The 250,244-nt window shown below is 42.3% G+C and overlaps 5 protein-coding genes and 1 long non-coding RNA gene across 10 annotated transcripts; 4 read left to right on the top strand and 2 right to left on the bottom strand.

The window, feature by feature from the left end:
• The first annotated feature begins 4,775 nt into the window (after nucleotides 1–4,775).
• LOC118247859 (transmembrane protease serine 11E-like) lies at nucleotides 4,776–30,001 on the top strand. Its single transcript, XM_035546218.2, has 15 exons — nucleotides 4,776–4,889; nucleotides 6,488–6,618; nucleotides 7,822–7,939; nucleotides 8,246–8,386; nucleotides 9,011–9,128; nucleotides 11,751–11,862; nucleotides 19,172–19,295; nucleotides 20,358–20,473; nucleotides 22,229–22,296; nucleotides 23,837–24,000; nucleotides 24,977–25,015; nucleotides 27,076–27,256; nucleotides 27,485–27,750; nucleotides 28,574–28,716; nucleotides 29,115–30,001. Exons 6-15 carry the CDS (start codon nucleotides 11,770–11,772, stop codon nucleotides 29,274–29,276), a joined length of 1,356 nt encoding a protein of 451 aa, XP_035402111.1. The 5' UTR covers nucleotides 4,776–4,889; nucleotides 6,488–6,618; nucleotides 7,822–7,939; nucleotides 8,246–8,386; nucleotides 9,011–9,128; nucleotides 11,751–11,769; the 3' UTR covers nucleotides 29,277–30,001.
• A 9,298-nt stretch (nucleotides 30,002–39,299) lies between these two features.
• Nucleotides 39,300–81,138, top strand: LOC118243875 (transmembrane protease serine 11E-like). Its single transcript, XM_035538397.1, has 10 exons — nucleotides 39,300–39,498; nucleotides 47,423–47,544; nucleotides 48,282–48,400; nucleotides 60,835–60,902; nucleotides 64,375–64,538; nucleotides 73,229–73,267; nucleotides 76,623–76,818; nucleotides 77,642–77,901; nucleotides 78,642–78,784; nucleotides 80,378–81,138. Exons 1-10 carry the CDS (start codon nucleotides 39,335–39,337, stop codon nucleotides 80,537–80,539), a joined length of 1,437 nt encoding a protein of 478 aa, XP_035394290.1. The 5' UTR covers nucleotides 39,300–39,334; the 3' UTR covers nucleotides 80,540–81,138.
• On the bottom strand, nucleotides 54,188–59,257 carry LOC126913291 (uncharacterized). The gene is made up of 3 exons (XR_007708197.1): nucleotides 59,055–59,257; nucleotides 57,198–57,463; nucleotides 54,188–54,282 (listed from the first exon to the last, which is right to left on the bottom strand). It is a non-coding gene; the product is annotated as an uncharacterized LOC126913291 (long non-coding RNA).
• A 6,132-nt stretch (nucleotides 81,139–87,270) lies between the features above and the next one.
• UBA6 (ubiquitin like modifier activating enzyme 6) lies at nucleotides 87,271–129,692 on the top strand. Of its 4 annotated transcripts, none has more exons than XR_007708179.1 (37): nucleotides 87,305–87,400; nucleotides 87,677–87,788; nucleotides 90,071–90,144; nucleotides 91,629–91,723; nucleotides 92,568–92,596; nucleotides 93,740–93,834; nucleotides 94,325–94,436; nucleotides 95,468–95,548; nucleotides 96,123–96,245; nucleotides 97,352–97,475; nucleotides 98,697–98,800; nucleotides 99,606–99,668; nucleotides 100,659–100,735; nucleotides 101,376–101,442; nucleotides 101,847–101,990; nucleotides 102,643–102,710; nucleotides 102,969–103,047; nucleotides 103,780–103,860; nucleotides 104,239–104,316; nucleotides 105,612–105,793; nucleotides 106,360–106,465; nucleotides 107,676–107,765; nucleotides 107,876–107,956; nucleotides 108,604–108,732; nucleotides 109,700–109,751; nucleotides 109,857–109,920; nucleotides 110,757–110,826; nucleotides 112,013–112,084; nucleotides 113,284–113,401; nucleotides 114,398–114,591; nucleotides 115,818–115,945; nucleotides 116,704–116,791; nucleotides 117,150–117,244; nucleotides 119,558–120,552; nucleotides 123,300–123,525; nucleotides 128,746–129,024; nucleotides 129,200–129,692. XR_007708179.1 is itself a non-coding variant. In XM_035557354.2 (34 exons), exons 3-34 carry the CDS (start codon nucleotides 90,104–90,106, stop codon nucleotides 119,691–119,693), a joined length of 3,066 nt encoding a protein of 1,021 aa, XP_035413247.1. In that variant the 5' UTR covers nucleotides 87,271–87,400; nucleotides 87,677–87,788; nucleotides 90,071–90,103; the 3' UTR covers nucleotides 119,694–120,870. The 4 variants fall into 4 exon arrangements, 2 of the variants coding, with proteins under 2 accessions (XP_035413247.1, XP_050566248.1); XR_007708178.1 differs by having other exon boundaries at nucleotides 128,841–129,024; nucleotides 129,200–129,687; XM_035557354.2 differs by lacking the exons at nucleotides 123,300–123,525; nucleotides 128,746–129,024; nucleotides 129,200–129,692 and having other exon boundaries at nucleotides 87,271–87,400; nucleotides 119,558–120,870.
• Nucleotides 124,370–132,883, bottom strand: STAP1 (signal transducing adaptor family member 1). Its single transcript, XM_035542052.1, has 8 exons — nucleotides 132,514–132,883; nucleotides 130,230–130,301; nucleotides 129,440–129,553; nucleotides 128,697–128,753; nucleotides 127,296–127,468; nucleotides 126,543–126,671; nucleotides 125,820–125,889; nucleotides 124,370–124,570 (listed from the first exon to the last, which is right to left on the bottom strand). Exons 1-8 carry the CDS (start codon nucleotides 132,634–132,636, stop codon nucleotides 124,370–124,372), a joined length of 939 nt encoding a protein of 312 aa, XP_035397945.1. The 5' UTR covers nucleotides 132,637–132,883.
• A 1,415-nt stretch (nucleotides 132,884–134,298) lies between these two features.
• On the top strand, nucleotides 134,299–162,660 carry CENPC (centromere protein C). 2 transcript variants are annotated; one of them, XR_004780384.2, is made up of 20 exons: nucleotides 134,344–134,418; nucleotides 135,397–135,443; nucleotides 136,625–136,686; nucleotides 136,978–137,075; nucleotides 137,944–138,034; nucleotides 138,133–138,352; nucleotides 139,280–139,483; nucleotides 140,540–140,925; nucleotides 141,520–142,399; nucleotides 142,797–142,835; nucleotides 144,096–144,169; nucleotides 144,998–145,063; nucleotides 146,477–146,581; nucleotides 147,364–147,462; nucleotides 150,181–150,276; nucleotides 150,611–150,765; nucleotides 151,292–151,382; nucleotides 152,829–152,901; nucleotides 158,866–159,010; nucleotides 162,414–162,660. XR_004780384.2 is itself a non-coding variant. In XM_035557478.1 (19 exons), the coding sequence occupies exons 1-19, from the start codon at nucleotides 134,404–134,406 to the stop codon at nucleotides 162,460–162,462; spliced, it is 2,850 nt and encodes a 949-aa protein (XP_035413371.1). In that variant the 5' UTR covers nucleotides 134,299–134,403; the 3' UTR covers nucleotides 162,463–162,660. The 2 variants fall into 2 exon arrangements, 1 of the variants encoding a protein (XP_035413371.1); XM_035557478.1 differs by lacking the exon at nucleotides 158,866–159,010 and having other exon boundaries at nucleotides 134,299–134,418.
• The last annotated feature ends 87,584 nt before the right edge of the window (nucleotides 162,661–250,244 follow it).

The raw sequence follows: 250,244 nt of genomic DNA, 5'->3' as shown, positions 1-250,244 counted from the left end.
TTTTTCTCCCCAAAATACCCAGGATTCAGTTCTGTCTCAGTACTCTCCTGTAGTACTATGACAGCTTTTAGAGCTGTCTTTTTCTCTTCTGTCTCCTTATCCTTACTTGTAGTAACTCTTTTGATGAGGCCATGCAGTTTGGTGTATTACTTTGCTGTCTTGGTTCAAGTACATAACCTGTGTAGGATTTGCATTGTTGGCTAAACCACACAATGCTTCCTGCTTTGGATTCTTGGGGCTCTTGATCTGAATTATTACTTCATTTTCCTTTCTGGTATACCTAGCCTGTCAGTCTCACAAAGGCATCTCCGCCAGTCCCGTAGGTACACATCTTCGTTAGCCATCTGTACATCACACCGCGTGATGACACGCCGCCTGCTGTCAGCCTTTCTTGTCTGACCTCCTGCGCTTTGGAACCGGACCGTGAGACAGCGTGCATTGCAGGTGGATACCAGACAGCCCGACCTGATGGCACGTACTGCATCAGACAGATGTAGGAGGCTTGGATTGCTCTTTGTCCTTACCGAGCTGATGCTGCAGCTGTGGCTGCTGTCACTTCTCTGCATCTTCCGTATCAATTTAGCTACTACAGGAGGTCCTTTAGGTTCACGTGGCCAGGGTCACTGCAGGTATCAACCTAGAAGGGGACTGAGTGCCGTCATACTCTGTTGCTTAACATTCTAGCTCTGGCTTATGCAACCCTTTTAAAACAATTGCTTCTTAAAGACCTTTAAGATGCTGACTTACAAGCAAGTGACTGTGAGGGTTGTGCCTCCAGAACAGAGGGTGGGTTCAGTGTCTCTAGAGCTGTGTATGTTGTTTTTGTGTACTGTCCCATGGGAGGATGTGGGTCAATGACTGCAGCAGCAACAGACCCTTCAGCAGGCCTTCAACTGTCCACTCAGTCTAGCTCTGCTCCCCTGGCAAGCAAGAGATGAATTGTGCCCGTTTGGCTCAGAGCTGATGTCCCTGCATCCCTAGCAAATTTCACCAAGGCCCTCAACTTTATCTAGACACACTCAAATGATCTTGCTGGCTTGTCCCTGAACAGGTACAACACAACAATCAGCTTATCACTAGCAAAGCTTCTCTTCTTATAGTTGCTGTACGCTGGAGTGTGCTGGTCTGTCTCTGTTTGCAGTGCCACCTGGTAGTATCTGTGCATAGCAGACCTGATTTTGGAGAGACAGAGGCTCCTTCCACCTAAGTCTTTTATCCACAAGTCAGGGAGGTACGCAGACTGTAGTATGCAGACACAGCCTGAGAAACTCAGCTGTCACCAGCGCTGTTCGATCCTGTCTCCCCACCCAAACGCCGTGTAAGCCTGTCTCTCTGCACCAGCATTTATTTATTATTTTTTTTTAGCAACCCAGGACAGGGTCTGGCCTACCCAGTCCCAGCAAGCAGGAAGGGTGGAACTTCCTGAGAACCCTGCCTGTCTGCAGGGAGATCACCTGCCTGCTCAGCGCAAAGACATTTCCACCTATTTATCACAACCCTGTTTTAGCTAAGCATTCCAGGTGTGTGTGTCCTGTTTCTGTGTAAATATGTGAAAGTATTGGCACCAGGATGACATTGGTCCTTTTATTTAAATAATAAAAAAATCCTTAAAATGCTGTGTTGCAGCTAATGAAAATTTTGAAGCACAGTGACTCCAATGTTTGCAGGAGAAAAGTGCTCGTTATACAAAAATAGTGTGCCCAGTGGTGGGAGACAGTCTGCCTCTAGTGTTCGGTGTTACAGGGTACCCAAAGCATGGTCTGTACATTGATTTGTTTCCTGCACGGGATGAGGCTCCAGGCTTACCAGAGAAGTCTTTTGTGGTTGCTGCTGGTCTTCAATGCTAGGACACCGTGGTTGCAGGAGGGAATTTGGATGAGCTTTCAAGAATAAGCCCTCTTTGAGTACAGGAGCTGAGAGGCAGCAGAGGTGGAGCTGGGACGTGCAGATGGTTGTGTAGAGCCAGGGCTGACACTGTGTTCTTGCTGGTGACAATCTAGTGCAGCTCCGTGCAGTGTGGACAGGAGTGAGAAAGTGCACTAGGACAGGAGTGATGTCCTTTACGTGCTGGTACCTTTTTGCATGGTCTCTTTGCTCTCTGTTCCCTGAGACTGGTATCTCTGTAGTGCCACTGTGACACTTGGTGTCTGCTGTACCTTGGTGTGGCAGGACAGTTTCTGGATCCACGAGGCTGCAGGACCCGCAGGCCTAGTGTTGGAGAACTGTTCCTTTCTGATGTTCAGCAGTTCAACTATTGATACTCCTTTATATGTTGCTCTAGCCTCAAGTTACCTCACTCCTTTCTGGAGGAGTACCTAAAACTAGGTATGGGAGTGACAGCAACTTCCTCTTGCATTTTTCTCTGCTTTTTGGAATTTAGATTCTTGTCATTCGTGGCAGTCTCAGTCTTCATGAATAAAAGTTCCAAGGTGTGCTTTACGGTGTCTCTTGATTCTCATCTTCCTGTTCCTTACCATCATCTTTGCTTTCCTTCTTTAGAAACCAGAGCTATGCTCAATATCATGACCGCTTCCATTTCATTGTCTCTCTTTTCTTACAGACTTACATTAAGCTGGAGATACTTTGTCATGGCACAGACATGTTCTTTATTTCATCCTTCACAATAGGAATAAATTAAGTAAATTTTCCTTTATCTTAATGCTATCGTTGTTCTACAATTAGGTTAAACAGAAAACACCAATATATATTTTTTTTCTTTGGAGTTATCTTTTATCCACTAGAGATAAAAACATAAATCCAGAAATGAATTATAAGGATTACTTTTTCTTAATCTCTCTGTTCCACTTCTCCACTTTTTTGTTACTTTGCCTTTAACAGAACTTGTATCTTAGTCTTGTATGCATGTGCATTACTTCACGTACCTCAGTAGCCCTCCTGAAGTCATGGGCAGAAATTGTCAGCCAGTAGGTATTAGCACGGTATTGGGTAATTGAAAGCAGATGACTTAACTGGCGCCTGCATATCAGTTTCTAATTCTGCACTAATTTCTACATGCACAACTCGTTACGAGGATGATTGTTCTTGCTTCTCTGCAGTTACAGAACTGCCTAAGGAGAGGTTAAATACTATAGCAATAGCATTTACTGTGGGCATGTTTATGTCTTAATCTCATTTAAAGAAGAGAATGAGAGCAGTCATGGCAAACGTGATGGGGGAAATGTCACGTGGGTTGTTGAAGCAATTCCAGTGACACATTAGTATAGCAAGATCTCGCTAATGGATTAGTGTTTAAGGCAATTCTTCAGCATTCTGCAAGTCAGGGCAGTTCTGGATAATGTATGTTTCTCAATTACATAAGAGATTGACAAGGCAGCAGGAGACTCCAACCAGAACATTACTTTGTGTCAGTGAAAAGGAGGGTGTCTTTTTAAGAGTACCTTAAGTGAGACACTGAGTGAATGCTGTTTGACTCAGAGTCCTAGGTGAAGCTATGCAATCTGTTTTTAGGGGAGCAGACAATAAAAAAGATTTTTAAAAAAAAATATGAGAAGTTGAGTCATCAGGCATAAAAATGATTTCTGTATGCCCTGGCTTTGAATTTCTTCCCCCATTGGCTCGCAATATGCGTGAGTTGGTATCAGAGCAATGTAAAAGGATAACCAAAAACTTAAAGTATATATAAAAAAAAATTCAGTTTGCTTGTGCAGTAATCTCTGCTCCAAGCAATTTTACAGCTTGCACACAAGTTATTTTCCCTGTTTTCTGGTGGATAGTCCTGCACATCTTGCAGTTTGTACTGATACCACCATAGCAGGACAACCTAATCCCGTTAGTGTTGTTACTGACAAATCAAAGAACTGTGCTAAAAGGAGGTAGTTAACAAATGCCTTTCCAAAGGCTGAAACGGGATTTACCTTTGGATACGGCTTTCTTATTGTCTGCTTTATGCAAAGAATGAGATTGAAATCAAGGGACGCTGGGGTTATTTGGGTGACACTGAAGGTACCAGAGCATTTATGGACTGGGCTGGATGTTGAGCTCTTTCTGGAAAACTCAGCTGTCTGTGTACCATGTAGGAAACTTTGGTGCTTATGGAAGATGCCTCCACTTGAGGGCTGAAGCTGTGAACCTGCTCTGGGACTCAGCTACACGTGCTACCCCTTATTGTTTTTTGTTTTTTTTCTCCTTGATAAGAGAACTGTGCTTAAGTGATACACATGCCTTGTTGTCATAGGGTTTCTGTGTTTAGACATTTTCAAAAGAAAAAAGAAAAAGTAGCTTTGTGTCACATTTCTTCCAGCTTCAGTTCCCAGAGTTACTGTGGTTGAGTGTTACTTTGATTCTCATATTCAGAGTCTTTGTTTTTCGTGGACTTGACATCGTCAAGATGATCTGGTTTGAACACACTGTGTAGACAGAGTAAGCTAGAGAAGGCTGCAAAGTTGGACTGAAGACTGCAAGTTCCAAGCATGTTTTTGACTTGAATTAAGCAGACAATTAATAAAATAAACCCCGCAGCAAATCCTCTGGCAGCAATAATCAAACACAGCGCTATAACAATCTTAACTGCTACAACGCTATCAAGAACAACTTCAAAAATGGGTGAAGGCTCTTGTATATTGAAAACTTCTCTTGTTTCCTGAAGTTTGGCAACTGATGCAATGAAAGGTACTCACTTAATAAAACTGGAGAAGAAATGGAAGGTTTAGTAGCTATTGTTCATCAGCTATTGTTTCTGTGGTCCTAGTACAAGATGTTGACAGCTTCCAGAAAACTGACTTGGCTTTGTTTTTCAGGAGCCTTGTTTCAAATAAGGATTTGCTACTAGAATAGTTCATCACCTACTCTGCAAAGGCATTGCGTTCCCATGGCCTAACTCCTAGTCCGGGCAGAGGGACCTGAGTGTCGGTCAGTGTGCAAGGACCCAGGTACACTGCATTCCTTACTGCCATTTAGTGTAACCTTACTACATTTAGTGAAGGCCAACTTAGTCTATCCCTGCATGACCCACATCTTTAGAAGTTACCTGCTCCTAAACACCTGGTTTTAAGAATCATGCTCTAGAAGCCTTGTCTTGAGTCCTTTGTTAATTTTTTTTTGTCTGTGTGAGTATGCATATGTTCTCTTTGGAAATCCACTTGTACGGAGATGGACAAAGATAAGCTTTGTGTGTCACTTTGTGCAGCCTAGCGATTGGTGTTTGTAAAGATAAGTGAATGTGACTGAAATCCAGTGATAGATGGGAAAGGAACGGTCAAATTTAGGTACAAGTCAAATTGTAAGGTGTTATGGGTGTGCACTGTGCTTTTTCCTCCTATAAATACTTTGAAAGAACTGAAAACATTTTCTTGCTTAATATTGATACTGTATTGGAAGATACTTGCGTGCAATCTTGAGGAAAAGCATAAGCTATGAAGTTTGGACCTGCATTTGTAACAAGTAACAACACAAGTTTGCAATGGAGTTCTGACCTTGTTATATAGGCCTGGGCTTTTCCCTTACAACTTGCAGAGCCTGTAGGTCACCTTTCTTTGTTTTTTGACAAACTCCAAATGTGTTTGCAGATCACAACTGTGAGAGTTGTTGTACCCTGTCTTGGCGAATGGGCTCTCATAAACTTGTGGCTACAAAGGCAGGTAGAAGTATGAACATCTGTGTCAGATGCTGTACCAGGAGGTGATAGGATCAGCTAGACACTAGGAGCAGTGGTCTACAAACACTACACTCCAGGTTAGAGAGGGTATATGGGATGCGGAGATTGTTGACAATTTTCTGGTTGAATCCTGAGCGTGTTGGAGGGATGCTGTCCCAAGCTGGGATCTGGGGACTGGTGCTGCATGAGTAGAGCCTTAGACCCCTGATAAGAGTGGTAGTGAGTGTAGCATATTTTGCAATCTTATCTAAAGATTAATATGGCTCATGCACTACTATTTTTCAAATGGAATTTTTCTGAAAGCAAGTTGAAATGACCTTTGTTTTCCAGAATCGTTGAAGATAATCCAGAGAATCGTTTAGAATCAAATAGAAGCAGCTACTGTATGACATAATGTAGATCCTGGCTTTCTGGCAACTTAGGAAAACCATAGGAACAGTAACAAAACCACCGCAGTCATTACAAATAAGGGGCCTTTTTACAGGCTTTAAAATGGGAACAGTCTTGTTAGTGTCCTTGTTAGTACTTAAAAGAAAAATTAGATCGTCTAGTGAATGCAGAGAGTTTTAGGCCAATTAAACTTCTTAATTAACCGACCCTAAGAAAGAAGAGAAACCAAACCTTGCCCTGGAGTCTTCTTCAGCCTTTCCCTTCAAAAAGGCTTCTGGTGGCCGCCTGCCTCAGGAGGTATGTTTAGGACAGCAGCATTTCATCAGTACTGACTTTCTTATGAAGAAAGAGCTGCTGTCCCAACAAAGGAGCAGAGTAATTTGTCAAGAATCTTTTGTAAATGCTAATATCTTCTCAGGAGTTTTCCGTCCTAACATTAATTTAGGATTGTTATGAATAAAGTGGTTTATGTTTCCTTGGCAGGAGTCTTGGAAACTGGATGCCTTTACAGGAGAAAAGGTGAAGACCATGCTTGGCTGATTGAACACTGATGAACCGACATCACCTTTGTCTCCAAATGTAAAAGAAAATGACATTTCCTGCCATGACTTCTAGTAAGTGGTGATTGCAGGCTTTGCCAGGCTTTGGAGACATGGTGCATATCTGAGCTTCTTTTCCAAAAAAGACACTGTCAATTTTTGCCTCTGTGCAAGACAAGATGTGGTTGCTTTTGTGATACCACTTCAGGCTCTTTCAAATCAGAGGAACATCATTCAGCTTACTCAGAGGGGTCACAGGCCCTTTTTGGAGCTTAAGGGCTCTGTTCTCAAGGCCTTGTGTGCTATTGTGTGTCGTCAATTTAACAGACCTGGTAACCTTTAGCCAAGAATTTTGTTGCTGCAAAATACAAGCTGGACCTGTAACCCAAGCTGAATGTACTCTTGAGTGCTGAGAAATGTGGTGGTTCTTCTCAAGCAATGGTTGCCATGCGTGCTTAACTGTCTAAGAGCAAAGACACAAATACATCCTTCCTGTGGCTACTGATCTAGCTAGGCAGGTCAGACCATGTTTTGCTCAGGAGGCAGATGGGGACAGGCTTTGATCCCCAACTGCCTGTTGTTCCATCAGAGGATTAACAATACTTTATGATTAAGAAAGAATGCCTGGCAGGTAAATGAACCAGAGACTCATGGAATAGTCAATGGAGGACACCTAGGGAAGATGAGAACAAAGCAGTCAGAGTACGGTGCTTCCTCAGAGTGGTTTCTAAACCTACCGTGGTTTGACTCAGGAAATCTGTGGATCACAAAGGTGTAATCATCATATTTAACATCTTAATGGGGATTTTTCATCCAGAAAAGTGATTAAACCTTTTAAATGTGCAAAGTATTTGACATTTTACATATTTTGCAGCAAGGAGACCCGTACCTTACCTGTATATCATATGACAGAGTATCTCCTTGTGCTCGTTTTAAACCTGCTGTTCTTATTTGAAGTCCCCTTAGAAGAAACAGTGAACAGTCTTTTCCTGTTTACTCTCACAATTCCACACATTACTCTCTAGATATCTGTTGCCTCTCTGTGCACCTTTTTCAGGTTGCAGAATCCTGGTGCCTTTAGACATCCCATGCACAGACACTCTTTGGTTCCTTTGGACAGTTGTGCTGCCTATTTTGGGACATTTTACAGTTCCTCTCTATCTGCTTTGAGATAGGAAATGGACCAGAACTTCATGCAGTATTTAGGATACAGGCATAATGTGGATTCATTGTGATATGTGTGCCCCCTTTTTTTTTGTTTCTCTGTTCTCTTTGCAGATAATTTCTATCATTTTTCTCTGGTTTTGATTGCTACTGAGTTGATATTCTCGTAGGAGTTTCTGCCTCAGTCTTATTCCTGAAAAGCGTAACCAGCTCAACACCTGTCATTTTGTAGGTAAGGCTAGGACTTGTTTTCTCTGTATGTGTCACTTTATACTTATCAGATTCTCATCTGTTTTATTAGTCTCTCAATGTTGTGAGATGCTTTTGGAGTTCATTGTGCTTAGTTTTTCTTTCTACTGCCACGAGTATGCAGTTATTGTGGGATGATTGTCACCTTGCTAATTATCTCTTTTTGGTTTTTTTGCATACCATTTATGAATATAACGAATAGCAGAGATTCCTGTGAGTTTGTGAACTGGCTTCACTAAAAATCATTATCATTTTTCTTTTCTCTTTTAACTGTTTTTCCCATCTTAAGCCTTCGTATCCCATGGGAGCTCAGCTTTTTTAAGAAGCCTTTGTAAGACAACGTCCTGTTTAATTTCTGTAGGAAATACAAGTAGACAATATCAATCAGACTTGCCTCATGGACCAGCTGTTGACTTGCTCAGGAATTGAGGTAGGTTTTCAAGGCAGGACTTTGATTTACAAAAGCTATGATGGTTCTACCCCATATAACATATTTTATATGAATACTTGCTACTTTTATTACTTAGTTGCCTGCGCTAATTTGGTCACTTTGTAGATCACGCTACACTGTAAAGGGTTCCCCATGCTTGTTTTACAACTTTTTTTTTTTTTAAAGATTTCCCCTAGTTTTCTGGCAATAAAGTAGTGTTGGGTAAGAGGCTGCATACCATCATCAGTCACTTAATTTTTCCATCCTTCACCCTGGTTGAGTGCTATCTGTTCTTGGTTGTTTCTTGCTGTTAGCTTTTCCAACCAGTCTCTTCTGATACTTCATTTCTAAGAAAAATTATCTAGTTGGTTCTTGTGTGCCTCTGTCTAACAGTGTGTGTGCAGTTTATGCGCTTAATTTTATAATACTTCACACTTTTCAGCTTTTCTGAAAAAGGCTTTTTTTGTTCCCAATGTTTGTTTTAACCTTATGTTCACCTTTGGGCTTTCTGAAGGTTTTCATTTAATAAGCAGGATGCGTTTATTCTGAGGCTAACGTGATGTCTTGAAATAGTTTTTATGTCTCCGGAAAACATGTATAATTCTTTTAAGGTTCTTCCTTTAGGTATGTGGATTTTACTGCAGTTATGTGGTCCCTGTCTTCAAAATTGAATGTGGCAGTAGCTGATTTTCTGGCTTTGGTCTCCCTGTAGAAATTTGAAACAGGTGCTGATACTGTTCAGGTAGGTGGCAGAAATATTTTAAAGCAATTGTGTGTACTAGTCAGGTCTGAATCAAGAATTGCTTCCCATCTTGTGGGCTTCCTGGCTGTCTATTCCTGAAACAATTGCTCACAGCATGCAGAAAGCTGGTATTATCTGACTGACAGTGTAAAGATTTCACATTTTACTTGAGAGTAATTGGAAATAATTGTTAATAATTGTTCCCTGTCATTTTCATTATCTTCCTGCCACCACATTTCCTTTATGCCTGTTTGCACATGTCCTTGTTAAAGGTGAAGTATTCTGGGTCTGTGCCATCATTATCTTTTTTCAGATAATTCTGTGAAACATAGGAAGCGTTATTTTTGCTTTCTGCCTCTGCATTCTGTTCACATCAGACTTTTTTTTTAAACTTCTGTTTTGTTTGCTATTGATTTTTGTCATCTTCTGATGTATTCTTTACTTAAGAATGCAGTGTCTACCATAGGATTCAGAACAATGCATCCCCTGTGCACCAGGCTGCTTTCTCCTACTTGTCAATTTAAAATTCCTGTATGATCTTCCTGTTGTGAAGTGCAGATGTTGTTTACCTGCTAATCTTTTTCTACTCTAGAGGCTTCCCCAGTCCCTGATGAATCTGCACCTCTCGTCCTTACTCTGTTGCTTTAGCCATGCATTGAGACTTTGCCTCCCCACCAGCCGTTATGGGGGTCCTAGTCTTTGGCATCCTAGTTGGCATCCTGCATTCTGCCTCCATAATCTCTCTCCTTCCCTTTCTTGTACTTAATACCCACATGGACCACAATGCCTGCCAACTGCCCAATATTTCCCGACTTGTCCAGGCTTCTCTTGAAGTTTCATGGCTGCACCAGCAGGCACATCAGTACACACTCTCTGCAATCGTGAGCCAAACCTGTTAAGTACCTGGTAACTGAATCACTGGTGGCTATTGCTTGTTCCTTCCTTCCAGCTGGAGTTCCTGCTGCAAGGAAGCATTGTCTGTATGAGAACATACACCATCACCTTGTGCGGAGGGAGGACCGCTGGCCAGGATTATTACATCCCTCACCAGTTTGGTGCCTTCCTGCCATAAAACTAGGCCTGGAAAAGCTTTTCTGTGCTCTGAAAGCCTCTTCGGTTTAACCTTTCCACTTGAGCAGCAATGGGTTGTTTTGCTTGCAGGTGAGACTGTTCAGAGACTGCCATGAAGCCTCCATGTCATGTGTTCTTCCATCTGTGCCATGATAGTAAGCAGGAAGGGCTCCATCTCTGAGGATTGTGGGCTGCCTGAAATGAATACATATTCACACCACCTACAGCTACACCTGGGTCACGTAATCATGGGACACTTGATACTTTACCCTCAGAAATTTTCACCCTCTAGCTAGTTTCTGTCTGCATTTCTCTTGCACATCTAGACTGGCTCAATAGAAGTCTACTTTTATGGCATGGAAATGCAGCTTCCAGTTAAAATATTGAGATGTAATTACATGATGTATTATTAGTAACTGTATTTGTTGTCTTTCATAATAAATTATCCTGTGACCTGGACTGAATTGAAATTATGAGAAGCTGAGGTTTATCTTTAGACTATATTTCAGCCAAAAGAAGCTGCCGTTCCCAGGAAGGCTGTGTTCCTGTTAGCTGGCTATGGACTTGGTATAAGGTGAAAGGAAGAGCTCCAGCCACATAAGAAGTATTTGGAGCAGCATGTTTCTTGGCTGGTGATCCCTGAGTTATGGAGGGGTCAAATGAAGCATATTCAGGTGTCGGGGAAGAATCCCTACATGTTAGAAACTTCACTGCAAAGAGGCTATCTGCCACACAGACACCTCTCTTGTTCTTATGTTCTGTCCCCTTTATTTGCCTTCTGGAACAAATCTATGCATAAGGCTATGTGGACATATATTTTTGAGTATGTTTACTGGAAATGAGAAAACGTAAAAATTGAAAAAAGGATTGAGAAAACATTGAGAAATACTACATTAGGGTAGTTTGGGCTTGTGATAATTGACTTCCAAATTAACTTGCCATAGCTAGCACAATGAGAAATGCTTATGTAGAAAACCTGAAAATATTTATATCACAAATGTTTGTGACCTAGAAGAATTTTTCCAGGACAGAAGTATCTGTGGCTAGGTGGTCACAATCAAAATTAACATCTAAGAAGTTAAGGAAGAATCACAAACTTGTCCCAGTAGTAACAGTTACACTCAAGTTCTTATCTGGCCAAATGGCACCTTTCAAGGAAGTTCAAGGGAGTTGAGGCACATGCCGCTGAACCTTCATCAACTTACGTCAGCTCCACCTCTAACCAGGGACTGAACACTGTCTCTCTAGAATATGCAAATTTTCTGTGTTGATCCTGCCCATAATTTCTGATTTGTTTTTAATTCTGCCAAAGAAGGAAATAAACTCTGCGTCCTTGCAAAATTTTCGTGGCTCTTCTGATTTGGGGTGTTGCAGGGTGTGTAGTTAATGCTCTGAAAAGGCTTTGGGATTCCTGGATGAAAGGTGTGATGAAAGAAGTGTACTGTTATTGTTTTAGGGGAGGAATCATGCTAGTGGGTAAGCCTCTGTCACTGAGACTTGCTGGACTTGTTTGTTCTGACTTGCCTATGACTCCTTTCTTTCCTAATTCAGGTGATAAAGCCTCAAGTCTATGCTGAGATGCTGCACAGTGTGTTTAGTAGTTCAGGACGGTGCATCTCCCAGACAGAAGAACATACTGCTGACCTCTCGTTGGTGTCCAGAGGTGAGTGCCACAGCCATCAGACTTGCTACTTGGTAGTTTGGGCAGCGTGGTTATATAATGTGTGGATTTATAGGGCAATTTCAGGGCTTTGACTGAGGCAGGGGTGGAGAATGAATGGCACTAGCTCTGAGCTTACATCTGATTTGAGCTGCCTTCTATGCATCAGTAATCCTTCTGATCCTTACCCTTTTCTCTTCACCCAAAATGCGTTTGTTTTCCAAGAATTCCCTGGCTTCTCTAACCGGGTGGTATGGGGATAAGCCAAGGTGGTCTGTGGCCACAGAGGGTTTTAGGGGGCAGGTGAGAGTCCTCTCTCTGTGTTCTAACTCTGATCTGCCTTTCTTGCTGCTGAAGTTAGTGTTGCAGTCACAATTGCTGAACTAGCAGCATGGTACGAGATGATAAGCAGGATAAAGTTATAAAAATATCTTCTTGTGCTCCTGTTTATTTTAGTAGGCTTTGTATGCTGCCAGTAAAGTGTTAATCTGTGCAGAATCAGCTTGGAAACGCACCAAATCTGGTACCAAACCATTTCACCCACCCTACCTTGGAATGAAAAACAAGACATAAAAAAACATGGAGATTATAATTGCTTGTCTAGTATCTCACTTCTGGAGTAGATTTCCACCTATTAATGAGGGAGAAGAGCAGGCAGGCAAAGCCTTTTTCAAAGGCTGGAAAGGAGAGACCTGCTATGTTCTGGGACCGATGAACTAACAGAATAAGGTACTAGTTTGTGATCAGCGTAGATGATGATGTAGAAGTTGCTGAGCCTTGTTCTAAACCGTGTTCAGTGGCCAGGTACTTCATCTCCCGTACTCTAGAATGGTCTCTCACACCTTCACGCAAGTTGTCAAGTTCTTATGTTGTGAGTAGCCTTCCTAATTCTCCTAAAGCTTGTTACAGAACAGGGGAGTCTTTCCAAGATGTTTTCTGTGACAAACAACTGTGGAAAAACGTGTTCTTAATCAAGTTTATTTCAGTTGTTGGCCCTAGTTATCTCCCACAGGTTATTGAACTAGTATGGTAGGCCAGCAAAGAACTCACAACCACCAAAAAGCTGTATGCAAAATGGGTGAGAGAAAGGAACCAGAAGTGTTTTGTGCTGATTGCAAAGGTGATTAAATAATTGAGGAAGCCTTTGTGAACAGCATTCGAGCATTCTGGACATTGTTAACTCAGACCTTATCAGTAATTTATCCCAAAGGCTGAATGCTGCGCTTGAATCTTGCTGCAAATCACAAGAGCAGTCTTGGAAGCTATTGTCTTTGCTTAGCTGAAGCGTGCTTCTGGGAAGCAGCAAGGGCCTCGGTAGAGTTGTGGATAGTTAAGGGGAGGGGCTCAGTTAGTGTGTGGCAAATATATTAGTGATACTTTATCTGACTGCAGAGGGGTGGCATGCAGCACCTACTGTCTTTGTGGGATGTTTGAGGGTGTGGGGAGATCAGGCTGATTCAGCATGACGCATAGAAGAACACACACATTGTTTCCCTCAGCAGATCCCTTCAATATCTGGAAGTCTACCATTGTATCAGAACTGCTTTAGGAGATGTCAAACATTGAGTGAGTGACACTGGTAAGCAAGCACTAGCTGCTTTTATTTCAATGCCTGGAGTAGTAGGGGAATGTTGTCCCATCCTCTTAAAAGTGTGTGTTGTGGGTATGCCACAAGAGCAGAGGAGAAGGATGAGGTTGGTGTGATTGCTCATAGCAGAGGTGGGAATGGAATTAACGTGTCTTGCTTGCGTGGCCGTGTACTTTTGCTACTGGACTCCTGGGGTTAACTAGACATGCTCCAATTACTGCCATTCCCAAACATCCTGCCAAGGAAGAACGCTTCAGGGACATAGTTTCACATTGCACTCACCAGGCCAGCAGATTAGTTTGTTCAGTTGTCTTGTGAAAGGTCCCATTTCTGTGAAGAGTGATTGTGGGGCTATGCCTGAATCCTAAAATGGAAAACCGGGAGCGACTTTAAGCATAGAGAGACCCTCATCAGCGTGTTTGCAGGCCATGTTCTGCTCTTGGCTGTTCTGGGAGTATTGCAATGGCACTGAGCAGTGGTTGGACTGAAGTTATTATAGGAAGAAAGCAGCAGATCAGATAGCAAAATTGAAGAGTTTGCATGTTTTCTTCTGCACAGAACTTGGCAAAACACTTCCAGTAAATACTACTAAAAACATGCCATGGTTCAGATCCATTTGAAAGCAGATATAGGTAAGGGGTGCTATGAGGGCTTAGCTTAAGAAGTCAGAAAAAGTCAAGGGCAGATTCCTAAAACAAAACAGGGAAGGGGTTCCCTGCTTACCTTTTCCTAGAACAGGGGTGGTAGTTTCAACTCCTTTCCCTGTCTGAACAGCCATTTTCCATTTAACAAAGATCAGTTTCCTGGTATCAGTGTTACCGAGGCTATTGGTAACATGCAGTAGCTCAACTAGAAGAGATGGAAAAGTTCAATATAGTGAATCAAATTCTGCCAGGCAGACCTGGAAGCTGGAATGAGTGTAGTAACCTTTTAGGGAGTTTGGTACACAGTGAGAGAAGAGGGACAGCTTATCACCTGTGTATTGTGCTTGTCTTTACTTTTGGATAAATGTTCTAAATTGGAAGGTAAGGGGTTCATTTTGGGCTGATCAGAAATCCAACCAGAAATGCTATCAGTTCTCTGCTTGGTTTCATAAGGAAGACCAGACAATCTTGACTCCATTAAAATTTCAATACAATTCTTTCTGATGTGCCAATAACTATTAATGTAGCTTTATTTCTTCCTACGTTTCACTTATTTTTAAAATATCCTGCTTCAAGGCTTGACATATATGCATAAACACACCTTTGTGTGTAAAACGGCTATGTTTATATTGAATTAAGTTATTTCCAAAATAGTTTATTTGGATTATTTTTTTTTTGGCATGGAATAACTTTTTAGTCATTGAAATGCTTTCTTTGGCACGGAGCCAAGGTGTGTAAACCGAGACTAATAGTTCCCATTACCAGTCCAAAATGAACCATGATAGGAATTTCAGATGCTACAGTCACTGGATCATCTTGGGCTCCTTGGGAATTAAGCATGTTTTAAATGAGAATGTTGATTGCTGGAGGAGGTCTGATGTTCATTCGACGTCTTGCCAAGATAAGCAGGTTTGTACTGAACTAAAAGATCTAGGGTTTGAAAGTTCTTGCTTATTTCCTGCAGACCAGAAGCTGCCAGATAGAGACTGTGAGGAGGTGGTTTTCAGAGCAGGGAGGACTCAGCCTTCCAGGTCTCCAAGTGGAGAGTGACTTGATTTCCTAAGGCTTACTTTTGAGGAACGAAGGTCATTCTCATCCTTTCACAAGGGTGGGTGCTCTGTTGGAGGATGAGTATATTGGTGTTACCTGAATTCCCCTGATAACCCTCCAGAGAGTGAAGTGTTGGTTACTGTAGTTTGGGCTGTAAAAAAAAATAAAAATAATAATAACAATAATCAGCATGTGGTATAAGGAAAAGATTCATTTATAGGCTAAGGTAATCAGATAATCTCTGTCTCTCTGCATTCATCAGCACCACAGAAGAATCAATGTTTCTCTGGCCAAGGGAGTGTTGCTGGGTGGAGCAGAGTTTTCTTGGTGAGTGAAGCGTGAAGACCATACAGAAACCTGATTGCTGAACAGGGGGATCCACCTCCACTGAGCTATTTAACTATAGAGATAGCTGTCCAAGGCTCAAGAATCCCTGTCAGGTGGTTATTCTGGTAAAGCATGACGATCCTGCACCTCCTGGCATGGTAGCAAAAAGGCTAGGGGAGTGAAGGAGCTAGTTGGAGATGGAACTTGTGTGATTATTACTGACTGAATAGAGTGGACGTAACCTGAACAAGAACTGTCATCTTAAACATCCTAGTTGGCCTCAGCAGAGTCAGGCTCAAAGCCAGACCTGCTTGTGAGTGCTTTTGTTTTTTGCATACAGTCCCTAACATAGTAGAGTCTAGGACTAGAATTCCTGGGCACTACTGGAAACACACATTGCTCTAATACAAGTAGTACATGCTTGGTGTTGCCTACACTCAGGCTTTTCTTCAAAGAGCGATGGATAACTACTCCTGGGACAAATAAGGCCACCTGTTCTTTTTTTTTTTTTTTCCCCCCGGCCCTTCTGCACAGCTGATGACTAGCATGTCTGCTGTTGAAGTGGACAGAAAAGATGGGGGCTGCTGAGCTAGGTCCTGCACTTGGGTGACATAGCTGAAGGATGTATACTGGCAACTGTGCACTGTGGGAGGTGGTGAGACTTGGCCCTTGCACTGCACAAGAGATTTTTCTTGTCCTGGTACTCACCGTAGCCAGATGGAGGTCAAGAGCATCCTGCTAAAGAGAGGAAACTGGTTTGGGTTTGAAGAGGCAGACTTCAGTCTGTATATCCCATACACAGAGTAATAACCTGTATGGGTATAGAAATATAAGCAAGTGCTTCCTTAAAACTGTTTTCTTACATCCTTTTACTAAAATCAGTATCAGAATTGAAGAAGGCTTTCTATTTTTCATCTTCAATGTTTTCATTTCCCCCAGCACTGTAGCAGTTAGGGTATCTGTTTCTCCTTCGCAAATCTCTGTGACCTCTAGAGAGCAGGCAGGTCTGAAATGTTGGGGAAGGGGGTCTGTGCTGGCAGGGTTTGATGTGTATCCAGTATTTGCATGAAAAAAAGAGACTGAAATTCCAGATAGTGCTCTGCCTGTCAGAGCACGAGTCCCATGGGCAGCAAGACATTCATTTCTCTAGTCTGACTCTTAAGCTTTTGAATCTTAATCGTAAGGCCCCATCTTGAGGAAATCTATATACAGGTCAAAAAAAGCATTGGTTAAGAAATAAGAATACTGTTGCATCAGTCTCTGCAGAGTCAGCCATATGCTGTTGAAGCTGTGCTTCATGCTCTCTATGCCAAGAGCAGCGGAAGGACATTGTGCCGATTGCTGTTTGAGTGGAAGCCCACTGGGATGGGAACAGCTGAAGCACAAGGAACCAGACAAGCCTGTCAGCAGGGGCTTGGACTGGAGAACAAAAGCTCACCAGTGCAGAGAGCAAGGTTGGATGCCAAAGCAGCATCTTGAAAGCACAAGAGGTGACTAGGTGAGGAGGAGGCGTATTATTACCATAACAGCCAAGAGTCTTGCCACCCAGGGCACTGGCCATGAGGTAAGCTGCAGTCTCACCAGCTGGGTCTGAAAGACCATGAGCTGTGAGATGAGGATGAAACTGCAGGGAAACTGCAACGTGTTGAACTGAGGCAGGGCTATCCCAGAGGTATTTCATTTTCATCTGAATTTCTATATCCGTTACACCCTTGGTTTAGAGGGTGGCATATACAGTGAAGGTCTAGATGGCCTGAAGTCAAGGTCTTGGTGAAACCAGTTCAGTCCTAGTGACTGAATACTATAAGCCACTGCAACTTGTGGTTCCCAAAGAAAATAATCTTGACCAGCCTAGACAGGCTGCTCCCATCTGCTCTACAGTCGGCTTTGCAGAGACCTGCCATCAGGGAACTGAGATGGGCTAGTGGGGAGACAGCTAGCCTTGCAGAAAAGCCTTGCAGAAAACACCACCGGCTGGAGAGCATAAAAACTTTCCTGCCTCCCTTCTTAAGCAATGGACTGGGATGCCTGCCAGCCCTCACTAGATAAACCAAGGTTTTGGGTGACGAGATTAAACTGTGAGTTGCTTCCAACTACCCTCTCATTTACTTAACACTCCCTCACTGTGTGCAGCCCCCTCAGCTGCTTCTTCTCTGTCTCTGTCCTTCCCCCCCCTCCCCGCCTCATTTTCCTGGTTTATGTTTCCTGCCGTCTCTTCCTCATAGTTTTGCTCAACTTTCTTACCCTTGAGGCAGAGTGTATAAACCCACTCGCTCTCCCACTGCTTCACTATCTTTGATGTCATGGATTTGTGCATCACAGCTTTACCTTCACTGCTGGTCTGTCCCCTGAGCTCATCTTAGGCCACTGGCAGCCTTTGCTATCATCCCACTCTGCTTGCTCATATCTATGTTCACTGTGCTGTCTTTCTTGCCGCCCCACAGCCAGAAAACCTGCAAAGCATCGCTCTCTCTGCCTACCTGCTGCTTCCTGCTCCTGTCTTCTCAAATGTTGTTCACAAACGATTGTGCCAAAGGCCTGAAAAGGGGGAGAACAGCATTTAGGATGTCTGGCACACAGCAAACGCAAACATGGTTTAATGGGCATGATGCAGAATGGTGACTAGTCAGCTGAGAGCCTCCACCCCAGAGCTGGCTGCTGCCATTTGTCACTCCAGGCGCCTTTGAGGGATTATCCCACATGTTCTTCTGACACCTTGTACTAAAGCCAGCCATGATGTAGAGACCTGGTGCGTGTCATGACAGCAGTTACTACATAGTGCCCTGTAGAATTACTAGGGATCTGAAATAATTGCACTTAAGGCTTTGCATCATCCTACAACAAAGCTACTGAGGATATGCGCAAAAATGTAGTTTTCCTAATGTTCTCTTGCCTAATGCTGTGCAAGAGGAAATAAATGGGAGGGAAAGGCTTACTGTGCATTTGTTCACGTGAGTTAGGCTCCCAACCCTCTCACGGGTCTGCTGTCTATAAGACTGGGTCTTCTTGCTGTGTGTTGACACGTTAGTAGCTATTTCTCTCCTCTCTGACAGGCTGTCTGGCAGAAGGCATGATGTTCTTACAATATATGCATGCTTTTGCTGCAAAGAAACCCAAACCCAGCAGAAGACCAGTAAATGTTACTACTCATACCAATGAAAAATAACTCAAAGCTGTGTGTTTTATAGCATCTCTGATAGCCTAGAGTGCAGAAGGTACCTCCTCAGTTATGAACTGTTACATTCAAGTTCAGTTTAAATACCTGTGGGCAGCCAGCTGCACTTGAAATCTGTGTAATACTTCTTGACGGGAAATTGTCTCTACTGACCATGCCTGCGCTACTTGAGGCTTTTCTCAGCTGTGCATGTGAGGTAGTGGAGGCAAGCTGGAACACAGGAGATTCTGACTAAATACAAGGAAAAAGGCTTTTGCAATGAGGGTGGTCAGAGACTGCACAAGAATCCCTGAGAGATCTCTGTCCTTGGAGATAGTGAACACTTGACAAAGGCTGGGGTAACCTGCTCTAGTGGAACATGGTCTGAGCATATCCAAACCCCTAGGGTTTGGAGGCCTTTCCAACCTACCTCATTCTGTGAGTTAGTGTCAGTGAGCTGAGTTAAGCTGCACCAGATACAGTTTTGCTCAGGGTGTGTTATTGTGTTTCTAACAGTTGAATTTATCCATGTTTTCTTCTCCACTGCAGATATTGACTCGGATGGACACAGCAGTGAAGCGTATGGAGCCATGGAAGATAGCAGTCATCGTTGTGTCAGTAATAGCTGGTCTGGCCATTGTCATTGGCTTGATTACATATTTTTTATGCCATTGTAAGTGCATCACGTTGTTGTTGTTGTAACGAGACTTTTGAGGTATCTGTTGTGTTTCACTTGCTACTGTGGTCCTGCCTGGTGATTCAGGTGTGAAATTTACCCCAGGTATAGAATCTGCATGAGAACTTACTAGACCCTGTGAAAGTCCTGTATTGATTAGAAACCCCCCAAGAATACTTAAAATATTACTTACCTGAAGTGGGGATTTAAATTTTGTCTGTACTTCAGTTTGCCTTGCCCTGCTGTCTCCCCTGGTATCCACAGTTAACCAATTACTATGGTCTTGAGTGTAAACCAGAAGTGTCTCGTTAAGGCACTCAAGCTATGCATAGTAAGCTTGGTCTTGAACAGGGTTTTTGCAGAAACTGAACCTGGCATCTCTGGCTGAGGATATTCCAGAATGAGAAAGGACAGAGGTTTGGGCTTTCTGGAGTCCTGGTTGCCAAGGATCTGGTTTCAGTGGTACTTGAATGATGCCACTCTATTCCCAGTTTCTGACATACTGATGTGAGGGGTTTTGAAGTGTATTTCGGCTGGGACAGAGCTAGCTGTGTTGCTGTCTCAGGTCACTGAGAGTCAGTGAGGCCTTGGTTTATGTTAGGGTACTAGAAAGAGTAGTCTCAGAGCTGCAGCTTATTTTTGCAGTTAGCTTTTTGCGAACTCTGCATTATAGGGCCCTTCTCTGCCATTCACTTGAGAGCCAGATTTTAAACTTAACCCGAATGCTGAATGGGTGCAAACAGCTCTAGGCCACCTGCCTTTGTGGGGCAGGGACATGCCAGAAGGCATCTAAGCTGATTAGAAGAAGATGGTCCTCAGAAGTTTATTAGTGGATGTAATTTAAAGCTGCTTGGTGTAGTTGTCAGGGTGGAAGTGAGCCCCCAGCTGGTCCATGGAGCAACAAGGTGGCCTAGATCCCCCTTTCCTCATAGTGCTGCCCAGGGCTTGGTCACAGCCAAAGCCCGGCAGTGTTACTTGTGCCATGTTCTGTGTGGAGCTGTGCTTGTCTGAATTGTATTGAAGAAAATGAGCAACTTTTCCTTTTTCTCCCCTCTGCAGATCAGAACAGATACTACAATGCAGCTTTCCTTATCACCAACATCCAGTATGACACTCGGTACGAAAGGCAAACCACAGAAGAATTCAGATACCTGAGCCAAGAGATTGAAAACATGGTAAACTAAGATGTTTCTCTGTTACTGCCTGACCTATGGTGAAGAGTCCTTCGTTTGTGTGATTGGAAATTAGACTCAGAGGTGATTGTGCCTCATGCTTATGTGGCTGGATTATACTGGGCTATTCCCAGGGCAAAGAGTAGGAGGATGAGGAAAGGAACGAGATTAAACACTGGAAAAGCTGACTCTGCCACTCACCTGTGTTTAGCAGGGTAGTTGAGACTATCCTGCCTGCTATTGCCAACAGAGAAACCAGCAATGACATTAAGTTTTAAATGCTTGAGAAAAAGGGTAGATTGCTTGGGTAGAAAAACTTTATTGGAAGATCAGCCTGTGTCCTGCATATTGCTCTCAGCATCGTGGTATCTGCATGCCTTGCAATTTTTTCTATGGTGAGAGTCTCTCCAGACTCTTTAGAGGTAGGTTGTTGGTGTTTTTGCTGCTTGGGGTGGATGGGGAAAAACAGCACAATGTGATCAAGGCTCAGATCATCACAGTGTTAAGTGTTTAGTTCTCTTGGAAATAATCAGGAATTAGATGCCTAACTCCTGCTGGGAACTTCATGGTTTTCCCACAGTTGCACAGGACTTGCATAGAGGGCAGTGAATGGCCCTGTGCACTCCCACCCCAAATCAGGTGGGGGTTGTAAATAGTTGTGGACATATTCAGTGCAGGGATAGCATCTGACTGATAGAGGATGTTCTGTGCTGGTTGCTGTACCCTAGCAGCTCAAGGGCTATTTCTTATTGAAGCCTAGAGCTGGGCAGTAGAATTGCAGTCCATTCCCATTAAATAAGGGGGCGTACTGTGGGAATCAGTAATTGAAAAAGTTCAACTGTCTAGCAGAGGAACAGTTTAACCTCAGCATGATTCAATGTCCCAGAGGGCATACAGGGTATAAACTAGAGCTGTGTGAGGCTGTTTGTCCAACACTCGCTACTGGCAGGGGGACTGTGTTGCTTGGCACTGATTGCCTTTTAACAAAGATGGAAGACAGAGTGGTACAGAAGAGAGACTAAAATAACTTCAAAGATGCACAAAGCACAGCACCGTGAGGAAGCTTTAAATGGAGAAAATAGCAAAAGTCCAGATAACTTATTTAAACCAGAAAGCTGGGACCGCATGCCTTTCTGGGTGCTGTTCAGTGTGTTGGTTCAGGGCAGATTCACTCTAGATTGTAGAATCATGGAGTCAATCGCTTTGTCCCCATTGCTTCCTGTTCTGTCACAGGACACCACTGAAAAGAATATGGCTCAGTCGTCTTTACAACCTCTCTAGTCATCTTCCAGTCATCTTTATATCCCCCCCAGTCATTTCTGGACTCTAGCATTCAACAGGGAGTGTTAAATTCCTTGTTGTTGTCTCTGCAGTCAGGAAGAAGGAATCATACAAGTACTTCTCCGCTCCACTGCAAGCTTGTCAGCAAGCTTTAAAACCTTGCTGTAGTGGCAAAGATGCCTTGTTGACTGTGTGCGAACAGATGGTAAGCACACATGCTGTCTGTTCCAGCAAGCCTGTAGTTGAAAAGGCACCCAGAGAGCAGGAGAGACAGCAAAATTTGTCAAGACGGCAAGATTTGGCAAGTCAGCTGTTTATTTTGGTTCTGCAACCTCCAATGGAAATTTAGTAGTAACTTTGGTGTAGAGGTGGGGATCTGAAAGCAGCTTTTTGTGCTTTGGAGACTCATGAGACTCTTAGTTTGAGAAACGTGCACATATCACGGGTCTATTTTAACACATTATTTTCCTTTAACAGATGTCTACAGTATTTAAGAAGTCCATTCTAAGTCAAAGGTACATCAGATCCCATGTTATCAGTCTAAGGTAAGTAACGCGAAGGTCAGGAACAAACAGAAGTGTAATGAAGATCCTTTCTTCCTACCCCTTGGCAGTAGGGAATGTGCCTGGTTGATTTTGCTTGGTTTATGCCAGCTGGATGACTAAGTCTTGGCTGCTTGTTGCTCTCCATCAGGGTTCAAAACACTGGTGAGGGCTTAATCTGCTTAGAAGTCAGCAAAGAAGAGAAAATTGGCCTTATACTTTGGCAAGTTGATTACCTGAACACCAGCTGTTTGTGGCTGTGATGCAGTAAGTGAATTGTTAGGTGATCCCAGCCTTCACTGCTAGTTAAGGGCTTGAGAGATCCAGTCAGCTCTTTATTCCATATCGTTCTTCTGGTGGAAGTTCAGGCTGGTGTTTACTCCTCTGTGTGGTGTACACCAAGAGGTGACTGTTCTCCCTCCTCTCAGAAAAGAACTGAAGGAATAAATTCCACTGTGAGATGCCTGGATAGAGAGAGAAGAAAGGAGGCAAAAGGGACATACAGATATGAAGATCCTGTGAGAGCTTTTAAGTCTTTCTTCTCCGTGCAATAGTTATGTGTTGCTCTCAGTGATAAGAACCATCACTTCCATCACACAATTTGGGTTTCAAATAGTTAAATTTCTATAAGGCCTAAGTCTGCTGTGGAATATCTTTTCCTTTATGGCAAAGAATGCCACACTTCCTGCAAATATTCTTTTCCACAGCACTTTGGGGATCGCTAGATGGTTGTTTCCTTAAGTTGTTCACATTTTTCTCTGCTACTGGTTTCTTCCACAAGCCTCCCATGCTGTATATCAATTGAAATTACAGGATTTGGGAGCTAGACTTAAGCAATCCCTTAATGCCTTTTAGGCTGACCAAACAGTGCACTGCTTTTAAACTGTTTCACTAGAGTGAGTACACAAGAGAGTACCTTCTGTTGTGTAAATGTGCACTGGTTCAGCTTAGCTGCATCTCTGCTCTCTTTGCCTCTAGGTTTCTGTTGATTTTCCTTTAGACTGTTAGTCTTAAGTATCATGCTTCGTAGTTTGTATTGATAATAAGTGATCATGCCTTGTTCTGATAACAAACTATTGAGATTTTTGTCTCTAGATCCAATGAAGCTAACTCGCCCGTAAATGGACAAGTGACTTAAATGGAAAGAAATGCCAGAAGACCTTTTAAATTTCTGTGGATCTGAGCTAGGTCTTATAAATGGATGTTAGGAATGGCTTGTTAGGTATCTGTGGAATGGTTTTAACTCTTGTACTGTTTCTACTGCTGTGTTCTGTTGATGGAGCTGCATAGAGACTAAGGGCAGTATTCCTTCCTCTCCTTGCAGAAGATTCCCTCTGATTGTTGTTATAGCATGAACCAGGCCTTTTGCTGTCTGCTGACGTGTGTCGTCATCTTCCTTTGCTTGTGCACAGCTATGCTATTCGTTCTACACATCTGTGCAGACCAAACCTGTTTTTGTATAAGGAAGGCAGACAGTGCAAGCAGGACTAAGAGGCTTAGTGGGCAAAGAGAATGACACCACTTTGTTTATGTTGGTTTGCAGCCCAGATCCTGGCGGAGTGCTTGTATCTGTTGCTCTGGTATTTAAATTTGCCTCAGCTGATAGTACGGCAACAAGCTGGAGTCGTGTCAACAGTGTGTTACGCAGAAGGCTGAAAACAAGCTCAACGTCATTGAATATTGACCAGTCTACTATAACTGTCACAGGCAAGTGCCTTAGGTTTGTGTTTTTAGTGTGGAATTTGTTTCTCATACTTTGCTGTTTTCAGTGTAATGAGCTTCACTTTACTACACAAATACGTGCAATTGCTGTTTTCTTCTTTTCCCTTCTCAAAATTGTCTTAGTGGCTGACAGCCCAGGAACTTGAAAGTAGTAGTAGCATGAAGAGAGCTAAAGCAGACTGACACCCATTTTTAATGAGTGTGAGCTCTGCTCTGTGTGTCAGAAGTTGTGTGTGTGACCTAGCTCTGAATGTGATTGGCCAACCTAATCCATCAAAAAAGAGGCCCAACTTTGCGATCTGGGTTCACAGATTACTCTGCTAAGATGCACAGTGAATTGGTGAGGAACCTGTATCACAAGGTACTTAAATGTGGAGTCCTCAAGCTCTTAAAAATAAAAGTCTGAGATGGTTCCCTTCTCCATCATCTGCCATTTCCTTTGCTTATTTCACAGGTCGCTGTAGCAAGTGTTCATAACCAAACCCTATGGTTCCCTGGGCAGTCAGTAATCCTCTCCCATGAATCTGTCATTGGTTACTACCAGAACCTGGCAGAGGGAGTTTTTGTAGGGAAGAAATCAGTAATGTTACAGTCAATCTCAGCACTGAGGATTTGTGACCACCTTGCCTTACTGAATGTGAACCTACGCATACAGGTTTGTGTATCAAGCATAGCCCTCAGCACATGTAGATGTTACTTGGACCTATTTAGTCATCTCCTGCTTTTTTAAACTTTGAGCTAAGGCACAAAAGATGCATCCTTTGGCCTTGCGCTTTCAGTGAGGATCGTAAGCTTAACTGAACCTCTTCAATAGAGCAAATTACTTATTTTGCCATAGTGTCACTACAAGCAGCAAGGCAAACCATTTCATATGTTTACTAGGTAGAGAGAGGAGGCAGTCTGTCCTAGATCACATAGCAATATGAGGCATGCTTACTATATTGTTTGTTTTTCATTTCAGAGTTGAATGAGGACAAGGGAGATACCCTTTTAAACAACTGTAAGTACAAATGCTTTACAGAAATCATCAAGGGACATGGTGCTTACATGTTCAGTGTTTACATGCTTTTTATACTTGAGATACAAGTTGAAAAATAACTTCTTAAAGCTATTAGGATAGTAGATAATTCACGAGCCAGGTAAGACTTGAGTCTTGCTGGCTCTAGAGTATCTGCAGAGTTAGACATTCCAACTTGGTGGTGGTGGGAAGCACTTGCATTAGTGTTGACTGTGTGAAGTAGATGAGTTGCTGTCAGTGAGTTTTGCATGAGGACTGCAGTTGCTATGAGCTGAGAATTGAGCTGGATGGGAGACTGCCACTTGCTAAAACAAGCAAGACAGGAAAAACCCAGCATTACAGTGTTGTCCAGGTTGCATCTTCCAAGCATACCATACATGGAGTCTTAAAGCTAGGGCTTTCTTTTAAGCAATTTCTGAAAGTGATCATGCCGGATCCTTTCTTCTAGAAGACAATCTGCTGCCTGCAGAGCCCCTGTTCAGTCCTTTGCTTCACTGTACATGCATGTACATTCCTGTCTCTGCCCTGAGCTGTTAAGCCATTGTCCCTACAGGCTATAGCAGCTAATGGCATCCTGCTGGCAAAGAGAAATAGCTCTTAGACTGCTCACGAATTCATCTTTCCTTTCTTCTCTTGACACTTTGCTTGTCTAGCAGTATTTGTCTGTAAGAGAAGGATTGTTGTCTTATACCCTGCACAGAGGTCATGTCCATGGCCTTGCAGGAGTCAGAGGTGGTGCCAGAGTAGTGCCAAACACAGGGCTGGAAGTGAGCTGTCTGTGGAAATGAGCGATCTGGTCAGCTGTCACCATGTCTAGCAGCTGCGTGTCCTCACTCCTTCCAATACATCCTCCATCTCGCCCTCTCCTCCCTGTGAAAGTTTGGCAATAGATGTTCTTAAGGCTCAGGAGCTAAAAGCTTGCAGTCTTCAGGGAAAGGCCAGAGGATGGGAGAGGGAGAAAACCTGTTCACAGCGAGAACAAGGCAGTGACACAGCCCTGAAGAAGGGAAGGATTGTTTGGGTTTGACTTTTTGGCTGAGTGATATATGACTGTGCTGTTGGCACAGTGGCTGTAAGTAAATCGTTGGAGGAAGAAGATTTTTTTTTTTTTTTTTTTTTTTTGCTGTTGTTGTCAAAGCTGAACTGCAGGTGACCTGACAAAATCCTTTTCTTATTTCCTTGGTTTATGGGTGGTTGTTTTTTTGTTGCTGAACTTCTCTAGCAATTCTGTGACACTTAAATCTATACTGATTGTGTTGTTATTTCCTTTGCTATGCAGGTGGGGTTTTACAAATAATGAAATATTGCCCCCAGCGTTTGAGTTCACAAGTGATGCGTAGTGTCTGTCTTCTGCATATTTTGGTGTCGGTGTGTGTATTGAAGCTTAAAGCTGTCCTGGTCTGGCAGTTGTTTATATAGGGATTCATCAGTATTTTCTCACTCAGTTTTTAAGTGTTTTTGGTGTTCTTTAATGTACAATAACAAGAGAGGGATAGCCTCTTTAGATGAAACTCAGATGTCATTATTATAAAAGCTAATGGTTAATTACCAGTGCATGTGTATGTCTTTGTGCCTAATAATGTCTGTGGGTGTGGGCCTGTATGCACATACATGCCAACAAGCATATCCCTCTGTACAACTCTAGACAAGTAAGAAACAAAGTGAGGTTCACAGAGAGGCAGTATTTTTTAGTTAGGCAAACAGTTACAGCTGGAGAAAATAGTCTCCCTGATATATAGCCTTCGTGGAAGTTCACATGGCCTTGTGTCTGACAACTGGTTTAATGAAGAAGTGGTAGTTTTTCTACCAACCTTCATTTAACCCCATACCTATCCCGAGATGCTTGTGACCACAGAACCTGGCTTCCCTGCTATTGAAGGCACTGTTTTAGGTGAGGGTTGTCTCTTAACATCCCTTCCCTCTTGTTCCTGTGTCAGCAGCCACATGGGCCTGCCCAAAGCAAGACCCTGTTGTCCATCAATCAGCTAAACCAGAGCTGCCTTTTTTTTCCTTTTTTTTTTTTTTTTTTTTTTTTCTGGCAGTCTGTGGAATACGAAGGGATACATTCTCCTTCTCAGGAGTGGAAAGAATAATTGGCGGGCAGCGTGCACAGGATGGGGAATGGCCATGGCAGGCTAGTATTCAGCTCGATGGGACCCATCGCTGTGGTGCATCGGTGATCAGTAATACATGGCTAGTGACTGCAGCCCACTGCTTTAGAGGGTAAGTCATCAGCACCTTTCTGATCCTATAGGCCCTATGACTTCTGAGTGCTCTGACAGGTCTTCTCTGATCTTTCAAGGCCCACTAACGTCTATACCTGCTGAAAGATACCTGTTTCTTCTTTGTTCCTTGGACAAACCTGGCCACATTACATTTTGGTTAAATGGAAAGCTGTGTTCTTGTTAGGATCTTCTGTATGGCTGAGACCTAGTCTCAAATGTCTTTCAGAGCAAAAGAGCCTCGGAGGTGGACAGCCAGCTTTGGAATTTTGCTGAGACCTCCGAAACAGAAAAAATACGTACGAAGAATTATCGTTCATGAAAAATACAGTGAATTTCTCCTCGATCACGAGTATGATGTGGCTGTTGTGGAACTTGCCTCCCCAATTGAGTTCACGAATGATGTACACAGTGTCTGTCTTCCTGAAGCATCTCATGTATTCCGGGATAATGCTTCTTGTTTTGTCACAGGCTGGGGAGCTTTGGAGAACGATGGTGAGTGTCTGTTGTCTTCTTGTGCTGTCACACGTGTATCTGACAAGGCTGATGTTAGTTTTATGGGTTTTGTTTGGTTTGGATTTCTGAGACTTTGTGTTTAATAAGTGAATTTGCTAAGAGTGCACTGGTGGACTTGGCTTGCTTTTTTGTTGTTGCTTTTGAGTGGTGGCTTGGAATATGGAAAAAAGCAGCAGGTTAGCCTTATAGGAAAAAGAGCAGCTTTTTTTGTTGCTGCATGTATTGTGATGGTTGAAGGTGCTCAGTTTTTCATTCTTACTTGCCCAGTGTTCTGGGTTTAGCTCTGACATGAATTTTTACCTTTCAGCTTTGCCTGTCATACTAGTTGATGAAACCTTGTGATAGATCTCTCTCTTTGGTGCTAATTCAGGCTTCAGTTCATCAAATAACTTGAATGAGCTTCTGAGCGATTGAGCTATAAGCTGTGTTTTATGGTAGATTCTTGGGGTGATTGTCTGGAGTTGCATTGCAGTTAACCAAATGGGTCTTTCCATGGACATCAAGGACACACCTTGTAGCCAACAGTTGAATTGAACACTGAAACGTGTACAAAAATCTCTTTTCCCGTTATGTGAAACAGCATCTGGTGAGAATGAAAGATGGAGAAGGGTCATGCTTGGGATGAGCGAGTGAAGGACTTCAGGGGAAATAATAACTTTCTTCTTCTTTAGACATTGTCTGAGTAGCTCCCTTTGCTGCCTGCAACGGCAGGAAAGCTATAGAAAAACCTGACTACTAATCCTTGTGTGTGTTTTAGGTTGCATACACTGTCTGCAAATTCTAATACCACTTTTCCTTCTAGGCTATAGTGTTAATCAACTTCGACAAGCAGAAGTGAAAATTATAAGCACTAGAATTTGCAATAGGAGGGAAGTGTATGGTGGAGCAGTAACACCTGGAATGTTGTGTGCTGGATACTTAGAGGGACAGGTGGATGCTTGCCAGGTAAGCCTTGTCTTAAGTAATAGTAGAAAGGAAGGACATGGGGTGGGAAGTGATGTTTCCTAGAAATAAGAAATAATCAAGGTCCTCCAAAGCATGTTTTTTGTTTATGGGGTTCAAGATCTTTACAGATGTAAATTAAGAACTTCATTGCTCCTGGGCTGCAGTCTGCACTTACGTGTTTAGCTTTTATATATAATGAAGATGTGAGGGTGTAGAATGGGATAGACTATTAGATACTGGCTGTCAGCTTCCGTCTTCTCAAGAAGTCATGCGGAGGTTAAACATAGCTGTGGTCTGGAGACAAACATCTGTCAGTTGTAACAGAACAATGTGATGCTCACTTCATTAGTGAACACTGTTTTCTTTATGTTCCTGCCTACTGATGTTTTTCTCCTTAGGGTGACTCTGGTGGGCCACTGGTGCATGCAAACTCCAGAGGAATCTGGTATCTCGTGGGAATAGTGAGCTGGGGAGATGACTGTGGCAAGCCAAATAAACCAGGAGTATACACACGAGTGACTTATTATCGAGACTGGATCGCTTCCCAAACGGGCATCTGAAACCTGCAGTGGCTTAAGTTTTGTGGGCTGTGTGTAAGGCTATTCCTCTGACACATTCTGCTCTGTGGTTACCCTCTAAACAGCTGCTGGCTTGGCTTGTGGTGATATATCAAGTGCCAGCAAGCTCAGAGTAGTCTAGGACTTGAAATTGGTTTGGCCTACCTCCAGAAAGGAACGGACTCAATTCATGTGACAGAGCTGTTTGTTCACAAAGTATTCTGTCAAAGGGGCAAAGGCTTTGGTTTATGTGCAACATGCTGACCCTCTTCTTTGTGTCCAAATGTCTTGGCCACCACTTTTGTAACCAGGCAAAGCATCTGAGCCTAAACAATTATTTATCAGCATCCAAGAGAATTCATAACTAAAATATTGCCCATCTGTTTGCTGCATGTTCCCAAGGCCCCTCCTATCTGTAGACCAGCTGTAACTGAGCCTGTGACTCCAAGGCTGCTGCGCTTCTGAATACTCCTTGAGCTCTTTTCCTGCAATGTTCCAGGGAGTATACTGTAATAATGAACAGAAGATGGCTTAGAGATATTCCAGTTCCTAGTATCATGTCAGCTACCTAGGTGAATTGAGAAGTTTTCTTTGCTGTGTTATCCTGAAGAAGTGATTGTTGAGAGACATCAACTTCTGTCCACGTTCTCTGAACAAGTGTGTCCACGCTTTGTATGAACTGTACCTACCACAGCATTTGCCATGAGTGATTGCTGGATTTGAGACTGAAAACCACTTTGTATTCATGCCATTCTGTTGCCATATCAGAATATTTGGCTGAATGAATTTTCATTTTAAAACTTTCCAGATTGTATTGTTTTTAATAAAAGTCCTTGGCTTTTTGTGTAGGATGGAGCTTTGTAACAATCTTGGTATGACCGTTGCCAAAAACAATCTCCAAAAACTGCTTGTTCTCACAAATGGTGTTCTCAGGTCTTCTTAAGTTAACCTATATATCTTCAGCTGCATCCTGGGGGGTGAAAAAAAACACATCATCATTGTCATGGTGGAAATGTGTGTCTGCTTCAGAACAGAGAACTTCAGACTGACCCAGAAATCCATGTAAAGATCTTTCCCCTGTCAGGAGTTAAGAGGTGCCCGTGTCTTGTTGCTAGTCCATAGCTAGCCCATCTGATCTCACAAACTTTCTACTTTCTTTGCCTTTGTTTTCAGGAGCCCATGTTTCCCAAACTCGTACACCCCAGCAGTGGAACATGCCTATCCCTGGTGAGGATGCTTTCCTTAACATGTTTGCAGACTCTTTCCAACGCCGTGTGGTTGCTCATTCTGACAACGCTGAATGGTGTGGTCTTAATTGTTAGATATATGAGCCACTCGCTCTTTTTCCTTGGTGGTCAGAAGAGAAAGAACTTGTCAAAGGAAATACCAGCCACACTGCTGAGACCCGGAGCTGATCCAGTGTAGCAAACAGGCAGGAATTTTATGCCAGGCTAGAAAAGGTGAGCAAAGCAGGAGGCTTTCAGCATCCTCACAGTTAGACCATTTGGGGAAAGACTGATTATAGTCTTAGGATCAAAGTGTTGTCCAAACTGAGTACGAGTCTGTTAATATCATCAGTGGTAGTTCAGGGGTAATGCAGCTTGCTGCAAACCCTACCCAGCAGAGCATCAAGTTAACAGAAGTATTTTTATTGCACATCCTATGATTTAGGTGCCTGCAAGTGCAGCGAACCATGCTTTGCTGGATCTTCACTGGAGCTATGGGGTGTCTGGAGGACCAGAAAAGGTTTGCATGAAGAACAAGGGTCTGAAGCTGTTATTCTACTTCTGTGAACATCATGAAGGCCTGGTGTTTAAAATGTGCTCTCAGGGAACTTTTCTTGTGGAATACTGTGAGCTCCAGAAACAAAACCTTAGTGGTTTAAGTTTTAGGTAGGGAATAAAAAGTATTAAGCTGGTTCCATAGGTCTGAGCCTGACAAATCTCACTTTAATCCCGTAAACAGAACATGGATTTGAAGTATATTACCTGTAAAGGAAGCTTAAATACAATACATGGTAAATGTATCAGATTAGGTTTTTTCCTGGTAACAATTGTCTTACCAGGACAGTAAGTAAAATTCAAGCGTTTTTGAAAAAGAAACATTATTAAAAGATGCCATGAGTTTCTAATTCCCAAAGCACTTCAGGCTTCGGTTTTCAAAGGGCACATTTTTTTTCCCTATCCTGCCAAATTTCATTGTAGTTCAGGAACAGAATATTTTTAGGTCTGCAAATCCCAGATATTTCACTGGTTTCCAGAAACAGGTAAGTAGATGTCCAAAAGATTTCTTCTGAATATGTGAACTTTCTAGTTGCACTTGTTTTGGGTACAAAATCAGAAACCCTTAAGCATTTTGATCTGTGCAAAGGGCTGCTGTAAATGTAACTCTCCAAAGTAGCGCACACAAAGCTGAAAAAGTGAACTCATTTTTTGCTGAAGGAGCTTCCAATTCTGAGCATGTGTCTGGAGGGATCTAGTGCATGGCTGACCTTAATGCCAAGTGCCAGTGCAGCCAGGAGTGGGACTTCAGAGGACCAGACACCTACACAGTGTGTGTTTTTCATGATAGCAGCAGGAACAAGTCTTCTGGCGTTGTTTCTCTTGCTTGGAAGCAATGTAGTTTCCATGCTCTGAGGCCTCTTAGTGATGCAAAGCAGTATAAATGGGGACTGTCAATGAGATCACTTCAAAGAACACTCCATCCACGGGCATACTGGTGCAGATGGACCTGATGGATCTGAATCTCTTTCTTATGGCAAAACTACACTGATGTCAGCATCGTCTAGCTTTTCTTGAGAGAAATTGTGGAAACCTGAAGCAATGTATGCAGCAAAAATGTTGTTTGGTTTAGGTGGCCTGGCAGACTTGTATTTTTTCTAAGCTGGTCTCACCTATTTCTAAAGCTGCAAGCTTTGCCTGCTCTCAACCATGTTTTCAAAGGAATTGTGACCACCACTGAAGGCAGAATGGGATGCATCTAACCATAAATTGTGCATGACACACAGGAATGTAATTTATATGTCAATCTAATAAAAAAAACTGTTAAAAATTGTCTTCTGTTCTATGTACTTGTTAATTTCCTGTGTCATGGTAAACAACTGCCAGCTGGGGACTGATCGGTTTTAGAACATTATACCGATTCTATGCCATGTATTTACATACTGAATTTATGTAGTCTTTAACAGTTGTCTTTGACTTGTTTGAGGAGTGTCATTGGAAGCCCTGTGCACACTGTCCAGACTCGAACAAGTTAACCTGCCTGCTCAACGCTACCCAGTTTTGCATGCAGGCAGAAGCAGGTCTTGGGTCAGCCACTAGAGGGTGAATCGTATTGTATAAGGGCTTCTTAGCTACTCGTGGTGCTCCGTTTCAGCTCCATGGAGGGAGCCTGGAGTACAAGGTACTATGTCAGCGTTGCCTTGACAATGCAGAGATGCTCCATGATCATCTTGCAAAATTTGAGGAAAGGACAGCTGTTCAGCTTTTAGAGTAGGCCTCTGCAGCACCGAGCTTTGGTTTCTTCCCCCACTTACCAAAAAGTTGGTATCAAATGCTCCTGTTCACATATGTAAGTACAGCATGTTATGGCTATGAGCAGGGGACTGAGCAGATTTTGCCTGCTTCTCTGCTGCACCAGAGCCAAACCACAGTGCTGCAGGAAAGTAGACTGGAAGTGCACAATATTGGTTATCATTGGCATCATGGGTCTGTTTTCTCAGCTCGTTGGCCTTCTTGCAAAAAAGATGGCAAAGAGCAGGAGCAATTTGGAGTCTGGTAGGATGGGAACCTTGCAGTGGCTTACAGTTGCTGTTTGCTTTGATCTCCTATTTTGAGAACTGATGATTCTTATAGATTGAAGACCCCAGATTTGTTCCTTTCCAAGATAGGAAACTTGGGAAGTTCTGAGCCAGAAGAGCAAGCTCTTTATGATTAAAATGTGCTAGAGTTCATTGATCCTGGTCTGTAATACCTAATAGACAAAGGGAGGGTCTTCGAATCTGAGATTGCAAGGGTTAAAAAAAAAAAGTACGCCAGCCTTGGTGCAGAACTCCAAGACATGCAAGGTTGGTAGGAACGAGAAGGTTCCTTTGGAAGAACAGTAGCCCTTGTGTCATGTTTTGCTAGGTCAAGTGTAATAAAGGGAGTCTTAAATCAGAGACAGGCTTTGTAACAGACGTCTTTGTAACAGGTCTGTTTTGTTTTTTTGATCAACTTAGGGAAAACTACTTTTTTGCTGTTTCCTGGCAGCATGTGCTGTGTACATGACACTTAAGTATTAATGAGGATTTTGTAGCTGGTTACTGCCATGATCCAAGGAAACGTTCAGCTGTTGTGGCCATATCTGGCTGGGGGAGCCATGTGGGTGGAGTTCCTATCAAAGGGCTTGAAGTGAAGAACTGAGAAACAATTCTTGGTCTTTCGTGCGTGTGGTTGAACCAGGATCCTTCTATAAAACCTATGGCTGTCAGTATCTCAGCTTGCTTGGTTTCTTTGATCTGTTACTGCTGCAAAGAACAATTTTCAAAACTCATCTGGTTAGAATAGCTAAGCAAGTGTTACAAATGGCTGTTAATCTGCTTTATCTTGAGCTTTTTAATTTAATACGTTATTCAAAGGAAGTGTCATTTAAGGATGTTTTGTTTGCAAGCCACTGTTCATTGCTAGTGGCTTGTTCTCATGCAAATAAGCTGTTTCCATAAAGACAAAGAAAAGGCTTTTGGAAACCTGTTACTCAAAAATCTGATGAGTTTCTTTTCTGTAAGCTTGGATAGGTCAAGGAATACATGGCATGTTTCTGATTCACTTGATTATTGGAAGGAATGCCTTAGCTAAACCCAAAAAGTTGTGCCTTGCTCTGTTCTTCCCCTCAGCTGCAGTGCCTCCCACCTTGTGTTTGTGTCGCTGGGTGGCACAGTCTTTGAGGAAGGACTTGCCATCATCCTGGTATCCGGAGGCTGTTATAACCACAGACAGTTCTTTGCAAGTCAAAAACAATCAGCTGCCTGCAATTGTCATGTATCTGACCTTCCTCAGACTCTTGGGGTCACCTGCAGTCTGCAACCTTTGAGTGACCCAGACAGTCTGGCACTCCACGCCAGATGACCTGCATACCAAAGGGACATGTTACTGAGATCATCCATTCTCAGTGGACAGACTGTGGCCCAGATGGTCTGGTTGCTCTTGCTTTGAGCAGGAGGATTGGACTAGACTGTTTATGGTACTCAGGCTAGCTGACTGCCCCCCAATGGTTTCTGTGGCAGGTGAGTGCTCCAGCAAGACAAGCTGAGGACAGCTGACACCAGGCCATCTGCATGCTGATGGACAGAACTTCACCAGGATGCAGTACCTGGTGCTGTTGTCCCCACCTTGTCTGGCACTGTTACCACTAATTGAGTAATCAATGAAAATAGTAGGGCATGGAGGGGAAAACAAGCCCTTCTGTGCAACCTAGGCAGAGAACATGTTACCCAAGAGGGAGCTCTCATATGCACTGCTGCAAAGTGGGACCTTAATTTTGGTGCTGAGCAGTCCTGCTTGAAGCATGCTGAGTTTTTCCTTCAACGTGACTTGTCCTCTAAACCCTGACTGCAAGGTTAGCCAGAGTTGAAATGGCTGCAGGACGGACTTCATGGGCTTGATACTCATTATGTCTGATGTAGCCTGTGAAGCCTCAAAAGCTAATGCAGCATACAATGCATCAGGCAGGCAACTGTTCACAAGAACCACAGTCTTGCATGGGTCCTGCATGCTTCTGCAAAGTCACCTGGCACAGATAATAGCTGTGGCAGAAAGCATTTCAAAGAGGCAGACGCAGTTTGGCTTCCAGTAGGCAAATTAGCTGGTAAGAACTAGAATGAAATCAAATCTAAGCTAGCCATTTTCTGGGAACATAGAGACACAAGAAAAGTCTTGTTTTGAGCATATCACCTGCAGAGAACAGAATAGGATAGTTCAGTTGGGAGGGACCTACAAATATCACCACAGCCAACTGCCTGACCACTTCAGGGCTAACCAAAAGTTAAAGCATGTTAGCGAGGGCATTATACAAATGCCTCCTGACCACTGACAGGCCTGGGGCATCAATCTGCATCAGTGCTCCCAGTAAGTCTTTTCAGCACTTCTGCTGCCTAAAATTACAATCTTATGTTTAATTTGGGCAGTACCTGTAAAGGATATAGTGGATTTTTTTTATCTCAGTGTACCTAATTTCTTTGTAGGCCTAGTCGAGCCATATAAAGACCTCATGTCTCTTGGTAGATGCTTGGTAGATGACTGTGAGAGGAGGATTTGTGTGGTGGGTAGCCAGAGAGGGTTGTTGGCCTGATTTTAGGTAACCCCAGGAACAAGATGTGGGCTGGCCTGTGCCTCTGTACCAAGCAGCAGCTCTGGCTGGGCAGCTGCAGAGGACAGGTACAAATAGGTATGCTACCTTTTTGCCTTGAATGGAGTGACAGGCCATGAATTCTTTCTTAACGACACTGGAAGTGGGGGATTTCTGTTGTCTAAGGGCGTTGTCAGTATTGTGGGCTGGCCTTTCTGTCTGCTACTTAGACGGGTGTAGCAGTTTCTGTTATAAGGGCCTGGAAAGAGGGACTGTTTGGAAACCAACCAGGGCAGGATCTAGCATACTGCAGGGCTTGAGGCCATGGCTATAACATCTGAGAGCCTCTACATGCTCAGGATCTCAAAACTGCAGGGGCACGTATTAAAATTTGGCCTCAAGTGACTTTTTATGGCTCAAGATAAAGGACTTGGCTTCTCTCCCAGCCCTGACATTTGAGCTGAAGAATCATTCCATCCTTCCACTTACCAGTTATTAAAAGCCATGGCTGGGAATTTCAGGTGCCAAAGAAAGGATGTTATAATAAATTTTTTTTTTTTTTTTTTGGAAAAGCAGGAGAGGTGGTGTGTAGCGTGTCTAGCTGAAGGTAAGTATGAAGAAATGCATCTCATTTAGAGCTCCCTTGAATTTCAGAAGTCAAATGCAAGATGCTTTCATATTTTCAGGATGGGGGGGTCTTGAAGCTACAACCAAGCTGTCAAAATGAGCTGATGGAAAATGAGTGGACATCTCCAAGGATAGAATTCCATTGTAGTAGACCCATTTGGCCTTTTCAGGTGCTCACAGAATAATTTAGATTGGAAGGGATGTCCAGAGGTCTTTGTCCAACCCTCTGCTCAAAGCAGGTCTAATTAGTTCTGGTTGATTGGTGCTGTGCACTTTAACAGTGCTTCTGTCAGTTCTGTTGAATATCGCCGGCAGGAACATCCACTTCTCACTGGAAAAGTAATGACTGGCACGATACATGATCTAAAATTCATAGCCCAGGTTGAGTAACTGTTAGGCAATTATGTAAAACATCTTTGCCTATAAATTCCAAAGATGTTATTGCTTTGGGGCTGGCCAGTGGCCATCTCTCAAGGTATCCTTTGTCTCTACAGCCATGCAGCCTGTGTGAGTACGCAAACATAAACCAAGGCAGCCTGTTATTACCATTCTTAGGCAAGCAGACCGACTGGCTGGGCTGACTTTGCAGGGTTAAATGGATGGAATCGTTATTACATCTTTTTACACTTTCATTTACAAAATCCTGTGCGCCCACATTGTCTGATTTCCACCCTATGCTTTGATAGATAGTTTCTGTATTGCTTCCCTACTATTAACCAAAAATACTACTTACTGACTTTGCTTACTGAATAACTCCCCAGTAATAAGCACTTTGCAATTTGCTAATTTATTGTGAAGAAAATTGTTCCTTAATGATTGTCTTTTCTTGACCTGTCTGTACCGTTGTTCCCGTGGACAAGTATGTGTAAATGGCTCTTGTATGTTCTGATGCAGGCAAGAATATTTCCTTATTTTCCACTGTTTTCCAGGACAATTTATTTTAATGGCTAATTAATCTGAAAACAAAAGCAACCTACTTTAATTGTTGTTAGGCAAATTACAAAAAATTATTGATTCGAAAAATCCAAATCCTATTTTTGGACTATCTCTATTGTTCATGCTTTACAGTAACAGCAGGAAGAAGGTCTGTCCCCTTGAGATGAGCTTTGAAAACTACCAGTTCATTTATTTGTTGTCCATGACGCTTCCTCTAGCAGTACCTCCAGAGATCCTTCGCAACCTGGTGTTCTTCTAGTGAATGCTCTTCCTCTCCAAGAAATCTCATTGCAGAACCCGTGTTCCTGAGTGAGTTTTACCTCAAGCTCCCACTGTTTGCTGAAATAAAGGCCTGTTCTGCTGGGATTTGTTTTTTTCTTGACCCAGGTGGGTAGAGTTGGCCTTTGCACTTGTAGGCACATCAGGGAAAATTCTGTGCATCTTACTCTGTCAACACTTCAAGGGCCAGCTTTGCCCAGTGTGCTTGGCCTAGCTATGCAGAGCACCTTATTTGTGGTCTTCAAATACTAATCAAGAAGTTAATGTTAATAACCTGCTAACAATGCTGCTAACTTTTATCTCTGTGACCAGGCCACTGTGCACAGCCTCAGACTGACCGTTCTAGGAAGAAATTGCTACGTGCTTCTTTGGGTTACATCCCAAGCTTAATTAAACCTTTTCTGTTCTAGGAGTGTGTGTTTTGAAAGGATGACAAATTTTGTGATCATAACGTGTATTTAAAAAAAAAAAAAAGTTAAACCAGGTGATTTTAACATATTTTCATAAATTCTGGATTGAATTGGTTTGTAAAGATGGAGTGCAGGAGTTCCTGTGGATGTTGCATATTTTTCTATGGAGCAGGAGTTTCCTTTTAAGCTGGTACTTCTCTTCATATTTTTTTTTTTTGGGGGGGGGGTCAGTTATTGACCTTGAAAAAGAAAATAGTGGGGCTGTGCGGGAAGAGAAGGTCCAGAGGAGGATGTTAGTACACGGTAACTTTGTATTTATTCACTCATATAAGGTAGGTAACTGCAGCAATGCCCTTTCTACAGGGACATGAGAGAAGCCAAAAAAGCAGTTGACTTGATCAAAGCAAGGGAAAAAAAAAAAAAAACAACGAGAGAAACAGGGGGTGCAGTGCAGCAGCACTCAGCTTTTCCCACCGTCTCAGAAATGGGTTGTCCAGACAATTGTTCCTCAAATCGTGTTGAAGTGCTTGTGAGTGGACCTTTCTGGGGAAAGAGGGAAAGGGACTATGTGTGACTAGATGAAAATTTCATCCTTCTGTTTTTTCTACCCCTCTGTTACTGAGGATTTTGTGAATGAGTGTTCCCATGAAAGTGACTGGATTCCTGATACTTCACTGAAAAAACAAATGCTTCCAACTTTTTGGCAAAAACTCAAGTGCATCAAAGGCTAGAAGCAAGGAGTTTGGATTCTGGTAATTTTCCATTTTCATTTGGGGATTTAGATGTAAGTGCCGAATCTCTCACCAGAGAATATCCATTTTTTTCCCCTTCCAGCTGGCTCTGAAGAACCAGGTTTGTGCTGGGAGAAGGGAATTCCAAGGAGATTGGTGGCCCTTTTCACAGAGTAAGCATTTTCCACAGGCGGGGTTGTGCCAACCATTACATGACTAACGTGTAATTAGGAGGCCGGATACTTATAGTTGTCATGTCCCTGATGCCAAGGGAGTCCAGGACGGCTGTGGAAGAGCGAGCACTGAGGGAGATGCGGCTTGGCTGACCAAGCCGTTTATGTCTGTATTTGTTATTGTGTTGGGCCTTTGTGTTGGCCATCTCAGGAGGCGGGTGACTGAAGTGTGGACAGTGCGGTGACTCTCCCTTATGGCTTTTACAGTGAGTCTATGGTAGAAGGTGCTGCCAGTCAGGCGAAGGCCTGCTGTAAGGACACAATTTGGACAGAAAGGGAGTGCTAGGAAAGGGAAACTTAACACACTTCCTGTTCTGCTGTGGTGAGGAACAAGTCTTCTTGCCTGGGCTGGTTTATCTGCCCCGTCCATCTCTGCCTGGGGAGTTCTTTGATGCTGAGCTGATCAAGTTAGAGTCTTCTTATCGACTCCATGCTTACCTCTGTTTGTTTTTATTCCGAAGTTCGCTCTCTCGTTTTGCAATAACCCACAGGGTGCTGGGTGTTGCGCCAGCTGTGCCTCAATGAAGGATCTTCACTCAACACCTTTCCCTTCCCGTCACACCAGTCAATGTGACTCCTGCATTTTCCAGCAGCATTCGCTACGCAGTCCAGACTTCAGTCGAACTGCGGTTGGAGGTCAGAAAGGCTACCAGACCTACCGGGACCTACCATGGGATCTTCAAAAGTAGGTGGTGTGTTTTAACTCAGCAAGTTTTATTTGGAGGTGTAATGTTAGTAGGGGATATCATTTATGGGAGAGCTTCAGGAAGTGAAGGACATACATAGGTCGAGAAAAGACATTGCTGTTCTCTGTCTTTCCTGCCCTCAGCCCTCATTGTATCTCTGCCTCCCTTCATCCTTTTAGAAGTAGAGTACATCATGGACCCATCCTAAATTTGCAACTTTGAAAGGGGGCAATAAATGGAGGGGACACTGAACAGTAAGTTGCAGGCTGAAGGGGAGATTTGGGGGATTGGTTTGAATGAAAGGAACAATGTGTGGCTGGAGAGAGAACCGCAGAGGAAAATCCTTTCTTAGCATGGCCAGGAGCACAAAGATTTGCCTTCTGTTTAGAAAGTTGATATGATGGCTTAAGTTGACGCTTATCTTTCCCTCTGTAATTGTCTTATCCTGCCCCCAGCAGGATTTTATTGCAGCAGTGCAGAATCCAGGAAACTTTTGTGTCAAAATCAAATTTTAGCAAGACGATTTTGGGAAACCATGCCTTTTGGTCAGGTCTAGGTGCAATATTGTTTCCCTCAAGCTGTGCAAAGGGTCCCAGTTAAAACAGCAAAGACAGCATAGCTACATAAGGAGAAGGTACCCATGAAATGTTCATTGTTAAAGGTTGTTGCTAGAACTTTTAAAGAAGAAGCTACAGTTTCTGAGGATAGTGACCAGGTGTTTTGTATTTGAAAACATTTTATGCAGTCAGAGATGCTGGATATTCTTAGTTTTGTTTTACTGTAACTTAATGTCAAAGACATTGCTGGAAAGTTCAGAGTATTTTTACAAAAAGGAGCCTCCCAGCCACAATGTTCTACTATGATCTCTTAGATCAGAGTAGGGATCCAATCGTAAATGTAGAGTGAGCTGCCTGTAGCTTGTTGTTTAACACTGGCTCCTGAATTCATGGAAACTTTGCTGCTGGATTGACAGAACTTATTCTTTCTGCACACTTAAGTGTTTTTCTCTTTTTCCAAGGACAATAATGTTTTAGTCAATATAGTGTTGACTTTGTCAGGAGAAGACTGAGTTCAGCTTGTGGTACTCAACACTCAAAGATCCCGCTGCCAGTTCAACATCCATACCTTTAAAACTGTGCTGCTCTGACAGTCAGTGAGGAAGAAATCACTTTGTGCATGTTATATAAAGGTGTATAAGTGAGGGTTCTGTACATAGCAGAACTGAAAAGCTATTCCTTTTTCTAGTTAGATGGAAATCTAGTTGCTATGTCTTGTTTATATCAACAGTGGTGTAAATCATTTTAATAACAGTGTGCTAGACAGTAGTTAAACAACATCTAAGTCCAGTTTGGTTGCCTCCTGTTTAGGAAAGGATTTAGTTGTTTAAATAGTTGATTAGATCGTTGTAAAATCTTGTGTGGGGGAAATCTGTGTTGGATAACTAAATATTTACACATTTCAGAAAGGATGGAGACTGGTCTTAATCAAAGAGCCCGTGTAGCTTGTTAAATGCCCAGAGATCTTTGTTGGCCAGGGATATAGGTCTGAGTGTTCACCTGTGAACCTTGCTGTTTGAGCACATCACACTGTGCCTTAGTCTATAATAAGAGTACTACTTCAGTGTTAGCTTTACCCAGCTCCAAGATGTCCCTTTTTACTGCATTTTGAGCTAGGCTGGAACATGTGCTCCATAAGATCCTTCAGAAAGCAAAGCTGCTAAGGAGAACAGGGTGGAGTGGACAGCCTAGTTGGTCTTGTCGCTCCCGCATCATGCTGTGCCCTGTGGTCTGGGGAGCAGCGACTTACCGCAGCTTCCTTGTGAAGATCTTGTGCGCTGGCAGGGTGAGTTGTAGAGTAACTGGTGCTGTGTATGTTAGTCTAAAAGTGAATATGTAGGTGGAAATGCAGTGCCACTTGCACCAATTTGTCATCCGGTAGGTGGGCAAAATAAGTGTAAATTACAGACTGTTGAGGTGTAGCAGGAAATGAATACCAGCCCTGGTGCAAGGACAGTCATGTTCCATTGGTATTAGTGGGAGTTGTGCTTGATTATTGCAGGAGGTAGATGTTCCTGCGTGGTATCAAACAAACTTACTGTGCTCAGTTTGTGTGCTCTGGTCTAGACCCTGATTCCAGAAGATTGTAGTGAAGTTCTGATATATGCCAGAACTAATTTGATGACTTTAGAATTGGTACCATTTGTGTTTCCTTGCCACTTTCCCTCAGTTTCTGAGCTTTTCAGACAGAAAAACAAAATTATGAAGAACTTAATCCTGGGTATTAAAATCTGGTCATCTTCATTACCTGAGCAAGCCCCAGTGTAAGCTCAGCTGTGTTTCTGGCCTCTGCTGTTCCTACTAGAGGGTGTTGCAGAAGTGCCTTACTCTGTTAAGTTTTTCACAGGCAATCTATTTTGGGTCAGTGCATTTTGGGTCAGCTGTAAGCCTTTAATTCATTCTGTTTCCATCACATACTTTGTCCATTTCTGTATTTTTAGTTGCAGAGATCTGTGTTCTTAATGAAGTCTGGTTAACACAAACCTTGGGATGGCTTAATTTGACATGCTTCTGATACTAGACAATCTGACAACTTCATGTAGTTTGTGGACAGATTTGATGATAACAGGGACAGGTTTCATACCGTAAAGAACATGGGAATTGCTAAATTTCTCTGTCACTGGAAAATTGCCCTGGGCTCAGCTGAATCTCTTGCCTAAGGAGTCTTCTCTGATTTCAGCAGCGTTTCTCCTGTGAAGAAATTTGTCCATCTCTGTTCAGTGAAAAAACTTTGCTAGATTACAGCGTCGCACTGTTTATCTGCCCAGACCAGCAACTTTTTACTGTATATAAGCTATAAAATACAGAAAAACCTATTATTCAGCCAGAAATGCAAGCTTCCAAACTACATGAAAAGCTGGATACTTTGGGCCAGATTCTCAGTGGATATAAGCTGTTGCAGATGCACACAATCACGAAGGCAGAAGAGCTGCTCTTGTTATATTAGACTTGCAGAACTCTTCAGGAGTCATGTATGTATAGTCGTTTTACTGTGACTTTTCATATACCCAGTAAACAGGTTAAGACACTGTCACTGTCCTATTATGTGTGTGTTTATGTGCTGCAATTATTACTAAGGCTGATAAAACACTTTTCATCAATTTTCCTCAGAGCACCTTAAACAGGAATGAAATATCAGACATTTTAAAACTATAGAGAAAATCTGCCTGCCTAAGCTTCTTTTATAGGACTATAAACGAAGGACATTTGATAATCCACAAGAAAACATCACTTCTAGGTGGCTGTTTTGGGTTTGGTAGTTGCACTGTCATGTCGACAACTTTCTTTTGCAGACGCTGCTGGTGCTTGCATGCTGAAGCAGAGGCCTGTGCTGTTTCACAGTGCGTGCTGACTTAGCTAGACACAGGCTCTGATCTGAAGTTCGCAGCAGCTAATGGAGGGCAGATAATTCTCAGAAGCGTCAGAGCGTGCGTTCTTCCCTGGCAAGGGCTTTCCCTCTGAAGCAGGAGGTTTGACTCACTGGAGAGGGTTTTAAATCTGCTCCTTTGGAAGAAGTGAACTTTAATTCCGAGATATGGAAGAGTTGCTATTTCTTTCCCAAATTAGCAGTTTCAGGCTGTACAGAGGCAAGTACATGAATGATTTATTTAATGTATTTATGACACTTTTATTGAATGGCATCCATAAGAAACTAGTTAGGGTATTAGATAAGATTTTTAAATTGTTGAAACCTTTTTTTTTTGATACCCCTCTGTTAATGAAAGTCAGCAGACAACTAGCTGACCACTGTGTCCTTGCCATGTGTGGCTTTTAAAATTTATAAGGGGGAGGGATCCCTCTGGTTTTGTGTTTATTGGTGTGGGTTTTTTATTCAGGAAGAGGTTTCTTGGGGGCTGCTTTGTGCTCATGATGGGGGGAGCCCAAACACTGATATAAAATGTGTCTCTTCAAATCACCCACCACCACTCAGGAAGAGTCTCAGTGGACATTTCTAGGAAAATAACCAGCAGAATGCCAGATGAAAAAGCCACTAAATTGTTAGGAATTATTAGGAAACAAAACAACCAAATGAAATTGTTATGCTAATGTGAACAATTTTACAACTTTTTGTTTGTTTGTTTGTTTCTCCTTGTCAGCAAACTTTTCACTCCTCTTCCTAATCAGACAAATTTTAAGCTGGAATTGGCAAACAACCTTTTGCCAGGGGATGAAACCCAGTCCCTGACTGCAGTGTATTTAAGATTACTGCACTGAGGTAGAGGGCAGGACCATGAAGGCTGCAAGCAGAAGGGACCCTAACAGAAAACCCAGTGAGGTCAGTGGGAGATTTTCAGCTGATTTTTGGCTCAGGCTTAAAATCTCCGTTTCTCCTGGAGGAAACTACTGACTGCTGCTGTAGGGTTTTTAATCCTGCTGTGTATTTCTGTTACACTCCCTGTTCCTTCTCTGTTGAGCAGGTAGTTCCCAAGGGGTTAGCAGAGACTGCTTGACTCTTGACCTGAGAACATAATTTCCTGCCACTGAACTTGTATCAGCTCTCTGCAGTGTTCAAGCTCTTGGTCATGTGAATCAATGCTATTTCAGTTTTGGGATAGTTACTTCTCACGTGTCTTGAATCCCTACAAGTACTGTCTCACTTTTCATTTGACAATGTCCCATTGTGTAATAATTAATCTTTGAGGAATGAACCTTAGGAGACAGAGCAGAGCAGCAATACAACTCAAACCTAGTGGAAATGGATGAGTATCAGCCCAGCAAGCTCTGTGCTTTTGTCTCCAACACAGATCTTTGAAAACCTGGATTTGAAATTCAGTCCACACATCTTTTCAAATGGAGAAGTATCCAGTTTGTACAGATTAGCCAAACAGCCTAATCGGGGACATTCTAGTCATAACACTTTTTTTTAAACAAAGTTTTAGCTTTAGAACAAATTAGTGATGGAGAGCAAGTCTTTAACAGTCCTTTCATGCTTTTATTTAAAAGGAAAGGGAAGCATTTATTCAGAAAAAAGGGGGAAAAAGACATCTCAGTTTTTCCCCAAACAATCCCACCTCTATTAAGTGACTTTCTATGATGTATTTGTTGAATTTAGTCAGTTAAGAAGCTGTTCAATTTAGAGCCTGATGAAATGGTGCTCTCAGAGAGGTTTCATGAATTCAGTGGAAGTCATATAGTGAGTAAGATTACACATATAGGTAACTGTTGTGGACTGAGGCTTCTGTTTACTACATGGAACTCAAAAGGGAAGAAATTAAGAATAAGGATATAAAAAATTAAAATGTTTACACAAAAATGCTGAAAAAGTTTGTAATATATAGAACGTTCTCTCTCTATAACTGTGTCCCAGCCATGTTACTTCTGGTCTGATACCATTCTTTCACTGATATGATAGGCAGTTACTTCTTCTCACTCACCTGCTGTGGTGTGGAGTTGGCATTCAGCCTTTTAAATGGGCTTCTCAAACCCAGCATTTTGGTTTGGGGCTCTGCCAGGATCGTTATAGCTGAAAGACCTTCTAAGTGTTTTTCCTTCCGTGAAGTTGGAGGAAGGCAATTGCTTTTTTAAGTGAAACTAAGATAATGAATGTGAGTAGGTCATGTCAAGTTAGCAGTGTTTTTCTGTTTGTTTGTTTGTTGTTGTTGTTTTTTGATTTTTTTTGCAACTTAGTCTCACTGCAAGCATTGTAGAAATATTTGCAAAATGCATTGTCAGTGCAGAAGACAGAATGTGTTAGTTTTGACTATTAGCTGCATAGAATCATAGAATCACAGAATATCCTGAGTTGGAAGGGACCCATAAGTATCATGGAGTCCAACTCCTGGCACCACACAGGAAAAAATAAAAAGCATAAACTAAAGCTGAACTTGCCACTCACTTAATGAATTAAGGTAAGAGCTACTGCTACACCCACTAGGGCTTTGAGACCTCTCAGACAATAAGCTGAGTCCTGTTAGATCCTGATTTCATGTAGCACATCTATAAGGGCTACCCCCATAAATGAATGTTCTCCATGGAGACCAGATTCCAGGCACCACAGCGGTGAGTGATCACTGGAAGTTTAGTTAAATTACTCTGGCTTTAAGTTTTAAATAAACACGGAGAGCAAATGTAGTAGTACTAGAGATGTTAAGGTGTGGTTCTCTTAGATTTGTTTTAATCAATTTTCTGACCAAAGTACTTATGAAATCTCTTCTCAAAATATTTAAATTATCCCTATTTTATTTTATCCCATTTCCTATTTGCTTTCCAATAACTGAGATAATTGTCCCTTGGAAAGAAAGACCAGTTTATGAGGAAGTTAGAGGCAGTTTCCTATATTTTTCTGTATCTGACTCTGAACACTTGTGAGCCCATTGGTCAATCAGTCTAGAAATGTGTGGCTTGAAAAACATGAGTAACACGAGGCGTGAGGAAAAGATGCTACAGAGATTGACCAGCCAAAGTCTCTTCAATTATCAAAGGCAGTTACTGTATCGAGCTATTTCCTAAATGTTCTTGTTAATGAGACAAAGCCCTAACCATTTATACCTACATATTTTTCATTTCTCCATTTAGTGTGTTAAGGGAACTTCCATGCACTAGGCTCAGAAATAACGTTGGAGCTGCTCTTCACCAAACTCTTAACACAACCGTTTCATTTTGGTGTTATTTTTTTCTGCTGTGGATCTACAGATTCATTTTGAAGAAAACCAGATGAGATGAGAGTTTAATAAACTGTTTTAGAGTATAGGAGGAATGAACTCTAGTGTATTTAAAGTATGCCTCATGAGGTGTTCCAGAAGTGAGCTATATTATCTTGTTACGAATGTGGGAACTCACTGAGATCCCTTCATACCCTCAGGAGAGGGTCCCTGTAGCCTTGTTTTCTAGCTGTATGTGGAGCTGGAGGTGTGCATGTTAGCACGAGTGAGGTGGGTGGCTCTAGTAGGAATGACTCTTTGCCAAAAACTCTTCCTTCCTGTTCTGTATTTTGTAATGGCTGATAACATCATAGAACACATGGCTCATGGGATCTTAAGATGTCTTTGAGTTCATAGCCAAAGGCAGAATTTGCTCTAAATAACCTTTTGGGGGCAGATTTGTTTAAATATCATACTGACCTATTGACTTGCACTGTGTTAATTTGGATTAGCACCTGTGTAATTAAGAGCACAGCAGAGAGAAGTACCCGGTTAGGCTTTCTACCTGTGTTCCCTTGTCTGCTCACATGTCCCTGCCTTTCCCTGTCATTCCATCCCTTCAGCTAATACTGCTTAGTACCATGCTTACCTTTCTTTTTAGATTTGGCCTGAGTAAAACAGGAAGCACATGCTGTTCCTCCAAAATCTGTTTGTCTTTTTTTTGTGTGTGTGTGTGTGTCCAGCCCTGCTTTTCATGCTGAAATAAACTGAACAGCTTGGGTAATGCATAAATATGTACTATACAAATGAAGGGGATGTTTTTTTTTTCCAGTTTTGTTGCGCTAAGGAGCAAAGGCACTAGTATGTCTGTGATAACTGACTTGTTTAACCTCTTGAAAGCTGCTTACATTGCTGTACAAGAGTTCACTTAGCTGAAGAATGAGAATAACAGTTTTATTCTTGGAAATTTCCAGTCAGGGACTGTAAGAAAGTCCTTAATGGGACACCTATTTAATTGAGCCATTAAAACAAACAAACAAAACACCTGCGTCTGTTTTCTGTGGCTCTTGGCATATGTCAGCATATATTTCAAAATAGCCTTGAGTCATGGTTTCATTTTTAAGGGTGTTGGGTGAGAAGTCATTTAATACTAGTGGGAAGAATCAGCTTATACTAAGGGAGAAAACTTTAGCATCTGCATCTTGTGTTTTTTGTTTGTTTGTTTGTTTGTTTTTAATTGAAAAGCATCTCTTAGATATTTATTTTTTCCTTTTTTTTTTTTTCAGAATTCATCAGCCAGCCATCAAAATAAGACATCTCGAGCCCTGGAAAATTGCTCTAATTGTTATTGGAACAGCAGTGGCAGCAGCCATCACCATTGGTCTCCTAGTTTATTTTCTGGCATATGGTAAGTTTTACAGAACTTACCACTCTTCTGTTACTCTGTTAAGTGCATCTCTCTTGTGCTATTTGAGGCCCACGGTGCTGGGAGTTCGTTTTCCATCAGTCTAACTAAAGCTTATTTGGGGAAAATCCACTGTCTTCTCTAGCACTCTTTCCATCCTCATTTAGCATCTTTGCAGATCTCTTCTCAGGAGCATTTCCTTCTGTGCAGGGTGGTTAGGGCTGTGGTTTCTGTTGCTTTTCACTCACTTTCACTCCTTTCATGTCTTCCTCACGATCTACTTCTGTGATGAGGTCAACACATGAGCCTTCTGGCCTCTGTTAAGCAAGTGACAAGCTAAGCCTCCAGCTTGATTCTACCCATGGTGTTTCCCCGTTCCCCTGCCCTGGTCTCCAGCAGCTGCATGCCAGTGCTCAATGTTGTGTGGATAAGTGGGCCAGAAAAAAAGGAAGGCAGCTGACCAGGAGGATGCTACTTGTGATTCTGTGTGCATGTACTGCTGGTCGGCCAGAAAAGTAACTGCTGGAGAAACTGGGCTTTTTGTTACTACTTGGCACAGCCCACCCAACAGAAATGATTTCTTGTTCCTGAGTTCCCAGCTTTCAGAATTTTTATTTGAATGGGTTGGATACAGGTCAACCACTCTGCAGACATCTATGCAGTCAGCCCCAGACCCTTCTGTAAGTTCATGGGTCTCGGTGCATTGTGAGTATTGCCTGTTCCTCTTCTCTCCCTTGCAGATCAGAAGCTGTTCTATTACAGCGGCAACGTAAAAATCACCAATATCCGGTACAGTAATGAATTGTCCAGACAGACCTCAGGGAAGTTTAGAGACCTGAGCGAGAGGGTTGAGAGACTGGTAAGTTGGGACTGTTGTGCCTTTCCTTTATTAAGGACTGTGTGACGATAATGTGAATAGATCACGAGCCTTTGGTGCACCTTGACCCCCCATGGTTAGCAGACATGGGCAATGGATAACATGGGAGTCATGTTCATACCTGGCAGACCAAATCCACTTGTTTTAGCCCATTTAGTAGATATTTGCAATATTCTTGGCTTCCTCTTACATCAGGAAACATTTCTGTGCCTTCTCCTTCCCCAGCCTGTCTGCTGTATGCACTTACATGTGTATATATGCAGCATCAGGCACACGAGAGACCAACCTATACTGACAGAGCTCATCAGACTCCAAATTATTTCCCTCCTCCCCTACCTTATAGGTAGCTACCTGGCACTGCTTACTGGCTTTCCTGCTACCCTGCTGTCTCTAAGGAAAGCATGCTTTTACACCCTCTCCTTTACGGGGTGGGGAGCTCTATCTGTCAGGCTGCTGCTGATGTTGAGAAAACAATACACAAGTCCTTTTCCTGCTCCTTTGGTATGTTTTGTTGGGAAACTCTCCTACAAATAGTAGAGGGTGATCATACAGTAGCTATGGAAATAAATAGATACATTGCAATTTCCTTTCTTGTTTTCTCTTTGAGACACTTCCCCACAGATGATAATTACAGAGTTCAGCTCTTTACAGCCATAAGCATGTGATTGTGCTTGTATCTTTTTGTATTTCATTCATTAGGGTCTGATACGTATCTCCTACCTCCTGTTTAGCAACCTTGCACAGATACTCAGTTAATAGGACAATCAATGCTTTGCTCCCCACTGTCATTTCATTTAGGGACGTGCCATTTGTTCATAACAAAATCTGAGCTGTGTTGAACGTTGTCCTGGAGAAGCAGGATTTAGCAGTGCTAACATCTCTTCCCAACTCCACTGCTGAGGGCCTTGGAGATCTTGGTCGAGTTGTCCTCCTTTCATGCATTTGTTTCCCTTCTGCCCCATTTGCCTACCAGGGACTGTATTGTATTTCACAAGATCTGCTTCTGGTGCATGTCTGTGTGTATAGAGTCTTACATAAGCTGCGTTTACTTAGGTGCTACCAATTGACAACTGTTACCTAATAATTGTAGGCTTTTAACCGTGTGATAGGACCTTGGAGAGGGAATGTTCTCCCTGAGCAAGGAGACACGTATTGCTGAGGGGGAAGGAAGGCAGGGACTAAGGAGAAAACTTTGAGGAAGAACACTTAGTGAGTAAAGTTGAATCCCTTTCTCCCACTTCATTACTTTTTTTTTTTTTTTAATGTCTCCTTTGGCAAGGAAACACCAATTTTAACCAAGAAGTTATTTCATACAGTGTCAAGTGCAGTCAGAATGTCCTCTGAACCTGGCTGTTAATTCAGATACTGGAATAGAAGCTAGTGCTTTAGAAATGTTGTCTCCTCTATGGCTGTCAAGTACTTCTGACAGTAGTGACAGAAAATACTGGAAGGAATACTGGTTGAACAGTGAGAAATGTAATTTCAGAGCATGTTAATTGTACCAGATAAGTAATGCCATAACATGCAGACAGAGAACTGTTTCCTTTCCCTCATTCCTATGACTTTTCTTCCAAGTGGTCTTTAATTCAGGCATTAGCTCCTACCTCAATCTTTCAAATTTTCTGAGTTCTTTGCTGGGTGAGACTGAGATTTGTCCATAAGTTTTTGGTTTTTTTAAGTGACTCCATGCACTAATGAACAACAATATGCTCTCTCTAAGTCTGATGCTGCCCAAGCAAAACCCAGTTAGTGGTGTTAAAAATCAAAGCAATCTTTGTAGAAGCAGAAATATCCTCTTGACTTCTTAAGACAGCTGTCTCAGAACACCTACATTTTCATCAGCAGCATTTTCACACCGTCTTTTAAGTAGAGGTGGATGGAGTTGTGTGGTTTTTTTTGTGTTGTTTTGTTTTGTGTTTTTGTTTTGTTTTGTTTGTTTGTTTTTTTAATCATGTTTCCTGATGTGTTTGGTTTTACCAAAATCCTTTGTAGTCTTACCCAGTTGGGTTCAGCGTTCTGGATGTCCAAGCCTTCCAGTTGTCATTAGTAGTAACGATACCTAAGCTCATGTTGTGAAACAGTGAGTCAATGCAGATAAATGCAGCATCTTTCACAATACTTGGTGCAAAGTGAACAGAAGTGAATCATCTCTGATAATCAGAAGCATTCAAATTACCTGAGTTAGTGCAACTCCCTTCGAGTGTTCCCTTCTCTGATCCCTCCCTGATGAAACCTCCTTTGTTTGTCCCCAGAAAAACCCTGAAAGGAGCTCTTCTGAGTGTTGGTGTTTCTCGAGGAAAAATGTTTTTGATCCTGTAGAGAGGTCATCCTTTGCCTTCCTTGGGACTAGCAGAAAACATTCTGGTGTTTGCTTTGGTTTCCACAGCTGAATAGTAACACCCATATGTGAACGACATTCCCGACTCTCTTATCTCATTGAAGGCGGAGGGAATGCAGCGAGATCATGCCAAAGAGCTGATGAAGCCAGTGCACCAGTCAACATCGCAGGGCTGACTGGAAAGTCTGGAAAATGTATTGTGGGGTGGAGCTGGGGGGACCGAGGAACAGATGATGAAAGCTATCTGCTCCTTGCATGGCTTCCTACAAGCGGCCCTAAGGGTTCCCTTTGTCTTCTCTTGAAAGAGCAGACCTGACTGAATGCCACTGTGGGAAGAGATGTTCCAGCCTGCCAGAGCCTCCTTGTTTTTCTAGCTGGACCTGTCATTCTTCCCTTCCCAGCCTAAAATGCACCATGCCAGACCCGTCTCTCTTGAGCTGAGTACAAAGGGCACAGTTGCAGCCTTAATGGCTTCTTCCACAGGGAGCCTCTATTTTCTAGTGGGTTCACTTATGTGCGGATCGGCCAAGCATTGTCTTAGATGCCACTGTTTTCCTACATGACCATTACCCTCTGATTTTCTGTAGCTCCTGCACCAGGCTTGGGGTTTCTTCTTCTCGCACAAAATCTCTTCATTCTGCTTTTGAATTTCCCAAGAGTGTCTTGAAGGCCCTAGCCACCCTCTTAGTAACAGCATCTGTGGGAGACGTCCAAAGCCCTGTTCTAAGCTTTTCTTCTTCATCCAAAGACCCCGAAGTCCTGCAGGAGCTGAGACAGCCAGCTCTAGATAGACCTCAGTGACTGGGATGATCCCGGGCAGCAGCACCCACTGCCCCGTGTGTAAGGAGGAAGGTGGAGGTCACTTGGAAAGCAGTCTTTGATACCAAGTGAAGGAGTTGTGTGTTGAAGAGGACTTGAAACGAGCACTTTATCAAGAACCATTTAAAGAGAAGTTGCCTCAGCAGAAGGCTGGCAAGTGTCTAGATATGAGAGAGTAATAGCTACCAAGCAACCACAGCATGTGGCCCCTTCAGTACATGGCTGGTTGCTCAACAGAAGTGACCGCCAGCTTTTACTCTGCCCACCAGTGACTTGCAAATGTACCTGTTTCCTATCCCATACTCTCTCCTGCTCCTGTGTGACTTTAAGCCAGGCTGTGAGTTGGGTGGATGGATGTTCCTCTGGTAGGAGTGCAGCGTGGCTCCCTCTGGCTATGGGGTGGCTGGGGGAGACACAAGGTGTTTGTTTTCTCACCCTCAGTGCCTTGAGCCACGGAGTGGAGTGTCACGGATTTCCCCTCCACAAGGTACCTCTGCTCTCCCCCTTCCTGGTACCGTCCACAACCAACACAAAACTACCTGGCTGGATCTGGGCAGAGTGGCTGGGGGTTGTATTAACAGGATAGTTGGGCACTTTCCCTGGAAAACTGTCTATCCCAGTGTTTCTATTGAAGTCATGGAATTTCTTAAGTAATTCTTGCCTCTGAACTCAATGCTCTGTCATGACATCTCATCTAGAAACAGACATCTTGCTTCAGTGATTTGAAGTGAACAAAGAATCTTCTGTGTTCTTAACTACAGACACTGGGAAAAGTTTTTGATGGATATAGCTCTTGAAATGTGCCCTGTCTGATAGAAATGAATCAGTGAGGTTTTAGGTTAGAAGTAGTGGCTCTGCAGCGTATCGCACTTGCAATGCCACATGAAATGCTTCAGGATGATTCTGATGACTGTGCCTGTTCTTGGTTGTTTTAAGGACTCGTTGATGAGTCCCTGTAATGGAGCTAGGAAGGAAGGAGACAGTTTTTTTCCCTGGGAGATGATGTCTGTTGACATATTTCTCTGAGAGCAGTTGGGGGGCAGGCTGGTCCCTGCACGACCCTGCACACAGATCTCCTGCTCTTTGTGCTGCTAAAGGTGAGCGAGAATCCCAAGGACTGTCAAGTGCAGCAGCACCCAGGAACCCAGTAGCTCTTTGCTGCTCCGCACCTTCCCTGACACTTTGTGGCCACAAATGGGGCTTGTTAGCTGAATCCAGTGCCCTTAGCTGCTTCTGCCACAGAACACACTGGTGGGATGCAGTGGGAGCTGACTCCATCCTTTGCATTGTCAGTGGTGCGGTGCAGGTTCTCAGCGGCTTCAGCATGTTCCAGTTACAACCAACCAAAGCTCGCTGCAGTCTCCCAGCTCCCAGGCACTGATGTCTCCACTGTACAGATGGGGAAATGAGTTGGAGAGAGCTGAGAGGCCAAATCCATAAAGCTACTTCAACACCCATGAAGAGATCCCCAGAAACAGAATTTTCCTGATCATCTGTAAGCACTTGAAAAGGTTTCATTGGCACACTCAGGTTTTACTCACCCTCATCACAGTACTCAAGTTTCTGTGATCGTTCCTTCAACTCCTATGTAGACACTTATGTTACTGTGGAAAACAGAGCTTTAACTCTTGATAACCTTTTTTGGCAGTTAGATTATTCTTCAACAGGACACTTCTCATAACTGAAAGGCTGCCTCTCTGCTTCATATCCAGTTATAAGCTTTCGATCATCGTGATTTGAGTTGTGAATAGCTTACAGTCCCATCTGCAGGGACAAAGCCTTCAATACTGGCTAAGCTTTCCATGTGAGATGAATGAAGTTTGACTGAAAGGTCTGGCAGTAGTGAATGCGTAGGTGAGACTGCTGTCTCATAGCACTTAGCCTTTTTGGGGTCAGACATGAGACAAGTCTTCCTGGGGAGCCAAACTCTGTGTTTTTTGGGAGACAGAGGGAGGTGAAATACAGTCTCTTTACAGCCAAGAGCTAGTAGCAAAGCTGACTGGAACTGTACACGAGGTGATCATTGCACCTTCCACAGAGCTGATAAGGTAAAGCTCAGACGCATGTGGTTTGCTCGATCGATACCTTGTGGTCTGGAGGTTAATTCAGCAGTAGATCCCCAAGCCAGGAGATTTTTGAAACATTCCTAAAGACTGTATTTGCTCTGGGAAACCAGGCTGTGAGGGCTAATGTACAGGTGATAACTGAGCATGTCCCGGGAAAGGGAGTGTGCTGAAGTTCCGAGGAGTCTAACTTGACTTTTTTTTTTCAACAGCAAGTTGAAGCAATGGTCACTACAAGTATCATGTAGCTTCATTTGCTGCATGTGCTATTTCCCTGCCCACTGCCCCTGCCCTTGTAAATTATATCTTTTTCCCCTCTCAGCCCCTGAAACATTGAAGAAAATTGAAGATAAAATAGTCAGATCATACAGAAATTATAGTAGCTGCAGCAGCCAAATCTTTCTGATGACTTTTCAGACAAATACTAAGTAAGTTTTTAATAAGTTTCAAAAGAAATTTGTTAGTGTTTTCAGATATAGTCCCAAATTTTAAAACTTTATTCCTTATTTAAACCTGGGTATTCCTAGGCACTGCATACAATCGCTGAAGTACTTGCTTAGTATTAACATGAGGCAAAAAGGTCAGAACTTCTACTGAAAGTTTTTCTTGTTCTTCACTGGTAGCATTTTTATTTAGAAGTATGCCTGTAGTAGGAAGACAGAGAAAAAAAAGTTTTTTTAAATGAAAAATGAAGAGTTAAGAGATTTTCTGACAATACTTTCCTTTTTTTTTTTTCCTTTTTTTCTGCAAAATAATGTTGTAGGATGAAAGCAATATTCTTGTTTTCTTTGTAGAAAATATTTCTAAGGAGCACTGTGAGGAAAAATCGTAGCATGAATTTAGAGTATTTGACAACTTCTGTTTGGAAAGCTTTATTTTGAGGGAACACTTGCAAAGTGGAAGCATCGCCCGTGGATTAGCATGACACAATAAGGGTGCCCTCTATGGGTGATCAAGGCTGTAAACAAAGCAGAAAGCAGCTTTCCATGGTAATTCAGCCAAGTGGGAAACATGGCAATGTGACAGTGGGCAAGATGACAGTGTGATGGCTTGTTTGTTTGGCGCTGGAATTAGAGGTTGAGGCTACACTGAGCACTACAAGTGTGGTCTTAAAGACATAGGTGGAATACTGTATGCTGAGAGAGGAAATAACTCACAGAAAGCACTTGCTTCTCACTTGCAAACCTTTTTTTTTTTTTTTTGTAAATTCCCATTGAAATCAAAGGAAGAAAGACTGCTGGTAGAGGCATATGCTGTATTGTTTTCAAAACTTAGGTGCTTTCTTTATTTGATTTGTTTCCAGTTCTTCCTGTTTTCACAGGTCACAGTAGCACAGGGAGCGGAAAAAAAAAAAAAAAAGAAAAAAAAGAGGAAAATATGATGTACTTTCATTGATGCAGTGTAGTGCATGAAGCTGCTGTTTCGTGATTTTCCTACCAGTAAGATTTCAAACTGTTAGTGTGTTCTACCTAAGCAGCATTTCTAGGATGAAATGGCTACAGTCATCAACAGTGTGCCTAATATCCATCTTTCTTTCTTTAACTTATATGTAGTGATTCTTGAACTTCTTAATACAATGTGATTTTCTCAAGCAATAAACATACAAACTGATTTCTCTTCCCCGCCAGCCCTCCCCCCCCCATTTAATCAAGGCAGAAGGTCTAAAAAGCGTGTACAAAGGCTGCAGTATCATACCATGACACCCTCCATCCCCCAAAATAAGTAACTCGAATTCAGATCCAGTGTGTGACAAGATAAAGAGGTGTAAAATGGGCACAAGGAAAATGGATGTGAACGTGAGGTGGAAAAAGGAATTCAAAATGAAATAAAGGGCAGTTATCGATAGTGTGTGTGATTAAAGGTAGAATCTTATCTTAATTATAGACCCATGATCCAGAATTACTACATTGTTTACTCGTAATTAAATGAATGAAGTGATTCAAGATGTGAACTGGTGTCACTGAGATCAAAATCTGGCTGGTCAAGACAGTAGTTGTTTAAAACATGGTGTTGTCAAGAGGGAGAATCCAATTTCGGTACTGTACTTGTGTGATTGGTGCTATCTGGGCACTTGTAACCTGACTACATGACTATTGATCTCTCCTAGATCTATCCTAGATTTTATAAATTAGCCTTGTCCTAAGAGCTGTTCATTCCTGTATTTCATTCCTGTATTTCAACTTTGTACCAACTTTTTTGGGGAAAAGCCTACTTTTTTGGGGAAAAAAAACCAACCAACCTTCTCTGGATTTTGGCCTAGATGGGTTTCTATCCAAATTTGGATTTTTCTCTCCAAATTTTGGAAAATCTCCTTCCAAAGTGGACAAAATTTCAGTTGCAGTGTGAAAGTTTTAGGGAGCTAATTACAGACAATTGAAAGCTGGGAGTAGGGGTGGGAATACTCAGGTGACCTTAATTCCAGCTGTTGCTATTACATGGCTATAATGAAACCCTAATGCCATGACATGCCTTTCAAATTGGTTGCACTAGGGATGAGCATGATACTTTAAATCTTGACATTCTTCCAGGTATTAGCCTTCTTAATTTCTTCCATCTGAAAGACCAATCCCTTTAGGAACTATTGTGCATGGTCAGTTATTTCTATTGCAGCCGATGCCTCAAAGAACTGTCCAGCTGAGCTCATTGTAGCGCAGTCAGTGCTTACTCACCTCCCAGCTTTAGCAGCTGCGCTAGATTAAACTCTGTGCAGAGTTTTGTGATGATGTTTGCAGATGCATAGGATCACGCTGCCCTTGCCCACTGTGCTGGGTATGACACATGCTGTCTTTGTGTGGTTTCTGATGGGAAAGTTTCTGATCTTCTGGTTTGCTGGAGGCCTGCAGATTATTACACTCCTTCTCTTTCAGGTCCATTCTCTTCACCTCAAGCAAACAGTGGGGCTTTACGGTTGCCACTGCTGTGAGTAATTGGTATCTCTGTTTCTAAGAGGATTGTGATGTCCACATCCTGGTTCAGGACAGGGCCAGGTTCAGCTTCTCTTGCTGTCCCTGTCCAACTGTCTTCCTGCCCTCTTTTCTTTCAGTCCTTGGTAGAGTTCCCAACTAACCCCTCAATTGAAAGGGTAGGGGATATACCAGGCTCCCAAGCAAGCTGCTACTACGTGACAGTCAGCTGCTGGATCTCTCAGCAGACTGTGCTGGAAATTGGCCACTGAGTTCAATGGTAGGGAATTAACCCCACTGATTAGTAGTAATTTGTATTGTACTGTTACTGTAAAGTACTGGAGGGGTTCACTGGACCAGGTAACATGTTCTAGTTATTTATGGCTGGAAAACTTAAAAAAAATCACTGATGATAGGCTTTACTTCCCAAGGAGCTATCAAGGCAAAGGGAAGAGTGTTAGCATGAAGATAGCTGTAGCAGGACTAAACTGGTGGCAGGCAGAAGAGTGATAGTACTGAGCAGCAAGAGGATTTGCTCCCAAACCTAATGAATGCCTTTCAACATGCCACATTCGTAGTTCAGTGGGTTCAGCAAGTATCTCGCACAAGTTCTGTCAAACTAGATTTAAGAAGAACTTTTTTTGATGAATCTTTACCTTGTGTGCAGTGACAGAGCCATGTGTGGTGGGAGAAAGCAAGGCACACCGACCTTGCTGGGTCACTTCCAGACCCAGCTACACAGCTGAACAATCCCAGCCCAGGTCAGCTTCATCCCACAGTGGAGCAATGTGATCGCTGTCGCACGTGACCCACTTAGAGAGCTTGCTTTTCTTTTGGGTCCCAGGAAGGCAGGGTGTATCAGCCGAACCTGACATCATGAAAAGCTTTTGGTAGGTTGCTCCCAGGGCTCAGAGAGCTGGCCCTGCTGACATGGTGTGACACAAGAAAAAGAGGATAATGATGAGATCCAGAGTCACCTGAGGCAGAATAGAAAAACAAGTCGTGTTCATCAAGGTGTAAAACTTCTGGCTGCAAGGAACAAGGAAGAAATCTCCTTTGTGGCTGGGTTTGTACAGGTGGGAGTGTTTAGCCCTCTTCTTGTGTCTTTGTTACTGGCCACTACTAACTACTGTAGAAGCATAGATCAAGCAGAGTGCAAGGGTGAAGTTGTTTGTCTTAGAAAATGTAATGCACAGAGAGAAGCTGTGTTCTTTTTCTTTTTTTCTTTCTTTTTTTTTTTTTTTAAAGCAGTAGTCACCATCCAGCAGCTGGTAGACAATGGCCAGGAAAACAAGTGATCAGAGGTGAAATTAAGGGATCTGGATATGACAGCATCTCTTTTCAGTGGCTGCAATCAAAACAAAATGCTTTAAATGAGTGTAGGTGCTTCACCCAAGCAGGACTGGGTCCCACCTAGTTACTGGGCAAAGTTCTAGTTACTTTTGCTTCCACGGTTATGACTCAGGCTGAGAAGAAAGCTATAGGCACATTGGAGAAAAATGTTTATTGTTGGCTATGGGTGTGAAAGTTTTTACCAGATGATTTATGGTAAAAATGTGGGATAGACAATTAATCTTTGCGAGCTATTATCAGAAGGCATCTCTCTAGGTTTTTTCCTCTTAATGTAAACTCTGTATGAATATAAAAGAGTACATTTGGGACAGATTCATATCTGTCAAGTTAATTTATCAGCAGGGTGAGAGTTAGGGGCCACAGTGCAGGCATTTGGCTAGCATGCCTTTCCCAATAAGATATGGCAGGTTACAAAAGTGGAAAAAAATTCCTGGTCAGGTTTGAAGGTGTTAAAGAGTCTGTAAGGATAACTAGAGACAAACACTATCCACTTGGTGTTTTTGATCTATTGGTGATGTAGAACTAAGGCAAATCCTAAGAAGGAGAAAATTAGTGATTGTGTGTAACAGGAAAATAGGTTCCTTTCTCATTGAGATATGAAATTGTGAAAGAAAATGGAAGTAACACAAATCCAGTAATGTTAGTATCATTTTAAATCAAACACTTACTGTTCCTCCATAAAATAACTTCAGCATCCCTTTCGAACTTCCTGAAAACAATATCTGTTGCTGATAGTTCAATAGCATTTGGACTCCTTAGATTTTTTTTTTTTTTTGTAAAAAAGTGTTGTGTGTAATAGTTTTTTCTCTGATGTCACTGAAAATCACTCTGCCGCAGGACATAGTGTTCCTGACCAGTCTGCACAGAACATCTAGGAAGTGGTCAAGGATGAGGAGAAAGCTGAACATGTCAAGAGTAAAGAATATACAACCACATGAACTGCTCAGACTGTAGCAAATGTGTGCAAGAGAATGCGGAGCAGTAGCAAGGATCCACATTTCTGCTACAGAAATGCAAGTAGCAAGTGTAGCAAAAACACTTGCATTCTCTGAGATAGGAGAATACAGATGGATTGAAAATATAATCACCAGGAGGAGATACAGGTTTCAGACATGTCGTATTAACTTCACCCTCCCTTGCAAGAGATTGCAAATTCTTACCTAAGTGTAAAATCAGCCTGCTCTTGCTTTTCTCTTTTGCAATGTAGAGGCTTGACACGTACAGCAGCACAGCTCAAAGCTCTCTCTCGTTTGCACGGTGCTTTGTGCTCTGCAAAGTCTCTGGCCCAAAGATCTCTAAGTCTTTGGAGGCAGTGCAGCCGAAGATAGCATGCGCCATTGCATGCCACGAAGCTAGCAGCGCGTCCTTCTGCTAACACAGTCATCAGCGAAGCATTTGAAATTGTTACAGGAAATATAAGCAAATAGTATGACATATATTTAAAAAAAAATCATCATTTTGTCTGAGGACAAATACCTCCAATCTCCGAAGTGTGGAGAGGGGGGTGAGGGAAACAGGCTTCAGAATTACAGGCAACATAAAACTATTCTTAATTTCTAAACGTATGCCTATTCTTAATTTCTAAATGCATGTATGAAATGCATTTTGCATATACAGCAGCTTGTTGCACTTGATATCTGTCCACTATATCTTTTTTCCATGGAGTTTTGTCTGTTCTTCTGAATTCCTAAGTAATTCCAGATAACTGTTCGTAACAGCAAGATATCAGCCCAGTGTGTGACCAAGAATGTTTTTGTTCCCCCTAGTGTATGCTTTTCACCTTAAAATCACTCAAAATAAGGCAGTTTCAATCTTGAAATTATTCTATACATAGCAATGTCAGGCTTCATCTTACAGAAGGCAAGGTTGAAAAGAGGAGATTTGTGAGAATCACACCAGATTTCTTACTTGTTTCTGAATCTGAAAGACATTACCAGAACTTTGATTATTTTTTTCTACTTTTTTTTTAAGGGCTGAAAATGTGAAGACTTGGTTCTGAATCAAAGAGCCTTTATGTGCTAAAAAAATACAAACAAAACAAAACAAAAAACTTACATGATTTTGTAAAGCATTTCTAAGTTTTTGTTTGTTTGTTTCTTTCTTTTCTGTAACACATTTGATGTTTACAGGGTGTATGCATTTGATTTCCTGGGTCTTGCTGGTACAAGGAACTGCATAACTCACTTGTGACTTCGCTGTTTCTCAATACTTCAGTGATCCCAAACTATTCCTGGCAGAATTTCTTGCCCTGTTATATCACACTGCATTGTCTCAGACTGGTCACGCAATCTTGAGACAACATTCAGCCTTAAGCAGGATGTGGTTAAGCAGATACCAGTAAAGATGTCATTTGGGCATTGATTCCTAACACTCAAAAGTTATAAAACAAGTCCAAGGCTTCCTATTTCAGATGAGAATAGCATGTGGCAAATAGCAAGGGTGTTTGGGGGAGGGCTGTAATTTGAGATCACTGATATCCTTAGTCCTATAGAAATTTAAAGGAAAGATAAATGTTCTATCAAAAAAAAAAGTCTACAAGAGAGGTGCAGTGCAGAGCACAGCATGCTGTATCCTTTCTGTAAGCCTTTTTAAGAAGGATATGCTTGGCGAGGTTGCTGCAGCATGTTTCCAGATGTTTATAACCATCCCTAATTATGCCTAGGAGTGGATAGGATGGTAGTCTAGTGGAACACTGATGTAGCCATAGGATATTGAGGAAAAACAAGCTAACTTTTTGTGATGTGCCTCAGCTAAAATGGGGGATAGCAGAGGAAAGTCTGTGACAAATCTTATTTAGAGGTTGGGCTGGATTGTGTTTCTGTGGCTCTGTAATCTGTGATTTTATAACTGAATGCTTTTTTTTCTGAATTCTCATTCCAGCAGTGCATCCCTCCCCCCTGTTTTTTTATTGTTAATTTGTATTTTTCTTTTTTTCAACAGATGGACAAGACATTTCACAATTCCATTTTAAGGAAAAAATACGTCCGTTCACGCTTAGTCAGAGTGAGGTATGTGAGATTGTTTAAAAAAAAAAAAAGGCATACAATTGAGATGTTATGAAATGCTCACCAGGCACCAGGTCCAGCTAGAGAGACATTTGATCTGATTCAGTATGGTGGATTTTATGTATGACTGGAGCATAATCCCCCACTGAGTGTAATCTTAATTCCGCTCAGTGCATAAGCAGATGCCTAGGGAGCAGCAGCAGCACAACCGATCTGCTGTGGAGGATAACTGCTCCTCTGTATGCTTCCTACCAGCTATTTACCACTTGGGACTTCCTGAAAGGTTTGTCTGCTTGGCAAACCCCCGTGGAGCTCTTTTCTTTCTTTTTTAAGACTGAGAAACTTGGGTCTGTTCAGCCTTGAGAAAAGAAGACTGAGAAGGGATCTCATTAATGTTTACAAATATCTTAAGTGTGGGAGACAGAGGGATTTGGCCAACCTCTTTTCAATGGTTTGTGGGGACAGGACAAGGGACAATGGCCAAAAAATGGGTCACAGGAAGTTCCGCACCAACATGCGAAAGAACTTCTTCACAGTGATGGTGACGGAGCACTGGAAGAGGCTGCCCAGGGAGGCTGTGGAGTCTCCTTCTCTGGAGATATTCAAGGCCCATCTGGACACCTACCTGGGCAGCCTGCTGTAGGGAACCTGCTTTGGCAGGGGGGTTGGACCCGATGATCTGTGGAGGTCCCTTCCAACCCCTACTATTCTATGATTTTCTCTTTGGACTCCTGAACTTCTTGCACCTCCATCCTTCAGTAAGGAGTTTCTTGCAAAGAACCACCTCCTTTGGATCATTTGATGGCCCGTAGTTCTTGTGTTGGGAGAGGTGGGTGGTGAAAAGTAGTTTTCTATCCTTCCTCTCCAAGCAATTAGTGGTATCAGACTTTTCCCTCATGTCCTCATATCTCTTTTCACTCCTGTACCCTATGAGCTATTCTCTCTCTTTTTTTTTTTTTTTTTTAAGTTGAAACTTCCAGTCTGCTCAGCCATTCCTTGCAGGAACTGTTTCTTGTCACCTTGCTCTGAATCTGCCCCTGCTCTTTGAGATGAAGGGGTCAGAACCATCACTGGGATTATGATATTGCAATTATTTTCTTGTTTTATTTTATTTTATCTCTGTTTGCCAGTAATATCTAGCTTTTGATTTGTGTTTTTGACTACTGTTGACTACTGAAAGTGACCTTTTTCATAGAAATCCCTATTGTAATACTAAGGTCTTTTTCCTGAGTGAGTGCACATCACTCCACAAGTGAGCTTTGTGTCCTAATAATCACATATCAAAGGTGCAAGACTAATGACAGCAGCCCCAAAGATCTTATTGCTGTGAATGTATTTCTCCTTGTTCTTCCATGGTTTGTGGGATCCGGGCTCCCACTCTATCTTGGCTTAACTCCCACTTAGGCAAATCATACAAATTGTTATTTGAATGTAGCTTTAGGAATGTTTTAGATACTGACATGTGCTGTAAGTGCAGACAAAGTGGTTTAAAGATCTGACAGGTCAATCGGTAGGGAGAAGTAGTATCTTTCATAACGTCTTGTTCCCAAGAACAGACTGAGGTACTTGCTGTGAGGTTTGATGTGCTGGATGCAAGACTTGTATGTGCTAAAACTTGTTTGCTTCTTCCAGTATATCACTTGGCCTAATAAGAGAGATTTCTAACTACAAGCTTCATGGCTATTCAGGTGCTTAGAATGCAAGCTCTCCTATTCAGGGTCATTGTTGTGAATTTCTTTGGAAAGCACTGTGTGTATTTTTTGTTTAGCATAAGCAATACATTAGTAAGAATCCCCACTGCTTACTAAGAAAGCCAAAATATGTCTTGACTAGGTGCCTTTGGCTCTGGACTTCTGTTATACAGTGAGTGATTCAAGGCAGTTTGTACTTACCTGAAGGTTTTGAGAGGTGTGGTGTGCTTGCAAGAGTTGATATGGTAATTCCAGCGTGGCACAGCACAGGAAGAGGAGTGGGGGGAGAGGTGAGGGAACACCTCAGAAATGCAAAGCAACACCCACAGTTGAATCAGATAATATCTGGAAAATAAATGGAGTGGCAGTCATGCTGAAATTGGCACTAAGGGAAAAAACAACCTGTTGGAAAGTTCACATATAGCTATTCGGTCTCAAATACAATATCCTTGAGGCAAGGAATGTGTCTTTCTGCTCACCTATGAAGCACTTTTGCATACTACGGTGGGATAATAACCCATGGTCTTTTTGTTGCCCTTCACTGGCAATACAGGAATATCTGTTTTGTTCTGGTGCACGTTCTTTTCTACTATCAAAGGCTGATTACATGACATGTGTATAAGCTACTTGCTTTCTATTTTTAATTTTTTTTTCCTCTACATAAATACAACTGTCCAAGGCAGTGAGATGTAACTGGAAGTGCTTCTCTTTCACTTTCCTGTTTGAATGATGTTTAAGACAGAGCAACCCACTTTTAGATCACTCTGCATGAAATGTGAAGTAACTGAGATTCTATCTCTTGTAGGTTGTGCCATTCTTGGCTCAGGTAGAAAGAAACAGAGGAAAGAAGGTTCTTGGTACACATTCTTATCTTCCCTGAGTAATGACCAAGGATAAGTCATCTGCAAGAGTAGAGCAAGATTTAATATGCCAGATTAGACACTTCAGTGTTTGTAGTCTAGCACTCCATCTCTTGCAGTGTCTGGTGCTCTGTCTAAGGAGAAATAAGTATTACTTTTGGATGAATTCAGTCCTTTGTAAGATTATATTCCTTTCTTCCTTTCTTCTGATCACATGTGGGATTTACAGCAACCACTGTGGAAACGTGTGTCCCAGCATGACTGCAGCTCATACTTTTCAGTGAAATGTAAAAAGCTCCTTTTTTATTCATCTTTTGGACTGTGATAAGTAGACTGTGGGAGATGCTGCTGAGTTTCATTCACTGTTGCATGATGTGAGGTTATCAATCACATTTTCTCCCAGGAATGTCCAAGCAGATACTCACATCTCTCATGAGGCTGCGGTGGTGAGAATTAAGTCGGATAGTCTCTCACCTTTCCTCAAATACCTTTTTGAATGGCAATTTAAGATTTTTCTTCTGTACACATACAGGACCCTGGAAAGGTCTGTCCAGATACAATTAACCATCTGCCTTATGTTTCTGAAGTACTGCATATCTGGCTTTTCATTGCAATCAAATCAGTTCGTTCCATCCTTTTCTTGCATCCCAAACATGTAATCAGTCACCGCTTTTTAGACTCCAGAATTATAACATTGGTCTGGCCACTTACAGAAAACATCATGCCTTGTCGTACCCTAAGGAACATTAGACAATTCAGCAGATGCTTGGATTTCTTTTAGCAATTCATACTCTCATAAATGTACGAAATGTTCAAGCATGTATCTAATCCTTTGCTACGTTGCTATTGCTAGAAGAGCTAAGATGAAAACTAAGAAATGCCAAAATAGGCTGGAGGTAACGAGACTGTTTTGTTGGTTTGCAGTCCAGATGCTGATGGTGTGGTGTCAGAAGCTTTGCTCACATTCTGGTTCTCCTCCACGGATTGCAAAGAAGCACTGCGAGAAAGAGTTGAAAGGATCTTACGAAGGGGCCTGAGAAAATACACTGGACCCCTGCGAATAAATGTCAGGTCTTCTACTGTCTCAAGTAAGTATCTTACATCTCTCTTAAATCTAGTTCTTGTGCTCTTCTGATTGATGGGACTTGATTTTCCCTTATGATGATGGCTGTTACTGAGATTGAGTCTTTCCTGGTGTTAAGTAGGAACAAAATCAATGGCACTGTATAAAGCTCACCTAAGTCTTTTAAATAAAGATTGACAGGAGCAGATGCTTTGTGGCCTCTCCGTACAATTTTGCTCTTCCTCCAGACTGCAATATCAACCTTACACTCTTGTCAGGGTAAAGAGTAGGAGCCTCACCACAGTGCTTCAGTACACAGCAATGCAAACAAACATGCTCCTTAGGTCCTTCCATCTTTGAGGAGCCTGAAATTGCAGAAACTATGCATGGATGACAGTCTTTGTGGGAAAACAGTACATGCATTGGGAAAAAATGATTTTTGGTGGGGGGATCAAAATTCCTTGCAGACCACTTAAGACCACCTAGACCACTTAAGCCAGCAAAGATCCAGGGAGACCAGACAGCTGTGCTGAATGAACAAGAATCCTAGGTCAAATACTATGCTGGATGGATCCAGGCTTCTTCCCACTCTGAAATGATCAGGAGCAACCCCTTGTTCTACCTCTTGGTGCTTGAAATGGGCAAAATGCAGCAGTGCAGGGAAACTCAAATATGAGCTGTCAAACGACCTTTGTTTCTTAATGGCCCAACCAGTCAAACCATCCCACCATTGGGGTGGCTCGGGATGATGGGTAACATCCCTCTGGGCAAAGAAGCACCACTTTTCTGTTTCCTTCCAGATAGAAATAGTGTGAGACCATCAACCAAAGAGACTGAAAGACTTGTGTTTTGTTTTCGGTGGTAGTGTTTTGTGTTTTTTTTTTATGCTGGTCAGGTCATGGCTTAATGAATCTTAATTTGATGCCTTGGTTAAAGGATAAAACAGGAAGAAGTACAAAAATGCTTGTTAAGAATAACTGTGATCTCATCAAGTTATCTTGTTCGTTGTTTATATTCAGACTGGTAAATGAGGAAAGTGCTTCAGAGATGTTTTAGTTGACCTTGAACTGCACCAGGACTGTCATATTCTATGATTCTATGATTAGTTGCTAGTTAAAAAAAATTAGCTGATACAATTGAATCACTATGTTTTTATTAAATATTTGGTTTCAGTAAAAGATGGCATCTCGGTGTTACTTTGATAAAGTTGTATGATAAACTTCCTGTTGCTTTTCTTGGCTGTCCCAGGTTAACCATAAAATACTGACTACATAGGTCTGCTACTCACTACAGGACTAGCATTGTGCGATTGTTACCCATGACACAAAGGAACATAAACACTATCTTGCCATTTCTAGGAGACGGCAATAAAATTTAGATCTTTCTTTGCTAATAGGATTTCAACAGCACTATGAGGTTTAGGCAAGCTCCAGCTGGCAGTGCCATTTAAGAAAATGAGGTTGACTCAGGTAGAGAGTACAGAATGGAGCACTCCTGCACTTTCTGAGGAAGGGAAGATCTCAACTTACAAAGTTCATCCTTCTTCCCCACACCTGGTAGAAGTGACAACTTACAACAGGTCCTGGAAGTCCAGAGAGGGATCTAGGTTTTGCATTTCCAGTTTCTCTCTCCCTTCTAATATATCCTGTGCAACACTAATACTTAAGCCAAGGAAAGCTGAGAAGCCCTAGATTGTTCCATGCTCTGCAGAACCTTTCTAACATCTGCTTCATTGTAACTTTAATAGTTTTGCCAACTGGAATCCCTATTTATCTTGAGGCAATTCCAGAACTTTTTCATGATGGCTTTTAAAAAACCATTAACCTTTTCATTATAATCCCCTTATCAAAATATTCTAATTTGGGGGCAATAATATAGCTTACCTTAGGTGAGCACAGCTAACTAGTTGAACAAATCCAGGTCAGGCACTTATTTACATGGCATGCTAGGAGGGTCTGATAAGGAGAATGAGTAAGTCTTCCTCCCAGGATCTAATCGTCTTGTTGTTCAACACCATGTCTCAACTTGCACTTCACTCAAAAGTGTTTGCTGTGGGGATCAGCTCCAACAAACTACCTTCAAATTGGGTGCAACACTTGGGATCTTCAACTGTGGTCCAGGGCAGAAGCACAGAAGTAAGTATTCTGCCAACGCAGGATCTTGCTTTGCCCCTTCCTTCCAGAGGATTGGGAATAAAGAGCTTTGAGGAGATGGAATCTAAGTTGATGATAATTTATGAGTTCACTTTTCTTTTTTGGGGGGGTGAAAACCAGAGAAGTTGGATAGCATAGATGTGGAAAAACAGTGTGTGGAAAACAAAGGAAAAAAGACAAAATAATACTGTCTTTATTTTGTATCATCACTAAACAGTTGATGTCCTTTACAGAGAGCTGCAAAAATACATTGTTATTGGGGTGTCTTCAGGTGTGTTATTATTGAAGTCCCTACTTTCTTGTTTAGCCATAGTTTACTTAGTCTCCTAGCCAAGAACAATGATATTTCTAGACATCCACTATAGCTCTGATAGAAAATGGGAGGTGATGGAGATCTCTGTGCTTGTTTCCAGTTGGGTTTGTCCACCTAAATATTTTTCAGTGGAGAAACTAGCAAAGTCCTATCTTCTCCAAGACCAATGGAAAGGCTGGCAGAATAAGATGTCAAATCGCAGTTGACTTAGAAGCACCCAAGTTAGAACTTGCTCTTCCACTTGTATAGAAAGAAGGTGTCACAGTTTGTCCTCTGTATAGTTCTGGCACCAAAGAGATCTACAAGGCTGATTTTTTTTTTCCTCAGGGTTTCCTGATTAGAAGTAGTCACCTCAGAGCCTGCATCCCTATTAGGCAAAGTGTAGAGCAGCTTGCCAGCCTCTTTCCCCTTGCCAGGTAGGTTGGAAGTCTCTCAAAAGGTATTTTTGGGAATGTACTCTTGACGTCAGAAAGAAACTGGTTGCAAGATCACTGGCACTGTTCACAGTGAGTAGGAAGTATTCCCATCTGTCTCACAGCCAAGGGTTTTGACCGTGAACAATGAGTCACGAATTGGTTTTGATCAACAAGTCAACTGTTATTATTTCTGTTTATCTGGCACCTGGTACTTGCCAAAGCTCCTTGCAAAGTACAGAAGCTGGTGAGATGGATTCTCATTTCTTTATCAAGTCTTCTTTGGGAGACATGCAGATGAGTGTCTGACCTGGATTACTGAGGTACGTTTCATCAAGTTGTGGCTCAAAGAATGTGTGTGGCAGTCTGTGCTTTTTTTTTTTGTACTTGCCACTTGTACAAGACACAACAGCATCCTGCGGTAGTAGAACAGGACATGTATCAACACATTGAGAAACACAGCGGGGATCCTACATTCTCCCACTTTGATGCCATTACCCTGGCACAAGGTGGCGTGTTTCAGTGTTTGCAACAATCTTGTTGTCTTCCCCAAAAGGCTTGGGGAATAAAACAGCTCTCATCTGCATGAGTGGTGGGTTCTGCTGCGTGTGTGAAGGAGGAAGGCAGCACTTGAGGCAGAGTAAGGAGCGGGTTGACGGGAGCTGTTAGTCCTTGCTGAGCAGTGACAATATTGCTCACAGTCTTGTTTCACATAGTGTGGCTTCACAGCCTCTGTTCGTGCTAGGCTTGCGTCTGATCCTGCACAGTAACAGGGCTGCTATGCTACAGTGCCATTGCTGGCACCAGAATTAGAGATTTAAAGCACTGTGAGACTTCTTCCTTTTAAATGGAGCTGAAGTTCTGGGGGCTTCCTGGATCAATACAGCAGACTGAAAAACACACACACAAAAATCCCACTATTTCCATTGATAGTGTTGAAGTTGATACTTGGTTTGGATGAGATGAAATCAAAGTGAATACATGTTGTGCTGGAGATGCCACAGGGCCTGACTTGTAAAGGAGGACTCCAGCATATGTTAATGGTTGATGGATCTGCACTTACATATCACCATGCATGTGTCTTCACCGGACATCTGACAACATATGGCTTGTTATCCTCACACGGGAGGGATGTTATTAAACTGAAGATTCATTCATCCTTCAGAAGGGGATGATTATTACCAATTTTGGAGCTACAAATTTCCATGGAAGACAGGGATTGTTGTCTTAATCAGGAAATGGAGAGGAATTAAGTTGTGGTTGAAGGTGGAGATGGGGGGGAAGTCATGCATGCTAGGACAGGTCCCGTGGACATGAGTAGGGAGGGAAGGGCAGGGTGACGGGGACAATTAGAGGTACACAGCTTTTGTCTTGTCTCTACCGGGTTACTCTCCCCTACTGAAGGAATGAGAATTGCATCATCTGTACCTAAGCTATGCTTACCTACCTTACCTAGGTACCTACTTCCACAAGGGTGCTTAACCCTAGGGAGGTAATTCCTGTTGAGAGAATGGAGAGAATGTAGGAATATTAGTAGGAAGTTGTTTTAGGTTGTGTGCACGATGTAACCACAGAGGAGTGAGACTTCCCTGCTGAGCCCAAAGTGCTTGTGTTTTGCCATCTTTCAGGAAACTGCTGCGTTTCCTTTCAGGTACAGCTCTTGGAACAAGACTTAGCCTCTCACTCTGAAGGACTGCTCTAATTCCCATTTCACCCCAGTACCTGGGGCCTTTGCAGTCTTTAACGTAATTAAAGAGCATTAGGGTAGAGATACTATCCCTCTCTATAAGTACACTATGGGACAGATTCACTCTGTGGCACTCCTCTTGGCTGCCCAAGGTTGGTGAACTGCTGAAACTTGCCAGAGATCCTTTTTTGGCTACATGTACTGCTGTTACCCTAAGTAACATCAAAATAGGTGATCCCACTATTTCTGATGCATCTGAGAATTCTGTAATTTCCTGTCTTTTTGAAGGACTTATGTTATCAAAGTGACAAGGGGCAGTAGAAGATGCTTCCTCTGATGCATGGCACAAAGCTTTGCTTCAAATGCGTGTCCAAGAAAATAGCATTAGTACCGAAGTAGTATTAGTACTGACTTTTATTTATTTATTTATTTATTTTTACATTTTAAATCCTTTTCTCCTTTCATTACCCCATTTAAGACAATCCCTACCATGTCTTCTCTGTGGGAGAAAACAATTTAAACATTACTTATGTGATGAACGCGGACCATGCAGTTTGCCTTTGAAGCTAGTGGTTACGTTATGGCATATAGAAACCTGCAGTTGGAAGCCTTTAAAGAAAATGAAGCTGCCTGTGGAAATTAGCATCTGTAAAAAATTAGGCAATTGTCCTGGTAAAGCTGTATCAGATTTCTGAAGCAGCTTTCTCACCTCTAATTTTGAAGGGCTCTCTGGCCCTTTCTAAGCTGAAAATGCCTGGTATCCTCTAGTAATGCATTTGCTTGCTTTGATTGAACTTCTTCAATGTAATGTCTGCTCCATTTGTGTCATTAAGGGGTTCTGACTGTTATTTTCCCTTAAATGTAAGCACTGGTTTCTGTAACTCAAGTGAAATAGGGCAGTGGACACAAGATTAACCTTTCTGATGCTGTGACACTGAAGTTAATTAGAGGCAAGACAATGCAAGCACATTTTTCTGTAGGAATCTCTGAGTCCCTTGGAGGGGAGTAGTCACATTCACTCTGCAGTTAAGTACAAACCTGCCAACATTTAGATGGTTGCCAAATAGATATGCAGGCTTTGGGCACTGAACCTTTAGGAATCCTGGCCTTAACTGGCTATTGCATATAGACAATTACCAAAATCAGGCAGCTTTCCTGCTTTTAGTTACTCTCCTTTTCTTTCTATGCTTGCTCAAACATGTATATTCAGCAGTAAAAATAAGATATTAGCTAATATTAATCTCAAATAGTAACTGTACCAAGTCACTATTCTCATTCATAGGAAATTGAAGCCAATAACTTAGGTGTGTTCAAAGGTAATTTAGTTAACTGAGTAAACAAAATAACTGTTTTAACTGATCATCCAGCTGGAAAACAGGGCGCTCTTCTGAAAGGTGCTTTCCTTAAGCCATATTTCAATAGATTGCTGTGATTTTAATTTAACCATTAGTTTTCTCTTAAGTTGGGCAAGCTTTAACTTAATAGCAAGTTCCATTTTGCAGGTAGGTTTGCATATTCAAGTTTAACTTGTTCTTGTTTACAGTGGAAGCCTGAACACTGTTTTCCTAAATGCAGCACAAACAACTATTTTTGCAGCCCTATGTGGTTGGGATGAGATATGACATTTTAATTGTTACTAATTGATGCTTTTTATTGGTAGTGCAAGCAACTAGGACAACTAGTAAATGAGCAGGGCAGAGAAATTATCTCGTGCCTTACAAGTGATTGCTTCAAGGCAGGGCTTGCAGCATGTTGGTTGGCACAATGAACATCTGTGCTGTTGACCAGGTGAAAAATGTCAACATTTTTTATGGTAACAAATGAAAGCAAGCCCCTAGTGAGGTAAGCCAGCAAGAAACCTGTTTTTTTTTTGTTTGTTTGTTTGGTTGGTTGGTTGTTTTTTTTTCCCCCAGAAATATCATGTAACCTGAAGTGTTCCCTGCTTTTGATGGTACCTACTGTGGGTTCAGCTTCTCTGAAAATCATGTCAGCTCTGGTTTCCAAAGATGTACATGTGCTCTGAATTTGGTTTTGAGTCCTGTGTCCTTAATTTTGAGTCCTTAATTTCACCTGTCCTAATCTGCATGATGTGTTCCCAGGTCTGTTAACACCTGCTTTTGCCAGATGGTTTTTTGTTGTTGTTGTTGTTTTCCCCACTGTGGTGTTTTCTTTGATACCTCTCTTCCAGCTCCCAGTATTGGATACACATTTAGGGCACTGCATCTGACAGATCTCTAAAGCTAAGCTGTGACCCTATCCTGGTGAATATAGCATTCATTATTGACAAGTGTCACTGCGCTTTTTTCTACAGCAGTGAGTGGATATGAGAGTACATCAACTGCTGATAAAATATTCTAAAATTCAAAGCTTTACAGCCATCCTATTTAAGACTTACAGTGTGGGAAAAAGTTTTTTCTCCAAATACTTGTAGTATAGCCCAGCTACAAGCAGTGGCTAGGTCTCAGAACAGAATTTTGCCCGCAGGAGATTTTTAGTTTTATTTCAGGTGCCTCATAGAAAAGCCAATAGAGATATAGACAGGTGCCTTGCAGAACGGCTGTGTGATTCACAGCAAAACTCAGTGCAGCGAGAAAATACCGATTGAATTGCTTCCGGCACTGCGCTGGAACCAGCTGGTTGCTTCTTTTGTCTTCTTGATTAGCTTTGCAACATAATGCAAGTATTAATAATTGACTGCAGGCTTTATAATTAGGCCTTACGAGGTAAATGTCTCTCCACCCAGAGAGGAGTTAAAAAATAAAAATAAAAATCATCAATACTGCACTCAAAGGCAAAAAGTGTGCTTCCATTGTTGGTTACATTTGTTGGTTTCTTACCATTTTCCAGCTATACAATATTAGAATGACCCAAATGCTGAGCTAGTATTGAATGTAGCATGAATTTCCAGGAAAATATTGGATTCTTAGCATAGTTGAAATAAATAAGTAGGGCCAGATTCTTTCCAAAGCACTTTTTGCCAGTATAACCGCATAGGTGAAGCAGATAGTTCTTTAGCATGGCTCAGCTCCTGTTTCTTCATTACTTTTTAACTTACAAAAATTTGTAGCGCTGCTGAATCCCCTTGCTGGCCTACTTTTTACTATTTGATATTATTACATTTTGATCTAAGGAATATTGGCAACAGACAGCAATGTTATGCATGGAAATTCTTGGATTACAACAAGCATTCCTGAAGCACGGAATTACCTGTACTTTAGGGTTTTCTCCATTCTCTGTCACAGTAGTTGAGAACGTGCAAGTGAACACTTCTACTGATAGGGGACCTCACAAGTTGCTGCTTGCCCACCAGTAAACCTTTATCATGAGAACGGTTCCCGTTTATGGTGAATAAGACCATCACTATATAAATTTTCAGTTATAATTCATCTCCTGTTCTTATAAAACAAAGCAGCAGTTGGATGCATGTATGTCAGCTCTACTGCTGCCTTTCCTCTGTAACATTCCCTGCAGTCATACTGTATGTACACTGCAGTTCTTTTTGCTTCCTTTTTATATCACAATCTGCTTATTGTCTTGTTAGGAAATGATGGAGTACGTATCTAGTAATGGTGGATTGCAAACATGCAATTCACCCTGCATACCAGGCGCGTCAAGCCCACAAGCAAAACATAAGTTGCAAGAGCACAGTAGGCAACAAGTATGATCCACAGCACTTTGCATTTAAAAGAGACTCCTCCTGGCTTGGTGTGGCCTTGGATCAAAGCCAGATAACATTCTGTGTAGCTGCAAAGAGAAAATAAAAATCAAGAAAGTAGATAAGGACAGGAATCTGTTGAGGAAAGCTCCAGCCACAGACTGCAAAGTTGTGTATGCTGTACAAGAATTTCTGTACAATTTAAAAATGGTATTAAGACTGTGATTATCCCCTGGATTGCTGCCAACTAGAATGGTAGCTCCAGAGGATATTGGCTGGCCAGAGAACAGCAAACTGCACTGCAGAGAGGAATGCACTAGCCAGTGCAAGATCGTGACCACTTATGAATTGCACTGGCTTCTACAGCAGCCCCCATCTGCTCTGCCTCTTGTGATGCCTGGTACTCAAGCAGCCATAGGGTAGGATGGCCATGGAGGAGATAAACCTTGTCTGTGCTGTCCTGACCTTACACTGACTTTTTTTTGTTGTTTCAGATGTGGAGAGGAAAAGAGCAGAAGCAATCTTCAATGACAGTAAGTGAGGGCTTTTTAAACATGGGAAACCTCTATTATTTTATTTAGCGTCAAGAGTCTCTGAGCACTTTTCCTGGCCCTTAAAAGCCTTTTCTCTTCCTTCTGTCTAATGAACATGACCTTACACTTTACACAGATGAGAAAATCCTGCTTGGATTAGAAATCCTGCTCAGTCACAGGGAAGTCTTTTGTCAGTGCCTTTCAGGATGCTTTAAGACTATCGTTACTGGCTTGAAAGTCTTCAGTGTAAATGGGGTGAAAATCCCCTTTAGAAAAAGTCTTACACGCACTGCTGAGTTCCTTGGTCATTTTTTTTTTATAGTGAGATGTTCCTCCTGTTAAAAGTAATAGCAATTAAATAAGAAAAGAGCACATGATGAGAAAAGAAAAAATGCTGATGGTTCTATAGAAATACCCAATGTTGAGCAGAGAGGAGATCTTCAGGTTCTGCTGCTGTGTGCTACAGAGCAGCACGCCCTGGTTGATACCTGCCCATGGCATGCTCCTGCCTCCAGCAGTGCTGGTGTGGAAGGTGTATCTTAAAGGTGAAGTCTGACATCTCTTTAAAAATGGATTAAAACGTGTACTTAAATATCTGGTCAAGTCGAATCCTGCCTGCACAGGACTGTCAGTTCTTTCTGCATCTTGGAGCAACAATTGCAGGATCTGTTGCTTGTCCTTGATGCTGTAGCGTGACAATTCATCTCCACCTTGTCACCTGTTATTTTGTCATATATGCTCTAAGTGATGAGTTTTACACCTGACTGTGTACCAGCATGCTGTTCGATTGACACTTTAAGGACGGCAGCCTGGCAGAGACCTGTATCACACCCTGTGAATGCAAAGTGCCCCTGAAAGCTGGCAGGAATGGGCACATGAAAGAGTTTGGAATAGTGGCTTTCAGTGTGCTCCTAGAAATCGGGAATTTGACATTTCTTTTGTGTATATCAGAAGGAAGGAAGGACAATGAGGCAATGTGTAGAAGTTAAGTCGGTCTGTACCTATAATGAAAATATTGTGGGTTTGGGGATGACTAGTAGCACAGAAAATGCTGTGGAAATAGACAATGCTCAGTCTTCTAAAGGTATTGTTGTAGGTAGTCTCAGTTGTAGGTAGTAGGTAAGTCGAGATAGTCCGTTTTAGAGGTGTTTGAGCTTTCAGGGAAGGAAGTCAGCTTGTTTGGAGACTTAATAGTCATTAAAAAAAATATCTTACAAATCACAGAATCACAGAATGGCCAAGGTGGGAAGGGACCTCTGAAGATCACCTAGTCCCTTGCCGAGCAGAATCACCTAGAGCACATTGTGCAGGATGGCATCCAGGCAGGTTTTGAATATCTCCAGAGAAGGAGACTCCACAGCCTCTCTGGGCAGCCTGTCCCAGTGCTTTGTCACCCTCACAGTAAAGAAGTGCCTCTCATATTCAGCTGGAACCTCCTGTGCTTCAGTTTGTGCCCGTTGCCTCTCATCTTCTCACTGGGCACAACTGAAAAGAGACCAGCTCCATCCTCTTGACACACTCCCCTCAGATATTACACATTGGTGAGGTCTCCCCTCAGTCTTCTCTTCTCCAGGCTAAACAGGCCCAGCTCTCTCAGCCTGTCCTCATACGACAGGTGCTTCAGCCCTCTAATTATCTTAGTAGCCCTCCTCTGGACTCACTCCAGTAGCTCCATGTCCCTCTTGAAACGGGGAGCCCAGAACTGGATGCAGCACTCCAGATGTGGCCTCACCAGGGCTGAGTGGAGGGGCAGGATCACCTCCCTCGGCCTGCTGGCAACACTCTTCCCAATGCACCCCAGGAATGGATTTCTTCCACCTCTAGAAAGGTTTGATCTCTTAGCAGGTAATGTAAAGTAATAGAAGATTAAATAATACTGCTTTTTCAGATTAAGTGCTGGTGTTCTGGGTCACTGAGGGAACTGTGTTTTTCTCCGTGTTTGGAACATTGACTGCTCAGGTAGTTGATTGAATTATACAGATCTAGGCCCAGTAATTGAGGATTACCAATAGCTTTCAGGAGGTAAACATGCTAGTACAGACAGTCTTATCAGTTATGGTACAATCTTCCATCGTCCTTTCATGTAGAAAGTTTTGGACAAGTATCTGTATCTTTACATTTCACTGTTTTCCTTCATTGCAGTTACAAATTTCTGTACAGGGCAGACATTACACTGAGCACATCAGCTTCTCAATATTGTGTGACAATTATTTTTTTTTCCAAATTTACGAACAGCTTTCAATCTGCTGAGCTATTGCTGCTGCTTTTCATTATGAGGTACTATTAACATCACCTTGTGCAGATCCTAGCAGGAAGGGGCAGAGGTTATGCTCTGCGTGGCTCCAGTGTTTCTCTTCTGAGGACTTCAAGGGGCCTGGGGCTTGCAGCTCTTCAGTGAGGTACTACAGGTTTCTACCTTGTCCCCCTCTGGGTCACTGTCTGTGGGAGATAGTGCAGTAGTTTGATTGTATTGTCACTATGCAAATAATTCTTAGCTCTGTCTCTTTTTCAATGGATTGGGATAGTTCTGTCTGCCAACTTTCCTAATGTCTAGCTGAAATCGGGAGCTGGTCTAGTGGGTCTTGTTCCAGGTAAGACAGATTTGATACTGGTTGAAGGGGAGAAGACAGCTGAAGCAGCTCCCTCAATTGAGGAAGTTTCTAAAGCTACTGGAGAGCTTCAGCTACTCCTGAATGTCTGTTTAGTGCCTAAAACTATGAGTATTTCCATTCCTTTCTGGGTTTGGAGGATAATACTTATCATGGATGCACACTGTGTTGGAGGTATCCATGCCTTTGTCACCTCTGGCTTGGATTGGCACAATGCTCTTTGCCTGAGCAGCTCCCAAGGTCCACCTGCCAGCTGCCATTTGTGCAATGTGCAGCTGACTTATTCCAAGAGACATCTTGCTGATGCAATCTGCATGCATGCTTGGTAAAAACCCGTGGCTTGGATCATTGCCATCTTAGATTTTGCCTTGTTCTTGTTTTATCCTTGTGACAAATCACCTGGGGCATTTGAGCTGGCAATCCCTGTATTTGGGAATTGTCCTGGCTGTATGGTGAAGGGTTTTGATTCCTGATTAGAGCTTTCACGAAGCTAAACCTGAATGGTTGACCATCATGGCTTACCATAATAGTTAGTTGTTCCTTCAGGCTTCTAACAGAATGGGTTGTGCATGAGGATCTTGGTTTTGGGGGGCTGGTGGAAGGTATGTTTTCGTATTGATGTTACACCTTTAGAGAACCTAGGTGGTGTGTGATTTTATGTACATTTTCCATAGTACCTGCAGCCCTTGGCAGGCATGTTTACTAAATGGAGGAATAACTAATGTATTCTTTTTCCTTCCTGACAGTCTGTGGGTTACGGCAGAATAGATCAGTCAAGTCAATAGCGAAAGCATCATCGTTGCGAATAGTCGGCGGATTGTCTTCTGCAGAGACTGGGGATTGGCCATGGCAAGCTAGTTTGCAGTACAATAATATCCATCGCTGTGGTGCGACACTCATCAGCAATACGTGGCTTGTATCTGCAGCTCACTGCTTCAGAGAGTAAGTTCCCAGTTTAGAGAGAATCTGCAGCAGAATGTGCACCATTTGGATCAAGCTGGGGGGCTTTCCAGATTTCCAGCACACCCCTAACTACCCAGGGGAACAGTTTTCAGCCTTGGAAGGGAAAAAAGTCAGGGTTGAGCAGACCCATCACTTGTCTGTTTCAGTGAGATATTAAAGACTGAGTCTATGGAGCAGAATTAGGAATTGTACAAGCGGTAATCTATAGTCATTTGGCACATTCAGGAAAAAAAAAAGTGAAGAAAAGGTAATGTGACTGAAATGATAGTGTTTGTTTCCTGTTACCCAGAATGTTTCTAAAGGTTTTCCTTGGTGTTATAACTAGGTTGCTGCAGCTTCAGGCTGCTACCAGAAGTTATAAAACCACATTCCTCCCTTTCCATTCAGCCATGCTCTCCCAGCCAGCACTCTTTGTTTCAACTGTGGCAATTGTGAAGCTGCAGGGCGTGTAAGATGAAACAGCTGCTTGAACGAATTATTAACATGCAAAAAGAGAAAAGGAGATGAGTTTTCTAGCAGAAGGGCTTTTTGGCCTGGTTATACCCTGTGGCCACACTCTGGCTAGTTCAGTGTTGAGGGGTCAGAGGGAGTAGGAGACTGGCTGAGGAGGAAATTAGATTGCTCTCTTCTAGAAACAATCTAAAATTACATGGGGGACAGTGTTATGGGAAGTGACAGATGCCTTAAGAATCTAGAAGGGAGCTTGCTTGAAGGCGTTATGAGAGAAAGGTGTTTGCCAAGTTTAAAGCCCCAAGTACTTATATTTACAGCTAAGTATTTACAGCACTCTTACCTTTTTCAGAATGAGTCACCCTCACAAGTGGACTGCTACTTTTGGAGCTCTTTTGAAGCCACCAAGCTTGAAACGATCAATCAAGACTATTATTATTCATGAAAAGTACCGCTACCCAGAGCATGATTATGACATTGCACTTGTGAAGCTCTCTAAACAAGTTGAGTTTACAAGTAACATACACCGTGTTTGTCTGCCTGAGCCATCTGAGACTTTTCCATATAATATTCATGCTGTCATCACAGGCTGGGGAGCACTTACCAATGACGGTGAGTCTACCAGGTAACCCATGTGTTGCACGAACCCTGGTGCTGATCTACTACTGAATTGGTATCACTCGTGTAGCCCGTATGTTGTATGGCAGCAAGACTAGTTTTTGTCTAGAAGCAAAGATTTCTCTAATTGTGAGCAGCAGTTTCTTGCTCTAAAATTAGACTAGATGAAGACAGAGCTACAGTCCACTTAAGCAGAATATAGCAGAAATGACCTCCTTTTCCAGGCTTTCGATTTCATATTGTAAATTCTTAAGACAGGTAGTCTAGCCATGCATGTGTTTATATAATGCCCGAGCAAATATTCTCCCAGCTCTAGCCAGAAGCAGATAACTCTGTAGGCTTTCAAGAAAATGTGCAGAGTGAGCTGCATATAGTGACTTGCCCAAGCTCACGCTCTTATCAGGCCAAGTTGTGAGTACCTTTAGCAATGGAACCAAGCTGTCTTGATTTCATATCATCTAGCCAAATTGCTAGGTAATTTGCATTCCATGGTATTAGATGGAACATCTGTAAAATACAGTGTTGTACTTTGGGCACTATATACCATGCAATCATTAATTCTGTCTTAATAGTACAGTTTCTAAATGAGATTGAGTATGTCCACTTTCCTTAAGGCCTAACCTAGAGAGAGTAACAAGCAGTACCTCTGTGTTAAACAAAATTAAGCTGGTCCTCCATAAGATAACATTATTTATCAACACAAGTGCATTTACTCAAACTATTCTTTCCCTCAGGTCCAACTCCTAATGCTCTTCAGGAAGCAACAGTGAAACTTATTGACTCGAATACTTGCAACAAAAAGGAAGTGTACGATGGGGACATAACACCCAGAATGTTGTGTGCAGGATACTTGGAAGGAGGAGTAGATGCTTGCCAGGTAACCATAGCTGAAAATTAGAAAGGAAAACTATTCTAATGCTGATTCCAGTATTTGGTTGATCAAACTTTAACTGACAGTTTATTAGTCCTTAAAATGGGCTCTGTTCAAACAAGAATTAACATGTAAAATGAAGTAGCATTTATTACATGTTACTTAGCAAGTAAACCCTATACTAAGAGAGCTAAATGTGTATAATATTCAGAATGTAAATCTTTCATGGCACGAAGTGGAATTTTCATTCTGTAACTCAAAATAGCTGCTATGAACCCATTTGCTTTTCATAGTATCTTCTGTGAAATCTAACGATTTGTTTTCAAAAATACCACCTGGATACTCCATATTGATGTTTTATTCCTCCTTCATTGCTGCTGTTCCACACCAGCCCCTTGTTTACTGGACAGCAAACCCCTACATTTTCCTTTATACTAGAGGCTGTTCTGCCAGTGTACATGTGCCTTGATTTCAGCAAATTGTTCTGCAGGGGCTGACTATGGCAACTAATTAAAAACCATGTGTAAAAATGCACAATTGCACATTGAAATTAAATGACAGGATCATCTTGTAACAGAGATCTGTTACAATCTTTGGTAACAGACTTTGATCAGTGCAAGGAAAACTGTGAAACAAAGATAAGGAAGCTAGGCATAAATTGAATAGTAGGGATACATGTATGATGCAGACTTGCAAACATTGCAAAGCAATGGTTATGTTCAAGCAAAAATATTTCCATAACAATAACTTTTAATAAGGCAATTTCTATTAATATTACTTATAAAGAACATATTTGTAAGTGCTGGTTCAAAACAGGCCCCTTCCAGAATCTCAGTCCTACAGATTTAAGCAAAACTCCTTGCAGGATAAGTCCTAGAGACCTAATTCCTCTGTTCCTGTCCTGCTCAGCATTGAAGAGACTTGAACAGAAGGATCCAACTGCTGTGTATTTCAGTTACGTCTTTTGATGGGTGATGGGGAATTTGTTCTGTTCTGTGAGGATTGCCTTTGACACTGCAAGGTTTCAAGCCTAACAGTTATCACTGCGTCATACTATTAACAGTATCTGAATTCAGCCTTTGAGAGTGACTAAAGTCTTAAGGAAATATTAGCTAGTTAGAAGACAAATTTCCTGAAGAAATTATTTTTGAAATGTTATTGCTGCAAGTGACTGAAAGAATTTGCTGAAAGGATAGTGGTTACTGGAGAAAAAAACAAAACAAAACACAACTCTTGTTGGCTTAGAATGATGTATATATTTGTGTTTCCCTACTTTGTATGAGGAGGAAGACAAGCCAGTGTGAGGAATGTTTCATAAAACAGAAGAGAAGGGTTTTTTTGTTTGTTTGTTCGTTCATTCATTTTTACTTAAAGGATATTGTACAACCACAGGTCAGGAGACTCCATGGCAGACAGGCAAAAGTCAGTGAATTCCGACTCAAATTTCATAAGCAGATTGAATTCTGCACAAATGGCAGCTCTTGAAATACTACTTGCTTTTCTCTCTTATTGGATGCTCCCTCTTATCTATGGAGAGAATTATATTTTCCCTTCTGACAAATTAAATCTTTTTTATTTTTTTTCCTCCTCATCCTCCAGGGGGACTCTGGGGGACCACTGGTTACTCCCGATTCTAGACTGATGTGGTACCTCGTGGGAATAGTGAGCTGGGGAGACGAATGTGCCAAACCAAATAAACCTGGAGTTTACACACGAGTGACTTATTTCCGTGACTGGATTACCTCAAAAACTGGCATCTAATTCCAAAATCAAAAATGGATTTAACTACATAGGTTACACGTAACTCATACTTGTCTGTAATTGTGAAAAGTTATTTTTTTTAGTATATACATTCCTATGTAGTTTTGGTCAAAGCAAACTTTGCCCGCAGCAAGCACTATCTTTCCTGTCAGAGATCCTAAGCCCTTGTGAATTTATACTAAGCATATGAGATTGCTGTCCTCATCTTTGAGCTTTGAAGCATTCTCACTTAGAAATTATAAACTGTTGTAATTAAACTAACATTTAAAAGCTAGCTATTTACCTCCTTTATAAACACAGTTTCCGGGGAAAAAACAAAAAAAAAAAAACAAAAAAAACACATTCAGCCATGGCTGAGGTCTGAAGATGTCCACACTCTAAGCATAGAGGAAGCTGAAGCAAATGTTGTCACAGCTGACTTTCTAGGAAAGTGAATTCTTTATTATTCGTATTAGAGAGCATCATCTGCACCGACTGTATCCAAGACCCTGGATACTCACTTTGCTTGGTGGTCTTGGTGGCTAAAAGGGGATCAGCCAGGAGTGAGAACAGGTCCTAGTTAAGGAAGAGGAGGATTTCTGTGCTTGCAGCAAGTTGGAAGAGGAAAGACAAAAGCTTCATGTTCTTGTTTTTAAGCACATTTTTAACAGGGAAAAAAAAAAAAAAAGGAGGATTTTATGAAGTTCAAATTACAGCACTTCTACAATAGCATTTTCAAGTGTCACAATATCCCTGTACCAATGCCCTTCTAGACAGTCTGTTCAGCTTGCAATGTTCTTATTATATAGAAATGCTATCTTTACCAACATTTGTTTGTAACATGTCTCCATGAACAACCTCACTGGAAGAAAACCCAGCATTTAAAGTCATGCTAAAGGAAAGAGAATTATTCACCACAAACTTGGAACTACCTTTTACTTCAAGTCACAAAATTGTGTGCTTTTCCAAGGGCATGCCAGCCAACAGAAGCCATCTCACTGCAAAGAAAGTAAACAGTGATAAACTGTCTTGCTTCACTGATGGATTCATTTCTGCCATGAATAAATATGATCCTGTTTTATGAGGCCATTTCATATTAAAGAACAGTCCAGATGAGAACTTCAGAGTAAATGCTATCCTTATACATGGACTGAGCACTTTTCCTACCTCTGTGCAGAACATCTAGTATATTGCTGGTGGAAGGGGGATCAGTGACGTGACTTTTGCTGTCCCCTACAGCCCAGGCCTTCCATATGAGGAACCAAAGTGACAATCTAATACTATCTCCTTCTGCTGTCTTTGAGTGGCCACCAGACTGCTTAGGCTGTGAACGCAGGACTCGCAGGAATCTGTACGAGACATGAAAGAATCTGCAAACCCCACAGCTGAATTTATAACAGAAAATCTCCCCAAAGCATCTTGACTCCCCTTCTACTCAAGATTGGGTCTCTCAGCTCTTCTCCTGTGCATGTTCTGTAATGATCAGAATCCATGGGAATAGGATGCTTGGCATTGCCTGAAAAGTCAGACTGTGAATGAAAAGTCTACACACAGATGGAAAAACCTACATTGAAGCCTCAGGGTGGTGTAGGGGGAAGCGATTGTCTTATTTTTTCACCTCCTTCCAATCTTTTTTCATATCTTTTGAATTTTAGTTTAAAAAAAAAAAAAGATACCTTATCTCAGAAATAATTGAAGGCTTTAGTTTAAGTTTAGCTTTGCCTTTGATGTAATAGTATCTTCATTCTGATTTTCCACGTCCATTTGTCCATTTAAAAATTAAAAGGATCTTGGGACAGTTAGGAGGATAGTCAGATGCAGCAAATCTGTTTTCTTAATTTATTGGTGAAGTTTGTAATTTATGCACTTTTGAGTTGCTGCTATTTTTAAAGTAAGAATTTACTCTGGGCTAGGTTATTACAAAATAGAGACTGTACAGAGTTTTGGATTAGGTCACCTGGAAACACAGTTTTCTTCTAGTGTTCAGGTTCCACTTTTTATTAAAGGTATCCTTTGGAAAGAAAGAAAAAACACCTATTCTTTTGTGCCACTTATTGCTTTGAAGGTGAATGCCCTTGCTTATAATCAACTGATGAGTTCCAATTGAAAGTAAGCAGTAGTTCACGTTCAGAGAGAGCTAAAGTTTTGTTTTGCACTTAAATCTATCTTTTTGCCTACCAAATGGAGAGGCAACAACAAGGGGGCAAGGCTCATATTATCTGTAATCCCTATAAACTGGTTCCTACCTCACACTGAAAGTGACAAACATAAGATACCTTTAAAAGGAGAAAGGCAGCCTTTATTTCAGATTTTATAGTGAGAGGCCAAAAGGCAAGAAGCGTGTGGGAGAATGTCTACTTTACTCAGGGAGTCCTGAGCCAGCCAGATGCACTTTTCTTCACAAACTTTTAGCAAACTGTCTGGCCTGGGTTTGTCTTATATTCCATGTCAGTGTTTTATTTATGAAAACTCTGTTTTCTGCAATAGATAAAAAAGAATATTGTGTGATTAAGGAAAAGAATTTTTAAAAACCTTTTATTATTGTTAAGATTTAGCAAGGATTTAAATGATATAAAGGTAATATATTTCATAACATTAAATGTATTTTAAAAAATTGCTCTTTGTCTTTTTTTGTTTGTTTGTTTGTTTGTTTGTTTAGTAATAGCCAAGGTAAAAATGTGTATTTGATTCAAAATAGACTTATATTTAGTTTGGTATAAAACTATTCTAGAACTCCAGCTCTTTCTCTTCATTCCCAATCCTAGGAATTTTGTTTTTAACAGTGGTGGGAGCTTTACAGACATTTCTGCAGTGACAAAAGTGAGACATCTACTTTTCTAAAAATACTCTGAGGTGAATTTCAATATGGCTAGTGCTATGTAAATTTGAAAATGAACCTGAACCTTCTTCCTGGAATCAACTGCCTTGCTTGTTGCCTTGCAAAACCTTGTCCTTCTAACATGGCATTCCTGGCACTCCACCGTAGGGACTTCTATGCAGCTGATGTACCAGTTCTCCTGAGATCACCCAGACAGATTTACGGCTTCCAGAAACATTTTCCAAACTCCAGGTTATTCAAATCAGGTTGGTTAAAGCTTGCCCAATACTAACTTGCAACCTGGAGCACAAATAGGAAGCAAGTAAGAACCTGATTGCACAAGGCCTAACCACATGAGGAGGTCTGGCTGAATGACATCAAGCAGTCACTGGGATTTCTTATGTAAGTAAAGCTTGAAGAAACTCCAATTTCATACCTACTGCTCCTGTTAACAAATTAGAAGAGCTGAGAGCCAAAAGATATTATGTACGCCAATTAATATTTATCTGGCAACTTGCAGCCTGTGTTGGAGATGCATGTACATGGAGAAACTGGCTCTTGCTTTTGAAAATGCTTTCATGCACGTCAGCCTGGAATCAGCTTGGGTAATTACCACCTTTGTTTATCTGGATCAGGATTATAAGAACATTGTTAATGTGGTTTCTAGGAAGGTGTCACTTACTAGAGCAGCCTTAAGTGAGAAGATCCTTTAGCCCACCCCACTGGGGAAGATGGAGGCCCTTTAAACACGCTAGCAAAGCATTCCTACACTGCTTGTCCTGCAAAAAAAAGGAGATTAAAGCCTTACTAGGCAGCACCTTACTGCTTTAAGAGCCCAGGGCAAGCCATAGCCTGTGGCAGGATATTTGAAAATCCACTGAAGGAACACTGCTGATGTGGATTTATGGTAATTTCTGCACAGGCCTGTGTGTTAAACTGAACTGCGTTGGCCATAATACTGCCAAATAATATGTTTTTAGGGAGAAAACGAAGGTTTGTCAGCTAATTTATTAAATAAATAAATCAGAGAAGCAAACACATCCCCCAAATCACCATTATGGAGTCCTCGTTAAGAATGTGAAATCATGCCTGGAAATCAAAAAATTGAGACTTAAATGTGTTAACGGCTGGGATTTTCACAGCAGGTGGAAGGGAGATTTGCAGCTATCAGCTTCAGCTCCTTTTGCAGACACAGGCTTTAAAGATGTATTCAATATTTGCATACAGAATGCATCTACAATAGCGCACGTGAACTGAAGTCACAAAGGGATTTGGGGTGTGAATTGCCTCAAGTACAAAAATGTTGTTCTGACCACAGCAATGTACCACTGACTGGCCTTAGCAAGTCAGGAAGCTGACAGCCTTGTTTGGTACCTTTTGCCAATCTCAAATGCTATAGCTGACTTTAGTAGAATGACAACTCTGGAATTGGGATTTTTTTTTTAATATTTTATTTTTTATAACTAAGATCTTAGGGTTATATATATATTTTTTAAAGGATACTACGGGCAAAAAGAACCAAGTCAAATGGTTCCAGATGTTTCAAATTTTGCAATCTTGGAAAATAAGCACAAAACCCGTATGTTTTTTGATTTGGTACCATCAGCCTAGAGGGCTCCTTAGTACACCTGCTAATAGCTGATGCTTTTGAGAACCAGCTTCTTTGCCCGCTGGGATAAACAAAACCTGTCATGCTTTATTTGGCAATTTGTCTTAGAATGTCCACATTTACAGCTTCATTGATGGTTAGTCTTTGCTTTATTCCTGCCAAACTGCTGGGCAAGAATTAACTGGATGTTGCTATTTCTCCATTCAGGCAAAGAGCTTTTGAGGGTTCACTGTAAGATGATTGCATACTGAAGCAACTGATATCTTAACCCAAGCTATTCCATGATTCTTAAGTGTTCAATAGCCAGGACAGGAAGAGGGTAGGGAGCAGATTTTTAATTTTTTTCACAGCATGATTGATAAAGCTTCTTATTTTAAAGAACTTATTTTAATCTTAAAAAAAATAGAAAAAGACTAATTTTAAGGAAAGAAACCACAAAATTAAAGGTAAAAAATCACTGAAGGAAAAATTAGCAAAATGGCGAACCCAAAGCTGACATTTTTGGCTTAGTTTAAACTTTTCTTTGCTTTTTTTCACCCTTTATAGCTGGGACTCTGTTTAATTCTGCTCATCAGGTATGTGCATTGCTCTTTGAGTCATTGAAATAACAGAATTAATTTTATATTTTTGTGTATTTTGATTTTTTCTATTATGTGAAAAAGACAGAAAGCAAATACCAGCCTTAAATATTAATTGCCTTACTAGTACGAATTGCGTTCTTTTCATCCCGTATTGCTTTCTCTGTTTACCCGCCTTGGAGTCCAGCATTTTAGACTTCTAGTGGCCTCTAGTGGACCTGTGAAGTTTGTCCTCATCTTCTCCATGTGTTCTATTTACATAAAAAATAAATACAATTTTAAAAAGGCATGTAGTAGGCAAGTACTTCAACCCTGATCCTGCCAAACCATAGCCTGTGTTTGAAAGATGAATGCTGTCCAGCTGCTCTTAGCCTTAGTTAATAATTCAGTACAAAAGCTGCGTGCATTGTTGGATTGTGGTGTAAGTCCTGATGAAGACTTGGAAGTTCCTTTGGACTCTTAATTCGAGTCATATGAGATAAAAATGCTAAAATAATTAAAATAATGTAGCAGATGCTCACATGCGTGCACTAAAAGGACAAAACTTGGGACATCTTGTCTCTAGAAGTTCCCCCCAAAAAAACAATCAAGATAGAGAATAGGCTGACTTGCTTTTTTTTTTTTCATGTAATATAGAATGCAGTTTTCTAAAAGAGTAACAAATATTTAAAAATAAAAGGTGGCTATTCTGTATAAACTGTATGCAATGACACTTCTTCCATCATTGTTGGTTGTGCAACAATGTATCCCTCCCATTTTATCTGAATAAGATGTGTCAGAGATAGCAAGGCAGATTTACACTCACCTCACCTAACCCAATGGTGAGGGACAGCACAAGCGAAGGCAGGGCTTACGCTGGAAATTCCACTTGCCTGATAGTACTGGGACCTTAACCAGAATCTGGGAAATGGGAGGAGGCTGCAAAGAAAGTATGTATAGAGGATGTGGAGCTGCTGGTGCCAGAACTTTGTGGAGACAGTGATAGTTGCCACAGCTTGCTTTGATCAGCACTTGTTGAATGGCACCAAAAAAACAAAGGAAGTTTCCACAAGCCCATACTGTTTCAGTGTGGGATGTTGTGTATTGACTGTGTGACCACTTTGTGCCAGATCTGTGCTCCTGTATGCCTTTAGATGCCACCTAGCATTTGTGCTTGGGATGCCAAAATTTCACTCCCTAGCACCCATTTAATAAAAGCGTCTGTTTTTGAGATAGGCCACACCATGTCCTGCACGACATGGAGATGATACCTCAAGGGCATGTTTTAGAAATAATCTATTGTGTAAACTGGTAACAATTTAATGTAACAGGACTTTTAATTTTATTTTAACCACACAGTGCTTGCAGAATAAGAAAAGCTGAGTGCACAGATTTTGTCTTTGACTTCACAAGCTTTTAGTTGCAAATCACCAAATTCAGCCAGAAGCTGGAAGAAAACTATCTCGAAAAACACCTGCCGGGGCGCTTGGGGCAAATTTAGCCCCTACAACGTGACTTCCCGGCCCTGCTTCTCGGGTGAAGAGCTTCAGGGCCAGGTTGCCCCCGACCCCTGACGAGCCCCGCGCCCCCAGAAAACATTGGAGCCCCTCGAAGAAACCGTCTCTCCGGCATCAGCGATCGCCTCCTGGGTCGCGGAGGAGAGCGACACCGAAGATGGCCGGGACCACTTCCACCGCCGTCCCCCGCGGCCGCCATGTCGCGGCGGGGCGGGAGGAGGAGGAGCAGGAGGTGGCAGCCGTAGCCCGGCCCCTCATGTCGGCGCAGGCGGGGAAGAGCCGCGGCACCGGCGTCGCTGCCGCTTCCCACCCCTTTCCTGCCTTCTCTTCCCCGGCACCGCCGGCAGGGCACGGGCCTGCTCGCAGCGCCAGGCCGCCGCGGTGAGAGCGGGCGGTGGGGCCCCGGGGCGGGGAGGTGGCCGGGGCTGGGGGCCGGCTCCCCGGGGGCGAGAGGTAGCGGCGGGGCTGCCCGCCGGGCTTGGGGCCGCGGGGAGGGCCGGGTTTGGGGCTGCCGAAGGCGGCTCGAGTTTGTTTTGACGCCGGTTGGCTTCGCCGTGGAGACCCTGGGGAGAGCCGAGGTGCGGTTTTAGCTCGGCGGTGCCCGGCGGGGCGGCTAATAGCGGGTCTGAGCGTCTTCTCCCTCCGCTGCTCAAACAGGGAGTCTGCATCAACTGCCTCTGGAAACCGTGGGTAGGTGGGATGAACCCAGGCCTGCCTGCTGAACAGCAAGTAACTGACTTATTCTGCTGTAGCCTGTGCTAACTCTGAGGTAAGAAGGACCATGAAAACAGCCCAACACCACCGCTTCGGTGCCTTTGCTGTTCAGAATATCTTAGCCCTTCTTTGTCAGACATAGCCTCCCAGTTTGTCCCTGGGCTGTCCCACAAACAGCTGAGGCTAAAAAGAAATGGAAGTGAATGTATAAATGTTGAACAACTGATAGTAACTAGAAGGACCTACCCCCTGTATTATGTGCCATTCTTTGAGACAGATTTAATATGAGGTGAGGTAATACGAAATACAACTTGGATGCAGGAGTATGTTAACAGAGTTTTGTACTTTGGCCACTAGATAATAGTACTACAAAGACCTATTTTGGCATGACAAACCATGTTTTGCCAAACGTGATATACCTGGCAGCAGCTCTGTGCCATACGAAGAGAGTTGGGAATCAATAAGCATATTGAAAAGGTCCTTCTCAAATGGGTCTGGGATGCAGGTGGCAAACCTCTGGTGTATTCATCGCACACCCCCATTATTCACAAATGGCTGTCAGGGAGAGCACGTGGTGGCTGTCAGCAGGAGTAGCTGGGGGGTTGTGAGGGAGGAAGGTAGGTGTGTTTTACGTTGGGGTGGGTCAGCTTCCCCACCTGAGAGTGCCAAAATCACTTAGCGTTGGGCAGTTCCAAAGTGCCTGTGCTGTGGAGGAGCAGAACAGCTCAGGGATGGCTGATCTTGGCCATAATGAGATGGCACTGGTTTGTCTTGAGGGGACTTTCAGTCTTGTCACCCACACAGAGGATGTAATTTAGGCTTTTACCTGAGCAGGGACTCAAGTCTGTCATCAGATAAGGTCTGTTACTTCTTGCCTTAAGAGCTGGATCCCAGGATGATGTAGTAACGCTGGCGTTGGTTATTTTCAGTGCTTGCTGTGTAAAGGCATGGGAGCTGTGCTGAAGTGGCTGGTTGTGCAGATACAATGGAGGTGCCGCATGCTGACTGCTTTCTTTGTTGGCCTACGTGTGGGATTTAGTGTCCACACTGTGGAGCAGCTTAACTGGTCAGATCTGTGGCCGGCTTTGCAGTGTAACCCTGTCTGTCCCTCACTGCCATACTGCAGAACTATCTACCTTGTGGTCTGAGAAAACAAGTGGGCAAATTTCAGATCAAAATGTTCTGGTCCCAAGTTGTGCCAGGCTGTGTAGGTGCTGCACATCAGAAATATTACAATATGCACTAAAGGCATCTGAACAGTAAGTAAGAGTTAACCTGTGGGCAGTATTACTGCTGTTTCAGAGTATATTTGTGCATCCATGATCTCAGAGGGAAAACTCCTTAGTACTCTTAGCATATCTAGTTCTTTACACGTGATCTCTTAGGAGAAAGGATTGTCAGCCTTTGTCTCAAAATCTCGTCGTTTCCAAGTCCGTTTGTAGGGAGTTGTATTAAGATGTGCATCTCTCTAGTAGTGATGAGAACTGATGTTCTGGGTCAAGTGTGGGGACTGTTTTGCTTCTGTATTTGGTGGTAGTTCCTGTCGGATCTAGAAAGCACAAATTCCAAGCCTGCATAACAAAAGAACAGCCTGCCCAGTGATGGAATTTCTTCCTAATCCTAGTGCTTAGTTATCCCTTAGGTAACTTCACAATGAAAAGGTCTTTGCTAATTAATGAACTCCTTAACTGCGTACATACTGAAGTCCTACTGAAGTGTTTAACGTGATGTCTTAGTTAAATGTTGTATTAATTTACATCTTATAAAGTAAATTTAAAAATAAATGTTATTACATCTTGAGTACTTTCCACTAGCTTATACGTCATAGATTTTTGAAGTGCTTTTGGATATTGATTTCTTCAGTTAGCTATAACGGTAATTTGTTTCCTGAGTTTTTTCAATTAATATAAAAATAGTGCAGCATAAATAACTATTCATAGTCATTCAGGGATCGCCTTTCTTCTATTCAAAATAAGCAGCAAACAAGTAGAACCAAATTAAATGACTTGGAGCTGTTAACATTAAATTTTACTTTTACTAAATCCAACTGTGGCAAATACAAGAAATAAGTCTTGTGTCTCCTCAGTGAGGAAATTGTGTCTCTGTATTTTGAGTTCACGTGTTGAAGGTTTGAGGTTTCTTGTCTTCTGGCTCCTGTGTGTTTTAATTACCTAGGTGCCATGTTGTTCTGCAGGCTTCTCAATGTTCAAAGTAACTCTTACATAACACCGCTTTCTGTGTTTTTCAGTTCTTCTGTTGAAGAATTGAATGGTGATAGGGAGAGGGAATAAACTGAAATTGCATCCAATGTAACCATTCTTTCTTTTTGTACTCTAGTGCCATTCTAGTGCAAACAAATCGCATTGGGTCATGGCGGCAGACTCTATGGAAATTGATGATGCTTTGTATAGGTAAGAATACCTGATTTGAATGTGTTACTCCTGGTGCTTCAGCAACACTTGGATCTACTCCCATTAACGTGAAAGACAAGACTTGAAAACAGTATCTGCTGCCTGTTAGGTCCAGGTGTATGTACTCGAACTGTTCTGTCCCTCACTTTAAAAGCAGAGGGGTGAAATGTCCAGCATGTGAAACTGAATCCACTTTCCGCAAAGTTTCTTAAACTACAGTTAGTTATGAGAACTGATTGGATTGCAGATATAACACATCTTCATGTAAAACTGTTCCTTTATTGGTATCCTAACAGGTGCTTTCTGACTATTAGTATTTTTCCAGTAAAAACGTAGTTATGTACTACAGTGTTGAACACAATTTCAACAGTATCAATAATGAGAGCTTTTTGGAAACCAGGACTAATACTTTTCTTGTTTGAAATACATTCTTTTTCTTCCTGACTCTAGCTTGTTACTCCTTTAACTAAGTAGATATTCCTCTCTTATTTGTTCCTTATTTTCTTTCAGTACAGTCTTTTTTTGTCCTTCTGTTCTATGCTATGTAATTTACCTACTACATCGTTTATTTCATTTATTTCTGTCTGCATGTGTATCATCAGTATTTCTCTCATCCTCCGGATACCAGGGTGTTGGGTTTGGACTGGACCTTAGTTTTGCTTTTAACTTTTTATATTTTTTAATTTGTTATCTAGAAGTGACTTGAGGTCATTTGGCATGACAGTAGCTTAAAGACCCTGTACTGGAACAAATGGTATCCCTAGAAAAACATGGTGAAGTGAGAAGCTTCTTTATTAAAAATAAATAAATTCACATCTTCTGTATGCTGGACAAATGAGGCACCGAATTCAGCACTTGTATGGATTTTTGACACAAATCGTGGGAAAGTCATACTTGTCAATCAGGAAGTTTTACTTAAAATGGTTTTAATTTAATTGTGTGGTTAGAAACTGAGTGTCTTTCAGAGCTCAGGATTTGACTACAAAAGCTGCTGCACCCTCTGATTTGAATATTTCTGATAGCAAAGAATTTTTTTAGTTTGCTTGTCTCTTCAAGAGTTAATTCTGAAGTGATTTTATACTATCCTGGAAAAAATTTGCACTGCTTTAAAATATATATATATATTTCTTCCTCTCTAAAACCCAACATTGAGAAACACTGTAGTAAATGCATTTTGCTATTTCAGTTGTTGGTGAAAACATTACCATTGATATGCATTTACTTCCTAAAGTACTATACAGGTCAGATCCATGTATGTTACATCCTCAGTTGCTTGATGAATTGAGAAGTGGTAAATATAGCTGTGCATGCGTCACTAGTGACACGTTCATCTGCATAACTATTGCATATTAGAAACATATTGCATATTAGAAACTGACTGGGTTGATAGCAGGAAAGGAATAGCTACTTCAAAATGAAAATATTTTATCTTGCTCTTGATTTTATTTGTATCTTGTTTTTATTTGAATTTATCTTTGATGTAGTCGCCAGAGATATGTTCTTGGAGACACAGCAATGCAGAAGATGGCTCAGTCCCACGTGTTCCTGAGTGGTATAGGTGGTCTTGGTGTGGAGATTGGTAAGTTCAGGCAACATTTATGTAAGCAGAAACAAGTGTATGTAAACATACTGTTGAGATTACTTCTAAAGCTTATTTTGGATGTAATAAGTACATCTGTAAAATCTGAGTGAATATATATATGTTCATGACACGTAAGTAACATAGTTGCTGGAAAGATCTTGGGCTTCTGTCAAACTATCTTGTTAATAGAACAAAGATTTAAATTCTATTTTAAAATATGCTTCCAAAGGCCAGATAGCTTTACCCAGTGTCTTGTGTCTTGGGTGAAGGTTGAGGTTGGATAATCCAAGTTATTCCTTTAGGCTTCAGTGTCAATGAACCTAATGTAGGAATAACCATAGACTAAATTATTTCCGTGTAGGAAATGGGGGCATGAAGGCATAGGGGAACAGATGCAGTTTGGTGAAAAATGCATAATTGTCCCAGTGCAAGAGACTCCAATAATCATTTCCTTTACTCTTCAAGAACCAGCCAAGACTAGTCTTGTCTGTACCTGGGGTATTACCCTTTCAGTTGGCTTTGATGGGGCTCTGCACCAGATGCCAGAATTGATCTATCAAGTTCTGCTGTTTATTGTCATTAGTGTTTCTGTAATCACACTTGTGGGATGAACAGCTGGTGAACGACAAATGTAGAGAGCCCTTTTAACCTTGCTCATGTTATTCTGCTTTCAGTGGTGCTGTAGAATACTTAAACCAAACATAAAAGAAAACAAACCCTTAAGCTGTGAAGTTCTTAGGAGTGACATACTGTTATTGTCCACCCACATAACTTTTCACTTACAGCTTTGCAAAAAATCTGCAACAGTCCCTCTCTCTTTCTGTGTGTTTCTTTTTTTCAGCCAAAAATATCATTCTGGCTGGGGTAAAGGTATGTAAAACAGTTCTGTTGTTGGGTATTCTTAGGTGAGTGGGAGGGAAAGGGACGACACCACTAGCTAACTAATTTTAAGTTTCTGAAACTGTCTTTCTCTGGGAGGATTGCAAAAAAAAAAAAAAAAAAGAGGACTCTAGAGCAAAAACTTTAATAGTCTGAATGTCCTAGTAGTAAGGTATGGGTCTTGCTTTAGTGTGAAATCTGAGTTTTTGTACCTTTTGGGATTCTTAGTAGAAGCATTCTGAAACTTTTTGCTCAGGTAGATAATGATAGGGCAAAGGGGAATTGTTTTAAACTAAAAGAGGGGAGACCTAGATTAGATGTTAGGAGGAAATTCTTCTCTCGGGGTGGTGAGGCACTGGACCAGGTTGCCCAGAGAGGCCATGGATGCCCCATCCCTGGAGGTGTTCAAGACCAGGCTGGATGAGACCCTGGATAATCTGATCTAGTGGGTGGCGTCCCTGCCCATGGCAGGGAGGTTGGAACTGGATGATCTTTAAGGTTCCTTCCAACCCAAGCCGTTCTACGATTCCATGAAATACCTCATGTAGTATTTCATCCAGCTGCTCATCAGGCATTGAATTCACAAAATTCGTTGACAAAGTCACCACTCATAAAAGGAGTGATGTAAACTGAAACGCCAATCTGTTCAAAATGTTTTCCTAGTCTGTCACCCGCCAGAATCCATTTGTATAGAATTTAAAATGGTTGGGTGTTTTAATCCAACAACTGCCTTTGTGCTGCTGGAATTAATGTTATTAGAGAAGCCTTTTAAGGCTGTTTCTTCCAATCACACACACAAATCTGCTTATTTATAATTTTGGGAGATTGTTCAGTTACAGATTGCAGTTGTGCTTTAGTTGCAGTGTGGCAAAAATCATCCTCGGTATTTACATACTCTCATCATTGCAAGCTGCAAGGAAAATATTTAATGTAATGCATCTTTCAGATGCACTCCTCTCTCTCAAACAGTAAGAGTTCTCTTGGCAAAGAGGATGGAGGAGTTCATTCCTATATATGGTACAACTAGGTCTTCTGCAATGCTAGTCCACCAGCTTTTTTATGGGGATTAATCCATCATTTTGGGTGCTAAAACCATGTATAGTTCTTCCAGTAAATGCTTTTTCTCTTTCTTAGGCTCTTACAGTTCATGACACCAAGCAATGCACAAAATGGGATTTAGGGATCAATTTCTTCATCCACGAAGATGACATACTTAGTCAAAGGAACAGGTTGGTGAAGTCGTTGGGGTGAGGGAGGACTGAACTTGACTAGGACCAACAGTGATCAGTGGAAAAAATAGCAGTTCAGTGTCTAAGAGCTGTTAATAATGTCAGGTACTTGTTAACCCCCTACCTTTGGAGTTGCTGGCTTTGAGTACAATGACAATATCGTGAGAAGTCTAGGTTGGGGCTGGAATCCTGAGTCAAATATCTCACTTCTTGCAGCTGGAAGCTTGTAATATTAATTTAGTAATGAGGGCCAGGGTGTATTTCTTTCTTAGACTTTCTCAGCCACCTTTGCAAGACTAGAATGTCTCACTGTCTGTTGGACAGAGCTGTTTTCCTCAGACCTGCTAGGAATTGAAGTGTGAAGAAATGAGTTGCTGATTGTTACCAGGATACTTTCTGCAGGACTCCTGTAGGGTGTTTGTAGTATGAAATTTGGTTTAGAAAATAAAATTTTGTAAAAGCATTAAAAAAAACTTGGAAATTGTTTCAGGGCTGAGGCCACACTTCATCGTATTGCTGAACTTAATCCATATGTCCACGTAGCAGCATCAACTGTGCCATTAGAGGAAACCACAGATCTGTCTTTCCTAAAGCACTACCAGGTATGTCACTCTTAATTTAAATGTCACAGTATTTTGCTCAGAGCTTTTAATATAAGTAAATAAAATGAAAGCAAACTTTGAAGTGTATCTTGAGATGATGGAAAGAAAGAAATGTGTCTTTGGATGAATGAAATGGTCATGCTCGTATTTTCAAGGCTAAAACTGTTCCTATCAATTTACTTTGTCACTTATGGAATTTATTATGACAACAAATAGCTAATTGAGATTGCTGTACAATAGTTTTCTTATTTGCAAGACAAAAATGACTTTTTAACAGTCATTGCACAGTGTCCTACATGTGTTTTGTACATTGTATTCCATGCAGTAGAAACTCAGGCTGTTTAATTAGGTCATTTATGTATGTATCTGCATATCTAGTGAAATGTAGTGGAAGGAAGATTTTTTCAGTTGTTCAGTCAGCTGTCTTCTGCCTGTGTGCATGGCTTGGGATAAGCTGGCAGCTTGTACTGTGTGGCTATTGGTTACACCCAAGCTAACCAAATTTCCGAATGCCCCAGCTACAGTGATATGTGTATAACTGAATTGGGACACACTGCATAAGCTTTGCAACCCAATGTTAACTTGAACTTGAAAAGAATGCTTGCAGGAACTGCGTTATGTCTGCAACTTAATGAACACCGGTACTTGAATCTTGTGCAGACCTCTTGGTATGCACTGGCACTACTGTTTGTTCTGCGAACTTTAATCTTGAAATTCAAGAGCTACGTTTTCTCAGAAATTACCTGTAACTGTTTTCTTGAGTATTGTAATTAGGTTTTGAGTTTCAAAGTTGTGATAAAAAGTGAGAATTTGCTGTTCCTGGTCCTGTTCATCTTGCTTCAAGAACTTGTGGAGCAGTAACCTATCTGATGAGAAAACTGACTTGAGACTACTTTCTCTGTTGGGCGTAGTAGGGAAAGGAATCTTAGACATTCATTGTGCCAAAGTCACTTATTGCTACTACTACCTTTTCCATACCCTGAAAATGATTGCTTTCAGGGTCTCAGCTTTATTTGTGTTCTTGTTCACAGTGCGTCATACTGACTGAAGTAAGCCTATCGCTGCAGAAGAAGATTAATGACTTCTGTCATGCTCAGCAGCCACCCATCAAGGTAACAGAAAACTTAAACACACAATTAATCCATACAGCAAGCATTCTGCACCTCCAGCATGTTCTATCCAGAAACTGAGAAAGTGGGTTATGAGGTATATAGTTTTATGCAGATACCACAATGACAGAGCAGAGTAAGTTTTTGGGGATATGCTGCTGCAGTTCTGTTCTGTGCATGTGTCTGATGTTACATGGGTAACCATAGCTTGGTTAATATTTTTTTGGGGGGGAGGGGAGGGGGAGGGAATCTGCTGGTGAATAGTTTTCACTGTTAGCTCAAAACTTCTGTTATGAGAGAACAGGGTGAGACCAAATGTGGCAGTAGTAGAAATGGCAGTACTTCATGGCCTATTGCTATGACTCCTGGTTTTTGTGTAGAGGTTCTGAAATGCTAATGTGAGTTCAAATCGGTCATTAATGCTGTGCTGTAGAGTCAGTGACCTGGGTGTATGTCACAGGTTTCCACCAGAGCAGAAGTTATACCTGCTAGCCTTGGACAAGGTTGGATGTTGAAAGTTCATTCCTTTGGTATATACTGTTTTAGGGATACTTACAATTTTTACTTGGTCTTGTAGTTCATCAGTGCAGATGCGTACGGAATATGTTCACGTCTGTTTTGTGACTTTGGTGATGAATTTGAAGTGCTGGATACAACAGGAGAGGAACCAAAGGAAATCTTCATTTCAAATATTACACAAGTAAGGGATAGAAGCTATTGTGCTGGTATAACTTTACTTTGTTATGACTCATTATTGTCTAAATGACCAAGCAGAGCATTTCAAGTTATCAGCCTGGTAAGCAGTTGAAAACTGCATAGCAGAGGCAAATCAAGCTCCTTGATTGTAGTGTCTACGTCAAAAACAGTCAGTGGTGAGTGCTTACATCAGAGAGCATGCAGATGTTCCTTGTCATTGCTTGAATGTAACGTAATAACATTGAGGCTTTTTTTTCTTGTTGAGTGAAAGGAAAAGTTGAAGTGTGTAGAGGAGATATAGCCTTGTTGTGGGAATAGGTTAAGTCTTCAAACCAAGTTTCATGACTAAAATAGTCATGACTAGAATAGTCATGAAACTGGCCCTTTTTATGAGAAACTACATCACATATAGAGGACAACCACCAGAATGATCAAGGGGATCAAGAGCCTGCTTTGAGAAGAAACTTAAGAGTTGATTGTTTTAACCTCCCAAAGCAAAGGCAGCAAGAAAAGGATGTTATGAATAACACTTTCAGTGGAGAATATGGGAGAGTATATCTATTTGATCTTGTATTTTGTAAATGTAAACGATTTTGGCTCCTCTCAAGTCTGTTTGGAAGTCCAGACAAGAACCTTATTCATCCAGTAGCAAGTCTTTTGTCATATTTCCACTCTAGATGTAACAATAATAAAGCTAGAAGGGGTCGTATAACAAATGGTATTTGATTTGAATTAAAGCTCATGACACGATGATTTGGGTAGCCAATTCTTTGGTATCTTTAAAGTGGAATGAATGATTTGATCCTCATTAATTACATAAACTGTACACAGTTGTTTCACATCTTGTCCTGACTACATGCCAGGGTAAGGATTATATTTTTCTTAAATTGTTTCTTAATTGATAATCTGATACTTGAGTTTAGTTGTACCTTGCTCCACTCTCTGAAGTGGAAATATTATTTTGGATAAATCCCTTGTTATGGCAGAAATGAGGCACTAGAAGCATTAGCTGCAGCTTCAATAGGCAAAAAGCTTTTTGTCTATGATAAAGCATGACTCCTTTATACAAGACTCCTTTCTCCTTCCTAACTTTGCCATTTTTGCTTTCAGTCAAATCCTGGCATTGTCACTTGCCTTGAAAATCATCCACACAGGCTTGAAACTGGACAGTTCTTAACCTTTCGTGAAGTTAACGGAATGTCATGTTTAAATGGGTCCACACACCAAATAACAGGTAAATTGTTTCTGACTCATTTGCAATATACTTATTTTTTGGCCTTTTTTAGTCCACTGCACTGTTATTCTAGCCAGAAGAGTTCTGGGTTGTACAGAGCTCACATGAAAAATTGCCATCTGGCATGGAGGTCTTTATAGTGTTGTTTCATTTCCATTTTGTGAAGCTTTTCTAAACTCGTCTTGCTCCTTAAGAAGTAGTAGAAACTACCAGCTAGTAGAAACTAGTTGGCAATCTCTGAGGTGACTGACAAAACTGTTTTGATTTTTCGGGTTGTGTTGGTTTTTTTTTTTTTTTTTTTTTGAGAGTCCTGTAAAACCTGTTTTGGACTAAATTAACACCACTGTGCGTGTCACTGTATGGCTTGTAGTTTCTTGGGTGATAATGTAAGTGTATTGGGAAGCATTGACATCATTCAGTTTCTGAGCATGCTTTTGAAATATTTCTCGTGAACTGCCATTTGACTTGCTTTCATCTTCATCGTGTAGGTCTCAAGGCCTACTACTCAGTTCATTTTGGATGATGGGGATTCACCCAATTGAAAAGGAGGGAGAATGGGTGTTAGGAGTTGTGGAGTTGTTCAGTTGTTTTTTAGTACTTTGTGGTCTGAGATAAAAATTGTACCTTCAAAAGGTGGTTGAGTCTGTTTTCTCTGGACTCATTTGTTTAGCTAGTTCTGATGCTATTTCTTCCTCCTAATCATGGCCCGGCTTTTGGTTTCAACTTTCATGTCCTCTGAGATACCAAAACATTTGTATGTTGTCTTGCTTTATCTGGGTGATGCTCCAGGTGGTAAAAGAGGAAAGATTTAACTTGCTTTGCTTGGCAGCTGGAGCATTTTTCTTGATTTCTTGTGGTTCTAGTCACTGGGCTAAAATCCTACTCTGACTGGTATATTGGACACTGCTGTGCACAGTCCAAATAAAACTGAGTGATTTCACTGTTGTTACAGAGCTGTGGTCATCAGAATTCTTGTTAAATCTGCTGCTACTCTAAAAAGCTTATTTCATCACGGATCATGTGAGAGTAATACTTTGGCCCAGAACCTTGCAGAGACAATCCCATTAGTTAGGAGGATCAGTTGTATTCACAGTTTCAAAGCAAAGTTGCATGCTAAAACATTAGAACATAAAAAACACTGGGGGGAAAAAAAAAAACAACTCTTTATTGTTTGTAGAACTGTAACATGCATTGCCAGTGTTTATTCTTTCTTCTTTCCAGTGGTGTCACCTTACTCCTTCAGCATTGGTGATACATCAGATATGGAGCCTTACTTGCATGGTGGCATAGCTGTCCAAGTGAAGACCCCCAAGATGTTTTACTTTGTAAGTGTTCCTTGACACAATCAGGTTCCTCAGTGATAACAGTCTAAGCACTGAAAGCAGAGTTCAGGAGATACATGTTTTGGTTAACCATGATACAGGTTTACAGTTACTGGGTAAGGATAGTGTTACTTATTAATAAAACACAAAGAATAAGAAATACTTTGAATTCAAAGTTACTGGCCAATGTAGAGGCCGGGAAAAAAATAGGGGTGGCCTATCCCTGTAGTGCTGGGGAGTCCGTAAAAGTCTACAAATACGTGGTTTCTTGGCAGCCTTCTGAGAACAAGCAAGAGTGGATGAGTTTGTATGAGAGGGACTGCAAGGCACATGGTGCTGTGATCCATTTTGAACCCACAGAAAATAAATCTTGGCTGCCTTTAAACATCCTGGTAAAAAGCTGGAAGTAAGGATCAGCTGCTGGTGGTATGGAAGTGCCCAGCTCAGCGTATGGGCTGTGTCTTGTCTCTGCAAACCAGTGGCTTCCTGTTTCTTGCTGGATTGTGAAGTTTTTACAAGCACACAACCAGTTGTAAAATCTTTGGTAGATGACAACAGAGCAGTTCTGGAAATGAGTCTTGCCACTGCAATGTAAAACATCTCTGTGACACTTTTAACTTATAAAATTTGCGGTATGTTATTATTTTTTTACATCTTTCCAGGTATTAGTAATGAAGACGGTAATAAAAATGCTAGTGAGAAAGGATATTCAGTTCTTAGTCTCTTCAGGAAGAGAATTGTCTTGTGAGATAGCAGTGACCATCATGTCCTTCAGTAACTGTTATTTTCATGCATTCTTTTTTTCCAGGAACGGTTGGAGAAGCAGCTAACAAATCCATTATGCCTAGTTGCAGACTTTAGCAAGCCTGAGGTAATTAATATATGGGAATGTTTTAACTCTAAAACAAAGAATGTGATCTGTAGCTTTATATGTACAACAACATATTTTTTAACTCTTCTGCAGTAGTTAAAATGAGAATTTAAAGTATGAAATGAGAGTAGGATATCAGTTTGTGTGTTCACACAGAGAGTACATTATGGTTTAGATCCCTGTAGAAATTTGTTATCCACTTCTCTAAATCTGCTGTTTAAAATCTTGGGTTTTCATAACTCTTTAATGCATGGGAGTATTAATTTTGCAAGAGAGAATGATTTTTCTTTATCGATGATCTTTGGTTGATTAAAAAAATACGCCGGAGTCAAAGTCAGGACAATCTAGAAAAATTACTTGTAGGAAACTGCAGTTAAGTGTGAGAATATATTTTTTCGTTGAAAAAAGTTTCAAAAGTATTTAAAATCCAAAAGAAAGCTACCCATATTTGCCTCTAACACAATTTTATTGAAGTATTATTCATATTCAAGGAATGTAAGTCTTGTCCCCATTAAAATCTTACGCTAAAAAAAGGTTGATCTAGTGATTTTTTTGTTTGTCTAATAATGTAAGATCTAGCTTGTCTGTTCAGATTTTTTACTGTCGATCATTACTGTTGGGCTTTGATATTGAGGTTTGGCAGAATGCAGTACATTCTAACGTCTAGTTAAAAGAAGATTACCATGTTTTCCAATTTCAGTACTAAATTCTTTTGGTAGACTCTTTAGTTGAAGTTGGTTGAAGTGGGTGCTGAATGTGTGTGAAGGATATTGTGTTACTTTTGAGCAATGTTTTATGAACCCATTTTGTAAAATTGCTAGCAGAAGATACCTCAAGTTGGCTTTTCAATGCTACTCAAAAACTTTCTTGGAGCTGTACAGTTAAGAGACAAGGAAGTGAAAAGGTAGCAGAACTGTTCAAATAAACAGTTGCTTTTGTCTCCTCCAGTTTAAGTATGTAACTCATCAATGTGTATTCTTGTCTTAACAGGCACCTTTGCAGATCCATGTTGCCATGCTTGCCTTGAACCACTTCCAGGAGAACTTTGGTCGCATGCCAAACATTGGGTAATGTAGCAGTCTTGTGTTTGCTAAATCTTCAGTCAGATCTCTCCTCTGGCTTGATGTGCAGCAGCATTCCTTGTCTGTCTAGTACTTAAGAGATGACATAGAAAGGAAAAGCTGAAATCTAGATGCAAAATGGTACCTGTCTGGGTTTTAACAAGGTGTTTTCAGTGTAGCAATGGCACTTTCTTGGGCCTAGGTAGACAGAAAATCCAACCACTTCCTTCTGAAAGCAGTCCTTCTCTGTTCCAGTTTCTTCACATTTAAAGGTTGAACTGGAAAAGTTATTTCAGCGATTCCTGAGTTATCCTGCAGCTTATGGATTTCAAAATCTGAAGGCTTTGTTTTTGTCGGTAATTTTTTTTCAGTTGTAGCTCTTTACATGCATAATTTTGAAGCAAATTAGACAAAGCTACTTAAAAAGTGTAAGTCTCAGCAGCTGACTTGCATATGGACTTCTACATTGAGACTCTTATTCTTGAGCCAACCTTGACATTTAAACTGCTTTTTAATGATCAATATTAAAGCCAATACAAATTTCCAAACTCTTCATGCTGTAGCAAATGGCTCATTCTCCATTGATTATGTTTTTAGGACTATAGAATGTTTAAGTGATCATTATTGTTTCTACTCTGGTGTCTAGATGCCTTCAAGATGCTGAGGAAATGCTGAAAATAGCCATGTCTGTAAGCAAAACACTGGAAAACAAAGTGAGTAACAAATCAGTGTCATTGTGAGTAATTTCTGATGCACTCATTTAGTTGCCTAAAGGTTGTGCTTTGGTTTTTGGCCCTTGTTCTGGTCTTTGTATCCAGCGATGGATTTGCTGACTTTATGAAGGCCACACAAGGTGATACAGTGGTGTATCAACACTGGTTCAACCAAATGGTTGCCTGACATGAGTGTTGAATCCATGTGGCTATGTGAATCCAGTTTCTAGATAACTGCTTGTTCGATGTTCAGGGTATGTAGTGGATCTGCCCTAGCTGGAAATCATTTTTCTAGGCAGAGTGAAGTAATTTATTTTGCTATAGATCAATAGCTATGGCACTGTAAAGTGCTGACTTGCTCAGTTGATGGGATAAATCTGTTGTTACCGTGTCCTATTTTTCAGCCTCGGGTAAATGGAGATATAGTGAAATGGCTGTCTAGAACTGCTCAGGGATTTCTAGCTCCTCTGGCTGCAGCAGTGGGTGGTGTTGCTAGTCAGGAAGTCCTGAAAGCAGTAACAGGAAAATTTTCTCCGTTACAGCAGTGGGTAAGGCTTTTTTCTTCTTTAGCTTTATTTTGATGGTGATGTAATGAATGTGCGGTTGTGTGTGAATGCTGTATGATCAAAAGAACTCGAACAACTTTCTAACAGGAGGAAAAAAAGGACTTGAGACTGAACTTAGGAAAAAAAAAATGATGGTTTTGTTTCTATAATGCAAGTGCAGCAATTTTAACCAAAACTTTCATATTTGGGATTCAGACATCATATTATTTTTTCTATAAACAAGGCAAGTGTTGGTTTGTCAGTACAGGGCTGCAAAGGTGTGTTATGGTGCAGAAGCCTGCTGAAGCTACTGTACTTTCAGGACCCACAGGGCAAGTGTTAGAATAAAGTTAGATTAAAAACGTCACAGTCCAATTTAGAGAATCACAGTCCTCTGGTTAAAAACATCACAAGTCAAAAGGTTGTGCCACAGATTTCGGTGAGCTTTCCTCTGTGTCCAGGCACTTTTTCCTGTCCACTAAAATTGTGTAGTGAACTGTAATGAACCAAATGCTGTATCGTCTTCCATTGACAATAAAAGTTCAGGACTTGTAAATTTCTTGACTCTGTTGTGCATAGAAAATATTTACGTTATTTTCTTAAACTAAATGTGATTTTTTTCAGTTTTAAATTTATTTTTATTTGTTTTTTACAGTTGTACATAGATATGTTAGACATTGTTACATCTCTGGAAAAGATGGGCTCTGAAGAATTTCTTCCACGGTAAATATAAATACAATCTGCTGTTTTATGCACTTTTCATATCTGAGTCTCAATCAGGAGTTCAGTGCAGCCTTCTGGAGGAGGACAGGTTTAGGTTTAAGAATGTGTGTCCTATTTGAGCGTGGGAGGAATAGGGATTTTCAGGGGCTCAGTCTGATTTTCTTAATTTGCATCAAAGTGCAGTTTGGCAACAATGATACTAGCATGATAAATGTCAGCTTGCTACTCTTCTGTTTTTTTTTTCCTGCCCCTCCGTAGGGGAGATAGGTATGATGCCTTGAGGGCTTGTATTGGAGACCCTCTATGCCAGAAGCTGCATAATTTGAATGTTTTTTTGGTGAGTATGACTGAAACTGTTAGGCTTTTTGCAAATACTCAAGCTGTACTAGCTAGTACAGCTAATGTCACTTGTCTCAAAGATTTAAAAAAAAAATAATAAATTAGCCCTGATTACTTGTGTCACTGCAGAACAAGTGGTCCAAACTTGGCATAGACATCCATATAATAGACAAGTCCTAAGCTGCGTGGCACATGGTGTCCAGTGCAGTGCTTGACTTCTGGAGCTAGCTTTGTATCTAGGAATCCACTTGAATCTTGAAAATCTCTAAGGACAAAGGTTGTACATCTCTGGACCAGTTCCAATGCCTGTTTAGTCTTACAGAAGAAAATGTGTGCCTATGCCAAGTCAGAACCTTCTCTGTCTCAATTTTTGATCATTATCTCTCATCTTTCTGCTGTGCACCTCCATAAAGAACCTGGCTTTGCCTTGGCAGTAACCTTCTCTTAGGAATCAGAATCCTGCTATTAGGTCCACCTTAAACTTTCTCTTCTCCATCTTGAGGAAGTATGGATCCACTGTAGTCTTTTAATAGGACAGGTGCTCCAGCCCCCTACTTGGACTTGCCCAAGCTTTTCATCACCTTTTTTTGTTATTGGAGGGCCCCAAACTGGACTCTCTATTCCAAATGTGGTCTAATGGCTGCTCAGTAAAGGGGAATAATCAATTCCTCAATCTTCCTCAGGGACAGTTTACAGAAGTTTACAGTTCTAAAAATGTCATTTTCTTTAGGTTGGCTGTGGAGCAATAGGCTGTGAAATGCTAAAAAACTTTGCACTTCTTGGTGTTGGTACTGGGCAAGATAAAGGATTGGTAAGTCATGTGCATCCACTTCGCTTTTGAAAAAGTAATGTAGCAAGGAATAGTTAAATACTTCGACTACATTAAAAGTAGTAAAAAGTCAAAGCCTTTGTTCAGGTTGATCTCTGGGCCTAGGGGCAAATAGTTTCTATATGAAGTGGAAGTAGTATGCAATTAGAGGCAGAACACTTGGAGTGGAGTTGCTATATTTTGATTTTAAAACAAAATTTAATCAGCCGGTATGAATATAGGCAGAGCTGTTAGCCATAGTGAATGACAAGAGGTGTGTTTTGTTTTTAACACATTTCTGTACAGGTTTCTTCAAGAGTATTGCTTAGTGCTACACTTTATTTATAACTTAAGCTGTCGCTTTTGCCCCTTCTGACTTAGGTTACAATTACAGATCCAGACTTGATAGAGAAATCCAACCTGAACAGGCAATTTCTCTTTCGACCTCATCACATACAGGTATACTTTCTTGTTCAGTAAACTTCCTGGACTGTTGTGTTTTGCTGTCCTGTGTCCTCCCTGAGAGCTCCACTGTGAGTGCAGAGAGGACTTAATGGCTGTAATGAAGTTCAGTATCTTTTCAAACAATACCCAGATGATGCTGGCATGCCACTTATCCCTGGTGTTGGTTGAGTAAACTTGGCTGGTCTGATCTTCGTTTGTACTGGAGTCTTTGACTAATGAAATCTCTCAGACTTGCAAAGAAAGAATCAGATGACAAATGCTGTGTTGTGTAAGAAACCACCATGAACTAACAAGCTAGAAATGCTTTTCTGTACCACTGAAATTCAGGGAGAATAAAATAAAACAGACAGCACTGGCAGAAGTCTGTTCTCAATAGAACTACTACTACTAATGGAACTTAAGTTCCTTAAGTTCCTAAGTGTTAGCTGAATACTAGTCTGTCTTAATTTAGTCTTCATTAACCAGGTAAATAGCCTGAAAAAAATAGGTATGTTCAGTAAATGGTTGTCATGGAAACTGTTAATTCCTTAGAAGCAGAGAGAGTATCCCTGTGCTTGCAAAGATGGCACAAAATATTAGAAAGCAGCTCAAATCTTGACAGCAGTGGGGAGAAGGGATTTCCCTGCCCAAAACCCAGCAGCTGGATTTTTGCCTGTTATTTGTTGAGCAAATCTAGGAATAGATTGTATTTTGGTTGGATAGATAAATGGAAAGTGACCTCTGCAAGCTTTCAGAAGACTCACTGTCTTGAGTTCTGGTGTTTTAAGTGGAGATCCCTAGATAATCGAATATAGTGTTTTAAAGTGGTTAGAAGTGTCAGGCAGGTTAAGAACTCTATTCCAGTTTAGGTTTTGAAATGAGTTTTGTGTGAAATACTTTGCAGTAATGTGATTATTCATAGGTGTTTGTCTGTGCTGCATGGTCAAAGTCACAGTAACTGATGGTTTTATCCTCTGACAGTCATGAACTGCTCTTTTCTTACAGCATTTTGAGAGCATGAGAGGCAGCACGTGCATTTGTTTCAGTTACAGGATACATTTATGCTGCACTATTCAAGCACTGTGGTCTCTGACCCACTACTTTAAATAAAACTAAAAGCAAAACTAACCTAAGATGTATTTTTGTGAGGGAGGTATATGATTAAAGAGTTGCCCTTATTGTGTGTTTTGCATGCTAATGTTTCTATCAAAGTGAATTGTTGTCTGATCAGCAAATGAAATCAATACTTGTGACTCAGATGTTCTTTATTTGAATATTGTTGATATATATTTATATATTTACACTTTCAGAAACCTAAAAGCTATACTGCAGCAGAAGCAACTCTGAACATCAATCCTTACTTAAAGATTGACTCATATATTAATAAAGTTTGTCCAGCCACTGAGAACACTTACAGTGATGAATTCTACACCAAGCAAGATGTGATTGTGACTGCTTTGGACAACGTTGAGGCGAGGAGGTACATCGATAGGTAGGTTGTGAAAAGGAAGTGAGGGTTGTGTTCCCATTTTTATTTTAGCATAATTTTATTATTCTGTTCTTAATCTTCTTGAATTTCAACTACCTGAAGATTGATAACATTTTACTCAGATTTATTCTGCTCCTTGACAAAGATGCTGGCTGGGAGGAGGAAGAGTTTTAAGCTTGTGGTGAAAACCAGCTCTGTTCTTGTGCAAATGCTGCTGTTCACATGGGAGGGAGCCTCTGACTGGCTTCTTGGAAATGAACAGCTGTCAAGGCCTGTTTGAGGGGGATAATAGTGTGGCAGTCTTAAGGTTGAATTATTTACATGTAGGTGTATGTACTCTAAGTTTTTAAGTAGGGATGTTTACGTTTAAAAAGAATTCTAGGTTGGCTCAGGTTTATGTTGTCCCAGTCTAACTTGAAGTAGCTCTTCTTATTTAATTTGTTCTTGGTTTAAGCTTTCCACTCTTCTTGAAAGGTCCTAGAGTCAGTTTTGGTTACGGTCTGGTAACATCTGCAAGGCAAGTGTAGTGATTAATCTGTATCCTGATAGTCTGTGTCTTTCCATGTCAGTCGTTGCGTAGCAAACCTGCGTCCTCTTATAGACTCTGGAACTATGGGAACGAAAGGACACACAGAAGTTATTGTGCCTCATCTGACAGAGTCATATAATAGTCACGTAAGTGGTTTAAGACCATTACTTACCTTCTGTAGCTAGTCCCATGATAACCTATAATTCTGTAATTGTGTATCTGTTTAAAAAAGTGGCCCATTAGAGTTGTTGAAGTTCAGTCCTACTAAGAAACAATTATTTCCTTGGATTCTTAAGAAAAGCTCTCAGGAAATTAAATTTGAACAGACTGGAGATTTCTTTATGTAATCTTTATGTAGCTGGTGATTACACCTGGGCCAATAATCAAAAACAACTGCTCTATGAGTGATGAAACATAAACCTTGTTACCCTCTCTTTTGAACAGGTACATGTGCTGGAGGAGACTATTTTGTAATAGAGCTCTGTGTTGAAGTAAATTTGAGTTTATTCAAGTTATGAGTACCACATAAGGCCAAAGAAGGGCTTCCTTTTTGCGGTATTCCCATGCTTGTTTGTAACAACTGTGGACTGTTGTTTTCAGTTAGAGGGAGCCTATCCCCTCCTGTAATTACAAAATGATTATAAAATAGAACTTTGGAGGGGAAAAAAAAAAAGTGTTAATTCTTAAACATTTTCTACGGACTGACTTTTTTTTTCCTTGAAAGCTCCCTTCTAAAAAAGAATAAAGTCCCACAGCGTGATTGCAAACTGCTTTTTTGCTTGTGGTTTTCTTTCTTTGAACTGCCTTCTTCAAGCTCATTCTGTTCCTGGTGATTATCATCTCTAAAGGAGGTAGGAGAAACACAAGCCTCTGTAGAAGGGATTAGTCTGCCTGTTTCCATAAGGATACATATTAATTCTGATTGAATTGGATACTCAAACTCTTGCAGTATCCCTCAATTTAAGTTCCTATGAAACTACCTTTTGAAGGTAGAAATTCACTGTTTGAGGGCACCATGAAATGATGCCACTTGGCACGTAGCCTCAATGTTGACCATCCTTAGAGCCTTGCAAGAGTCAATGAAGAAAACTGTTTCTGGCCGTGAGTGAAAGGGCATATTTCATCTTGTCAGTGTATGTGAATATGAACTACACATCTTGGAAAAACTGGCTGATAACTTCTTCTGTTGCTTATGCTTAAGGGCTGAATGTCACTTTCTGGCATCTTTTAGATTATTCATTAAAAACAAATAAACATAAGCCAAACTTTGTTCTAAATGTATATAGTGTATAAATTCTTGGTGCTATTATTAGCGATAAGCTTTAATAAGCCCACGTTTATTCTCCTTAAATATAGCGGGATCCACCGGAAGAAGAAATACCTTTTTGTACCTTGAAGTCTTTCCCAGCTGCCATTGAACATACGATACAGTGGGCAAGAGATAAGGTAAGGAAATAAGTTTATAGGTTTTTGACACAACTTGCTGTGTATTTGGAAAGATGGGGGATCTGAAGTACTTCTTGTAAAATGCTATGTTTGTTCTTTTTGTTTTCTAGTTTGAAAGTTCATTTTCTCATAAGCCTTCATTGTTTAACAAATTTTGGCAAACCTATCCATCTGCAGAAGAAGTTTTACAGGTAGGAGAATGTTGCCAGGTTAAAATCCGGAGTTTGAATTAATGCTTTTGTTCAACTAATGCTTTTGTTACTGGATTTTGTTCCCAATTATGTTAAGTAAGATTTGGGTTATTTTCTGACTTTCTTCAGAAAATCTGAAGGCTTATTTGGCCAAGTCATTTGTAGATCCTTCATAGGAACAGTATTTCTGCTCTCTAATAAAAGCCAAAGTCTTGTGCATGGTATGCTTCCCTAGCGCTTCCCTAGCTCGTGTATTCTGTACGTGATATAGAAGTATCAGAAACGCTGAGGGGTTGTTGTCAACAATACTAGTGGGTATCAGTCATGTGCAACCAGCTGGGAAAAAAGAAGGGAAGATTTACTTTCAAGTGAACTTAGCTACGTAATAGATTGGACTTAACAGCTGAATTGTTTTTATTTTCTGTCTGTAATGGCTAATGGTCAGTAGGACTGAGTGGAAATAAAACTAAGTAGATCACAGCTTCTGTGGAAAAACACAAAAGGAAAGAATCACATGAAGGTTGATATTCACGAAGTGATGTTCTGTTTCCTTTTGCCTATAACTTAATAAGATCAAACTTACTGTTTGACCATTTTGTGATGAATGTTGTCTGTTTTAATATTTTTGTTTTTCCTTTTGTATCTAGAGAATAAAATCAGGGGAGAGTTTAGAAGGCTGTTTTCATGTTATTAAAACACTCAGTAGAAGACCCCGAAGTTGGACTCAGTGTGTGGAACTAGCAAGAGTAAAATTTGAAAAATATTTTAGCCATAAGGTAGGTAGCTAAGATGTGGAAATAAGGCAGCATTTAACTGATAGGGATTTTAGAGAACTTATCCTTAATAACTAGTTTTCCAAGTCTTTGCATGCACTTCCATCTCTTCTTCATAAATAACAAACTTTACTTGAAATTTTAAAATGCTGTGTCCCTTCCTCTTCTTATGGTAGAGTTTTTTTTTTTTAGACTGCTTTATTAACTGATTCCTAATGGCTTTGTTCAGTAGTTTCCATGCAATTTTATTTGCATTTTTCCCAGTTGACTAGGTATTTTGTTTTTCCAGAGCAGCTGGATTATCAGATGCCTTTTATTAAAGGACAATAGCTTTTTTCTCCCACTAAACTTTTTGTTACTTAATTCTTCATATCCATATCCCTGATTTTCTTAAAGCTGTCACAGAAATGTTGGCTAAAATGTAAGCAAGTCATTCTGAAAGTCTGATCTACAGCATTGCTTGAAGTGTCTGTGTGTGTATGTGGTGAGGAATTGTGTAGGAAAGAAGTGATCAGGATGTTGTGTATTAATAAACATATCACATCCATGTGTATCGAAGCCCTGGTTGTGATGACAGTTGTCACGTTACGAAAATGTTACTTTCCCAATTGTGAATTGGTATGCCAGAATCCTAAAGTGACAAGGTGGGGGGGAACTCTTTGCTTGGTGGATGAAGTATCTTGCTTGGACGTGGTACAGGTGAGGTGACATTGTCATCTTCATCCTGTGAATGAATGAGCAAGTCACTCTGCCTGTATGTATTTATGTCTTTAAGCTCTCTCTATTGATAAATACGTCTTTAGATTTTAACTCTTTTAAGACACTCCAGCGTATAGCTGATGTCATTTAAAGCTGTATCAAGATTTCACATGGTTGCTAAAAAGAAGGCATGATTTTGTGCAGCTGTGTCAGTCTATATATAACAATTTAGTATAACAATTTAGTAAAGTTATTCTAACTTTTCCTCTAGGCTCTTCAGCTTCTTCATTCATTTCCCCTTGATACACGATTAAAAGATGGAAGTAAGTACAGACACTGTCTTGTGCCTCCTGTGAATTCATGCCATATATTGTGCATTGCTGTTCCTGATTCCCTAAGATTTCATCATAAGTCTGTCTTCTTACCAGGTTTGTTCTGGCAGTCACCAAAGAGGCCACCTTTCCCAGTGAAGTTTGAATTTAATGATCCTTTGTAAGTATGGCTCAGCATTTTAATGCATCCTATAAAGCTCACCCCATAGTAGGACATACAAGACAGTGGCTTTATAGCAGTACAAGTTAGACTGATACTCAGTAGAGGCTCGTGCACAGTCTTACACTGTGGCAGATTGGGAGAACTGTCTTTCATTTTCACTGCAGGTAATTGAACTTACTGACATAGGATCAGAGGGTGCTATAAGAAGTTCTGACAATATTTAACATGAAATGGCTTAGAACAACCCATTTCATTTATTATGTGGCTACAGAATTACAAAGTTGTTGTTTTATCCCTATCAGCCCACATCATAAAATGCAGAATATGCCCAATTAAATTGACTACCTAAAATGACCTAATGGAGGTCATTCATTCATCGTGATTTGGGTCTGATCTAGATGGCTTAAGTGTTACAGATAATTTTAAAAATGATGTGGCTGAAGCATCAAAAAGCCTTGATCTGCTGCATATCTACACCTGCTCTGAGAAACTGTCTGTATCCCCATTCTTAGTGTGGGAGAAAACTGAGGTCATTGCAAGTGTCAGAGTAGTTTTGAGGTGAAGTTTTTTATCCTTCCATTGATGTCATGTGACAGATCTTCCTGATTGCAGATATTAATGCATTTAATCCTAGCATTAAATAACTTTGCTCATCAAAGATTACTTAGTTTTGGGAAGGACTTTGGAGTCCCTCAAAATCCGTCTGTTTTGGACGGTGTGCTCTGAAGGGTAGACATTGTTTCTCAGTGCGTGTTCTCAAGACCTCTTTGAATATGGTTGCAAAACTTCAAGTGGACAACTGAACAACAACAAAAAAATCTCTTCCTCTTCAGGCACTATGGTTTCATTGTGAGCGCAGCAAAACTCTTTGCAACCGTGTACTGTGTTCCCTTCACAGAAAAGGTAATCCATATTGCAATAATGTCCCCATTTCATAACTTGGATATACACATTCAGTTTTGGTCTCGTCTCTAGTTGCAAGTCCTTTCCCATAACTGAAGTGGTTCTTAAAATAATCTATCCATCAGCACTGGTTGTCCAGCAGCTGTTTATATATATTCTTTTTGATTAAAGTTACTAACCAGGAAAACAAATGACTAGTGTATTAGGTATTTTCAGTAAGCTCTGAACTCTTAAATCCTTATTTTGACGGACCTGTTTCCTGTGTAATATAATGACTGAATTGAAAGATCTTTTTAAGACATTTTTTGATTAAGTATCTTAGCTATCTTGTGAGGTGTTTTATTATTGATAATTACTACTCACAGCCTCTCTGTTGTTTATCCTTTGTTTTTCTTGTTACCCTTTGTCTTTTCTAATTGAATTTTCCTGCAAGTCACATTTACATCTGATGAACTAGTTTGAGTATTGTGCCATGAGTAATGCCTCCCTTATGTGCAATTAGGAGGCCCCAGATATATATGTGGATCCAGGTGCTGTGCAGTGAGACTGACTGATTCTAGGCCAGTCAGACTTGCTGTGCTTTGCAGAGCAAAATTCCAATTAGTGCAAAACTACCCTGCCATTTGTGCTGAGGACACCAGATAAAAGAAATGGCACCTCTTCCCTCATGGTAGATCTACAGAAATCAGACACGTGATAACAAGTATTTATGTTGCCTCAGGATGTCTGACTTGACTTCAGTACTCTTTGAACAAAACACAGTACAGACATTTTAAAGTACATACAAATGAAATATACTGTTTTTTTAAGCTTGGATGTAACTTTGATACCTATTTTTACATGAATCCCTATCAATGTTGACACTATTCTGTATTTCTTGCAAATCTTGCATTTGTATAGACAAATGTGTGTTTGCCTCTTTATAGCAAAGAGGCTACTGGAGTAATCTTATTTCACAGACATATAAATTCTGTTCAGTTTTCTAGTGCTAGGCACTTCATACCACTGTGGATCTTATGCATTATAAACCTCACTTGATGTCTTATTGGAACACCAATAACTATTTGTGGGATTTTTTTTGTTTTGGTATTCTTTGAAATGTTCCTGCGTATGCAGTCTCTTGGGGGGTGGGGGGCTTTTTTCAGTTGCTATGAATTTAAATTATTTTTCTTCAAAACCATAATAGGATTTGTCAGAGGAAACTATTTTGAAGATAACTTCATCTGTGAAGGTACCAGAGTTCAGACCTTCAAACAAAGTAAGTATGACTTCAATTTTAAAGAAAAAATAATCCATGCACAGTGTCACACATCTCCCACTACTCTGTGCATTGATGCTGATATGAAATACACATGAATAAAAATGCATTTTTGGGAAACAAGCGAGTGACATACAGGACTGCTCTAACTTGAATAGAGCTAAGGTGTCTATGTACCAGCTACTAAATGCAAGGTGAATTTTCTATGGGGCTTTTGTAAATGACTTGCAGTAGCCTTTTCAATGCGGGTGTGATCATAAGTCTACAATGTTTTTAAGTTTACACAAGCTTATACCTATATGTTTAAAGTAGTAAAATGTCACTCATAAGCAACTTCAAAGCAATCCTTGACTAGAGTCGATTTGTTATTTCTCTCTAGGTAGTATTAAGGAAGTGTCATTACTTTTGTTTATTTCAGAAGTGTTAACTTCAAAATAGCTTAAGTCTTGTTTTGCAGTGGCTAGCATTTGTCATCACTTAAAAATAACAATATATTCCAGGGTGGTTTCATATTTTCTTGCCCAGTGCTAACGTTTGTCTTGTGAATGCTTGTCTCATGAGACAAAACTCCTATTTTGACTCAGAATCACAGAATGGTTCATATTAGAAGGGAACTCTGGAGACTGTCCAACCCATCTGCTCAAGCAGGGATAGCTAGAGCAGGTTGTCTGGGACTGTCCCATCTGGTTTTGAATCCCTTCGAGGACTGGAGACACTCGGGGTGACCTGTGCCAGTGTTCAACCATCCTTACAGTTTTGGTTGTGGTTTGTTTTGGTGTGTGTTTTTTTTTTTTTATTATTATTTGTTTGTTATTGGTTTTAAGTGTTATGTTTCTTATGGAATTTCCTACGCTTCAGTTTGTTCCCATATCCTCTTGTCCTATCATTGGGCACCAATAAAAAGAGTTCAGCTCCACCTTCTGTCCTTCCCCGCTACCAGCTGTTTACACACATTGATAAGATCCTGCTGAGCCTTCTCTTCTCCAAGCTGCACAGCACCAGCTCTCTCAGCCTCTCCTGATATGAGAGATGCTCCAGTCCCTTAATGATCTTTGTGGCCCTTGGCTGGGCTTGCTCTAGTAAGTCCATGCCCCTCTTGTACCTGGGAGGGAGGACTGCAGGGAACACAGAAAATTTAGTGTGCTTGTGCTGTACAAAGTTCATGTATTCTATTACTTAAACACTGTACACACTTGCAGGTTGTACAGACCGATGAAACTGCAAGAAAACCAGATCATATTCCAGTCAGCAGTGAGGATGAAAGAAATGCTATTTTCCAGCTGGAGAAGTTTATACTATCCAATGAAGCTTTGGAAAGTGAGTAGTACAAGCTAGCTTTATAGATGAGTAACATCTTGCAATTGCACTGCAGCAGCATGACATTCAGGTCTTTGGATAAAAGAGTTCTGTAATTCTGCAAGAATTAGACAGCTGATTGCTAAGTCTTTCCAAAGTACCATGCAGGTAATTTGTCCATATTGCTTGACCTTAAAACTTGCAAGAATCTCAGAAATACAGAAGTATAGGGTTCTTTGTTATACTCGCACACGAATGCAGCCCTGATAACTGTGAGAAGGTAGCAGGGCATTCCCTCTAAAGAGGGAAGAGGCCCTGACTAGATCCCAGATGGACTGAAAGTGATTCTGGTATGAGAAACTTGAGAGCTGGTTCTTACAGGAAAGAGTCTGAAATTATCCTAAATTGTGAAGGCTGTTAGTCTTCATCAACATCTTCTAGATATATTAAAATGTAGATCCTTGAATTCTGTTTCTGTGTTTGGCAACATGAAGTGGTCATTGGGCATGAACTGCATACGTAGATTTTTAGCCCATGGACACAGAGGAGAAAGATTACTTCAGCTCTAACCCATCCTATGGAGAGTTGACTCAAACCTCTGTCTCCCATGCTACTGAGCTCATACCAATATGGTAACAGATAAACGAAGCTTTTATAGGGAATTCTCAGAGTAGAAAAGCTATAACACAGTAGAGGTTAGTAAGAAATACCCATAGAACTATCCAAAATCTATTCTTGGTGTTGCAAGGAAAATAGTATTCTGGACCTCTTGATATTTCTTTAGTTACTCACTTCTAACAACAGTCATCATTAATATTGATAGAGACATTTTTCCTTCTAGCATGGAAAAGTAAGTTATAAGTATGGCACCAAGCTCCAGAACATTAAAAAATAATAATAATAAAAAAAAAAAAGTATTTGAGTGTATTTGTTAAGGTTCTATTTCCCTGTAACTTATGTTTAGGACACCCTCCGTTGTCTAACAATAATTTTTGCTCTTTTTTTTTCTATGAGTAGATGACTTGCAAATGAAGCCCATTTCTTTTGAAAAAGATGACGATACTAATGGACATATAGATTTCATAACAGCAGCATCAAACTTACGAGCCAAGATGTACAACATCGAACCAGCAGATCGGTTCAAAACAAAGCGCATTGCTGGAAAGATTATTCCTGCAATTGCAACGGCTACTGCTGCAGTTTCAGGGCTGGTAAGTATGCTTTTAAAATTCTGAAAATGCATGTTTGTTTTTTTTTTCCTGTTGCTGTTCCTTGCCTAAAACCACTATTATTTGGATATTCATTAATGCTACCCAGAGAGAGCATCATCTAAGAAATGTTTTTTTTAAATTATTTAAGATCACAGTGTATTCATTCTATAATGATAATTATCAATCTAATATGTCATAAATACTTTCATTTCAAACTTACATTCTGCTGTTGTTTAACCTGGCAGGCAGCTAAACACCACACAGGTGTTCATTCACACCCCCATAGTGGGACGGGGCAGTGAATTGGGAAAAAAAGTGAAACTCTTGGGTTAAGATGAGGGCAGTTTAATAAGAAAAAAAACAAACAAACCACAAAACAAGTTATGCACAATGCAATTACTCACCACCCGCAGATCGATGTCCAGCCAGTCTCCAAACAATGGGAGGCACCTGGCTGACTTCCCCAGCTTTTATTGCTGAGCATGACATCACGTGGTATGAAATATCCCTTTGGCCAGCCTGGGTCAGCTGTCCTGGTTGTGTCCCTCCCAGCTTCTGGTGCACCCCCAGCCCTCCTCTCTGGCAGGGTGGTGTGAGACGTTGAACAGTCCTTGACTTAGTGTAAGCACTGCTCAGCAACAACTGAAAACATCAGTGTGTTATCAGCATTACTTTCCTCCTAAATCCAAAACACGGCACCATACTAGCTACTATGAAGAAAATTGACTCTACCCCTGCTGAAACCAGGACAGATTCTTTTATTCTCGTGTGCAAGTACAAAAGGTCACTCTTGGTTTCAGCTGTGGTAAGCCCTCAGTACTTTTATTTCTGGTTTGCTGACCATAAGGAGGAGTTGAAGATAAGCATTTTGGTTTGTTTTTTGCAGTTATTACTACCATCAGAGTGGCAGTGTCAAGAGTGGAAATGATCTATTCAGTATTAGTTCACATCCACGCACCTCAACAGAACTTCAAGCCTTATGGGGGGTGTCTTGAATTGAAGAATTTTGTAAGAGTCCTGCATTAGGAAGAGTTTTGAACATTGTAAATACTTGCAGCAGCAGCAGAAGAATTTATTTCTGTGGTATATTTGGGTTGCGTCTAACGTGATTTACTTTGTGGATTGCACAAAGGCTGATCTCCTCAACAACTTATCCTACAGTTGTGTGGCCTCCTAATTAAATTAATGTTGGTCTTACAGAAGCAAGTGATTCTTATGTATTGCAGGTTGCACTGGAACTCATCAAAGTTGTGGGTGGTTACCCAGCTGATGCATACAAGAACTGTTTTCTGAACTTAGCCATTCCCATAATGGTCTTTACAGAAACTGCTGAAGTAAGAAGAACTGAAATCAGGTAGGAAGGGTGATGGTAGAAAGGTGGTGTTCTGGAAACCTGATGTCTCTCACTTAGAAGTTGGTGAGACATTACATGTGCGAGACTTGTACTTATTAAACCTAGATAATCAGATTAAATCCATATGTGCTTGTTATAGCAGAAGTGTAATGGAACCAAAGTTCATGGTCATACTCCAGTTAAAAATACAGATATATTCAAGGTTGGTTATTTTCGTTCTTCAAACTTGGAAGATGATGAATAACTTTGTGTTTGCTATCAAGCTCTATTAGCCATATACTACTGCCAACGGTGTCCCATAATGCATCACTCAACTTCCTGTTTGGACATGCAGCTCATACGCTCCTCTGTCCTAATTTTAAAGCTAGTGGTTTTAAGGTCTTAGTTTTGTTTTCAGTGGAAGCTGTTGGTAGCTAGGCTCTAAAAATCTAGACGAGATAGATATGCAGCACAGTTATTAATAAACATCCTGTCTGCTCAGACTGGATACACTTCTGTATCTTGGTCAATACAAAACCTATTCTTCAGTATGTCTGAAAACTCAGTAAATTCATTGCCAGATATTATGTTTACTCAGTTATAACTTTGTGTCTTGTGCTTAGCCAGGTGAAAGGGCTAGAGAAATGGTAGGAGACAGAGAAGAGATTTTTGCTTGAGATAAAACAGCAAGTCACTAGAAGAGAAAGCAATTCTTCAATATATGTTTAAAGGAAATGTCTGTTCTAAAGTAACAAACCATCTTTCTCTTTTTAAAACAGAAATGGGATATCATTTACAATCTGGGACAGGTGGACAATTTATGGAAAAGAGGATTTTACACTGTTGGACTTCATAAATGCTGTCAGAGTAAGAAATCTATTGTACTGTGTTAATGCAAGATGAGAGGAAAGCATTTTCTTGTCTTGGGTTGTTGGCTTTTTTTTTTTGCCCTTGTCAAATTGTTGTTTTAACCAGAATAATTCTAGAAAGAATTTCAATGGGAGCTTAAATCTGTAAGTTAACACATCCAAGCCTATTTTCAAGTTCTTTAATTCGATTTGTTAAAATGTATCATAATAAAACTTCTGTCAACATCTGTGTATTATCTCATTTTCTGTTTGGAATCCTATGGTTTTCAATAATTAGCTGTAGTAGTAACCGTAGTTGTCTGCTGGGTTTTGCAGCTGTCATAGTCCTTTAATACATTTTAATTTGTGAATTCCAGGAGAAATATGGAATTGAACCAACTATGGTTGTACAGGGAGTCAAAATGCTGTATGTTCCCGTGATGCCAGGTCATATTAAAAGATTAAAGCTGACGTAAGTATAACTGGAAAATGGATCCAGGGATGTGAATGCACCTACAAATTATGTTCACTGGTTGTATCATAAGAATGTGTGTCTGACAGCACTATTTTCTCCCAAAGTGGTTTCTAGTTGTTTATATTTGGGAAAGAGAAAAGGTACTTTTCTTCCTTTAAAAAAAAAAAAAAAAAAGTGAATTAATTCTTGTGGTGAATTAACTTCTGTGCTGAGGACAGGAGACTTAGAAAATGCAACTCTAATGACTCTAACTGATGAATGCCAGAATGAGAAACCCAAAGAAGTATGACAGTAATTTTTTTGGAGACAGAATATAGCTTGGTTTAAGCAAAACAAATACTAAGTGATCTGTTCTAAACAGGCTTAAAACTAATGGTGATATTTAGCAACTTAGTTCTGAAAGTAGGGGAAGATATTCAAGAAGGAGTTAGTGTTGGTTGCAAGCTGAGATTAATGGTAGTCTGTTTAGTCTGTGGTAATTCCTTGAGATTCTAGTTTACTTTAGGCCTTTTAAAAATAGAGTTTGCAAGACTTTGTGAGTGATGCTTACTGACAGAATGTCAGGGTATAACAAACTAGAAATTTGAGAGGGTGCGAGTACAGGCCATTATTATTATTTTTTGATTGATAGACCTTTGCAAAGGAATTGCCACATCTGACCCAAGTTGAATTTTACTTTATGTGTCAATTGAACTTCTGTAGCTCAAAATTTGTCCATCACAACTCCTCTGAAGTGTTTGTTGGTCAGTGCTTACCAGTAAGTAGATGCATTGATCAGTAGTCTGCTAGTAGGTGACTTCAGGAAAAGTAGTACTTGTGTGGGCAAATTCCAGGGAGAGAAGAGTCTGTTGGTGCTGCCTGTAGGGTGCCTGGCATACCAAGATGTGAATTTATAGCCCACCTCTGAACAATCGTTTATATTCCTTCTCCTACAGCTGTATAAATCATTTTGAGTGAGTGGAGTTTGTAATAAAGTCAAAGGCCTGCTTTGAAGCTGCCTCTGTGTAAAGATCAAGATTTTCTATTAACCCTGAGACTGTTCAAGCTTTCCATGTAGTTACAGCTTGTGGAGTTCTGTTACAAATGGTCCCAAAAGCTTTGAAAGATATGTGCACAGCAAATTCAGGTCTTGCTTGCAAGTTTGTTTTTTTCTTAAGGTGTTTAAAATCTTGCTATATTAGGACAACAAGCATTTCAAAATGCTGTCTTCATTTCAGAATTACAGCACTGACTAGAAGCATAGTCCTTAGGTGCAGGTTTTAGAGACGTTTACCCACCTTGCTCTGTAACTTGAGGCTTCCTCATGCAAATGGATATGACGTCAGTATCTCTGCTAAGAAGAGTCTAATGCTTTGTGTACTTGTGAGGGAACAAGTACTTTTGGGGAAAGCAGCTTTTTGTCCTGTGTGCTCAGGCTTAGCCAGAAGTAAAATCCTTCTCTGATGTGTCCTGTGAGGAATAGAAATAAATGTGTTCCTCAAGCCTCCTAGCATTTGAGCTGGCCTCATGAACCAGTGGTCCAAGTTGGAGAAAAAAAAAAGATTGTTTTGAGACGTCCAGAGATATGCAATGAAAGTGAGGTTGATCAAAGTAATTATTGTGCAACTTAAGTCTCCAAGGTGCAGCTATTGCTTATGTTGCAGTAATAAGACTCCAGAGAGCAAAGAGGGGAAGTAGTACTGAAACATGACGTGCTTGCCTAGTTTAAATTTGCTTTGTGGTCACCGAAGAATAAGTCCTAGATCTTTTTTGTTTCTCCCCCTCATAGCTCTTCACTTTCAAAATTCGAGGACTTGGAAAGTCTTAACTTCAGTAGAATTGCTTTCTGTGAGAACTGCATATCTAGTGTCTGCATTGGAGGGGGTCTGCCTAATAAAGTCTTAAAACAAGCCATTATTGGTAGACAAAGAATTTGGTCCTACTTCATGACCAAATTGCTGCACAGAAAGCTACTTCTATCTTGTGCCTTAATAGGATGCCAAAGAGAAGTCACATGGGTGAGGAATCCCGTCTGAAAGTGGCCATTTTCTCTTGTCATTTTTTCTGAGCGCTTGTTAGTGAGCAATGTAATAGCTCACTAGCAGGCTGAGGACTGCGTCAAGAGAAGTAGAATGCCATTTGCAATAGTTCAGACAGGAACGACCTTTGTGTCTATTTGTGTCCATTGTTAAAAGAAAGCTCATTCTCCATTTTAATGTGGTTTCTGGTATGTTGGGCTTCATTGCTGGTAGTGAAATTTATCCTAGTCTGGCTCTGAATTCCCATTGTCAGTCCTTCTGTTACCTCAATAAACTGTTTGCTTCTTTGTAGGATGCAAAAGCTTGTGAAGCCATCTGCTGATAAAAAGTATGTGGATTTGACAGTATCATTTGCTCCAGAGACTGATGGAGATGAAGACTTGCCAGGGCCACCAGTGAGATACTACTTTGTTCAGGAAGACAATTGATGGTAGAGGTGCAAAAGTCACTCCAGGACCATTTGTTTTGAAAGGAGTGTGCTAATTTTCAGCTATTAAAGATGGTACTATATATTTTTTTTTTTTGGTGAAGCCTTAATTAAAGCAAATGGTGAAAGTCAGTTGCTTTGCACTGAAGACAAACTGGACTTGTTTCATCTCCTGTTACCTTCAAACCTGTTTACTCAAGGGAGGATTGGTCACTCCATGAGATGGAATGTCCAGTACAGTCCTTACCTTAAAGACAAGATATGTTTTAATTTGTGGGGAGCTGAAGAAAGCAAGAAGAACAGTGAACGTAACAGATTGTCCCCATGTGCAATTTAAGCACTGCTTAGAGAAGATTGCAAAAACTGGGGAAACTGCCATTTTATGATATTCCTGTCAAATCCATTTCATGTGTTATTTTCTTCTCAAATGAGAATTTCAATCTTGCCATCTACATGAGGGATAACCCATCCAAAATGTTTAAACTTCCACTTAAAAGCAGATGAGCTGCTCTGCTGTGTTGTTGGTGCTCTCTTCTGAACTGTATGTGATGCTGTGTGTCAGAGCAGCTATCTTAATGTCAGTCTCCACGTGGAAACAGAGGGAGGCAGGTCTTGAACAGGTATAAAAATTGTCATAGCTCCCCTGAAGTCAAGACACCTGGAATTGTTCATTATCTGCACTAAGACTGTTCTCTGGGGAATACTGCAATATGGGGAAAGTGGAACCCTATCGGAGAGCTGAGTTAACACTTTCAACAATAAAACTTTGCCTTCAAGAAAGAGAAAATGTTCAGTGTGGTTGAGCCTTTCTGCCCTTACCAAATTGCGAGCACTGTAGCAAGAGATGACTTTGAAAGGAGGTAAAGGCAAATGGCTGCAGATGTTTGTCACAGCAAACACTCTTTCCTCAGCTGCTCCTTCTGGTACCATTTCCTTACAATGGATGGTTGTGCTGTACACCTGTCCACAGCATGAGTCTGAGTTGCACTGAGTTTTTTCAGTTACTAGGGTATCTAAGTATAAAGAATCTGATTATTGGAAGTAATTAGAGACTTGCTTTGTGCTGTGGTGAGGCAGAGGTGTATTACAGAAGCATCTGTAACAACATCTTCTCTGTCATTTAAACACTGGATAGTGTAGCTCATAGTTCATGTGGCAGGGGGAAGGTGGGTTGATTTGTTTTTGTTTTTTTTTTTCTTTTTGGTATTCCCCAGTGATGATAGTGAAGTGGGATCAGAGAAAAAAAAAAAAGAAACAACAACAACAAAGCTACAAACTGGAAAACCTATTAATATTTTTAAGCTTTAGAGACAGTGAATGCCCATCTCTAAATCCTGTGGTTGTTGCAAAAGGTATTAACTACTTCACTGTTTATCCTTGATTATTCTTTGTTAAGGTTTAGGGATATCTTCACATTTAATGAACATTATTGGTTAGGTCTCTTTTCCCCCCCCCACCCTCCTCCTCAGATAGTTGTAGTCAGGAACAATAGCTATTAGGCTGGGCACTTGAACACCAAGATGTATGGAACTGAATAGCTGGAATCAACACAATTATTTCAATATATGGGATTTGTTCTTACATATGGGATACCTTCTGTAAAAGTGTATATAGTTTTACAGTCAGTATAGCTTATAGATATTTTCTAGATTATTAATAGTGCTCTTTAAACTACCTAACATTTCTTTTTTTAAAGAACTTCTTATAGAGATTTTTTTTTCTGAAACAGGAGAAAAGATTACTACATTTACAGTGTAGAGATGGCACAAGCAGACAGTAAGTTTTCACTTCTAAATAAAACCAAATACCAAAATATATTTCCATGTGGCGGTATTAGAATCTAAACTCTAAACTGAAATCAGTAATTAGTACTAAGGATCTCGCTTACTTGAATGTTTAGGTTAAATGAAGAGCACTGTCACCTCTCACAGTTGTAAGCTGCAAAAGAAATGAAATTTTCAGTAAGTATGCTCTGGTGCATTAGCGTGGTGATAACGTGCTTCTGCTTTTGAAGTAGGCAGCGTAGAAAAATAGTGTTAGTCTCACTACTTTGCTAGAAGGCCATCTGACGGCCCTCAGGGTATAAAATAAATTTTCAGATACAAGTAACAGAGTGGCTCTTGCTAATGACAATGCATACAGCTTTGTGAGAACCTTGCCAAAAATTCCAGGTAGAGGATGGCAAGTATCAGGGCCAGAACTGACAGATAAGGCTGTATCTCTGTGCTGCTGTTCTTATTGTGTGTATCTGTTGGATGCATGTCTGTTCTACAGGTGGGTTCCTCTCAGTTTAACAGTTGGTGATAGAAAAACCAAAAATGCAAAACAGGTCTATAAATGTTTTTAGCTGACCTTTAAGATTTTCTGGATATAAGTTAACCTAGAGAACACTTTACAAGTAATTACATAAGAGGACTTCATATGGAGGAACTGTGCATGTCAAGTGGCTATTAAAGTTGTTTTTCATATTTTCAGATTTTCTGAATTGCTGATACAGAGGGTGAATGTGTTTATGTTGGAGTTTGTGTAGAGAGGAGTGAGCAGATTTGGCATGAATTTGTGTTTGATACAGTCTATTTTTCAATTTAGTGCTGCTTTTTACCCGAAGTCCTAGCAGGTGCTCAGCAGGATCATGCTAAAAGGGCTCAACTCAGGCTGGCCAAGTGAGCTTTGGGCTGGGGGGGATTTGCTGGTCTTCCAGATCTCCAGTACTGCCAGTACAGTGCTAGCAGTGCAGAGGTGCATTGCACCACCTGGAATCTCAGAACTGCTTTTTGGCTTTGTGATGAAAACTTGTGTGTGTCTAGGATTTTTTGACGCTATGTTCTCGTGTAGCAGCTAGAGCTAGCAATCTCCCTGCAGCAATGAAGAACCAACTGCCTTTCTGCTAGAACACTCTGAATACCTTTCCTTCAAAATGTTTTTCTTTGCAAGAGCAGTTGATTTGCAGAGATTAAATTTTATATCGGCATTAAAGATCTTTCTCATTCATGCTTTTTTTATAGTCTGCTCAAAATTTACATTAGCTTTCCCTTAATTTCTTACATTAAATTACTTCCTAAATAGTTGCAGGAATGTTCATGCATGCAAAACGAGGCATATAGCACCCGGCTCTATGTCTCTTTAATGCTTGGAGTAGTGAGGATTCTGTGTCAAGATCATGCTACTCTTAATAAGGCTGTTTTGACAGATACGGCCTCCTTCTTGATGGATTTAGGAGTAAAAATTACACGTTTTCATCTTTTTATCTCCATTTTCAAAATACACGTGGTAAATATGTGAACATTTATTAAAAGAAAAAGTGCTATTCAAGAATAATGACTGCATAGAAAGAAAACTCTGGCCCCAGTGTCTACCAATGCTGAAACACCCGTGTCACCTCATCACAATCTCTCGCATCCTAAAATCTAAAAACACAGGTTTCAGCTAGGCAATGTTTATATGTACATCTGGCTTGTATCAAACAGAGGTAAGGGCTTTAGGTAAGTTCATGTTCTTAACCTTTCCTTGTATCTTTGGAAATATTGTGGCTAGTTGTTTGAAGAAAGGAACTGAATTTCAGCCAAATGCAACTGACTTAATTGTTCCTCTACCTCTTGTGCTACAGGAGTTGGTTTGTTTAAGAAAAAAGCCAGGATCAGCTGAAGGAGTGTAGCTCAGCTGTAGATACTCCATCCTGGAAGCACTTTGTTTGGTCCAGCTGCCTGACACACTTTAGAGGCTAAAAATATTAAACTCGGATCCTACTGCTGATCACTTCAGTCGCTTGTTTTGAAGGCTGGATCCCCAATTTCCGAGAGGAATTTCGAGATGGATTCTGTGGCTGAGGCTCGGTGAGGTTCCACACCTGCTCGGTATGATCTGTCTGTCACGCTTGCTGCCTTCCCTCATTACCTCTTTTCTTCATTGTGCGCTTTTCTTCATTGTGCTCTGCCTCAGCCCATGGAGAGGTGGTTCGGAGAGCTTAACCAGCAGGGACACCGGCTAATTTGTGTTTAGTTCCCTGAACTAGCTCATGGCAGGATCGGATGAATGCTCCTGTTAGCATGTAGAAGGGGTGGGAATGTATGGCTAGGCAGGAAATGTGTCAGTGTGCTTGAATTTATGCCCTCCCCCAGTTGCAAAACATGTGAGATGCCCCATTTGCAATGTTCAAGATGCTGTAAGGGATGTGTGTGAACTTGCAGAGAACCAAGAACCTCCAGTTTAGGCTATCCAGGCTTGTATTTTCTGCTTGGCCGGTATTGCACCCCTCCAGCAATGCTCAAAGCCCCAGTAGATGTGAGGCATCCCTGCTGCCCACATGGGTTAAACAGCACTGATTCTCTTGCAAATGAATAGAAAAGAAACAAGTTTGTTAAATATAGAGTTTATTGCACTGTGAGCCAGTGACAGAACTGAGCCCACGTACGCTGACTGCCTCATTTCGGTACAATATTTTTTCAATGCATTTTGCAGTGTCAATGTGCCCTCTCCCCCACTCTTTACTTTTTCCAGTTTAATTTTCTATAGGAGTTGGGGTTATTTGGATGTACAGTATTTTCCCTTTTTTTGATAGCTACTATGATGTTCTCCCCAGATCTCATAAATTTCTCTGGGAGAAGCTGCATCACATTCTTGATTTAGGATAAACAAGGCTGTTGTAGAAATAGTGACATAATAGCCTGGGAAATGCTTTCAGCTTAGCTGTAATAGTGGAGTTCCTGTAAGCTCCTCCTTGTGCCTCTGTCCTTCAGCAGGACTTTTCCATGTTTTGCTTTCAGAACTGTGGGCCATCTGCAGAGCATTGTGGCATGTCTCCATGACAAATGGTTTCAGGTTTCCTTGGGTTTGGGTCACAAAGTAATTGATGACATCCTGAAGACTTGCAAGTGACACCTGTTTCACAGAAAAACAAAACAAACAAAAAGAAAACACCAAACAAATCATACTGCATGTGTTAGAGAGAGAATACATTTTGAAAACATGCTGGCAGGCTGGTGTGCCTAGCAATGTTCTTTGAACAATTGGTACTGGATTTGCACCTAGCATTTAGACGCAGTGAGGTCTAGGACAGCTCCCTGCAACATATGGTAATGTTTTTATCATAGAATTACAGAACGGTTTGGGTTGAAAGGGACCTTAAAGATCATCCAATTCCACCGCCCTGCCATGGGCAGGGATATCTCCCACCAGACCAGGCTGTCCAAAGCCCCATCCAGCCTGGCCTTGAGCACCTCCAGGGACGGGGCATCCACAGCTTCTCTGGGCAGCCTGTGCCAGTGTCTCACCACCCTCAGAGTACAGAAATTTTTCCTTTTATCTATAAATCTACCCTTTTTTAGTTTAGAGCCATTACCCCTTGTCCTACCACTATGCTCCCTGACAAAGAGTCCCTCCCCAGCTTTCCTGCAGGCCACCTTTAGGCGCTGGAAGGCTGCTGTAAGGTCTCCCTGGAGACTTCTCCAGGTCTTCTCCAGGCTGATCCTCAAACATACAATTCCTTCCCTTCTATCATATGAGTAAACAAACCAAAAGAGGTTTAGCTCTGTGCACCTTCATGCTCTTCCATGACTGCTGATGCTCTTTCAGCAGGTAGTTTAGCAGCAAATGCTTTTTCAAATCATTAGGATGTTTCTCAGGCCACTGGTTAAACAAGTCTTAAGGAAAGTGGAAAAAACTATTTAGAACCAAGTAATAAGGTCCATACACACTTGATTGCACCTCAACTAAGTTATTTTTATTTCTCAGAGTTATATGAAGTGCACTTTGAACTTCCTCTAGCTGCAATAAGAGCTCACTTCAGACTTATTACTGAAGGCTGAATTACTGGGAAAAAGAAAAAAAGCAATCTTGAGTGTTTTGTGGGTGTTGGTGGTTTGATTATATTTTTGGTAGAAGAGAAGAGGTTGTGGGTATTTTTTCCTCTTCTAATTCTTGATTTTTTTTTCTTTAGGTTAGTTAGACTAACAGAGGCAAAAGACTAAAGAAAACTAAGGCAAAAGACTAAAGATGGGCTAAAGAGAGGTAAAATACATACTTTCTCACAAATTATAGTTAGGAATTTACTGTAGCTTTTCTCACTTTCTATAAAGTAATATTTCTTACACTTGCTTAAGAATCTCTAACAAGGGAATCGCTCATTTACCTTTCTTTCCAATTCAATAATGTAACTTGTTTCTTTAGACATCACTCTGTAGTGTTTTATGCACGGGACACTGAAAGGAAAGGAAACGACAGTTGATATGCCACTAGAAATGAAATAACTTATGATGTACCATTGCTGTCATGAATTCCACTGCAGGAGCAATGGATGTGTTCTGTAATATCCCCAGAGCCTATTGAAGGTGTGTGGCAAGATGCATTTTTTCTTGTCATAGTTTAGGAACACTGGGAATTGCAGATGTCGTTTCCCGGTGTCTCAGGTGACTCTTGTTCTAAAACTCTGCAAAGCTAAAATGGGGCGATTCAGTTAAAATGTGGTGTGTTTCTAGTCCAAGTTACTGTTTGAAAATATTTTTCATTTTTCTTTATTCATTTTATGAAGGGATATGGCCTGTTCGGTTTTCATTCTGCACGAAGATTTCTTAGGATTGGGTTTCATGGCTGGACAGCAGATGGGAAAGTGTTTTCCCAAGGAAACTGGCTTTTGCTGGTGGGTCTTTATTGCTTTGTTTAATCTAACTGGCTTTGGAGGAGGAGAGAACTGACAAATTGGTCTCAGGCCCATGCCCTTCTTGCCCCGTTTGCCTTGTTCAAAATAGTCTGAAGGTGAGGAATATGCTTCACATGTCAACTTTGGGTATTATGAATTCAGCTTTTAATGCAGTATGTACTAGTTGTGAAATAATGTATTATGGACTCAACCTACTTCAGCCCATGTCGGACAGTGATTGCGTAGTTCTTGCTGTCGCTGCCAGGACGCAGAATCAAATTCCCACACGAAGGATTCTTTTCCAACATCTCTGTCGCTTCTTTCCGAGATACTGCATAGAAGCAGCTGCATAGAAGGGAGGGGAGAAACAGCATGAATGCAAGTTACACAAGTAAGACCGTGTCATTCCAAGCTGCGGCAAGAGATGTGCTCTACCAGGCTGATGCTTCTTAACAATGCTAGGCTTACCCAAGGCAATTAGCCATGGCTGCCAAGGGGCATGACATCTGAAGGACTCTTGATGAATAATGCTATTACAGGAGCATAATTCAGGACAGCAGTGCTCTGCCCTTCTCATGGAGGAAGTGGCACGTTTGTTCAGATATATTGCTTTATGGACCCTTGCAAAAAATGTGAGAAGAGCAACATGGAATTACTTTGAAGGGTAATCAGCATGTTCTCAGAAGGGCAGATATACCAGTCCAACATGTGGTTTTTCTAAAAGGTTTATCAAGTGTAGCAATATGCTACGCTCAACCTTTTCAAAACAAAAGGCATTGTGGAAAAGCTGCACGAGTAATCTTTCCCTTACAAAATCTCTAAAAGGCCTTAAGGTAGATTTTGTTCATTGAATATTTTAAAACCCTTGTATAACAGTTGAATTTTGAACCTCTCTTTGAAAACAATACTCGGAAAGAAGGGAAGGCTCTCTAGTCAGGCTGGGGTTTGCATGCTTCTGTCAGAGCTTACGCTGGCATAGCAGTCACTGTACTGCTGTCGTTCTTGCTGGGAAGGCTTTCGTTATTCAGGGATGCGCTGGAACAGTCATCAAGCATGATCCTTCTTTTCTTTTCTTTCTCTAGTACTTCATGCATTCTCCTAAGTTGTTCAGGTAGTAACAACTCATCTGGTGGAACTGACAACTAGAAAGGAACAGCATAGTTACAAATGAAAAGAACGGACAAACGTTGTGAGCAACTGTTTCTGTGCCATCACAGCAATCTCCAGAATGTAGCTGCCATGCAGAGCTCGCTCTTCCTACTCAGTTTAAGCAAGTGTGATAATCTGGAAGGTCTGGGTATGCTGCTTTGAATACGATGCTGCACATCTGTTTTTGTTAAAATAGTAGAGCAAATACATCTGTATTCTGATTTACCAGAGGTGTGCACTGATAAAAGTGGGAACAGTGTGAACAACTGCAAAATATCAGGGATTCTATACTGCAAAAGGCTACATAAATGTAACTTAATCTATTTCAGCTCACCTCAGCTTTTTAAGTGATTCAGCTACACCAACATAAAGTAATCTGTGAAGAAATTTCCTTTATTTTCTACCGGTCGTTATTAAAGAGTGTCTTGCTCTTTTCAAAGTGCGTTTAACTAAGATCTTTCATATGAGTAAGAATGAATTTACATAAAATGATTATAGCACAGTTATTCCACAGTAATTATTAGCAATCTTTTCTTAAACATGTAGATGACACCTAGGACTCCCCATGCATATAAGAAAGGGGAGAAAAGTTGTTTGGCTATCTAAAGAGACTGAGAGAAATAAAGCCAGAGATAAAATGACCTAAGTTCTTTCTTTCCATTTTCAAACTATTACAGCTGGCAAAGTGCTGTGAGTTTTGACTGTTAGACCAATAAAAGGAGCCCCAGAGGAAGGACAGTGCTAGCTGTTCAGAATAATAGGGAAACATCAGATACGGTTCCACCTCTTCCTAAGTGCCACGTGAAGGCTGGTGGGAGATTGACTTTTTTTTTCCCCAGTAGAATAAAACACAGGGCTCAAGGGGTTCTCTCAGGTGTGCAGTTCAGCCATTTCTTCACTTATTTCTTCATCAAATGTTGAAGGAGTTATTTCTCTCAGAGTAGGCTCCCTTTTCACAGGTGCAGGAGATGGTCTTATGCTAGAAGTCTTTCCTCCCCAGACAGCAAACAGTGGATTGGGAGCTGTGTCTGATTAAATACCATGGCAGATGAGCTGGGGTGAAATCAGCCTGAATTTTGCTCTCTTCGGGGGATGAGCAGGCAGCTTAGTGTGTGCAAGCACATTAGAAGCAAAGCTTTATGCCTGTGGAAGACAACTTGTTGCATGCACAAAGACCCCTTATGCACACTTTCGACATTGAGCTACAAAACCCTTCCCTACCTTTGCTACGGTGAGAATAAAACCCTTCCATTCTTTTCCATATTCACAGTTATCAGCCTGAGAGAACAGAGAATGACAGTGTAAGAACAACCGCAGCAAACAAAGTACGATATTTTCATGTTCAGATAACTTTCATCCCTTTAGAAGTACCTTGCCTGGAAATGAGCCTCCTGCCAAGCTACATCACACCCTGAAGCATTGCACTTCCCCAGTTGCTCCAAGTTCAATTAGTGAGAGAGGATGGAAGTGGGAAGGAAAGAAATCATGGGCTCTGTTGGAGTAAAAGGAGTAAGGCGTGTGGATCCAAACGGAAGGCCAAGCTAAGGAGGTAGGTGAGTCTCAACTGCAAAGGTAGTCCCTGAGCTCTGTAATCTCTATTATGGCTTTTGAGCTGTGGCAAGGGGCTGATCAGATATTTTATTGCCCTTCTTGGTTTTACAGATGGCCTCAGCCTTTCAGGGGGACACTTCCTGACTTCTTTTGTGTATTTTTTTTTTTTTTAGGTTCAATTCTTTGCTCACTTTATATTCTCAGATACTCCAGAGAAAACTGCCTGATGTCTTGAGGGGGAGTTTCCCTGGTGTTAGATTCCTCAGCACTGCCTCCCTCTTTGGCTGCCTTTTGGTGCCTGGCCACACCAAAGAAGGCATTTCTACTCTCACGTCAGAATGGAGACCTGAATATCCATGACAGATGGGGTAAAGCACCAAGCAGCTTACAAATCATGTCTTTCATTTTCTTACCTTCACTTCTAGTTCCTCATTTGACAGTGTCAGGATGAACTGTGACGAGTCATTTTCGTTTGGATAAATACTGGTTGCTGAGGTCAAAGCTGATATATCTAGCTTCTGTGAGTACTAAGGAAGCAACAAAAAGAAATAACACAGGTTGTAATTTTCACCCCAAATCTAGCTGCTCTTCAAAGAAATTTGTTTAGAAGAAAATGCATGGAAACTTTTTCTAGATCTTGGATTAAATTTCACTGACAGACATTTCAAAGCTCAGTCCCTTGTTTCTGCTTACAAAAGCTCTTTGCACCCACACCATGCCTTCTGGATTTTTCCCATCTTAGTCTTCATAATTACACATTAAAGCCAAGAGACCTCTCCAAGTACTTGCTTTGTGACTTCAGCTAAACCAACAGCCACAATACTTTATGATCATACCAAAGTTTGTATCAGCTGCATAGAGGAAAGTCATGTTACACACCAAGATACAGTTTTACTCTTGTGCACAGTTGAGGAAAGAGCATGCAGTAACATTATGGAGCAATTTGGATACATTTGTAGCTTAGGTGCCAAAAAAATAATTGCTTTTTTCTTTAATGAGGCAGATTCAAATGCTGTTGTTTGTTTCACTGTCTTTTTTTGATTTCAGTCTTTCTGCTACAACTTTGAGTACTATTTTCTGGACTATGCAGGTGGGAGAGGGGAAAGGGCACTGAGAGGTGTCTTGGGTACATAGGGATTACTTCATGAAAATAACTGATGCGGTTCACACAACGTGCGGTTACAAAGATAGCATGCTACTCACTGTTGGTGCTTTCTTATCATCGTAAAAGAAGAGCACAGTTCCTCTCAGTTCTGTCCAATACACTCTAAATTCCTGTTGTAGAGGAGGAAGCGTCAGTTTGTCAATACAATCTTTTAGTTTCCACAAAGTGCTGAAAGTAAAAGAACTGCTAAGAAAAAATGTCATGTACTTTTAAACTGGTGTTTTAAAGATCATGTATATATTTATTTTCTAAGTACTTTATGAAAAAAAAAGTTATTAAATATTTTTTGATAGGTAGAAACAGAAAGAAGCTCTAGGCTTTTTTCTCTCCTATCCTAATTTGGCATTGAACTAGAAAGCTTTCATTTTAATTAAATTAAATGTTTTTAGCATTTGTCAGGGGACTTAAAAGGAATGGGAAAAAAAATATATATTCCCTTGAAGTGTCAATTTGCATATAATTTTGATCATGCCAGTTTACTTGCTATAGGGACAGGATCATGGATCGTGAGAGCAGTATGACCTATTAACCGGATTTCCTGTATTCAAAGTGGTATTTTGCATGCTTTGTCTTTAAGTTACGCGTGCTCATAGAGCAACATCATGCCAAAGTAAGTATGACTGTCTGACTCTTCTTACTGTTCCCTAATACAGTCATACCCAAGTAATGGGAAAGCTTTCTGTACTCTTCTCCATTTTCTTGCAACCCTGATACCCCAAGAAGCGTAACTCTTATGGGATGTGGTATTGGGAACACAAACCTGTAACACAGAAGTTCTGTTCTAGTTTTCAGTTTCCTTACTTGTTTTGTGTTTGTGTTTATTTTGTTTTGTTTGGGGATTTTCTTTGACACAAAGTTAGACATATCCACAAAAATGGAGAAAGAAGTAACTAGTGAAGTCCACTAGGTCGTATGAATTAAAGTGAACAATTTTTTCCTTAAGTATCCTGCTGGCAGTCCTTGCTCCCTGTCCTGCTAGCTCCTAACTAGTCTTTCTGGTGTTTTCTGACAAGTTGCTGGTGTAAGATTCTGTACAGTGTTCAGCCTCTGGACCCCAACCTCTGAGCACTGCAGTGTGCTATTAAGGTGTAAATGCCCTTGTTAAACCGTCTGTCCCTAGCAAATTAATGAAGCCTGTGAATGCTTGCTTGGAGCAGGGCTGGATGTTACGGGAAAGTTTTCAACTGCACTTTATAATGTAGGCTTTCTGCTCTATGGAGACATAGTAGTAGTTGCCCAGGAGCATTTGTAATTGTTTCACAGCCTTTAATATATTTATTCTTGAGTGTCTGGATTCTTATAAATGATAATACAACTTGCCCAGCCCATGTAAATCTCTTCAGATTGGTGCGTATTATTGTTGTGCCCTGTTACAACAAGGCAAGCCAAGGCACTGAATAATTTCTAGTGCTGCAGAAAAATTAACAGCAAGATTAGCAGTCTACTTTTTGTTTCTTGGAGTTCCTGTTTTTTGTGGTACTTGTTTGTTCCTGCGTTTGTGAACCACAGTGCTATTTTGGTCTCTTGATTATATCTACCTTTAGCACAGCATAACTCATATTTTTTTCTATTTTCTTCCTCTGCACCTACAGAGACTTGAGTGTAGGTATGGCTAGGGTAAAAATTACTTTGTAACACTAAGTATAGGGATTGTCATTATCAAGTGCTAAAAAAGGGTGATCAGCTTAATATAGGGTCATGCTCTGAACAGACTCAACAGTAGTAGCACAGATAAAAGCATGGAGGCGTTTGTATGTTTGTGTCTTAATAATAACAAAATCCCGGGACAAAAACAAAACACTCTGTTTTGTTTCCAAGCTAGTCCACCTATGTGAAATCATCAGCTCATACCGACAAGAAAAAAGAGATGCAGCACAGCTCATATATACTTCAGGTGGTGTGTCCCTGAAGATTTCAGGATGCATTCAGTAACTAGATTATGCACTGGAGCGATCTAACCATGTCTCAGTATTAAAAATATTGCATTAGCTTTTCACTGTGCTGGTAGCTATGAAATTGATCAAAATCAATCCACATTTCAGCAGGTATATAATTATAATATTATAATTATGGTTCAGTTATAATGGGATCCTGGAGATATCGATGGTTACCTTACATAATTTATTTTCCTTTTTTTCCCCTGAGTAATATGAACAGAAACAAATAAAAGCACAAATTAAGCTGATACCACTATTTCAGTGCACCTATTTGCATCAGCCAGCACCGAGAAACATTTCCCACCACCATCATGAACAGATATGCAGCGATAATGTTTTGAGGAAATGTTTAAACGTATCTGCTCTCTGGGACCGTGCACCTTACCTGGGATTTCAAGTGCCGGACTGACAGGTAACCTTGGAAGTACAGCGGCAGACCTGTGATCCTCTGTCTCTCCTGGGAGATTCGCCGGGGCGCTGGCTGAGGAGTTTCCACAGGCTGCTCCATGCTGCTTCTCAGTATCTTCTGGTTATCAGATGTGCTGGTGGTTGATTTTTTTCTTGCTCGCCCCCACGCCTGTTGTTCTCCCCTGCTCTGCGTCAGCGTCAGCTAGAGAGCTTGTCCTGGTGAGGGGGCAAAAAAGCAGCGCCTCTAAGAGGAAGTCTCAGTGCTTACTTTTAGGTCAGCATATGCTCTTCTTGGTGTGCAATCGTCGGGGGAACCAGATCGAGTGGATTAAAACGGACCTTTTCCAGTGAGCTGTACAAGGCTGTGCCCCTCAGTTTGCTCAAGGGTAAGTGTTCGGAGGATGAGCACACTGGTACAAAATTGCATTGTTACTGTGAGGGATGTCACCAGGACGTGGTGGTAGAACAGCCTGATTTTTATGACTTGTCATAGGCTACGTGCAGGCTGGGAAAGCTGTGCTTTTAGCTGCTTCCCAAGTGGTATTTATTTTTTCTCTGTGAAAACACATTTTAATGTTGAGACTATCAAATTAGAGTTGGAATTTCTTTAGGAAATGGGATGCCATAAGTGATGTTGGAAATAAACCTGCTTACACTTGTTTGTAGCTGCCAAGGATAAATCAACTTTCTAACGTGCACATAGGAAAAGAAGATTTTTCTTTGTGAAAGAGCTAATATACGGAAGTCTTTAAACACAATGTGAAAGGAGATGGTAGTTCAGGAGTGAAACGTTGGTACTGCTGAAATGAGGGGTGAAATTTCCATAAATTTCTCAGAACAGTGATGTTTAACTTTGGTTTCTGGCCTTCCTGTAGTGCTCAGAACTAATAGGGATGACAGGGCTCAGTGTTTTGGTGCTTGCTGCTGCCAAAACCAAGGCAAGCAAACACCAAATCAGTGTTTTGGTTTTTGTTGAACTACTTCATGACCTTTTTTTTGTTCCTCGGCTGCATATATGTGTAAGATGAGTATGTAATTATCCCATAAGGTGAGCTGTGGTGGATCATACAGCTGCTGACCAGCTATAGCAGAAGACAGGGGTCTGAAAGTAACTGTGTGATTTTAAGTCTGAAAGTAACTGTGTGATTTCTAAGCGTGGTAGGGGACAGGGTCATGTTCGTAGGTTTTGGCTAAAAGTTGGCAGATTTTTGTACACTTGGGTTTTGTTGGCAGAACTTGACTTTGCCATTGAGTGATGCAGAAAAGCCAGTGGAAAAGATTTATCTGCACCTTCCCTGGGGAAGGCTGACAACAGCAAGGCAGCACTCAGCCTGCCGTTTGCTACCGTGTGGTAAAAAGCATTACGTTAAATTCCAGGAGTTAGCCTTATGTTAATTCCAGGAGTTGGGCTCGATGATCCTTATGGGTCCCTTCCACCTCGAGGTACTCTATGACACAGTTTGGGGCTGGCCATTAGACACCACAAACTGCCGCAGCTCTTGCAGCAGTGGCTCCTCAGCCACATTTTGGCAGGACAACGCCCCGACCCGCCGCGGGCAGCCGTTCCGCAGCACTCGGCGCCGCGGCGAGGCGCCGCCTCCCGCTGCTTCTCCTCAGGGCAGTGTGGCGGGGGGCTGCTGCGCAGGCGCGGTAAACGCCCGGGGGATGGGGCGGTGCTGCGCGCGAAGCAACGGCCGCCGGTGGCGCGCGGCGGCCGCCGACCAATGGCGTGAGGCGGCTGCGCTGGGGGTGCGCGCGCGCGCTGCCGAGGTTTGAAAGCGGCGGCGCTAAGGGGGGGGCAGGGGCGGCGGCGGCGGCCGGCGGCGGGGCTCGGGGGCCGGCGTTTTCGTCGTGGCGGCGCCGCGGGATGGCGGAGGGCTTGGTGAGGCGGCAGGGGAACCGGGGAGGGGACGAGGGGGCGGGGGGGGCGGTCGGTCCGTAGCGGCGGGGCGGCCGGCGGCCTCTCCTCACGGCGCTGCTGAGGGGCGGGCGGGCCGGCGGGGCGTCTCCCCGCCACGGCTGCGTCCTGTCAGGCGCGTGACGCCTGTAAAGTCCTTATATTAGTCGCGAATAAGGCGTTAAACTTCGTTAAAAGCTCAAAACTTTGTAGCCGCTGCGGGCATCTTTGGTTATTTTGTGTGGAAGGCGGCGTGCCGCCCGGTGACACCGCGCAGTACCTCACGGGGAGCAACCCGGAGCCTGAGGCGGTGGCGTGCTGTGGGGTGGTTCGGCTCCGGGCGTTTCTGAAGCGACGGCTTCTTGTCAGTCGGTTATCCGAGTGGCCTAGCCTTTCCTCCAGCTGTTTTACGCCGAGAAGTTGGAATAAATTATTTGGGTTTGGTTATTTTCACGAGACATAATATCGAGAAACGTTTAGAAGGGTCCCAGGTATTTTCAGTAAGGCAAAAGTGTACTGAGTTCTGCTGTATTAGCGCTACACAATCTCCACACTGCACGTACGCTTTATTCAGCAGGTTTACACATGTGAAGAGATCATAACTGTTTATTCCATTAAACATTTAAACGTTTTTTGAAACATTTTGTTGATGAAAAACTGCACTCTGCTCACTAAATCTTGACTCGCCCTTCCTTATTGTTTGTTTCTTCTACTGTCTTTGCCTGTTGCTAGTTCAGTAGGTTTTATTTCATTCGGTGGCTTATAACTTACTGTCACCTGAATAATTACTGTGCTAGTTGTGGTAAGAGATGGCTAGAGTCTTGTCTGCTGTTCGAATGACTTTGTTTACACTAGTTTCAGACGAATCAAGTCTTCCGGGACTCCTTTACATGAGAAACAGGAGGCTGGTCATTTGCTTGTTAGCAGCATGCTTAGTAAAAGCTGATTCTTATTTCTTAACAGGATCATTTCAAAAAAGACTACAGAGCAAGATTCTGCCATGGAGGAGGGTAATTTCCACTTACGGTTTTAATCTTAGATACAATAGTTTGGGAAAGTTATGCTGATTTATTTGTATGAGCTTAATGCTAAAACTCTTGGGTGCATCTTAAGCTGATTATATGATATTTCTCAACCTTTCTATATTTCTCAGTGGTGGGAGGAGTAAATTGTGCTGGGGGACAAAGCAGAAAGGATTTCCTCAGTATTCTTCTGCTGAAGGGACAGATTGTGGTGTGTATAAACCTAAGCTACTCCTAACTAGACTACCTGAGTGCAGCGATAGCAGTCCGTGCCTTTCAGGAGGCAGAGAAATGAAGCCCACCCAGAGTTCCAGCTTTAGTTGTTTGGTCCTTGCTGCGAAATGTGGAAGATGAGTTTGTGTAGTGCTGCAGTCTTTAAAGGCATGCCAGAAGTCAGCAAGCTTTTTGTTACTGGAGTCAATTTTTAGACATGCGTTTCGTGAGCTTACCAAATGTGCCAAATTACCTGTTTTTACAGGCTTCTAATAATTACGGGAAAAATGGTCCGTGGTGTTTTCATTTTATTTTGGTTTTGATCAACATGGACCAGTTGTTGGATTACTTCCCCCATGTTAATTTTGATGGGGGGATATAGAATGGTATTCCAAGCAGCTGAGGTGTTCACTTGCTTACAGTTTTTGTGCTACAAGCCAGTTCCTACTTCCAAAGCTTTTGTAGAAGCACGGAGTAACTGCAGATTAAGTGGTAGGAAGAAAAGCAAAGGGTGACTTGTTGTCTGAAGGGGTAGATGTACAACTACACGTTTCATTTTCTGGGTCTGCTGAGGCTGAATCATCATGCAGGCAATACTACTTCAGGGCTGATTTTTAAAGTCTATTTATTTCAAGCCAGAATCTTTATTCATCCCAAAGTTCTTTTACCTGAAGATTGTTGTAATACTTGTATGTTTTCTTCTGTGGAGAGATATTTCCTCATTTGTACCACGTTTCGTGACAGCAGGGCTTTTTTTCCTGGAATCCTCATAGAGACAAGTTTCTCTGCTGATATCTGCGTATGGGAACAGATGAGATTTATTAAAGTTGGGACTAGTGGAAATAATAACATAAAATATTAAGTAGCAATAACTGAAGTGTTTGCTGCATGTACTTTTATATTGCTAGGATAAAAATGTTTAGTATTTTTTATTTAATTTTTTTTCCTCTTTCTAGAAAGAAGATTGATATACAACCAGGTCAAAATGTATTGAAATTCATTCAGGATTGTTTTGAAAGTAAGGTTTTATTTGACATTTTGCTTAATTTGCTGATTAAATAATAATTTCTTTCTCATATCGTATTTAGTGGTAAATTAATAGAAATAAAATGGTTAAAATAAAGTTTTTGTCAGTCTTTAATGGTGCCCCCTTTGCAGTCCATTAAACCTGTGTAAGCTGTTGTATAATCTTTTTCCTGAGTAGCTGGTTTCTTTCTTGTTTACATTTACTTGAATGTAAAAAGCCTTAGTAACTTGTTAAAATCAGTGTGATTCCAAGTATCCCCTATTTATAGCTTTTTCTTTATAGGCTGTGATAGTGAACTTACAATAAGCTCTCCATGCACAGCCTGTTGCTCAACTCCTGTTGGCAGAAACCAAACGAGGACTTCAATACAGAGCCAAAGGGTAAGTTAGTTACGGACGTATCACTGTGTAGCTTTGGGTATGCATTTGGATCAATAAAATAGTTAAATTTCTTGTACTCTTAGGTTGAAGCACATTGCTTTATAACTGATGGTGGGTATGGCTGTCTTGGACTGTATTGGAGTTGCTTTCAGTCACTTTACCAGATGTATAGACTCAGCTCTTTGCTGTCAGATGGACAGTAAAACTGAAAGACTATCCTTGTATAAAAGGAACTTCTAGTTCCTTTGAAAAGCCAGCTCCTGATAAACAGTTATTATGCGTAAAATAACTTTGTGACATTGGGGAGGAGTGGAAACAAATCAGCGAACTTATTATTGTCTGAAAGAATGACGCAAATCTGGTTTGTCTGCAGCCCATTCTGTCTCGTTTCAATACTTGGATTCTAGCATTTTTTGTAAAAATCGGATGTTCTGTTAATAGTGTTAAAACCAGACAGTCTTTATAATGGCATTTGTTTACTTCAGTCTGATGTTAGAATGCTGTATAATCTCAAATGAATTTGTGCAAAACTTCAGCCTGATATAATAAAGGTGAATTAAATTGTTTAAATTAGTACTGGAAAGAATAAATATCTTGCCTGTGGGCTGGCAGGATGTCTGTTCAACGCTGCAAATTGATTTTTGTGTGTGCGCTGTTATACCTGTGTGGAATTTACAGTTAGTCTTAGGAAGTCTTACATAATAGAAAACTGAAGTGTTCAATTAAAACAGAACTGTGCTTTAAATGGGTAAGAATTAAGGGAAGAAAATTGTTGTTTTCTGTAGAAATGTATATTCTTGTCAGAATACCATTGCTTTGTCAAACATTTTCCTTTGCTTGTCTTGTTATTCTCCATTGAATCTGGCAGTCAAATGCAGGGTTAACAAACTCGGTGAAGAGAACCTGTATTTCTTCAGCATCCGTACGCGCATCACCACCAGATACTGTCAGTAGCCAAGGTTGGTAGCACTATTATTAAGTTAAGGTTTTGGGGTAACTATTGGTATTTTATAAGCTTTTGAGTAGAAGAACTAAACCTATTTATTATACATGGCAGGAGGGCTGCACAAATCCTACCTGACGCCTGCAATACACGGTTATGCAGCTGATTCTAAGAAAACAGAGAGCCCTTTGTCTAAAGGAGAGGCTCGTGACACATTAAAAGATGCCGAAGCACTATGCAAAAGCCCTGCTGAGTTCGTGGATCCTGAGGATGATAATGGGGCTGTGGGATCACCTCTCCTTGTGGAGGAAGCAAAAAGTTCTCCTGTACATATGTAAGTAGAGCTGAATGTTTTTTTCACCTTTTAGGGTAAATTAACATGGTGGTTTCAGTCACTGAGTTTCTATTCTGAACTCAAGCAAATAATTCCAGGTTGGAGGAAAAGTTCAATTTCTAGGCTTAGAAGGGGCATCATTGCCTTTTTCTTTTTTTATAAGGTATTCTGGTGATAAGAATTAATTCCCAAAAGAGCAGTACCCAAGGCTTCCAGAATGAGTTGGAACTCTTTTTTTTTCCCCAGTACAGTGCTCTAAATGAACAGCTTCTCAGATGGATAGTCTCTAGACTTCTCAGTGAATTTACAGTGCACAGCAGTGTCCTGTTGACAGCGTTGACGTTAAAAGTAACAGAAACTTTGTTAAAGCAGTGATGAACAGTCATCCTTCCTCTTGCTCTGAATATGCAAATACTACCTAAAGTAGGACAGGTTCAGTTGTAGTCATTATCTCCCCTTCAGAAACTTTCAATCCCAGCTGCAGCAGTAGCTGGTTATCCCAGCTTTTTGGGAGGGCTGAATCTCTGGGGGGACGTCACAGAGAGGAGGGAATGACAGTGGTGGCTAGTGATGCATGATGAAGTGCCTCTGGGAAGAGAGTGTACCAAGGGTCTGGGAACCCTAATGATTCTCCTAGTTATGTTCTCCTAAAACTAGGAACTTGTCTTGTTGAGCAGCCCTTGCCTTGATCAAGAGTCACACGTTGCCTTGCTGACCCCATGTTGCTTTGTCGATTCGAATGCTTCCTGCTACCCTGGGGAGCGGTCCCAGCTAATGCATGTTCCATCAAATTCCAAAATGAAAGCTTATTCATAAAAACTGAGGTGCTGTCAGCAGGAGAAAATGGGAGCATCTGTGCATCCACAAGATAATTTAATGTGCACTCAATTTATAGCATCATATTTGAACGCTGTTTTGCATACCTAGATTACATTTTGATGACCAAAATACTCCTGCTGTGGTGAAGAGCCATGCAGAAGTTGTCGGTTTGGAAGGACCTCAAACTGGGAGAGATGAGCGGACTCTCACACAGAGAGCAGAACGTACCACTGTGTCATCTGTACGGAAGCGGAAGTCGTCTTTCTCTTCAGCTTTCTTAGCAGCTGTAACAACAGGGACAGTTGGGAAAAGGTTTGTTTTGAGGCTTAACAGTGAAATGCACTTTGCTTACAAAACAATCCAGTCCTAAGTACTGGAGCAATGTCCTTTACCTATAAAAATGGTGTGGGAGGATGTTTTGGGATAGTTATTTGTAGCTGAAAAATCCAGCTTGAGAAAGGGTTTATTTAAATAGTTGTTAGAATGTTTTGTGCAGGGAGGATTTAATGCCACTGTTAGGATTTAACCATGCCGTTTGTTGCGTTGCCGTTTGTCTGCCAGTAAAACTGTATGCAGCTATTGAAAAGTGTTTCAGATGGAGTGTGAGGTGTTTCAATTAGGTAGACTGGAGGATTCAGGAAAATCTTAAATGATTCTGAAGTTAGAATCATAGAATCACAGGAAGGGGTTGGGTTGGGAAGGACCTTAAAGCTCTTCCAGTTCCAGTCCCCTGCCACCTTCCACCCAGACCAGGCTGCTCAAAGCCCCATCCAGCCTGGCCTTGAGCACCTGCAGGCATGGGGCATCTGCAGCTTCTCTGGGCAGCCTGTGCCAGTGCCTCACCACTCAGATAATTTCTTCTTTATATCTTATCTAAACCTACCCTCTTTTAGTTTAAAGCCATTCCCCATTGTCCTATCACTAAAATCTCCGACAGAGAGTCCCTTTCTAGCTTTCTATACCTACAGAACCTTTTCTTGTTGCCCTTGATGTCCCTGGCCAAGTGTAATTCTGAAAGGGCTTTAGCTTTCCGAACCTGATCGCTGGCTGCTTGGATGATGTTCCTCTATCCCTCCCAGCCTAGTGCTAGCAGTGATCACAGCAGTCTTTTTTCAGAGCTAATGCAGATTGGAGTGGTTAGGTAGGAAGTTGACTGTCCAGCACCTGAAAAATAATGAGGTATGAATATCGAGCTGAAACAACGAAGAACAGGTCTTTTGGAAGATGGAGGGTAATGAACGATGGACTTTTATAATGGGAATGTCCTGTAGCATGTTTGTGTGTTCTGCAGTCATCACTAGATTTACAAGATTGAGACTCACCTTTTCCTCCCAAATGATGTCAGTACTTTGTCCCTCCTTTCTTTAGGTATACAGCCTCAATATCACCACCATCACCTCCTGTTGTAAACGATGAGGACGTAGAACTAGAGAGTGAATGTGAGTTTTTAATCGATGAATCAGATGGTCTGTCTTCTAATTCTTGGTTTTCAATACCCCAGAAGAATAACAAGTCCAAAAAAGATGGCTCTGCAACCCCTGTTACGAAATCTCAGTCCTCTGAAAAGGAAAAGACAGAAGGTAAGAAAGGCAAGACTGGGAGGGTAGAGGCTGAAGCACTTACTGAACAGAAAATGGACAATTTGGATGTCAGAGTGCAACATGACTTCAAAGGAATGTCACGGTCAGATCCAGTCTCCTCTAAAGGTGAAGGAAATGGACTTAAATCTCAAAAGCAAAGCAGTACACATGTGGGTAAGTTGTTTACCTGTTCTTCAGACTTCTTCCAAATCGTAGTACTGAATATTTTTGTGTTGGTCTGTTGGGAAATGAGGATAAGGGAAATAATTGGAGTCCTAATTGGCATTTCAGGTACACAGTTAAGTTTGGGTATATATAAGGCAGTGAGACAGAATGTCTTCACTGTTGTTTTTTTTAACCTTTTCCTGTTAGGAGGTTAAAAAGTGTTAGCGGTGTTGCCTTTTCTTATGAGCAGACGAAGATGGGTACAAAGCTTTTGCTCCTGTCTCCCTAGAGAGCAGATTAAGATGTGTGCTTTAAACTGAGTGCTCAGTTTTTAGGAATTACTTCGGAAGGGTTTTGTAGGAGGAAGCACTGAAAACAAAAGCAGATATAGAATGTGACATTTCTGTCCTTACTCCGCTAAGAGATACAGGAGATATTATGGATTAGAGAAAGGCCTACTTTAAGTGCTAGGGAAAAAACTGTTTGTGGTATTTCATTTTTTTATAATTCTTTAGGTTTATTTTTGTCTTTAGATGTAAACACATTTCTTCAGGTTTTTATGCACAGAAGGTATTCATGTCAATGCGTTTTATGTATTGATAGGAAAATCTAAAAAGGATGCACTTCATCAAGACTCTCCAAGACACAGAAAGATGTCCTGCGGACCAGAAGCTGAGCAACTGATGTTGTCACTGTCTGGATCGGACACAGAAGGATATGATGAAGAACATAAAAAAAGGGTGATGCCAAATGAGGATTCACCAATGCCCTCAGCTGAGCATCATGAAGAGCAGATGCCATCTCCAAAAGAGAATCTCAAGTCTTCCAAGTATCTGCAGTCTGCTTCAAAAGCTTTTCTGCATTCAATTCACAAGAAACACACTGCTAAGCAGAAACTTCAAGAATCAAAAGATAAGCTGTCTAAGAAACGGGCAGAAAGTCAAAGGAAAAAGCTTAAAAAATCTGCAAAGAAAAGTAGTAATAAAAAGCCTCAGTTAAAAAGAGGGGAGAGCTCTGATAGTGAATCCAGTGAAGAAGGGCTTGAAAGAGAACCAGTCGAATTGAATGAAATGTTTACCTCACCTCTGCGTCAGAAATTAGAGAATTCTGTACTTCAGAAGCTGGCTTCGTCTGAAAAACCTAAGAATGTATTGCATGCATTGGAATCGCTCCGTGGTGTTTATAACAAAACTCCTGTAAAAGCTGCAGAGCTACTGCAGCGTCTCACAGACAGCATACAGAATTCTGAAAAGAAAAATTCTGAAAAGAAAAGATCGTTGGTTAAGTCTTCAGGAAAGACACTCAAAAAGATTAATCACACAACCCATAAAGGTGTTTCCTCAAACCCTGAGGACACTGAGCCTCAAAATACAACGGATTCTGACAGCTCTTCTGCACACGAGGTGGCAAGAAAAAAACACAAGCAATCAGATGTGAAAATAAAAAGTAACAAAAGAAAACATAATGCGCAACATAGACTACAGTAAGCTTTTCATTTAATTCCTTAAAAATGTGGTATGACTTGATAGATAATGAAACACATTTTGTTAATTCTAAGCAGTAATTGCAGTTGAACTAAGTGTCAGTTTCAGAGTGGTTAAATAGCTACTAGAGGAACCAAGTGGTGTAATTAGCAACCTACTATTAAAGGTGGATTCCAAATCTAGTGCCTGCTTCTGCCTAAGGAAACTTAAATTCGGAATTTTTGAAGTGTACTTTTGAGATTGAGTAGCAGCTGCAGTGTTTGGTGTGGTTTTTGTTGTTTGTGGGCTTTTTGTTTGTTTTGCATTCCTTTGTTTTTTGAAAATCTTTTTGTATGGTTCCCTGCAGTAAGTAAAATTAATGGCTTACAGTAAACATAATAATTGTTTCTCTTCTAGAGATTCCTCTGCAGCTGTGAAAGTTATGAGTTGTGAAAGGTAATTTCCTGTGTTGTCTGTAAAACTTGTATTTAATCCCGATCCCCCCCGTGCAATGCTGGTGCAATTGCTGTGCTCTGTGTTCCACTAGTATAGAACCTAGTAGAAAGGGATCATGATTCATGCTCGAGTTACCTTGCTAACACAGTTAATATACTAATGGAACTGTTCTTTTTTGTCATGATGAAGATGTCACAATGTTTCTTGCCTTCTGGGATTTTTTTTCCTTTGAGGCTTGCTTCCATATTAGCGTGTGATTTTTGAACAGAAATATCAGCACTTCTCAAGCTAAAAACAACTGTACTAGTAGCGTTGCTGCTGGTAAGTAGGGTACAGAACAGTAGCTATGCTCCAAACTCTTGTTTGTGCACATAGATAAGCAGATACTTTCTCCTTCATGCAGTGGCGCCTTAAAGCAAGTAGAAGTGGCAAGCTGTGACTTTATTAAATTCTTACGTTGTAATTCTACTGAAAACTGTAGTATTTCGATTGAAGTGAGCCTACTGCAGACTTCATTTTAGACCAAGTGATTCTACAAGGTATAGGCGTGCTGATCAAGCATTGAAACAAACGCACCTTTTGGAGTTTGGGTGGAGCACACCTCTTTTCACCTGTTGCACTTTATTGGCATGTTATTTAATGGCAATGCAACGCAGCCGCAGATGGGGAAGGAGGCAAGGTTGGCGTACTATGCTGTGGCTATAAAGACAAGTCCTGTTAAAAGTGATTTGATTGCTGGAGAGTCTCTGGAGGTGCACGTATATGTTAATCATCCCGGTGTTATGGGGAAGGCTTTATGGCAAAATACATCTAGCTAAAATTATAAACTTTGTTACTGTCCTTTGCTCAAAGCATGTAAAAGATTTCTTTAAAGTACTTTTATAATCATGGTCTATAGAAAATTGTTTGAAAGGTAACACTACAGAGGAGAGGAGAAGGTCCGTCCCTTCTGGGAGGGAGGAAAAAGGAAAAGTCATGAGATTTTTAGGAGGTCTGGTTAGAGGGATGATGTGAATACTAGTTTGTCTGCCTGATGGCTGAGTAGAGGACCAGCTGATGAAAGACACCTGTGATTTCTAACTAGCAGTCCTTTGCTTCAGTGTCTGATCACTACAGAAAGGCATTTAGAAGGAGAAAAAGAAACTGCGTGGTCTGAAAAAAAAACCCAACAACTTAAATTTGGTATTCCTTGTACTACTGTAATGTTCCTTTGATATGTAACATATTGAAGCAGATGTATTTTTTTTTCTTTTCTTGAAGTGGGCCTGTTCTAGAACATTGTGATGAATTTACTTCCAGAAGTAAGTGTTGTGAACAGGATAATGAATCTTCAGGTAATGTTTAAAGTTGGTATTTTGTTGCATTTTATTTATAAGCTTTTTAGGCTGAGGTTGTACAGTAATTTTTGTTGTATCTCTGCTCTTCTGGTTTATTCAGAGTAAGAAATGCAGATTGGACTGGCTGCGATCCCATTTCTGCCCAAGTACATGATACAATATGCCAGCCTCATGTTTTGCTGGCTGTAGAAGGACAAGCACTGCGTGGCTTGGCATCAAGCCTACCAGGATAAAGTTGTCCTTCCGAAACACTGAACAAATCCTTTAGGTTCAGTTTGTACCAATTTGGTGTGTTGTCATGTGGTGGCACTATATGGGATCGCTTCGGGCAACTGTAGAGCAAAGTGTCTGGCCCTAGGTAATGAAGGCATGTTCACCTAAAATATTTTGGTTCTCTAAGTAGTTTCCCTATGCAAGTTGAACATCGTGTCATAATGAATATGAATCCTGGGGGCAGAAAGTCTTCTTTTCCTTAGTTTTAGATCCAGTTGTAAATGGTATTTAGTTTATGCAGTGCTTTTTTGAGAGATCTGGTTTTGTGGGTGTTCTGGTAATAAGTTTGTTCTAAAGTTATACTAGAGGGGTGTGAAGGTGAACAACCTAGCACTTCAATCAGTAGAATTACGTGTCTACTTGATTCTTGATATGAAACCACATATACAGTTCAGCTACCCTGGGTTTTGTATATCTTTAAAGAAAAAATGTTGGTGGGAACACTGATATTGGGACTTCTGCTTGTATTACATTCTTCTTCTAGCAGATATATTGAATAAAAGTCAGGAGTAGTAAATGCCTATTGTGATGGTTTTTTGAATGTAATTTCAGATGATTCTGAAGACTTGCGTTATCAAGTAAGAAATTTGTCAGACAAGATAAGCAGACGTAAAATAGGTAAGGTTATTTTAAAATACTTTAATGTAAGTGTATAAATGCAAAAGCATTTCCAACTCAGTGTAAATTTAGCTGAAGGAGACACAGGAAGACACCTAGCGAAGGGTTCATTTGTTAATTCACAAAGCATCTTCATGCAAATGTAGAGCCCTAAAACCCCTTAATTTTAAGTTGAAAAATATTTGGAAAACAGTCTGGAAAAAAACAGTAAGCATAGGTAAGATTTGTTAGTTCCTCTTTAGGGTACTATGTAACCGTGCTCAAGGTGTTTTTTTTTTTTTTTTTAACTTTGAAATCTATACTGTTTCTTTTGTTTTATATTCAAAAATGATCTTTTTAATTCTTTTAAAAAATATCTTTTTAATAATTTTAGTTATCTTTTATCTTTAGTTATCTTTTTAATCGTCACATTTACCTTTTTTTGAGTCAAGACACTGCTTACTATTCATTGAGAGCAGTAAGAGGGTTTGAATTGGTTTTGCACAGTGTAACTGAGGGTGCAAATAACCTACCTGCCTTCTGTGGTGGTCTGAGTTGATCCTGCGGAAGGATAGGATGGCACAATGGGCATGCAGTGGATTGTAATCCCACACTAACCTGCTTTTGTGTTTTTTTATTCCTTTTATTATTATTTGGTTCACAACAATGTAGTTGTCTACCTTCAAAAACAATTTAGACAAGGCTTGTTTTTAATTTACTGTTTTTATTTTTAGCATCTAAATATTCTTGATGAATTTGCTCTCAACTCTTAAGGGGGTGTTTTGTTATTCCTTACAAAAACTAAAATATATGGTAGCTCAGAAAAACTGAAATTTGAGACTATGAAATACATGAGTTGGAAGATGCTTCCTACTTGAGAAGTCTTAGAAATGCATGGGGTCTTCAGTTGGGAAGAGTATTGTTCTTTTTCCAGACCTTGGAGATGGGTTAGGGGTAGAACCTGGAAGAGTAGGGTCTGCTGGGGTGCTCTGTGTTACTCTCCTCTTGCCATAACCAACTTGAAGCCTTTTCACTTTTGCTAATGAAATCCATCAGATTTGAGGAGGGTTCTTAGCCTTTGCCGAGGGGGTTCTCTTCATAGTTATAATGTTTGCTGCTTCTTGTTCTTGAGCCGCTAATGTCCGTATCTCAGTGATTCAGTAAGGTATATTGAATGAAATCTCCAGTCAGCATGGTGACTGTTTAAGAAAATGGAAAGGGAAATAATGATGTATGCAAAAGAAGGCTTCTGGCAAGACCTGATTCCCTTTCCTGTCATGAAAGGAAATTGGTATAAATATCGTCTGGGAAGTGACATAAATAACCCCTGGGAAGTGCTCACTCCCTGAACAGCAGGAGATAATATTTAAGGTTTCCCATTTCTGATTTTTTTTATTTCATGTTTACTGTGAATTGTTTCATCCTTTAAATTAGTAATGCCTTCCAACACACCTAATGTTCGTCGGACAAAAAGGATACGACTAAAACCTCTGGAATATTGGCGAGGCGAGCGTGTAAACTATACGATGAGACCTTCAGGTATTTGTTTCAAAATGCCTATCTCCTTTGTTCTGATAGGGCAGTAAAGGGAAATCCGTGGTTTGATCTTGTGCCATGAAAGCATTTTAAAAAAGCAGATGATTTATAGTCTCCAGCCATTTAGTCATCTTTCAGTGTAATCTTTCTCTTGATACTCCTGTTTCAGATAGAAATAATAGCAGCAGAACATGTTATGTACACTTGCCTTAACTGTTTAGGGAAGAACAACATGGTTTCATTGTACTAGTAAGTTTGTTGTATCAAAGATTCTGTATGATACCAGGAAAAGACAATGTATTGGATCATTCATTGGAGCATTTGTCCTGGTGTGGACACTGCTTCCTAGAGCAGATACAATAATATTTTATCCAGTCTCAGTGTTAAATGACCTACGTGATAAAGTACATCTTGTTCTCAGGGATTTTTTTTCTGTTGGCTTAGCCTAATCTGATATTTTCCTAATCAGTCAGTCTGCTTGAAAATAGTATTTCTTTGTGTCCCTAAAATTGATATTTTGTCTTAAAACTTGACTCTCGTGTCATGGCTTTCTGAAATGTTCTTTGACTGAAACAGATTCTTTTCAAAAAGTCTGAAGTTGTACTGCACTTCAAAATACTTGATGATGAAAAGCTTCTTGGTTTTGTTCTGGCTTTCTAAAGCTATCTGAAAATTTCAGCATCAAGGCAATATATTCCAAACTGAAATGCTTGTAGTTTCTGTAAATGTTCATTCATGTAAAATAAATATCGTGTTAGTGACTTTTTGTTCAACTTTTGTTTCAGGAGGGCTGACGATTAGTGGAATAGTGTGTCCAGAAACAGAACCTCGCAGGAAGAATAGACAGAAGAAGATTCGTCATAAGGAGAAAAGAAATTATACAAGTATAAACACTTTTTTTTCATTCTTTTGATGCTTTAAAAACAAAACAAAACAAAAAACACAGAAAACTAATTGAATGCTCCATTGCTGTAAGATTCTCTCTTGTAACAAGTCCAGTTTCTCTGAGTGAAAATCCTTTTGGAATTAAATGCGTTAGTGTGATCTGATGCGGGGGAAAAAAAAAAAAAACACCTGTTGCTTACTGTAGCCCTAGCAATGCTGTATGACCTTAAACTTTTAACTTCTCTGGGTTGGGAACGAAGAGACACATGACAGATCCAGAGGTGTTGTAATGCTCTTAAAGCTGCGGTTAAAGAAAATCAGCTGTACTTCAGCCCTTGACCAGATCGTTAGTTAATGAGGCTAATGTGTTTAGTTTCATAATGCACAATTAACATATAAGAGCTTCTGGTTGTCTTGCTGATACCTGTAGCACCACATCTGAAAATGCAGCATCTGGTATCAATATTTTAAACTGTTTTATGTTAAATACAAAATCATTGTGAGTTTGGTGAATGGGGAGCTTTAAGAACAATGCACAAAATGGGTAAAATTAGTCAATATATACTTATATACAATACTTATATATAATATACAATATATACTTATATAATATATATAATATACAATATGTACTTATATACAAATATATACTTAAAGACCCAGGAATAGGAAGCTTTGCTACAGCCACTAAGGCCAGGAGGTGGTAAGTATGTAGGTAGTGCTCAGAAGGGAGATAGGGTCAGAGTCAAAAAAAACAAATTATTTTTTTCTTTGCTTTCTTTGGAAGAGATTTTGGTGCTAAAGAACCTTTCTGTATGGGACTCACTAGAGGTTTTGTTTGTGACTGCAGTGTTTTATATATATGTTAGAGCAAATAAATGTTAGCAAGGAAAATACTGTATGATCCTGACATGGTTCTAAAACAAATCAGGTATAAGCTAATTGTTAGCGGAAGAATAAGGAAGAAAACAGAGATTGTTGGTACAAATTTCTGATGCTCTAGACTGCTGCATGTAAATTTGATTCCCTATCACAAAAAGAAAGTACTAAGACTAGAGAGGGTTCAGAGAAAGTTGTTGATGTCACGGAAGTACTTCTGTACAAGAAACAACTGTGTGTAGGCTAAGGCTCCTCAGCCCTGAAAAGACTGCAGAGGTGTGATAAAGGCCTATAAAATCACAAATGGCGTGGAGAAGGGAAATAGAAAGCAATTACTGCTTTTTTTTAACACAAGAACTAGAATGTGTGAAAGGAAAATAGTGGGAGCTGGGTTTTTCACACAAAATAAGGTGGCTCTTCTGCCTGTGTTCTCTGTGCTCTGTGCCACAAAATACTGTGGAGAAAAATATTTAGATTCAATGTGAGAACTGGATAAATTCATGGAAGACTTAATTGTTAATAGCTCTTAAATAAAAGTGAGTTGCATGTGTAGAGGTGGAGAATATTCTGTAGAAACATCGTTACTCCATTAACAGCAGTTTTGGAGGTGGGAGGGGTGCCTGCTTTTGGCTGCTGATGGAGACAGGATCCTAATCTGTTGAACCTTTGATGTGAGCACAACTTTTAAGTTTCTATGCAAGTCATTTGCAGTCCATGTAAGCTTGAGCTGGTAGTGACTATTCACACTGTATCATACAAGAATTCGCTGTTTTAGGTTAGTTTGAAGCGCCTCCAGATGCGATGGATATCCTGGTTAACAGGCATTCATCCTGAGAGATGCTCTTTTGTTAGCATCCTTGAATTTTAAGTGATATGTACAAGGCCCATCAGCTGAGTTGAATTTCTAGGACAAATTTCTAAATTCTAATGATACAATAAAAATCCTGTGGTTAGTGCTGTAGAGTTGCACCTATTACTGCCTCTTTTTATAGAGAGATGCTTTTTTTGGAACAACGCTATATCAAACAGTAACTTTCCTCATAGCCCTGACTGTCTTAGTTTAGTGTTGGAGTGTTTAAGTAGACATGAGTGCCTATAAAGCGCTATAGATTGTCTTTGGCAGCCTTGTTCTGACTACATTTAGAGAGATTTCCTGTGCACTGTGGAGGTAAACTTGTCCTCTTAAGAGAGTTCTTCAAGAGAGCTTTGGGATATTTGTTATGTCTTGAAAATTCTCCAGTGTCTCTTTTCTCTTCGAAAAGCATAAGATTGTCATCAACTCTTAAGCTATTGCCTTCTCTGGAAAACTCCATTTTATTTTAGAAATAGTTCTCTGATTTACAACTTAGAGTGAGATTCCTGTAATGGTGACTCTCAAGAAAAAGAAAATTGAACATGTGCTTACTCTTTTTGAACACTTTCATAAGTTTCCTGATGCCCATCAGCAGTAGGTAAAAGGAAGAGACTTACTTTTCTTAGTTCATCATGTATTTTATATTCTCTCTTAATATCCTCTTAGTATCTGTTGCAGGAAAAGTTCTTCTCAAGTTAAGGTACTTTGGGGTAAATACTGTCATTAATAGGCAACCTTATTGGCATTGCCCTGGAAAATACTTCAGGCTTTAGGGACCATTTACTGATCACACAGAGAAATAATTCCAGTGAAAATTGCGTTTTCAAAGAACTGTTATGGGTTACCTCCCTTTTTCTGGAGAAGGTGTATTTCAGTCTGTTTAGTTGCTTAATGAAGGAAATTTAATTACCTATGTGTGAAATTGTGGTTACATAAGTTTTTAAATTGTGTAGTGATTACTTCTCTGTATTTTTTTTCTCATTAGAAAATGAGGTAGCTAAAAAATTGAATTGCACCCTGGGTGATACTTCTAAGCCAACCATTGTAGTGGACCCAGTAACAAATCAGGAAGTTCTTCAAGGTAAGTTGAGGGGATGTAACCAAGGACCTTTCTAAACAATGTAGTAAGTTCTTAGATATAGACTGATAGAGGAAGAAAATTGTTCATGCTGCCTTGGGCATAAAAAGGGTAAGCTGTGAAAATATTCATTGCTTTTCTGGAAAAAATTCTGAGGGAGCCACAAAAAGGGGAAGGGAGTGACATGTCCTGTTTTTCAGCTAAATATTAAGTCTAGCTCGTGGGGTTTTTGCACTGAAACAATGCATGGTGCATATAATTTAAAAAGTTGCTGAGCTAACAACAAGACTTGGTTATGTGTTAGCATTGACGTTAATCTCCTGGACTTTCCTTGTAGAGTGTATTAACACTGGAAACAGTCACTTGAGTTTCTTCAAAGATGAATCGGTAGAAATATATAAAAATCTGAATACATCTACTTTTTCCACTGGTAAATTAATCTTGAAGCCACTTAAAGAAAAAGGACACCAATTTGTCTACATGGATACAATAGTAAGTACACTTTTTCCTTATTTATTTTTATTTAATGATCTATATCTAAACAGAGAATCTTAGAATGATTAAGAATAGCATATGAAGTTGACAGGTTTGTCATACTTTTTGCCTAAACTACAAATGTATACAGGAAACATAAATAAATTTCAGTTGTGAAATCAAGCAGTTATAAATAAAGAAACTTGCTGGAGGTAATTTGCATGCACAGTACCCTGCTTTCTTTCACATTAAACCTGTATGTTCATGTGTGCTTCATGTGCAGACAAGATAGAAAGATTAAGTAAAAATACCTCCCCCCCCACCCCTGCTACAAGTTGCCTGTCTTACGTTTCAACTGGGGTGGGGAAAAGGAATTGCAGCTCAGTTTATTATGTTAGTTACGTTATTATGTTAGTGTTTTTTTGCTATCTTGCAGTGTGTATGCAAAAACAAAGTGTTTTTTTTTCTTGGATAACTTTCTTAAATGTTTGCAAAGGAAACATTGCTGATCTTAGAACCCCCACCCCTCTCTTTTTTTTTAAAGGCTTTCCATGTTATCCATGGCAAAATTGTCGTTACTTTGCATAAGACATCATATTATCTGACTTCGGGGGCCTTCTTCTATATTCCAGCAGGTAAGCACATGTTTTTAAAATCAGTTTTTGGGGATTGGATTAGACTGAATTAGTGGGCTACGAAGCACAACTGAGGTGAATGGTTGGGAGAGAGGAGTTGGAGTAGAGTATGGGAAAGGACCGCGTTAGGAAGAAGGGAGTGTGACCCAACACTGGACACAGGCTGATGATCTAACCTTGGACTGTAGTGGTACAAACACAGCCTGTTTACCTGAGTTTCCTTCAGAGTTTTTGATAACATAATCAGGTTCCAAGAGTGAAGTTCTCTTGGTATTCTAGTTCTGTCCCTAGCTACGATGTCAGGGAAACTTCAGCGGACAGCTTTAAATAGTGGTAGTTAATATAATTGTTTTCATCACCATCTTTTCCTACATAAATTAATGAAAATCCATTTGGATCAGTTCACCACGTTTTGCACAGTGCATGAAGTGCAGAAGGTGCAGCCTGTCTGCTGAAAGTGTTGTAACCTCATATGGGTCATTGAGAATTGTAGAACGCCACTGATTTTGCTCTTCTGAGATGAAAGTGGAATGAAATCCATATGAGAAGCTACCCTTTAGCGGGGTAAGAGAGTAGTCAGGAGAGTTTGTAGTACTAAAGTAGACTGTTCATGAAGTGGTAGAGAACTTACGTACAGCTTGCTTGTGAAGAGGCTGTGTTAAAGAAGTGACAATCTACCACTCTTACTGTTTTATCAGCTTTTCACCATGGCATCCTGTTTTAACAACCATTGTTCAGTTAATGCTTGACACTTCAGTAAAAGTGTCGGTTTTAATCTTAAAAGCTGAGGGGTCAGCAGAGACAGATTTATGGTTTGATTTTGGGTAAAGGAGATTGTATTAACTGGTGAAAGTTTGATATCTGTATTCCTCTCCGTTTGTCCTTGTTTCCTGATGGCCTTTCTGTACTGAGTGGATGGGCGATGCAGAGGTTGTGGTGGAAGATCTCTTTGTATCTTATCAAGTGTGGCTATATGTGAATGTTAGAAAGTTGCTCTTCCTCAACATCCAGTGTCTCTTAGATGCCTCTGTATTTGAGGTCACGTTAGTATGCAAATCCCAAGTGAAGATTTGCAAATAAGTTTCCTTGTGCAGTTCTTAATGAGATTGTCCACAACAATTAAAATAAATTCAGTCACATTAAAGTTTTCTTGTGGCTTTTGTGAGTGGAGAGTTTAAGCCAATTACTTTGGCTTTGGTAAAAGTCTTACTGAAGATGTGCTTTTTTCCTATCACAGGTTAAAAGAAACGAAGCTAGCTGTAGGTTTTCTTCCTTGTTACCACTTTGAAATGCAGTGACGTGCCTGGAAGAGTGGCATCATAGATTTGGGGCTAATATTACTTCTCTTTAAATATATGAAATAAAAACATACTGAGTTGAAGCCAAATAGGACTTCAAAGATTGCTAGTGGCTTCTAAAGAAAACTTTTTCTGCTTTTATTTACAGGAAATCAATATAACATCCGTAATCTTCTGAACGAAGAAAGTGTTCTCCTTTTCACGCAGTTCAAAAACGACAGGTGTGAAGAACTTTCTCCAAAAAAGTTTGCTTGAAATACTCCTCACGCTTTTGTACTTTCTGATTTTTTTTTTTTTTTCCCCGCATAAGAAGTGTGTTTGTTTGTGCCCAGCTTAACTTCACAAACTAAGACAGAGCTGGTAAAATCAACATAGAAAGAGCTACAAAAACAACTCACAAGTTTACTGTCAAACTGCAGTGACCCAGTGAAGGGCCTCACGCTGTATCGGGCATTTGTCATCCAGAGACAGGAAGAGATACTTAAAAATTTGTTGGAAAAACGTATTGTTGTTCCAAATTGTACTTTTATGCCTTATCTCCCCCCAAATGCTTAACACTTAAATTAATTTTGACATCTTCAACTAACATCTGTTAGACTCAATGTCTGCCTCTCAGAATAATCTCCGTTTAAATGTAGAACCATGCTGTCTGCACTCCAGTAATTGTTGTCTAGGAGACAGGCTGCTGGAATTCTTGCATGCTAGAGTCCAGCACTCTTCTAATATGTTAATGACAGCAGTTTCTTCCTTGTCTACCAGATGTATGATTAGTGCCTAAAATTTGTATTGTGAAATGGATGGTTTTATCTAGGAGCTTATCGGTTTTATCTTTTATATGGAGCTCTGAACGTTTCAGCTTTATTTTGCGTAATGGCAATAGGTCATTGCTAAATGTGTTACTTTAATATTGCCTTTTGTTTTGATTGATGTGTTTCTGAATAATAATGAGGACCTTTGGGAAAATTGTAATTATACTGTAAACTCCAGAAGCCAAGTCTAGACAGCAGATGGTATACATAACATTTGTCTCTCAAGCTCTTCAAGGTTCCTTCTGGCTGAACATAAGGATAAACTACAGCTACTCTGGTAGGGTGCTTTCTCTGAGTGGTCACTGCTGTTCCAGAAGAGGAAAAGATATGGAAAATTGAACTGGAATTGAAAACTTTTTAAGGGCTGAATACTTGAGGATTGAGCATTGACCTTGTAAGCAGTCTTGGCCATGATCTTTATGCTAAATCTAGAGTACAAATTGAAGTAGGAAAGGAGAATTGGCTTTAGCGTTACCCATAAGAAACTTTCAGCTGAGAACTAACTCCGTGTCTGTGAAAGCACGTGGACACTGAGACTACAATTACTATGTGAGAGATGCTTTAGGTTGGGGAATTTTAGGTAATACACTTTCCTTCAATTTTTCTCTTTCAAGCAGTGGTTCCTATAATTAGTTCATGACCTTGTATGTAATTAGTGAAGTTATACGACATCTTTGTATGCGTGGCTAGGTCACACTGAACTCTAAGATGATTCCAGGAGCGTGCCAATTGCCATTCAGCTCATCCTCTTGAGCAAAAACTATTTGCAGTCAAAGTTCAGATTGCGGGGAAGAGCATTCGTTTATTCCCCTCAGCCTCAAATTTTGTAAGTGGTTTAAAATTATTTTTCCTACAAGTCATTTAGTTAGAACTGATAATTTGATGTCAGTAGCTTTTTGCAACTTTTGGGCTTGGTTGGCCTCTTGAAGGTCAGTGAGATTCAAATATTATCCCTCTGTTGGAGCCTTGCCAGCAACCAGATGGGCACTCATGCTGTCTCCACTGCTTCAGGGAATCCCACCCAGTAAAACGCTCCGTTTGTAAGTCTTCCAACTCTTTAGGCAGGCCCACAGAGATCTGGAAGTTTGCCACTTGGTAAACAGTACAGGGCTAGCATTAGACCAAAAATCCTGTGCTCCTCTCCCAAGCATGTCTCCCAGCAGTCAGGACATAGATGCGATGATCTCTGAGCCCAAGAGCTCATCAGCTCCAGCTGAAAGAAAGCAACCACTTTTCCATTGTGTTAAAGGCCAAGGAGTTCAGAAGGAAGATACCCTGCAAGTTGTGTTGTGCATTACCTGACTGCTGAGAGTGGGTGCTTTGTTAAGGGTCTGGTGAACACGTATGGACTACGGAGCTGATGGCCCTAAAGGAAAGTGTGGCTGTGTGTTGTTACAGAGCTCAGGGAGCCTGCTGCTGTTCAGGAATACCTTCTGGTTTGGTAGGTTCAGGTGGAAGCAGTGCATTGCCCTTATTGTCATCTTCCCCACTGCGCTACATTGCAACATGTCAGCATGTCAACAAGGTTTTTGAGTGGGCTTTTTTTAGGTCTTGAGTAACTGATGAGAAATCCATCTTTCTGGATGTTTTCTTAAGCAGAAGTAATATGTTCAGACCGCTTCCTGATACAGATTGGGAAGTGGCAGATGTTCAAGTGCAGGTTTGAGGTCAGAATGCTGCAAATGCCTCTTCGCTTTTCCTAATTCTGTGCCTGAGAGAGTCAACAGAAAACTGTGGGTTTGGTTTAAAAAAAATAATAATTTTTTAGGCTAGATAGTTTGGTTGCTTCCTGGCTAGTTGATTTATTGTGTGAAGTGTCCAGTATAATTTGCAGAGAATGTTCCATAATTGAACTACATCTCAAAATACTTGATTTTCTCTTTGAGTAGCAAAAGTCAGTTATGTCAGGCATGGTGTTGTCTAGGATGTTGCTTTCAGTTTGTAAAGTTTTGGTGAAGTACTTGCCTAATCGGTTATGCATTTTGTCTTGTCTTTTGCAGTGTTAGCCCAACTTCTAGTATAAGAAATAGTGGCATAACACGTATTTTGCTGCGATAGTTCAGTATAAAGTTCCTTTAAATCTGTGGTGAAAACAGAACTTGATTTCTTAAAATAGTTTAAGTGGCTCCAACATTCTGTAGTTTAGGAAAAAATAACTTGTTTTGGAAAGGAGGGACAGAATTGAAATTTATTAAATGTACGAAGTTCTTAATCTTATCTAATAGAAACAATTCCACCATTTGCCATTAGATGGCGCTTCAAGCATAGCTGTTTGTCGTTCCCTGGCATCTGTACCCAGTAGGCTTTGGCTTTTGAATGGGGGAGGAGTATGTTGCAAATGGCGATAAATTCATTTGAACTCTGTTGCAAGGAAATGTAAATAGATTTCCGTTAACATTAGGATTTGGCACAGAACCTTGTGAAGTTCATTCGGTCAGCATGTAAGTTGTACCAGTTGCAGCCTCTCACTCAAAGTTGTTTTTAAAAATACTGGTGTGCGGCAGGAACTGAGGTGAGCTAGATCATTCACCCTTTGTCTGGATTGCATATTTTCATTTAACCTGACACGTATAGTGTGAGTACAGAGCAGGAGAATTTACAACGTGAGCTGAAAAGTCCTGTTTGTATTCCAGGACTCCAGTGGGTGCTGAGTTGTGCACTGTGGCAAATGAGAATTGGTTGTTGGAAGAAAAAGGTGATGTTTCACCTATGCCTGTTCTTGCTATGGCTCCTGCTTCCTACACTTTTGTGTTTATCAGGCTACTAGTAGTTGTGGGTAACCTGTGGCAGTCTAATTTTTTCCCTTACCAAAAGGGATATTGAAGAAAAAAAAAAAGTCTTCTCTGAAATCTGAGATTTTAACATTCTTCTTCCTGTCAGTGAGTGATTCGTTTTATCATCACATTTGCTTCTGTTGAATAATCAACTTCCACTGGCTACTGTGATGATTTCGAATAGATCTGTGGCAAAATCACCTGCAGTTGGTAAAATGCTAAGATAATAGCCCATGCAGAACATATTGTGGTCTGTTGCTTAAATACGTATTCTTAGGGTTTCTCCGATGTTATTTATTTCCATGTTGAAGCTTTTAACAGTGTTTAGATTGTTTCATAGACTAATGGCTTAAATATTCAGCTCAGATGACACAACTTTTCATCTACTTAGAGCAGAATACAGAACATCGTGTCTAACAGTAGTAGAGATCTGAGGCAGGTTTGTAATTACTAAGCTAGGCAGAAATTGTTAGCTGGTGTTACCTGCTGTGAGGTGAAGGTGGGATTGTCATCAGGAAAGAGACGTGGCCTTCCTCTGCTGCCATTGTGGTACTGCACTGTTCCTGGAGGAAACCTCTGTTTTAGTACATTAATTCATTGGTTTCTGTCAACAGTAATTGAAAGAGCTGAAGGCAAAAGCAGAGTCCAGTATTTCATCAACATGATGTTAGTAGGTACACGCGTTCTGTGGTAGGTGATGTGATAACAACTAGAAGCATACTTTAAGGGGCTTAACTGACAGTGACCCACCACAATGGTAAAGTCAGACTTCTCTAGGCTTTGGCCTCATCTGAGAAAAAATGACGTTACTGGTTAGTAGGTTCCTTTGAAAAATCTAACTTTTTGGAGTTTTCGTTTTGCTAGAAAGCTCTTTCTGAACAAAAAGTTTGTTGTTGTTTAAAGAAGAATGCAGGAGAACAATTGCAAAACTGTCAGATGTGTACACATACATATTTTGTACACCTTAGTAAACGTAAGATAGCAGAATATGAGCTGAGTAATTACAGAAAAATAAACAGCGCCAATAAAGCAAACTCTTGAAGCACATACACAATTCCTTCTATTTTTCAAGTATGCAGCTGAATTAGTTATCTGCAGATGATTTTGAATTAATGTTTGGGAAATGCAATAAACCGAAAAAGCTATTTCCTCATTTTCGTGACAGCTGAAAAGGCATTTCAACACGAAGGAATATTTTCTTGCATTTCTACTGACGCAGACTCTGCTGCATGATGTGTATTGTAATACAAAATTTACTTTCAGCAGTGATTGATTGCAGATAATACATCTGACTGAAGAGTATGGACATGCTTCTTACATGGTATTGACAGCTGCTGTAACCGAGCACCTTAGTGTTTCCAAGACAGTACACTTGCTCTAAAGAATATCCTGTCACTTCATGGGTGTTCTTAAACTCAGACAGAAGAGCTCTCTTCACAATACATTTCTCTGTTTGTAAGGAAAAGCATCCTTTAGGATTTTACAACCAAACTAACTCCTGTGGTCCAGTCTTAAGACTAAAACAAATAGTTGTCAAAATAATTGGCTGCTGAATATTAGGGAACAAATACGTTAAAGAGGTGCCTGCAGGGCTGCTCTGTGTTCTTGAGCCCACACACAAAGCTTGTGTTCTTTTTTTGTTCTTCACTTCAACTGCTGGGCCCAAGTAAAGGCACACAAAACATTGTAAAACTACATTTGCTTTGCATTTCTGCAGTCTTTTCTTATTTGGAGCACCAGACAGGCAACAAATGAAATAAGCCTAAGGAAGCAAAGTGTTTACTTCCTCAGTCTATTGAATTGAGATGCAAATCTGAAAGTGTTCAAGATATTTATGTCCCAAGTAAGATTTTTAACTTCTCTTTGAAGCTCGATAGGTAAGGCCTTCTAAATTTGGAAACTGAAGAATTGTAATGCTCTTGACAGCTATGTGGGAAGTTTATTAAATGGGTAGTGTGGTGGGATGACCCGTGGCCAGCTGCCAGCCCAGCCATTCTCTCAGTCCCCACTGGCAAGACAACATGGGATGCAGTTCTCCAAGAACTGCTCCAGCATGGATCCCCCAAGGACCTCAGTCTCTGCCAGGTGCCTTCTCCTCACCACGGGTTAGTTATTTGCCAGGAGCCTGATCCTAGGGTGGGTCTCCGTGAGCTGCAGCTTCCTTCGGAGCACGTCCACCTGCTGTAGTGTGGGGTCCTCTGTGGGCTTCAGTGTGTACGTATATCTGCTCCTGCATGAGCTGCAGGGAAACCTCTGCTTGGGCGCCTGAAGCAGCTCCTCCTGCACTGACTGCAGGGCTGTTTCTTTCGCCTCTGTCTTGATTCTCTTCCTCCTGGCTGCTGCACAGCACTTTTTCATCTTATTTTATCTTTTTACCTTTTTTTTTTTTTTTTTTAGAACTGTTTAGATGCTACCAGTGTCACTGATGGGCTCAGATTTGGCCAGCAGCAGGTCCCTGTAGAGGAGGGCTCTCTCCCCATAGTGTCCCCTCCCCCCCCGCCCTCCCAGTTACCAAAACTTTGCTAGCTGACAACGCGTGTTACTTAGCTCATTGTTTTCTCATGTTTGGGGTGTTCGAAGCTGCCTTTTCTTGTGCTTCCAGCATCACTAGCTAACACGAGAATGGATCAAGATATCTGATAACGTGGTGCCGCCGCGTGGGTGTCTTCTGGAATCGATATGCTGTAAAGAGGGAGAGGAGTGATGAGAGAGGTGTAAACGTAATGAAGAGCCGTGCTACTTGGCAGGTAGTGTCCTGGTGTCCGAAGGTGTTGCAGCCTGGCTTGACTAGGACTCTGTAAAGGGTTTTCAGTTAAGTTCAATAACTTGGAAGGCCAGAACATGAATTTCTGAAGGGTAGAGAAAAACCTTCCTGGTGCCATCAGAACACGGCTCTGTGCCAGCAACTTACGCTCTTGGTTTGGGATTCGAGATCACTTGCATTTAGCATTAAGTCATCTTATCTAAAATTGCAAGATGAAATTCATGAGCGTGATATAAAATCTGGACAATACGCCTGAACTGGACAATACGCCTGAACTTACTGAATCTTACCCTTTCTTTGTTATCGTCACTTTTGTGTTGGAGTACAGAGGGGGCAATTAAAAGAAATAAAAGTTAATTCTGATTTTTTTCCCCACAATCTGAACTTGAAATTTTATTGCTGACAAAGCAGGGGTTCCCCTAGGATACAGTAGGCTATAAGCAGAAGAAACTAAGCACTTCTCTTATATTTCAGTAAGTGCCAAGTCAGCTCTGAGGCTAATTAATCAAAACAAATTTACAATTAAGCCCGGGAAGGAAGACTAATTAAGTAGCCAGTTAAGAAAAAGTGCTGAAGGAGGGATCAACCTTAAGGGAAAGTATGAGACTCCTGGTATTGGCCCATGAAGGACAATTAAGTGATAATTGCAGAGGCCTTTCTGCATCCAGCAAAAGCTCTCTGACTTTTAGTATGGCTGATTTTCTACATGTTAGAAGCAGACATTTGCTTTTTAAGCAACTAAGGTTAAGCTTACTCTTAAGGTAACTTAAATACAGGAGTTGCTGCAGGAAGAAATTAAAATGCTGCCAGACTTGAGCAGCATTTTAGCTGGTGAAAAAAACGACTATGTTTTGAAGACAAAGCAGCGCTGAATGTGCAGGGTTTTTGCCTCTTCATTTTGTAGTGTACCGAGTCCCATCTTAGCTTCCTGTTTAACCTTTCAAACAAATTACTTTGAGTGGATTATCTCATCAGAATTTGGAATAGCTTCATTATGTTTGGTTGCTAACCTCACTTAAGTTCACAGAAATCATTACCTTGTCATGAAATGGCTTCTGTTGCTTACGTCCTACACCCACACTGCATGACATACTTGTGTTTCTTGATGGCAAAAAGAGAGGGGAACTATCATAGCAATACTGTTTGTACTGAAAATAATTTAGCTCCTTTTCTGAAGGGTGTTTTAAGCTTGCATTTGTTTTGCTGCAATGCTCATCTCTGGCAAGATGCTAAGGGTTGTAAATGAGGTGCATGCCTCACTCATCCACCTGCCCTTGCCCATCTCCCAGGAACTCTGTATGTTGATGAAGTACAAAACCATTTTTAACTAACTGGATGCATGTGTGGACTAAGAACTTGCTTAAATATCCAGTTCCACCTCCCCCCCCGCCCTTTTCTGGAATTGGAATTATTCTAGAAATTACAAAGAAGGGGTCTCCATGTATGACAAGTGTTGATCATAATTTTATTTTCTTCATAGAAGTCCATATGCACATACTTGCCAGTGTGGTGTACTGTATCAAGTTTGAATGTTCTCTTCCTTCTTTTTTTTGTCTTGCAGCCTATGGTAATTTCTAAAGGATTATTTTTTTTAAATACAAAGTTTTTAAAAGTTTAAAACTTTAAAATTAAAAACAAAAACAACAAAACAAAAAACTAAAACAAAGTTTTAAAAAGTTTAAAACTTTCTACAAAGTTTTTTTTTTTTTTGTCTTAGTGGTGCTTACAATGACTGTATCAGTTGTTTAACTTAGTTCCAGGTATTTGAATTATTTCAGAAGTGTTCTTGTACCTGAAAGTTCCTCTGCTACCTCTCCTTCAAGCTTTGTACAAGGCCTGGCAAAGCTCCCGATTTTCTTTCTTAGAGAAGTGATGCAAAGCTTCCTTTGGCCTCTGTTCTTTTAAAGACCTGTGTAGTTTTAATACCAAGAAAGGTCAGTTTAGGCTGTCACTGGCAGGGTGTTTGTTATCATTGTCCGCCATTTCAGGCTCACGTGGTTGTCCTTGAGCCTCATCCCTGTGTTGAGGCTGGCTCTGCAGTGCCAAAAGAATCCTTTCCAATGCCATTCCACCTGGCCAAACTTAAGAGAGCATCAAAGCGTGCTTCCGATACCTCTCGCAGCACTAATTCATCATGCTGCTGACCTTTTGCCTTGGCAAAATCTGTCTGTGACTCTGCCATCACCTAGGCACCGTGCCATGCCCTGATTTTGTATTGGCAGGCTCATCCAGGCATTCACCTGCTCTTACATCTTCATTCCTGTCGCCAGGGGCGATGCCATTTGGCACCGGCTGGTTTTGGCACGGAGATCTGGTGTGTGCACACATGCCCTCTCACACCCCGCTGCTGCCTGGCTTTTCTGGTAAATGCCAGGAGAAAGGCATCTTCCTGGCTGCTGAGACTTCTGTGGGGTCTGAGGAGGAGCCTGGACTAAGATGGAAGACTGTCATGGCTCTTCAGGATCACCAGCATAGGTACAAGGTACACCTGTGAGCACTTGTGTGCGCACCCGGCATCCTGGTTCTTGTCACTGGCTGCCACAGAGAGGTCAAGGGATACAGAAGAGAGCAGGAGATGAAAGTTCATTTAAGGGGGAAGGGAGTTTATGTGCATCCCTCTGGTTCTGCTTGATCAACTGTTGAGTCTTCTTCATCAGTCATAACTTTCAGCACTTCTCTGTCCTGCCTGGTAGAGGATGATGGTTATGGTGTCATAAGCTACCTTCTGTTCCAAAGCTGTGAGTCTGGTGGTACCACCTACCTTGTCAGGAGGGCAGAGAAGAGAGCAGTTTACGGCGTCACTTGGTGAGCTGTGTCAGACTTGGTTCTCTCAGTTAGCAACAGTCTTAATTTGTGGATTCCTCCCTGCTGTCAGCAGCTCTGTGTGGCCTTGTGGCTGTAAATGGTGGGCTGTGGACCATTTGCCGAAATACTAGCAGAAACGAATTAAAATATACACAAGGTTTTTATAAAAATAGCATCAAACTTGCTTGTATGTTTACTACTGAGGGCTCTCGGTCCTGCACAAAATGTAGCATTTTGTAACGTTGGTAGCATAAAACAAATCTGTAGCACAAATGTCAGGGTTGCAACCGAGTGTGGCTTTGACAACTCCAAACTTTGTACAGAGGAACACAATTGTTAGAGTACCTTGTTTAGCTAAATTATGCTAATGTGCTCTTTGAAAATCATAATTGAAATTATACCAATATTTTTATTGATCCGCCACTGGAGTACGTGGCTGCTTTGAATACAATTTGCAGTCATTCCACTTTACTGAGCAGTTACTGTCTAGCATTATGGCACAGAGGTTTTGTTGTGGTTTTTAACTGAATGTTGCATTCATCTGGATGACCTAATTTCTACTTTTTTTTTTTGCATTTCAGACCAATTGTAACAAGCACGTTGTTGGAGCCCGAGCCCTCTTCCCCATAAGTTCACCTGCAAGTTGATCATCTAATGCGAGTGAGTTCTGAAGAACACTGTTAACTACCATCCAACTGGAAATATACCTGTATTGGAAGCACATAGTTTCATTGATCTTAAGAGATCTTCCTCCAGTGTAAATTGTAAATAGATGGCTACAAATTACTTTTCTGTTTTGTATCAATAAATGTTAAATAATACAAATCAGTTTTGATTCCTTTGCCTCTCTAAATCATTTAAGAATGAATTTTATGGTAGTTGGTGCAACGTTGAAAACTCAGGTAATTGCATGATGCTGAGGAGTTTGATTTGTAAACATGTATGAAGGAAGTTGCATTGAGTGGTTTCAAGGACGTCCCCAGTGAAATCTGCTAACTGTTCCATCGGTTGTGTTGAAACTTTTAAAAGGAGTTTGGAACTAAAATATGCCAATACAGATTGGCTTTGAAAAACAGTGTTCCTGACTGACCGTGGTTTTGGTTCCAGTGTCAATCACTGCTCTTCCTGCCATAGGTATACAGAAACTCCAGCTTGCGATGCTGTAGGAATCTTGTAGTTTTGAGGTAAATCATAAACAGAGCCAAACTCTGCTGCACTGTCACGATCATTCGGTGCTCTTGAGGTTTGGTGTTTGATGACTTGCACTCCCCTCTGCCTTCTCTGTGAAATTTCCAAGGTGTTTCCATTTAGCTGGAGATGGTGCTCCCTGAGTGTTACCTGTTACAGCAGGTCTGGCATAGTCATCAGCGCGAAATAAAATGCAAGCACCTCCCATCCCTTGGGGAAAATATGGTCCATTAGTTTTTCATTTGCCATGAGCATCAGATTTTAGTATTTTTTTTCCTTTATCTCCTGGGAATATCAATCTGCATAGATCTATTATTAATTCCACAGCAACTAGCTCATTTTCTCAAAAATCTTTACTGTTGGTGATAAATGTAGGTCTCTCTAGGAATCATTTAAAATCCCAGTTGGGCTCAAGTATGCCATGCACAGTGCTGGGTAGTTAGCGTGGGGTTTTGTTGTTATTTTTAGGTATCTTTGCCTCAGCTGAACTCACTTTTTTATAAGCTAAGTGTTGTAGAGTTGTCTGGCATTTAAATCTTAAAACCATTCTGGCAATGAAGGAATAAAATTGAAGGTGGGAGGGTGAGAATAAACGCATCCCTGAGCAACAGCGACCTGTGCTGAGAATGATCGTATACTAAGGTATCTCAGTGCTACAGAAAGGAAAGCAAGAGGGGTTTTCCAGTCCTGAAAGGTTTTATAAACTCCCCTTATAGCATTTGTTCCCTTCAGCTGTGCCCAGGCATCGCTGGGTGCCAGCAAGAGCCTTGTTGGAGGGCAGTGGTTCATGAAGCCCTGTCTCGATTCCAGCTCGCATTTACAATTAAAGCAATGGAGAATCGGGCTTTAGATTAAGATCCCCAGCCTTCACATTATTCACATTACTCGGGCTGTACGCTGTCCCTTCTGCGTGCCTGGGTAAGCATGCGCGTGTGCACGGCGCTGCGTGCTGTGCCAAATGGGAGCAGGAGGGTGATGGTGCTATGTTTGCATAGAGGGCCTAAAAGTGCTTTGTCCTGGTGAGCTGCTGCCCAGGTTGCTTTGTGGATTCCCCGAGCAGGAAGTGGATCTCAGCACTCTCTTCCCTCACCTTGAGCATTCAGTCAGGGTCGTGCTCTCCTGTGCTTGTGGTCTGACATAAGGAATTGTTACTGCTTTTCTTTGCCACAGCGTTTTAAGTTGGAGTGGAGAAGCCTTCATCTAGAATGCTCCATGGCATTTTCTTTTTAATTAAACCAATGCCTTGGACAGAAACAAAGCACTAAGCACATATACAACGTACTGTGTTTTGATAAGCAGGAAGATCCTTAATACACCTTTTTCTTTTACCTGTCTTTACTTGAAAGAAGCAGAACTTACGTCAGCCCTTCGTATGTCAGTCAGATTTGTTCATAATTTCACAGAAGGAGGGCAGTTCCAGTAACTTTTATACATTGACCCAGTATTAAATTTTAGGAAACAATGAGTCCATGTTGTATCCTTGTAGTGGTTCTTTTGGTGGGAGAGGAGCAGGGGGAAGCAGTGGTTCAGTTCAGTCCAGGGGTTTTCCAGTTCCCCCCGTGATTACAGATGTGCTTCAATTTTAAGATGTGATAAACAGGTAAAGCGGGCAATTCGTAGGGCGTAACAGAAGACACGAAGGTGAATTTCTCTGCATGTAGGAAAATTCAACTTCATTTTTTTTATCTTAATGCAAAAACAAACCAATGTACGTGTGAACCACCTGGAATGCTTCTACGGACATCAAGGGAAATCATCCCCATTTTTAGCAGTAACACATCTTGAGCAGCACTGAACAGGTACTAGGGTAGTGCTTTAAGGTTATATTGAGACCCCTTTGTGCCTTGGACACAGCGGTGACCAACTATCTTGACTGCTCACGCTGAACCCTTTTCATGTTCAAGAGGGCAGCACGTTTGCCTGGTAAATCCTAGACCTGAGAGGAGTTCCTAGTGGCTGTGTTGTAGCTCGGTTACAGGCACAACACATAAATTACTTGCACACAGTGTGCCGTGAGTCACAGAATTGATGCTCTGGTATTACTTAGCCAACTCCGAACTTTTGTGCTCCGTTGTGCTTTGAGATGTGGTGGGGGCAAAGGCAAAGGCTCATAGCCAGAGCTCCATCTACATTGTCTGGCGGTGACAGAAGAGGTTATTACATTTATTGCATGCCTTTGGCAGCTCAGGATTGGTTTTACCATGCGAGTCTCTTGTGTATTTTCAGTACCTCAAGGTACAAGGATCCTTCTCTCCTGTAGGAAGCAAATTGGTTACACTGCTCTGTGGTCTGCTGGTGTACAACTGTGACTGCTTTCTTATGTGATTCAGCTGTTACTAAAATAAGACTTACTCCTCTGCAGATAAGCAGTTTAAACTCGTCTGTTAAGGATCGTGTGATTTTTTTTTTTTTTTCCCTTTTCTGTTCTGAGCAGGGTATTATCCACACACACATATGCTTAACTGAAAAAATATACATCAAACCAGGGCCAAATAGTTTGTAGCCTAAGAAATTAACTGTAGAGCGAGTTACATTTTATGTGCAAAGAAAGCCAAATGACAAGGTATGAAAAACTCTCCATCTGGCTCTCTGGGCACGAGGGTAAGTTTTACTGTGCTGCAACAACCTCCAGTGCTGCCTCAGCCTGGTGAAGATCCACCACCTGGTCCTGCTGCCATCATACCTGCTTTCTAGGGCTTTTTCTGAGATCCCAGTCTGTGCAAGAGGCAGTGAGAAGGCTTGTCCAGCTCAAATTGATTGTTTCTTTCTTTCTCTTTCTTCTTTTCTTTCTCTCTTTCTCTCTCTTTTTTTTTCCCTCTCATAAAGGAAATGAACATAAAATAGGATTCAAAAGCTTGAAGTCCTGTGCTTAATTATTTTAAACTTATGGCATGAAAATCAGGTTGCTATAGGTTACTCTCTATTAAATGATGTGGGAAAAAGGCACTTGGACCAGCCCAGAGCCAAGGGAACTTGAGCAAGATGTAGCCTGGTATTTACTGCTTAGAGTTTCCCTGCTGCTCGCTACATTTCTCTCTCTCCCTCACATTCAGGCAGGGTGTGAGCGGTACAAATACTTCTGAATTGGCAAAAAATATTAACAAGATGGCTTTTGGTGGTTGATGTCTCTTCCTCCTTCTCCTTTAAGGTAAATGGGGAATGCAAATGATTCGATCAGAACAAGCAAGTCAGAAGACTGAGCTTGGCTTTCAGAAATATTTCTTCAGACTTGTTAGGTGGTTCACATACTGTCATTCTGGATGAGTACTGTGTTGTTTTGGCATAGGGTTTTGTTTGGTTGGTTTTGGTAGCTTAGCTTCCAAAGAAGCTTCTAGTGGCATGCCCCTATACCCCTGGCTAGCATAAAGGCTGCTGAAATGAGTGCTGGAGACAAGCAAAGGGACACAAAGGAAAACCAACCAAAATATATAGAAAACGCTGTTCTTAAGCTGTGATGTTTTAAGCAAGTTTTTCCTAGTTTTGACAGTACCCATTGCTACCTGCCCTTTTCCTGCATACCTGGGCTCCCGAATGTGCTGCTCGTGTGGGGAATCAATCGAAGGCGCATCCCTTGAGCTGCAGGCAGGGCCATGCCTCTACTGAATGGTGGCCAAGAAGTGGGGTTGGTGCCGAGCACGGTGCTGCCATCTGAAAGAAACGCTGGTGTCCGTGTGGTCATTACGCCAGAGCCCCGGGCTCTGGAAGGCGAGCTTTGGAGGGGGAATCCAAGCCCCCAGAGCTGCTGGCAGCATGCACACAGGTACTCAGCCGAAGGAGGCCAGCACACACCAGCAAGCTGCATTCCTTCTCTGCTCAGGAGGTAGCTGTTTATTTCTGTTGTGCACAGTTCTGCTAGGGGCAGTGTTTGCTTTATAGCTGGTTCTGGTTTTGAGAGCCCCGTGCTTGCTCCAACAGATGACTTACTCTTTTGTGTTATTCAGATCTCTGTACTGAGCCTGCTGCCTGCCCTCTGCTGACACCTTTTCAGAGGCTTGTGCCTGTGATCCTGCTTATTGCTTTCTTTGGGTTATTACCTGTATTTTTAATTGATTGAGGAGACTTGTCTTCTTGTTTATATCCATAGAAACCAGAGCAATGGGTTTCGAATCACCAAATTTATACCTCGGTAGCACTGTTATCACAATCAGTCTGCTCTATACAGGCACATTTTCATCTTGAGAGCCTGTGTTTACCAAAGATAGTGACTGAACTCCCTATTTCAGGGTCTAATTCATAGCCAAGCTGCTGCGCGCAGAGTGCCAAAGGAGTTAAATTTCAGTGCAGCACATTCAGTTGCTCAGAGTTTCCAGCACAAACATTGCCAACTGTAGTGCCTCTGCAGGTGAAATTGTATTTGACTCTATTATGGCAGACAGTTAAAAAGCACGCCTAAATGGCAAGTCACATACGTAGAAAAGAACTAATGTTTAACTCAATGTCTTCCCTGAATGTTTGCAATACCAAGCTTGTGTGTGTAGCCAGGCAGACTAGCTGTCCTTTTCAGATGCTTGCATTGATTCCTCCATCAAGTATATATACAAACTCCATATGGGGAGTGGTATTTTTTCCCCTGTGCTCTGTAAATGAAGTTTTGCGATCACAAGACATAGCTTCTGTTTTCCACTAGAGGCCAATAAAGCGTAAGACAAGACTGCTGCAAAGCTTAAAGCAGAAAGCCCGGTCTTTTTTTTTTCCCTTCCAGACCTGTTGCTCAACTGCTGTATTTCTGTCTTGATGCTAATTTCTTCTTTCAGAAATGATTTGCCCTCTAATGAAGTGGAATTCAATTGTTAATACTTCTTTCCAGTGTTTTGTTCCCCAAACCTTCAAGGAGTTAAAGAACTGTCTTCTTGATTTGCTCTTGCATATTTCCATGTTTTCAATTCCTGGTTAACCGTAACAGCTTCCATAGAATAAAGGGGACATCAAAAAGGCACTGGAAACAGAACAGTGATACCAATGCTTTGGTCTTTTGTGAGTTTCAGGAAATGCTACGGCTTTAGCTTCTCCATGTCACTGGGGATCATCCTGAACAGTGTTCGTCCAAGCCAACAGCATCCAAATCCAGCTGAGGAACAGGGGCCTGTCCATGCTGCCATCAGTCTGTCTGGGTGCCTCCACCTCCCAGCTCCCCAGGTTCTCTCTCAGTTGCACGATGAGGAGGATCAGGACAGCAGAAGTCCTCAAATACAAAGGTAGTTGTGCCAGCTCTTTGTCACAGACAGGAGCAGCAGTCTGGGACCATGCCTGTTAGCCTGGGAACTGCCCCGTGCTTTCTGGCCCAAATCAGCAAGGAATAGCTCCTGCCTAACATCTTGATTAGTCCCAGAGATGTTTACAACATGTTGAAGGCACTGCTCGATACTGGGAGGTCATTTAGGGGTTTGTTGATGCTTGGCAGGGGTCTCACGCGAGCCGTGCAGATGTGTAACCCTCCCTGCTGCCACACTGCTGGGTCTGTTTATGGCACTAGTGCTCTGGTTGCTGTTCCTAAACTTGTGGGATTTCTCTGAGGACTGGGGGAAACTTACCTTTAGAGGTAGTTGGGCTTCTCCTTTTGATTTTTGGAGGATGTGCTGCTGTGGTAGGAAGCAGAAGTGATCTGGGATTGCAGTTCTGAGGGACATTGCCAAAGTCAGTTTGAATCCTGGGTAAGAAGTGCAGGGCACATGCAGTGCCTTGGCTTCATACAACCCTTTCGGCCAGGGCACCCACAAACCACTGAGGATTTTTCTGCATCTGCTAACTCCCAAACCCACCTTGCAAACCAGCAGGGCTCTGCTGCAGGACTTCTTTGGTTAGAAAGGCACTGTCAGGCACAGGCACACGCTGCATGAGACAGGCTGCAACCCATGAGGGCGAGCGTTCGCTCCAGCTTCATTCATCCTGCCATCTGCAAAGGATTTCCTAATCCTGGTGCTCAGCAGGTTGGGTGCTTTGAAGTGTTTACCATTCAGTTACTCTTCCAGAATATGGAGTTTGCAGGATTGCAACGTTTGCCAGGTACAGGCCTCTGGAAACCTACTCTGTGCCGCCAGTGACTGCAGTGAGTATTGAATACTATAAACTGAAGAAAGCTGATTCATTATTATTATTTACTCCTCATTAACACTGGTATAACACAGCAGGGAGGCTAGAACAGCAGCAGCTCCCTGGCCAGTTATCTGCTGCTGCCGCTGGCTGCACGTGTGGTGCTGTGGTGCGACACCCTTGCAGGACATGCGATCAGAGGGAGGCACCAGCTGCTGAGAACAGGGAGAGAAAGGAGGCAGAGGGAATCTGGCTTAGCTTTATGTATCTCCCCGTGTGAGCAGTGCCACAAACACCCTTACGGTAAATACCATAAAACGAAAAAGAAGTAGGAAGCGTGAGTGACATCAGCTTTTTATATAAGAGTGTACAGCTGTTTTTGCAAAATGAGCAATTTTGTGTATTACCAGTCACACGTGCTGTTTAATTCCTCTCGCTTCCCTGCTGCACATCTTCTTTTTCTCTCTTACGTGGATATCACATAAAGTGTCGGTAGGAATCAATGTTAACACTAAATGCTTGGTACCTGTTTTGATCCTCTGTGTGTGTATGTTCAGATTTGCCTGAAAAATGAGGACCTTGTGGCACAAGGTGCTGTACAAATGGAAACAAATAATATCTGCTCTACAGTGATTGTGCTGTAATTGACAAGGGGAAAAAAAAGGAAACACGTATTTTTTTTGGTGTTTCTATGCTGCTTGAAACAGTGGGGCCAGGGCCTCCGGGCACTGTTATAACCCGAGTCAATATTAATAATTCTTCATTTTCTGGAAGAATGGTGCTACGGAGTTACTTTCTTGCTGTAATTCGAGCAGACTGAAACAGGCTTGTCTGTAATGTGAGACTCCAGTTCCTTGGCAGAGTTTCAAGGCAAGCACATCTCTCTCCGCTGAGGTTTGCCACATCAGAAAGGCTCAAATGAGAACAGGGACTCGGGGTCTTTTCCTAGCTTTAATCCCCACGGGGCTGTTTCGCTTGGCAAGTGACAGTCCCTTTCTGCACAGCTGCTTGGCCCACCTGTTTTCTGAGGGCAGGCATTAATTCTGGAAGCTCGTTACTTGCCGCGAGTGAGTTCCTGGTCCTGGTAGCGTGGGCTGGCTTGGAGTGGAGCTGGCAGCCCTGTGGCCACGGACCTGGTCATGGCACAAAGGCAGCAGCTCTGTGCTGGGACGAGGAAGAGCCCCCAGCTCCCAGCCACCTCATGCCAACATCTGCATCAGGGCTGGTTTTGAGCTGCTCTGACTTGGGGGGAAACCATTTGATCAGTGCCCGTCGTATTTTATACTAAGCCTTTCATGCCATTGCGAATATCACAGGTCGGTGGGATGCTCGTGAACAAGCAGGAATGTTTGATCTGAACCTGTAATTTGGTTAACTGTTTCTCCTTATATTAATTTACATTTGGGTGATTCTGTAAGAAATTATAGCAGGATTTAATAACACTAATATTAAAAAATCAATATCAGGTCTGCATATTTCCATCTGATTAGCAGTTTTTCCTCTTGATTAAATTATGCATTTTTAATACAAGCCCTTCATTTATCTGTGATGACATGGCACTGTAGCCCTCTGTGTAAAGCGAGCACATTTCAGTGCCCCCGTTTGCTGCTGCTGGTACGAGATGCAAATTTTCTTGTTTCTCAGTAATTTTTTTCTGTATCCATCATACCACATGCCTTTGCTTGCCTAGAATAAAAGGTCATTGTAAATCTTGATTATTCTTGGAAATTGCTCACACAGTTATTTGCTTGACTTGATACGTTTCATCCTTGAGTGCATCAAAGAGATTTAATCAAAAATGAAAATTTGGGAGAAACTGTTGGTAGTTCTTTCCATATACAGCAGTTTTTGAGAAATGCACAAAAACCAAATTTAAAATGTTTTTCATTTTGGTTTGGACAGCTGAAGTGGAATAAAGTTATTCTTATTTTAAGACTTTCCGTGTTACTTTTTTTTTTTTTTTTCAGGGGAGAGAGATGAGAATTCACTCTTCGCCCAAATTTCTGGGAGTAACACATGCACACTGGACACTGCTTTCCCATGGGCTGTCCTTGCTATTTGTTTAGAGAATCCACTCATGCAAGATGTCTGATTAATTAGCCAATGCTAATTACTTTTTTTGTCGGAGTTGTGTTTAATCCCTAACTAACAGTGATCTCTGCTTTTTGATTGAGATGGAGCAAATACAACGGGAATGCAGTTTGGTTTTGAGGTAGGAAGTGGAGCCGCAGTTAATTTTTGTAAGGTGACTCTAAAGCAGAAATCCTGCTATTTAGAAAAAGAGTGTTGAGTGCTAAATGAATCCTCCCCCTAAATAATGCCACGTATCGAGCGTGTTGCCCTTCACGTATCCCCTTCAGTGCTGTGCACACAGAAGCATGTATTGCACAGTTGCTTGCAGGGATTTTGCAAAAACGTACACAGGACATTGTGTCCCAAATCTGTGAAAGAATCCCCATGTAGAAAAATTTCCAGAGAGAGCTCTGGTTTGGGATATTTGTCCCAAAAGAAGCTATTCTAGCGCCATGCTTGATGCTGACCCCCTCCTCATGATCAGAGTCAGAGGCATGACAATGTGCCAGCTAAGGATGGATATATCCGAGGTGAGGCGCTCTCAGTGCATGTTTGGGGTCTGGGGGGCACAACAGGGTGGATGCAGCTCCAAACTGCTGCTGGAAACAGGATTTTGCTTTTTGATGCATTCACCTCCATCCTCAAGCAGGCCTTGCATGGGAAATACTGTTTGTTTTTTTCTCCAAAGTATCAGCCTTCTTCATCTCACAACCTTGTAGCTCTGAAGTACAGCACTTGCTGTGTCTCTTTGGTTCTCAACCCTGGTAGAATGCTAGAGAAAAGATAGGAACCAACTACATCCAGAAGAGTTCAGTTAAGAGAGTTTGGCTCAAGGTAATGCTTCGTTCCTCTCAGCACATGCTGTGTGTGTAATAAAAGCTTTAAAAAAAATCTACAATCTAAAAAAAAAAAATAAAATCCTTATATGAAAAGATTAAAAAGAAAGTAAGAAAGCGATGTGCTGGAGGAAAAAAAAAAAAAGGCAGCAAACAGCTGTGAAACAAATCTTAAGAGCTTTAGAAGGAGAGCTTGATCTTTGGTGGTAGGCATGGGCCTGCCCAAAGGGACAGTGCTGGAGGACTTATCCAGGACTTGTACAAAAGTCCCAGGTCACCAGTATCCTCAGTGACAGCAATCATGAGCTTTATCGGCAGTCATGCTTTAATCGAGAGCTCAGATAAAGATCGTGTTTCTCCACTGAGGAATTTGGGTGGTATAAATCTGTAGTCTAACAGGCTCGAGTCGCGGGGGCTGGCACACTCCCATTGTGAGCGCTTTTCCTAGGGGTAGATAAAAGCCTCCCATAAATAAAGCTTTGAAATCTTCCAGGAGAGGTTAGCAATACAAATATGGGTGCATGAAGCTCAGTGCAAGCAATAATTCCACAGATTTTTATTAGAAAGTAGATATATGGGAGCAGCTATGCATGATAAATCAACATATCTGCCTCCTTACTGGCTTTTATGATAGGCATTAGCAGTAGTGACTGTCACAGAGATCATAACTGCTTTATTTCAGCTGTCTTTATAAGGCATAGTCAAATACAAGCAGTTGCTATTATTTTTTAAGCATAAACTCTTTCTCCCTGCTTTGAATCGATGACAAAGTGTTCCTGGTTAAACTTCAAATTTTGCATGGCTGGGAGAGGGAAGGAAGAAGTTCTCGGTCTTTTGGTTTGGCAGAGTTTTCCTGGAGCCTTGGGGGTGGCTGCCCTGCATTGCCTAGAGCACTGAGGCACGGCAGTCGCAACGTCTGCCTGCCCTGGGGGCACTTTGGGGAGCACAAGGACCACCTGGCCTCTCCTTCAGGGTGCTGGAGGGGGTTTCGCAATGCCAACAGCAAAATGCAACGTTTAATCTTTCTCAGTTGTCTCTTTGGGTAAATCAGCTTATGTGTAATCTGATTACGCATATAATATAGACGTATAAATTAAGTAGATAATTGGTGAATAATAGCATTGCCCACAAAATGATTTTAATAAAGGGTTAGAGAGGCTATTCTGTGCTAAAAATGCTTCTGTCTTCCTAGGGTAGGGCTTTCAAAGACAATTAAAAGCGTTTTGCACCCAAATCTAGAGCTGTAAAGGTTCATAACATGCTATACTGTATAAATACCAGTGGGGAGCTGGGCACTCAGCTCTGATTGGGAACTCCCCGGAGCTCTTTATATGCCTCGGGAAGAGGAGGCTGTTATGTTGGTACCAAAGAAATATGTCCGTGCACTTTCCTTAAATGCTCACTCAATGCATCCCATATGGTGCACAACTTGGCGAGGTTAATGCCAAATAGAGGTTATATGTCTTTCTTTGAAGCTGCTTTTGTGGTTTTACGGTGTAGGCCATAAGACAGTGGCAGTACAGAAGGTGAGAGGTAGGTTTATCCAGCTGTTTCATCTTCAACTGGTCATCCTCCTCCTCTTGGCCACATCTATGGCATTCCACCCTTCTCCGACTCTCCTGCCTTCCATAGAACAGCTCATAGCTGTCCTGGAGAATAATCAGGCACGTAATTGCAACCTTCCTCCTCTATGGTTAGTCCTGCAAAATAGCACTTGGCCCATATGGTGCTGCTGACACTACAGAAATGATGCTGTGGATTAATTACAGCTGGGGACACTATGAGGGGGGAACTTTGTGTGCGTGGCTCTCCCACGAGGTGCGCAGTTGCGAAGCAACCTGACACATCTGCCAGGGCTGTCTAAGAAACTATTAGCCAGTTGCTACCTCCTGTGCTCAAGAGCTGCAGGCAATTTCACAGTAACAGTTTCTCGGTTTCTTTCACGCAGGCAACCGTGGTGCAGAGATACTGACTTAAATATGTATCACAGAATGGCATCCTTAATAGAGGCTTTACAGGAACAAAATGTATATGGGTAATCCACTAAGGCTGGTTGCAGCTGACAGCTTCGTTATTGCTCTGAAGACGCGTGTCGGGCACCACGGACCGGGAGCAGGAAGAAGCCATAGGAACAGACAGCTTTGATTCAGGTCCCGGGGATGATTCTGCATCCCACCTGCATGGGCTCAGGGGTAAAATCAGAAGGCACTGTTCAGGGAGTCCCAAAAAATGCAGTATTACTGCACCGTAGAGAAGAGCAGGTGAGTTACAAGGATGCTGAAGCATTCCCCAGTTTGCAGATGGGGCCTCAAGCTGGTTTCCTTCTGCAAACCCAAGGAGAAGGGAGACTTTTATGCAGCATGTCTAGGCTAAGTATGGAAGTCACCTCGTGTGGTCTGATATATAAATGAATAATTTGCCTTTTATTTTTTCAGTAAGAGCAAAGCTGAACTTGAAAGCAAAAGCAGTTTGAGTATGTGTATGTGCAGAAGTAGGTTTAAAGCTCGCCACAGGTGTATGAGGTAGGAGATCACTCTGGTGCATCTTGGTAACTTGATTTAAAGCATCATTTAACCCCTTTGGAAAACTACCTGAATCCTCAGAGCCAAGGCAGTCTCAATTTTGACAATGCCATCAAGATGTGCACGCAGTACCCAGAGACACCTCTTCCTTTTGCACCATTTCCCCTTAGCAGTATTCCCTGCCCAACCAGAAAAAATCCACTAAAGGATTTGGCCCTGGAGGGATGCATTAGCTGGCGTTATTTTCTCAGTCGTCAAGTTTCAGCAATTCAGAACAAGCAGCAATGCCTCTCTGTATGGCTTTAATGACATTTGCTGTCAGAGACATCAGCCATTGGAAAGGACAGGGCTGTAACTTTATTTTAAGCTGGATAGGCTGTAGCTAAATCTTCTGAATCCCTTTCAGCTTTGGAAATGGCTTTCCCCTATCTCTGCCTTCTACCTGGTGCTTTCACATAGTGCTAAAAGGGGAATGGTACTTTTAATCTTGAAAATGCCTTTAGGGCTTTGGAGTGGATCATTTTAAAGTCAACAGTGTTTAAAACACATTAATGAGGGTATTCACCATAAAACAGTTTTATTTCTGTGCGTAACTGATAAACATGAATGTGAGAGAATATAAGGGAAAATAGGTGGGAAAACAGTCATGCTTGCAAAAGCAAACAAATTGTGGATCCACAATGAGAAGAGTATCATATATATTTTAACACTAAGGCCGGTTGTGAATTTTCCAGTTAAACATCTTTTTTTTTTTTTCTTTCTTCCTGGGAAAATGTTTATTTTTCTTGACTGAAACCACATGTCCTCATATAAATTACATTTTGCTGGAAAACAGGCCAGCCTTTTGCTGGAGAACCCACCTACCTGGCTCCTGGGCGATCCCCCTAGCAAGCCAGGGCTGAGGGCTGGGTGGCAATACTGGCCACCACCATTTTCCCTGCCACCTCCAGCCCATTTTTCCCACTCGTAGGCAATGCTGGAGAAGGAGATGCACAGAGAGAATGCACAGGGTAACGCAAAACGGGTAAAGGCAGAAACAAATGGGATTGTTGCCTTTTAGCAGGCAGGAAGAATATTTTTTTTTTAAATTGAAGGAATTTTAAAAATAAGAAAAAAGCAAGTCTGGTGAATTGACAGACATCATGCCGTTTGCTTTGCCATTTGCCTCTGATAGTGGAAGACCTGAAAGCCCAAATGTGAACTGCATGTGTGTTAATGGTGATATGCAAGTGCTATCACCCTTTGGTAAAATGAACTGGGAAGAAAAATCCAGCCAATCATTTAAATCAGGCACTTGTTCAGCTCTTAAGGATGTACAATATGATTATAAAACAAGTCAATAAGCTCTCAGACTTTCTGAATGTTGTCACAAATGATTAAGTTACATGGATGGGTATGAATTTACCCCCCCACACACACACAGCAAGTCCAAAGTGCCACATCTGGACTGAGCTGTGTGGACATAGCTGTGAAACTTGAATTTTTGTTTGCTGCCCTCCCCAAAGGACATTTAACAAGTGAAAAATGGGCTAGAGCTCTAACACAGCATGCAGTTATAGTGATACCCTTCTTTTAAGGTGGGTAGGAATCAGCTTTTAAGAGCCATTAGGACCCAAAGGAAAATATGTTACTTTTACTGGATACTTCTATGGATTTGGAGCTTGGGTAAGCAGCAACTCATAACAAGCACACTACAAAAGAGGCAATGCTCATCCTTGCAGCTGCCTTTTTGGAGATGCTCATCATCCACAAATAGATACTTAAAACTCTTGAAGGCCACGTAGAGAGACTCACCATGAGTAGCTGGATGTGGTGAAAGTCAAAGTCTTCTTGCAAATCTGGCATTTCTCATCTCAGTTGCCATTGCCCGTGTCCCCTGTAGTTATTTACACCTGTGCAAGGCCAAATTGGACAGGTTTTAGGGACAAGAAATACCACTCCCCCCAGTCAACTGTGTTGCAGTGCTGAGGGGATTAAACAGATTGAAATGCAAAGCAAAAAAAAAAAAAAATCATGTAATAATGCATTTACATTACCACTGTGCTCTGGGCTCCACAACAATTTTAACTTAGTCCCCATGAGGCCACACAGTAGTTTTGACTGTGGACGTGTTTACTTTAATATTGTAATAGCTGTGTGTAAAGTAATTGATTTGTAGTCGCTATAGCAACTATAACCTTGTATTTTCTAATGCCTGGGTTCAAAATGTTAACCTGAACGTTTTTTTTGCCATAGAATTCTCATTCTGTTCCTTTCCTTTCTGGGGTGTGTTTTTCTCTCCTTTGGCAAGAAGCATTGTTCCAACTGATGGATTTAAGAACACGTTTTCAAGAGAAAATGTTTTAAAACAACCAGCATTTCCAGCTATGATGCTGCGTTCCCCAGTACTGGTGGCAGGTTAAATACATCTCTAATCATGGTAAACTGTAAGAAATGTTAACTTATAAACAATTTCATTATTGCCTGATGCTTTACTCTTAACTGGTGCACCTACAGTGTTAGGAAATAGTACCCACAACAGATACAAATACCCTGGCTGAACTGGAGTAACAGGCTTAAAAACTCCACCCAGTTAGCATCATCTGTGTTTCATTAGGATTCATTTTGGAGAGGCCTGGAGCCAGCCTCTAACCCTAGCAGCTTTACCCTGAGTAGAGTTTGGTGCCTAGCTATGGGAGAGGCTGGGAGCTGAATCTTCTTCTGTTGATTAATTTGCTCCATGGACGGTCCTGCCAGGTAAGCCCCTGGGAGATCTGTAGCTGTCACCTCTGAAAAAAGAGAAATCCTCGTTCTCTGTCCCCTTCATTACACTAATCATCTCTTCCTGCTCTTGTTGGACAACAAGATTAATATTTGTTCTTTGCCTCTCTTTTGGGGACTTTCTGAAATGGGCTGGTTTTATTTTCCCCTGCATCCTCTTTAGCCTTTTCCTCTTTGGTGGACGTGTTACTGAAGTGAGAGGTAGCCCACTTCATAGCTTCAAGAAACCATAGAAAAAAATAATGATGTTTGGTAGGGAACTTTAAAAATAAAAAATGAGAAACCTTCCACTCCCCAACCCTGACGCAGAATGAAGACTTTGAACCAATTTTTCATGTTGCTCTGAGCATTGAAGCCTTGCTCCTTCTTCTTCCCACTAAATACTACATTTCCAAGTTTATTCCAGTGTTCTTTCTGAAGATATGGAGATCTTCAACACTAATAAGAAGTAGCCGGTTAGCCAAGGAGAAGAGAAGGCTTGATTCTTCAAGCAAATAAGGTCTGAGACAGTTAAATATTTTTACGTGAAGAAAGCAAAACTTTCCTTACTCCCGTAGCAGCACTGCTGGGGTGAGGTATCTAGCTTCATGTGAAGCAGCACAAGCAATAAGCTTGTTTGCTGCAAAAGTGTGCTTTGGTTGGATGCTCTATTTACAAGTGTGTGCCGGAGCTTTGGAAGCAGTTTTGGATGAAAGAGAGAAGGACGTGTTTTATGGAAGGGTGTGGGAACAAGGTGAAAGTTGAGAAATAAAGAAATGCCTCAGTTCTTAATTTTGGGACCAAATTCTTTCAGTGAGGTGAACTATTATTCACTATATTATCACAGGCATCAAAATATTTAAGCAAGGGGGTAGTTCTGGTAAAGTTTAAGTATTTAGATGCTTAGCTTGTGGTTGAGGATGAGAGACCACAAGTGTTTACTGAGGCATTTGCTGAAGCCTGCGTGTCTACAGTAAGCCAACGTCCATGAGTTTGTGAGCTGTACCACTTCTTCCCTGTGCCACAGAGTGCCTGGATCCATAGCATGAATATTTTCACATTGATACTTGATAAGCTGATGCCCTGTGGGACTGATGTAAGACCATCTGCTTTTATATCTGTAACTACCACTGACATTGCTAGTGTGTTGGCTCAAGTAGCCCAAAGCACTTTTTGCTGCCCTTCCACATTGCCCTCCCTGTGGAGCCAATGGCTAAGCTGCTATAGCCCTATCAGCATTAAGGCTAGCAGATTCATGGTGTATATACCTGCATGAGGATGTTCTTGAAGCCTTCCTCAGAGGTTACAGGTGCACTGGAGATGCCTGGGAGAAAACATGCAGGTAAAAGAGAGACCAAGGAAAAAAAAAATCATTAAGAAACATTGCTAGAAGTACTCCATAGGAAGCAGTGTGTGTGTGTCCTGAGGTGCCAGTGAGAGATCAATGGGGAAAGTTTGTTTGTTGTGCTGTGTTTTGTTTTGCCATTTCTTGTCCTTTGCATGGCAGAGCTGCAGCCGAACTGCAGCTGAACACTTCTTCATGTGATGGAAATGAGAGAGGCTGCTTCCATGGGTCTAATGGAGCCACAGAAAAACCTTTTGAGGCCTTGGCTGAGATGGTATTTAATTTAAAGGAAAAGTCTTTCTGGTCAGAACGGATGCATTCCTCCCTTTGGGCCAGGGTTGGGTGATGGTATCAGATGCTGCTTAAGAGGTGTGGATGTAAAAGCCATCTGTAGTCACAGATACATGACCCAGTGGTTAAGTAATGGAGCAACATGCCAACACAGCCGGCTGCTCCCTAAATGTGTAGCCAGAAAGTGTTTGATTCCATTTTTGAATTGCTTTGCGGGTGCTAAGTGGAGCTATTGCATTACCAGCAATTAAGGCGCTTCTCCTCCCAGAGGCTGCTCGGGTGCTGCTTGGCCCCGGCACATAAAGCGATGCGGGCTCACGGAGCGTGCGGGCTGACCTGTCGCAGAGCACGAAGATAATGGAAATCTATTCTCCTCCTGCTGAAAACTGAGCCTTTTCAGACCACGTTGCCAAAGGGGTCTCTGCACCCTAGGGGGCTGGATGCTTTCTTTGCAGGCAGCTTTATACAGAGGGTAGGAAGAAGGCCAATTGCATCCACAGCTCCCTTTGCCACCCTAGGCTGGCTCATCCACGCAGCTCCGGTTACAAATACACTTCCTTCCGCCAGTTCATAGCATCTGCAGCACTAATTGTAACTATTTTTATCATTCTCTTTTTAAGGCACCCCCTTTTCTCTAGGAGGAGATGGGAGAAATAAAGTGGGTCCCCTAGACCTACACGTAATGAATGTCCTATTTCATGTGTGCTCTGGAGAGGTGAAAAAAAGGGCTGGGTTGAGTAACCCGGGTGTAAGCAGCTTTCAATAAGGTATATTCATGTGCCAAAGCGAATCATTCTGGTCCATTGGGTAAATATGTATCAAAGTAATTTTCAAAACACTTCTCTGCAGCCAATGAGCTGGGAAGGGTCAGTCCAACCATGCATTATTTTTTTAATGCATACGCTTATTTATTGAATTGAAGGAGGAACACAAGATCTTTCCGGTTACTTGCACAGCTGAAGCTGTCTTTAACTTCTCGTGGCACAGCAATTCTATTTGGAAGGAAGGTTAGTGCTGGTCTTGCTGGTGTTGGGGGTGCTCAGTGAAGGCACACAGATCCACCACAACCGTGCAAGGGCTATACGTGCGTCTTGCCCTCTGAGCACCAGCTCTTACCACATTTTGCATGAAATCCTGTGAGATGGGAGGCCCTGAAGCAAGCCCAAGGGCAATGGATAAGACACCCCCTTGTTTCGAGAATGTTCCTAGGGTTGCGTGTGATCAGAAACCCAGTGGCTTGGCGCTGGTTTTTCCAGCATGCAGAGCAGGCCTGGAGCACCTGGAAGCTTTCTATCAACCTAGCATGGTGCCTGATGAATTTTGGTGAGCTGTGTGTAGGCAACATCTGTGCGATGTTTTTTCAGGATCATGGTTTTGTGGTTTAAGTTCCAACTAGTTCTCTCTTCAGGAGGCTACGTTTGGTTTTGGATGAGGACAAAACATGGACAGAACCTTATTTTTGAAGACTCAATGCAGAAAAGTTGGAGTCAGTAGCAGAAGTGTGATTAAACTTGGATTCATTCATGTGTTTTTAGATCGACTTTCATTTTGCTACAATAAGTCATAAAAAAAAAAAAATCTGGGACAGTTTGACATAGACATGCAGCCAGCTGCTAGTCCCGATATCTAGCCTGGGGGCCAAGGGGAGGAGAGGGATTTTGTGCCAAGCTCTCGACCCTTCATGGAATGCTTTATCTTTATTGTGTATTTGTAGCCTTAGCACCTAGGAACGAGGGCGAAACAGAAATGCCCGGTTTCCACTTCAAGCACCTAAACAACAGGAGCAATCAGTCACTTGCCTCCTCTGTAGAAAAAAGAGCATTTTCGAAACATTTTCCAAGCAGGAATTTGCATGTGCCATATTCCATCACTAATGTATCTCCAGCTGTAGCACTTTGTAAGTATACACAGATGGCTCACGTTCCTGGTTGGGATTTATAATTTGGTGGTTTGTATTTTTAAGTAAAACCTCAAGTGCTAAATAAAGAAAATGTCAGAACTCTTTAACAATGGAAAAAGGGTCTAGTTCAAAGGCACAGCTGTGGGACATCGTGGGAGTTGAATGAAACAGGAGGCTTTTCCTTGGAGCAGCTGGATATTATATTGAAACCATTATTTTTTCCCCAGTAAAGAAAAGTCTCTGGGCCTGATGACTGGGGCTGGGAGCTGTGGGTTGCTTTGCATCTGCTTTCTCCCATGGGTGCTGGTGGGTACAAGGGCAGCCAGCAGCTCATAGAGGGTTGGGACTGGTGTTGTAGTTTGCAGAGCAGAGAGAGATGATCTGTCCTGAGGACTCTGCTGAGGGTAATATCCAGGTCTGTGTGTATATCTGTGTATATATATTATATATATTTATGTATATCCACATATATAAGAAAAACATACCCATCAGCTCTGACAGGTGATGATGGATGGTGTTAATGATGATAACAGCTATGCATCATCTACTTTTTTTGTGTGTTTTTCCTCACTTATTGCAGTGAAATGGACATAAAACAGTTCCAGCCTGTAACTCTCTTCATACCCATAGCTAGGAGGAAACACTCTATTTTAGTCACTTTTGAAGCAAAATAGTAGTGAATTAGAGGGTTAAGATTTCAAAACAGAGATGAAATGAAGTGATGCTTTAAAGTGAGTGGAGCTTTTTGTATTGTGCATGTTCATATTTTTAATTGTCTTTGGTCTCTTCTTCTTAGTGTTGCTATCTATTTGCCTACCAGCGCAGCAGGGAGGGAGCAATGTAGGCACACTGAGCATACCAGGAAGTTCTTGCTTGCTCTATCATTAAAAAGCACTTCAGCAGCCTTCAACAATTCTTGTTTCTCTAAGTACCTTAAAACCTGTGCAAGCCAGTCCTTGGCTGTGGAAAACTGCAGAAAGGCAACACCTGGGGACAAAGGTTTTGCTTCATTTTTTTTGGTGTTGATATGCTATCTTTGTTTTTCCAAATGTTGATGTGATGTTTTTTCCTGTCTTCAATAAATTTTCCTCTGTACACATACTGGGACACATACAGGGATAACCATTAAATTTTTTTGGTCTGTGTTAGTCCCCTTCTTGTGATTGCATGAGCTGCCCTGACTTTGCAGGATGATTCAAGATGGAGAGCTGGGGAATAACTGGCATTTGTGGTGAAGGGAGAATGCCCAGCTTCTTGCTTTTAGTGTGATTAATCATCCTGTAAAAGATACTGCTGTGTAAATATGATGGCCTTTTTAAAGAGGTAGGGCTGGGAGGATAAGGTCTGTGTTGAGCCCCAAGAAGCTGCCCCTGGAATAACATCTTGCATTTTCCATGATTGCCCTTCAAAATGAAAGATGTGGGAGCTGCCCAGAAGCTCTGCCTGTTTAGCTTTACAAAGAGCAAACTGAAAAGTGATTTGATCAAAGACTGAATATAGCCATGTTTTCTTTAGCTAAAGAGCTCTTCAGTGGAGCACACATGGGTGCAAGGAGCTTTGAAGGCTGAAAGCTGAAGGCTACAAAACAAAGGGTCAGATTTTAACAACAAGGGAATTAACTGTTAAAAGAGTTCCTCGGGAGATGTGGTGCATCTCCTTTTGCCTTAAGACTTTAGAGTAAAACTGTATGCCTCTCTCTCAACTGTGTTATGACTCGGACTAAAAGTTTCTAGCGCAGCTGCAGCGTAGCTGGGTACTAAGTTCACTGCTTGCTGTTCATAGACTTCCGACCCTCAAATTTTTTCAAGCTGAGCTTTAGTTTAGAATACATATGAGGAGGAAATGCAAAATTGCCTTTCAAACATATCACAAAATACTTTCATAAGTCTTTTGCAGTCTATTTACTAATTATTTTCGTGTAGTTTCTGATGGTTTCTCTCAATGATCTGAGTGGTCTCAAGCTGACTGAGGTCTGGTGCCCCACTTTTTTGGGCACCAGAGCCAAAACTGAGCTATGCTGAACTTAGCAACTCCTATTCTGTCTCTGGATTTGCTTCCCCTTACATTTGTTAATTGTCAGTTGATAGCAGATACCTGAAATAGTCTTATTTTATTCACTTAGAAAAAAATGGAGGGTTAATTTATAACCAAGCTCATCAGACACATTTAACATCCAAGCTGAAATTTGCTTTTGATAGTGGTGATGCTGTACAGCTAATTTTCATGTCACTTAGGTTTGCTTAGCCATCATAAATAATCTTTTTTTTTTTTTTTTTTTTTTTTTTTTTTTTACAAACTCTCAAAGATATTTACTGGTTAATTTAAGTTATTTGGAGGCTTGAGGACAGAAATACCTTGGCGTAGCAGAGACAGTCCAACGAGGAATAGCAACTGTGATGAAACTGCAGTTGGAGCACTTGGTAGGGTGGAGAGAAGACCAACAGTATCTGTGTGATGAGGCCTGGGAAGGGAGAGAACAAAAACTTCCATGCTTCCATCTGGAATTGCATTGTCACAGGGGGAAGCACCAAAATGAAGGGAAACTGGGCATGAAGTGCATTTACAGCAGGGGAGCACTGGACTGAATTTAGCAGGCAGCATAGGGATAGGATGAAATTGCAAGCTCCAGCAAGTGTCAGATTTTAAGATGTGTTTAGGTGCTTACAGACGCTTCCTTGGATGCCTATGGCACCTCCAGTTACAACATACCTTTCATAACCTATGGTCAACATGATTTAGGAACAAAAATTCATGTTCCTGTAAGAATTATCATGCTTGGCTGCTTGCAGAGGACAGGAGGGTCGAAATTTCTGGCAAGGCATCACAGAGGGTGTCAGAGGCCACCCTTGATGAAACCAGCATCAACAGCTGCCTCTGGGCAATAGCAGCAAAGAGGTTGAGCCTTAGGGACCATAGCTTTGTGAGAAAGTTATTTGCAACTGTGATTTATAACACTGCTTGCTACAGGGGTCATAATGATGTCTCTTCTCACTCTGCGTTGGACTTGCAAGTCCAGGGTATCACCCAGAGAGAGGCTGGCAATTGGCAAATGATTTAGTGCTGTTGTTTGATAGAAAGAGAGATTAAAATGTGCGTTGTGGCGAGCTGATGCTCAAGTCCAGAAAACATGTCTCTTCTTCCCATCCTTTCGACTGCCCAGCAATAAATCTATTGGCCTGAGATGCCCACCCAATAATAACAAAAATACATTCTTTGTCATCTGAACTATTTATTGCATTTATAGATCATAGAGCTGGGCAACGTCATGATTGATTGAGCAATTCTCCATCTCCCCTGATTGCCCAGGACTTGCAGCCTAAACAAGGTCACTGACCTGACCCCAATTACAGTGGATCAAAATAAAAAGGGGGATTTAGCACTGTCTTTTCCTGCTCATCTTAGATAGGAGGAGAGACAACTCCTGAACTGCTGAGAAGAGTAATGATTTATTTTGTAACTTCTATCTAACATCATGCTGTAGGATGCTGAGCGTCCAGCTGGTATAAATCAAAGGGAGTCCTTTGGGAGCTGCTCAATTTCTGGGGACCGTTCCCAGTTTGCACCAGCTGAGGCACTGGTATCACATATGGTCCCTTCTTCTGAGCGAGCCTACTCCCAGGTTGAGGAAAAAATGGTCCTGGTGGAAACTCTTATCTTCCTCAATAGAACAGGGGGAGAAAAGATGACGAAAAAGCTCACGGGTTGAGATAAAGACAGGGAGATCACGTACAAGTTACCATCACTGGCAAAACTGATTGGTGAAAATTAATTCATTGCCAATTAAATTAGACTTGGATAGTGAGAAACAACGAGAACCTTCAAACACCTTTCCTCCACCCTCTGCTCGGCTTCACTTCTTCATTCCTGACTCCTCTACCCCCTGACTGGAGTGGTGCAGAGCGATGGGGACTGGGGGTTGTGGTCATTCCGTAACAACACCTCTCTGCCGCTCCTTCCTCTTCACACGTTATCCCTGATCCACCGTGGGTCTTCTCCACAGGTTGACATTGCTTTAGGAGATAAGCCTCAGCTCTGGTGTGGGGCCTTGGTGGGCTACAGGGTGGATCTCTGCTCTGGCACCAGGGGCACTTCCTCACCCTCCTCCTTTTTGCATCACCTTGATGCTGGCAGGGCTTTATCTCCTTTTTAAATTTTTTCCCCCTCAGTGCTGCCAATATGGCTGACAGGCTGTACTCTGTGGAGAGGCTGTTGAGGAACCTTCTGGAACCTTCCAGAACTGTCCTCTCCTCACAGAGGCCACACACAGAATAGAATAATAGAATCATAAAGGCTGGAAAAGACCTCCAAGATCATCTGGTCCAGATATCACCCTACCACCAACGTCACCCACTAAACCATGTCCCCAAGCACCATGTCCAACCTTTCCTTAAATACCCCCAGGGACGGTGACTCCACCACCTCCCTGGGCAACCTGTCCCAATGTCTGACTGCTCTTTCTGAGAAGAAATGTCTCCTCATTTCCAACCAAAACCTCCCCTTGTGCAACTTGAGGCCATTCCCTCTTGTCCTATCGCTAGTTACCTGTGAGAAGAGGCCGACCCCCAGCTCCCCACACCTTCCTTTCACGTCCACAAGATGGCGGCACAAGAGTTGACAGTTCAGCTCTCAGCAGTTTGGCCAAAGGCATCGTCCAGGTACTGCGCTTCTCCTCCAGGAGCTGAGCTTCTCCTTATTGTTCTGCCTTATTTCAGCTCACTTGACCCCAGTGCTGCGTGCAGCCATCTTATGAAGGCTGCAGAGCAGGTCGGTGTGAGGCGGTGTTTGGCTTCAGAGGAGGGAAGTGTTTGCTGATCTCTCTTGCCAAAGTCAGACTTCAGACTCAAAGTTATTTTTAATTAATAATAATATAAAAATAACCTGCAGCTTTTTTAGCTGTTGATTTATTTTTAACTAAACTTCCAAGTGTCCAATCCCCAAGGACAGACTGGGGTTTATTTAAGGTGTGTAACATTGGGCTGGCATGTCCCTTCAGCTCATTTTACTAGCTTTATAACTGCAGTTCAGGCATCCCCTACAAAAAGTATCACTAGAAGCAACATGCTGTTAGATTTTATTTTTATTTCTCTGATTGCTAGTTAGGCCCCCCTTAGCAGCTTGGTGCTTCCGTACCTTCTCAGTTTGCTAGTGAGGAAAAAAAATAAAGGTACAGATACTGAAAAAAAGTCATATGATGTATTTTCCCCTGTGACAGAAGAATTAGCACCATGTCCTGTCCCTACTGGTGAGTGGGTCTTTTTTTGTCTCTGTATGCTTTTCTGTAAGAAGAACTGTAAGAAGGTAACTTCTGTTTTTCTTTTCCTTTCTGTGTGCCTGTGTCTTCCATATGTTTCTATATGGGCCGGGAGAAATCTTCCTAGACAAGGGGGAGTGATTCTACCCTGCAAAATTATTTGCTCAGTTAGAGGCTTTTAATAATGCATGGAAGAATTAGAATCGCCCTGCTGTTGCGTGTGGCAGAAGGAAGGGAAGCTGCCTTGCGGGTACATTCAATAGGCTATCAGAGCTGAGGACTGCTCAGAGATGTTGGAATAGCCGTCTAACCAACAAAAACAAACAAACAAAAACCCAAACAGTAATTGACTTGCCCTGCCTCTTTTTATCCAGTGAATGAGTGGCAGCCACTGAAACAAATACTCAGTAGAAGTGCAGTGGGTGACTTTGTCATTTTTCTGATCTGCATTGTGAGGGGCCCAGGAACTGAGAGTTTTGCCACAAACATGGGATTTCAGCCGAACAAAGTTGCAGAGAAAGTAGGAAGTAGGACAGTTGAAATCAGTTTGTCGTTCACAAGGAGATGTTCACCCCATGTTTTGCCACCTGATGGCATGGTCTGTGTATGGGAGGGAGCCATACGTGATCCACCCAGCCCCTTGTGTGTGTAGCATTTATCGTGGTCCATGCGTATGTGTTAAATACACACATTCCCCAAGTGCATCTGGTTTGTATAGCTGCAATATGGCTTTGATTTCCCACAGGAATCCCTCATCTCTAATTTGTCTATGCATTTATGTTTTCATAGTAAGCATTTATGCCATGGCTTTACAGTAAGCTAAGTCCATATGTCCATGTACTATGCCTGTGTAGCATCCAATACAGCAAGGCTGTGTGAGAGTCATCCATCTAAAACTGTGCTTCCTAGCTTTGAGGTCTTTGATGAAGATTTTCAGCACTGAGAATCTCTAAAAGTTATCTTCATTTTCAGACAAAATTCTTACTGAAATCGGTGAAGAAAGCCAGGGTGGTTATTTAGGTGCCTGAATATGAAGTCAGTTTTAAGCACTGAGATTTGCCACTGTTGGCTCTCATACACATTGAGCTGCACCCACTGCTAATTGCATAATAAATCAGTGCAAATTGCAGTGTTATGGTGCTCCGGAGTGGCCTTAGCAAACCTGAGTCCTCTGCTTGGCAAGCATGAACCCACCATTCTGCTGCTCCTGGGTGCACCAGCTAAAATCAGTTATAAGCAGATAGGAAGAAACTAGTAGAAAAAGTATGCGCTGTTGGACTGATGAACCAAGGATCCGCAGGATTTAAGAGCATTAATTCTCTTGATATCAGCAACAATGATGCTTTTTAATTGTTTAATGGTCTTCTAAATATCCCCCTAAGGAAAAAGCTAGTTTTCCACCATGTGAGGTTTGCTGTCTCCCTTGGAATAGATGAAGCTTTTGGAAACTAGAGGTAAGGACTAGACTAGAGCTTAAGTAAAATTGTCCTGCATATTGCACCAGCACCTCTGCCTCTTACTGTGGTTGGCAAAACCTCTAGCAAGTGGTGAAATGTGTTTGTACAAGTGGAAGCTGCAGCTTTCTACAGCTTCAGGGCAATGTGTGCCAACCTCATCCTGTACTAAGAGCTGTTGCTGGGATGGGGGTGATGATGTGTTGCAGTACGCATGCAATTAGGTTTCATTTGTAAATAATTTAGCAAGGATATTTTGATTTTCCTAATTTATTCTGAAGGGTAGATCTTCCCTGCTGGGTTGTCAATCAGCAGGCATCTAGTGGCATTTCCATGCTTTGGTGGTGATCAGATGAAAAAAGGAAAGAAGGGTTGCAGCAATGGTTGTGTGTCAGTCCTTGGGGATACATCCTTGGTGTGTGAAGTACAGAGGCCTTTTTATATGATAAATTGCTGCTGGGACTAAGCATGTCCATCACAGACAGATTTGTACTGTATGAGGTGCTGAACAAGGAGGAGGCAAAAACCTGGCTGTTGTCCCAGCCAGGTCACTGGGAGGGTGCATACGTATCCTGAAGTCCGTGCGTGATGATCCTTGCACTGGAGCCCAACCCTGTAAGGTTTTCCCACAACATGAGGATTTTCAGCATTTCAAAGAATTTCCCAAACTGACCCAAGTTCTGTCCTGAGACTCTACAAAAGTAGAAAGGGAACTTTGTTATTTTAAATCAAATCAATTTAAATACTTTTTTTTTTGACAAACTTTCTGTTGAAAAGCTGTTTCAGTAGAAGATCTGCAGACAGCACTGGCAATAGTCAGTAGTGAAGACGCCTGTCTTATGTAAGTTAAATAATTGTTAGTGGATCAGGGACTTGAAGCTGCTCAGGTGCTCAGATTCATTTTATGATTCAAAATGATGAAAATCCCAAACTGTAAAAGGTGTTTTAACTTTATCTGCACAAGACTCTGCATTGTTCATTCCTTCTATTAATGAATATTTTTGTGTGTGTGTTTAGGGCTTCATATATATGGACAAGAAACAAATATTTTTGAGGGTGAATTATAAGCAAGCATGCTGGAGAGATACTGTTTCTTCAAGAGTTTCAAACTCAGGCATAACCTGATTTATTACAGTTTGTCCTTATTTGTAACGAATGTTTTTCTATTGCCCCTATTAGTTGGTGACACGGTTTCTGTGGTAAATGAATGACATGTGGAGGTAATGATGACAAGGGGCTGATATTGGATGGCAAGGGGAAAGGGGGGCTTGGTGCAACAACATGCCCTGCTGAGGTTGATCCAAGGACACTTATCAATCAAAATGGTGACAGCAGCCAGGGAAATTTAATTGGAGATTCATTGAACCCTTAATGATGTGACAAAGAAAAAATAAGGAGGCTAAAAAAGGCTTCTGGGCTTTTCTTCCCCCCTTGTTCTGCCAGTTCTCAGAAGGAGAAGGGGACCGTGGGATTGCCAAAGGCGCCTCTTGTCATTGCATCTGTAAGAGGTAATCATTGCGCTTTGAAAGGAAGCAAAGTGTTCGGAGACGTGTGTGTATATATATTTCACTGCCTCAGTACAAAAAGGGGGTTGACAAAGACCTTTTCTTTTACTCATGTGGCGGGCCTACCTGCCTCTTGATCATAATTGGAAGTATTAAAAGAAATGCTAACAAGGTACACGTGCCCTGCATGAAAATGGGGTAAAACTGTATAGTGGCTTGGGCAGTGTTCCCCACAGAAAGGTTTATTCAAACCCTTCTTTCTCCTAATCTTGTTTTATCCCCAGCAAACATGATGAGTTACGTTTGGGAGCCTGCAATCTGTTGTAACTCAAGAGCTGAGCTACATGGCTTCTAAGTGACAGGATAGATAAAATGCTACCTTTTTATTTTTTTTTCCTGAGCTGCCTTTTAAAATCAGCGCGGGTGCTTAGTGCATATGGATAGCTTCTGTTATTTAGTTTTTGCATACATTTCCATAAATAATATCTTAATAAAATGTTGTGGCAATGCCCACCATGTGGAGGGTGCTCTCTGCAGATGCAAGGAATCTGTTTGTTTTTGTCCACCAACAATTCTTTCTCTTTGAATATGGCATGTAAGAGCTTGCTCTCTGGTTTGGGAGGACTCTGCTGGGAAAAACATTTACTGTGCGTGTGATCTTACTCGTCTTTTCCATTGATTAGAAAATCCCCCCCTCCCTGTTTTGCATCAGCTTGCTTATTTCACTGTTCAGACTGGGGAAAAAAGCAGCGAAATGGGACTAAGCCATGTACCGGTAAGATGACTTGTGTCTGTTAAATTCCTGAAGTACAGCAGCTCCTGTGGACATATCTATATATTTGGGTATTTAAAGAGTTGATAAATACATTAATAAATATATATAAAGAGCTATATATCTAAATATTGTTGTGGCCACAAGCCAAGCCCTGTGCGTACGCATGCTTTAATGTGATGATAAGTTGCTTTGGCCAAATTTGTGAGGTTGGGGGCAAAATTAAAATGTAAAGGGGAGCCCACCCCCAGTTCGCCTCCCCCATCCGTCCTCGCTGCAATTTTCTGACAAAGGCTGATAGGAACTGATCTGGAGGTAGCACACACACCATGAGATGGGATTCAGTAATCCTCACTTTATCTCTTCTGATTTCTCAAGCTGGCGATGTGCGTCGATAATTAAAGTGAATGGCAAGCTGCAGTGCCACCCTGACCTCTGGGGTACCAATTGCCATTAATAATAATGCAGCCAGACAATACAAGGTTTTAGCACCACATTAATACAGACAGGGTGAGAAAAAGGGGATAAAGCCAAAGGGATAAGGCAAACCCCTCAGTGTCATCTGGGTATCCTTTCATGCTGATCTCTCCCTTCATGCTTCTTGATTCCAATTATTCTCTTCTTTTTACAGGCAGGAATATTTGTTTAATTATGCCGTGGGATGGGAGGTGGAAGGAAGGAGGACAGATTTGGATCTAGTTACTCTTTTTTTTTTTTTTTGACTCTTTGGTAGTTGTATTTGCTCAAAACTGTATTTGTATCAGTTCTCACAGTGACAAAAACTGCATTTGGAGACCTTGTATGTCTGACCGGACCCACACATCAGTTCCCTGTAGCTTTAGTCACAACCTGAAGAGTCTGTGCTGGAAAATTTGGGCACAATTGCTGTGTTGCCAGCTGAGAGAGCAGCTCACTGCACCTCTGAGCTTATGCCAAAGCTTGCAAGAAAGAGCAGTCCCCTGGTATGCTGCTACCTCTGTACTTGGGTAGCTGAAAAATTAGCCTGACTTTGTCACTGTGCAGGACTTTCCTGAGGTAAAGTGGGAGTATCTGCATTTCCTAGCCCTACTTCTATTGTCCTAAAGCACACAGACACCTGTGAGGTGTAATACCAGGCAAATCTACATTAGAGCCTAGATGTTATTCCTAGGCATAGAAACGATGGATGGAGGGATTTCCAAAAGCCTTTAATGTCACCCAAGCTCTGTTCTTAAGTCAAGTGAAGCTTTGCCACCAATTTTGGTGACTGCTGGGCTTAGTGAGATCCCAACGTCACTCTTATGCCTATATCCTCTGTTGTCCTTCTGTGTTCCCCAGTTCAACAAAAAAACATGAACCTCTCACATTGTGTGAGTAGAAATGGAAATTTTCTGTCAGGTAATAATATGTATGTATCAGAAAATACTGCTGTCAGGACTGGAGCTAGAGATTTATTTGTCCTGCCCTGGAAAGGGTTTCGCAGCACTCCTTCATGAGCACAGCCTACTTGGAGAGGCCTTCTGTGGTGTTTCACTTTGCTAGGACCCCCTGTGCCTAACCAATGGGACTGAGCAAGCTGTCACCTTCTAGCTATCCAAATAGCCCTGCCATCCGCGCATTGCCTAACTGGCTTCTGGAAAATGTATTCATGGTCATTTTTATGTCGTAAAGGTTTAGTCACGCTCCCCTTCTCCGTATTTTCATGAAGGTATAGCAGTGCCCCTTCCATTTGACTTCCAACCTGTCTGTGCTCTTTTTGAAATTGTTTTCCTCCTCTCCTTGCATTCCCTGTTTGGCAGGGCTTTCTGATTTTTTTTCCCCTTTCTTTTTTTCTAAAGGACATTTGCCCTGGCTCCTTCAGTGTTCATGTAGCTTTGCCCTTTGAGGTGGCACAGTTTACACGGTATTTTTGTTCACGGTTGGTCTTAGTGCCATAATCTAGTTGTTTACTGCTGGCACTGCAGCTGGTCTCGTGTGTTATTTACCCCCTGTATCCACACTGCAGGAAAAACGTGCACAAAGAAGGAGCAATTTTTGGAGATCACGTGGCTGGGAATGATAGCCCCAAGCACATTTATTTCAGAAATGGCTTTGCCCCGAAGCTCTGTGTCCCAACAGTCCTGCAAACTTTGCAGGATCAGGGGTCCTCTTCCCTTCTTTGCCATTTCACCCAATCTCTAGTTAATTTGATCTCTATCTGAGTGCACCAGGGAGAGAACATCTATTAAACAATAAAATAGACCGATTGTGATGTATTTTCAAACGCTTTGGGGGAATTCTACAAAATTAAGTATCAGAATTGTTTTTCTTATTGGCAACTATTGATCTCTGGCTGTGCCAGTTTCTCTCATTAACACTTTTATTACCTTGTCAATCACAGCACAACCTGCGCTAACCAGAGGCTAAAAGGATTTACCGTTATTAACAAAACTGTCTGGTGCCTCAGAGCAATAAAAACAGCTGAAACCACTGGGGGAGGGAGAAGTCTGCAGAGATTTTGGTAGCATTTCAGTCTGGAGACTGTGATTCAGAGGAAAAAAAAAAAAAAGTCCATAAAATAGGAGCCAGTTTCTCAGCTGATGCAAATGGTCGAATCATGTTAGAAGCATCGGAGCCACGGGGACATCTGTCTGCAAGTAAATGTCCGGCCAGGAATTCAGGATCATATCTAAAAATACAGAGTTTGCGGGCCAGAAGCCCAGTAGGCAAGGCAGTCTGTGAACACTGAGTCACGCCTGCTCAAGCCAAGGTGGTCCAAGGGCTGCAACTGGCTTTCGTGACTCAAGAGCCCAGTTTAGGGAACTCTTTAACTTAGTAAATCAGTCCCCGGAGGTGAGCATGTCCTTACAGGTTGAAAAAGGATCTTTTAGGCTTTTGCAAGTCTCAAAAACGGGTTGCTGTGAGTAACTGGGGGAATGACTGTCGACAGGGGTTGGCTGTGCATTGTAATGAAGTCAGGGGCATCTGGTGTGCACATAACGCGGTGACAGCAAACGAGATGGCAGGCTTACTGCATGTGCCTTTCAATAGGAAGAATAAAAAATCCTTTTCTTTTCAAAAGCATCCTGAAGTTGGTGTTGTGACAGTGTGGCAGAAGCAGAATTCTTCTCCTTCAGGGCAGGGTGTCAGAACACCCTGAGAGCTGACCCTAAAAACACAGCGGAACATGGTGACCCTGTCAGGTCTGACCTTCATCACAAGTGTAGGAAACAAACCTGAATCAGCCCTCCCGTGATAACCTCTGGGGCAGGGCACTCACTAACAGCTTCTGGTAAGAAAGGACATGTTCCTTTCAGTACCTAGGTCTTTCAGTCTTGAACACCTTTAAATTTGCTGTGGTTAAAAATCACTGTTTGTAGTCAGCCGTGCTGTAACATTTATAAACAGAAGTCTGCACACTTATTCTCAGTTTCCAGGTGACAAAGTAGAAGTGTTGAGTTCTGGCGTGACTTGGAGGGCTGACCCTCGAGCTTGACGCAAGAAGATGCTGTTTGTGCTGGCAGTGGGAGAGCTCTGTGTCACAGGAATGCAAAGGTGGTTGGAACAGAGGGTCCCATCCCGATTATTTAGCATCCTTCAATATCTGAGTGCTCTGCTTGCTTGCTTGTGTACTTAGGGTGACATTTCTAGTGGCATTTATATTAAGGAGTCAAAGTGCTGGTACACCTCTGAGCATTTGATTTCTCAGGATGTCCCTTCCACTTGCTGTTGCTGCTAAACAGGCAAAGGTCCAAGGCATTATTATTTTTAAAAAATGGTAGATAAGGCCCTCTGTCACTATTTCCTTTTGACAGTGTCATTGGAACCTGGTTTTCAATGTTTGTTTTCTACCATAGTCCAGAATTTTTGTCACTCCTACTAACCTCCAAGGTCACCTAGACGCTTCAGGGACGCAAGGCTGCTCACCGGAGTAAGGAAGCAATTGAAAAAAGGCGCAAGATGGCTGAAGACAGCCATTAAAATCCTGTTCTGGCTCTAAATATAGCAACCTTTCCATGCCAGTCTCCTGTAATTTGCATGTTGAATTAGCATCTCATTAATATCTTATTAGGGACACTGGAAACCTAATGACAAAAACAAACGCAGCATGTGCAAAGAAGAATAATAGGAGGAATGAAATGAATAAAAGAGCTTTTTTTTTTTTTTTTTTTTTTTTTAAGCTGCAGTCTGTCAGCTTACTTGTGGTTTCTGACCACCTTGGTGTCAGGAGGCTGGAGGTGCCCTCCTCACACAGACAAGGCCAAAGGATAAAACCCCAAAGGATGGCAGCAGACCCTTAGTGGGCTGGTGCACCTGACAGTTGGACTATTCACATGCAACGTGCATTTTAGTGGAGGGTCCCCAGCCCCTGCCAGCTTCCCAGGATTCTGAGAAGTAAGGCATTGGGATCAAAGGTCTTGAATTGTGGGTTTCAGAACCACATTTTCCCCTAAAAGGTGAGGAATAAGGGGGGAAATTAATTGGGTCTTTCTGATTTTCCAAGCTTTGTTGAGGAATTTCTGCCTTTCTGAGCTTAGTTCTATCTAATTTTCGGAGTTCACAGCAATGAGCCCAGACACCACAGCTCATATCAACTCTCCCCAAATGGCCGAGCACTTCAGCGTGCACATTCCTGTCACTGAGTTTGCTGTTAAAGTGCTCCAGTAATAAGGTACCAATTAGATTATCTCCCCCTTAGAAGCATAGTGCAGCTGCAAAATGGATGTCATATCATTAGCACCTTTCTCTGGCATCGTCCCAGGGGATGGAAACACCAGACTGCGGGAGCAACTTAGAGCTGACAGCCCCTCGCAGTTTTGGTGGAGCAGAGTGTATAACAGAAGAGGAGTGGGGCTAAAGGATGCTGCTGGCCATGCTTTCTGCAAACTGCAGTAGGGCAATTCTGCTGGTACCTATAAGGCCAGCTCTGGCGAGCCTGAAATCAGAAACCTCCTATTTCCTAAAGAAAAAGGACTGTGGAAAATGCGAAACTCAAAAGCAGAAGCTAGGATATTTAAGGAGAGATGTGGTAGGAGAACTGAGTGTGCAGCAACATAAAGCATAGGGTTCCGTGGACCTCAAGGGGGTTTTGCTCTAAAAAGGCAGGATCAGGCCCCAGAGCAGGTGAGGGAAGGGCCGCTCACCCCCCTTGGTCAGTGCCAGCAGTGCCTGGCTCGTGGGCTGAAGCTTGGGTGTGGGTAAGCTACAGTCAGAAATCCAGCACATGAAAGTGAAATTAAACACTCGTAAATCAGGGACCACATGAAAACAATCCTTCGGGGACTGTGGTGAGCTGTTTCCTCATCAGATCTGGCTGTAATGTATTGGATTACATTAAAAAACAAAACAAAAATGGTAATGCAAACCATGCAGAGCATGGAAATGCTCTTCAGTTCCTCTTTATAAGCATGTTACAAGAAATAATTTGGGTCTGCGTTTATCTGGCCTGTCGAGTTCCAGGGTGCTAGCGCTGTACAACCAGGAATCGGTTAGTTTAGACCTGTTTTGCTGAATGAAACACAAGAAATTGTGGTCCACGCGGCCTCTGACCTGATGTCTGTCATGCATGGAGGCCCAGGTAGTGGTTATGCTCTCTTTGTGTCCCCCAGCCATCACGAAGGTCCAGTCACAATCCTTGCTGTTATTCCAGAAAGCCTTCCAGTTGTTGTCTGACAGACAAGAGTTGGCAAAAAAAGGTGTGTGTGGTAGAGTGCACGAGGGTTTGCCGCCCCGCTGTGTTGTGCTGCTTGGCAGCCTCCTTGCACACCTGCTGGTGGAGCACGGCATCAGCACTTGATCTCAACCTCTGCCTCCAAAGCACTGGACCAAGGCTGATTTGGCAGTGGGTAATGTGCTGGTGCTGTGGAGGGGTTTTCACCTTCTCTGCACCTTGCCACCGCTGCGATAAGAGACCGATAGGGTGGCCACTCCTCACTGCTCCCACTGAGCAACTGTGCTAAAACAGGGCTGCTCCTAATTTTCAAGCATCTGACCTTGGAGAGGAAGCCCTCGTTGGCCTCTCTTACAAAGACAATGCAAATCTAATCGTACTACTCTAAACATCTTATCAATTTCTCCATACCGTGGCCTCTAGCTGTTGGGTCTTTAAGACGTGGCACGTGCAGGCCATTCTGCTTCCTCGCTGCGGTGATACGATGATGAGCCAGGCTGAAGTAACAGGAAGTTCCACTTCATTACAGCAGTATTTGTCACCATTAGCGCTCAGCAGGGAAAAAAGCAATGTATGTGCCGCCTAACTTTCAGAAGGGTGCATTCGTGTCTTCCTCTTGAGCAAAAACACAGTAGGGAGATGGAAGGAGCTTGCTAACCAGCACAGGGCCAGGCAGCGTGCGGAGGAAGAAGTGACCGTGCTCTTTTGGCCAGTGGGTCCCTGCCTCCTGCTGGGCAAAATGCTCGTCCTTCTTTTCTCCAAGCGCTTGAACCCTTGGTGAGCAGATGCGTGGCTGGAGCTGAGGAGTCTTTCCCAGGCATCAATATCAAGCTCCTTGGACTTGAAATGATAGCGGAGGTGTTGGCACGGGCTCCTGTCTGGCACTCGCTCCCACCAGCATTAAATCGACTGCTGAGAGAAAATGATTGCTCGGTTCCCAAGTAAATGTCAGTAAATCTTAGAAATGAAAAGGAGCATCATGATGGGAATAATTCTCTTTTTCTTCTGAAAGCCTGTGCATGAGAGGGGAAAAAGGAACAAAAAGATTTCTCCAGCCACACTTGCTGCAGTTAATAGCAATGCCGTCTTGCCAGGAACAAAACTACTGGGTTTTGACAGCAAGAGAAAACACGTGGGCAGCTCTGGGCTTGTCCCAGGGCCAGGAGCCCAGAGGGAGCCTGAGGGAGCACAGCACTGCATTTTTGGCACTCTCCTGCTAGTTTAGCAGCTGCTAAAGAGACAGAAACAGGCGCATGCCTCCTTGAAAAGAGGTGCCTCGCAAAGAAAAAAGAGCTCTCGCCTGACCCAAAAACCTCTGACCCTGGCGATTAGTTCCCTGGGTGCTGGCACTGGAGCAGGCGAATGGAGAGGAGATGCTCTGCTCTTCCCTTAGATCAGTCTGTTTATGCCCAGCTAAGCACAGGTCGGAAGAAGAGGCTTCAAATGTAGATGCCTGCATTTGCATTCCTCCTCATCATTCAGGTTTGTGTTGAGGGATGAAGACTAATGTGTTACGACATGCCTTTGGGGAAGAGGATGCTCCTGCTCGGTGCAAGCACAGCAAGTGCTTCTCTGCAATATATGGGAGAGCTTGAATCTTCTGAGGTGTTTAAAGAGCATCACGAGAGGTGATCGTGCTTGTCTTTGGCAAAGGGGTCAGTTTGAGAAATTCCCTTTCCCACTCTTCCTCCCTGGTGTGCTGCTGTTTGCCAGCCCTTTGACCAAGGTGGTGCAACTGACCCTGCTGCTGAAGCCAGTCACGTAATTACTGTCTTGAAGTCCAGAAAAAGTAGCAACATTCAGTGGAAGTTCTTAAAAACCCTGGTATAATTGCATCAGCCTTTTCTGCAGGAAGCCTCCCTCTGGATGGCGTGCCCTGCTTGCTGGCGGCGTGCTGTGGGCTGCCTGGGTGTGGAGCACAAAGCAGCCAGCCCCAGTACAGCACCCCAGGGTGCGTCTGGCAGGGGATATTTAGGTTCCTCGCGTCCTCTGGATCACCTTGTAGGCAAGAGCTCTCTGCAGAGGCTCTAAAGCCTGGAGAGACAAGGCTCCTCCACCAAAGGCTCACCCCTGTCTACCCACCCCAGCACTGGAAAGCCGCATGCTTAAAACTGTGACACCCATGCAGTAGAAAAGCAGAACGCTGGAGGATGCTAGTGCCCCTTTGCTGTTCTTGAGCTGGGCAGCTCCATTATTTCATTTGATCAGTAATCCAGCCATAAATCTTGATCTCTTCTGTCCAGATTTTCAAGGCAGCATGACCCAAACCCCAAAGAGGTCCTGCTGTCACTCACAGCCCTGCCTGCCCCCATGCTGACAAACTCCAAAACACATCAGCAGGTTGGCTGCTGGCATATGTCTCTCCACGACTCGTCTTTCCAAAGGCAAAGTGATTGATCCTTTAAGCAGGGGTTCGCTAATCAAATTCATTTATTCAGGCACTGCCCTGCTGCATGCTCTGAAAGAGCAGAGCTGCCTTTCCAAACATATTTTTCAAAGCTCCTTAACAACTTAAGAGCAGCGGTCTGCAGGAGAGAGAGGGAAAGCATATCATTTAGAAACAGAGGGTGCAGTGAGTTTTTGTTGCTGATGTGGCATCGTATGAGGTCAGGGCTAGATGGATGAGCTCCAAATGCTATCTTGGTGCATTGAGTATGCAGCCACTTTGCCAGAGGTGACATAATGTTGGACATTTGGTCTCAGTCCAAAGTGATATTGACATGCCACGATGACAGACAACTTGGTGAAATGTCCTCCACGCCAAGCGGGGCTGTGGTTTTCCAGTGCGCAGGGCGCTTATTGAAGGAAAAAGTCCCAACTAATGCACAGTACCTCTGCTTCACTGCGATCTCCCATGAGGTTAGCGTTGCTTATAGCAAGATAGATGAGCTTGAAGAACACGCAGAGCTCCTTTCTCTACCGAAAAATGAAGACAGCCCCTCATTTATGCTCCGTAGGATCTCTGTCAGTGTTGAGTACCGTGCCTCTATCATCACCCTTACATTGAGCTGCAAGGACTGGCTGGAGCTGCTTGAATCACTCTTCCCAACTGCTTTGTAAAGGCACCTTTAATAAAAACGAGACTTGATCCTGAGGTGCTAGTTACTTATCTCGGCCTAGCTGAAAACCCTTTGGGCTGGTTTTTGCCATCAGCTGACCTTGGATGGCGACTAGCATTTAGTCTTTGAGGCTGTCTTTTCCTGCATGATAAGATAATCATAACAGAGCCAGAGCTGACAAGTGGTGTTTTGATGTAAGCAATGAGCAAACAGACAGATCAATAAGTGCTGAGCAAGGCACGCTTCACCTCATATCGTATCGACTTACTGCAAAAATAATGGGGCAACAAAATGAAAATGTGTTGTGTTCTATCTGAGTTATGGGCAGTGGTTATATATAATAAAACACAATATATTAACTCAGATGGGACTGGCTGTTGAAGAAAATACAAATGGGCAGACACGGGATGTACTGTCTCTAGATGTACACAGCAACACATCGAGATTAATTACACAGAATAGGGGAGGAAACGAAAGCAACAATAATTCTATTATTATGGCCATAGAAAAAAATGTGAGAGAGATTTATGGCACTAAGAGCAAAATTTGTGTGTCCTGTTAGTCTGACTGTCTAATGTGTGAAAGATCTATGAGTCCAGTGAGTAATGATCAAAAGTATTTACAAAAGTTTACCGTTTGTTAGCTTTTATTTTTGCTCTCATGGAGGTTGTTTACAAGCAGCGGAAGGATGACATTGGGCTGACTGGCTGTCTGTGGGGCTTCTGCTGCAGGTTGCTTATAAACATTTTGATTTCAGCAGCTCTGATTCCCCAAAGCCAGGTGACAGCGCAGGCAGAAAGAGGCGCAAGACTACGCTGAAGCGGTCTTGATGTGTTCAGAGGAAGCTTGGCTCGGGGAGGTGTAAGTTGAGGTGCACTGAGATAGGAGGCACTTTCTTGTTCTAGAGCTGCTTTTTATGCACCAGAAACCCCTGCTTTGCCTTCTCTTACCTCTGCTGATTAGTCGTGTTGGGGACCCATGGGAGATTACATCTGGAAGCTGGTGCGTAATGCCTGTGCTTGGAGAAACGATGGACAGAGGAGGAAAGCAGAATGCCTGTGATAATCAGGTTGTAGAGAGAGAAAGGTTATAGAAAACAGCCGAATGGGTACGCTGTTGGCCATTTATCGCCTTCGAAATGGATCGAGGGTAGCTAAACAATAGGACATTTCTCACAGCTGCGTGGGCACCTATCTCACCTCCCAGCTGCAAACAGCAAACTGCCTACTCAGGGCCCTAGCGAGACGTAGGGTGATTATGGCTGCTTGGTTAATTGAGATGTGATATGACAGAGAATATAATTTACTTTGATAATAATTATCACTGACCCAGGTAGTTTTGCAAAGCTCAGGCAGAGTGCAGAGGTCTGCTCTGATGGATCGTCTCCTTCCAGGAAAGACTTCTGCAGCTCTGCAGCTTCGCGGGCACTCCTGGGTGTGCTGGAGAATACACTTAAAAGAAAGCAAACCCAGGATGATATTCTCACAAATACCCTGAAAAATAAGCCTGTAAATCTGGAATGCGTTTGCAGTGTGTTATGGGGCAGTAAATCCCACAGATACTCACGGAATCAAGTACGAATTTGGGTCACAATATCGAATCCCAGTGTTCACTCTTTAAGGACTTACTGGGGTTGCTGTCCTCTTGGCATCTTTTTCTCATGAAGCTGGGAAAATCTGATGTTTTGTTTTTGTTAAGTAGGTAACACAATAAGACTTTTAAACATGGCCTGGGGAGGGAGGTATTTTAAAGCAGGGTATAGCATTTCAAGTAGTTAAGTAGATTGTCTCCAGTTGTGGTCCAAATTTGCCAGGAAATTGTGAGATTTTGAATAAGCTTTTTTTTTTTTTTTTAATTATTATTATTATTATTATTTTTTCTGCTGATGTACTGAATTGATTATTTTTATCACCAGGAGGGGTTATGAAAACACTTCTGAGCAGCCAAAAGCCCAAGACACTGCAAATATGGCAGCGTTGCAGGCCATTAAAACAACAACAAACTCTACAATTTTTTTTAAATTTAATTGCTGAAGACAAACCCAGATTTACAGAATATATATGCTGAAAAATGCTTCAATAGCTCTTATTCAAGAAGATTAGCTGGACAACTCTAAACTTATCGAGATAAATGAGGTGAGTCCATTATTTCAAGTAACTGCGGGTAGAAATGAGAGTGGAATTTGGTATAGGGAATAGGTTCTGAGTATAAAAATGAGAATATTCAGGCAATTTATCATGATGGCTGAATTAAAAGAAAAACTGCAGAGCTCCCAGCAGCAACTACTGCTGTTAAAAGGAAGGCCTTTTATTGAGACGTGCAACTTCTTTGAAGCTCCTATTACTGACAACTTTTGTCTTAAAAAGTGTTAAGTATACGTGCGTTAGGGAAGTGTGACTGCACTTTCGGACTTTTCCATTGGTATTATTGTATTATGGTAGCAGGTCGTGGCCCAAAGGGGGAAAGGGACAGGGATTTGTCACTGGGGAAGGGAGCAGTGTCGCAGGGATGTGCTTTTCTTTTCCTGGGGTTCAAGGATGGGAGGCCTTTGACCTTCAGCTTTACTTTGTCTCAAGTGCTTGCCCTGCCTAAATGTGCTGGAAACGAAAGAGAAAACAGAGGGAAGAGAGAAGGGAATGGGAATGGGAGTAATTTGAAACGTGGAACATCTGCATGCTCATTATTAAAGGAAAGATAAAACAAATCCTTAAAAAGTCAAAGAGGTCCCCGGGGAGGCATTGCTCAGCAGGTGACGAGCTAGGCAGGCATCTCCAGGCAGAGATTTATTTTTCCTGGTTTCTCATCAGCCCTCGCTGGCTGGAATCTCAGCCCGCAGCCGTCTGAGCCCTGGCTGAAGCTGCACCACTGTTTGCTGTCTACCAGGTCAGGTCTGGGGAGGAAAAGGAGCTCCAAAAGGAGCCAGGGAGTGAGCTCTGGTGATGATTAGGAGGTAGGAAAAGCATTTGAATAAATATTTGTTGGCACCTGCAATGGGTAGAATACGCCTGACATCTGGGTTTTCTTCCTGGTGCTCTGATAAAAATAAAAGCGAGCTGGGGAATAGGGTAAGGGGGTGGTCATGATTTAACTCCCCCGACTGCATGCAACTCCACTGTACTTACCTCCTTTTGTGGCTGTCAAACTCCATCTTAAAACTCGTGGGCCAGTCACCGTGGGTCTCACACAAAGCTTAGAGGCACCCAGCTTTGCCAGCACCATTTGCCAGCGTCCCTGTCCCTGCTGTCAAGGCTCTAATGTGAGCAATCTCCATCGCATGTAGCCGAAAAACACCAGAAGAAAATGTTTTTGTCCTCATCGGATCAAATCCAGACCTGATTAGAGACAGAATTTTCTAGAGGGACTATTGATTTTTGCCTCGCTGACTGTACCCAGCAATTTGCAAGTCGCTCAGCCATCATTTATTTCTGGAGTTCGGCAGCAAGATAACAGCCTCTGTAAAGAGACTGATGCGTTAACCATTGGCTTGGTGATGGATCACATTAATAAGAGCCTCAAATTCACCCCAGCCAAATCCTGAGCATCTGTCCCAAGGATCCGTGCAAGTTGCTAGCACCTTCCTCATTTCAGAAGAAAGCCAAGATAAGAGGTCTTGATTTCTTCTCCGGGATTCAAAATAAGGAAGGCTGCTTTCTTCTGAAGGAGTGCCTTTCCCAAGTTTCTTTGCCAATCTTACCGAAAATCTGTGAGTTTAATAGTCTTATGAATGTGTGTGTGTCCTTCAACCTGGTGGTGTGTATCATCCATCGGAACAGAGATCTGCTTGCCTTAGGAGGAGAGGGGAGATGTGATGGGCTTGCAGGCTCCTGTCTAGCTCCTTTTCTTGTGGTTTTGTGACCTCAGTGAGCATTTATAAAGACCTAAGCACACTGAGACATCTAGGTGGGCATCGTGGTTGCTTAAAAACATAGGGCCCATTTTGGATGTGGAAAGCAGTCGTTTGGGAAAATGTGTTCTTTTTTTTTAAACTTCGAGTGTTGTTTAGAAAGTGTTTATTTTTCACGGAAAACAACCACTGAAACCCAAGCCCGTAACCCCTAAAGAATGGAAAAGATACAGATCGGGAAAATAAATAAAGAAAAAGTCTGAACATGTGAGCACACGGCCATCTCCTGTATTTTTAAAAGCCAAAGCACTGTCACACCCCAAGCTCAGCAGCATCACCGCAGCTGGTAGCTAAAAACCCAGCTGGCATTTCTCATCCAGTGGGGCACAAATGGGAGAGCGAGCAGGAGATGGGCTCCCGACCTGCAGCTGGGTGGGTTTCTCATCCCCAGGGAGAGGTTGGTGGCTTTCTCCTAGAGCCGCCCTGTGAGACTGGAGGTTCAAGTGCTGTGTGTGGGGCTGTGAGGCACTTCAAAGTGATAAAACTTGCAAAAATTACATAAAAATCGTTTTCCGTCCTCCTCTGAGACTTGTGCAGGTGGCTTCTGCTGAATGATCTGAGAGTCTTGGGGACCGACCCGCTCTGATAATAGCAGCAATAAATATATCAGACTTTTTCTGTATCAAAACAGCGTAGTTCCAAAACCACACAGCCCTTCAAGCCACAAAAACCAGCGTCAGGAGGCTTTGAAGGGTGCCTGGTGTGGGTTGGGTGAAAGCAGCCGGTGCTGAGGCACATCCCTGCTGCGTGCAGGGCTCCTGCACCCCAGGGCGGTGCAAATGATTGAACCCTGCCTGGATTCAACAGAGGGGACCCGAAAAAACTGCTTTTTCCCCAGCACGTGAGGCAGGAGAGGGGCATCTGGCGAGGCTTCTCCCAAAGTCTTCCAGCTCTCTGCCAGCTCTAACCCACTGCCGGCCTCCTGTGGAGAAGCGCTGCAGCCCTCTTTGCATGCAAATTGTGAATGCATTGTGCATGAGGGCCCTAATTAATACTCGGCTGCAGATAACGATTTTACATTATGGCTATTAACCTTGGTGTATCTGAAACCAAATGCCAGCGCGTCGGGGAGGATTTTGCGTACGTTGCGTAGTGAAAGAATGAATTTCGGTTTTGCATACTTTATAGATTGATTTTCTTTATAAATTGTGAGACTAATATTAGGGAGGAGGCCGACAGTAGCCTGTTGGCTACTCCAGTGTTTAGGGCATTAGCCAGGGATTTTGGAGCCTCGGGTTGAGTTTTTTGCTCTGTGCTGGCTGCCCGCAGGCCATTTAACTATGTGTGTGCAATGGAGATACGAGCGTTTCTGTCCACACAGGGATGGATTCATAACACTGTATTTCTGTGCCCAAATATTCCTTTTCCAAAGCTTTTGTGAGAAAAGCTCCTTGATTCCTAGCTCAGATGTGTGTCTACCTGCAGTGATCTGATTCCTGGGTTAAGTTTATGAACTGTGTGTTGGAAGTGACATTTTTTTTTAAAGAGTTCTTTCTAAGATTCATTTCATTTGTTGCTAATAACAGACCAGAAGCGGCTACACGCAGTGATGATGTCAAAAGCCTGGCCTGGTGGGGTTTGTCCAAGGGACACGGTCTGATCTACACGAAGATCTGCTTCAGCCTGGGGACAGCGACACTTGGAGGCCAAATGCCTTAGCTGCTGGGCACTGGCGCCCGTGGTGGGTTAAGGGGTTTGTGCCTCTGGTTCTCCATCCTGTCACCTTCCCAGGGATGCTAGAGGGAGCATCTCCCGTTGCTTCTTCTGCCAAAAGAGAAGGGCAGACTCGTGTCTGAGGTCCCCTGCGTCCAGTAAGTGCAATGCCGAGCTCATGGGTACAATCTGCGTTTCCCGCTGTGGGGAGACTGTCCAAGGGATTTCCAGTCCTTTCCAGCTCACCCACTGTCCTACACGTGCTCCTCGAGCAATGTTTAAAAGCAGAATACCCCAAAGTGCTGAACTCTGGAAACCTGGCCCTCATTTACCCAGCAGTTGCCGTGATGTGTAATGGAAAAAGGATGCTTACAAGGCCACTTTCTTTAGGAAGAATTTTGTTTCTGATCCAACTGGCAATAAGTCTAACTCTGTGTAAACTATTTTATGGATCTGTATAGTCAACAGATCAATTTTATTATACTTGGCCACTGCGGAAAAACTGTAAACTCCTGCTGTTAGCTGATGTCTGGGAAATATGTTTACAACTTTATTCCTTTCCTTTGGTGGCACCAAATTATTTATTTATTTGTTTTTTATTTAAAAAAAACATTGTGCTGTGCTCTCTCCCATGCTATTCTGTCATGCAGAACTTTTCCACATGGCCGGCTCCAGCACAACATATTGTGCTAATGAGAAAGTATTCGCAATTCTAATTAATGACAGGTCTCTTGATTTTCCTGAGCTGGTAAAGGCTCAATTCTCCTTTGTCTTTCCACCATTAGGTTTTACTGATTTTAAAGATATTTTATGTGGTGTTCTTGCAAACATCAGTTTTCAGTGAAGCCCCCAAAGTGACTAAGAAAGCGAGATTTGTCTCAAAACCCTTTTAAAATGATAGGGGGTGAAATAAAAGGGAGAGTAGTGGGTTGCTGGTATCTGAAGCCACGGTGGCTGGCACTCTGGAGTGACTCCCTTTGGTGACTGTGCTTCAACCCATGGCAAAGTTAGGGCTGGTAGCTCCCCCCAGACACATCCCTCCTGCTATTTAGCTGCACGAATCTGGGTTTAGCAACAGTTTTGGATTATGCAGGGAATTGGGCTGTGGCAATGAGCTATGCAGGGACCTGAACGCTGCTTGGCTGAGAGCAAGGGCTTCTCTATGGGACATCAAACTGCTAGCTTTCTACAAGCTGGCACTGCCTCTCTGGTAGCTTATATTTGAAGGGGATGCTGGATCAGTTTGCTTTAAAAGTCCCTTTAAAAATAAGCAAGTTTGGAAACATGTTTTTGTGTGATCTAAGCTTCATCTAACCCAGTATCTCATCTGTGACAAGCATCAGCGCCAGATGTTTCTAAATAAGATATGAAACTCCCACAGTAATAGATGGGGGATGATTTGCCCTAAGCAAAGGTCTCACCCCAACCTCGCATAGTTCCAGAGCAGTGTCGAAGCAGGTGTTTTACTATGAGTACCTGGGACAGGGGGGAAGGCTCATGAAATGCTCATTATTTACTGGATTATATTAAAATGTACAGCTTCCTCACACATCTCATCTATGCTGTCTTTTGAGGCACGCTAAACTGGCATTTTCTTTTTCAGAAGAGCTGACTGCAGAGTCACGGTCTGGGTGAGGTGGGAAGGGACCTCTCGAGTGAGCCCTGGACATGGGCTGCCTTTGGGAGCTCTTAAATCAGCAATAGGGGAAAAACACAAAAATTCCTTCTTTCACTTGATCGGGAATCAGTGGAGAGCACTCCAGTGGGCCTCGGATTTGCAAAGTTGCTTTTTGGAGTGGATTTGCACCTCGGCTGTTGCTATGATGTCTAGGTAACTCTATTGTTTCATATTTTCTCCCGGTTCCTATGCAATTTGCACATTCAGGGTCAAGCCTTCGCTAATGACAGCTCCTTGCGTTTCAAGGTGGCCGAATCAGCAGGATGTATGGCACGTATCCACAGAGCTTTAAAAATATCTCTCTGCATGACATATGCTGTTTGTCCCTGAACACTGGATAGGTTAATTGTTAAAGAAACATTAATAACATTAACTGATGGTGTGGCTTCCCACTGCCTCTGCCCTGGCAATCTCACACTGGCAAATGGATTAATAATCCTATCGGAAATGAATGTCGTTGCTATGCGAGTAACTCTAAACTAGATAATTCAAGAATAGTTTGGATGATTACTAATTAGATCCACCGACACAGGGGAATTTGAATTATTCATGACTGGCTGAAAACAGCGGGTAATTCATTTGTGCACTTCTCTGCAACTAATGTGAAAGTTGTTTATTTCCCCCCCCACCCCACCCAGATGATCTGCTAGAAACGATCCCGCATTTCAGTGCTGATCATTTCACCATAGAGGAACATCAGGGTTGCAAAGGTAGGAGAAAAAGCCTCGAAAAGTTAGTTGGAGAAACGCGTGGACAAGGTGCACTTTGAGACAGGAGCTTTATTCTTTATTCGCTGAGTTTCAGCGGACCAAGCCAACATCTGAACTTGTGAAGAAATACCCAAATTAAGATGCCGATGTGCTGCTGGGGCAGGTGAGGAGGTATCACGTGGTGGCACCTGCACCCTCACACGCATGCTTTTTTGCAGAGATGCAAGGGGCTGGCTGGGAAAGGCTGGGGGCACCTTCACAGCCTTCCTGCTTCCCCCAGACTCACCCAGCGCCGCCCATCTCCCTGTGGCATCAAGTCTCACCTGGGGGAACACCCTGAGGATTCCTCCTCCGTACAGACGCGCACACCATTTGAATCCAACTCCCCCAAATCCGAAACATGCCATTTTTAATGAAAAAAGGCATCCTTAGCAGCTCTGCAGATACCTACTGCTGGACATAGCTAAAGTGATCTGTATAACTTAAGTTGAGGACACATAGGAGTTAGCAAAGAGGGTTCTTCACCTGGTCTCTGATTATCCTTAATGGCATGCAGATGACTTCAAAATAACGTGCAAAAGCTTTCTGGGCTGTCTGATAGCTCCTTCTGTCCCACCAATTTTAGGGCTCCTTGTTTTTACTTCATTCCCTGAAATGGCTCTCAGTAGTTTGAATAGGAGAAAAAAAAAAAGAGGTGACACTGGAGCAGGAGGATAAATAACCTCACACATGAAATTAGCCAGCTCATTCAATACCAAGCTCTGCAGACACTATTGCCTTTATTCATTTATGAGCTTTATTATCTTGATTTTTCATTAAAATACAGTAAGTTGGTCTAACTCATAAAATAGATAAAGAGAAGCACATCAGTTCATTTACCATTCGTCCACGTATGTAACTCACACAAGAAGACAGCTACTGCTGTCACCCACGAAGCCCTACCAAACTCAAAAACGCTACAAAACTGGGAGTAGGTAAAGCAGGCAGCTGTGCCTAGGCTTTCCTCCCTGGAAACACTTCCAGCACATCACTTGATCTTATTTTTGCTACCATTTTCCAGCACAGTAGCACTAGCTAGTTTTCAGTGTCTCAGATGTATCTGACCCTTCGCCGGATGGGTGGCAGAGACATGTACCTTGCCTGAGACCACAGGCTGGAGCTGAACTTGGTCTTGTCAAACAGGAAAAAAGAAATTGGAAAAAAAAAAAAAGGGCTTGAAAGCTGGGCTTGAGGGGATTAGAAGACACGTGAAGTGCGCCATGTGACGGTGAACCCATTTGAAGTGGGTATTTGCGTCTTATTTTTGGTGAAATACCAGACTGAGGCGTTTCTTCCATCCTAAACCAGCCAGTGCTTCAGCATGGGGATCTGTTTTCCTCCACCCGGGTGCGCACCACGTATATCCATGGCTGGATCGAAGTGAGAAAAATGCTTGCACGCTGATTCACGTATATATGCACTTCTTAGCGTTTTCCTTTAGAAAGGAGAGATGCTTCATCCACATGTAGCCCCTGGAGGAGCGATATTAGTAGTGCAGCAAAGCCACGCCTGAAATGCTGCTGTTTCTACAGTTCTTGCTCTCTTGCTGTGGTTTTCACCAGCTCCCCAGCCCTCGGCAGTCCCCAGCAGTCCCAGTGGCCCCACGTCCCCCTCCTGGCTTTACCCGCGTGGTGCCACAGCTCAACCCTGGCAGCCTGCAGCTTGGATAGGGCATCCTCAGCATGGGTGGCAATGGCACTTGGGGGCAACAGGCAGCAAGAAAACACAAGGAAAATATCACTGCATGGCTTGTGCTTAATGCATATTTTTATTTCCTCCTCCTGGCACGGGGGGGAAGCTTAATTGGGTATTTCGTACTGCTGTCCCTTTCTCCTTGACCTCAGACCTCGGTTTCTGGCGTCTCTCCACAAATGACATTAAAACACCTGATGTGGCAAGTGGGTGCTTTATGAAGAGTGATGTGGCATCAATCATAATTAACCCACGTGTCGCTGTCACAGGCTGGGGCAGGCCCCATCACATCTGGTTTCCTGTTCGAAAATACTTGGGTTTATGTAGGTTTAGCTGAAAACAACCAAGGAAGTGATCTCTAGGCAATGGGAGCTGGTGAAAGATGAATTGTCTGTCACTCAGAAAGATGCCCTGGCTGTGGAAACCACCAAGCACGTTCGTGGGGTTTGATTAGTCCTGTTTTCCCCTCGCCCCGTGCTTAGCATGTTTGCTTTTCAGATCTGTTAGCAGCCCAGCATCTGCTCTCTGAGCCTTTTGGAAAACACTCGAGGATGCAAAGCACCTGAGTCCTGCAAGCAGATGATTTTAGAGCTGTTTGTAAAAGCGGGATCATTCTCTTTGTTTCTTGAGTTAAATGCCACACGTTGAGCATTTCAGACTTGGCATCTGCATATCTGTCTATCTGGAGGTGCACTGTAGATCGATGCACCTTGCCAAACCAGTGTGCCGTGCATTGACACGCTGCACTGACACGAGAGGCGCAGTGGGTTTTGTATCACTGGGCTGTAAAGTGCTGGAGACTTGTGGTGCTGATTTTTCATCCCGAAGGCAGAAAGCGCCTTGCAGAGCCACTGGGCAACTGGAATTGAGACCATCCTTCGTGCTGCCTTGCCAGTGCTGGGTGCTTTTGGCTTCCCTTGCTCCCTCTTTCCTGTCTGTACAGCAGCTCCTACTGGTGAGGGAGCTCAGGGTCCGTGGGCATTGCATCGTGCAAGCTATGCCATCAGACACAACTCTTCTGGTTAACTCTTGTGGCGAACAGCTGGTGACTGGTGGCAGCCAGGGAAACTTGGGTCTGACGGTGTTGTGTTTTCCTGCTTTTGCTCCCTTAAGCATTAAATTGGCTCCTCCACCTCCTAATCTTCAGCTACAGCCTGTTGTTTAATTCTTTTTTTTTTTTTTTTTTTTAACCAGCCTAGTCCCTTACAGAATCCCAGTGTTACTATGGTGATGCAAGGACCTGTCACAGCACTCACCGATGCTGTAAGGTATACTAAAAGGGTACCGTGGGACACTGTGCTTAAAAATGTGCAAACCAGCAAGGTATTATTGGAAACTCTTTGTTTCCTCCTCCCTAGCTCTTGAGATGGATGCAGTGGCAAGCTGTGATGGTGAGCAGAATGTGCTTCTGGATATTATGTGTTACTACACAAATGATAACAGTGAAATGTGTGGAAGCGGTGGAGTAAGGTACTGCTCAGCGAGAGTTATAGGTATTGGGCTCGGGACCTGCAGCATTTAAAACATAGCACAGCTAAGGAGATGCAGTGCGCTTTAGGGATTTAAATCACATTAAATTCAGAGCCCAAGCAATTTTTGAAAACAGTGTGCATCTCCAAATCTCCAAATACGGGCCCCAAACAGTTTTGCTTGCTTTGAGGTGGGAGCTGTAACATTATTCTGTTCTCTGGATATTAACCTCTCTATGCAAAATGGTATGCAGGTCTCTAACTGGAATGATATTTTCTAGTCTTCTATCTCCCTCCAAACCATCGAGATAATTGCATTCTCCTAATGTGCCTTACCGGCTCGGCTCAGTCAGAGTTGTTAACATATTTTAACAAAATTCCTGCCCACTTCAATTGTGTGCTCTCTCTCCTCCTCCCTCCGAATCGCGCCTTGGCTGCATTAAGAGTTAAACTGGTAGCTCTCCTGGACTTGACATGATAATAAATCTAATAACGTCCTGCTAACAGAGCTAAATACCTCATTTGAGGAAAAATGAAGCAACGTTTTTCCCTGAGCTGTAAAATATGTTGAGTGATTTCATTTCCTTCATACGGAACATTAGGGCTTGGCATAATCCTTGCTCGCTCCGAAAGAGCGTAAAAGTTGTCTCCTGCGTGCTAGCTCCAGTTGCCTCGCTGCCAGTTACCTGCCGCACGCTTGGCGCCGCTTGGCCTCCTTCCAGCGAGAGCATGTGTGGTTTTCCCTCTTACTAAAGAGAAAAGAAAACAGGTCTGTTCTGGCATTCGGTCGCAGGCTGTAAAGCGGAAATTAGCATTCAAGACACGGCCACCTCTACCTACAAAGGCCACCTGCACCGCTGGTGCTCCGCTTTCAGGCATGTCCCTCAGTCTGCCAGAGTCCGAGTGTGAGACGCGTTATCTGGCCGAGTCAAAAAATGAGGGATGAATGAAATCTGAGTAGGGACTATGAGGTGCCAAAAGATCAGTTTTAAAAAATCTAGCTGGCTTTCCTTACGTTTCTGTCTGGGAGTCTTTGCTTTTGATGTAGATAAGCTTGCGGTGTGAAGAAGAGAGTCCGTATTTAGGAAGGTTCTCAGGTATTTCGCAACTGTTGTGTCTGAAGTCCCAGAAAAGGAAAGGTTTTCTATGAGCCGATGGGGAAGGACGCTAGTGGAATTTTGCATGCCTCAAATATTGTTGCCTCTCTCATTTAATTTGTCGTCTTCAAACAGCAGAGCAATTAGGAGAGTTTTAGGGTTTAGCTTTTTAGGATTCACTGCACAGAACAGCCCAAATGAAGTTTGGCGCTCATTTCTGCTCCCCACAACTCTGTTAGTTACATTGAGTAAACTGACCATGAGCTTTTTACGTTGTTTATATAGATACATAGATACAGAAATAGAGAATATAATGTGTTATAATATAGACATAAAAATATCTGTATTATTTCACCTTTCTGTTCGTGGTTTGAAGTCTTTCATTCGTGTAACAAACCCTCTTAATCTGTTTGCTGGCTGCTTTGCAGCATATGGAGACCCGTTTATGGTTCTAGTCCATAGTTTGGAAGCTTTTCATCTAATTCCCGCAAATCAATTCCAGTTTCATGGGCTGGAGTGCATTCTTTTACTTCTATTGCAAATAAATACAAGCATAAACATGCCCAGACCCTCACGTCTGTATGTATGTGTGCGCATCTGTCCAAGTTCTCCTGAACTGCCTTTTGCAGTCCATCCTACACACTCCAAATACAACTAAGTCTTGGAGTCAAGCCACCTTTATTCTTCCTGGATGTAATTTACTCAGTTATTTGCTATACATCACGAGCTTCCTTTTCATATCACCAAGATGAAAACAAATGCATAGCTCTTTGTGTATCTCTAAGTCTTTTATATTGATTATATACGGATTGTTTTGATGCGTTAGATCTGGAGGGACCTAAAATAACGATGCTTTAAGCCATGCTTGGCTTTGGCATGGAATACCTGTTACCTGGCCACGAGCAGGTGGACAGTAAGACGTGCCAAGGGAGGCAGGAGGTTACTTTTGGAGTCATGTTACTGAGAGAGGTAGCGTGCCTTGCAGGTTTCGGTAGAAAAGGTGGGGCTGAGTGGCAGGAAGGAAAGCTTCCAATTTGTGTTGATTATAGCAATTGATAATAATAATAAATTGGTTCTAATTAGCATGGATGCAATCATTTCCCACCTGTAATGACGGAAGATGCCTAGTTCCTCAGAAACACATGCTGGAAGCCAAGTGGAGGAGCTGTTTGGTTTACAACTTCACGTCTCGCTGCCTGAAGCAAGGATGTCTGGAAGGTACTGGCTGGTGGCTGCATATGTTAGGAGCTCTTTGCAATCACTCTGCACCCAAATGTCTATGGAAAAATACATCCCTTTAAAGCACAGGGTTTGAAATTTATGGTTCCCTTAGAAAGAAAAATTAGGAACATTTTGCTTTTTAAAAATTGGAATAGTTTCCGTAATTGAGAAAGAAATCCACTATATTTTTCCTTATCTCTTAGCATTATTTACAGCTCTGTGATACCATTTTTATCACTTTACCGTGATCAAACCATTTAATTCAGAGTAATTCCACAGAACGTGCTGCAGCAAATATAAAAGCATAGTTATGTAAAATTTTTGGAAGAAAAAGCATGTACGTCTCAAAAAGCTTTGTAGGTATTTTTAATTTCCCCAAAGCACAGGATAAATAATTATACACTTGATAGTTTTTTTTCGAAAGATGGATTTCAATAATACCCCCCCAGTTAGTACTTGACAGAAATGCATGTATTGGTACGATTATCCCAAAGGCCTAGGATGCCTTATTTCCAGCAGGAATTAAAGTCAGAGAAACGTATATTGAAATTTTGGAGTTTGCACAAGGCTTAGCTCCATACCAGCTCTCCAGCTTCCTGCTTCTCTTGATGGTCCTCCTTAGGGAGTAGGTCCTCTCCTGTCCCACATGGGACACTCCATCCTCTCTTCCCTGCTTGCCTTGCTGGGCCCTTTGCGGCTTCTCAGCACTGAGTTTGTCCCTTGTGCAGTGTGTGCCTTTGGGAAGGCAATGCCAAACTCCAACCCCCTGCTTTTCTCTAGGACATGACGAGGGCTGTTGGGCTGTCCTGGGTGACCAGGGCAGCATGGCAATGGGTACAGGAGGGACCAGTCTGCTCGAAGGTGTTCCTCCAGTTAGTTCCCTGCTCCACTTGTTTGAGCCTCTCACTCTGCCATGTTTAGGGATCCCTAATTCCTGTTTGAAATTACTTGGGAGTTAGATCGAGACCAAAGCAATTTTCCCCCCAAATGTGTGGCAAACCAGGGAGCTGTAAATTCCTGTAATTCCACTAGAGGAGACTCTGGCCTTCCGTGAATATCGCCACTTGCTCCTCAGCTGCAGGCTTGAAGAGCAGGGGTCTGCAGATCCGAAGAGCCGGGAGGTCGCTCACTTTTGCATCTGGACGCAGAGTTGTGCTGAAGGGAGCAGGCTCCAATTTTCGGTGAGTTTTCATGTTGTACAAAAAAAGTCTTGAATCATAGAATCAGGGAATGTCCTGAGTTGGAAGGGACCCACCAGGATCATTGAGTCCAGCTCCTGGATCCACACAGGACCACCCAAAACCAAACCACATGTCTGAGAGTGTTGTCCAAATGCTTCTTGAGCTCTGACGGGCTCAGTGCTGGGACCACTTCCCTGGGGAGCCTGTCCCAGTGCCCGACCGCCCTCTGGGTGAAGAACCTCTTCCTAACACCCAGCCTGACGCTCCCCTGTTCCATCTCCACGCTGTTAAGGGATTCTTCTCTCAGAATGAGGAGCTGAGAAAGTATAGAAAAACCCTGCAACCACCAAACCCAGATCTTTTTTTTTTTTTTTCTCTCCCTATTTCTAAACTCACAGGTGTCATTCATTTAACATTTTCAAATATGACTTTGCCATTATGAGCACTGGCAATTTAAAAGCAAACTGGCTCTCTGCTGCGAGTCCGTATTTTTATATAATTGCGTATCTCAGCGAGCAAAGAGTATAAGGCTTGTCCTGTGGCACTGCACAATCCTTTTCCCCTTGTGTCCCCTCCGAAGGCTGCAAAGCTCAGCTGGACTGAGTGTGCCTAAGTCCTGCCGTGATGCTAGCAGCATTCATTAGAAACCCCAGTGCTGATACACCTTATCATTTATGTTCTTTCTGGGCAGATCACTAAACTGAGGCCCATTGATTTTGACTCAAAGGGTGCAGTGCACCACCTACTTCCCCATATTAAACCATCTTGGCTATATCCCACTGCCGTAGGCTGCTACAATGTCTTTTCTTGTCTTAGGGTTTTTGCTTCTGTTGACAGGCTGTAATTTCTGTTGGCATGCCATAATTCCATTGCTGAGTCCTTTGGTGACAAAGTTATTTTTAAGAGTAGTAAGAGTCTTTACAAAATATCGCAGGAAAGGGATTTATAGAATTTTCATTGCTGTGTTCTCAAGATCTTGCCCCTTCCTGTCCATTCTGCTAAGTTTGTTTGGACTTTAGCTCTTGACCAACTGATGAACTTTGGAGGCACTGGGTTGCCTTCGTAACAATGTACTTGCAGTGCAGACCTCAAATGCTCGGAAGTAGACTGAAAAATGATAGGTTTGTCCTAACAACCTTGGTTTCTTTTTCAAAATAATGGTTCTCTATCTTTGGACCTTATTTTATTTTGTACTTGTGTTTGAATTTTGGTGATATTTGTTTTCACATTTTGTTCCAGAATCCTAAGAAACTTTTTTTTTTTTAAACAATAGCTGAGATTCTGATATCTGTTTGCTGGGCCATTAAAGAAATCCATAACATTTGCTTGTAGGAAAATCAAAGGTTGACAGCATATCTGCTCCACTGATGTTTCCACAGCTCATATTCCAACATTCTCTTTTAATGTAGCCCGTGGATGATACACTGCTTTAAATTATTTATATTGCACACTTCATTCCCCAACACTTGTTAGTTCACTTTGAGGTAGAGCCCAGTGAAAGGTCTGGAGAGCCTTTCTGAAAAATCAATAGCTCTGCGATCCAAGCCGTAATAATTAAGCAAGGGTAATTAAACGATCAAGCAGCTAACTTAGTCCGTCTTGACAAAGTGCCCTTTTGTCTTGTAAAGGTGAGGCTGTTAATGCATGCAGGGATGAAGAGTTGCAGCGAGGTGGCCCTTCCTGGAAAGCGTCCCTCCCAGCTGCCGGTGGTGGGGTACCTGCAGACATCCCCGTACAACACGTGGGCTTGCTTAATCTGGATTTGGGCCAGCGGGCAGGTTTGGGTAATGCATTGCCAGCAGAGACAGCGACTGCACCGCAAAATGTGTTTGCAGGCTGCGGTGCAGGATCCGGCCCTGGTGAGGGGCTTGTTGCCGGCTTTAGCTGCTCTCTCTAATTGGGATCACACTGATGGGTTGCAGAAATGATGCTCCCAATAGGCCGGAACGAGCTTTCCTAAGAAAAGCTGGAATCACGTCTCTCAGCATGGTAGTCTGGCTGATGCGAAATAAAAGGTATGTTTGTCAGTTTTGTGTCACGCTTCCTCCCTCGCCTCCTGCTGGGGAGCAGGGCTGATATGATTAGAAGCAGCTCAGGCATGCCTTTTGGATTGCCCGCAGCAGTGCTAGCAGTTTTTTTGGTTTCCATTTTTAAAGCTGGGCTTGGTTCCTTCCAATTCTCCACTTCCATCACTCTTCTGAAGGTTGCTCAGCCTGCTGAATGCACACAGCTCTTAGAGAAATGCTTAAAATAACCCCAGGTTTCTGACTCCGGTCACAAACCGAGGAGCGAAAATATTTAGCGAGAAGTATCTTGGATGTTTAAGCAGCAGACAGCAGTGTTTGCAAATAATCCTAAAAAAAATAAGCAAGGATTGATCTGGAAAGTCAGAATAAGGGTTTCTGTGGGTTGGGAGCCTGGAGAAGTGGAGGAATGGCTGTGATTATTATGATGGCCAGGAGGGGTGCAAGCTGGAGGGGTGAAAATCACAATGATGTTTGCAAATGTGACACAGCGCCTTGCGTTTGTGCACACCGTATATGCTGTGCATGCCTTCAGTATATGGCACGAGAAGTGGGAGAAATGACTCAACACATCCCAGGTAGGTGATGTTGCAGTCTGTGAGAAACATACAGGATCCCAAGGCAGGCAAAAGGCCAAATATCTCCATCCCCAAATGCCTCCTCAGGGCCTGGTGGAAGTGGGACTCGAGGGCTCTGCTTTTCTGGTTTCCTTCTGGGGATGTGTTTTCCATGAAGCACTATGCTCTATTCTTTTTGCTGCTTCTGAGATGAGAAATCAGAGCTTTTCACTGAAAACAGACCCGTGTATGTGTGCATGTGAGCCTCTGGTTAGCTGCGAGGCTGATTTTTTCTCAAGTAAGGCTTGTAAGGAAATTTTCAACCACCTCTCCACAGCCTAATTTGGGAAACCTGAGCTCTCAGCTCTACGATTTCTCCGACAGTGAGCGCTGCACTTACTTTTTTATGAAAGCCTTGTCTGGGAAAAGCATCTCGGATCCAACTTCCCCCAAGTATGTGTGATCGCCACTGGATGGTACCGCAAGCACTTTGCCAGGTGGCAGCCAAATTCTTTGTGTACCACCTGCCTTTGCTACCGGGGCCACATCCAGGCTTCCCCTTAATTTGTTAAAATGGCTTTGTTAGGGCTTTGTCCCTTGGAAATCCCCGCAGCGTCTGGACCTCCGTTAGCTTTCTTTAGCAGGGTTTGTGGCCCAGAGGGAGGTGTTGGGTGCCCTATTTCCCTTCACAAGCCCTCGTCTGTGCAGCGTGCTGGTTGTCTTTGGCCTGCAATAAAGGAGCTTGTGGTGCAGTGGGCATCTAGTTTAACGCTGCTGGGATTATGATAAATGTTGTGTGATGCTAAATTAGGTCTGCCAAGGATTGATACGACTTTTATCCCGTTTTTTAAATACATATTAAAGTGTCTCTGCTGTAGAGCTGCTTCCTTTGACAGATTTATGGGTGCATTTGGGAATAATGGTGCCGTATGATGATTATAAAACTATATAAAGCGTTCTTTATTGTTCATTACCATTGCTCTGTATTAACTCGCGATTATCTCCTGATGCATTGCAGTTGCAAAATCCAGGCCGCACCATACGAGAGCCTGAACAATCTGATCTCATTTGGAGATGAGGCGGTTTGGGGAGGAATACGCTGTGACTTGGTTTTATGCAGAGGCAATGGGCTGTCTTCTTCCAGCAGCTTCCACAAACACTAGGAACGAGTGCTGGGAGGTTTTTCTATGGGCTGTGGGCAACTCCCGTGCAATGCAAGTTGCAGATATGCGGAGATGTCCCAGACTCGTTGACAGGGCAGTGGGATTCCTCAGCCTGCTTGGCTCAAAACCCCTTCAGGGACCTGAGCAGTTGTTACAGCCAAAGAAAATGCCCCTCCTACAAGGAGGTGGCGTCAGTGGCACTTCTAAACCTAGCAGGCTTCAGCGACAAACACAATTGCCAAATCTTCGTCAGCTCTTATCGTGCTGCATTTTGATATAAAGGTACTTGAAAAAATATGTTAGAACTGCGTTAGGTGCAGCTGAGCTCTTTTGGATGCCTAGCTTCACTGACGAGAATTAAACAGCCAAAACCTCCAGCCCTGAGCACCTCAAAACCTGCAGTTCTTGACATGAGGCGAATCCCAGAGACGCAGATGAAAATAACTTCCGTTGCCTTCAGAAGCCTTGGGATAATGCCGTCAGCACCCCAGCTGCTCTTCCTCCCGCTGGTGAACACACATACGTGGGAATTGCCCCCTGATTTTCTGAACATCAAACTCGCATCAATTAAATACCACAGCGTGCCAGGACCACTCTTTCGCAGCTCATGGCTTTTGTTTTTGTGTCAGACATCTGGCTCTGAATGCAGCATCAGTTTGATATTTTAGCTGCTCGTGTCTCACTGAGTGACATAACCCCTGTCTCAGATGCCATCCCCTGAAGTCAGGAGTGCACGTCTGAGCCTCGTGGCCATGCGTGCAATGGCAGTCCGATTGCATTTCGTGTGGCTAGTCGATGATAACATTTTATTGAATTGGTGCATAGATTAAATCCCCTCAGCCATGACAATTAAATAGGAAAAAATGTGTATGCCATTTATAGGGATAATATTTAATCAGAAATAGACAAGAACATGAGTCACCAGCTCAGAAACAAACCCAGTCCTGATATAAATTCAATTGAACTTGTTCCAGCTGTTTGCAGCAAAAAAAAGTAGCATTTTTCACGGATGCGACAACAGCAAACGAGCCCAGTTTAATTTGTTCAAAAGCCGAACTTTTAGGGCATTTAAGGACCCCGTGTCACCATTTATTGAAGGAGGCTGGGGAAAACAAATAGGCAGCAGCAAAGGCCAGTCACTTGCTGGGAAGGTGCTGAGCAATGTAGGGCTTGTGGATATGGCGCCCAGTGTCCGTGGAGCTGAAACCGCTGCCGGGGGCGCGTGCTTCATGCAGGTGGGGGCCAGGGTGAACTCATCGCACCAAAAGCAGGAAGGAGTTTCTCATTGCATCTTTGCTCCTGTCTTCAGGGTAGCTAAGAATTGCAAGTGAGCATGTGCTAGGACCCCACTAGCAGCATCCCCCAATCCCCAAGATTTCCCCCAAAATCACGGCTCATCAGTTAATTCCTTTTAAATCTGCTCACTGTGCTCTGCCGCTTCCAAACTTCAGTGATTAAAGCGCCTTGTGGTCCCAAGTACAAAAGTGTAAGTAGGAGGCAATCTTTGTGTCAGCGACCTTAGGACTTTTCCAAAATTAGTATTACGTTAACTTGACAGGGTCTTTTGCCCTCATAAACCCATGGTAAGTGAGGTTAATTATCCCGTCCTTTCATTCTTTACTAACCCATTTCCTCTCACCTGCCCGAACTGATTTTGGCTGACAGGCCTGTGCGTGCCATTCCACTTAACCATTTTAAGACTGGGTCCTGTATTCGTTTTACTCTGGCCCCATGAGACCTGGCTGTATTCCAGGCAGTGCTGAAAAATCAATGCTGATTTTGCTGAGTGCCCCTTGGCCACCTCTTTTTAAAATTCTTGGCTATAAAGTAAGTAGAATTCTGCTCTTAATATGTCCGGCTTGAGTAAATGAACTGGTCCGTCCTGTCTGGGAAAGAGAAACATTAGTTTCACCTGCCTAGACATTTACCTCAACGAATGGCTCAAGGAAGTTCCAGCGTGGATCAGCTAATGACACCAAAATCAGCCACTTTGCTAAAAAGACAGGAAAATGAATTTACGTCCTCAAGGAGACCTTGTGCATCCGCGTACGCCTCAGTAAAGAAGGTACACACACATTTACTCGAAGGAAACACTCAATCACCATGTTCTACAAGCCAGAGCATGAATGGCAATGTATAAAGAAGTGACACGTGGGAGTGCATTGAACACAGCATCGCCGCTGCTTCGGCAGTGGCAGTGTGCTGTTATTTACCAGTCCTCTTGGTTTTCTTTGCAGAGATGCATTTCCAAAAAGTGCAAGACGAAAAAATCTAGAGCTATTTAATTTGCTGTTGCCTCAAAGATGGGGAAGAAAAAACCCTAAGTGTTCTTCTGCGAGGGGAAGGTAAGAAAAATCAGCATCCAGCAAGTGGGGAGGGATGTCAGCTGATTCCCTCTCCAGAGAGATATCTGCACCCCAAGATGGGAATGCAGTTTGGGTAGACATGCCTGAGATCCTTTTACACGTGTAGTTTGAGCACTGGTGGGTCCCGATGCTGGAGCTGCATAGAGTGCAGTGCTAAGTAACCTGTTAAATAATAGTATTTAAGGCAGTGGGGTTTCTTAGCCTTGCTGCAAATATTATAATTCGAAAGAATAAAACCTGGATATATGATTTATTTGCAACATTTAGCATGTGCGTCAAAAAAGAAATGGTCCTTTTTCAGCTTGGGCTCTTTGCATGCCAGCTAGGCTTGTCTCCTGACCTTGAAACCCAAGGAAAATGGGTTTCCGTGGTCATCAATCATTCTTCTGCAAATGAACAGGCCCTCCCGAGTGCTAGGACAGCAGGAGGACGGGCAATATTCTCTGGGCTGTAAGACTGGCACGTTTATTGCGTGAGAGGGAAATAAAAGGTAGGCCGGCAGCCAAATGATGCCTGCAATAAGCGAAATAAAACAGGGAAGATTTTGGTGGGGCTGGCTCTGGCGAAGCCAGAGTTAGGAAGTGCCCTGGTAAGCCGTTGTGCAGCAGTGAGCTGCCAGTGCTGTTCGTCTTCATTCAGTTCAGTTCATCCTGTTCCTCCACCTTTCCCACAGCACAATGCAGGTGTTTCAGTGATGAGATCTGCTCAGCATCGCCTTGCCTCCTCCGCATCCTCCCCACTGGACCACAGGGCGCTCAGAGTGACAGCGGGCTGGAAGGTGACGCGCAGGGGAAAGCCAACCACACTCATCTTTCTTGGCCAAGAAGTCCACTAAGGTGTGCCTTTTCCTAAAGACTTTTTTTACGACTTTGTCGTTATCCCAAAAGTCAACAGAGTCTCATCTAAACGTAATCCTAGGGGAAAACTGTAGCAAATCAGGTCCCTTCTACAGCAGTTTTGTGACGAGCTCGGTGATAGCCAAGCTACAGCTTTGCAGCAGGTGCTCAAAATACTATAGGTGTAGCTGTTGTGAAAGAACAGGCCTCAGTTGAGGGTGAACAATACATTATTTTCTTCTGTAATGCTAGCAGCAGATTTCAGAGAGCGGGGCTGCTCTCTCTAGAAAAATAAGGGAAAAAGCAACACAAAGCCAAGTAGCAGACAGGGCAATGTCGGTTCCCGGCTGAGGGCACGTAGGTCGCGTTTAAGACGTCAAGGGGAACTTGGGAGATTTATGTTCAAGCCTCTTCACAAGCCACTTTCTGCGTGTCCATGAACAGGTCCTTTAACCTTCCTGTGTTTCAGTGACCTGTTTGTAAACTGTGGATATTTTTGCTTAATTGGAGCTCGCTGATGCCAGCGGATTTCTTTGCTGTGACCTCAGCAGGCATTGCTCATATCCTCAGGCTGTGGGCTCTTCAGGAAGGATTATATATATACATATGTTTGACTTACATATACCCTGTATGTGTTTGTACAGCATCTTGCACAGCACTGTCACAGTGCTACCACGTGGGCTCTTTATGTGCTACCAGAGCACACCTTCCAGTGTGTAAAATACAAAGATATCACCTTTCCTCTTCTCTCCCTCTGTGGTTTACTTTTGCTGGGAAACCGAAGAGTGAATTGGTTCGTAGCATGCGTGTCTGCACATGTGTGCATGCACATGGAGCACCACGGTCAGAAACTGGGGAGCCCTTAGGTTCCCTGTGTTAGCAGGACAGACATTAGGAGACACAGAAATGTTTGTGCTGGGCAGGCATTCCCTCACAGCCTGTGCTAAATTCCCAGGCAAGGGAATGACAACGTGTGCTTGCTTGAGAAGTCCGTGAATGCTTATGAAATGAACTGTTAGAATGGTCTTTTATCCCTGTCTGGAAGATAAAAGCTTTGCTCTTGTTGTTGGAGAAGGCCTGATTGGAAACGAGGTAGGAGCTTTTCTTTTTTCTCTTCCTTCTGCCTCTGTGTGTGTGTGAGAGAGTTGCTATGGTGAACAAAGGGTAGGAAGAACTCTGATTTTCCCCCACAAAATTGTAATCGCTTTCCTCTCGATACTGCCTATTTTCTGAAATACATATATGCATGTATATATATTTATCTGAAATAAATATATGCATGCTGACACTCACACACATGAGTGTTTCCAGTGTTTCCAATTTAAGCAAAGCAATCTTGGGAGGACTGAATGAATCAGAAAAGACTTTGGGCGTGTAGGCATTTTAATAGCAAAATGAAAATACATCCCCCTCTGGCAGCAAGGTGCACGTGGAGGTGCAGCAGAAAGGTGTATGAGGGGGTGTAGGGAAGGTGTTGTAGGAAACATTGCATCTTCGGCCACTGCAAACATAAAAATGAGCAGGGATGCCTTTTCTATTTACGAAGCCACATTTGTTTGCTTGCTGTTAAAATAGACACAGTGAGAACAGTATGATCTTAATGCAGGAGGTTATAGTAAGGACAAAAGCAGGTTTTGGCCTCAAGTAAACATTGCCACAGCGAAATTTCTTTTGGGGTTTAAGCGTGGACTGTGGCACATTCTTCCCTATGCAGTGAGCTTGGGGAAACATCTCACCCAGCAGCAGGGTTGGGGAGATGCTCCACAAACTGAACTCATAAATGGAGCTTCCGAGAAGTTTTTGCAGCCGCAGGTGGTTTCCACTGGAGGCTGACGGTCAGTGGAAAGGGGAAGGGGAAGTATTGCGGTGGCATTTCAAAATTGCCTTTTGAAATGATTTTCTGGCTCAGTCTGCATCTTTTCAAACAGCATGATTCGACTGTATCAAGTCAGAGCTGACATAATGTCATTATGAATAAATGGCCACCAGATATACCAGATAAATATGCTTAATGTAAGGAACCCCTGCACACTTCTCTCCAGTGCCTGCCTTATTCTCTTTCTGGATAGGGTACACGTCCAATCACCCCATTTCTTTCCAGGAGTCAAGACTTCAGGAAGCGTATTAAAAACCAAAACATTGGAGTGCCTTGCACTTTTGAGTGAAGTATTCAAACATGGGTATGTCTGGTTCAAAATATGTCAGGCACATGCTAAAAAAACTAATGTTCTCCAGCACTTTCATACATAGTTGACCCTGCTCTGTATGGAGAGCCTGGTCGGCAAAGTCCTTTGGTCCGTATTATCCTAGTATGTCTTAATCATGAAACACAACAAGGGTAACTGCTCCCAGTGGTAGTTAAATGTTACTGCTATGATCTTTGTTCTATGGCTCTGTGGCTTTATTATTTTACAAAGGTCAGAGTTAGTTCAGCAATTTTCTTGCCTTTATTCCAGTAAAAACCTTACCATATCTGTTTGGTCCTTGCAGTTTATTATTTGGAGCCTGGTGTCTGCTGTTGAAAGCTTAATGGAAATCCTGAGAAATATTGTTTCCCACCTATCTGTCTGAGTTTACTACTTAAAACAGTTTTGAGTAATTTCTTAGCCTGCTCTGTCCCTAATTACAGCTTTACCCAAGTATAACTTGGAGTCAAACTAAACCCCGAGGAGCTCTGCTGGTGCCCAGCTTCCTTTTACATTTAAAGTTAAGCACAACAGGGGTAGGAGCCTCCCTTGGTTCTGCAACCATCTCAAATCATATTTTCTCAAATCGTATTTGGTTCATTCAGCCCGGGGCTTTGGACAGGTGCTGGGACTAATCTTGTCTCAGTCATAGCCTCAGCATCCTGGGAGCAAATGGCTGACTCTGCCAGGCGCTGAGGTCTGCACCTGGCAAGGACACAACCCTTTTGTAAAGGCTGCCGTGGGATAATTGGCGCTGTCGAATGCAGCCTACTGAAATCTGTGGTGACAGAGACCTGAGAAGTGCTCGGGTGCCGAGGCAGCTCTCTCTTCCCCTCTTTGCTATGCCAGGCTGTGCTTTGCCACCCCAAGTCTTAGCAGCATTTTCAAAATTAGCTTTCACCTTCTGGGTGCCTTGCTTCCATCTAATGAGCATGGCAGCTTCTTCAACGAACATCAGTGCCGGCTGCCTACTCAGCTAATTTGATTGCATTTTATGCATTAATCAAAACCCTCCATTATCTGACCTTGACTAGGGCATAATGAAGTTGAGCGCTGGTCTCTGCTTCTCTTTTTACGACAGGGTGGGACGTTCCCATGAAGGTCACAGTCCTACATTCCCTGTGGCCCTGCCTGTGACCTATATTGCTTGGGATTCGTTTGGCCTCCATGCTGTTCACAAAAGCACTGTGGCTTTTCCTTTTCACCCGCAGGGATCAGGCTCTGATATTTTGTTTCTCACTCCTTCTTTTAGGTCATCAGGTGAAACTCAAACCCTGTGGAAAGCAAACGTCCCTTGGAAACTGAGAGAGTACATTTATTCAAAGGTAGGCTTGCTTCCTCATTTGTGAAATTAAAAATGCTGGAAAGTGGGCTGCAAGTTGTTATCTAGCTTCTAGTAAGGCAGCTAGATAACCTTTGTGAGATGCAAGCTCCAGAAAGTACTTTGGAAAATGATGACAGACAGCAATTAATTGAACAATTAGTAAGGTATCGATTCACAATGTCTTAAAATTTTCATTGCCATTGAACCAGCCACTTACTTCTCTTGGCAGAAGTAATGTTTGGTTCAACGTTTCCATTAAGCATACAGCCTTCACCCTGTTCTATCAATCACCCAGGCTTGGCCCTCAACCATCTCGTCTGACAAAAAATGCACAAGTGCAGTCCTTCAGCCTTTCCACATTCATCCCTCTGCCATACAGGGTTTCGGTGGCTTTATCACAGCAGCAGTCAACATGGACAGAGGTGGCACCTTTATATAAGACCTCACCAAGGACAGAGACCACCAGAAGCGTAAGGATGCTGTGTGGACAACTGTGTGTTAATCACATAAAAAATCCACCATTAAAAGTGCTGTTGGGAAAGAAGTTCCATATCCACATCCGTATCCACACATCCACCTAGAAAATGCTTTTCTAACCTCTCCTTCTGCTTGTGCCTGGATGATCTTGCCTTAACCTAGGTGTCCAAAATAGCTGAGATGAATTACGTCCTGAAAGCAGCTGGTTTGGGTTCCTTGGCTATGAAAGGAGGTTCCCGTAGCACATCCGTGGCTGCTGGCACCATGGATCTTTGAAGTTAGTTGAAATTCCCTCTGTGATTGTCTGTTTGTCTCGTGTTTTCACCCATGACAGTCAACAGTAGGTTTTGGGGTCCCAAGATTCCCATAATTATCCATTTTTGTAATTCCTAGCTGGGAGGGCAAGGGTAAGTTCAGTGACCTGCCTAAAACCACGCCATGGCTGAAACCTGAACTGTGCCTACCTTCCCGGTCTGTGTAAATAAGGCTGGGCTTGGCAAAGGCTGGGGAAACCTCAGTGGACTCGGGAAAAGCTTTGACCTTGGGGAAAGCTTTGATCTTGGGCAGCTGGATTTGGAGTCCTGAGAGCTCCCCACTCAAGTCAGGGAAAACTGCTTCGTTCACAGGTTTGGCTCTGAGCTAATGAATCACTGGGTGCAAATCCTTTCTGTAACCTGTTTGTGTCCCCCTCCTCTCGGTCTTAGCCTTTCTGTCTCACTAGAGAGGAGCAGATCCTTTTCACGCTAACACTATAGGGCCTTGTGTGTCTGTTGGAGCTGCTACTGAAATATAAATATTAATTATGTAAAGAACGCATTAAAAATGCTATTAAAGCTGCAGATGGGGCAGAGTGAAGGACAAACAGTGCAGCTTTGGAACGTCTCTGGGATGGAGACAAAACTTTTGAATGCCTTTGAGAAAAGAGATTGTGTCAAAGTGTCCTTTCTCCTTTTTTAACAGAACAGATTCTTCTTTAATTCCCTTTGCTTTCTGTTTCTATTTCTGGAGCAGGCAGGTGGCCCTGCCCCCGGATAATTTCACCAAAAAGGAATCGTTGTTTGTCGAGGTGGATGACATCTGATGCAATTCCAGCTTTGGCAAAATGTGGTATTTGGGGCTTTTCTTTTTTTCCCAAGGCAAAGTGAACCCTGGTGGTTTTGCCCAATCCCCTCCAATACGAAAACTGTAAAAGCAATGCCATGTCCCAGATCCCTCCTTCAGACAGCCCTGTCATACATTGTATGACGTGTACAAGCTGTGGTAGCCTTACTGTGGCCGTCCCAGCGTCTCATTCGCCATTTCTGTCCATCCTGGCTTTTGCCAAACACTCCAGCCTCCCTCTCTCCCTGCTGCCCCCATCTGTCCATTCCTAACCCCTAAATTTCTCAGGTGTTCAAGGCTCACAGCTGTCCAGACAGCACATTATATTGTAGGGTCATGCTGCCTGGCTCCTTATACTCAGGCAAGGTCCCCACAATTTGCCTCTGGCCTTTGCTTCCATCCCATTTTCTCCTCATCCCGCAGGCAGAAGCCTTTGCTCCCACCTCTGCTCCCAAAGGGGCCCTAACAGCTCAGGAACTACAGCAGAATAAGGGCAGCGGTAATTCCGCGGTGTGCAATGGCACAGCTGGCTTGATAGGCCGAGGACAGCTATTGATCTTTGAGAGCTCACCGTGTAGCACCACCGAGATCGTCAGCACCTCTGCAATTAGCTGCTGATCGGGGTGAGCAAAGACTGGCAGAATGAAACCCATGATTTCTTCTGTGCAGATAAGCCGCAGGTGGTTTCTTTTTCTTTTTTTTTTTCTTTTTTTTTTCTTTCAGTTCCATAATCTCCTTTCCAGCAGTGTAATTCTGTGCTGCCTTTGAAGGTCTGCATGTTTTTCAGTCAGTTTTTCTCTTCTGGTTCCTGGTTGGCACTTTGCAGTTGAGCAGTGTTCCCAGGGGACAAATTTTAAGAGGGTTTGTGAGAGGGAGAAATAGAGATGTCTGAAAACTGACAGAATCCTGGCACAGATGGAATTAAAATATTTCCCTTTCGTGGGAATGCAAGATGTCAATGCAAGACTGACATCCAAGCATAACCTGGAAATTGAGACCTCATTAGCACTTCTCTGAATAGGTGTGATGGGGTGTATCCCTCTCAAGCACAGACGTATTTATTTATCTGTGTGGCTCTAGGTGGTTTCTGTGTGCCACTGACTGGTTCAAATCCGGGTCCATCTCTTTACCTACTCACAGGACCCCATGTGATGTCATATCGTGATTGCTACTTCACCAAGGAACATCTTCCCCACTGTTTTACACTTCCCTGCTTGAATTCAATCTCAGAATGGTTTCCTATTTTGACTCCTTGAAGAAAGAAGTGAGATTTCTATACAATAATGAAAGCAAAAAAAAAAAAAAAAACAACACGGCCTGTTTGTTCACAGGAAAAGAAAAATTAAACATCCTCTTTCCCTATTTGAATTTGCTTATTTTTCTGATGATTCTTTATGTTTTTCTGACTTTAAAAAAATATTTCACAGGCTTAATGTGTCTGGACCTAGGCCTAGGCTAGGGGAAAGGCAAGCTGCAGGGCTGAAAACAGAGAGCAGTTAGTGATGCTTTTCGACGTAATAAGGACAAATAATGTGGATATTTTGCACACAGACAAGTCGTGGAAAAATGGATTGAGGTTCCTCACATGAAAAGAGAAGAGTTGTCATGCCAAGGGACTGATGCATGCCACATCTGAAGCAGGATGCCCTCACTTTGCTGGTTTGTACAATTTTCTGCTGGGATCCTGCTTGTTGGCTCCCATCTACCTTGAGCTTCCTTTGCTGTTGCCTGTCTTGTCGAGCACAAAGCAGTTCCATCGTGTGCCCTTCAGCAAAAGGTGGATCCTCCTCTGAGGGATTTTAGCATCTTCAATCAGCAGAAGCTTGGAGGAGAAGAGGCGCAGGGAGGCAGTGCCGTGTCAGCCAGCAGGTCAGCAATGCAGCCGGGCACGCTGTTCAGGTCTCATCTCCCCTCCCGTGCTGTCTTCACAGGGCAGCAGGGCCACCGATAAAACCAATTTGGGAAATTAAGCTGTTAAATATAAATGTGATTTGGCTTTAACGGCAGTGGGAAGCTGGGGAACGGGTCAGGTCTGAGAGGACTGTGTGCAGCTACGTTTGGAAATAAATCGTTTCTATGTAACGGAAATGATGGGAGATTGCAAATAGCGAAAAAAAAAAAAAAAACAAACATTAAACCCACCAAAAATATTACAGCAAAACTCTGTATGAGCGCACACAGAGCCTGCTGGTTTGCCTTTTCATGCAGACTGTGCTTTATGCAAATAAAATTAAAAAAAAAAAGCAGCAAATCACCTCGGAGAGAATGAGCAACTAATGCACATTGAATATAAAAATCCACGAGTTTTTTTCAGTTTCAGAAGTTAGCAAAGGTTGTTGAATCCTTTTAAAATTAATTCCCTTTTTAAAAATCCCAATTCTCCTGGATGCCATCGAAGTGATTCTTCCCAATGACCACAGATACAATCTGGGAGCCAAATGCCGTACTGTGCATCTGTCTGAGCTGCAAATCGCTGGCCAAGGAGCTTGTTCTTGCTTCCTCCCTGCACTTACTGCTTGTGTTTCGTGGGGCTGGCTCCTTCCCCTTTACCTTTGGTAAGAACGGTTCTAAGTGAATAGCACAGATCCCGTCCCCAACTTAATTGCTGAGCAAAACATACCTTTCTTAAATATGGGGTGGAAACTAGATTTTTGTTCCCCTTCCAAAGAAATGCCTGTAAATGCAACTTCTCCTCCCACTACCACTGTCTTTGGACTAAGTGGTTCGTTTGGCTGCAGGTTTCTCTGTACTGCAGGATGAGCCCTTTCTGCATAAAGCGAAGCCAGGGTCTCTCGCTACCGGCTGGCAATGCAGCCTGCCCCCTCCACACATCTCCGTCCCCTTGCTGGGCAAACTGCCCCACAGTTCTTCTTGTAACCTGGACAGGGGGTGGCGGCAAGGGCAGAGTATATCTGAGGGTTAAAAAGTACATCCCCCCCCACCCCCCAAATCAGGTGTTTTCTTTTTCTGCTGACTTTTGTTCCCTTTGAGTGCGCTGATTTTCAAGCTTTTCTGCATAGCCCAGAGGACTGATTGCATTTGGGATTCTTGTGTGATCAGGTGAGTCCAGGAGCTGGTGTTTTAAGGAAGACAACAAATATTGTGAGAGTCATGAGAGCTGGGGCAGGAGTTGGTTTCGATCTCTTCCCAGCAAAATTGATACAAATTTCCATATGAAAAGAAAGAAGCCACTGCTGAGAGCTTTGTGGGGTGTACGAGATACTGGATTATGCATCTTGTTTCATTTGGCATTGTCACTTACAGGGTAAGTAAATTCCAGTTCTGTTCTAGTCTTGATAAAGCTAAATTTCTTCATTTATGTCTTTCACTCGGTGATAAGAAAGGATTCCTGTGGAGCAAAATCAACGGCCAAAAGAACGGAAAGGTCTGTGCATCATAAAAAGCCACCATCCACTCTAAAAGAGGGTGAAGCCGCTATCACCATCTGCAGGTGTGCTCCAAAGGAGAGCCACCTCTCTGTTAAAAACACTGCATCTCTTATTTTATTCCAGAAACGGCCAGCTTCGGCTACCTCAGCCTCAACTTGGAGCATTTTACAAAGTGCTTGGCCTGTTTATAAGTCCCTCAAGTTCAGTCCACAAAGATGAAAAGACCTAAACTTGCCAGTCACTTTGAAATATTAGGCCAATTTATACAGTCAGGAACTTAACAGTAAAATGAGGGAGTGTGTGCTCACTCTGTTTCTCTTCCTGCCAAATTTTATTTCTTCTTGGTTGTGGCTTTTAAAAATAACTCCATCACCCCTGTAAATTGTATTCATTCTGTGTCCTTAACCGTGTTCTCTAGCTTTTCCTCACTCTTAGATAGCAGGCTGATGATGTGACCTGCATATTTGACATAACATCAATGAAGAAATAATGAATTGAGACCTTCTTCAGTGATAAAGCCCATTTTTTAGGATGGACAATTGGAACATGTCGGCTCTGATTGCTACATCAGGCAATAGCAGGTGCTTTGTCATCTCTCACTTTTATTTTCAGTAGCATTCTCCTCTGTCTTACGTGATCGTTTGTCTTGTGTTGGTAAATTCCCATCTGCACCCAAAATGAGTTTCCATTGCTGTATCGATGGATGGATACAGTCAGTCTCTGTCCACTTAGTCTTTGTCTATGTCTGCTCCCATGTTTTTTGTGTTGCAAATTTAGGAAGGGCTCTGTTTACAGAAAATGCCTTTGTCATCATGTTCATGCATGTCATTTTGTCAATATTTTTTACTTCTAGAGTGATGTTACATTTACCAAAAGAGAAAAGATTTTCATCAGAATAAGGAAGGTGTTCTTAAGTAATCTCAGGATTTCTAGAGTGTCGTGTGTCTCTTCAGCCCATTTTATGTATTTTAAGAAAGAAGATGTTAGTAAGAACATTTTGATGCAAAACCAATTGGATTTCCCTGAAAGTCAGTATTTTCAAGTTGTTGTGTTAAAATGATGCAGCATCATTGGGCCTGATTCTTCACGTATAAAAGCAATGAGATCCTCACAAGCTTTTTGGATGCTTTTGGTCCCTCGGTCCAAATCCATATAGCTACCTCTGTAGTGTTTCATGATACCGAGCTCCCTGCGAGGAGACGGAATCAGCAGTTACCCATGTCTTCTCATTCCTTTTCAGGCAGAAAGAGCCCGTGAGAGTACTTAGCAGGGAACAGCCCTTGTGCACTCAAATGACTGTGCAAGGATGCAATTGCCGGAGGATGTCTGGCACAGCTCCCGGGCTTGTGCATGATTACATAGCTGTCCGTCATGGAGCCTGAGAGATCCCTGCCTGATGGTGGGTGTTCTGATCCTTCTAAGTTTTACTTATATAACCTCTTCCAAAATAGCTTTCACCTTGAAGACACTGCATAGCAGGGCTGAAATACAAGAGGGGAGTATGAGAAAGAAAATAAATGATATCTATCTCCCCAGGAAAAGCACAGTAGTTTAACTTTTAGTCTATAACACACACCACAAGCAAATGCCATTTCAGTATATCAGAGGCAGATTTGCCTTTTGCTCAGTTTTATCACTTTTAGAAAACTTTGCTTTCTGCTAGCCTTTCAAAACACCATGTTTTAACAGCATTATTGTAGACAGCACTACTAGTCGCAGAACTTGAGAGGTGCGTGTGTATATACCTCTTATCTCCATGCCACAAATCCAGACCCTTTATCCACAAGCTACTTTAAGCCGCTATCAGGACTAACTCCCCCAAACGTTTTCAAGTTCTTTGGCTTCACTGTGTGTAAGTGCCTTCCATGACCTCTGCTCCCCTAATACTGTTCATGTCTGTGCAACTCCTCTCTGTAAGGGTCCAATCCAGACTACCGTTCCCATTCACCTACCTTTCTAATGTAGGAAACTTTATTTTTTTTTTTTTCTAACCAGTTGATAATAAACCATGGAAAGAGTGATTTCTTCCCTCTGGTATCTGGTTACTAACTCTCTAGTAACTACTAAGTGCTGTGATATTAAGTGACCGTTCTTTAGGAGGTTTAATTATCCCCGAAAAGGCCCCAAAGTGTTCCTAATGGATCCTCTGGCTCGCGACACACATTACTGTTAGTCCCCTTCGCTTCTGGTTTTCATTCCAGTAACATCAGAAAATGGCACAGGTCCTGCAAACGGGAGTTTCTCGCAGCGTGTTCTCAGCCTTCTATTCCCAATCCCAAAGATTTTTGTAGGTCACTGGCAGCGAGTCATTGTGAACAGGTCTCTTCTGGGGCTTGCTTTTTTAGTGGAGGACTTGTTAGTATTAGGTAAGAGGTTGGACTGGGTGATCTTGGAGGTCTCTTCCAACCTAGACGGTTCTGTGATTCTGTGATTGCTTTGCAGTACACTGAAACGCAGGTGCCTTTCCCTTCTCCTGTGCCATGGGAAATTGGGTTATTGTTTCAAAGCCCTTTTTGCCTGTGTCTGTTTCAGGTGGTTTGACTATTTACCCAAGTCCATGCACATTTTACTGCCCTGCAGGGAATGAGCAAGTCCACGCCAATGACATGCTAATGACAAAGACTTTTCTCCTTGGAGCAGCCCAGTCTCTTGAGCAGGCATGTCCTTTGGTCTCATAAAAAAAAATACAGAGAAAAGGCTGATTTAAATGCAGCAGCAGGCAGGTGTCAGGGAAAGTTGCTCATGAAAGCCACGTGCCTTTTCCGAACAGCCTTGGGTGAAGACAGTCGCTTGTCTTGAAGCTGTTTGATTTCAATTTCATTTTTACATCTGTATGAATTTTAATTGCTGTAGCTTGAAATATATCTATTCTGATTCCAGGTTACACATTGTGTCTGGTGAAAAATGGGGACGGTAACTTCCCAGGGAACGGCCAGTGTTTCAGACCAACTGCTCTGCTGAAGCTGCCAGCTGTATTTCAGAGCTGCGCTGTTGCTTTTTATAAGCCATGGAATACAGTTTGTAAGAGCAATCATCTTCCCAAATTGGTCATTACCAAAGTTAATGACCTGTTTATTAGAACATCAACCTTGGCTTTGCCTCATGCTGTTAATTAACAAATCTGTCATTAACTGCTGGTAGCCATGAAGTTGTGCATGTGTGTGTTGCGGGGGAAGAGGATGGGGATGCTTCACTAGCTGTGGCACATTTAAGGTGGTATCACTGCAAGATCACATTCCTACATGGTTCTCGCACCCTGCGTTATTCCACTATGGTTGTTTGTGAATTTGGTAGATCCCTTTTGGGACCTGCTTTGTTTTCTGGTTTAAACAGATTCTGCACCACTTTCTGCAGGTTCTCATATACTCCCTAGTGTCCATATACTGAGCTCAGTGAATGGCAGCACTGAACCGAGTTTATCCCCATCTTAGGATCTTGCCACCTTTGCTCATATCCCTCTGAGCTTTCTCTTCTCCATGCTGAAGAAGTCCAGGGTTTTCGTTCGTCTGGCTAAAATCTTGCTCCGGTCCTGCTCCATCCACTGACACCCTCATTGTCCTTACTCCGCGCCTCTCTGTCGCTTGTTCCTGCCCTTCCCTGGCAGCGACTGGGCTCTGCATGTGCCGTTTCTACCCTCACTGTTGAAATTGCTCCTCCCGAACCCAACCCAAACCCGATCCCTAATCTGCATTCAGGGCCAGGGAGGAGGAATGGAGGAACCCTGGGGGGGGGGGGGGGATGAGTGTATCCAGAGTGCAGATGAGCCTTGGGGCTTGTCCCTGATATACAGGCGTAGATGGCAGTGCCTCTTCCCCATACACAGTAGGCTTCCATGGAGCACATCTCAGTATTACACTCCTGAGGAGGATCAAAGGGTTTTGGTATTTTCTGGTTGTGATTTGCACTCAGCGTGTATTGGGAAGTGTGCTCGGAGGGGAGAAGGGCGAACCTCAGAACAAAGAAATTGTTTATGATCAAATCATCTCCCTGCAACAAATTGTCTGCTTTGTAGGAGGTGCCCATAACTAATTAGCTATTTGTTATTTTCAAGAAAAACGCGATCTATAATAGTGAGGTCTGGCATGACATCTGTCTCCTTAGATAGGGTTTTGAAAACCATAATTCAGGTGAGAATTACAGATTTTATCTGCCTCTGTTGGGAATAAATGTATTTTGCCACTCCTCTCAGCCTCTAGTGCTAATTACACTGTCATAAAATGCCCTGGATTGATGAGGTTTCAAAACACCCACACCCATTTTGAGCCCTTCCTTGGCTCTGCTGCAAGCTGTTCCTCCTCTGAGTGATCCTTGTTTGTACCACCAGGTATGTGGAGGCACCAGCCAGGAGCAACCTAACCATCAAGAGGCCCTTTGGGTCATGCTTGACACGAGTGGATAGAAGAAAGAAACTGTTCAAAGGTGTCGACAGTCCAGGGGCAACGTTTGGTGAGGTGAGTGAGCTGGTCTCATAAAACCATGTGCCCAACAGAGAGGTCATCACCCTCTTCCCTCTGCCCACCCCAGCTCCCCACCCATCCTGGTGCTGATTGCACCCTCCACTGATCCACCACACTGACCCACCACAAAAATAGCTGTATTTTCCACTGTTGTTTTTTGCACAAAGATGCTAAACGGCATTGATTGACTGAGGGCATCTAGTAGATGACTGCTCTGGGTGGAAGGGGTGGTGGTGGTGGTGGTGGTGGGTAGTTGCCAGGGTGGCTCGAGCCTTTGGGTGACCCTACCTTGTCCCCCACGAAGGAATTTTGTATATTAGCAGCAGCCTGTAGCAAATAACAAAGGACTCTCTGAAAAAAATAACGAACTCAGAAAAAGTAGCTTCTTGGGCAGCTGCCCAATTTTAAACCTGAGAGGGATCTGTTTGACTCTTAACAAGGCCATTTGCGTACCTTGGACTCAGCTTTCTGTAAGCAGCAAGGCAGTTTGGTGTCCAGATCCCTCTGCATTCATACGAAAATGGAGTGCTCCTGAGTACAATTAAGAATCCCCACCTCAGAGCTCTGCTGGCTGAGGGTAGATGGCCTTTCCAAGGTCAGAGGGAAAGGCAGGAGGTAAACTTTCCCCAGTGCTGCTCTGAGCAGGGCATCCCACCTGTCTGGCGGAGATGAAGGGAGGTGACACCGAGGTTACCACACAGGTTGCTGCTATTTACAGACTCTGCCTGTAAGGTTTGTCAGCATTTGGAGCATAACATTTTCTACCGAGAACCACCGAGCAGTCATTTTCCTTCATTAGGTCTTTTCACCTTGTGCTGGATTAGCCAGGAGTTAAACTGTTTGCTCCCTCACACCAATTCTCCCCCCAGGATCTGCAGACTTTCCTCTTCTTCTTTTTTTTTCTTGGGGTTTGGACTGTTTTAAAATACTTTGTCTATATTTGATCAGTGAACAAGGAAGGGAGAAGAGGAATGGTCTGCTGAGCCCAGGGTGTTTCCTCCTACATGGACTGATGCAAGGCACAACAAAATGTCAAGTTTAAGAGTCACGCAGGCGAAACCTTGATCCCAGAGCTCACTCAGGTGGCAAAAGATAGGCCCTTTGCTCTCCATCAACTCATGCACCAGTCTCAGCTCGTGTCTAAAAAAGCAAAATAAATGCGACATTTCAGAGCAGGTGCTTCAAAGCTATTTTTACCTTTGAAATGTACCACTGAAAAAAACATCTTTTAAATAAAAACAACAAAGCACAAAATACTCTATTCACCAAGTCATCAATGAAGAAACATTGTGAAAAACTCCAATTTTGGAAGGCAAGACCAGTTTTAGGGTAAAAAAAAATAAAATCCATTTTTTTGGGGGTGATATTGGGCAGCAGTTGTCTTTGTGGGTGTGAAGTCAGGGGTACTTTGTAGGCTTCTGGCTGCTCTGCCACCTAACAGAGCCATGGTCTCCTTGGTACTCTTGTGTGACACCTCATATATCTAGCTACATTAGAGAAGCCATCAAAACTACCCACAGCTTTTGCTGGCTGCTGGAGTCTCCATATAAATGGGAGGAAAATAAATGGCAAATAAGCAAATGATTCTTCCATTTGTGGCAAAAATCCTACCTTTCACATTTGGTGTCTGATGTGTTGATTATAATCAGGTTGCGTACTGAACTCGCTCAGAGCAAGAAGGGGGGCAGAACGGAGCTGAAAGCGTCGTGTTTTCAGTAAATCATTTCTTTAAAACAGCAGTCTCCTCACCAGCTAAAGACCTTCTCATCTTAAGTGCATCTGGGATTGTCAACAAATCCTGCGTCTTTTCACCTGATTGATCATGGACTTTAAAGAAGTGGTTATTTTCCTGATAAATGAGATATCATATGCATTCATCTATTGCAGAACTGCTGCAGACAATTAATCACTGCCATCAGCTCATTACGGCTCTTAAGGGTACGTGTGAATATTCTCCACGTTAACAAAAACTCCAGGTGAAGGTTAATAGTACTTTTGAGATCAAAGTGACATTGCAGAGCGGGTCGGCCACTGGCTTTTAGATTCGGTACATGCATCGCTGGATTTCTTGTGAAATCCCATACTGACGGGCCAGGCATTACCCACCCAGTGGGACGTCAAGCAGTTGTCACTCTGCTAGATGCCACCCATGTGTTTGCATGGTTTTCTCCCAAAGGGTTGGCTTTAAAATCAACAGCGTAAGATCAGCTCTGGCTTGCTGAGCTGTTGGTGAAGGTTACGAAGAAATTTTCTCTCTCTGCTAGCACAGGACCCCATTGGGTAAGTTGAAATCTCTCACCTGCATGTGTGCAGCTCCCTGGGAAGTCACGGACCTCACACCTCACTAACTTGTGCCATTCATCTTGATATATTACCTCCTACTGAATTTCTCTCTTTCAAAGCCTTTGGGGGAAAAAAAAGCAGATAAGTGGTGGAAGATTTGTTTTCTTTACCCACGCAGTTCACTTATTGGTTAAAGCAAATGTCTGAAAGGTTTCTTGAGTCAGGTTAGGCTTCTGTTCACACAGAAAACAGTCTTGGAGGGACCAGGAGAAACAGCCAAACATGTTTACAAAGAGAATTTTTCATAACCAACTTAAAAGTTTTAAGAGGCTTTGCTTGCAGGGTCCGTTCAAGATGTGGTAGTAATAAATGCAATAGAAAAAGAAGCAGCGACATAAAACATTCAGGAAAGTGTTCTAGGAGGATCATTTTCAAAAAAGGACTTGTTTTCCCTGTTTCCCTGGATGTGTGAGTAGGAGCAGCCCAGTGTGTGTGGACGGCAGGACTCTCTGGAGGGTAAAAGTTTTGGAGGTGAAGTAGATTTTTATATTTCTGTTCCCAAGTTGCAACAATGATCAAAACCATCACATGTTGAAGACAGAGTGCTCAAGTTTTTGGTTTCAGAATGTCTCAGCAGAAAGAACAAAAAAGGTCCCAGGCTGGGGGAAAAAAGTCATTATCCCCCCAGTCTTTTCAGCAGAGACTTTGTTGAAATGTGTGGTTTTAGGAATAGGCAAGGTGAGTGATGGAAGAGGGCAGAAGATTACGGGAGTAGCAAGGTGGTGACATCGGAACAAGCAGGACATTTGGGATAACTTCTCATTTAAATTACCAGACAAATTCTCTCCTCCTGGTTGTCTCTGTCAATGCTGATAACCCTTCTGCTGGTGAGATACGGGAGAGCTCTGCCAGGGACTTCCAGTTGTAGCTGCTCCTCAGGAGAGCCCAGTGCAGGCATCTTAGGCCTCGACCAAGTGAAGGGTCTCATCCTTAATTTGACAGTAATGAATAATCACATCTTCAAACAAGAGCGCTTTGCTTAAGTCTACCCTGCGAGATGGTCTTAAAGCGCCAAATGTCCTTTCTTTGACCTTGTTAAAAAATTCAGACCCGTATATTGTCACCGAGAGCCTGTTCATGGAGCAGAGAGGGCACCTGGAAACCATGAGGGAACAAATAAGATTTTGGCATCGCTGCGGACAAAGCCAGAGGAGCACTGCTCAGCGCTGCAAGGAAGGAGAAGAAAGGTAGTCAGCTCTGCTGGCCGATGATGGGCTAAAAGCCCCGAAGACTCGGATTTGTCTGAAGGCTGCTGAAGAATATGAACCCATACACTTGAAAGGAGCTGCCTTTCACACACAAAACAAAACCCAGCCAGCCCTGTGAAAGGAAGGAATAAAAGCAGCTGGATGTGTTCTGGCGGTGAAATTAAAAAGCAGACAAGTGTAGAAGCCAGTAAGCAAACTGTGCAAGTCAGAAAGATGATGTGCTCCATGTTCTTTTAATAGTTTATTACTTAGCAGATTACACAATATTTGACACTGATGCTTGAAAAGCCTCCTGCCGTTTAACAGTGCTCTGCAATAAAACACTATAATCTGGTAGTGCACCACACCGCTGCTATAACCCAGAATTTGTAGGGGAGTATTTCCCTTCCCTTCAGTCTGCCTGTCATTTTGCTTAAAGAAAGAGAAGAAACTGCAACTTCTCTCCACCCTCTCTTTCCTGATTACAATCCCCCGGCCCTGATTGCTGCTCCCTGAGAGCTTTCTTCCCAGCTGGGTGTTCCTCACACTTAGCCTTCCCCGTGTCGCTCAGAGACTGCAGAGGGGATGGCAAGAACACGCAGAAAATTGCAGCAGAGGCACCAAGGCAGCGGTAGGCGGAGGGAAAGTTAATATTTTCTGCTGTCAGGGAGTGAGGCTGTGCTGCAGTAGAGGGTGAAGGGCCATATGGGCATGGGAAAGGCTCTTCTGTGTGGGATTAGGGGTCCAGCTGCAGGGGAAGCAGTGTACTTGGAACAACGGGTTGGAAAGCGGAGCCTTGGCGATGGGTTGAGTTGGCAAAAGGCATGCGGGGCAGCTCCAGGAAAAGTGTAAAAGATGAACTTGCCAGGTAGAGGAGAAAGGTTGGATCTTAGACATGTTAGAGATCTTAGAGCCAGTAAAAGTCCAAGATCTGGACATGGCTTAGGCTGGAGAGAAAGCCATGTGAAAAAGTGAGAGTGAAACGAAGGTGGAAACTTCAGTGGCTTTTGCTAAACACATGACCTGGCACCCAAGTTGCAACCATGGCAGCATGGATGCTTGGGCTCCGGTGCTCCAAGCAGCACGCTTGTTTTTCAGCACAGCAATGCTATAAGCAATCCCTGACAATGCATTTCTTTAATACTTCAATAGTTATACCAGTAGTTGTTGGAATTAATTATGATTAGTTTAATTATAGGTATAAACCAGGTCTTTTTCAAAGTGAATTATAGTTTCCTTCAATAGTATGTGGTGGTTAAGCGCTGGTAATTAAGGGTTTGAATGAGGGCTTGACAGTGCATTTTCCCATAATTGAAATTCTACTGCAAAGACCATACTGCTTGCAATCCAGCACACAGCCATAAGCTTTCTCTGCTTTATTTATTTATTTTTTTATTTTTTAATTTAATTTTATTTTTTGGTGGCAATATAGATGTAAGGTCAGTTATGAAAGGCTGCTTTATATCAGCCTACTGCTGAATCTCTAAGGTGTCTAATCATTCATTAACGTGTCCATCTGGATAGTTCAGTGTTAATAAGGCACTTAGGGAGATGATGGTGCTGTGGGTCCAAAACCCAAGTGTCGGTCCCACTAACATGGGAAGGGCAGAGGATTCACATTTAGCCCTAAGTCTGTGGCTGAAAATATTGAGGAAGCACTGATCTTTCACGTTTCTGGCTGAAGTGAACCTCTACTTCCACAGCTTCTGAGACCTCAGGTGCCAATAATGCGGTATCAGCTGCGTCTTCAGAGTACAAGGGGTGAGTCCTGGGTGCTGTTTTTTGGGGTGAGGGCTTCTGCCCAACCGGGCTGCTCTGCCACTTTGGCCTGGCCGCATGATGGCTTTAATGAGCTATTAGCTATTTAATCCCATTTAAAAAAAAAAAAACAGTGCTGCAGTCAATCACTAGCACTCCCCGTGGTTTCCACTTGGAGAAATAATAATTTGTTGGAATGCTTTCAGAGTAAACAGAAATAATTTGTCCCACACCGCGGCAATTTGAAAGCACAAACCCATCTCGGGAATGTGATGGGGGAGTGCCAGTGGCTGGTGGTCACGGGCAGTGCCAGCTTCTGGGGAATACCTGTGCTTCTGGGGTTGGCTGTGGGTATGTGCATCCATCTGGATGGGCTTCTGTGGCTTTTAAATCCTATGGGATAATGAGCAGCCTAAGCCAGCTGTTTAAGGAGCCATTAGTTTGCTCAGCGTGAGGTTACCTACAAATTGCAGGTGTCTCCTGTTGCAGGCTTAAGGATAACCTTCCAAGCTAGATTCAGGCTCTGTTTGCAGTAAAAGGACCATTTTGAGGGTTGTGACAGCAGCTGGGTATCAGTGGGAGCTTCAGGGGTTTGGTTTTCTCCCATTTCTGTGCAACAACAGGCTGAACACACCAGCAGCTCAGTAACCCACAAAACCAGGGGAGTTTTGTGCGCCCCACTCCTTTGGCTTGGTACCAGGCTGAGCAATCTGTTTTGTGAAAATACAAATCCGCTCCCTGCTACGGGATGAAAGGACACCGCTAGAAGTGGCTGCCAAGGAGGAGGACTGCAGTTCAGCTCGGCCCAGAGGTGGTGTCATCCAGGTAGGGACTGAAAGGTGGTGTGTGGTCGCAGGTGAGGCAGCAAATGCCGGTCCCTTCTCCGGTGTTCTCCAGGCTTTCCTCCCAGCCACAGAGGGAAGCAAAGTTTTCACATTGAATTTGCAGTCTTTTGTCAGGTTGTCACAACCTTAACATTATTTAAATGTAATTTTTTAGTCTATGAATTTGAATTATCCATGGATTCGATTCATTACCAACACATGCCTAGTAGCCAGTTTCTAAATTATGTTGCTGCTGACTTGAATTATTATAAATAAGACTGTGCCAAATGTCGATTGATTATTCAGGAGTAATCAATATAGAGAGAGAAAAGACAGCTTTGGTTGACTAACAGCAAATGATTTTTATTCCACAGTTCTGGAATTTAGAGTAAGGCAGTAAGTCAGGCTGTACTCCAATCCCCCCAAAACAGATGCAAAAGAAAAGCAGTGCTGGCCTCCTTACAAATAAGAAGCAGCAAGCCTGCGGTGATCTCTCTGCCAGTGGGGGCACAAGCACAAATGTCCCTGGAAAAGTGTTGCAACTGGTAAATCTCCAGGTTTGCCTCTGACTTGTTCTTAGACTGGTCTAGAGGAGAGATTGTCCTTGCCACCTACACCCAAAAAACCTGGCCGTGAGCCTAGGAAGCAAAAGGATACACATGGGTGGAAAAGCCAAAGCCTTTGCTGCAAATCGGACGTGGTTGTGGCTGGAGGGACCCAAAGTCACGTGCAGCCTCCCCAGGCGGCGCCAGGCTTTGTCCTTTGGGTGACGGCAAAGCCCAGCTGTGGTTGCACTCCGTTGGAAGCTGTGACAAGTGGTGGTGGCAAACCGAAAGGAGCTGCAAGAGCTGGAGAAACGTATTGGTACTGGACAAAAACGGGTGACAAGTTTTGCTCAGGTGCTCACTCTCGCTCACTCTCCCCCTCCTTGCCATCCGCTTTTGCCCAGCGCCAGCATCACTATGGCTGAGATTTAAACGTCATGGTTGGAGAAGAAGATGTGAAAGAGAATGAGGGACCATTAGCAAGACATCAGCTGAATGGGGGAACAAAAGGCTGAGAAGTATGTCAGCATAATTCAAAGGAAGCTTTGCTGCCAGACTTTGCTTGTCTTTGCAAAAGGCTTCCTCCTCACCCACGCAGGAGGCCACCCTCTTTCAACCTTCACAGCATGAAAATCTGAACCCCAAAGGGCAAGCAAGTAGGAATGTGTTTGGTGTAACTGGGAGGAAGGCAGCAGTAGTTGTCATGCCTTTTTCATGCAGTTGCCAAAGGGGTTGTGTACCCACGTCCTAGGTGACACAGGCCTGTGTCGAGGTGAAGAGATGCATTTTCCAGTGCTGGAAGCAGAGATGGGGGCTTTCTGCTGGAGGATCGAGGCTCGGGAGCAGGTTTCACTCTGCTCCTGGAGGTACGTGGGGTTGTCTCCAGCACAGGCGTCTGTGGTGCTGGAGACAACCCAAACTCCCCAGAGGTAATCCCTCATGATCCCCAGCAATGCTGGAGGTTATGACCCAAATCAGGACAAATCAAACAGCACTGTCCTGCTCCCTAATGGCTGTAGCTGTACTGAGCTCAAGGGGCTTCCTCGCTCCTACAGCATGAGGAAAAGAGCAGCAGTCCTGCCCAAAGACATGGCCGTGTGTCTCCCGAGAGCTAAATTTGTAGGCTTAGTCCTAATGAACAGATTAAAACACGATGAGTAGAAATTCATCCTTCGTGTAACTTCATGAATTTCATTTCAATCACGGGGGGAAATCTGTTAGCACTGTGACAGATCTGCCGTGTTACCAGCTCTCAGTCTCACGGCATTTGCTGCTTTCCCGAAGGTCTGCTGGAGTCCTGCAGCTGCAGGGTTTCCTGCACTTGTAAAGCACGCAACATAAGCAAATAAATGAAATACTCATTTCTAGATACTGTGGCTGCAAATGAAAGCTTAAAAAATGGAAACGAAAAGGGAAATTTAAGAGAATCCTTGATGAACTCTTAAAAAAATATATAGTATTTTTTTATTTTTTATTTTTTAAAAAGCTTCCCTACTGGGGGAACGGTGGAGATTTTTTAGATACTTAGCAGGACAACATGAAAATCACGGTCTGAAGAACCACTGCCAGTCCTGAGATTTTAACACCATATACATTGCCTGTCATTGCCTTGAAGTCACAGTTAAAAAGGTCAGTTTTTTGCTTTTTGGCTTGGGGGCTGGTTTGTAAGACTTCAGCCTGGGGCCACTTCAGGCTTCTCAGCCCAGTGCTTTGTGCAGGGGCTGTAAAATCGCAGTGTCAGGTGGAAGAGGTGCTGGGGCATCAGCTCTGTCTGCATGCCACCATGGCTTTCGGCTTTACCTGTGAGCACAAAATTGTGACTTGAGCAGTCCTGGGTGACTGGTGAGGTCTTTGTGCTGGTGGATTGGTGACTGGCGGTTTGGTTTCTTGCTGTGTTGCTGTTAACTAGGCACCTGGAGCATGGTAAATGGCCTTGGGGAAAGGCTGCCTGCTAAAAACTAACCCGTTTTTCTCTGGGTTACCTCCACATACAAAGTGCTTACGTGGAAGGTGAATAGGATGTGCCTCCTACCTGCTGACAGGCTCCTCACGCTAGGCATCCAGATGCCACCAGGGTGACAAAATGTTCCAGACATGTCCCGTGTACATGTCCTTGTGCTGGAAAGGCCACCAATATCAGAGCAGATCAACCTCTGAAATACATGGGAATAGGGGTGCTCATCATCTTTCTAAGAGACTCATTTCTGTAGTGCTGTATGTAGCTCCAGAAACTTCCTATGCACTAGTAGGTTATTAAAAAAACAAGAATTAATTGCTCGGCTCAAAGTGTGATGGAATAACTCAAGAGAACCAGGCTTTTAAACATGACATAAATCAATGGGAGCCCTAAGTTGGGATTTTCTGCAAGCAAGAAACAATCGATGCACTTGGGATGTTTGTTTTCAAATAGCCCCTTTCTTTACACCCTTACAGTAGTACCCATGGAAAAACTAATAGTTTGGACTTGCTGTTGTTTTTCTTCTAAAAAAATTATGTTTTTTTTTTTTTTTTATCTTGCTCTTTCTCCCATGCTGTTACTGAAGGTCTGTGGTGTGGGTGTTTCCAGGATGACTACCTAGTGATTATTCCGTTTTGATACTTTGGGTCACAGAGTGTGGGTTTGAAGCAGCAAATGGTTACCAAATTAACTCTGGCTCGCAGGGAAAAACGGCAGCTCTCTGTTCCATGATTGCCAGTCCTGCAGCACGAGCGGTGATTTCATTTCAGATGGGTCAGCTGACTGGGGACATGGTCCCGGAGGCTCCTGCAGCCATAAGGGATTCCCGGCCGCCACCCCAGCACCCTACTGCTGGCAGTGCAGGTCTGCATTTCTGCAGCACGGCCTAGCAGAGCCTGAGGCAGCCTGGAGCATTGCTGAGGCTGGAGCTATGGTTACCAAACTCCCCAAATGGTTGGTGAAATATAACTGCGTCAGGGAGTGCAGGGACTTCACTGAGAGGATCGTTTTGAAGTGTATCTGGGTGCAGTTTGGCAGCACGAACCTCCTCTTGCACCTCGATGGCTGCTTGGGAAGGCTTGGGGTGACTGAGGCCTCTAAAGGCATCAGATCCCATCCCATATCTTACAGAGAGGCCACAAATACACTTCTCCTCTGCCTGCTCTGCTTTCCAGATACAGCTTTTACCCTTCAAGGCATCTTGGTGTTGTAAGGGAGTGCTGTGTGTAAGCAAGGCTGGCAAGCCCCCATTTTCCCTGCATATGTACAGCCTGGTTGAATGCTTCCTCCAGCAAGGAACTGAAGGTCTCTACTTCCAGGATGCTTTTCCCCCTTTCCTTCAACTTGTAGTGAATGTGGGGAGCACTGGCAATCAAAGTACATGCCGTCTGCTTCGATCAGCCCAGGAAAATCCTATGTGCAAGGGATAAAATTAAAACTCTGCTGTCCTGGCCTCTTGCTGGGCAGTAACAGTGGGGAATTTGCCACAGCATCCCTCCCATGCAGTCTGCCGGTGTTTACAGGTCGTCATTACCCGTATCGGGAAGCTGGGCTGCCCGGCATTACAGCAATTTGTAAATGGCTTCGTCGAGATGTCACCAGTGAACTAATTTATGGGAGCTGTAATTAGCGATGATGGGACTGCAGGTGGAAAGCAGTAAGTGGTGGCATTACTTAGTGACTTCAGGAGGGGTTTTGAGTGTCCAGCAGCCGGCTGCTGTCTGTAAGGGGAGAATGACAGCAAATGAGGGGGAAAAACACAAACAAATATAGATCAGGCATACACACAACCCCCTGCCCTGAAAAAAAAAAAAAAAAAGAAAAAAAAGAAAACCCACAAAACTGGGAAGACAGATGGAAAATGAGGACCTTCTGAGCAACAGGTGACCTGATTTTAGGTTGCTGTTTTCTGAGCAGAGAGGAGTGACGTCAGTTGCCCAAAGGTGGTGTTCTGGGCTGCTTGTGGGATTTGGTTCATCGTGCCTGTTGTTGAATAACGTGGTGAGTACCTGTGAGTTGGGCTGCTGCCCACGCATCGTGGGGCAGAAAAAAGCAAAACGTGAACACAAAAGTAACTTTTTTGCAGCTCCAAAGTCTGAGAAGCACATCCACTGCCTCCCATCGCTGGGTTGGTCTGTTGGAAGGCGATTCCTAAGCCAGCCCTGCAGTCACAAGCTCGGTAATTTCCCTTTTCCTGCATGTTAATTCAGCAGGTTTTTTTTTTTCACAAAGCTCCCCGTTCCCTGGACTCATGTCATTAAGACAGAAATTGCTTTTTCTCTTCAATTAAAGAAATACCTTTTAAATAAAAATGGTAGGAAGAATGGAATGAAATAACTATATCAGTCCTTTCAGGTTAATTAGGGGAAATTTCTGAGCTACCCCTGATGTTCAAAATCATGTGAATGTGGGAAATTCTATTTCAGCACCTCTTTTGTCCTAATTGCAGAGGGAAAATAATTAAATATTTTTCAATTAAATATTGAAGTGAAACTCTCTGATTCTTTAAATCGAATTTCATACTTAGTTTTCTTACACGAGTATGAAAAGCCATGTCTGTGATCAGTTAAAAATGTAATCAGCATCTGCCTATAATGCAGCTTCACCACACAAGTCAAAGCAAGAAACCACATTTGTCTGCAGATTTTCCAGAGTAAGTCTTTTTACTCGTATCTTTCAGAAATAGTTCAGTGATCTTAAGAGAAGTCCTCAGCCGGTCCTACTGTTGTTAGTACCTGCGATTCAAGGCTGGGTGTGGGCATCTAACGTTGCAAAAAGCCCCCAAACCTGATTTAAATCATGCTTAGCAAGGGGTTGATATATTTAATAACATGTTTACTGATAACAGATCGCTACGTGTGGCTGTCCTCGTGGTCTATGAGCTGCAGTCTTAAAAATCAAGCAGTGCATGGAGCCACACAATGGAGCAAAGCCCGAAGCCCTTAGTGAAGAAGCAACACCGACCTCTTGCAAGAAGCCATCCTTGGAGGAAGGTGAGCGGGAGGGGGATTTGCAAACTGGCCTTGCCGTGTCTGCTTCCTGTCAGAGAGCGAGAGCGAGCACAGCACAGGCGTAATCGGTTTAGTATTCCCCTTGGGTTGTTATAAACAAAATCGATACGTACTAATGACTGCAGCAATAAATTTCGTCATACTTCATACGGTAACGCTCCGCACTTCCCCAGTTGTTGGCTTGACAGAGAGTAATAGAGTTTACCCTTTTAAAGTTGTAAATTACTATGAAAATGCTGAGCCTCATGGTAAAATACATTCGTGGATGATTTTAAGCTTGGGAAATATTGGTAATACTTTCGCTAAGCATACTATTAAAATAAATAAATAGTATTTATTGCTTGGTTTCCCAGCTATAGCTGGGTGAAGAAACATAGCGAGCATGTTTATCATGCTACTTGTGGTTTCATAATATTTATCTAAAATTGATTCTCAAAGAAGCTGTCTGAGAAGCTTATTTTTTCACATATCTGTTCACAAACAATCTTCCTCCAGAATAGATTTCTAGTGAGTAAAATCTTGATTTTTAGTGCTGGTTAGTTTAGGAGCTCCTCTTCTGTTCAGAGATTTCCTTTTACATTTTTTTTTCTTTTGGTTTGCTGGCAGATAAACATTTTGAAGGTGGATTAAATGTTTCAGTTAGCCCCAAATGAAACATTTGAGACTTTTTGCTCATATTGTATTCCAAACTTGAACATTCACCACTTCCGTCTGAATTGAAATGAAATGCGGGAATTACGGGAGTCTCCCAAAATGTGGAAATACACATTTTTCTACATCTCTGCTTCCCAGTCTTTTTCTCTCTTAAACTTTGGAGCCCACAAGGAGACAGAAAATGCAGGTGGTTTCAATTATACCCTTGTTATTACAGTCCATCCACTTGAGATAACCCCCTGAGGAGCTGGTTTTGGGTAGCTCTTCATTCTCTTGCAATCGTTTGCAGAAATTTCCCTAAGCTGTGCATACTGTGGGTCATCAAAAGGGGTTCTCAGGCCAAAGGTGTGCAAAATGGCTCCAGAAAGGCTCTTGGTAATGCATGGGAGAAAGAAAGAAAGTTGTGAAACTCGGCCCTTATGCTCCTCATACAGCCTGGAGAAAGTTGCCCACATGTAAGTAATGTGGGCTTCCTGTGCCTGAGAGCAAAGGAGATCCAATCCCCAAGTCTGCTTCTCTGCAATAATAATTTCCCATTGATCTGGAAGTAAAGCAAGCTGCCAGAAGCCACGGTCCGAGTGTGTATTATAGCTGGGAATTAATCAAACCTGTCATGGTATTGGCAAAGATCAAACATGCCCTGCTGACTTGAGTTCTGTGCAGTATGGCAGCGCAGCATTTGATCAAGGAAGGCAAAACCAAGCGCAGATTAATTTTTTGGCAGCTGCATCTTTGTATAGGGAAGGGGGAAGTCCTGACTTGTTGCTCTGCTTCCTGGCCAGCCCCGTGCTGGATTTTGGCTCTGCAAACTGTGCTACCTGACCGCTGCTGATTTGCTGTTGCAGAGGGGTCCTTTCTGCTCTTCCTCGCCATACGTGATAAAAGGAGAAATCCATCTGTCACCTTGCACCGCATTGCTGATATCCCACGCAGCGAGGACCTCTGTGGTGCTCAGTGGTGGAGCCTTTTGGATTTGAGTCCACTCCATCCTCAAGGTGAGCAGTGACGAGGCTGCAGCAGAGTGGAGCCAGCAGCATCGTACCGAGCAGGTACTGTCAGCACTGCCAGCAGCTGAAGGCTGATGTTTGGGTTGTAGTACATTGCTGTGAGTTTTTCAAGTTAGGTTCACTGGTATGGAGAAGGCTAAATAGACACGAGTTTAAAGCCATTTTGTCTTGTCTTGACTCTGAAATAATTCATAACTTAGGGGTTGTGCTCTGGGTATGCAGAAAAGAAGCAGTTGCCTGTACCACCCGTTCTGCCCTCCTCCGGCTCCTCATTTCTTTGTTGTGCTCTACACATGGGACTGCTGGAGAGGAGTTGCTGCTCCTAGTCTGTTTCCACCTACTAGCTGGTGGCACTTACGAGAAGGCATTGTTTTTTTTCCCCTTCCCTCTCTGCATCACTATATCAGACAGCAGGTCCCACATCAGATGCATGCCCTGTGCTGAGGGCTGCAGTGCAATGAGCAGTGTCTGCAAATGAGTGAGGTGTACCAGTAATGATAGGCTAGGTCTTTTCTTTGAGCTAGAGCTGTAGGTCTGTTGTTTATTTTCTGGGGGTGGGAGGATTGTCGTGCAGCAATGTATGCCATGTAACACACATGTAATGCATGCTGATACCTTGGCATTGCTGTATCCGTGCCCATTAGCTGGACTTTGCTGTGCCACACACGAATGCAAAAGCCTCAAGTGTAGCAAGACGGTGACTTTTCACTGCTGTCTACCGGCAAATAGTTGCTTTCCACGTGAGCTGAGGCTCGGGCATATGTGGAGAGTTGAATGCTGCTCAGTGTGGTGGCAGGGAAACATCCCTTATGGGATCAGGCTGGCTGTCCTGGTCAGACTGGCACAGCCAGGGTGCTTAGGCAGAGCATGATGATCCTTTGTGTTTGCTGATCAGCAGCTGAGGGATTTCCAGAGCCACAGGTAGTGCTTCTGTCTTTCCTAAGCCGGGAAGGATTTTTCTCCCGGTTATTTCTCGAATTCCCACAAAGGTTTTGACATCCGTAGCATCCTGTAGCTCAGCCGTGCATCTCATGAAGAAGCACCTCTTTTGGTCTCTTCTTGAACTTAGTGCTTTTTGGTGTCATTTGGTGGCCTTGAGTTTTTGCATTTGAAATTGATGATCTGTCATTCCCTACACTCTTTCTTCTCCATGCAGTTCACAATTTTATAGATCTCTACTGTACCGTACTTTCCAGACTGAAGTCCTTTTCTGTTTAAATCTCTCTACACAGAAGCCGTTTCGCTTCTCTAATTATTCTTGCTGCTGTTTATACCTTCTCCATCTCTGCTTTAATTTTTTGGCATGTGAGACCAGCTCTGCTTGTGTTATTCAAGGCACCACAGATTTGTATGGTAATACCAGGATGTTTCCTGTTATTTTCTCCAGTGCTGTCCAGCAGGGAGGACTGTGGGATTAAATAAAATGGTGCTTCTGCTCACCCCTATTTCTTTCCCATCCAAATTTGCTTAACAGCTGCAGGGTGTTACTGGGCTGGCCCTACCCCTAGGCTGCTGTTTCAGTGTCCCCTGCTCCAAGGTACGTTTTCTTGTCTCAGCATCCAGATGTTTTGGGGCAGACTTGTCAGCGAGCCCAGCAGATTTCTTGACATCGTGCTTTGGGATCAGCAAAAACATTCTGCAACTTTTCACATGGAAGGAGCCATTTCCTACTACACCAGTGGACTGAGTGGAGAAATGAGGTGGTAACTGTGAGTGCAGCTGTACGAGTGTGTAAGACTTGTGGTTTGTCCTGCCACTGTTTGTCTGTCCCTGCTGCAAGGGCCGGAGCAGCACTTCCCCAAACTCACTGCCCTGTAGTTGCATCGAGGAAAAAAAAGCAAATTCATTTTCCATCAACAGTTTCCTCAATGTAAAGACAAGTTCCTGTCTTCCACCCTGCTTTGTCAGCTAAAAATGTCCTCTGCTGGTTCTGTGTCAGTGCTGCTACACCTCATGCTGAGCAGCTGCACCGAGAAGAGACACGATCAGGCAGCACATTGCATTTCTAGTTTGTCAACTGTCTCAAGGCTGCCTGCAAAAATTAGTGTAATATCATAACTTGCATGTATATGTGTGTGGCATTACATCTCACAAAACAATAAATTGCATTTGCGTTAGGATATGAAGCTGCTAGCAATGCCTATGTTAATTTTCCACGGCCTATTAAGAAAATCATAACAATGTGTGCTATTTATGCAGGATGTATTCAGAGATTTATCTCCTTAGTAATGTATTAAATTAGAATGGTGACATTAGAGACATAGATTAATGTATTAGCATTTCTCCTGTAGCTTAGAGTCAGGATTATATCACAAAAGGAATTAGTTTTGTGGTCTCTTCATAGATCCATTTTCAGTGCTGTCCTTCACCAGCTCGTTGTCAATCACAGTCACCCGGACAGATTCATGCCTGTGTCACTTTCCTTCTTCTTACGCTCTTCTCTATAAAAAATGAGATACTGGGAATTTGAGTGCAGGGTCTGAAAAAGTAACTCGTTCTACTATTTTAATCTTTGTTTCAAGGAGTTGCATTGGCAGCAGTTCATGTTCCTTCCACATCTTTCGTGGTAATTTGACAGTGAAACTGTAGGATATTGCAGAGGCCACATCCTCCAACTATGACTGGTTCACTGAATGCACATGGGAGGAAAAACCTTAGTTTTGGAATAAAGATTGGAGCACCTGACTCATATTTGAATGCTTACATTACCTGGGATATCAGCAATTCAGTAAATGAAGTGAACTTTCAAAGGGTGTCTGCTGGTGTAAAATGAAGCTGGGAGGAACTTGCCTCGTGTGCCTTTTGGACTAGTCGAAAGTGACTTTGCAATGTAAATACCTTGAGGTTTATTTTTTTTTTTGATTTGTTGGTAGAAAACCCAGAGACGTTTCCCACAGCATCAGTCCCTATTCATTTTGCGGTTTTGATGTTAGGAATAAGGTGCCGAGGAAGCTTTTGCGATTGCTCCGTGTGGGTCCCGTTTCTGGGTGGAGGTTTCGGTCTGCCTTGACGTGCCGGGGCTGCAGGGGAAATTCAGTCCTCCTGTGAGCCCTCTCCAGTCCTCCTCTGAGAACAGGCAGCAGCCTCCAAAAATTAGTCAGAGATCAGAGAAACCTCTACCGCTGTGGTTCACTTGGTTAAGTACAAATTTTTTGTACTTTCAGATTTTTTTTGCCATTTCAGCCTCCTTTTTTTTTCTTTTTTTTCTTCTTCACATAATAAAATGCTGCCAGTGTGAAAGGATCTGATGGGAGTAAGGAGATGAATGATTTACCTTTAAAGCTCTGTGGCATTTTTTTTTCTATTCTGTAATTTCAATGCAATTTTGAATGTTTAAATTACAGGAGAAATGAATGAATATCTAAGACATGACCAGGATTTTTCCTTCCTCCATCTATTTTCTAGCCAAGTGCAATTAAACTCAGCTGATAGCACAGAAAATTTCAGAATCCCGTCTTCATAAATGGAAATGTCTACTAAGAAAAGGTTCTTGATCATCTGGTATATTGTGTTACAAGTCAATTAATATTCCAGCAATGTTTCACCCACCACAAACTTTTACTTTCAGTGGAATTCTATAGTAATACGAACAATTAGCAAGTAATTAGCAGATATAACTGTGTGTGCTGAAAATGATTAGTATGTGCCTTAGATTTCAAGATGGAGCTCCTCTCTGCTTTTTTTTTTAAGAACAAAAATGAGGAGTTAAAAATGTTAATCCCCAGGTTGACTTTCTTCAGTTTTACAAAGTATGTGTACAAATTGTTCATGTGTCTATATAATTTCAGCATCTGTCATTTCTAAAACAGCCACATTTAGAAAAAATCAACAAAAAAGTCCTCCAACAGCTCACGATTTCCTGGAATTTTTCAGTCTTGCAGAGCTGTCAGCCTCATTTCCATAGTAATGCAGTTTAGGGGTTGCAAAATAACAACGCAGATAGCAAGTTGCGTGCTTGCTCATGCAAGCTCTTGTTTCCAGGTCTCGAGAAAGCCCCTCACTGCACCA

This window comes from Cygnus atratus, chromosome 4 (genome assembly GCF_013377495.2).
Source record: "Cygnus atratus isolate AKBS03 ecotype Queensland, Australia chromosome 4, CAtr_DNAZoo_HiC_assembly, whole genome shotgun sequence".
Taxonomy (NCBI): Eukaryota; Metazoa; Chordata; class Aves; order Anseriformes; family Anatidae; genus Cygnus; species Cygnus atratus.
Note: the sequence above shows the minus strand (reverse complement) of the source record. Positions and strands in the feature narration are given on the sequence as shown.

Coding starts and splice junctions, on each gene's coding strand:
- LOC118243875 (XM_035538397.1), top strand. CDS start 39,335: ATGAAGGATCTTCACTCAACACCTTTCCCTTCCCGTCACACCAGTCAA. Junction 47,545..48,281: donor AGTTTATTTTCTGGCATATG/GTAAGTTTTACA, acceptor TCTCCCTTGCAG/ATCAGAAGCTGTTCTATTAC. Junction 76,819..77,641: donor GCAGCTCACTGCTTCAGAGA/GTAAGTTCCCAG, acceptor TACCTTTTTCAG/AATGAGTCACCCTCACAAGT.
- STAP1 (XM_035542052.1), bottom strand. CDS start 132,636: ATGGAGCAGCCTGTGGAAACTCCTCAGCCAGCGCCCCGGCGAATCTCC. Junction 128,754..129,439: donor ATGAGGAACTAGAAGTGAAG/GTAAGAAAATGA, acceptor CTGTTCTCTCAG/GCTGATAACTGTGAATATGG. Junction 126,672..127,295: donor ACAGTGACTGCTATGCCAGC/GTAAGCTCTGAC, acceptor CCTTCTATGCAG/CTGCTTCTATGCAGTATCTC.
- CENPC (XM_035557478.1), top strand. Junction 137,076..137,943: donor CTTCAATACAGAGCCAAAGG/GTAAGTTAGTTA, acceptor TGAATCTGGCAG/TCAAATGCAGGGTTAACAAA. Junction 138,353..139,279: donor AAAAGTTCTCCTGTACATAT/GTAAGTAGAGCT, acceptor TTGCATACCTAG/ATTACATTTTGATGACCAAA.
- UBA6 (XM_035557354.2), top strand. CDS start 90,104: ATGGCGGCAGACTCTATGGAAATTGATGATGCTTTGTATAG. Junction 101,443..101,846: donor GCAAAACACTGGAAAACAAA/GTGAGTAACAAA, acceptor CCTATTTTTCAG/CCTCGGGTAAATGGAGATAT. Junction 109,752..109,856: donor TACACGATTAAAAGATGGAA/GTAAGTACAGAC, acceptor TCTTCTTACCAG/GTTTGTTCTGGCAGTCACCA.
- LOC118247859 (XM_035546218.2), top strand. CDS start 11,770: ATGCTGAGATGCTGCACAGTGTGTTTAGTAGTTCAGGACGGTGCATCT. Junction 11,863..19,171: donor CCTCTCGTTGGTGTCCAGAG/GTGAGTGCCACA, acceptor TCTCCACTGCAG/ATATTGACTCGGATGGACAC. Junction 24,001..24,976: donor GTCTACTATAACTGTCACAG/GCAAGTGCCTTA, acceptor TTTTCATTTCAG/AGTTGAATGAGGACAAGGGA.